General features: G+C 40.3%; 1 protein-coding gene across 1 annotated transcript; it reads right to left on the bottom strand.

The window, feature by feature from the left end:
* Window positions 1–47,002: 47,002 nt before the first annotated feature.
* Window positions 47,003–244,474, bottom strand: SH3GL2 (SH3 domain containing GRB2 like 2, endophilin A1). The gene is made up of 9 exons (XM_044757075.2): window positions 243,815–244,474; window positions 95,293–95,361; window positions 85,659–85,731; window positions 57,895–58,038; window positions 56,896–57,029; window positions 54,880–55,038; window positions 52,685–52,788; window positions 50,659–50,789; window positions 47,003–48,578 (listed from the first exon to the last, which is right to left on the bottom strand). Exons 1-9 carry the CDS (start codon window positions 243,857–243,859, stop codon window positions 48,379–48,381), a joined length of 1,059 nt encoding a protein of 352 aa, XP_044613010.1. The 5' UTR covers window positions 243,860–244,474; the 3' UTR covers window positions 47,003–48,378.
* Window positions 244,475–288,358: the final 43,884 nt, after the last annotated feature.

Below are 288,358 nucleotides of genomic sequence, written 5' to 3'. Positions count from 1 at the left end.
TCTCATGCTAAGGAAATAAGATTTTTATCCTATTGACAATGAGTAGCTTCTAAAGTCTCTCAAAAAAGGGAGAGAAGTACCTAATAGCATTGTGCAGGGCCTAAAGGAAGGGTGATCAGTTTGAAGTCTGGAAGAGGATGGTGGCCTCAATGAAGACAGTGACAGTGGAGTGGAGGTAAAGAGACAGAATTAAGAGGCACTTAGCGAACAGAATCCAAAGATGTTCAGGCAAAAACAGACAGGTCTTGCTGGTGGATCAGATATGGGAAGTGAGGACATGAATGATACCCAGATTCCTGGCTCAGGCAGCTGGGTGCCTGGGAGGACCCTTACCAAGAAGGAATTCCAGGAGATGGAGAGGGTGACATTGCATCTAGCTTTGGTCATCCCAAACCTGAGGTGTCCAGGAGATCTCCAGTGGGCAGCTGGGAATACGGTTCTGGCGCTTAACAGTGAAATCATGGCTGCAGAATGGGCTCCCCAGGTGTCTTCTCTAGTCTGAGGCTTTTGCCTTACTGGCTTTGGTGCTGCAGCTCTTCCTTAGTACCCATTGGTGTCTGAGAAAAGCCCTAGCTTTCCTCCCTGGCATCACTGCTGGTCCTTCCTCGCTCCTCACTATACTTGAGGAAAGCTGAAATGGATGGCATCTCCCTCTCCCACCTCTCATTTGTTCTGTCTCAAGGTTTGATATCACCCTCACTTCCAGGGAGGGAGCCTATTGGAGCCTTCAGGTTTGCAAGTCTGATGACTGACTCCCCATTATCTTCATAAGAGCACAGACCCGCATCCATTTCACGTTTGTTGAGCTTTATAACGTGCCAGGCTTTGTGCCAGAAACAAGATACATGGAAATGCAGGGCATGGCTCCTCCCTTCTAGGAGCTCACTGTGAAGAGACAGACATACAACGTCATGTGATACAATGATTAGGTTGATATGGGCACGGCTGAAATTCAGTGAGGTTTTGGAGGAAGAGAGGGGGGTGGGCAAGGCTGCATAAATCAGGGAAGGTGTCGAGAGGTGGTAGCCTTTGGCCTGACATTGAAGAGTGTAAAAGAATCAGCTGGATAGAGCAAGATGCGGCAGATATTCTAAACAAAAGACCTGTGTAAAGTCCTGAGGTGTGAGAGAGCCTGGTGTGTGGGAGAGCAGGTGGTTCCAGACAGCTTAGCGTGGCTGGAGCGTAATGTGCAAGGACAAGAATTTTCATGGTCTGTCTGTAGGGAGAGTAAATGTTTTGTTCCTAGAGCAAGTGCTAAGCCTTGCACGGTGTTTAAAGCTTCACAGGGCAATAGGGACAGCCTTTCTCTCATTTGGACTTTCTCCCCTAGGAGAAGCTCATAAACAGTCTGGAGTGGGAGAAACACAGCCTCCTCAGCAGCATCATGAGGTGCTCAGGAAAAGGACATTTTGCTGGTTAGTGAGGGTCTTTGCAGCTAAAGCAAAACAGGTTGTGCAGTCAAGGTGTGACATTCCTGGGATAGTCTAGCCAGGTGGCAACCAGAATTGGGCCCAGATGCCAGCACCGGCTTGGCCTGCAGACAGCAGGAGGAGACCTGCCTCAGAGCAGTACCAGGCCTCAGGCTGAGGTGAGAGTCAATCAGACCCAGATCCCCCACCTTGGCCCAAGTGCAGTTCCTGCCTGAAATAGGGTTCATTAACTCTAGTGGACATGACAAGGTGACCAGGGTCCCAGGAGAAGCAGTAGTCATGGCAAGAGCCACAGGACTACCAGAACTCAGATAAGCAGAGAGACTTTGGGCCCAGGCATAGTCACAGCAGTTACAATGGCCACAAGATAGGGAAGAACACAAGACAAAGTGAGAGGGTACAACAGCAGAGCAGTGATGGCCAAGGATGCAGCTCCTCCCACACACACGTAAATGGTGCATCCTTGGCAAAGAAGCTCCCACAGAGTATCCTGTGAGCTTCTGGATTCGTTTCTTGGCTATGAGTGTTTTTATGACCATGGACTTTCATTTTTACTCTTTCGTGTTGGTGGTGTTAGGAAGAAATCCTGTTAATAGTCTCATACTATCCATAAAAGCAAACATATTTCATAGACTTGAAGAGGCCACATATTGTAAGAAGCATGACTAGTTTACCTATCTCTAATAAGGTAAAATATTAGTGATTAATTATAAGACACAACCAATTGTAAGGTATTTAGCTATCATTAGGCTTGTTGCCAAATATTTCCTGTTCTCTTCTAATTCTGGGTACATGGTGGGGCGACACTGCCTGATAGCTTTGTGGTTCAGTGAAGTCATGTGACTAATTCTGGCTGAGTTGGGACTGGAAGTGACCAACTAATTACTTGTGAGTGTGAGAGCTTCTAGGCACTTTTTTCTAATCCGTGCAAAGGTACCACCTGGGCTCTAGGAAGTAGTGGAAATGGTACACAAGATGCATGACTTGCTAAGATTACCCTGAAATTGAGCCCTGAGCCAGGACTCAGCTCTGACAAGCCTCCTTTGTGCTTCTGCCTCCCCTGCATCAGAAAAGGCCATGGTTTCTGAGATTAATGAAAATTACTATCACTCCAGGAAGACATTTCAGGATATACAACTGGCATCAACTAACACACATTTTTAAACAAAGACATGTGTTTTCAAATGAAATGATAACAAAGCACAAATTTAAGACATAATAAAAATGCCAGACTTAGCCAGAGAAAACTTTCAGGACTGTGAAAACGAAATGTATATGTTATGTTAGTTACTTTTCCTGTCCACCATCACTCACTGTATTTGGTCTTCTTTTTGAAAGGTTGATGTTTAGAGCATTTAGGAATTTGTATGGAGAGCAAATGCTTTGACAGGAGCCCAATTCAGTTCTGAGATACCCATGATGACAGAGAGAGAAGGATTATGAGCTTCACTCCCAGGAATTAAAGAGGCGTCAGAGGCAAAGACCCTCCCTGAACCTTCTCAGAAAAATGGTCAGAAAATACAGAACAGGGAACGGGCTACAGGTACATGAGCAGTGTTTGGAAAGGCTGAGCTCTACCTACATTTGCCAATTTTGTTTCTTCACATCTGTGCTCCCCCACCATTTAAAGAAGAGGAGTGAGGACTTTGCACTTGTTGATGAATAGAATTTCCAGGACTTCCCTGATTTCAAATGCCTTGTTCCATTCTACCTATAAGTATATTTAAGCTTGGGACATCATGGGTTGCAATTACCTAGTTTTGGGTTCAGAATACATGGTTGCTGTAATAATTGGTTGGACAGAAAGGTTCTGGGGAGCTTGCATCCAAATTTTTAGCCACTGGGAAAAGAGATGTTAGTATGAAAAAGAACAAGCAGGTGGGAGCTTCTTCCCAGAGGCAGCGCCAGGACTGGCCTGGGATTGGAAAAATGGACCATGAGTTTTATCTAGCAGAAAGGACCAGGAAGTGTTGTGGAAGAGAAATGATGAAAGCAGTGCTAGTAAAAATGTTGTTTGGGACATCCCAGTACAAATAAGCAAACTTAGCACCCAGATCTTGGATTCCTTTTTTTTTTTTCTGCTTTATCTCCCCAACCCCCACTGTACACAGTTGTATATCTTAGTTGCAGGTCCTTCTAGTTGTGGCATATGGGACGCCGCCTCAAAGTGGCCTGACGAGTGGTGCCATGTTCTCGCCCAGGATCCGAACCCTGGGCCGCCGTAGCGGAGCGCATGAACTTAACCACTTGGCCACGGAGCCGGCCCCCAGATCTTGGATTCTACATACCATTCTCCACTGAAAGGAATCAAAGTTCTTTGAAGAAATGGCTGACTTCAGGGGTGGTGATGGGAAAGTACAAGATGAACCTGGAACATCTTGCTGAGCCAGAAAGTAGAGATGTGCTAAAAGAATATCGGACATATCAAAAGGATAAGGAGGCAGCTTGAAGAGACTCAGTCTGGGACCATTTGAGCCTCAAAATAAATATTGATAGTACGGATTATAACCCACAGAATACAATAAGAATTCATGGGTCCATACTTAGGTAAAAACATAAATAAATAAATGAGAAAGAAGAGAAATCTCCTCCTTGCATCAAAAGGGCAACAAATAGATATGGAAGAAATGATGAGAATAAATGTGGAAGGAATGGTGGAATTAGAAAATAATTACCTTTTGGCAACAACCATAGTAGTACTTGTTTTGGGTAGGAATCACTATGATGCTAAAACCAAAGGGTGAAAGTGATAAGAAATAAATAGAGTTTGTATATAGTCTGGAAGTATCTCCCACAAGACTCATTCATTACAAATGAAAAAAAAAAATAGCTACCTTACAGCACAGGAATCTCATAGACACCATTTTACCCAAGTGTTCAAAGTTAATATAACCTATAATGGGCAATAGATATCATTTAACTTTTGAGATGATGTACTGAGAAAAACACATCATTATTTCTGTAGTTTTCATTCCAAAAAGGTATAACCTGAATCTAATCATGGAGAAATATCAGATAAACCAAAAATGAAACACATTCTACAATTTAACTGGCCAGTAATCTTCAAAAATGTCTAGGTCATGAAAAAGACTGAGGAACTGAAGGAGGCTATAGAGACTTGACAACCTGTGATACATCTTGTGATCCTAGATTGGATCCTACATCAGAAAAATATACTGTTCTTTTCCTACAAAGCACATTAGTGTGACAATTGATGAAATGTGAGTGTCTGTAGATTAGAGAATAGCTGTATGAATGTTAATTTCCTGGTTTTGATAACTGTACTGTAGTTATATAAAAGAATGTCCTTGTTTCAAGAAATACACATTGAAGAATTTAGTCATAAAGAGGCATTATATCTTCAATGTGCTTTCAAATGATTCTACAAGAAAGAGCAAATCAAATCGGTAAAATGTTAACATATTGGGGCTCTGGGTGAAGAGAATTCTACACAGTATTTTTGCAACCGTTTTGCATATCTGAAATTATTTCAAAATAAAAGATTTTTTTTAAAGATTAGGTAAATAAATAAATAATAGAATTTTTAAAGGAGTTTCTACTGGAAAAAAAAAAAAAAGTGTTGCATGGAATCCCAAGCAGGATGTACTGGAGTAAGGCTGGAGGCAGGAAGAGATTTCTTCGACTTGTACCCAGTGCGTGTCCAGAGCCACATTTCCTATTTCCTAATGGTTATTGATCTAATTCCATAATGCATCTAGTCGGGCAATACTGGTTCTCCACTCCCACACAGGCACCCACACATTCACTGCCCAGGTAGCTCTTCAGATGGCACACCTGGAGTCATCTCTGAGCATCCCTGGGATTAGACCACCTAAAGAGCACCACCTGCCTCTAGCTAGCAGCTCTGATTATGTTGCTTATTGCGTCCCTTCTCACACTACAGTCTTCTCCAGCCTCCAAGAACCTAATCAAAGTTTACAAGGTTTCAATAAGGCCATGCACAATCTCATCTGTTTTAATCGTATTCCAAGAACCTAATCAAAGTTTACAAGGTTTCAATAAGGCCATGCACAATCTCATCTGTTTTAATCGTATTCTATTTGTTTATGTTTCATCATAATCCAGTAGGGAAAGGATCCTAAATTGGGAGAAACCACATCCTATAGTGAGAAAAGCACTGAACCTGGAGTCTTATCTCTACCACCAACTAGCTATGTGAGCCTGGGTAGATCACTTCTATAGTCCTCATCCATAAAATCAGTAATCTGAACTAAATCTTCATAGTGGTCTCTTCCACTTCTAAAACAAGATGATAGTTATTAAAGGAAAGGTCCCTCCAGCTTTAGATAGTTTGCATACCCAGGAGAATGAGCTTTCCTCCCCTGAATCAAGGAAAGAAGATCTCACCCTCGATTCTCAAGGTTGACCTTGGTTTGAGTTCATAGCATTGACATCACTTTACCCAGGGGAAGGATTACAGCTAAGAGGCAGCATTCCTACATCCAAGTTCTATTTTATAACAACCTCTGCCAGCTATGCTATGTTTAGCTTAAACTATTTCTGGATGCACAACAGTTAATCACCTCTTTCAATGAAAAATTAAAGGAGAAGAAAATGCAAAGTAAAAAAGTCCTATAATCACTCCTAAATATCCCTAACTCTTCTCCTGGATCCCCCTGCCCCCTGCCCTTCATCTCTGAGATTTCTCTGTAATCACTGCAACAGCATGCACATGAGCCGTCGCCCTGTGTCTGGTATGCTCAGGTATCCATTTCTTTCAGGCCTGGCGCAGATTCAACAGCTCTGAGTTGTCAAGGAATTGGGAGAGAGAGATGAGCTGTACCCAGTTTTGCATGAAAGCAGGACTCAGGTGTACACATTTTACAATCATTCTCCAGGCTCTGCCCTCCCCCTTGGGCGCTCATCCATGCTAAAATCTTTGCTAAAGGCATAAAGGACTTTTCCTCTAAGTCCCAAGCTTCTAGTACATTGTCTCTTTTCCCAGTGACTATAAAGCACAACTCCATTTACTTTTTCAGATTTTGCTCTGATCTGATTGTTCTCTTTCTCAAAGAAAAACATCCAAGTTAATGAGAGAAAGTTATACTAAATTTCCCTTGTAGGGCCAGACAAGGGAATACAATGGGAGACTTACATCCAGGCGGAATGCAAGGAATCCTGAAGATGGGCACAGGCCGCCTATGCTGAGTGCTTTGTATAACAGAAGATACAAGAGCAACGAGAGAGTGGACTGTGGCCACTTGGTGCAGGCAGGATAAATTGACCCTGAGACCTAGGGGGACCCCTGAAGTCATGAAGTTTCTGTGAAAAAGGGCAGGTAAGAAATAATTTAATTCCTCTTACATGTCAATTTTGAAAAATTATAAAAATAACAAATATGAATAATGTCAAACATACAAAAAGTGAAAAGATTAGCATAATGAACACCCATAACATTTTACCATATTTGCTTTCTTATATTTTCAAATGTATTTCAATATACATATATGTGTATATATGTGTGTGTGTGTATACACATACATATATAAATTGTGTGTGTATATATATATTGTGTGTGTGTGTATATATATGTATATATATATATACACACACATACATATATAAATTGCTGAAGCATTTTAAGGAATTACAGACATCAGGACACTTCACTTCTAAATACTTAAGCTTTTTGTTTCCCCCAAAATAAGGACATTTTGTGGGGCTGGCCTGGTGACACAGCAGTTAAGTTCATGTCCTCCACTTCGGCAGCCTGGGGTTTGCAGGTTCAGATCCCAGGCGCAGGCTTGTGCACCACTTATCAAGCCATGCTGTGGTAGGTATCCCACATATGAAAAATAGAGGAAGATGGGCATGGATGTTAGTTAGGGCCAATCTTCCTCAGCAGAGAGAGGAGGATTGGCAGTGGATGTTAGCTCAGGGCTAATCTTCCTCAAAAATAAAAGGACATTTTTTTATTTAATGGCAATAACATTATTATTCTTAAAATTAAAGATAACTCCATATTATCATGTAACACCCTGTCTCTAGTAAGTTGTCCCACTAGTACCAAAAATGTATTCTTCATTTGATGGTAGCTAATGCTGATTTTTTCAAAATAGGATTCAATCAGACCAAGCCAACTATCTGGACAAGCCAACTATCTGGTTGACTGTAACATTTCACATTCATTTAATTGTTTCCTCATGGTGTCATTTAACTTATTTTTCTCTCCCCTGTTTTTCTCTACACTGGAGGTTGGATCTGAAGTCTTGATTAGTTTCAGGTTCAAGATTTTTCGTAGGACGTCTTCATAAGTGATGCTGTATAGTTCACATTGCAACATATCAGGAGGCATGTAATGTCTGGTTGTATTTGGGACACTAAATTTCATCACTCAGTAAAGTACAGTCAGTTTTACTGCAGTACTACATCTATATTCTTTTCGTCGTTGTTGTCGAGGAAGATTCACCCTCATCTAACATCTGTTGCCAATCTTCCTCTTTTTGCTTGAGGAAGGTTCACCCTGAGTTGACATCTGTGCCAATCTTCCTCTACTTCGTATGTGGGTGGCCACCACAGCATGGCTGATGAGTGGTGTAGGCCTGCACTGGGAATCCAGACCCATGAACCTGGGTTGCCAAAGCAGAGTGTGCTGAACTTAACCACTATGCCACGGGGCCAGCACCTACATCTATATTATTAAAAGTTACATAGTAAAATTACACATTAAAAACCACAAGGCTTATGGGAAAAATGGGAATAGGGGTACAATATTCAAAAACTTTGTCAGTGACACAAAACAAAACAAAAAATAGGAATCTATTAAAAACAGTAGCAGTTTTACATATGTGAAAAGGTTAAGAAATACATAAATACTACAACAATTATGGCAGTTCACCTTGAAAAATGACCTGAAGCTTGCTTGTGGAAGTGGGCATCAGAAGGGTTGCAGCTTCTGAGTTATTATCAAGCAATGGAAGAAGAGTGATCTAAAATTGGACAGAAAGTTCCCACACCAGATGTGGATGCGTGTGGCTCATCACACAGGTGGTGAAATGAGGTAGCTGGTAGATGTTTGAGATGTATTCCTATGTGACTTGGTTCCGCTGGGTGCAGTTTTCTGCATTCACCTAGTGATTCTTGTAGACAGAATCACACATAAGTAAATGCAAAAGTGCCTTATGCTCCAAGTGTTCCCTATATATCAATCATGTTGGAAAGAATTTACATTTCAAAACAAGTGTTATATCAGAACTGACTGTATTGGTAATTTACATCTTGTCTCTTCTTTTCTTGATCAATCTAGCCAGAAGTTCATCAATTTTGTTATAGTGCTAAAGGTTGAGCTGTTGGTTTCATTGAATTTTTCTATTCTTCTGTTCTCTAGTTCATTTATTGTCTTCTTACCTTTATTAGTTCCTTTTTCTAGTTCCTTTGAGTTTAATTTGCTCTTTTTCTTGCTTTCCAAGGTTGAGGTTTACATCATCAATTGTAGATCATTTTTATTTTCTAATATAAATGTTTTCTTCGGAGTTACATATTTCTCACTAACTAATACTTCAACTGCATCTCACAAGTTCTGATATGTTATGTTTTCATTATCATTGCATTAAAAATATTTTCTAAGATTTTCACATCTGCAAAGATGGAGTAGATATACTTTTCCCTATTCTTTCTATTAAGTACAGCTAAAACTCTTAAACATTATATACAAAAGAAATAGAAGAAGACCGTGAAAGGTGGAGAACAAGAGGCAGACAGGCTACGGACCTTCAGATGAGAGGAATGATAGGGTACCAGGGCGATGTCAGCAAGGCTTAGTGGGCATCCTGAACTCCCACCCTCCACCCAGCAGTAATGAGGAGTCACTCCTTGCTAAGTGTCATTGGAGGCCAACTGGGGAACCTGGAGTTCCATCCCCACCTGTCAGCAACAAGCCATGCCTTCTTTCCTCCTAAAACATATGGTCTAAATAAGGTCTAAAATCTTGTAATATACAAAAAAGTGCAGATTTCAATTGAAAATGACTTATCGTGCCAAGAACCAGGAAAATCTCAACTTGAATAAGAAAAGACAATCAATAGATGCTGCTAGGGACTGAAGTTTGTCAGAATTTTGTCTCAAAAGTCACGTTGAAGCCCTAACACCCAATGGGATGGTATTTATTAGGTTTAGATGAAATCATGAGGATAGGGCCTTCATTGTGGGAGGAGTGTCTTTATAAGAAGAAAAAGAGAGAGAGAGAGATTGCTTTCTCTTTCCACAAGCACAAAACCAGGGGAAGGCCATGAGAACACTCAGTGAGAAAGCAGCCGTCTACAAGCCAGGGAGGGCGTTCTCACCAAAACCCAACCTTGCTGGCACCCTGATCTTAGACTTCTAGACTCCAGAACTGTGAGACAATAAATTTCTAAGTTACCCAGTCTACAGTATCTTGTTATGGCAGCCTGAGCAGACTAAAACAGATGCCAACACAAAAATGACACAGATGTTAGAATTATCTGCCAAGGATTATAAAGTAGCAATTATGAACACTGGAAACAAATGAAAAAAATATAAAGTCTCAGCAAAGAGAAAGCCTCAGTAAAAATACCTATCACATACAAGAAGAACCAAATCAAAATTCTAGAATTCAAAATAGAATAACTGAAATAAAGAACTCAATGAATGGACTCAACAGCAGAATGGAGGTGATAGAGAAATTAATAAGTGAACTATAAGATCAAACAAAAGAAATTACTCAACCTGAAAAACAGAGAGAAAACAGACTGGAACAAAAGAGACTTGAGGACTTTTGGGACTAAAACAAAACATCTAATATTCATATCACCGGAATCCCAGAAGGAGAGGAGAAAGATGGTGGGGCTAAAACAAGTATTCAAAGAAATAATGGCTGAAGATTCCCCAATTTTGCAAAAGGCATAAACCTACAGATTCAAGAAGCAGAATGAATTCCCAAACAGGATAAACTAAAACAATCCCAAGCTAAAGCACGTCACGGAAAACCTCTGTAAGCTGAAGACAAAGAAACATTCTTGAAAGAGTGAGAGAGAAATAACACTTTACCAGTTGGGGGAAAACCATTCAAATGACAGTGGATTCTCATCAAAACCAGGCCAGAAGAAAGTGGCACACAATTTTCAAGTGCTGAAAGAAAGGAGCTGTCAGCCAAGAATTCTATATTCATTAAAAAATATCTGCCAGGAATGAAGAGGAAATAAGGACATTCTCAGCTGAAAGAAAAGCAAGAGAATTTGTCACCAGCAGACCTATCTTAAAAGAATGGCTGGCTGACCCCATGGCCTAGTGGTTAAGTTCGCATGCTCCAGCTTCTGCGGCCTGGCGTTTTGCTGGTTTGGATCCTGGGCGTGGACATGGCACCGCTCATCAGGCCAGGCTGAGGCAGCATCGCACATAGCACAACCAGAGGCACTCACAACTAGAATATAAAACTATGCACTGGGGGGCTTTGGGGAGAAGAAGAAGAAAAAAATATACATATTAAAAAAAATAAAATAAATTTAAAAAAAGAATGGCTAAAGAAAGTTCTCTCAACAGAAAGAAATGATAAAAGAAAGAATCTCGGAACATCAGGAAGGAAGAAAGAACAATGGAAAGAGCGAAAATATGAGTAAAGAAAACTTTACCTTTCCTCTTGAGTTTTTTAAATTATGTTTGACAGTTGAAGCAAAATTTATAACACTGTCTGTCTGATTCGGTTCTCAGTATACGTAGGGAAACTTTTTTAATTTAATATTTATTTAAGACAATTATACAGGCATACCTCAGAAACACTGTGGGTTTGTTTCCAGACCATCGCAATAAAGTGAGTCACATGAATTTTTTGGTTTCCCAGGGCAAATAAAAGTTACATTTATACTATACTGTAGTATATTAAGCGTGCAATTTCATATGTTAGAAAATGTACATACCTTAATTAAAAAAATATTTTCTTGCTAAAAAATGCTAGCCATCATCTGAGCCTTCAATGAGTTATAATCCTTTTGCTGGTGGAAGGTCTTGTAAGAAACACAACATCTGTGAAGCACAATGGGCAAACTGCACTAAGGCGAGATACACCTGTATTACAAACAGAGGCCAACAAAGGGATATAAAGTGAAATAAAGTTTCCATACTTCATTCGAACTGGTAACATGTTGGCACCAGTAGACTGTGATATAGCACATATATATACATACATATAGTATATTATCTGAAGTAGTCAATAAAAAAGCTAAATAGGGGCTCACCAACTGGCAAAGTGGTTAAGTTTGTGTGCTCTGCTTCGGTGGCCCAGGGTTCATGGGTTCGGATCCTAGGCACAGACCTATGCGTCGCTCATCACCCCATGCTGTGGCAGCATCCCACATACAAAATAGAGGAAGATTGGCACAGCTGTTAGCTCAGGGACAGTCTTCCTCAAGCAAAAACAGGAATATTGGCAACAGATGTTAGCTGAGGGCCAATCTTCCTCACCAGAAGAAAAAAATCTATACCACCTTGCTTATACCTCTGTTTGAATGGAATATCTTTTTTTATACTTATAACTTTATCAACTTGTTTTTTACATTAAATTGTGTCTTTTGTAGTCAACATAAAATTGAAACAATTTTTTACTCATTCTGACAATCTCTGACATTTAATCAAATCATGTAGTAAATGTACACATAATGTAACCATCAATACAGTTGGCTTTAAGTTTATCATCTTGCTCCATCTAAAAAGATGTTTTCGTTTCACTATTTCACATTTCCTATCTTGCTTTGAGTTAAATAATTTTATTTCTTTATTTTTATTTGTATTTATTTTTTTAATTGAGATTCATAATAGTTTACATCATTGTGAAATTTCAGTTGTACATTATTTCTTGTCTGTCTCCACATAAATGCTCTCCTTCACCCCCTGTGCCCACCCTCCACTCCCCTTCCCCTGGTAACCACTGAACTATTTTCTTTGTCCATGTGTTTATTTATATTTTGCATATAAGTGAAATGATCTGGTATTTGTCTTCCTCAGTCTGGCTTATTTTACTTAGCATAATACCCTCCAGGTCCATCCATGTTGTTGCAAATGGGATGATTTTGTCTTTTTTTATGGCTGAGTAGTATTCCACTGTATATTTACACCACATCTTCTTTATCCAATCATCAGTTGATGGGCACTTGCATTCTTTTCATGTCTTGGCTATTGTGAATAGTGCTGCGATGAACATAAGGGTACATATGTTACTTTGGATTGTTGATTTCAAGTTGTTGATATCCCAGTAGTGGGATAGCTGGGTCATGCGGTATTCCTATTTTTAGTTTTTTGCGGAATCTCCATACTGTTTTCCACAGTGGCTGCACCAGTTTGCATTCCCACCAGTAGTGTATGAGGGTTCCCTTTTCTCCACATCCTCTCCAACATTTGTTGTTTTTGGTCTTGGTAATTACAGCCATTCTAACAGGTGTAAGGTGATATGTCATTGTAGTTTTGATTTGCATTTCCCTAATGATTAGTGATGTTGAGCATCTATTTATGTGTCTGTTGGCCATTTGTATATCTTCCTTGGAAAAATGTCTGTTCATTTCCTCTGCCCATTTTTTGATCAGGTTGTTTGGGTTTTTTTGTTGAGTTGTGTGAGTTCTTTATATACTTTGGAGATCAACCCCTTGTCTGATAAATGATTTGCAAATATTTTCTCCCAGTTGATGGGCTGTCTTTCCATTTTGTGGATGATTTCCTTTGCTTTGTAGAAGATTTTTAGTCTGATGTAGTCCCATTTAACTTTTTCTTTTGTTTCCCTTACCTGAGTAAACACAGTATTTGAAAAGATGTGGCTAAGACCAATGTCAAAGAGTGTACTGCTTATGTTTTCTTCTAGGATTTCTACTCTTTCAGTTTCTACATTCAAATCTTTAATGCATTTGGAGTGAAGTTTTGTATATGGTGCAAGATAATGATCTACTTTCATTCTTTTCCATGTAGCTATCCAGTTTTCCCAACATCATTTATTGAAGAGACTTTCCTTTCTCCATTGTATGTTCTTGGCTCCTCTGTCAAAGATGAACTGTCCATAGATGTGTGGTTTTATTTCTGGGCTTTCAATTCTGATCAATTGATCTGTTTGTCTGTTTTTGTGCCAATACCGTGTTGTTTTGGTTACTATAGCTTTGTAGTATGTTTTGAAGTCAGGGATTATAACACCTCCAGCTTTGTTCTTTTTTCTGAAGATTGCTCTGGTTATTTTGGGTCTTTTGTTGTTCCATATAAATTTGTGATTCTTTGTTCTATTTCTGTGAAGAATGTCATTGTGATTCTGATTGGGATTGCATTGAATCTGCAGATTGCTTTAGGTAGTATGGACATTTTGGCTATGTTTATTCTTCTGACCCATGAACAGGGAATATATTTCCACATTTTTATGTCTTCCTCAATTTATTTCAAGAGTGACTTATAGTTTTCAGTGTACAGGCCTTTCACCTCTTTAGTTAAGTTTATTCCTATGTATATTATTCTTTTTGTTGCAGTTGTAAATAGGATTGTATTCTTGATTTCTTTTTCTTCTAGTTCATTGTTAGTGTATAGGAATGCAACTTATTTTTTTCAAATGATTTCGTACCCCACAACTTTGCTGTAGTTGTTGATTATTTCTAGTTTTCTGGTGGATTCTTTAGGGTTTTCTATATATAGAATCACATCATCTGCAAATAGCGAAAGTTTCAATTCTTCCTTTTCAATTTGGATTCCTTTTATTCCTTTTTCTTGCCTAACTGCTCTGGCCAATACCTCCAGTACTATTTTGAATAGGAGTGACAAGAGTGGGCACCCTTGTCTTGTTCCTGTTCTCAGAGGGATGGCTTTCAGTTATTCGCCATTAAGTATGATGTTGGCTGTGGCTTTGTTGTATATGGCCTTTATTATGTTGAGGTATTTTCCTTATATACCCATTTTATTGAGAGTTTTTATCATAAATGGATGTTGGATCTTGTCAAATGCTTTCTCTGCATCTATTGAGATCATGTGATTTTTATTTCTCATTTTGTTAATGTGGGTATCACATTGATTGATTTGCAGATGTTGAACCATCCCTGTGTCCCTGGAATGAATCCCACTTGATTGTGGTGTATGACTCTTTTAATGTATTGCTGTACTCGGTTTGCCAATATTTTGTTGAGGATTTTTGCATCTAAGTTCATCAATGATATTGGCCTGTAGTTTTCCTTCTTCATGTTGGCCTTGTCTGGTTGTAGTATCAACATAATGTTGGCCTCATAGAATGTGTTAGGAAGTCTTCCATCTTCTTCAACTTTCTGGAATAGTTTGAGAAAGATAGGTACTAAATCATCTTTGAATGTTTGGTAGAATTCTCCAGAGAAGCCATCTGGTCCTGGACTTTTGTTTTTTGGGAGGTTTCTGATTGCTGTTTCAGTCTCTGTGTTTGTGATTTGTCTGTTCACATTCTCTGATTCTTCTTGATTCAGTTTGGGGAGGTTATATGAGTCTAGAAATTCATCCATTTCTTCTAGGTTATTGAATTTGTTGGTATATAGTTTTTCATAGTATTCTCTTATAATCCTTCATATTTCTGCAGTATCTGTTGTAATTTCTCCTCTTTCATTTCTAATTTTATTTGTCTGAGCCTTCTTTCTTTTATCCTTGGTGAGTCTGGCTAAGGGTTTGTCAATTTTGTTTAGCTTCTCCAAGAACCAGCTCTTAGTTTCATTGATCTTTTTTTACTGCTTTTTAAGTCTCTATTTCATTTATTTCTGCTCTGATTTTTATTATTGCCCTTCTTTTGCTGACTTTGGGCTTTGTCTGTTCTTTTTCTAGCTCTGTTAGGTGCATTTTAAGATTACTTGAGATTTTTCTTGGTTGTTGAGGTGGGCCTGTATTGCTATGAATTTCCCTCTTATGACTGCTTTTGCCACATCCCATAAGAGTTGGTATGTTGTATTTTCATTTTCATTTGTCTCCAGGTATTTTTTAATTTCCTCTTTGATTTCTTCAATGATCCAATGGTTGTTCAATAGAATGTTGTTTAGTCTCCACATATTTCTGACTTTCCCGGTTTTGTTCTTGTGGTTGATTTCTAGCTTCATAGCATTGTGGTCAGAAAAGATAGTTGAGATGATTTCAATCTTCTTGAATTTATTGAGGCTTGCCTTGCTACCCAGCGTATGGTCTATCTTTGAAAATGTTCCATGGGCACTTGAAAAGAATGTATATTCTGCTGTTTTGTGATGGAATTCTCTATATATGTCTATTAAGTCCATCTGTTCAAGTGTTTCATTTAAATCTACTATTTCCTTGTTGACTTTTTGTCTGGATGATCTGTCCATTAAAGTAAGTGGGGTGTTGAGGTCCCCTATTAGTATTGCATTGCTGTTAATTTCTCCCTTTTGGTCTGTTAATAATTGCTTTATGTTCTTTGGTGCCCCTGTGTTAGGTGCACACATATTAATAAGTGTTATGTCCTCTTAGTGGAGTGTCCCTTTTATCATTATATACTGCCCCTCTTTGTCTCTCATTGTCTTCTTTAACTTGAAGTCTGCTTTGTCTGATAAAAGTATGGCAACACCTGCTTTCTTTTGTTGGCCATTAGCTTGGAGTATTGTCTTCCATCCGTTTACTCTAAGCCTATGTTTGTCTTTGGAGCTGAGGTGTGTATTCTGGAGGCAGCATATTGTTGGGTCTTAGTTTTTAATCCATCCAGCTACTCTGTCTCTTTTGATTGGTGAGTTCAGTCCATTTACATTTAGAGAGATTATTGTTATATGAGGGCTTGATGCTGCCATTTTATCTCTTTTTTTCTGGGTGTTCTACGTTTCCACTGTTTTCTTTCTTTGTATTTCTGACTGCCATTTCATTTTGTTAGTTTTCTGAGAGGGATTTCTCAGTACTCTCTCTTTTTGTGAATTGTGGCTCTGGTCTGATTTTTTGCTTAGTGTTTACCATGAGGATTGTATGAAAGATATTGGATATGAGATAGTCCATTTTCTTATAGCCTCTTATCTCCATTAACCTAAGCAGGTTCCTTCCCTTTCCTCTCCTCTTCTGAGTAATCGCTCTTACACATTGTTCCATTTTTAATTTTGTTAGTTTGTGGCTAAGTTGAAGTGTTTACCGTTACTTTTGATGTGTTCTTTTCCTTTCTCTTTTAAGTTGTATTGAGCTTTTGCCTCCCTGTTCTAGCAGAGAGCTGCAGGTTTCTGAGCACGTCTGTTTATTTGTCTTCTTGCTTAGCGCTTTGTAGACTTTTGCCTTTTTGGTTGCCAATGTGAGGGCATCTTTAATTATTTCTTGTAGGGGAGGTGTAGTGGCGATGTACTCCCTCAGCTTTTGTTTATCTGGGAAAGCTTTCATTTCTCCACTGTATATGAAGGAAAATTTTGCTGGATAGAGTACTCTTGGCTGAAAGTTCCTGTTTTTCAGTATTTTGAATATATCATTCCATTCTCTCCTAGCCTGTAGGGTTTCTGCTGAAAGCCTAATAGGGTTTCCTTTGTAGGTTATTTTCTTCTGCCTTGCTGCTCCTAATATTCTTTGTTTATCCAAAACTTTTGCCATTTTTACTATTATATGCCTTGGAGAGTGTCTTTTCATGTTAATAAAGTTTGGCATTAGATTAGCTTCATTTATCTATAAATCTGAAACCATCCCCATGTTTGGGAAGTTCTCAGCAATTGTTTCTTTGAATAAACTCTTTGCTCTTTTCTCCCGCTCTTCTCTCTCTGGAATACCTATAATACTTATGTTGCTTTTTCTAATTGAGTTGGATGTTTCTCAAAGAATTCTTTCATTTTAAAAAAACTTAGTTCTGTCTCCTCCTCCACCTGTAGAATTTCTACATTTTTATCCTCAAGAAGACAATTCTTTCCTCCATAAGATCATTTCTATTTCTTAATGATTCTAGATTATTTATTTCATTAATTGAGTTTTTCATATCCATAATTTCTGCTTTTTTTTTTATAGTTTCAATCTCTTTGGTGAGGAGATTCATTTATTGCTGAGCTCCTTGAATTGTCTTTCTGTGTTTTCTTGTAAGTCATTGAGTTTCATTATGACAGCTATTTTGAATTCTCTCATTTAGGTTGTATATGTTTTATTTGTTCAGATAAAAACCTGTCAAGAGCAGTTTGAGCAGTGTTTACCTTCCCCTTGTCATCATGTCATTTATGGTACAGAGCAAGCACTGTTTATGTGTTGATGAACTGTCATACCCCTTTCTATGTCAGGATCTACTTCCAATATTTTATCCTTTGCACTTTCAATGTTATGAAATATCTTTGAGAGTTCCTTTAATGTGAAGTTCTTTGCCAGATATCCCCACTTTCTCTGGGGTATCTTCATCCTTTTTGTCACAATCACTTCTTTAATTTACATCCATAAGTTCACCTTCCCTAAGTTCCTCCAGCTGCATATCAAGAATCTCTCAAAGAGCAGCAGTGTCAGCATTCCCACATCAACAGTTCTCCTATAACCGCATTTATGTTTGATTCAACTTTCACTTCTAGGGTTATCACTTTTTGTTTCCTTGTTGCACTTACATCTTTGTTTGTCAATTCCCTCTTTTGATTATCCATTTTTGTAAAACGTCATGAGATTTATCAGTGGGAGACAAGGAGGTAACACAACTACATGCTTTGTTGACTGTGTGAACTAAAAAACAGATGTGTATTGACCACTTGCTGGCAGACTTTGAGATAAATGCCATGACTAGTTGCTGATCATGATGTGCCTGTGTTATTTACAGAGATATTTGTTGCCTGAAGAGCTAGCAGTGAATTATATATTATACAATTACAGTGTACTATGGGAATGAAATTTGAATTGTATTTTTGTGAGACTGGTGTTATTTAACTAAATATTGGTAACTGAAATTCATGCATATTAGAGCCATGTATAGGGAGGACTGCCCGTATTGTACTGGTTGTTAGTGCCATCTCCTAGTGACCCTATGTACAGCAAAGCTGAACCCTGCCTGGTCTTTTTGCACCATCCTCTCTTTTCAGCATCACAGCAACATGCAGCCACCACAGTGTGACAACCAACAGACAGGCGGTGTGGTACCCTGACAGGGAAAGGAACCTGGGCCATGGTGGTGAGAGTGCTGAATCTTAACCACTAGACTACCAGGTCTGGCTTGTACTGTAGTACTGCATGGAAAATATAGGAGCCTTCATACAGACCTTCTCATTCAGCCCCTTAATGTACATAGCTACCCCAGAGACTGTTTTGTCTTTGAGATCTGTGCAGAGACAGCCTACAATTCCTTTCACTGTTATCAAGTCTTAGGCTTGGAAAGCTTCTTTTCTAAAAGAATCCCCATCACTGCCACTTGGACCATCAATTTCACCATAATTTCATGTTCTCTTTAGCAACAGACAAATTTCTAAGTAGGCTCAAAGTTGTAGTATTTAACATTAACCAATTTAGGTTTGGAATTCTATTTTTACAAAAAAAATTAGAAAATGTACATTGAATATCTGTTTATATAGCATTTAATCTCTTGGAGATCTTATATAGTTATACACTTGAATGCCTCCTGGTGTCGGGGAACCAGATTAACAGACCTTAAAAGTTTACTACATGTATAAAGTAGAAATCGATTCTGTAAGTATTCAGATAACAGGGAGTACTTTGCTTGGCCGAGTATTCAGAGAAGGTCTCATCCATGAAATAGGGCTGAAGAATAGTTGGAATTTAGAAGGAGGACACAGAGGAAGGCACTGAAATTAGGAGCATAAACAAAACACCTATTTGGGGAGGCAGGATGGCACAGCACAGTGCGGTTCTCAAACCTGGCTGACTATCAGAAAGACTGGGTGACTCTGAAAAATGCAGATTTCTACGGGCCAACTGGAAAGGTCCCCAGGTGTTTCCAATGATTAGCCAGGGTTGGGTAGCTACAGTAAAAAACATGTTGAACACATGTTCACTGCTTCAGTAACTGCGAAACATTTGGCTGTTTGCTTATAATTATTTGATTCCTATAAAGCAGATTTAACCCAAAGACTATAAAGCCCATTGTGAGTACAACACCAGCTTTGGATAGGATTAGATGATATGAATCATTTCTCCATTTACATAAAAGTAAGCCCAGGGGCAGCATCATGTTTATGAAAAAGTCTTATATGAAGACACAATATATAGATATTTTTGGTTTGTTGTCTGGTAGCAGCTTTTGCTTCCTTTTGTGTCACCATTAGCTCCCACTGCCCTGGCAGCCCCATGGACTTCCTTGATTGTGAACTCACTCAACAGTCTTCTTCAGGTGAACGAGGATCTCTTGCTTAGAAAGCTTGTTGCAGCATTCAGCCTCTTCTCCTTCTTAGAATACTTTTCCTTAGGCCTGCGCTCCTTTCCCCTTAAGGGTAAGTTTCAGAGACCTGAGATTTTAGTGTGGAGGGGGCAAAATGGAGCCCAGGAAATTTCCCCTTCTGCTGGGGAGCCAGACCTTAGCACAGCACACTCCAGGTGAGAGAGACTCTCTGCGTCACAAGTTGGCCAAGCAGACACCAGGTTAGGCCTGTCGGTCTGTAGGCCCTTTGCCTGCACTCATCCTCTTCTCCCTCAGGTTCCAGGGGTTGGAGGCTAGGGCAAGACAGGTTCTGAACTTCCTGGGTCACCAAACCACCAATAAATTTCTTTCCACAGGATGCACGTGCCACAGAGTTTTGTAGAAGCTTAAATGTTAAAGACTTGCAAACTTTACAGAAATCTTAACACCATAATTAAATCATTCAAATCTAATTACTTTTAAAGCAATTTAACTTAGTAGGGTAATTATTAAGTGCTGAAAGACAGCTGTGGACCAAACAGTTTCACCCTAGCACATGCACAGGGTAAAACAACTGCATCATGAAAAAATGTTCTCATCATTTTGGAATCACAAAAACTTGTCAACTAATTTATAATTATTCTAGAAACCAGAGTGGATTTTTTGCTAACAGTAGTCCCATTCAGGGATTCTCCACAGCCCATCTGTAGGGGCAAGTTATCTCCAAACTCCTCATGAAATTAAAGATGTTTAACATGAAAAGATACATGTCCCAAACTCTTCCTCTGGTATCCATCCACAGAGAGGCTGGCTCCAAGAGTGTAAACTATCTTCACCAACTGTCTGCTCTTGAATACTCTTATGTGCTTGCCTGCATTTGTGGTTTGCTCATTTGAAACCTGAATTGCCCTCATCATCATTTTGATGATGATGATGAAGATGATGATAACAAGCTCATAATAAAACAAAACAAAGCAAATAAACAAACAAAAAAAATACACTGGTAACTTGCCTACTCTGTGCAGAATTTCATATAGATGCCCATGGTTCCACACAGGAAGCCATTGCATGGTCCCCATACATGTACATGCATTCCTTCTAGGCTCCCTTTGGTCCACCCATCCCCAGAGCCTGAAAACCATTGGCTGAAAGAGTTCAATTACAAGTGAGTGGTGCTTTGGTCCAATATCAGAGCCATGGGAAGCTGGGCTGAGTCTTCAGAGAGCATCTGGAGGCAAAGTCAAAAAATAGTCTTTGTCTCATGCCCACTGAAGGAGACTGTCAACCATAAATCAGTCCTTTCCAGCCCCATCTGAATAGATAAGCGATTGTTCTCAATCCTGTACTTTTAAAATGCAAAGGATTGTACTAGTGGTAAACTTTCTCAGCGATCACTGAAATACATTTTAGAAAGCGGCATGTGGAGTCAGGCTTCAGGTGCAGAGAAAGGGCCAAACGATATCCTCATCCATTCCCCATTGATTCACTTATAAATTCATTCATTCACCAGGATTTGTTGATCAACCAAGAGTCCAGATCCTGAGTTAGGTTCTAGAGGTTAAAAAAATGAATAATGCAGGGCCGGCCCTGTGGCCCAGCGGTTAAGTTCGCGTGCTCCATTTGGCGGCCCAGGGTTTCGCTGGTTTGGATCTTGGGTGTACACATGGCATCGCTCATCGAGCCATGCTGAGGTGGTGTCCTACATAGCACAACCAGAAGGACCTACAGCTAAAATATACAACTATGTACTGAGGGGCTTTGGGGAGAAGGAAAAAAAAATGAAGAAGATTGGCAACAGTTGTTAGCTCAAGTGCCAATCTTTAAAAAAGAAATGAATAATGCATGCTGTTTTCTACCAAATAGTTCATAATCTGAGAAGAGAGACAGACAGACAAACAACAAATCATAGTACAACATAGCACACGATATAAGGAAATGCTTCTGAGCTACTTTCCCCAGTGCATGCACACACCAAATTAGTCAATAGGAACCAAGTCTGGGCAAAATGGCTGGGCAGCACACCTGATGGGTAAGTTTTTCAGCATTTTGTGCTTTTCTACATTTCTTATGCTTCCTTAATCCTTAAATAAGAAATCTAACTCCAGCTTCCCTTGGACATCCAGTAAAATGAGTGGAAATCCAAGCCCCATGAAGTTCCTGTCCTCCCAGGTTAGTTACATGGCTCACTTCCCCTGCAGTGGCCATCGAGGTTCTCCAGTCACCACTGATGACAGGCTTTGCTCGCCCACTGGGGGGCTTCCTTTGGTGGCTGCTACTGATTCCCTTCCATCACTATTGTCCTTTTCTGAAGTTTCTGGGGAAAGTTTCATTTCACTCCAGTATTTGTGATTCCTTATGAGGCCCCAGGACAGAAACACGCCCTGGGTATTTTAGTCTCCTGTCTTGAAGAATTTAGGTCCAAGATTCCTGGGATTTGTTTGGAAGACATTTGAACATACTATCTAGTTTTAGCCTAAAAATTACTTTTCCTCTCTGACCCTGAACTAGGTCATCCTGCTTTGTTTTTCAGCAATCTGCATATTCAGGCCTCTCTTTCCAGAGGCAGGCATTACTTTTGTTCTCCCTATATTGTCTAAGAGTCTTAATCCAGGTATCTGATTAAGGCATCTGATTCGGGGCCCGACTACACATGTACAAATCCATCTCTTACCTAACTATCTCCATATTTTCTTTCCTTCTCTTCTTCTCATGGAAAGAATGTTTCTTCACACCCCCAAGTTCCCACGGTGGGCATTTAAATTAACCTCTTCCTCCTTCAGTTACATGAATGAGTAGGTGTTTGTAGATGTTCCATCTCTCTGAGTCCAAAGCAGCATGAGAGGAAGCTGAATCCACCCAATTCCTTATATCTGTGGCATTCTTAATTCCAACAAACTGCAGAGAAACTCCTAGTAACCCTTGAAACTATTCAGAGTGAAGGGAAAATATTTTACTTGCTATTTTTATACCAGAACTCCTAAAACATTTTAAACTGTGCAAGAGAGAAAGGCAAGGAAAGACAATAAATGAATTATTTATTTAGCACACGTGAATAGAACCTCACAACACATTGGGTAACTTAATAACATTTCCTCTTATTATCCAAAGCACATTAAAACTACAATTAAGGCCAGAAAGTTGGATATGCTCTTAACAGGAGACAGGGGTGACTTGGTTTTCCCTCTGTGGTAAATTGTGGCATGGCCCGTGGTTTACAAAGTGAGCCATTTCCCAAACCTCATGCCCATGAAAGGGGGCATATTTTAGTCTTTTCAGATTTCTTATAGAATCTTACAGGAATTCTTACAATCATCAGGAGGTTCTTGAGAACCAACAAGGTCAAAACCAAAATCTTTGGGTCTTTAATCAATGGGCAATTCATAAGCGTCTGCTGTGCCTCTGGCAGATTACTAAAATCTGAAATGTTACAGACTGTAAAAAACTCCATCCTCCAGTAGTCTTGTATGGGAGACATATATTCACATTATTACAGAGAAAGGGCCTCAAGGAGTCCCTGGCACATAGAAAGTCTCTAACAAATAGTAGTTTTGGCTACCATCTTCTGCACTATAATAGAGACATAGGAGGTTTTAAAAATTGCCATGGCAGCACCAAGAGGACCTGATGTGGGGAAGCTGTGTAAGATCTTACAGAGGAGGTGCTTTGAGCCAAGCACTGAAGGATCAGTATGGAGTTTCCAGGGGAAAAGGAAGCCATTCCAGGCAGAAGGAAGAGCACAGAGAAAAGCAAAGACTTGATTTACATCTTACGAAGGGAACCGGAACGTGGCCAGTGTCAGTGGAACATAGAGTTGAGAAGATAGGTTGGGAGAAAATGCCAAAGGCAAGTTGGGCCCAGATCATGAAGGACCTTAAAGTTCAGCTTTATTCTGTAGATAGTGGCGGGGCAAAACTTTGAGGGGGAGAGGGATGTGATCAAACTTGTGATTTAGAAAGATCACTGTGTGGTAAAAAAAAGAGATTGGGTGGGATAGGTGAGGAGCAGGGAACGCAAGGCTTGTGTTCAGAGGCTGGTGTCATGGGAATGGGGGAGATATGATGAGAAGGAGATATATAAGAGGCAATGAGCTGTAGAGAAGGTGAGAGATGGGGAAGCATTTAAAACAGGCTTTTTTCATTATGAATTACTATGCTATTATTCTTTCCAAGTTATCGAGTATAGTTTTTTGAGGTTCATTTCTATGAACTGCAAGTTCTTTGGAAAAAATGAAAAAAAGACTGGATTTTGCACTCTATTCCTACTAGCTCTGTACATGTGCCTGCAGAGGACTTGTCTGTTAGAGTTTGCAGGTGCCACTTGGTGGCATCTCTCTGAATTAAAGGCACAGGACCCAAAAGTATTATAGTCAGCCCTCATCAAGGGGTTTTGCCAACCTATCTTGAAGTACAGTCATGTGTTACTTAACGATGGGAATACTTTCTGAGAAATATGTCATCGTGTGACTATCATAGAGTGTACTGAAGGGGAACAAAATTTGACACCCCAAAATGTATCTCTTTAACATGAGAATTACTTTAGGTTGATGAGGATGATGATGATGATTATTGCTGAGGAAGATTAGCCCTGAGCTAACATGTGTGCCAGTCTTCCTCTATTTTGTATGTGGGACGCTGCCACAGCATGGCTAATGAGCAGTGTAGGTCCGTGTCCAGAATCCAAACCCTTGAACCTGGGCCACCAAAGCAGAGCACACCAAATTTAACCACAACACCATGGGACTGGCTCCTGGGTTGATTATTTTTAAGAAACAAAAGACTCAGAAAGTTTTTCTTGTGATCTCCCCCTTAACTGCCTGAAAGAATTCAGATAAAAAAACCTGTCTCTGGAAGCCAGCTATCACCTTAGGTTAACAAAAAGTAGGTGGTAGACAGGGAAGAACCTAGAAAAGCCTGTTTCTTGGGCTCCCTCTGTGTTCTTCTGTTTCTACGTGGCCAAAGAAACACTTGTTTTCCAAATGTTTGCTCCTTTTTACCTACCTGTGAATTGCCTTCTTTCCTTTTGAAGGCCCTGACTCTCCCCACTCCCAGCATCTTCTTTTGTCTGTAGCTGAGGATGGTATTTAAGGTGAGGGCTTTGGCCATTTTGGAAAGTTACTTGGTTTTCCTGGGTTTTTCCCAAGTATAAATGTTATTAAACTTTTGTTTCTTTTTCTCCTACTAATCTGTCTCACGTCAGTTTAATTCTTAGACCTGCCAGAAGAATCTAGAAGGGTAGAGGAAAATTTCTTCCTCCCCTATAGTACTTACACAAACCTAGATGGTATGCTTACTATAAACCTAGACTATATGGTACTAATCTTAGGGGACCACTGTTGTAACCTGGTTTGTGATTGACTGAAACATCATTATGCAGTGCATGACTGTAATGACAAATGCCGCACTGTGGTTTCACTGAATTTTTTCAAAGGGAATAGGACATGTTCTTTCTTGGGTTATAGGGATGAACATTTATAAGGGGGCTTGCTTCAGCCAACAGAAAATACTGCAATTCAGATGAAAGAGCAGAAAGTGGGTGAGGGGGAAAGAGAGGCCAGTAAGGGTAAGACCCCTGGTGCTTGTGTTATATCTCACAGGTCTTGCAAATCAGATGAACAGACTGCTGTCAATCATAGAACAATGAAGGAAGCCCCCATGCTGTGGTCCTGTTATTTGAAATCAGAGATACTGATTGTTAACAGCAGCATAAACAACAGTTGTTGTTGTGCTGGGCTTGGTGTTAGGGGTGCCAGAGTTTAAGATCAATGACTAGTTTGGCCTCAGTTTAAGTTGCATCCTCAGCAAAGAAAGGAAAAAATGAGGCCCTGGATTCAGCAACTCTCTCTCTCTTATACACCCTTCAGGGGATCAATCCATTACACATCCCAGGAAGTCTATCTTTAAAATCTTTCAAACACTGTCTCTAATTTGACCACTACATGCCACCTTTGCCACTGCCACCATGATCCAGCAACCAGCCCTTCTTTCCTGGTCTCTGCAATAACCTCCTGGCTGGTCCCTCTGCTTCCACAGTTGACCATTCCCTCCTACGGCTTCTCATCACCCTGAGAAGAAAATCCCCTTCCTTTTTAGGCCCTCCCAGGCCATCTCTGCCCTACCCTGGCTGCTTGTCCAACTTCATGCCCCATCACCTTCCCCTCATAACGCTGCTCCGGCTCCTTTGGCCTCTTTTCAATCCTTTAAACACACCAGGCCCTCTCCCACTTTGGGGTCTCTGTACTTGCTGAATTCCCTTGATCTAGAATGTTCTTCCCTCTATGACATGTATCTAAAAGAGCACCCTCCCCCCGTCTCTAACCCTATAGCATGCTTTATTTTTTCCCATGGAATGTTTCCTGATATTTTATTATTCATTTGTTTGTTTATCTCCCTCCCTTAAATGTAAGCTCTGTGAGGCCAAGGATTTAATCTGTTTCATTTACTGCTGTGTCTCAGTGACTAGAATGTCAGACAAGACCTATAGTAGGTTCTCAAATATTTATTAAATGCACAAAAGATGAATGGATGATACACTATCCTCATTTCCTAACACAGATTCATTCCCCCTACAGTCATAAAATAATATTCACCTTTACTCTTACAACTTATCAAAACCACCTTACACCAACCTGGCCTAAGTGACTTCCCACAAAGTGAGGGGATGGTGTGAGCTTTGGAGCTGGTGAAAGGTCAGTACATTTTCAAGATGCCAGATTATGTTCTTCAGCCCACTTCGGCTACTGTCAAGAACTCAGCAGCTGCACCCACTCTGCCTAAGGAGGGGAATTTAGAGTGTGCATCATTTTAGCAATAAACTTCAGAAGATTAAGTGAAGGTATGCCGTAACTCTGAATGACCTCAATATATTACATGGATGTATTATACAAACAAAATCTAACTTTAAGTAACTAATGCATGATTTCAGTTTTTGATTAAGAAACTCAAAATCAGTACCTCTTTTGGGGAAAATAAAAACAAAAGCAAGCTCAAGGCTACAGGAATCAAACTACTTCAAAGGCAAAGGCCACAGTGCCCTCTACTGGCTATTGGCAGCTAAAAAACCCATGGGGGAAAAATCACAAAAAGGAAGCAGCTTTACAATCAAATTCATAAATGGGATTATTAAAAAATATTTCAGTCCCTTCCAAAAAATGGACTGTGGCTATAATAGGTTTAAAAACTCAGTCCCTGTTTTCAAGGGGGTTGAAGATTACTATGAGAAACAGAAATTTGGAGTTACAAGAGAGTAGGATAAATGATGCAGTCTAGAACACAAAATGGACATTGAAACAATCACTCAGGGGACTAGGGTGAATCTTGAGCTGAGCCTTCGGAAGGGAGGAGGAGTTAGCCCGAGGGAGGGAGTGCTGTGTATATGGGGAGTTATATCCCAGGTCATGGATCCAGGGGCATGGAGGTGAGAGAGAACATGTCTAAGGACTCCAGGAGTTGAAAACTGTGACAACTACTCTTGGTTGCCTACTCACTAGCCAATCCTTGATCTGTTTTTCTTTGCTGGTCTGCTTTCATCTCGGTGGCAGAAAGTACCAGATACTGATTTTCCTAACTGTTCTTAACGGCTAGAGATGGCCATGTTGACCCAATCCTGGCCAAGAGATGTAAGGGATCATGTGCCAGAGGGATGGCTGAGACATAGTTTCTTTCATAAGAGAGGAGACACCCATGAAGAGAGCCCACTGTTCTCAATCTGCTTGTTGAAGTTGTTATGTAAAGATGTGATCCTTGGAGCTGTTGCAGCCATCTGGTAGATATGAATGGAGACATCACCAACGCAAGGAGGATGGCCACCCTTGATGACATTACAGCGCTGCTGAACCACCCCTGGGACCACCCGTCACTGGACTTCTTCTTATCAGAGAAAAAATAACCCTTACGGCTTAAGCCACTCTTGATTACATAGTCTGTTATTTATAGCCAAAGCATGCTCATTGATAACACTGTTATTCTATGACATGAGGAATAGTGGAAGTTTCTAAGAGCTGTAACACAATGAAATTTGCATTTCAGAAAGATCAGGATGATAACAAGCAAAGAATGAATGGAGGAGGCCAAGATGAGGAGCCAGAAGGCCAATTAGGATACCTGTAAAAGTTTAAGTGTGGATGGAGGAGGAAGGCAGAGATTAGCGCCTGGCCTCTGCACTGCTAAGAACGAAACAGAAGAGAGACATAAAAAAATATTCGGACAGTAAAATGGACAGGATTTGGTCATTCATGGTGGGGTGGCTAGAAGATGAGATGAAGGGAAGAGTGAAGAGTGAATCTCAGGTTTGGGGCTTAGATAATAAGGTAGATGGATAGGTCACTCCTTGATATACAGAATTTAGGAGAAAGCGCAGGTCAACAATGGGATGGCAATGATGAAATCTGTTGGGGACACACTGGGTTTGAGGAGCCAAGTAGAATCTAGGGAGCAGTTGAATCTTACATCTGGAGCTCAGAAAATCTGGATTTAAGACAAAGATCTTTGACATATCCACATAGACATGGTAATTGAAGCCACGGAAGTAGATCTTTTACTCCTTTTGGAGCATGTACAGAGTGAGGAAGACAGGAGAAGAGGGTCAGGGATGAGCCCTCATGGTGACCAACATTCAGAGACAGATAGGAAGAAAAGCCACATTGATTCTAAGAAACAGCAAAGGGAGAAAGCAAAGAGAACAAAGTGTCTCCACTGGACAAGAAAGTTTCCAGAATTTCTGCTTCAGAGGAGACAAGTGACAGGGTCAGAAAAGGACACCCTTGGCGACCTTACCCAGAGTGGATCTGTGGAGCGCTGAGGGAAGAAGCCAGTTAGTGAAGTTGAGGAGATGAAATGGACATGACCCAGGTAGACTTTTCTTTCAAGAAGACACCTGTGAAAAGAAGGAGAGGGATGGAAGGATAGAGAGGGAACGCATGGGGCCCAGGGAATCTTTTCAAAATGGCATCTTTTCAAAATGTGGGAGGTTTGAATGTGTGTACATATTGAGGGGAAAGAACCAGCAGAGGAGGTGGAACAGAGGTATGAGAGAGAAAGAGGTGATAATTGAAGGGGTGAGGTTCCTGAGGTTTCAGGAGGGAGTTGCAGGCATAAAGCTTGCAAATCAATTCAGATAACAGGTCCTTCTAAAGTAAACTAACTCTTTGGTGGAAAACTCAATTGCAGTCAATATGGGCTCCCTCTTACCTCCAAAGTATCATGCAAAGGTCCTTGCACAGCCTCAAAACATCTGGATGGTCTGGTTGCTAGCACAGAACACAGACATGCCCACTCTTCAAAGCTTGCAAGACCCAAACTGCTTTGAGGGAGACTGTGAGCCCACAGGCCTGGAGGTGAGCATCCTTAGCTTTATCATATAGACAACCCCGCATCCCCCAGGACACCATCACTGAATCCCCATTACTGGTGGGAATCCTCCTCTCCACCTGCAGGCTTCTCCTGATTTTCAGGAAATCATTCTCCTCTCTTCTTGCCTTTACAGGCCATCCCTTCTTTGCCTGCCCCCTCTTCACTATGCTTAGGTATTTACAGAGAACAGAACTTCCAGCAACCTCTGTTTTTCTCTTTGCCACAAACCATCTTTGTGACAAGGGGTGATGGGGGTGGGGATGGGTGAGGAACATAGGGCAAGCACAAATTAATATCATAGTAAATTTTTCTGTCATAGGGATAGAATCCAAAATTCAGGTGGAGAAATGGATCTTTCACAAGAAGAGAAAATCTCTTCCACTGTATATTGCTAAGGTGGCAGTTGGCAGGAGGGAGAGGGCAGGAATTTAAGAGCTTTCCAGCTTACTGGAAAGGCTGTCTACTGAAAATGAGAGAGATGGCATAGTGGAGGGACATGTACCCTGAGGACTGTGGTGCACATCTGAAACAGCTGTTGTGAGGAAGGAGAGCAGGAATGTAGTATTGCTGGGCGATGTTAAGCCCTTGGCTAGAGTCAGAAAACACACATTGTTATGGCATGTATCTGTGTCGTGTGATTTTCTTCACCAGTGCTTGGCATTTCTTGGCAGCCCTAGAGCAGGAGAGAAGGCGGCACACAGTTGGATGCATCATGGAATGGCATTGGATGCTGCCAGAGACATGGCAGAAAGACAAAGGGGCAAGGAGACAAGGGTACTGCCTAGAGACTGGTTAGAGTAGGGGAGCGTGGAATGTAGGCAGAGATCTCTGAGGCAACGCAGTTCTGGCTGGTGGTAGTGGAGTAGAAGTGAAGATCATGGAGGTGAAAATACCAAGGAACTGAGAGGCTGGGAAGTTGAACTGGCCATTCATGCAGACAGCAAAAGTAATCAGGATGACAGTGAGACAGTGGAAAGAAGTCTCTGAGCCCCCTGTCAAAGTTTCAGTGAATGTGGTGCATGGTGAGTAACGGAAAGGCACCATAAAGATGCGTAGAGCCAGACAGCAGGAGCCTCAGAGTCAGAGGGTTGGTTACAAGAGAATGGAAGAGTTTGGTTTGGAAGCAGCAATGGAACACTTGGAGGACACTGACCTTACTCCTCTCAGTAAGGGTTCTCGACATCGCCTCTCACCCATGGAGTGTCTGCAAATGATTCTAGGATCACATCTCAGAGATTCTGCCTGGGACTCTGGTCTAACCTAATCCATCATTTTAGATGAGGAAACCAAGATCCAAGAAAAAGGAAATGACTTATCCAAGGTCTCCTCTCCCCAGACACCCACCCAGCGGTCTTTCTACTACACCTTCCTGGTGCTCAGTTTGGGCTCTTTTATTTTATAGTTGCATTAACACTAAGCAAAATAAGAAGATACCATTTCTTTCAAAAAGTTACCCAGGTATAAATTGTTACTATCACTACTAATAGCCTGTCAGAAGCATGAAGCAATGGAGACTTTCTGGGTTAAGTGGGTTTTGAAAGGGCTTACCGGGTGGAAATTGTCAGGGAGGCCTGAACGCAGAGCTGGGTTCTCCACGTGGCTCACCTAAGGGTGAGCTCCCAGCCATAGTGGGACCTCAAGGACTCTGCCTAGGCTGGAGGCAGAGGCAGGACAGGTGTCAATTCTTGCTTCTATTGCCCTGAGGCCTACCCTTCTTTTATATGGCCTTTTAAAGATAATGTTCCTTACTCCCAAACATAGCTTACATGGAAGATATCACTCATTGCTGTCTGACCTTAGGAAATTATTGAATCTCTGTGCTTCAACTTCCTCATACATAAAATGGGGGTTACTAACAGGTCTTACCTCATTGGGTCATTGCAAGGGATTATGTGAAACAATCCAAGTAACATGCTTAGCACAGTTTCTGGCACACAACATGCACTCAACATAATCTCTCTGAGCCTCAGTTTCCTCATCAGTAAGATGGGGATTGTTATGGATTGAATGTTTGTGTCCCCCCAAAATTCATATGTCGAAGTTCTAACTTTCAGTGTGATGGTATTAGGAGGTGGGGCCTTTGGAAGATGATTAGGTCCCAAAGATAAAGCCCTCAAGAATGGGATTAGTGCCCTTATAAGAGAGATTCTAGAGCGCTCTGTTGCCCCTTCCACCATGTGAGGACACAGCGAGAAGATGGCCATCTATTAACGAGGAAGAGGGCCCTCACCAGACACCAAATCTGCTGGCACTTTGATCTTGGACTTCCTAGGCTCCAGAACTGTAAGAAATAAATGTTTGTTGTTTAAGCCCCCCAGACCATGGTACTTTTTTAAAGCAGCCTAAACAGACTAAGACGGGGATCAATAATAACTCTTACCTAATCGGGTTGTTATGAGGAACTGTGAGAAACCATCCATGTAGAATGTTTAGCACTGTTTCTGGCACACAATATGCACTGAATTAACATTGTTTATAATTCATTTTTCTGAGCATCAGAAATTCTATTCCTACATTTGCTTGTCTAATGGTGTCAATTTTTTGACCCAAATAAGCTCCTTCTCCTCCATAAACTGATGTGAGCTGAAGGTGAAAGAAAGCTCTGTGCTGCCCCGGAAGAAAAGCATGTAGCCAACTTCCTCAATAAAAATATCATAGGGATATGCTTTCTCATGATTGTGCTAGCTACAGAGACTTTAAAACATGGCAGAGGCCCCACTTAAGATTTCACTGCTTTAATGTTAGCTGGAAAATGACATGACGTCACACTATCTCGGAGTCTGACCATCTGTTTGATTTAGTCACTCCACATCCTTAGTCGACCCTGGTGATAGCCCCAAACATGCAACTGAGATTTGACGTTCTCACCCAGAAGCCAACCAGCGCTGTGCATCTGATATTCATTCTGAAGATTCCGCTGTCCATCTTCGGGTTGGAAGAATGAAGTGAATCATTTTTGGAAAGCAAAGCTAAAGACCCTCTTCAGATAGTGGACAAGGGCTACTCAAAGTCTTCACACACTTAAACAAATGCTGAGTGCAAAGCCTAGAATTCCCCCAGCTAAAGATTCCAGAACCCTCTAGTTCATCTGCATCAGGAAACACAAAATGCCATAATTTTAAGAGAAAAGAGGAGGTGGTGGTGGTATTAACTCATTTATAAAGGGGAGTCTTGTTGTTTACACAACTTGAACAATCTCCAGCAATGTCCAGGGAAATGGGAACTTGACCGGTGGAAAGATGCATTCCAGATCTCCTGGTAGGAATGGCCCCATGGTAGAAATTATTGCCTCAGGCTCTCAGAGCACAGTGAAGCTGGACATTACAATCAACAACTAACTGAAGTCGGATTAAGCACACTGAGATTAAATTCCAGCTTTCTGCAGAGCTCACCTATACAAAAATATATGCAGATTTGATGATACAGCCTTTCCAGCCTCCGTGATAGTTAGTTTCCCCACCAGCTGGCATCCCACATTGCTTGGGTGAATGTTTAATCATTATTAAATAAATAAATCCTAGCTGCCAGTCCTCCTGAGGCCTATTCCATAGGGCTGCCCATGTGAGAAACAGCTTGCTCAAACAAATCAATGCCTGAAATGTGAAGCATCTGGCCCAGTGACTTCAATTTTAGGCTTGCATTTGAAACCATGGTTTGATTTCTCTGTTCATTCAGCACATCTCACCTGATCAGGAGTCCCACAGGCCTCTCATCACACCTCAGCTTCAGTCCCTCTGGAGGAAAACAGCCCATATCTCTAAGAAGACCCTGAGGACCTTGCCAAGAGAGAATAAGGGGGCATTCCAAAAAACTATTTAAACATACCCATATTGTCAAACATACCCTCTGTGATGTTAATTTTGTGTATCAACTTGACTGGGCCACCGGGCCAGATTAAACGTCATTTCCGGCTGTGTCTGTGAGGGTGTTTCCTGATGAGACTAACATTTGAATCTATGGATTTATTACAGGAGACAGCCCTCCCCAGTGTGGGCGGGCATCATCCAATCCCTTGAGGGCCTCAATACAACAAAAAGCAGAGGAAGGAGGGCCCACTTCCTTCCTGCCTATCTGCTTAAACTGGACATCAGTTTCTCCGCCCTTGGACTGAGATTCACACCAACAGCTCCTGTGGTTCACAGGCCTGCGACCTTAGACTAGAACTACACCACTGGTTTTCCCAGGGTCCCAGTTTGTGGACTGCAGACTGTGGAACTTCTCAGGCTCCATAATCACACGAGCCAATTCCTCATAAAAAAAAAAATCTTTTTTATGTATATGTGGAGATAGATAGACAATTGATTCCGTTTCTCTGGAGAACTCTAACAGACACTCCAAAATTTCTGAAAATGTGTAGTCTTTTCATGGAATTAGTCACTATCAGAGCTTATATATTACTTATGTAGACTGTAATTGAATAATTTAGCATTCTTGTTAATTCGGAAGATAAAATAACTCCCTAGCACCTACACTGTGGTCTTGAGATTCTATCTCCTGCTCAAGGGAAGCAGGGCTCCTTGAAGAAATGGCCGATTCCAGTTTTGGGGCAAGAAACCTACCAGATGAGCCTGTGCATCTCACCTCACCAGAAAGCAAGGAAGCAAGGAGAGACTCCTAGGGTTGTATCAAAAGGACCCAGAAGCCAACTTGAAGGGATTCTACTGGCCAAAACAGGAGTAATTTGAGCATCAATAAGGATAACTTCAACAAATTGGAACATATTAAATATGTTTAGATCCATGAGTTCATAACAATACTTACAAAAAACTATTGGTCACTATTGGAGATACTAACAAATTAACTCACTATTTTGAAAACAGGAAAACATTTTTTAAAAATCAAGAATTTATCTGTCTTTCTATATACACTGTACCACTGGGAAACAAATAGATAAAAAGAAGTTTCTCTTTATAAAAGTATTACAGAAAATAAATGAAGGAGAACGAGAGATCTAGAATATCATTACTTTTGCAACTCCTATTAATGTTTCCGAGGAATGATTATCAACGGTTGCCAAAATCACAAAAAGATAAATGATCAAAGATTACATGCCTCCTGATGAAAGAACACACTACCAAAGATGCAGTCTTGCTAAAAGTTCATGGTTGAATTTGATCAAGCCACTCTCCAGATCCAACTATGAAATTACGGAAACATAGAGGACACTACAAAATGAATGATCTCGTCTTCAACAAATTGCAAGAAAAGAAATATATGGAGGAAACCTTCAGTTTGTGTCTTAAGAGACACAGCAATCCCTCCCACAAAGAAAAGGAAGGTATATTGGCATCCCCATGTTTCTTATTGACCCTGCAGTGATCCTAATCCCCTTCAGTCTCAAAGTCCCAGTTTTCCCAGGACCTGAGCTATAGCAATACTCTTACTCTGATGCACTGTTAATCCTCAGGTCCCTCCTCTCCCAATGTTCTTGAGATCCCACCCTGCCGGGAGCCATCAGCCTACAAGTTAAGCCTCTGCCTTGTGACACGGTCCAGGAGAGAGATGAGGGGACGCACGGCGACCCTCAAGGGATTCTACCAGGCTGCCCCTGCAACGAGTCTCCCTGGTACTTCTGACTTTTCTGCTTCTGTTCACTCTGTTCTACACCTGGGGTTATTTCAGGGGAAGTCAGCCCGGCCCTGGGAATGAGAATGAAACAATGCAATATTCTAGGGAAAGTTCTGGGGCGAAACATCTTCTAGAGAAAGAACATTCTGACCCGTCCTTTGGTTGGGTAAAGCGATGGGAGAGGAGGGGGAACAAAGAAATCTGTAGCCCCCACAGATCTCTCTGGGAGGACAGTGGTTGCCACAGCCCATTGAGTCAGGAGGCCGCTGGGGGCAGCCTCCTTGAAGTAAAGAATTACAGAAGCTTGACTCCCCCCAGGCTTACACACAATCAATTGCTCTTAGGACTATTGTCTACCTTGCAATCAATTACTCTTAGGACTATTGTCTACCTGGCAAAAACCCGCTTACGCAAGCCAAAAATATGTACTGGGACTGTTTCATGAAATCATCCTTGCATACCCTGAGCCCTATATAAATCATACATACACAAAATAAAGTTAGACTTGGACACCAAACTCCTTGTCTCACTGTCTCCTCCCTCGCCGACGCCGTCCATCCCTCAGGAGACCCTGTTCATGCTGGGGCTGGACTCCGGCGGCACCACCCCTCATTCTCTTCAGTGCGTTTATATAAACTGAAGTCTTACTACTATGAGTCACACACCCCCTAAATATACTCCTGGTGTCACACAAGACCTCTGGTTCACAGGAGCTCAATGGGATCAAAAAGACAAAACTGGTGCCCAAAGCTGAGCTCTGCAGGACTTGCCAAAGAAAGAAATCTTACTCAAGGTAGTTGTCCAAAGCAGAAAGAGTGGTAGAGCACACCTGAGCCACAACCCTCGAGGTGCAGACAAGAGTCAGAAGTCAATGGGATCAGATGGAAACATTAAATCTAAGGGCAGGTGAGATTAGAAAAGGGAAATTAAGCCCAAAGCCAGAAACCAGTTGGTAACTAGACTGGAGGGGAATGAGGAAGAGAACAATAGAGAGAGCCCGGCATTGGATATAATGGGCGGAGTGGACGATGATTGATTTTTCTTTGTCCAGCATTCTCCTCTCAAGTGGAGAGCTGTTTCTTCTTCAACCCTTCTTCTCTTACTCTACAGGGCAATGACCAAGGTTGGGACTCTCATGGGACCCTATTCAACTAACCATAGTGATTGGACCATAGTGACTGGTCCAAGGGTGGACACAGATGCAAGCAGGGCCAATCGGAGCCCTTCCATGATTTTCTTCTATTTAGAAACTGGAGAGGAGGCCCTTCTTCTGTAAAGGTGAAGATGTGGATCTGTCAGCAATCACTTTTCCCATGTTGTGCAAACAGTTGTCTGTCGCAGGAAAGAAGGAAGGCAACACATTAATAGGAGTAGAAACAAGAAGAGCTGAGGAAAAAAAAAAAAAAGATGATGAGTCCCAAATGACATGCTTGAGCCCCTAGATTGAGCCTTGCCTGACATGAGTGCCACCCTTGAACTTACCAATTACATGTACCAATGCATTCTTTTCTTGGTTTTGTTTTAGTGCATGTTAGGTTGTTGACACTTGCAACTAAGGGTTTCACTCCAATGTGTAGAACAAGGATAAGTTCTATCCACTCCAAAGCCTCCCAGAGCGTGGCAGGTCCTGCCTGCTCAGCCTCCGTTTACCTGTCTCCCCATTTTGCCAGCTCCATTCTTCAAAGATCCATTGGCTCCAACCTTACGAGCTCCTGCTCTCTCCCTGGCATGAAAAATAAATGGTCTCTTAATAAATGGATTTGAATTATTCTATACCGGATGAGGTTCCCAAATAACCAAAGGCATAAACTGTCACTGTTTAATGTTATAAAAGTTTACCGAAAAGAGATGCATAGAGCATTTGGAAAACACAACTCATTTTCCCACTGACTTTAATTACCATTTCAGAAATGTTTCATAGAGGCAGACTTTAGAGCAGGAGTCTGAACTGATTCTAGTCTCAGAATCTGTGAACCTTGATTTGGTTTGATTTTATTAAACCACATGGCTTGCCAACTCTGGGTCATGCACTATTTTAAACACTTCGCATATGTTAACTCATTTAATCTTCAACAACCTACCACAACGATGAGGTAGGTATCATTATATTCCCATTTTAGAAATAAATAAACTGAGAAACAGAGAGTTTAAGTAATCTATCCAACATAACAAAGCTAGTAAATAGGGGGGTGTCATGTGTTGTGACTTTGGGGACTTATGTTTCTCATCTTCAAAATACAAGTTATTTGAAACGCTGTATGCTATGTTGAAGGAGAGAACGGGCTTTGGAGTTAGAAAAATTTGAGTTAGAATTCTGAGCTTCCGTTCCTTCATATGTAAAATTGACTACATTGACTTTCTCTTGAGTTTGTTGTATGGATTGAATGTGTTAGTAGCTATGGGAAACTCTTGGAAAATCTCTCCTCCTGTGAAATAGAAGGGATTGACAAACTACTGCCTATGGACTTCTAAACAAAATACCTGAAGCATTTGAGTTCTTTCCTAGGAAATAGGCCACTCATATGCAGCAATGGAAGACAAAATGTTGAAAAGTCCCTCTTTGGTTAGAAATCATGCTCACTTGATTTTTGTTTCAAAAAAGCACAGGGAGATATCTTCCACAAATGAGCTGACAGAGTTGCAAGTAGATATCACCATGAGCCTACAATTTCCACCCTGAGGAAAAGGAATAAAACGTATCAGAACATGTACTCCCTCCCTAGGGAATACTCCCCTGGTGGCCACCACAGAGGCTTGGCTACGTGTGCAGACAAATCCCTCTATGTCCCCGGTCATCACCAGGGGAGCCACGTCGGCTCTGGGGTCAGGATTGTGAAGACAATTGAAACATCCTGCCTTCAGCAAGGGCTAAACTCACAAAGTTCGTATCTGAATATTGTTTGGCCCTGCGTGGACAGTAACACAGGACAGAGTGAACCCTCTGACTTGTCTCTCTCTCAGGAACCTGACATTTCCATTTCCTCTTGATTAAGGTAGGAATAGGAATTCCAGTCTAAACATGGCAGCATGAGACAGAAACTTCCCAGCTCTCCTTCAGGATGTCACGTAAAAAAGATTTATGGAAACAATAGCAGTATGAGTAATGCCATTTTGAGCAAAACTAGGAGACATATATAATCCTCATCCTCAAAAAACATCTAAGGGCTGTCCAAAATAGCCAAATCAGGTGCAGAAGCTACTTAGGAAGAAGCTATGTAGGGTGGAATGCTTAATGAGCCGAGCCACGACTCAACAGATGCCAGCAAGAATACACTTCCTCCAGATAAGGGGCTTGTCCTGATGTGATAAATATCCCTTGAATATAACAAGAGTTGCAAGATCTGGGGAAAGAAGGGCAGAAATGGACTGAGCAGAAGCTGCATGGGGAGGAGGGTGGGTATAGTGTGCACTCCTTCAAAATCCTCTTGGCCCTACTTCTTACTCGAGCCAAGGCCGCAGCATCTACTTCCATGTGTGCTTTGACTGGCTTTGCACAGATGCAGGTGGTTAGAGCCTTGCCTTGGGTTACAGGCTGCCTACCTCTCACTCCCTGGGGGACCTGTATTCAGCCATGAGAAACCCAGAAGCATGGGGGGTAGGAGGTAATAGATAAATGCTTCTCTCTTTCCTTCCCCAGGTGAATATTTCTCCTTGGTAGATTCCAGTGGGATCAAACGCTAGTTGCCAAGCAGTAGGACACCTCAATAGTGCGCCTTTGTATTGGCTTTTGTGGCTTCCCTGTCCCAATTTCCCATTTCCTAGGATCACAGTCCCCCAAAATCAACCCACATGCAAGATGCATTTCATGCTCTGCCTGGTGGGGTACCAGGTAAGAAAGTATCAGAAATGGCCCTAGAAAGCAAACTGTTATGGGATTTTGGAGCTGATTACTCACCAGTCAGAAGGCAAGGTCCCCACTTATGGTGGCCACTGAAGAACAAAGGATCACAATGAACTCTCTCCTGTGGGGGATTAGGATTAGGTGCAGGTGGAATGTGAAGAGTGGCATTTGACCAGTACAGTGCAATGGTAGTTACGAGGACTGTGGCATTCACTGGCTTTGGTAACTGTCTTGAATATCTCGTGGAAAAAATAGCTAGAGGTCTGCCAACCATAAACTGGGAAAACCACAGGGCCTCTAGGAAACCACTTAGGCGACCCTTATCTTCTGCATCCATAGGGCAGACTGTACTGGAAATCAAGCTTAAAAGCTGTCGAGGAGGCAAAGCTACGAAGAAAAATGATTATACAGTCTTGACAGTTCCTTCACGTCAAAATTAGGGAGAGTGGGACCCAGAGGACTGGAATGGAGCCATCTAGGTGGACAAGGCTCAGAATCCTGAACTCCAAGGTCCCCTAAATCACTCCATCTGGGAGTGGCCCTGCCTCCCTCCACTTTGCCAGAGGAGAGCAGCCTCCCTTTTTGGAGACCCTGCAAAGACTTCACCTGAGGCTGCTGCTTCTCACTGCCTCTCGGCTGATAAACAGGGTCATAGCTCAGTTCACCCAAAGCAGAGAAATGCAGTCTCCGCTCTGGGAGAAGCAGTCTACACACTGAAGGAAGAAGAGTCTAACATGTACCGGCAGGAACCAGGGGAAGATGCATGGGAGCGGATCTCGAGAGTACTGAACTGGGGATGGTGTGAGAAATGTAAGGCTGACTGCGGGAGCATTTACGGGCCTGGGAGGGCTCTCCTGTGACTCAGCATTCAACACCTGGAGCCCCCTCTCCCCCAATATGTCACTGGGATAGCTCCTTGAAGCTTGGATATGGTGATGGCCTACAGTAGACGAGGTGGAGACCCCAGAGCTGCTTAGCATAGTGGTATGGAAGAGATGAGGAGATTCACGGAGGTGAGCATGTTAGATATTTTTCCAGATGAACAGCCAGTTATGCCAGTACCATTTATCAATTAAGCCACTATATTTTCCACTTAACTAAAATGTCTCAATTTTTATATTTTAAAACGACACTAGTCTGAGATTAGAGGTTGCCTAGGGGTGAGGGTAGAAGCAAGGATTGACTGTGAAGGGGCACAAACTATCTTTCTGGGGTGACAGAAATGTTCTAAGACTGGATTTCAGTGATGACACACAAGTCTATAAATTTACTAAAAATCATTAAACTGTACATCTCAAACAGGTAAATTTTATGGTATGTAAATTAAACCTCAGTAAAGTTACTTTAAAAATTACTCTAAGAGGGCTGGCCCCATGGCCGAGTGGTTAAGTTTGTGTGCTCCACTTCAGCGGCCTGGGGTTCGTTGGTTTGGATCCTGGGTGTGGACCTACACACTGCTCATCAAACCACGCTGTGGCAGCATCCCACACGGAAGAACTAGAATGACCTACAACTAGGATATACAACTATGTACTAGCGCTTTGGGGAGGAAATAAGAAAAAGAGGAAGACGGGCAACAGATGTTAGCTCAGGGCCAATCTTCCTCATGAAAAAGACAACAACAACAAAAAAACCATACCTTTTAAAAAAATTACTCTATCATTTACACTTTGTAACTTTCAACATTGCCTCTGGAGATGGCATTTCTTGAAGGCTGCTGTCCAAGGTGAAATACCATGACCTACCACTTCTTTTCAGCCTGGCTTCAGAAAGCTGGAGACCACAGTGTAACCCTATTCTACAAACATCCAGCCATTGTAAATCGCCAGTCACCTGTGTCTTAAGTGGATCACTATGCTGCCTGATGCACAACGATGCTTTTTATTACAAGAGCAGCAACTCAGTTCTCTTCCTGAAGATCACACATTATGTATTTTATGGGTATCAGTTTGATACCCAGATGTGCTAAAAATCACCAGCTGATTAAAAGAGCAATAGCTTAAGCATCATGCCACTGGAAAGATGGAGAAGTTAAACTCTGTTCATACATCATGATAAAACCACCAGAGGAATTTGTCAAGATTTTTAACTGATTAAAATATTCTTTTTGGCCAGCAGAGGGCAACCTAGGTCTCATGAAACTACTTTGGGGAAAAAGAGAGAAAAGAACATAAAAGACAATACATAATCATCAGGTGGCACCAAAATTTCTGTGATTGGGTATGTTAAGTCAGTCAGTCCAGGTTTCCTCAGACTCATGACCCATTTTCCTCCTTGCTATTCTCCGCCTTCCTCCTCCCATCTCTATTTCCTACCTAATCAACTCAGGTGCTTTGATGTTGCTTAAAAGAAAACTCAAGTCAAGAGAACAGGCTGTTACTGCTAATGGCAGGGATGAAGCTGTGCATTCTGCAATACTTCTAACTGTCTCTTCTCACGGGAGGCACTCGCTCTACCGGGAGAGGAAGCTGGCTCCTCCCACCCCCTTCTTAGCTGCCAGCCCATGTCTACCAGCTGATCCTCTTCCATAGCACTCACAAATCTACGAATTCCCAAGTCTGAATCTGGTTTCTCCAGTGTGGCCTGAAGACTGCCTACATAAGAACTATGAGGCGGGGCAAGACACCTGTTAAATATGCAGATACCTGGCCTGCTCTAGACACCTGAATCCCAAACTTTAGCGTCAGGACCCAGAAACCTGCATTTCAGCATACACTACCCCCATCCTGATTCTGATAGGAGCTGAAGTGTGTGACCCACTGATCTAAACAAGAAAAGCAAGAGACCTGATATTATCCCCTTCTAACTATAGACATACTTCTCTGATTCCCTCACAGGACATGAGGTGAGCAGGAAAGCATGAAGGAAACACCAGGAAGAGGTGGGAGTTCCATGTTCGCACACACTCAGCCCTAGCATATCTTTCCAGTCATCCGCACATGTGGGAAAAACACTGGGATGCTGTGAATTTTCAAGGTCGCTCTGAGTAGGGGTGGAAACATGTGTCAAACGTTACTTAAATTTAAAACCAATAAATGTGGTGTCTTAAAAAATCAAAGCAAAAATGGAAAATAAGAAACAGTCATCAAACAGCTGACTGCTTATCTAAAACACTTTTACATAGACTAGCGCTTCCCAAATTTGACTGAATCTGAGAATCGCTTGGGGAACTTGCTAAAAATACTGACACAGAAGCCAGGCCAGTGGCATAGCAGTTAAGTTCATGTGCTCCACTTCTGCAGTCTGGGGTTTGCAGGTTCAGATCCTGGGCGGGGACCTGGCACCACTAATCAAGCCACACTGTGGAGGCATCCCACATAAAACAGAGGAAGATTGGCAACAGATGTTAGCTCAGCGACAATCTTCCCCCCATCAAAAAAAATATTGACACAGACTGTCCAGGGCATATCTAAGCAGCCACCATTGCAGAACTCAAGTGGGACTTCTCAGGTCTGCAACAAAATGCCTGAATTTCCCCAAGCCATCATCCTCCATAGAAAGTTCAATTCAGTTTGTGAACACAAAGGAGAATTTAGTTAGGCAAAATAACTGATTAATGCATCTACGTTTTTGTCATCTTTCACAACACCAAAGGTACGGCCTAAGTATCAGGAGCAGCTGGCTCTTCCTAAGGAGCTTATCTCATACATCAGTACTACTCCAAGTGTGGTCCAGGAATCAAGAAATACATTATTAGGGAGCCTATTAGAAATGCAAACTCTCAGGGCTGACCCCCAGGCCTAGTGGCCAAGTTCAGTGCAGTCCACTTTGGTGGCCCAGGTTCGGTTCCTGGGAGCAGACCTATGACACTTAGCAGCCGTGCAGTGGCAGCAACCCACATAGAAGACAGAGGAAGATTTGCATGGATGTTAGCTCAGGGTGAATCTTCCCCAAGTAGAAAGAGGAAGACTGGCAATGGATGTTAGCTCAGGGAGAATCCTCCTCAGCAATAAAAAAAAAATAAAAGAAATGCAAACGCTCAGACCCCACCCCAGACCTACTGAATCAGAATCTCTGCAGGTGGGGCCTAGATGTCTGTTTTAACAAGCTGTGATGATTCTGATGCATGTTACGGTTTCAGAAGCACTGTAGTAGATTCTGAGGGCAAATATACCTTCCTAGGCCCCTCGAAGGGCAACTGTGATTCTGAGCAGCTGCAATGAGAACCTGGGAATCCAATTTGTGCAAGTCCTCCCAGGTGACTCATCATCTACTATGTTAGGAAACTCCAGGTGCCTCCCTGATTTCTTCATCTCCATGAGTCCTGATGGAGGCACTTGTTTTGATAAGAGATGCAGGTAAGAATCACTCGTGGAGCTTCTTAAAAATACAGATTCTCTGGCCTTTACCCAAACTCCAGTCAATCACAGTTATCTGGGACAGGTGGTAGAGCAGTAAATGATGTGTTTTGTTCTCCTGCGGTAAGGGATTTAAGTGAAAAGCGGTAACTTTTCCATGGGGATGGCTCTGTGCCTAGGGATGCTGGGTGCTGGTGCTACATCTTGGGATTCTCAGCAAAGACCCAGCATCATCAAGTCCAGGCACAGAGGGCTGGAGCAGCACTTTCTAGGGGACCACAAGGGCTTAGGTGAGAAAACCTGGCAGCGCTACCACCACCAGGGCCGAGACCCAGAGGCCCTTCTCCACAGACAGGAGCGAGAGAAATGCCTGCCAATTCTGATGGGACTGGGATGGCAGCCATACTTAATTTGGTTTAGAAAAATAAAGGATTTGATGTTTCTTTTACCAGCCACACACAGAAAAATTTTAAGGAAACCAAAACACTGGCAGGGAAATAAAGTGTGACAAATACTGCTTTCAAAATTTCTCTCACTTTACCTTCTGCTTTATGTCCGACATCTGAAATTCTATAAAGTCAGCCTTTTAGAAGACCTTATAGTTTCTTTATTTCACCATCAAGAAGCTCACCGTTTCTTTGTCTTGTTAAGGTATTTCAGAACATTGGTAAATTCTTTTTCCTTTTCTAAGTTCGAAATACCAGCAAACATCAGACACTACAGTGGGTAAACAAGCCGTTTACAAAGCTCTCTTTCTTCCAGTGTATCAACCCTAAGAGCTGAGTGTTTAAGGTTTAAAGCCTTAGTCTTCAATCAAAATCACATACATGGAGCTTAACAAAGTGCTTGACACGGGTTAATAAATAACAGTGGTTCCCATTTCCTCCCCCTCCAATTACAAATACCATCTTATAAAAGTGTTGAATGTATTTGATTCTCTGGTGTGAAAAGAATGATCTAGGACATTCAAACACAGCTGAAATATAAATCTATTTTTATTGCTCAAAGGCCACTATAATCAGGATAGACTCCGCCAGGTGAAGAATCTACATTTTGTTTGCCTGGAATAAACAAAAAGGAAACAAAAAGGAAAATTCCTTATTTAGTGAATGTTGCAAACATTTTTTTCAAATGACATACAGAAGTATGCATGAAACCCTTTTATCTGAGACCACATTTGCCACGAGGAAAAAATAACCCAGATGACAGAGAGGACTACAAGTATCTTCAAATATCTCCTGATATTCACACTTTATTCATCACCTCTCTACTGTGGACACCTTTGTTATTTCTTGTACAGAGAGAGTTCCCAAAATATTAGCTTTAGGTGAATATCAGCATCTAATCACAAAGGGTGGTACAAAAAAGTCCAGGGTTTCTTTTCAAGAAAAGGATATTGTGATGCTGCTCTCCATTCTTTTGCCTCCAAACCCGACAACCTGCTCCACTCCTGTCAGGAATCACAGCTCTTCCTGCCCCAAGTAGAAGGTCACCAATACCTAGGCGTACAGGATAGCTGAGTGACATGTCATGGCCTGACCTTTAAGTGGTTAGCATTCACTGGGCCCTTTAAAAAAAAATAGGTCTGGAGGCTGGCCCAGTGGCACAACAGTTGAGTTTGCACATTCCACTTCGGCGGTCCAGGGTTCACCGGTTCAGATCCCAGATGTGGACCTGAGCACCACTTATCAAGCCATGCCGTGACAGGCATCCCACATATAAAGTAGACGAAGATGGGCATGGATGTTAGCTCAAGGCTAATCTTCCTCAAAAAAAAAAAAAAAAAAAAATAGCTGTGTTCTTTTCTTGGACATCTCCTTTAATATGGGAGTTCATAAGAGGTCCCCAGTAGCTGGGCGTAGAAATTACTGGTGTGGCCACCCCTCCATGTAACCCAGAAAGTCTTCACCAACCATCATACAGAGTTTCAAATGGAAGCTTCTAGGCTGCTACTTTCTTCAACATTAAGTCCTTCCTACGTCACCATCCCCTTCCCCATGGAATGAAAAGCAGTCTGCATGGCAGTACTTAATCCGGTTAATAAGGGGGTCTTGAAATACAAGCCTTAAAAGTGCCCACATGGTTCCATCCAGAACACTAGAGGCTGTCTTGAAAATAGAGCCTTGGGATAATCCTGATTTCCTAAGCCATTGCTAAGCCTATGCAGACTTGGCACAGCACAGGATATATGTTACCATACAGTCTCAGGGAAATGTCAATTCTTGGTCATGTCATTCTTGTTGTCTTTTTATACCAAAGAGAAACTAAGGGAAAATAATTATTTTCCCATGAAGTTTTCTCTTTAAGACCTGTTAGACCTATTAGAAGAATAAAATGAAACCACTTCCTCACTGAACTTGTTTTCCATTTTAGTTCAGCTTAGCTTAGTTCTGCTTCTGTTTCCACCGAGACAGTTCATTCTGTGATTAGTCCCAGAAGGACAAGCATCTGGGGTAGGTTCAACTTCCCCAGTGGTGGTCTACAGAGTTGCCTGCTCTTTTCTATACTTAAAGTTTTGTCAAAAGGAATTTATTATACTTCAGTAAAAATAAGGAATTCAGAGGGTTCTGAATGACTGTATTACTAATATTCTCCAAAAGAGATATCTTAAATAAATATCGAGTTCTTCCTGAAACTGTGGTCATGGCACATTCATTTCATTTTTGATGTTGACTCATAACGAGATTACTCTGTTTGGTGCAGGGTCTTGCTATTGGTTTCCCTCTGGGGTTACAGAACTACTATTGCACAGGTATGGTCATATCGGAATGTGTGGCATTAAAGACAATGGGACGACTTATCAGTTCAAATATGGCTGAATGCATTTATGTCTCTTTCTGGACTTGCTCTTCTGTACAGATCATGTCCTCTCCTACCATGGCATCAATACCACACTATCCTAATTACTACAACTTTGTTTTATACCTAGAAAGAGTAAGTCCTCCAACTTTGTTGTTGTTCTTCAAGGAGAAAATATCCTTTCCACATGAATTTTATAACATGCTTGTCAATCTTCAGATGCACAGAAAAAACGTCCTGAGATTTTCATTGAAACTGTAGTAAATCTATAGGTTAATTTGGGGAGAAATAACATCTTTACAATGCTGAGTTTTCCAATGCATAAACGTAGAGTATCTCTTCACTTACTAAGGTCTTTATTTTTTTCTCAAACATATTTCATAATTTTCTATGTAGAGATCTTGTTTAATTCGTTAGATTTTTATCTATGGGTTTGATTTTTTGATGCCTTTGTAAATGATATTTAATTCCTTTTTTCTAACTGATTGTTACTGGTATATAGAAATAAAATAATTTTTGAATATTGATTCAGTAACCCTATTAAATTATCGATTCTAATAGCTCATCTGTGATTTTTCTGGATTTTTTCCTTTCTTGATAATGTCATTGGCAATTTCTTTTTAAAACTGATTTTAAAAATTGATCTGGCTAGCTCCAGTTGCCCAGTGCTTAAGTTCAGTGTGCTCCGCTTCCGCAGCCCAGGCTGGTTCTGGGCGTCAACCCACACCAGTGTTAGCAGCCATGCTGTGCTGGAGGCCCACATACTAAAAAATAGAGGAAGATGGGCACAGATGTTAGCTCAGGGCGAATCTTCCTCAGCCAAAAACAACCAAACAAACCTGATCTTTAATACTGTAACTCACATAGCTAGCAAAAATGTATTTTCATGTTAGAGCAGTTCACACACAGAACTTAGTATATTAAACTATTCACATTAGATTAGAACATCTGGACTGTTCGCCTCAGCACTGAAGAATACAAAGGCCTCACAATATACAAAGAATATTTTCTCAGGAGCTCGGGAAATACATATTCTGTATGTACTGCTCCCCTATCCACACCCACCCAAGCCCACATGTACACACCAAGAGAAAAGGACGCTGGCTTTTGGCCTATCTGTATTTCCATGTCTACTTCTTTCTCTTCAAGCAGGAAAGGAAACAAAAGACTGGTTGAAATGACATACTTTATTTGCCCCCTGAATTAGATTCTTCTGATGATATTGCCATTGACGATACTTCATTAAACTTCTAGAAGACCTCCTTCTCCCCACTTTCTAATCTTCTCTCCCAAATCTCCTCTTTCCTGGATTACCAAGAAGTTACCAGAGCCTGGTAGCTACCTTCTTGACAATGGAACTTTTCCTGATTACAGAAAAGTAGATCTGAGCTTGTAACCAGGTCTGGTTGCATCAGAAGGCAATGGAGACTGAAACGAACCCTTGTCCACTCAACTGTCAGACCCAAAGAACTGACACAAAATAAAGGACCAGAGCCTTTGGTTCTGTCTTCAGCAATATTTATTGGAAACAGCGATGCTTCCCGTGGTAAGAGTTTTATACATTAAGCAATAAGATTTGCCTTTCACTCCACATGATCCACTACCGCAGGTGGCACATCCGAAGCAGCACATTAAACCTCTGAAAGAATCTGTACAGCTAGATAAATAGAACTCTGGATACCTAACAGGACTTTAATGACTGATAAAAAAAGAAAACAACACTCGTAAGCTTACGCACAGCACCGTACACACAAGATGAAGACGAGATAGAAGGGATAGAAATAAAAGTAATGACTGAGTTGGGAAAGTTTAGCATATGCAGCCACACGTCTTAAACAGCTATGCACAAAAATCATCTTTATTTGGTCCTCATTGAGGGCAGAATATGCACAAATGATGTTCAAAGAACACAAGGTGAAAGTGGAAAGAAAAGACAGTTACTGTTTCTTGGCTATGAAGTAGTGGGAAAATGGTGTCTAGAGTTTTTCTCCTTGAGTCTCTGTGTCAAATGGATTCATGAAACATGTAACTCATAAATAACACCGAAGTGAAGATATTTGTTCCCCCTTCTCTGTACCTTCAGAAATGGCCTAAATACATACATGGTTTCCCTACAGCAAGAAATTTAAGCTTGGAAACCAGGTCTCTTCCCAATTCCTCATAATGAAGTATCTCTTCTTCTCAGCCTCTCCCACAATATGCTGACTGCTGACATACTTAGAAAGAAAATGGGAGCCCCCCTCTGGCTTTAATAGCAGGGAGGGAAGAAAACTGGCTGTATCTCAGAAATAGGTATAAGTGGGAAGAACAAAGGTGACTGTTTTCAGAGAAGGCTTTGGATCCACACTTAACACTCTTCTACTAACAGCATCAAGGGAGTAACTCATTCAGATCAGAAGACAATTTGCTGGTGAGGGAGGCTTTTGTCAACAATTCTGTGACTTAGATATTTGGGAGGGGACACTGTGAAAGCAAGAACTTTCTCTTATTTAAATGGAGAACCTGAGACCTTGAGATGGCCCCTGGGTGACAGACAGTATCTTCAGAAGGATAGTTTTTCTGTGAGGTGGCTCATGGTCATATTCTAAGAAGCCACAGCCTCCTGAGAACTGCGTCAACAGCAGTTCCATGAATACTGGCTGGTCTCAGATGGTATTTAAAAAGCACATGCCATGCCCATCAGGCTAAGAAGATACCACCCATCACCATGACTCTTGTGGGATCGCACAAGTCAACCAAAGATACTTGGTGGGGCTTGATGACTTGGACCACTGCGGCCTGCACTTGGGATGTGTTGTAAGCAGCATTACCAAAGCAGTGGTTAAACTTAACTATCTGGGTCAAGAAGAGGTGAGCCAGCCAGCATAACATCCTAATGGGGCAGGGCAACCAGAATCTCCACATAATTGATGGGGAAGAAGCCCGACTGGCCGTGAAGCATCCCCTCATACCAGTTCTCATCAATCTGGTTAGTGAGTGTGATGATATCACCCTCTTTAAAACCCAACTCCCCTTCATTTTCAGGTTCAAAGTCGTACAGAGCTCGGCAGCAGGGCTGATCCATTGGGGCACCTGGGAGTAAGAGCAGGAGAGAAGAACACAGAAAGACAAGGGGTATTTAACTCACACATCTACCACCTGCTGCACCCACCTGACTTGCTGTCCCCTTGGTTCCTCCCTCACTCCTCTTCCTGCTGAAACTTCCTCTGGCTACTAGTCCCCAATGTCTGCTGCATGGCATCTCCCCCTAACAGTTTTGAGAAGCTTTCTCAGATTTCTGGAAGTTGCTGGGTTTCTGCTTCCATTTCCAGTATGAAAAATGGCCACATCTATTTTTATGACACATACAACACAGGCTCATCAAGGTTTGCCTTCCTGACAATGCCCAAAGATGGGGAGACCCAATGAATAAAGGAGTTTTAATGAGATTTAGGCTAATAATACAGCACGGCCAGAATTCTTTCCATGTTAACACTTTAAAATCTCCACACATGTGAAATAGTCCAGTTAACTTCATGGACAATGCTTTGCAACCTCAGAATAATAGTGTAGTTCTCAGTATTTAAAAATAAAGACTCCAGCCTCTGGAACACTGCTGTAATGCGGTGAAAACAAAACAATACGAAACCCTGGGTTCAATTTCTTCCTCTGTGAGACCTTGCACAAGGCACTTCACTTCCAGTTCCTCTAACATTAGAACTAACAGTTGAACTTACTGCACAGTACTGCTGTGGCTTTTCAATGAGATTATGTAAAAAATTATCTAATTTGCACTTTTTAAATTGTTACACATATAAATATGAGAAGTGCATTGGAGTCATGGCATAGAAAAAATAGTGTGCTCTACCTTATTCTTGATGGAATCATATCTTAAAAATGAAGAATAGAATCATATCTTAAAAGTGATCTATTTTCAATGACCATATATAGCAATACAGCATGCATACACACATGCATATAAATTCAAACACAAGCATATAGCTCCCATGTCATCTAGATAGCTTTAAAGGGAAACAATGTAATATATATTTTTACTTAAAGAAAGAAGAAAATTAACAAGTCTCCAAAGGAAGAATGAAATACATGGTTTGTAGCTGGGAGAAGCAAGCTATACATAACTTATATGACTAGTCCTACAGCCAGCTAACTTCTAAGAGCCACTGCTGTTTATACCCTACACTGGGGGCTCCAAGCAGCAGAGGTGAGCACAAAGGGCAGAGAGCTCCAACTGTCATCACAGACTTCACTTTTTTCCTTTCTAGTCTCCTGAGCGCATCTCATAAAAATGTTTCCTACTGTAGAACATGAAGAACTGGGGATACAGGGAAAACTGGAGAAAGCTGCATATCTTTAAAATCCATATCTAGTATAAGATAGTTTCCACTTCTTCAACCAAGCAAATGTGAAGGTTGAAAATGTCTGAAGCACTGGCTTTTACCTAATCTATGTGTAGTGGGGAGAAAGCAATGGTACCAATCAAAAGAATACATTATTGCATATTTATCAATATTCCTGATAGAAAGTAAGTTTTAGCTTTTATTGTACCAACTTCAGTTACCACAGCATGATGAACTGGTTGAAGGGTGGTGGGAGGAGGGAAATCTAGCAGATGTTGAGATTCAAAATGGATTCATCTGCAAATATATTCACTCATATGCTCCTGTGACTCAAAAAATCCAATTCAACACATTCCTGGAGCTGCTGTCTGTGGGTTATATGTGAGTGTATGTGGGCACACACTGCTCAGAGGCATTTGCTCTCATGTGTGATGGAATCACAGAAAGGGAAAAGCGCACACACACACAAAAGGATGACACTCCCAGCACCAAACTGACATGTTAAGGTGATTTATGTCCACAAACAAGTGTCAAAATCAAATGTGTTAGTTAGGAGGTTAGTGTGTGCTATGATGGAGAATGAGGAAAAAAAAGACTCACAAAGAAAGAGAAGAGGGAAAAGGAGAGAGAGAAACGATCAATGAGAAAGGAAGAAAGGAGTCCTTTAAAAGAGTTTCTATCTGACAAAACCATCCTGTAGGAAATATATTACTGTGTGTTTCTAACACAGCCAGATTGGACTGCTCCTAGAATTTCTGGAAAAGTGTCAACGGGCTGTGGCCCAGGCCCGTGTAATGGGGTCTGCAGCTCCTTACCTGCAGGTTTGGGAGTGCCTGTGTGAGAGAGGCCCCCATTGGGCTGAGTACTGTCTCCAGTTGGAAACTCCAGGCTCATTCGTGGTTTAGGCTGGTACTCCCTTCTAGGCTGAGATGAAGCTTGTCTTATTCTGCATTGAAAAGAAAAGAGGGGGAGGGGGGAAAGTGAGTATGTAGCCAATTAAAAAGTAAAAGGAAAAGCAATAAAATCCAGGAAATCCTTAGGTCACCCACCAAGCTACCATTGTGGAGCACAGGGAATTTGAAAACGACCCTTAATTCTTATCTGTGATGTCTCTGCTTTTGGTGGTGTCCCTCTGAGGTCATACTTTCACTATCTTCATCTTTTTTCTCAATCTCTCCCTTCCTCCCTCATTTATTCAGAGGTCCCTTTGCAAATATGCACTGTGTTAGGTGCCAGGAACACAAAGATGTAAAGGGCACAGTTCTTGCCCTCAAGAAGCTTATGGTCTATAGGGGAGACAGAATATAAATGACTTGATTACTGTAAATTGTAGTAAGTGGTGTGATGGATATATGTGCAAAATGCTACAAGAAGAAAGGGGTGTGGTTGGGGAGGAGACTACTGTCCCCGGGGAAGTTTACAACCCCGGGAGAGGGTTTACAAGGAAGGAGGTAAAAGATAAAGAGGAGTCACTTCTAGATGAACAGGTGTATCCAGAAGAAAGTTATTCCATGGAGAGCTTGAGAAGGTTTGGAGCAAGGACAGGAGGAAACCGTGGGCCCTGCTCCCACTGAGCAGTGTGAGATATAGGAAGGGGGAAAAAAACAAGAGAAGACAGGAGGAAGGTAGAAAGGTACGGCCACTAAAGGTATTCCACACACCCCTACGTATTTTCCCACAGTTTCAGGTGTTCACTAAGCAAAGGGTACAACAGATTTGCAAAGGTGGGAGAGTTTAGGGTATGGTGACTATAGAATCAGACTGACTTTAAACATATTTCAGAGGAAAAAAGGAAAGTGGCCCTTCATGCTCAACAGATGTCATAAAGACATATATTTCTCTAGCATGTTGAAGCATACAGTTTTAAACTTTTCTAGAGGCTTCAGTGTGTTACACACACTTCCACAAGGGTGCACTGAGGGCAGATGCACAACCAAAGCACTCCTCAAGGAAGACACTGAGGAGAGGAAGAGGTTGGCCAGGTGGAAACAATGGGAACAGGTGAGGAGGTTCCCATAGCGCAGCAGAATGATAGGAGGCTTCACTGCACATTTAGGCTTCTCATCAGCTTTAAGAGTCTAACCTGGCCATGAGCTGAGAATAATGGCTATTGAGGTGATCCTCTGATGTGTGTACATTTAGCAAAATCACCCAGCTTAATATCTGGCTAATAAAGTATTGCATATGATAGTGCAGAGCTACTGCATACAGCTGTGCAGGCCGTGCCCCACAACTCAGGGAACACCGTTCACAAAGAAAACTACGAGAGCCCCGCTGTGGGGCACATCTGAGGAGGTGCATAAGAAAGCAGTGCCATCCGATGGTGGAAGACTTTGTCTCCATTCAGGAAAACACGAGGCGTGAAAAGATATAGGCTGTTCAATAGGTTATGCTTGATCATGAACCCCAGTTGCACCACTGCGTGACCCTGCACTAGATACTTCTTCTCCCCAAGCCTCATTTTGCTCACCTGTTAGGTGAAGCTAAGAAGACTTAGTTTACATGGCTGTTGTATGATTGATAATGATATACCCACACAGAATATAAGCAAATCACATCCATTATCATTGGTAGCATCCTGGTGTCCCATGTGTGGCAGCCAAAATATAATCCAAGTATCATGGTCTCATAAAAACAAGATTAGACTCAACAGAACAAAGTAAAACAAAGCACAAGACAAAATAAAATCAAAACAAACGCCCCACAAGGTGCCTGTCTAGGATCAGCAGGAATTTTTGCAGAAGTTTTTCTTCAAATGTATTCTCTCTACTATTTCCATTTCTTTACACATCATTTCAGAGCAAGAAAATGGAAATGTAAAATGCAGGGGACTGTAAATACCTTTCTTCCAGTCTGACGGTGACCTGCTGCAGGATCTGGACTGCCTGCTTATGGTACTCCAGCTGGGCTTGGACGAGTGCAGAGAGCTGGCTCACCTGTTCGATCTGCAGATCGATGGGGGGAATCACACCTTAGTTACCAGGTTACTGTCCTTAAGCAACTACTACTGCCCAGCACATATGAGAGAACAGCCCCTGACACACAGCCCAGTGCTTCGTGATGCCCATGACTGTGTGGTGAGCCAGGCTAAGACAGTTAGTTTTGCAGGTTCCAAATCAATCAAGGATAAGAAAGCATCCTCATGCTTGGAAATGCCAGTACCACAAGGAGAAGCAACATTAGTAGAATCCTCCTGGAGATCACACAACTCGCATTAAACAGTCTCATGCTTAGCTACAATCTTCTGATGAGGATTTGGCTTTTTTTGTTGATTTTTCATAGGAAAAAGAAGTATTGACCAAAGGATTCTTTGCTCCCTGAACTTTTCATGCCAAGTCAATGTATTAGTGCTGTTAATAAGAATGTGAATATGGATTTCTCACATGAGGAACCATGGGAGGCAGTGTGGTATGATGGAAAATCTTTTGTCCTCTTTGAGCCTCATCTGTAACGTAAAAGGGTTGGGTCAATTGATATCTTGGGTTTATTCCAGCTCTAATATCCTAAGCATCCTTGGTTACTTTTCATTTTGTGTCTTCTGTTGTCATCCAGCTGAATAGTGGCCTCCTTGTCAACAGAGGCAATACCGCCCCATGAGTTTTGGGGTAGGGTGGGGCAGGGCACTGAGTACAGAAAAGGAGCACTGTGACTGAGGTCACCCCTCACTCCCACAGTAGTCCTCTTCAGTAGTTAGGTGGACACAATTTGTTTTATATACACATAAACCTACACTGTCCCTGGGTGATGCAAAAGTCTGGATATGTTCAACATGCGTCCTCTGTCACCAATCAAGGCACAGCAGTTAAGCGGTAAGTTCATAAAGGTTCTGTAAACATCTTGGCAGAAGTTGGTCAGCAACTGATGGGGTTGGAGGTAGGGATGTCTGTCCCCCTGAGGGACTGTCCTCTTGGCTTCAAAGCTAAATGAACTCAACAGAATGTAACTTCTAAAGCCATGAAAAATGATTTCGTACTTTGCAAATGTGAAAGCAGCTTTTAAACTATCTCATCTAGGCCCCATATGTAGTATCTATGCTATAATCATCAAACTTAACTGAAATTAATTTTTGAAAGAAAACGTCAACTTTACTTCAAAATATGAACCATCTTAACCTGTGTTGGACACCCAATTCTGAAAGCATTAGTTGATGTTCTTTTATAATCTGAAGTCAATCTGCCCTTTATTTTAACACAGTATTTTTTTTAAGCTATTGGACTTAAACATGGATCACCAGAAACATTATCTTCCCACTATTGGTAATGCTTCAAGATCATTAGTAGAAAAAAATATAGCTAAATAAAACCATAGGAATACAGAAAAATTTTTACCATTTCTCAATCTACTTTATTATTATTAATTTTTTTTTTTAAGATTGGCACCTGGGCTAACAACTGTTGCCAATGTTTTTTTATTTTTTTTCTGCTTTATCTCTCCAACCCTCCCCTGTACACAGTTGTATATCTTAGTTGCAGGTCCTTCTAGTTGTGGGATGTGGGACGCTGCCTCAACGTGGCCTGACAAGCGGTGCCATGTCCATGCCCAGGATCCGAACCCTGGACTGCCGCAGCGGAGTGCGCGAACTTAACCACTCGGCCACAGAGCAGGCCCCCATTTATTATTATTAATTTTTGTGGTGGGGAAGATTCACCCTGAGCTAACATCTGTTGCTAATCCTCCTCTTTTATCCCTTGAGGAAGATTCACCCTGAGCTAACATCTGTGCCAGTCTTCCTCTATTTTGTATGTGGGTTGCCACCTCTGCATGGCTCAGGAGTGGTGCAGGTCCACACCCAGGATCCAAACCCATGAACCCGGGCCACCGAAGCAGAGCACATCAAACTTAACCAATATGCCATGAGGCCAAGCCCCTCAATCTACTTTATAATTTCAAATTATCTGAAAGAAATAACAATCTACTGAAGTTCTCATCACATACTGTAATCAGATATTAATGATTTTAATTGCATAACCCTTTAACAAATTAATCTTGTGCCTCTATGGCAAGATTAAAGTAAAAACCACAGGAGAGTCACTCACATCCATCTCCAAGAGATTGAACATGCTTGACTCAGCAATTTCTTTAGACTCATCGAATTTCTCCAGAGCTTGACGGAGTTCTTCATCTGGAATCTTGCCTTGTCGTTTCTTCTTATAATCAAAGTCCAGGCGTCGACCCTCCAACTTCTTTAGATGATGCTGAAAAAGTCAAGGGCAGGAGTATGCTTTGAAAGGATTCATGGGAAAGGCGTATTTAGAGCTCAGTTCCCCATAATGCCTATGAGCTCACAAAATGAGACAGGCTAAGTTCTAAAACACCATGTCACTAGAAAAACAAAGAAACATGCATCAGTGGGGCAACTGCATCAAAGGCTGGATGTGGGGAAACGTCTTTAAAAATAATTAAGAGCAAGAAGGAAACTGGGGGAAATACCAGTGTCCTTTATTTTCTGCCCTTTCTGGGCCAAAGCCAAGCTGGAACATGCCTTTCCGTCCCATGATAGAAGCTGGGAATGTGTATCCATGCCCAACACATGTGCAAAGCACAGGTGCAGAGGGCCCACAGTCCCCATCTTCAAGAGAAACATTATCTCATGAGAAGGCAGAGGAAAAACACTTTCCTTGAAATAAAGTGAGAAACAATGGCATCTTTTTTGAATCATAGAACATTAGTGCTGGAAAGGACTTATCTTTGAGGTAATCTGGCCTGTCAGAATCACCTAGGTTGCTTATTAAAAATAAGGATTCCTGATTACCTGAATTAGAATATTCAAGGCTGGGGTCTAGGAATTGATGTCTTAACACTGATCCTTGTTGACTGATGTAGCTTTTGGGGAACCACTGATCAGTTTAAGTCTCCCATTTGACAGATGATGAAATTCAGTCAAGAAGCCTAACTTGGAAGGGCCCCCGGATGGGATCTGATGCCCCACACTGTGCTTTGACTCCTCCTTGCAACATCCCCACTATGTGGCTGCCCAGCCTCACTCAACACCTCTAGTAACCAAGTGGGAAAGTAGTTTCCCAAAGCTACAAAGGATTTTTTTCCTAAATGCCGCTGTGTTCCAATACTAATGTGTGGGAGAAAATGTTGGATTTCCCTTGCCCCTAGGTGTGTATAGAGTGAAAAGGAAGGAGATGAAAACAGAGTTAGGAGTGGTGAAGAAATAAGAAGGAAAGGAGGAAGAAAAATATCCTAGATTCCCCCTCCCACTGCACACCCAACCTCCAATTCATGCCCTGATCCAAGCTAAATGTTTGTTTTTTGGAAGGAATATTCTTGTAAAACATGTGAACTTGCAGTCAGCTGGAGGGTAGAGTACTGGTAGAGTACATTTCAGATTTAGAGTGAGTCTGCCACTTACTAACCGTACAACTTTGAGCAAGTGGTAGGGCTGAAGGAGATTTAAGCTAGAATAAGGAGATCAGGAGACTTCAAGTTATGGCAGTCCATTTTACAGTAAAGAAAATTAAATTTCAGACAGGTTCAACAAATATTTGTTGAAGGAATGAATGAACAAACACTACACACCTAGTAGAGGTGAAGCCAGTTGAACTCCATTGATTTGGAATTGCTCAACTGTTCTACATGCTTTAGAAAGAAGATAGTTGGGTATTCTTCCTCAGTCCTAACAACCGTTACAAAAATATGAAAACATGTTTACAGGGTGACAGGGTAACTACGTATTTAAGCTAACAACTGGCACAGCTGGCATTTTGGAGGGTGAAATCAGCCAAAAACCATAGAATAATTAATAAAATTGTGTATGATCAGGGAAAGAATATTATCCTCCTAGAGAAAAAAAAGCTTAGAAAAACTTGAAAATTGAACACAGAGAAGTCAAATCTAACACTCATGAGTAACAGTCATAAGAATGGGGCAAAAAGCATGGCATTTCCAGTTTCTTTCAATTTATCCTGCTGGATTGTTTTGCAATTCACATGCCCAGTGCTGATCACGTGCTCAGTAAGCTTAAAAAATGTTTTCTAAAGGAAAAGGGCATCTGCCTCTGTACGATTTCAAACCCCACTTTCCAAAGGACTAGTCGCAGATACCTGAATTTCCCTCAGATCTTTGTCATGAAGATTCTGAAGGGGGTCAATGAAGTTCTGCTTCACTTCCATGTCCAGAGAGTCTTTCACTTCTGAGAGCTCCCGCATGGCCTCCCCCACCTCACCAAGCGCTGGGCCTGGAAGCGAGAAGGAAGCTCTTGCACGTTAAAGAACAAAGGTGAATGTATTTGCAATAATAGGGCCCATTACAGACGAAAACCCAGGGATTATGGCCTGTCTTCTGAAGACACCTGAGATGAGAGACAGTATAAAACGTCCTCCAGAGAACACTTTATCTTCCACCTACGAAAGTTCATACAGTGCAACTGACTCAATGTCCCCAAGGGGGTGGTATCCCTTATTATAAAGAACATGCAAGCACCCTGCCCTCCCTTGTAATTGCCAGCTTTCCCTAACAGGGGGTTTCCTTAAGGCCAGTGCATTCAGCAGGAGCAAATACCAGGAACAGAGAGCAGGGTTCAACCAGGAAAGACAGTCATTTGCTGAGACCTCACATCACAAGGGAGTGAAAAGAGAAGGTGTTTAGCATCATAGCTAAGAGTTGGAGGAGAGAGGGGTGAAGGAGTTCCCCTGGGGTTCCAGAATTCACCTAGGTACCATATAGAGAAGAGCAGACTGCTAAGAGAAAGCTCCCAGGGCAGGGTGTTGAAGCACGCTCACTGTGACTGTTCTCTCTGCCCCAACTCTCAGTTACTGCCAGACACACTCAACAGCAAGTGTTCAGGCATTTGGATATGTCAACCAGCTACTGTAAAGACTGGGATCTCATCAGGGAAAAAGAAAATAAATAAAACTCCTACGACAAATCACACTAAAAATGATGAAATGACTCTGAAAACAAATTTTTGGCCCATGTATACGAGACCTAGAACTGAGAATCAAAATGGAAAATGGTTGAATAATTTCCTACACACTTTCTTACTGGCACTAAAATCCCCACAGACAAATGAAGGAATTAAAATGTGAGAAAGCACTCATTACCAAAGTTGCAATCATCTCCAAGCTCTCTTCCGAACTTGAGCATAGCCTCTGCCAGCAGCGCCTCTGCCTGCGGATAGCCTGGCCCTTTCTCCTGGCCGCGGATTTTTGACATGGTGTTGATCATGCTGAGTTTAGCTCTGGAAGCTGGAGGCAAAGTGATAAGAGACTTTCAAAGTAGGCAATGTGATATAGTAGAAACAAGGCTGGATGGAGAATAAGGCCTTAACCAGTCTATCACCAGCTTGGCTACTGAAAACTGCACCTTTCACCTGCCTAGCTTCAGTGTCTTCATCTATAGCATGTGGAGGTTGTTCCACAGATACATAGATATAGATACAGACATACTTTTTTAATAACTAAACTCTCCCTTTCTCTCAAAATCTTATGAGGAACCGAACAGAAAAGGCAAAGCTCTCCTGGGTGAAGATCCCATCCTTGGGTGCTCTTCTCCACCTTCCTGTGCTCTTTTGGGTCCTCTCTCCATTGTGGTGGCCCCTGCAGTGCCTCGGTTTAGCTGGGTGACCTCATGGAAAGCATTTTGAGAACTATGGGATTATGTGATCTCCAAGTTTTAAGATTCGAGTTTTATACTTCAACCTTAGGAGTCTATGGACTAAAGCAGGGAATTAATTAATTCTTGCAGTGTGGACCTTATGCCATGTTTCACTTACATCATGTATAAAATAGAACTATTTTCAAAATCACTTCTCAGCTAAGATTCTAACAGTAAACAGACCCATGAAGAACAGAAATACTGTGTTCATTAAAAAGACTCAATCACTTCTCTAGCACATAACTGCTTCTCAAAATTAGTTCTGTGTCACAAAGACGGCATTTCAATTTCTTTTTTGCTTTTATTTTTATAAAAGAAGATGCCTAGAAAGCAATTCCAGTTTTTGTGGAAGAAACTGTTTTATTTACACACCATTAAAGCCAATGATGTACTTGACGCTAGGATACTCAGTTTCATCGTTAGAGTTCATCATCAGGTTTATTACTAGAGCTGGGAATGTACGTTAACCTAGGACTGGGCCCAGGATCCCATCTACATGGAAACCCCTGATACAATCACAGCTTAAAGCATTTCCAGCATTCAGTGGCTGACATTTAATCTTGAATATTTGTTTCAAATAGGCTTTTATTTAAACTCTGGCCTTCAAAGGTTGAAACTGGAGACAGAGAGAGTCACCATGAGAGGACCCCCTTCCAACCGTGCCCTGGGGATATTATAATGAACGAGACAGCTATGGTCCCTGCCTTTACAAAGTTTACGTGGACCAAGGGTAGCCGCTATTTTAAAAGCAATTAGAGTGAAGTGTATATGCTAAGTGTCATGGGGGGATTACAGTAAGTCGCAGAAGCATAGCATCACCCTAGTCTGTTGGTGTGGGGCACTGGAAAGAAGGATTCCAGAGAGAAGTATCTTCAAGCTTAGAATCATATAGAGAGTAGCAGTTAGTCAGGCTGAGAGCAACATGCAAAGCCTGGTAACAACTGGAAAAGTATAAAATTCACATTTTCTTTACTCTGCTTTTCATAGGAAAGTGTATCACATACACGTCAAACTTTAAAAATTGAAAATGCCACATGATCACACACTTTTGAGGGGATGATACTGTTAGAGTCTATTTTAAGGCCTTTCCTACAATAAGCCATACCTGAGACACAGTCCCTGCCCTCAAGGTGCTCACAGTACGGTGAGGCATCAGATAAAGAAGCAGACAGTGGCAAAAAACATGACAAAAGCAAGAATGGCTAATACGCACAGGGTACTGGGGGAACGCAGAGGGGGATAACAGCACAAATATAAGTGAAGTGAGCAAACACCAGACAAGAAGTATCGAATGAAGAGAAGAAAAGAAGACAAACGGAGATCAAAGCGACAGAGTAACAAAACCACACTCCGTGGTTAATCCCTTCAAATCCTGTTTTGATCAGTTTACACTCTAAAGATTTATTCCTTTTACAAAAGCTGGTTATTGATTTGCGCTTATATCTTGTTTCTCTTAAGAGCTGTCTTCTGGTAAGTAATTACCACAAGTAATTGTAACAGTTTAATGTACTGTGGCTGATTTTCAAAGTCATCATTTTGAACATTGTTCAGTTATGAAGAGCCTTCTAGTCCTCTAATTACTTAAGAACATCCTGAATATGTTCATTTTCATCAGAAGGGGGAAGAAAACCATACTCTATTAGTTTATTTCTTCAAACAATCTAAAATACCTATTAATCCACATATTTGAAAAGACTGGCTTTTAAATGCTTTCACAAACTAAGAAATATTTATTAAGAGTCTTAGATTAGTAAAAATTCTGTGTTCTTGAAAAAATCAGTACTCTGAATTAACCATTTTAAAATGTTAACATAATTGTTTTTAATGATTTTTGAAAGTGGTACTTTAAGAAACAGAGAGTAAGCCAGGAAAATACAAATTTAAGACACTAGAATTCCTATAATATGGTCTCAGCCTGGATTGCTTCACCAAGTTGGATGTACCCCTTGTGTCCTTCTCTTCTCTTCTAAAGGGATCTAACTCCTCTCCTTCCCATTATCTCTTTTCCCCCTTGGCTTAACCCTTTCTTACAAGTTGTTACGATCTCTCTATGTATGCCCTCGTCTTTACTTTCCCACCTTCACTATCCTAGTTTAAGTTGCCCCTACTGGCTGGGGTTTACTGCAGAAACAGCTTCCTAATAGCAATCTCTCCATGAGAGCATTAATCAACACTAGCATGTTGCTCTGTGTTCTCCCAGAGAGCAACAGCAGAAAGCTATGCACACAGTAGATGTTTGACACATCTGCTGAAGGAAAGAAGAAACGAATGAACAGGTTATCTTCGACACTAGTAGACTACCCTGGCAGTGGTTTTCATAAGCAGACTCTGCTCACATGCTTTGGCTCGTGTGACTGAGAGCCTTCTGGAGCATAACAGGGAATGAGAACTGGAAAATTTGTTTCTTTTGTTAAACAAAATGCTTAGCAATCTAACAGATTTTTTTGAGAGAGAAGAGAAGATACTTGACCCTGCTGAGGATAGGATTCCATATGGAAAACAGATTAGGACCAGTCCACAGAGTGAACTGTGAGACTCGCCAGCTCACTTCCCCTACTGGTCCCCCAGAGAACTGGCAGCCAAGTTTGTACCCTCTGGGCAGGGGACTAGAAGATTCTTTTCTGAGGAATACAACCAACCCAAGAGAAAGACCTAAAGAGACTCACAGCTGGAAGCACCAAATGCAGAAACCCAGGCTGACTACCCTAGAATGAAGCTGTTACAGTCAATAAGCCCTACGCACCCCCACACAGCTTTACTGTCCTACGCCTAAGTGGAAAAGGTCAGCCACTAACACCAGATTTTGAAGAAAGCGTCCAATATGACAGAGCAAAAACCAACAAGGAAATTATGGGAAACAATGCAGGGAGAGAAGAATAACTATCATTAATATTTTCAGGTGTCTAAGATACCTTATGCATGAAACAAAAAAGAAACAGAGAAGCACTCTTAGAAATTAAAATAAAATTTAACTTTAAATATGAATTTAAGTAAAACATAACATTAAAAAAATCAGTAGAAGCATAGACGATAACGTTGAGGTAAATCCCCCCAAAAGCAGAACAAAAAGACAGAGATAAAAGATCAGAAAGAAAGCACAAAATCAAGATCAGCCCAGGAGGCCTTGCAGCTGAATGACAGAAGCTCCAAAAAGAATGAATGTGGAAACAGAAAGGGAAAAAATTCTTTTTAAAAGTTCAAGAAAATTTCCCAGAACTAACAAACGTGTTTCCAGATTGAAAGGGTCAGCTGAATGCCCAGCACAATGGATAAAAGAGCCCACACTGGGGACCATTAATATGAAATTTTTTAACACTGGGGACAAAGAGACCTTCCTAAAACCTTTTCAGGGAAGAAAAAAGAGGTTACATACAAAGCATCAAGAATTAGAAGGTCAATGAACATGAGAAAACTATGAATATGAGAAACTTCCTCAGAAAACAGTGGAGCAATTGACTCCAAATTTTCAGGGAAAATAACATACAATTCTATATTCAAATTATCAGTGAAGTCTAAGGGTAGTATATGACTTTTCAAATACACAAAGACGATCTCAATTTACTTTCCTTCCCAAGCTAATGGAAGAGGCATTCTACCAAAATGAAGGTGTCACTCAAGAAAAGAGACAGGTATGGAATCTAGAAAAAGGCGTCTAGTGCAAGGAAAGAGGTGGAAAACAATGACAAAGGGAGATCTCGTGACGGTTGTTGTGCATCAGGCATTGAGGGCAACTGTAGCTGACGCTACACATAACCAGGTGCATGCAGCTCAGGGATCCAGGAGCTCCAAGGGAGCTACAGGCTCCCGATGATCCCCAGTGGGATCAGGTCACAGCTGTCCACCACTATACAGTGTTTTATAATACACCCTTCATTGGTCTCCTTCCCTCTCCTACTACCCCACAGGGTTTCCTGGAATCACCTCCTAAATCAACCAATTGTGCATAAATCCCTGCCTCCTGGTTTGCCTCTGGGGGAACCCAAACTAAGACAGCATCCAATTCAGAGTGCAGCAGATACCTCAAGGATGATTAACACCTGACATATTTCAATGCATTGAGAGGAAATTCACATGGGTGGCAGAGGGTTTCGGAAAGAATTAGTGAAAGGTACACAAAGAGTGAAGAAAATTTTTAAAAACCCAATTATTAACTCCAGGAAAAACAAAAAGGTTGTATAAGAAAGGAAATCTAGTCATCTTATTCCATACATCTCCGCTTTATGCAAGTTTACAAGGACACGAAATGTAAATACTGAATACTACCTAACAAAAATCATGCTATAAACATCCTGGTGAGAAGAGAGAGGGAAAGGATGTGGAATAATGGGAAGACAAGAAAAGAGCAAACAATTCTCGTCTTCCAAATAGGGAATCAAAGAGAAAAGATCTAAAACCAGAAAACCAAGCAGGAGCAACAGCAGCATGCTGTTTCACAATTAGAAGTAAAAACCAAAGAAACAGCTGAAACGATCTTGACAGTGTTGCTTCTGGGAAATGAAGATGGGGGAAGAGCTGCAACTCCAGGGGGACTGCTGTTTTTTGTAAAAAGCTTTGTAAAACTATATGATTTTTTATAATATGTACATGTATTACTTCCATTGTAAAAAACTAAATTTAGGGGCTGGCCAAGTGGTTAAGTTCCCATGCTCTGCTTTGGTGGCTCAGGGTTTTGCTGATTCGGAGCCGGGACATGGACATGGCCCACATGCCACAACTAGAAGGACCCACAACTAAAACATACAACTATGTACTGGGGGGATTTGGGGAGAAAAACCAGAAAGAAAAAAAAAAAAAAGGTTGGCAACAGTTGTTAGCTCAGGTACCAATCTTTAAAAAAAAAACAACTAAATTTAAAATATTTCCTACTTCTTCTTCCCTGAGGACACCTAACTTGGCAGCTAAACTAGACAACCACCACTCACAATATCTTGATAATCTTGGCACTGCTCTAACCTCAAGGTCTTTCAATGAAAAGCTCTATTAAAAAATACGTTCACTGATGTAAAGAGAATTGGCTGGGAGGAGAAAAGTTAATAAGGATTAACAGGTGAAAGGTCATCAGAAAATGCCATTAAAGGAAAGGTCTTGATGAGTCCACATCTAGGTGATTTCTGGAAGGAAATGTAGCAGGTGAACTTAAACAGCAGGAAATGAAATTAGGATGACCAGAAAAGAGCTGATCTATTCCAAAAAAGGGCTCCTACTGTTTTGTCCTCTGCTAAAAATGGCAGTTTGGTTTTTGGCCTCAAAATCCAGGCTATCTTTTAAGGAAGACGAACAGGGGCAGGCAAGGCTCAATCTGAACCAGCTCCCAACTCTAAGGCATAATCTGTAGCATCCCTGACGAGCTTTCTAAGCCTGGGCACAGGTGAAGGGAGGTCAGAGCTCTGCTGGGAGTAACACAGAAGCTCTGCCCGCCCGCCCGCCCACAGAGCTTCCTCTGACCCAAGAGCAGTGTCCGGGTGAGCCAGGCTCAGGCTCTCCCAAGACTGCTTATCTAGAGTGGTAACTTGCTGGGAATTTCACTAGTGTAGTAACTACTGGGACATCTCAGTATCCCAGCTAAGTCTTAGTTCTTTTAATTTTTATTTCTTCATCCAAATGAACAAACAGGAAAACGAACCACTACATCTTGTCCTTCACAGAAAGCAGCACAGTGCATTAAAATAAACATTAGCTTTGGGCTCATACAAACATAGGTAAAAATCCAGGCTGCAGGTCTTGCTAGCTGTGTATGCCTGATAAATCTCTTATTCATAAGGTTATCAGTACTCAGTGATAAACAGCAACAAGAGTAACGAGCGCAGACACGCACAACAGGCCCTGGAGACGGGAGTGCACTCCTTTCTTCTCCTTCCATGTTCTCTTTTCTCTGCGAAAGTGTGCTGGCTGCTCTGTCAGCTCGGTTATTTGGGGAACTACGTTTCCCAGAATACCTTCCTCACAGGCTTCTGAGTTAGAACCGGTCCAAAGTGAGGTGGTACACGATTTGGGAGCTGAAGGCCAAGCAGCAGGCACAGCCCTCTGAAGGCTGTCACTGGTTAGAGGAGGTGGACAGATGCAGACATGCAGATGGGTTTCGGCTTGTCCTCGCTCTTCCCTACTCTGTGTCCAGCTCTTCTTCTCGAATGCTGCCTCTGCTGACCAACGGTGACCCCAGGCCCACCACAGACCTTTGCTGCAAACTTTCAGAGGTAGGAGGCTTGAAGAGCCAACAACCTTCCAGACCCTTCCACATCAGCGTTCTCTGCAGTCCTGCTCCAGCAGCGGGACCTGCCCACCTTCTAGATTCCTAAGTTCATTCACCTGGCTCAGGGCAGTTTGGTAACCTTTCTCTGATTCTTCAACTCCATGTTTTGGGCCTTTATTTACCCAGACAGACATAAAGGAGAATAACTGTAGGTAGGAGTTAGCTGCTAATTGTAGAAAGAAGACAAGAAAGGAGAGCCAGTTTAACAAAGTGGGATTAAGACACAGACTCTGGAGTCAGGGTGTCTGAGTCCAAATCCTGGCTCTATTTCTTCCTGGGTGATTTTGGGCCTCAGTTACCTCATCTGCAAAATGGTAACTTCCCTTCACTGGGTTAGGCTGATGTAAGGATTAAATGATATGATGTACGTCACAATGTTGGCACATGATAAATGTTGGCTATTTCTATGAGTGCCAGACATGCCAGCAAGTTTGCTGTGTGATTGTGTATGACTTACTTAACCTCTCTGAGTCTTAGGTTCTTCATCCATAAAAAGTTGAGAAAAAAGGAGACAGGTGAATAATTCCTAAAAGTCTTCCAAGTTCCCTTTCTTAAGGTAATTCTTAGATACAAGACTTCTCAAAGAAAGCACACCCTGACCTTCAGCCACAGGAAACTTCTGGCAGTTTCCTGAAGTTGCTAGAACTGTTCTCATCTTGGAATGGCCTTCCCTCTGTCTATATACCCAACACAATTCCAGGCACACCTTTTCTACAAAGCCTTTCCTGTCACCCTTTACTTCTACTGCCTCCAGGTGACCCCTTCCTTATTTTATGTCTCCCCCGTGCCCTGTACAAATATTGATCTTATCTCACACGATACTTTCTCTCTCTTTTCTGCATGTCTGTTTCCTGCTGCAAGTCAAGAAACTGTGTCCTACTGAATTCTAGCACGGGGCTGAGGATACAGCAGGTGCTTACTTATTAATTGTGGGCTGAATGATTTCATTTAAAAGTTTTAACTTTTTATAAAATTCTTCTGTGTACCTCGTTTTTTCTAATCCTTGGAAAAAAAGACTTTCCTGCTCAAAAGCACAACAACCTCCTACTGTGCTCTGAAATGGAGCTAGAGGCTGCTGCTAAGATCTAATTACACATTAACTCTGCGATCTGACAGGATGATTTGCGAGAATAAGTCACGCTGATGGCAATCTGGCCTGCGCTTCCCTTACACAGACTAGATGTTAAGAATTCCCCTGTTGCGGGGCTGTTCCATTTCTCCCGAGTCCATTTCTTGAAGTGCAGAAGGGTGGAATCCCACTTCCCATTCACTGTTATTAATAATTCGTCTCTACATGATGCCATGAAAAACTGCTTTATGTGAAAATGGTAAGAAACTGATCATACAATCTCCCAGAACCAAGAAATAGGCTCTCATTTCTCCCAACAAAGGAGGGTTCCTAATCTAAATTATGAGCCCTAGCTAAGGGCATAAAAAAGATTAAATTAATAAGAATCAATATAAGTAAGTTACACTGGAAACAATTATGTATCCCCCTCATGAAGAAAAATTCTGAATTTGCACTGCCTGATTGAATTGGTATTTACCAAAAATCTGCTCCTTAAACTTTTTTCCTACGATGAAATGAACAAATATTTATTAAGCACCTACTATGTCAAAGGGACTATGCTGGGGAGACTCTGAGAGAAGCGAGGCCCAGCCTCTGCTTTCAATGGTCTTACTGCCCAGCCAGAGAGAGAGCAGTCCACTCACTGTGATAGGAGGCAGACATGGGCCATACTGTGGGTAAGGTTATAATGTATCCACGTCACAGAAGAATAATGAATTCTGTCTGGAAGAGTGCGGCTGGGAAGGCTCATGAAACAGGTGACACTTGAGCTGGGCTTGAAAGTGAGTTGTAAAGACAGAGCAACGGGAAAGGACATTCTAGGTATCTGGAGATTATGAGCAAAGTCATGTGGAAGTGCCTGGTGTATTTGGAAACATCATTTTTTGGTATGTTATAGATCAATAAAGAGTTCAGAAAAAAAAAAAAAAAAAGAACACTGATGCCAGTGTTCCACTCCCAGATTCCTGATGTAATTGGTCTGACATGTGGTCTGGCCATCAATTGTTTCTAAAGTCCCCTAAGTGATTCTAAAGTGCAGCCAAGGTTGAGGACCCCTGGGTAGATGACGATACAAATTTGAGGGGAAGAATACAAGAGAAAGAGAAGATTTTGGAGAGGAAGTGTAGAAGTGTTCCAATTTCAGTAAATACAAAGTCTAAGAGAATATCCATGGAGTTGTACCAAACAGATACCAGATGGATCTTGAGCCGAAAAGATGGTGGTTTAAATAAAGAAAGGCAGCTTATTTGATAACACCTGGAATCACTTTTTCCCCAGTTTTATTGAGACATAATTGACATACAACATTGTGTTTACTTAGATGTAGAACATGATTTGATATATGTATATATTGTGAAATGACTACAAATTAAGATCTATCACTCACAAAGTTATAAAACTTTTTTTTCTTGTTATGAGAACTTTTAAGATCTACTCCCTTAGCAAATTTCGAATACACAATATGGTATTGTTAACTACAGTCACTGTGATGTACATTACACCCCCAGCACTTATTTATCTAAAAATGCAAGTGTGTTCCTTTTGACCACCTTCACCCATTTCACCCACCCCCTTCCCCCAGCCTCTGGCAACCACCAATCTGCTGTTTCTATGAGTTTGGTTTCTTTAGATTCCACATATAAGTGAGATCATACAACATTTGTCTCTCTCTCTGACTTATTTGACTTAGCATAATGCCCTCGAGGTCCTTATATATTGCCACAAATGTGATACATACATATCACATTTATATGTATATATATATATATATACACACACACAGTATTATTCACCATAATAACATGATAACATTATGGAACATTATTCACCATAATAAGGAAGGAAACACCTGGAATCTTGAAGGTTAGGTCAACAGATAACAGGAAGAAGGGGAAGAAAATTCCCCCCAAAATCAACGAAACAAAATTCTACAGAAGTTTTCTTTTTCTTCTGATGGTTTTATATTTGACAGGTGGTAATTAGCCTTTAATTAATGTTACTATAATCCAGGAGCTTTAACTTAATTTTCACAACCACCAGTACCTTGTGGGGGTGGCTGTATCACTCCCATTAGCAGAGAGAAGGATGGGCTGCATCCATAAAGTGAGGACGTGGAGGCTCGGGGAGAGTGGAAAATCTGTCCGAGTTCTCGTTAAGTTACTACGAGGCAAAGAAGGAATTCAGACTCTGGTCTGTGATTCCAAAGCTGTTCTCTTTCCCACTCCATCAAATCCTCCGGGACTAAAAGTTGCACACGGAAACCCTCCATGTCTCCACAAGGCTCAAGGGAAAAATAAAAAAATCCTTGTCTACAGGCTTTTACCAATGGCTGACAACCTGATGTCTATCAGAATTACTTAGAAAACTTTTTTAAAACCCAGATTTGAGGCCTCCACCTCTGACTTGCTGATTTAGAATATCCAGGGGGTTAGAGCACGGAACATGTCTCTGAGCGTGCTCTGGATACATGGACAAGCAAACGTGGGCACTGGGGTCCCACCTCTTACAGGTTCTGAACACTCACTTAACCTCCTCAAGTCAGTCAGTTGATGATTTTCCAATTTCTCTCTCCAGCCCAGACCTTTCCACTGTGTCACAGACTCATGTATTCTAATACCTACTGAACTCCACCAGGATGTTTAGGCATCTCAAACTTAACACGTTCAAGCTAAACTCCAGATTTCCCACAATCATCCCATAACTCTTCCTCCTGAAGTATTTCCCATATTAGTGAAAGCAATTCACTATTCTATTTGCTCAGGCCTGAAACCTGATAGTCATCTTTGATGCCTCTCTTTGTCCCATACTCTACACCCAATCTGTAAGTTCTGTCAGCTCTGTACTCAAAACAGATCCCAAATCAGACTACTTCTCACTTGGAGCCACCGCCATCTCTAGCTTGGATTGGCCTCCCTGCTTTCACTCTTGCCCCGTATAATATATTCTGTATAGGAGTCCTTTTCAGTGCTCTTTTCATGTCTGTATTCTCAAAACTCGTTAACGTGTTCTCACATCATTCAGACTAGGAGACAAGGTCCTATGGTGCTTGTCATTCAGAATCGTGACAAGGTCTTACACGCTCTGGCCCTTGTGACCTCCCCCTCCCATCGTGCTTTTTGCTGTTCCCTGAGCACACCAAATGCACCACTATCCTGCACCCAGTCACTCTCTGTCTCCCTTACCCTTGACTTTTCTTCAACGCACTGATTACCATCAATCTCTTCCCACTAGACAGTGGGCTCCACGAGGGCAGTCTGGATCTGCTTCATTTACTTATGTGTGCCTAGGACTTAGAACACCACATTAGAATAAATGTGGCAGATAACTGGGGGAAAAAACAAATGGGTTTCCCCTTCTACAGAACAGAGAAAAACCAAAGGTGCCTCGCTGGGTTATTGTGAGGATCAGAAATGATGTCTGGAAAGTACTTGGCACTGTGCTTCACATTCAAAGAAATACTCAGTAAAATGGAGGCTATAACCAACATGATAAATTCTTTGTTGTATGGAAAGTAGGGTCACCAAGAATTATATTGAACTGAACAAATATGGCAGTCCCAGATTATCAAGGACAAGAGAAAAGCTCTTAGAGTTGGTGGGTCTAGATACAAATATCAAATGTTGCCTCTTGTATAACACGAAGGGTGAGGATAAGAAAGTCCCATCTAGGGGCCGGCCCCGTGGCCGAGTGGTTAAGTTCGCGCGCTCCACTGCAGGCGGTCCAGTGTTTCGTTAGTTCGAATCCTGGGCGCGGACATGGCACCACTCATCAAACCACGCTGAGGCAGCGTCCCACATGCCACAACTAGAAGGACCCACAACAAAGAATACACAACTATGTACCGGGGGGCTTTGGGGAGAAAAAGGAAAAAATAAAATCTTTAAAAAAAAAAAAAGAAAGTCCCATCTAGGTTAAAGGAATAGAGTAGGTAAGAGGGGTACACGGCATGAGAGAACATTCAGAAAATTCTGCCTTCCCACCTCCTTCCTCACTCTCCCACCACCCCTGTGTCTGCGGATTAAATATAAAGAAGCTATAGCGTTGACTTAACAGAAATGAGCTGCTAGTCTAGGTTTACTTTGCTGGCCCAAAGACTATAAGTAAGATGTTAAAATCCTTTCTCCCTCTTTATAAATAAGTATGACTTTGGGTTAGCTTTCTAGCTCTGTCTCCCTGGAAACCTGATAAAGGTAGAATACCATTGCTTATGGTAGAAATGACTCCCGATTCACACACAACATGTGGACTGGGAGGAATGCGAATGAATTATCAACACCTGGTGGGAAGCCTCCATTCTGGGCTTCCTGAAGTGCAGCGAATCTTGTAACTGGGTGTATCCCTTGCTGGGATCTGAGTGGTGAGTTAGAAACACCGATTCCTATTTAGGACATGAGACTTCTAACCCCCTTCCCCTCCTGCAACCCGTTCTGTTCTCATTCTCTAGAAGCTAAGCTGTCCCTTGGGGGGGCGGGGGGACAGGAAATAACCTCTCACTGCTGTATGGACTGCTGAAAGAACCCCCACTGAAGAAAATCCATGGCATTGCCCTGCTGTGCTTCCTGTTTTAATATTCTTCCAAGATGATGCAATGCCAGAGGCAGCCTAATCGACCATGTGGGACGAACTGTCTGGTGGAGCCTATGAAGACCCCCAAAGTGAGTGATGTAGGGGCTTCAGAGCAACTTGAAATCAGTGTTTTAATATTGTATTAGTTTTCTAGGACTGCTGTAACAGAGTACCATAAACCGGGTAGCTTAAAACAATAGAAATTTACTCTTTCACAGTTCTGGAGGCCAGAGTCTGAAATTAAGGTGTCAGCAGGGCCACGCTCCCTCTGAGAGCTCTAGGGCAGAATCCTTCCTTGTGTCTTCCTAGCTTTGCTGGCTCCCAGCCATCTTTAGAATTCCTTGGCTCTTAGCTACATCACTCCAATCTCTGCCTCCGTTTTCCCATGGCGTTCTTTTCTCTATATCTCTCTCTGTCTTTTTCACTTCTTATGAGGATACCAGTCACTGGATTTAGGATCTACCCTAATTCAGTACCACCTCACCTTGAGTCCATCTGCAAAGACCCTATTTCCAAATTAGGTCACAATTGGAGGTTCTGGGTGGACATGAATTTGGGGGATACTATTCAACTCACTATACCATGCTTTTACATTTGATTATTTCAACCAACTTTACATTAAACTAACTTTTAAGAACTAGCTGGATTCCTACACTTATGAGCAAATCATTTATTAAATAATTTTCATTTTGCATGGTTTTCTGAAGCTTTCTATCTTTATAAAGATTCCATCTGGGCTTATTCTTCTTGGATAAGGTCACCTGAAAAAAACTAACTTTGAAAAAAGCTTCAATAGAAATATAAAGTCTCCTGACTGCATGATTTATTGAATCCTTGGGTGATGATGTTTTATTGATGAAGCACTTTATTTCCATAAGCACATAAATATGAGATCAACTGATGAATGTGTAATCTAAGATTTTCAGAAATAAAGAAAGGACAGGTCCCTAACATCTTCCATTCTTTGGGGCTCTCCCCACCCCTGTCTACAGGTACTAATTTACTGAGCATTTACTGCTACTCTTCCTTTGACAGTGTTACCCAGTGGTGTGCTGAAGTCAGCCAGCACTGGTTCATAGGAGCCAATCAGGAGCTTCTCTTTCCAAGTTTACATTCAGTGATGTCATGTTGGTACCTTAAAAAAGTCATGGGAGACACTGCAACTCAGAAACTGGAAAACACTACAAATCAAGGCTTTTCTTCCAGGGAGATCGTTGTTAAACCTTGGTCAGAACACCACTACTTAACCCCCCAGCTTGCGGGAAATTTTATTGCACTTTAATTCTCATCTATGGTGGCTAAGAAAAATACACTTCTTCACATAAAAAAAAATTTAATATTTCAAATAAAGAAGTATAGAGAATAACATAACACACTTATATATATATATACCACTCAGATTTATCATTGTTAAATATGATGACCAAGCCATTGGTTCTTGACAATATCTGAAAAGGTATTTCTGTACTAGCATTTCCATCCATTGCATCTTGTGACATAATAAAAAATATATATTTGGTCTCTGCCCATTTCCTGGCACATCGTTCCTAAAACCTTTGAATCTCCAAAGTGGTTAAGTGTTGATAAGTGTCTTTTTTCCCCAAATTATTTCACTGAGATCACAATGGTTTATAACTGTGTAATTTCAGGTGGACATTATCATTTATCAGTTTCTGTATAGACTGCACCCTGCTGCAGCCCCTTTCTCCTCCCCCGAGGTCAGAGGAAGTTAGGAAGTAGGACTGAAATTTCCCACCCTCTAACCACAGAGTTGGTTCCCCTGGTAACCAGCCCTCATCCTGAGGCTATCTCATTAGCATTTGACCTTCTCTGAACTCAGGGGAGGGAAGAAGGGAGCTGGAGATTGATTACATCACCAAACGCCAACCATTTAATGATCCTACCTAATGAAGCCTCCATAAAAATCCTAACCGAAGGGGTTCAGAGAGCCTCCAGGTTGGTGAACACATGGAGGTACTAGAAGGTTGACACACCTGGAGAGGTCATGGAAGCTCTGTGTCCCTCCCCATACCTTGCCCTACACATCTTTCATTTGACTGTTCCTAAGTTGTATCCTTTATAATAAATCAGTAAGTTAAAAAAAAGTGTTTTTCTGAGTTCTGGGAGACTTCCTAGCAAATTATCACACCAAAGAGAGGGTCAGAAGTGCCAGAGGCTCAGATGTGGGATTGGCATCTAAAGTGGGGGCAGTCTTGTAGGTTAACTGTGGGATCTGATTCTAACTCCAGGTAGACAGTACTGGAACTGAACTGAATTATAGGACATCCTACCCTGGAGTTGCAGAATTGGTCGGTGTAGGGTAAAACCCAGACATCTGGTGTCAGAAGTGTTCTATGGGTGGAGTGTATAGAGAAATAGTTTTCCTTGTACAACTCTAAAACAGGATGTAACACACTCATAGGAGGGGACGTTGAGGTTCTGATAGACATTTGTAGGAAAATCCTTGAGATTCCTTTTGTAAGGTTCTGTGAAATGTCAGGACACGTGGATCCAAAGCCTCTGAGGACAAGGCAAAAGTGATGTTTTCTAAGGGGGTTTGGTCCCAAGAACAATGATGGAAGAGAATGAATGTTCTTTTTCCTAAGGAAAAAAAATAGGGAGTCCTGATGTCATCTTTTTTTTTTTAGTTTCATTTACTATAATTCAAAATCAAGATTTATAGCAAACGAGATTTCTTTAGTGCCGGAAATCAATAGTCTTTGTGGAACGGGAAGTTGGAATGAAGAGGCTCAGTACAAATCTAAGCACAGAGCAGGAGGTGAAGGGGCACAGGGGTGGTGAAAATGGGTGTTCCCTGCTGGAGGGGGCAGGTACGAGCAGTGAGTCGTCCCTTCTGCACCCCATCTTCCTCCCCAACTTAAACGATTATGACAGAAGCGTTTGGGGAAAGACCTTTTCTAAATAAAAAAATTACAACCTGCTTTAAATTCCTGTATTATGCTCTTAAGAGTGGCTTCCTTCCCTGTTCAACTGTGAAATTTCAAATAAGAAAACATATTGACAGGGCATCTGTCCGTCTCAAAGGGGAAGAAGGGAAGCCAACCCCACCCTTGCTCTGTGTTGGTAAACACAGCTGACACATTTAGACAGAAGAGGTGGCCACAGCATTCCAAGCCACGTCTCCATTTTCTGTCAGGGGAAACAATGGATTTAGCATCCATTCAAAGAGATGGAATAAATCTTCCAGAAGCCTTTCACTGCTTTTACGGACTTAATTCCTTTGTCATCTCTACTTATCTTACAGAAACCAAACCTAGTTGCCCTAAAGAGCAGAGATCTTTAGCAGACAAATGCTTAATGATTTGTATTAGTATTCATAAATATTACCATCTGGTCTAAAACTTGGAATGAGCCCTAAAATATCTTTGAAAAGTTGACGATTAGGACCACGTTTCATCCCATAGCTATCATTTCAGAAGTATCTACTATGCGTAATTCACATACATCATCTTTTTAATCCTCCCAATGACACAAGAGACAGGTTTTGTTTCTCCATTTTACAGATAAAGAAAATGAAGCACAAAGATATTATGTAACTTGCCCAAGGACACAGAGCAACACGAAGCTCAGCAGATTTTGAATCCTAACTGTGTCTCAAAAGCCTGTTCTCATTCCAGAACGCCACTCTGGCTCTCATTGCTTTATTACATCTTCATTAAAATAGGGCAAATTAAGACTTGTCAGCAGCAAAGTGTAAAGCCTTAGCTATATTTACACTTGTTAGGTGTTTAAAAATGCAGAGGTGAGGAAAGGTGATAGATGCTGCAACTTAGGAAGCAGGAGAAGGGGCGCACGAGTTAGGAGCCTGGAGGTCTTTCCATCTGCGTGACCTTGGGCAAGCTGCCTAACCTCTCAGGACCTGAGCTACCTCACTTCAAACATAAGAGGGCCAGCTTATCTGATTTCTGTAATGCCTTTCAAATCTAAAAATCTCTCATACATGCATTAGAATCCACTAGGATAAGTGGACCAGGTCATTTGCAAATGAGTAGATGGTATCTACGTCAGTGTACACAGAACCTTACTGTAATTTTTCAAAACCAATGAAACTCATTTTTGTAAAATCATTGCTGAGATCAAAACCAATAGGCCTTAAGACTCTAATGTAAAGATTTTAACTTTATTTTCTTAATCTCTCCTTTTTTTGTTTTTATTTCTATAAGAATGAATGACACAGCCAAACCATTTCCTAATGATCTGGTTTCTGTTTATGGTCTTTACAAAAAGAAGATCTTTTTACAAGATCAAATAAATACGTCAAAGAAAACAAAAAGGTAATTTATTCACCTTTCTTGTGGAAAATTATCAAATTTCATAGGGATACTTAGTTACTAAATACAACAAACACTGTGAACAAGCATTGTTAAAATTTAGAGGACCAAAGTGGCATTTAAATGTGAAAATAGAGCCTCTTTTTGAAGATAAAAAAAAATTAGAACTGCATTCTCCTATGACAGAATCTATTACAACTTCCTACTAACTAACACAAGGGCACGCGCTATCACAGAAACAAGACAGGACGGGGTGCAAATTGCAGCTCTGCAGGGACGAGAAGGTACATACCCTCCTAGCCTCCCTGTGCCTGATTGTAAGTAAGAGATAATAACAGTTAGTGACAGAATTGCTGTGACAGTGAAACAGTGATATACGTAATCAAAGCAGGCCCTAAACAAATGCTACTTCTTTTCTCCTCTTTCCCCCTTTTGGCTGGAGAAAATTGTAATTGATAGCCATTTCATCAAAATGGCAACTAACAGTTAAAATTCTACTTACCTCTTTATTATCTATGGAGACTCAATGAGTCTTTAGTTGAAGGAAAAAATTAATTCTGAATTATCTTAACTAAATTTGTGAAGTCTAGTATAACTGTAATTGGAATATGAGTATAAATCCCCAAGTCATACTAATTTAGATTTAGAGCTTAATACTTGCAACAAAATGTACATAATAAATAACATTTTAGCATATATTTCATGTTGGCAACCTGTGATGACTGCATATAATGGCCTAATTTTCCTGGGTAAAATCTCAGAACATCTCTAAGTCTGAAATGAGCCCTCTGATGCTCCCTGCACTGTGAAAAACGTGTTCCCCAGCCTTGCACACTAACAATTATAAAGGATGCAAAAGATTTACATGGCAATGAGGACTTGGGTAAATTTCCTCAAACCTATGCAGTTTCCCTTGAAGTTAAATATTAGAAAGGATTGAGGAAAGAGAAGAGGAAGATTTGCCAGCTGACATATAAATATGTAACTTTACCACTGGATCATGCTACCTTCCACCCAAACAATGATATTTCTATAACACCTCTCTCCCAGGCGACAGAGCTCTCTTGTGCTCCTGCTGAGTGGGAAGCGGCAGGGAGGTATTTTAAGACACTGTGCTGTGGTACAGAGTCAGCAGCCCTAAGAACCCATGAGATGGGAGAGCGAACCTTGCCCACCCCCACATGGGGTGTTGCAAGGCGCCAACACAGGTCTCACAGCACACCCTGAGAAAGCAGGTGGTTACACCACAGGAGCGTAAAATGGTTCCTACGATTTGAAAAATACACAGCCCGCTGTGTACCAACAGCATGAGCCTTTGCTTCTTTGGTTTTTGGAGACGATAGAGGGTGGCCTCCTGGCACTGTGACATTGTTGTGGGTAAGGTCCTACAGAGGGACTTTTTCCTGGAGGCCTTGCCTGTGGAGAAACTGCTGAGTAAGCACCTGAGATGCCCTCAGGTAGGGCTGGAGGCCCCTGGGAAGAGAAGGTGAGTGACATTTCTTGAGCCCCTACAGAAGTGACAGGCACTGTGCCAACTGCTTTGCACTGTCTCATGTTTCAAAGATATCTTCAGTCTTAGCATAGAGTGGACCCATATTTCCACTCCCTAGGGGGTCAGGAGACTTCATCCTGAGCTGACAAGATGTGACAGGTTTTCCCAATCCATGCCCCGCTTCAATGTAAGGTATCCAGGAAGCCCAAAGTGATAAAGGCAAATGGCCTGATGGCCCAGCAAACAGTGATATGCTTGAACTAGGAGCTCTGGTTTGGGAACAAACAGCCATATTGTATTAGTTTTATACACTGAGTAACAAAGTTCCACAAACTTAGTGGCTTCAAACTACACATATTTACTATGTCACAGTTTCTGTAGGTTAGAAGTCCAAGCGCAACTCAACAGCACCCTCTGTTCAGGGTCTCACAAGGCTACAATCAAGGTGTCAGCCAGGCTGCCATGTTATCAGGAAGTTCAAGTGGGAAAAAATCTGCTTCTAAGCCCACTCAAGTTGTTGGCAAAACTTCACTTCCTTGTGGTGGTATGACTGAAGGCCCTGGCTTCTTGCTGGCTGTTGGCTAATGGCTGCCCTTCGGTCCTCAAGGCCACCCTCAGCTCCCTGACACAGCAGTCACAACATGGCAGTTTGCTGCTTCTAGGCCAGGAGGAGAACCTCTCTCACTCCAGTCCCCTGAGACAGTTTTATATAATGTAGCATGATCACAGGAATGACATCCTATCAACTTTGCCATATAATATAACCTAATCAAGAGAGTGGCGAGTGGTTGATCCCATCACCTTTGCCATTTTCTATTGGTTAGAAGCAAGTCATAGATCCCACCACTGCTCAAAAGGAAGGGATTATACAAGGTGAGAATCACTGGGGGTCACTCTAGAGTGTATTCACCACACATACCAAGACAGAAGATGTCTTCATATTTTGTAGCATAAAACAGTGAAAACAAAATGGACTCTGGACACAGTCATATCTGAACATGAATTCTGGTTCTTTTGTTGCATAGTTTTGGGAAAATTATTTAATTTCTCTTGAAACTGCTGTTTTCTAATCTGAAAATAGGAACAACTATTATCTATATCTGTAAATATGAAATGAACATTCTGTCAATAACTTCAGCTTAATGATTTAAACATGAGAGTATGTATTTCCACACTTTTTCCAAAGCATTTGTGAAATGTATTCACTGTGCACCACACCAAGTAGAAATCATATAGACAGAGGAACAGTTCTGATCCTGGCCTGTTCAAGTCTGCAGACCATAACCCTACCTTAAAGGTTAGCTACTCCTATAGATGGAGCTTAAATATGCTTAACATGATTTGATTCATTCAGTCAGCAAATTAAGCACCGACTAAGCACCAATCACTGTGCTAGGTGATGAGGATCAAGGCTGCCCTAGGAGGAGAAGGGCAAGGCATCCTGGCATACATACTGATCTATATCATCCTGTGGAAGTAGAGGACATCCTGACCTGATACAACCTGATTCGTATCCAAAGTTATACAACCACCACCCGATAACCAGACCCCATCTGCACTGATACCATTTTAACAACTTTTTTACATGATCTTTCCTTTGTCTTGTAAAGAAATAACTCACATACCTATGTCTTATAAATTTGGCCCTACCCTCAACCCACTGCAGCTCTTCCCTGCCCATGGGTCCTGTCCCCATGCTATTCTTTGAATAAAGGAGCACTACTGCCAGACTCTGAGAGTCTAAGAAATCTTTCTTTCAACTCCTCGGGTCACTGAGCCCACGTCACTAAGTACTAGATATATAAAAATGAGCAAAACAGACACAGTCCTTGTCTTTGATGAGTTTATAAGACAGTGGGAGAGATGTATGCATTCAATAAATATTTATTAATGGCACCGTCTGTATCTTAGGGATAGTAAACAGGACAATGTCCCTATCCTTGTGCAGATTACATTCTGGATGGGAAATGGGGGTGACAGGCAGATGACTTAAAAAAAAGATAAAATAGAGGATAATTTCAAATGGTGATAGAAGTTCAAAAGGGGATATGAGAAGGGAGAAGGATGGGCAGAGGCTATTTTAGACAGAGTGGGCAGGGAAGGACCACAGAGGGAGGTGGAGATGGACTAACCAGAAGGAGCAGCCACAACAGGAGCCTGGAGAAGAGTGCCCCAGGCAGAGGAACTTCCTATGCAAAGACCCTGAGGTAGGAACAAGCTGAGCATGGCTGAGGACCAAAAAGAAGCCAGTGAGAGTGGACAGAGGACAACATGGTGTTGGGGGCAGAGCAAGAGCCAAATCACACAGGGACTTGTAGCCAGGAAGTGTCAGTTCAGTGGGAAGCTCCTAAGACTAATAAGCAGAGGAGTGACAAGATGATTTACATCTTTAATGGAATGAGCAGGCTGCTATGTGCAGAATGTAAACCAGGGGAGTAAGAATGAAGGAGGGCAGGATATTGAACAAACAAAAACAACCTAGAAAAATAAAAATCACGATAAGTGCAACAGAAGATAAGAACAGGGCTCTCTGATTGCAGTGTACAAACAACAGTCTCACATTCAGGTCACTTGCATGATAGTGGCAGAGACAAGCCACACCTTAACAAGTAAACATTTAATAAAGGTTTAAGTAGTGACACCACAGAGATAAACAAAACAGGGAAACGGAAACAAAACAGAGTGACAAGGGGTGATGTTTTAAACAAGATGATTAGGAAAGCTGCACAAGTAAGGGTGCTGTTTGAGCAGAGACCTGAAGTGAAGACCTGGAGACAAAGGAATTCAGGTAGAAGGACTGGCACAGTCCAGATGAATGAGGGTGCCTGCGTGTTTGAGGAACAGTGGGAAGGCCGGCGATGCTGGTGGAGAGGGAGCAGGATGGAGATTGGTAGGACTGTAGAAAAGGAAGTCAGATCATCGGACCTTGTAACCCATGATGAAGACTTTCAATTTTATTCTAAATGGGGAACCACTGGAGAGATCTGTGGAAGGGACTCATGTGAAGGCAGCATGACAATTCAACACTGGAGTGGACCTGATTTAGACTAGGGGCTCAGGGAATGCCTCTCAGAGGTGATATTTAAGCTGAGGCAGGAAGGGTGAGTAAGACAGGTGTCACATAAGGGGCAGGTGGGGGCCATTCCAGGAGGAGGGCACAGCCAGTGCCAAGTCCTGATGGAGGAAGAGCTTGAGGCTCTTGGAAAAGCTAAAAGGCCAGTGAGGCTGCAGTAGGGTGAACAAGAGGGAGACCAGACTTGGAGAAACAGAGCGAGTGCAGGGACCACTACAGGGAGGCAGCGCATTAGTAGCTCAAGGCTATTAAACGGAGACTCTATTAGCTTAATTTCCCATATATGTGCATACTTTTAAATGTATAATATCTGTTATGTTTAATTATATTTTAAATAAGGTCTGGCTTTAGCAGTCCTTAGAGACACAGTAGATGGATATCATTAGTCCACCAGTTCCAGCTGACTTAAAACTCTGGCTTACCTGAGGCGTCTCGACTATATTAGGAACCTACTAGTTTTCAATATTTTTTCCCAAAGATGTAGTAAAAATAGGAAAACCCTCCAGCCTTTTCAGTACATACAGTATACCAATTACACCACGTATCATCTGACTTCTATGTTCCTCTTTAATATGTTCATCCTTGAAAGACCCTATTCCTCTGAAGTTTAGCAACCTTTTCCTCACAATTACTTTGTAATCTGTCTTTTATGCATTTTCAATATTTTTCAGTGTCAGGATTTTGAAAAGTAAAAGCTCTGTACTAGACTCAGTACACACCCCTTATTCTTTAAGTGAGGGGTGCATACATTCATTGGTCACCTATTCAGTAGACATAGTGAGGGCAAATCACGTACCAGGCACAATGCTAAGTGCCCTGGGAGACAAGAAGATGATGATTACGACTCAGGTCCTGCCCTCCAGGAAACAGCAAAGTCAGTCTCTTTTGGAGCCAAGGATCTGAATATGTGAATGTCAAAATAATATATGTATTGATCTTCAGTTCTAATACCACCAAATATCTTATAGTGACTGTATTTATTCATCTTTGGAAGGAAATAATTAAGAGGACAGCCTGTGGGAAAGAAGTATAATAATGTTGATATAATATCTCTCCAGAGATTAATGAGATATTTTAAAATTAACAAAGCTTACTTTTAGTTCCATAGGCAACATTCCACAAATGAGATCTGAAATTATCATTAAAAAATTCTAGGGCTATCCTGGTTGCATAGTGGTTAAGTTCGCATGTTCCGCTTCAGCAGCCCAGGGTTCGCAGGTGCGGATGCCAGGTGTGGACCTATGCACTGCTTATTAAGCCATGCTGTGGCGGCACCCCACATACAAAATCGAGGAAGACTGGCACAGATGTTAACTCAGCAACAATCTTCCTCAAGCAAAAAGACAAGAGAGGTTAGCTCAGGGCCAATCTTCCTCACACACACACACACAAAATTCTGAATAGATATCTAATGACCTCAATCTTGTACCCACATCTTAGCATGTTGGAGAAGGCTGGACCACATAGACATTCAAGGGAAAAGCCTTTCTGTAGAGAACCAAACCTTGAGTGTTTTCATGATAAAACTGCTTTTTATCTACACAGCTTGGGACTCTGTACAGGATTATGACATTAGGGTCAAAATGACTTTTCACTGCAAACTGAAAAGCCTCTGTCATAACCAGTATGCTAAGGCTGGGAATGAAACACAGTCCCATATGGCCATATCTGTTTTTCTCTTTAAAAGGAAGATTTTCACCCAGGGAGCCCTGATGCAGATAGGCAGAAGGTTCAACAAACAAACTTAAAGATATTCTGTTCCAAAATCAAGAGTCCAGTTCTCTATTGAAAAATAAACACCAATATACATAAACCAAGAAGCTAAACATCAAACATAGGTCAAAATATAATAAACAGCTTGAATGGCAAACCCTCTAGACCTGTGCTGTCCATTATGGGAACCACTGGCGACACAGGGCAACTGAACATCAGAAATGTGACTAGTCCAAACCAAGACATGCTAGAAGTATAAAACACACATCAAATTTCAAAACTTAGTACAAAAAAAAAAGAAAAGAATGTAGAATTTATCAGTGATTTTTAACATTGGTTAAAATTTTGGATATATTGGGCTAAATAAAATATGATTAAAATCAATTTTACCTTTTTACTTTTTTAATGTGGCTACTAGAAAATTCTAAATTACACACATGACTTGCATTTTATTTCTATGAGACAATGCTGATTTAGTGCTCTTTTTTTTTTTATCTCCACAAGGCATCAGAATACTCATATAAGAAAACTGATTTCTATCTTCTCTGATGATCTTTGCTCTTAGATACCATGAGAATAGGGCCTCACAATCGGTAGAATGGAATTAGTGCACAGCACTTTTCATGTTCAAATTATTTCTTATCTAAACAGTTTGGAAACTGATAATGGTTTATGGATGTTCCTGTCAGAATAATTTCACATCCAAGCTGAAAGACTTTACAGCTCTCTGTTCTGTTCTCGAAAGCCCTGCTTCACAGGACACACCTGTAGACCTGTGACTCCTTTCTCCCTTCCTCACCTCATCAGTTAGCTGGACCTTCCAGAAGGAATTAGCTGTGATGCCCCCTGGGCCACTCTCTTCAGAATGTACGTACCTTATACTGTTAGACTGTGAAGTCCCAGAAAGCAGGGACCCAACCGTGGTCCTGTGTCTACTCCTACCGCATCCAGGATTAGTCTTTGTTAAAAGTAAACGCATTTGATAAATGTTGGTTACACGGGTAGAGAAGGAAGAGTTTTCCTTCTCTCCTTTACATCACCACAATTTTAACACATTAGACACTGACTGTCAACTGTGCTTCATAATTCACTTATTCAAATATCCAAGTGCCACTGGCTGCCTGGAACTGAGCTGGGGGCTGGGGCTTTGGGTGTAAATAAGACAGCAACAGTCCTGTCCTTACAGGGGAGGACAGACAAAAGCACACACATCACACAATTACAGTAAGTGTAGCATGTGCCGCTGGGAGTGTGAGAGGAACATTAACGGGGAACCTGACATAGTTGGGGGTCAAGGAAGGCTCCTAAGTGACCTCTGTGCTCACCTGAAGGAACTGTTTGCTTGACAAGGTGGAGGGGAAGGGGCAGACTGATTATGCAGGGAGCGCCCTTTAAGCCATGTTAAAAATTTAAAACTTAATCCTAAAAGCAATAAAAAGCCACTGAAGGGTTTTATGCAAGATAATGATATGATCAGATTTGTCTTTTAAAAATAACACTCCGGGGGTGGACAAGAGTGGATGTGGGACCTACACAGAGCATATCTGCAGATTCATGAAAATTAAACTGCCTTTGGTCATCATTTCAATCGGAACTGAGTTTCAAGAAAATAAAAGAAGTGTATGCTCCACAATCACAAGATCGGAAAGCCAGAAAGCATCTTAGAGTATTAGTCTAATACAAGATACTCTCAAAGTACCCTCAAAGCATTAATGTCTACTGATTCTACTGGCTTGTCCATGTAAATTTGTTAGTTGGCATCAGCCTCCATCCTGACCTAAGCCAGACAGATCTTGCTTATTCAGGACCAGCATACAGTGATCCATACTGGCTGACCCAGTTCCTGGGCTCACTGTGAGGCTGAGTGGTCAAAGCATTTACCAGCCTGCATGAGTTTGTGAATATTCTTTTTGTTCTTCTGTGCCCAAGGACTGGGCACCTCTGGGTGTCTGCTAGACTCCTGCATCCCTTCTCAAGGACACTTCAGTTCTGAACAAGTGTAGTTGACCAGCTACCTTTGATGAGGGCTAGAGCCAGTGTCTGCTCTCTGGGCGAGAAATTCATGGAGGAACTAAAGCAGATCTATCATAAATGAATTAAACACCAATTGTCTAAACTCTGTAGAATGATTATATGAAGTTTTGTTGTGTTCTAGACTCTTCTAGGTGACACTTATTTGTATACGTATGTGGCCTGCCCATAAATAAATGCTTTTCTGAAACCAACCTGGGATTGCCTGGTGATGGCCTTAACTGTTTTTGGTGGCAGATGTCCACTTGATTTTTGAATAGCCATAAAACCAATATGTTGGCAGCTAAGTAGCATATTTAGCATTTTATTAAAAATGTGACATTTCTAAAAATTCCTATCTCCCTCAATTAACTCCTCCTGTAATCTCCTTTATTAAAATAAAAATAAGTCTCAAACCCACAATTTGTTTCCTTTCCAAATTTCTGTTGGACCTGCTCTGAAGGTGAAGGGCCCTCTGCACCTCAGTGAAGCTGAACCCATTCTTCTCAGAAGCAGGATCGTGCAACAGAAAGTGCAGAGGCTTAGGAGGCAGTCAGACCTGGGTTCCAATCCTGGCTTCAGCCCCACCTAGGTGTGTAATTTTAGGAAAGCTTCTTAAATTCTCTGGCCCTTGTTTTTTCCTGCACAGAATGAGGCTGGCCTACTGTCTTAGTTTTCTAGGGCTGCCAGAACAAATTACCACAAACTGGGTGGCTTAAAATGAGAGAAATTTACTCTCTCACAGCTCGAGAGGCCAAAAGCCTGAAATCAAGGTGTCAGCAGGGTTGGTTCTTTCCAGAGGTTCTCTGGGAGAATCCTTCCTTGCCTTTTCCAGCTGCCCCTCGGCATAGAGCAGCATCACTACAACCTTTGCCTCCATCTTCACATGGTCTTCTTCCCTGTGTCTCTCTGTATCTTCTCCTCTCCTTATAAAGACACCAGACCTTGGATTTAGGGCTCACTCTAACTCCAGGATGAGTTAATCTCAAGATCGCTAACTAATTACCTCTGAAAATACTCTATTTCCAAATAACGCCACAGTCTGAGGTTCTGGGCGACCCTAAATATTTTGGGGAGGCATGCTATTTAAGGCACTACAACAGAGCATCATTACTTTATGCTCAGGAACACATGGGTCCCCACTGACAGTCTGTGCTACATTGGATTTTCAGTCCCTTTTTTATACTATGAATTGCTCAACTGTGTTTTATTTTTACAGTCAGAAAAAAATGGTAACTTTTAAAGATGAAACAGTGCATATAACTAGCACCATACTGAAAATGCATTAGTGTTCATGAAATACTCTATTTTCCCTCCCCTTCCCTATATTTATCTTAGCCCCACAGCAATGCGTTACTAACACAATTCATGTGGAAATCCCAGGAAATCAGAGAGCACTTCAGAGTTCTATGCAAAGATGAAGACAGAAATTCTTGTCCCTAAACAATGATTTCTTGTGGTGAGGCAGGGTGAGCAGCTCTCTTTCCAGAACTTGACCTATTACAGTTCAAACACTAACGAACAGACATACATCTAAGAGACCCTTTCATCTCTGTAATATTAAGGTCATGAAGAAGGCTCTAGGTAAAAAATTAGAAACTTGATTTTGCTATTTTCTGCCTAATTTGCTAACCATCTGGTCCATGTCAGTTAAATTCCTGGTTATGATAGCTTACCATATTTACTTCTATATGTTCCTTCCTCACATAATCCCATCTCTGCTGTATTTTAAGACACAAAGAAAAGAAAAATCAAGAAGGTTATTCCCAGAAAGTTTATCTTCAAAACAGCAGCTGTACAGGTTAAATGCAAGCTGCAGCCAGGAGGAGGCAGTAGAGAGTCAGTCAGCACTTTCTATCACACGCACCCACTTCCTCTTATTCCACACCTCCTTTTCTTATCTCTTGCCCACTAATGCTCAGTATCCAAATACACTGGGGCTGACAGAGTGCCTGGACCGTCTTCCCTACGACTGCCAAAGACACTGGAATCTCAACCTGCAACTCCCAAAGAGTAAGTCTTAGGAGTGGGCAGTTTTCTAAATAACCATATGTCTCACATAAATACATTCAGCCTTGCTTCAAGTTTCTTCTGTACAGGAAGAGTAGTGAGGAGGTCCACAATGCAGGCTGCTTTGCTCTGTTATACCTCATGCCTAAGAGACTGCCCCAGTTCTGCCTGGTTCTCTTTTCAAGGAATAGCTCCATTATCTCTATCGTAACTTTCTTCTTAGAGTGTAACAGGTTAGCAGGAACAAATGCTGATCTGCGATGTGCTTGGAGAAGAATCAGAATTACGAACAACCCTCCAAAGATTCAAGTGATGCTGTTTAAACAGAAATCCTCCATATTTCACAAAAGCTAATCAACTTCCTACTTTTTCACGCCTCTGGAAATTACTGTCTTATCTTAAAATTATCCCAATTTTCTTTCTTATCATCCCTTGAAAACTGAAGTTCCATTAGTAACAGCTCGCAGCTACCCTGATATTATGTGCCACCCCAGCTGTCCACACAATGCTGTTTGTTAAATACACCACAGTCAGATATAATACCATAGAATCCTCCAGTTACTTCAATGTGAGCCTTAAAAAGCCCCCGTTCCCAGGCAAAGTGCTACACCAGAAGTCGCTGAACCTCCAGAACACTGGGCTGAGGAATCAGAAGCACACCAAACCTTAACTATCTATCAAGGAGAAACTACAAGTCACCTGGAGGATACCCTGAATGCAGAAAGTGATCCCTTACCTGGATTGGGTTGAAGGTATTCAATTGTCTTAGTCATTATTTCCATCACAGCCCTACTGGTGACATCCACTTTCTGAAATGAGAAAATAAATATTCTAAATGACAAAAATTATCAGCTTTAGAACTCCACTTTTTGCTTGAGTAGATCGACAAGCGCTGGTGGCGCAGCAGAGCAGCAGTCCTGCGGGGGAAGGCGAGGGGCTGGAGGAGCTCCAGAAGTAGTGATGGCTTTGCATGCAGCTGTGCTCCATTAAGATCTGGAAAACCTGTTTATCCAAAGAGGAACCTGGTAATTTCCTAAAATTTATTTCAAAATATACTTTATTATCTTCTGGCAAAATAAATTGGAGATAGCTTCCTCTTCCCATAAGTGGCCAGAGGTGGTCTCTGAAAATGGTTCGCTATTCATTTGACTCAGAAAATGCCACGAAATCATGCAAATCAAGAGGTTCAAATCTTCATACTTACTTTAAGAACACTCGTGAAACTGCCCAGGCCATGGAGAGCATTCATATCCCAAAAGCCACCAAGTGTCTGAAAGAGTCACTTTACAGAAGCAATGTGTACCATTCCATTATTACAGGGCTGGAGTTGGTAGGTGTGCCCAGGCCAAACAGTAGGGCCAGACACAAGTTCCATGACCCAGTAAGAATCCTGAATTTTTGCTCTACAGGCTTAAAAATGCAGAAAGCAATGCTGAATGTAAGGATTTTGATGTAGAGATTCTGGTCATTGAGCATACCCAGGAGAACAAAACCTCCAAAGAGGGCCCCGGACTTACAGAGCTCATAGTTGGATTATCCCTGCCATGAGCTTGCCCTGCCACACTGACATGTCTCACACAGTGAGATGATCCTCACTGGAAAAGAGCAAACTGTTCCTAAACCAGAAGAGGAAATTGCATAGAAGAAAAAGATACCCCAGAAGAATAGTAATAGTAAGGTAGAGATAATAAATCATATTTTGCCCAGAGGCACTGACTGGATGTCCGTAGTGGGCCACAGTGGCAGATTTCACTGCCCTAAAGAAAGAAAAATGCAGGGGCCAACCCAGTGGTACAGCGGCTAAGTGCGCACATTCCACTTCTGTGGCCCAGGGTTCATCAGTTCGGATCCTGGGTGCGGACCTACACACCGCTTGCCAAGCCATGGTGTGGCAGGCGTCCCACAAATAAAGTAGAGAAGGATGGGCATGGATGTTAGCTCAGGGCGAGTCTTCCTCCGCAAAAAAGAGGAGGATTGGCTGCAGATGTTAGCTCAGGGCGATTCTTCCTCCGCAAAAAAGAGGAGGATTGGCTGCAGATGTTAGCTCAGGGCTAATCTTCCTCAAAAAAAGAAAAATGCAACATCAATTCTGTTTATTCAAGTAAGAGAAGGACAGTTTTTATTTAACTTCTGAGAACTCCTAAGTATATAAAAATCTTGACCCAACAGTTCTAATCAGTCCTTGATCTTTTGGTTAATTCTAAATAGAGTCTATCCCTGCACAATTTTGAATGGCCGGTATTTGCGTCCAGCAGCTCAGCATGTCCTCTCTCTGTGGGCCCTTCTCCCCACATGGAGAGGCTGTGTAAGCTGCTCAGCACAGTTAGCTCCTCTCTACATTCACCATGGAATCCTTTTCTTATCAGCATGTCTGGTCCATTCATTCACTCTAGAGGGTAAATGACTAACAAATAAATAAATATCCAAAGTATGCACATCGAATATATAAGTATGAGTGAAAAGAATTAACTTTTGATGGTGGAATTTCAGATAGCAATTAAGTCCATGGGAACTTTCATTTTAATTGGCGTTCAATGGCCCCTCCTTCAATTCCAAGAAATTTTTCAATAACCTACTCCATCTACATATAAATCAGCATATCATGGATGGGTAAGCCTTCTTTTTCACAATGAGAAACCAAAATCATGACCCATCAGAAGATTTTATCTTTCAGTTTGAGTTTTCAGTACTTAATAATTTCCCATTCTATGGTAGTCATAGTATTGTGTGTGTAAGGAGTTTGCCTTTACTGCAATTAACAAAGGAAAACACTTGTTCTTATGAGGTCATCATGGAATAAAATTACCTTAAAAAGCAGTCCTATTTAAGAGGTGCCCTCCTACATATGAACCCTGTACCATGTCCTTTTGATTGAACTGAGTTTTTAAGACGTCTTAAATTTGGGTATGTACTAAGAGTTTAGTAGTGAGGTGAATAGTGATCTTCTGGAGTTGTGCAGTGCAGGACTTGTGCAACCACACATGGAGGTCCTGGAAGTATTAGCAGAATGCCAACTAACCACTATGCACTCAATGTCATGGAAATGACTTCAAAGGCTGTATGCAGAACAAACATGCTGGAAGTCCAGGTTACATGTGTGATAGGAGGAAAACACAGGTGTCCTGCTGACCATGTGACAAAGATTAAGGAATCTGGCACCAAATGTATCCAAAGGTCCTTTGTGGCCATGATGGGAAGAAAAAGTAATTCCAAAGGTCAAAATATCTGAGAGTGCCAAAGGAACTGAATTGTCCAATGACCATTTGAGATTCTGAAGTTATCTGATGTTAGGAGACTAACCAATTTCTAACTTTCCGTCATCTCTTTCCTCAGTAATAATTATAACCACCATCATCATAAGTGCTTTCTATTTGTCAGAAATTGTTCTAAGGGCTTTAAACATCTTTACACATTTAATTCTCAGAAACCCTATGAACGTGCCCAATTCTGCCTCCAGAATCTGTGTTCTTAACCACTAACCTATACTTCTTGAAAGCATAAGCTCCCTGTAGAGAGACAAGCAACAGGGACAACTCCCAAACTGAAGAGACACGAAGTCAGATGGGGCTGGGGACTAAACAACCACACAGGACCAGGAGGAAAGCACCTGCCATCCATTTTCTGTTTTTGTTTTGAAAGTCCTCAAAGTCTGTGGGAACTTCATCCACAAGAACTATCCTGCCATGGGCCTCTGAGACAGGAGGCCTCCCCCGTGCTGAGCTGTCTGACCAGCACCCTCAGTTACACAGCTTCTCTACAGAGGCTGGGCACCAGCAGTGCAGATCTTGAGTGTCCAAAGGGAGGTCAGCAAGGAAGGCGTGGAAAGCTATGGAACCCCCCCTCCCCTCGGGGCTCTGTAAATAGATAGCCCAACTACTTAGGCTCTACAAACAGAAGCCACTAGCTTAACTAAAGCTAGTGATCTCAGGGGAGCTACAGAGACCCTGGAGATACCAATATTAGAGCAATAAGTTTGGTCCCCAGAGTGGGATTCAATCTTAGAAGGGAAGCAGGAATACAAAGTACCCCAACGTCCCCTGTGGTTGACCCAAGTCTCCCAGGAAAGAGCCCATACAACCCCAACTCTAGCTAAACTCTTTTGATGAGAGCATAAAACAACATTCACTTGAGGTCCACCTCTGAAAACAAATCAGGACATACCCCAAACAGGGAACAGCTATTAGCAAATTCAGTCACTAGGATCTTGCTCTTGATTTTACTGACAGATAATCCACTTGACAGAGCTAATGAACATAAGAGAAAGAGACCAGAAGAGCATCTAGTCCAAAGCCTGGATTTTGTAAATGTGGAAATCTGAACCTAAAGAAGGAAAATGAACTCGCTGAGGTCACATAGCTAGTGTGGCTATGATGGGAAGGAAAGCAGTTCCAAAGGTCATGGATCAGATGGTTCCTAAAAAAGAGCTGGAGGAACTGACCTCTCCAATGACCATCTGCAGGCAGGAAGCTGACCAATTTCTAACTTCTCTCCATCTCTGTCCTCACTAATCATGTCTAGGACTCTTTCTGCTAAACTAAACTATACTGCATCAGCCATGGACCAGCTGAGGCACACTACCCTGTGAGAACCTCGAACACGCCTTGATAGGCATTTGCTAGGAAAGCTATTCACATACTGAAACCAGCAATGTCTAAACACATATTCTCTGATTGACAGGCCTGATATAATTAGCATGAACTAAGATTTCCACATAAGTCATTTCTTATAACCGGCAAGAGCTTATTCCCATTTGAGAACAGCACAGTTTAACTTTGAACTTATGACATATAGCTAATGACATCCTCAGTGCCCAAATTTGACTATTACTTGAAAATAAGTTTGATGCACCCTCAATTACAACTTCAAGTCTTGTGAGCTCCTAAGCCTTCATTTCTTTAATTAATCTCGTTTGGATGGGGGTTGGGAGCCACTAGGGAAGGATGTTTAGAGAAGGTGAAACTGTAAACATATACATATATAGGCATGCTTTCAGGATATAAAAATTCTACGTGAAATAAGTTTTTTTCTAAAGGTAAATGCATAGGTATACATTCTTCTGGTCTTTTTTCTTCCATTTTCTCAATACCAAGATTTCAGCAATCCTCAATACTTGAGGGTCAGGAGGTTCCTCCTCCACCATCCAGTCTTGTAATTTACAACTCTGGGAAGGGAGAAAAACAGCTCTCTCAACTTTCTTTACTCACTCTAACATTTTTCTTCTTCATGCTAAGGCAAGGGTTGGCAAACTATGGCCAATGAGCCAAATCCAGGCCACTACCTGTTTTTACATTTTTAAATGGTTTGAAAAATTCAAAAGATGACTACTATTTTAGTGCACATAATAATTACGTGAAATTCAATTCCAGTGTCCTGAAACAAATTTGACTGGAACACCACCACACTCATTCATTTAAGCACTGTCAATGGCAGTGTTTTTGCTCTTCAACAGTAGAGGCGAGGATGGATCAGGGACCAGAGACGCACTCTGGCCCAAAAACCTAATATACTTACAGGAAAAGTCTGCCAACCCCTGGGCTGAGGTTCTATTTTCACTATGCCATGCTGGATTGACAGATGATAAGGATCATTTCACCAGCTGTCCCAGTCTTTAGAGACAAGAAACAAGAGAACTGCAAGGTACTGGATTGACTAGAATGGGTTATTGTTTTGACACATCTGAATATTCCTTTTTCCAGTGGAGAAAAGAGTAGTCAGTGTTTCCTGAACTTAGGTGGCAGCAAACATGAACAACCCAGCACCCATCGTGGAGCAAGAAAGGACTGGAAGATACGACTTCATACTGTCAGATACTGCATTATACCACAGGCTGTCACAGGGATGCAGTAGCAGAGTTTAAGAAAAACTAGACAGCTTAAAGTGAAGCACAGATAAGTTTGTGGGTTTAGTGATCAAAAATAAATAGATGAATCAAGCACCCACTTGGATATGGGGTAACTCACAGTGGTTATGCAAAAGAAATGTTAAAAATGTCAAATGAGGGCCAGCCCTGATGGCCTACTGACTAAATTGGGCACACTTCACTTTGGCGGCCAGGGTTCAGTTCCCAGGCACAGACCTACACCACTCACGTGTCAATGGCCATGCTGTGGCGGCAGCTCACAAACAAAAAAGAGGAAGACTGGCAACAGATGTTAGGTCAGGGTGAATCTTCCTCAGCAAAAAAAAAAAAGACAAATGTAATACTAAAATCTTTTCAAATTCTTAATAAATGTACCTATTAAGAATGCCCACACATCCACTTAAAGTGATGAGAACCCTGAAGGAGAACACCTAATTAAACAAGTCATAGAGACATGATGAAAACAGCATCCTGGAGAAGTTTGTCTGGCAGTAAGATACGAGCTGGTCCAATAATGATGCTTTTAAATAGCTCCCTACTGACTTGGAAGAGTTAATGTCCTGTCTCCAAATTGCTCTGCTTTATAGCAGCTTTCTTACGCACCCAGAAAGCCTGATTAATAAACAGAGTGTTGAAAACAAAAATAAACAAGGCATTAGGCTGAGATTGCCCCAAGGTATTTTCTTGCTAATCTTCCTGGGCATTACCTTTAATGAATATTAGTTTGGAAATATACTGTAAACACATAGCTGAGAAGAAATTTGTCTTCACTAAATTTCAGGATAAACAGAGAGGTGTCTTCAAAGCCCATCTTGTCTGGGGCTCTCACCCATCTTACACGTCTGCACCTATGCCTGAGTGTCTCAGTACAGTTACCCACATCTTCTCTTTTTCCACCACACCCAGGAATAAGGCATTCAGGGGCACGACAGACACCCATGGGTGCACTCAAGGATGTGTGTTACTCTCAGCACGCTGGCTGGGACTTGACTCCTTTCTCTTCCATTCAAGATAAATCACTAGAATTCAAGTAAGAATGACATTTTTAGAAAGTGACAGTAGTAACAAATTTCTTGCCACAAAATTCAAAAGAGATGATGACTAGAGTGCTTTACACTGCAGTGGGAACTCTGGTTGGAGCCTCTGTTTAAACATGGGCAGGGATGGGAAATGCAGAACACCTAAGGCTCTTTTTTAAAAAAAAGAAAAACAACAACAGCTCTGGCAGCCAAAAGTTCTTTCCTATATTGAGCCTGAAGCTACCTTCCCATAGGTTCTAGTCATTAATTCAAGTTCTACCACTTTGGGTTGAATGGAAGGATCTAACCCCTCTCCACTCATGACAAACTAAGCGTATGAAGATAATGACCATGGGCTTCTCCTATCAGCCTCTCTCCTGCCTCACCCTGCAAACAACCCACTGTTTCTCACTCTCATATGGAATGGCATTCTTTCTCAACATCTTGGTTTTCTTAAAACTTGAGGCTGGCCCTTCAGAAGAATTTCATTCTCATTAAATTGGTCTATAGCCATGTTTCCAACCTTAGAACACCTCCGGTTTCAATAGAAGGGAGTTCCCAGGATACTCTTTAGGCTGCAATAAGAGACACTGCACCTCTTGGTTTGGACTTCTGCATTAGCCACGTATGCAGGAACAGGAGGAAATTTCAGGGTTTAGCTCAGGCACACTCTCCTCTAGGAAGCTTCCACTGATCAACTCAACCTGTGTTAGTTCTTCCATGAGAATCATCCCCAGGACAGCAAGTGCCATGTGAGTCTGCAGTCCTGTAAGCACTACTTTATGTGCTGCTTTCTTCCATCAACACTGGAAGCTCCTTGAAGGCAGGAACTATGCCTTAATCATCTTTGCATTCCTGGTGCCCAGCACAATGCCTGGCACGTGGAGGCATCTATAGATATTCCATGTGAGCAAATGAATGTAACTACACACAAAAAATACAGAATCACTGCGGCAACTGATGGAAACTTGAGAAGTAACCAGAGGTCCCTTAACTTCCGCTTGACAAAAAAATCTGCATCTTTTCAAAGAACAAATTCATACAATGTCTGAACCATGGTGAGAAATTTAGTCTGTGTTTAACAAAGCTTGTAAGCAATAGATACCTTTTAAAACTAACACAGAAACAATTGCGAGCACAGCACTTAGGAGCGGAGACAGCTAATGTGCAGGGTTCCTGCAGAAATAACACAGCCACAGGATCCCACCCAATCAGCTCTGGGAGGGGAAGGCTGCCAGGGCTAAGAGACCTCACTGCATCTCAGCAGGAGAGCGGCAGGGTGGCTGATTAGAGAAACCACCTCTAAGAATACCCACTTCTCTCTCCCAGGAGGGCTGCTTGATGCAAACCTCTAATTTACTTCATTTTGTTGTCTAATTGCACCTCTGAGAACACAGCTAACAAAGGTCTCTCTACCCCAAATGCTTGATGATCAGAAAACCAACTGTGGAAAGGAGATTCTTCTGTAGGCTTGGCAACATTGAGCTAAAATATTTTTGTGAGTAATAAATGAACAGGAAAGAAAAGATTTTGAGACTCTAAATCCAAAGCACATGCTTTCCAATTACCCCAGAAATCTTTAAATTTAATGCAAATTTAGCATGGGTAGGGAGTGAAAAATTTGCAATAGAGCCACAGATAGGACAAAAGCTGTTTGGAATAAAATGAAATAAAATAATTTCCACACTGTCCTGAAATCTAAATCTTTCAATTTACTTAAACATAAACCCAAATACACAGCCATAGGTGTGTTCTTCAAATAATCAGCAAAAGTTTTCTTTATTGAAGGAATATCTAGATTTTGAAAAAGAAACTTCAGAACTCATTATTTTCTAGAAAATAGAAGAAATAAACCTTGCCTTTAGACTCAGAGGGATGCCTGTGGGTTTTTGCCTGAAGTAAAACACTTGCAAGATCCTCTTTTATTCCAATTAGTCTGCAAGATTGTCATGGATTCAAAGGCTTAATTAGTTGTTCAGTGATAAACTCTACTCTGTTCTCCAAATTTCCTATTCTTTTTTAGTCTCATTTAAGAAACAGAAAGTCTGTCTTAGCTTAGGCAGTAACCTACCTAGTTTATTACCGTTAGTCTTGACAGATGCTAAAAGCAGGACTCAAACTCTGACTCCTTAGCTCTAAATCCCTAAATATGTGCCTAATCTGTCATTAATGACATGGCACACGCCATGTGCCATACAAAAAATTCCCTCCAGGTTGGGGGTAAACATCAAAGGATAAGGGGGAGCTAGGGAAGACTGCGTATAGACAGAGGCTGGTACAAATTAACAGACCACAGGGCTGCTCATAAAGAGGAGTGTGGAACTCCAAAATCACAGAGAGTGGAGGAATCAAAGTCAAGTCATTCTGGGCAGATGTGTCAATGTCTGGAGACTCTGATGCTGTAGAAGGATAGGCACTAGAAACTATGAACAACAGTGGCTACCAGCTTTGACCGAAAATCAGGTGGTATTTAGAACTGTCCAGAGATGCGAAATAGGAACCAATGCAGACTTCAGTCCAGTGGGGGCAAGTGGCTGCCAGGCATTCCGTACCAGACTTCTGGTTGGGACTCAGGACCCTTGTATTAAATCTCCTCTCCAGTGGGTACCTATCCTATCAGTGAATTTAGTTAGAATGATCATGTAGGTAGACACCACACAGTCTCATTTTACAAAACTGCTGTCTCCTGGCAAATCACCTTCTTTTCAGGAACTCAAATGTGTCCCATTCTCTCTTGCTTGCTGTTTCCTTTCTAGAAACACACTAGGCTCTGCTAACTCTTACTCATCCTCCGCATCTTCGCTTTCATCATGAGAATCTTCCCTGACCACCCTGTGTGGGTGAGTTTCCTCTCTTCCAAGCTTCTCTAGCGTATGTTTCGTTACCCTTGCCACACTGGTCAGTATTTGTCTAAAGTGTGCCTTCCCCACCAGGCTGTGAACTTCATGCAGTCAGGAACCTTGTCCTGTTCACTGCCATATACTTCTTGCCTGGCTCAGAGGAGGCACAAAATGAGAACTTACTGAATTCATCAATGAATTCATCAGAAGAAAAACTGAAAGAGACAAGGCAGAAAGTATCCAGGAATTTTCTTTGACTCTTCATGCAAAGAGCAAAAGTAGCTTTAGCTACTTTGCTACAAAAGACAAGTAGGGGACATCATTCCCCACCTTGTCCTCTTTCCACCTCATCCCAATTCAAACACCAGCTCCACATGTTCCCTATTTTAAAAAGTGGTGATAAAATCCACCAGGAAAAGTACATTATAACATTTCGCCTTTGTTGAGGCTTAGTTCTCAGGATAGTACAAAGGCAAGACAGGATACTTTCCATTTTCTGTTTTAAAATGTGCACTCAAAGGAGAGTATTTTTAAGAATAATAAAATGTATTCTCAGGTACCAGTGGAGAACAGTTTCCCTCCCCTGTCTCCCTCCTCCTAGTTAGTTGGGCAGTTTTATGTCAAAGGGAACCCTAAGTAGTGAAGACTTACCCGCTCCATCTCCTTGAAGTCATCATCGAGCTTGGTTCCTTCGGCTCCTCCAACCTTCTCACTCACTTTCTGTAGAAAATAGCCAAAAAAGAGAATTATTAGAAATAAAATTTCTTTTAAAAATATGTTACAAGTTTTAAGCACTTTCACAAACATCATCTAATATAATCTCACCACCATTCCCCGATATGGATGGGCAGTCTCATTTTCATAAGAGGAAACTGTGGCTAAGAAGGTTTCAACACTTACCAAAGGCCATGTACCTGGTAGGTATTGAAGGAAGAATTCAAACTTGTATCTTCTGATTTCAACCCCAGTGCTCTCTCTATTATATGAATCATTATATAACTATCTAATCACTAACATTTTTCCTTTTGGAAGTTCTGAGGGACAACAGCATCATACAATAATCATTTCCCTCTGATAATGGATCTAAAATGCTACCTAGGCAGAAAATTGCTACTTCTTCAATCTATTCCTTAACAGGCTACTGAACAAATAATCACAAGCATCTATGAAACTGGTAAGAAAAAAATCAGCCCAGCTGATCTTCAGATAAAAGAACCTGAATAACAGTCTTATAAAGCTGCCTGTAGCTGTCTACATCTTTATATACATAAGACAAACTACACGGAAAGATGCTGAAGGTATTTCTTTGCTACCCAATCAATTTTCATTATTGTATATTTTATATTAGTCAATTTACATATGCAAATTGTCATTTTACACATGTAGAATTCATGTTCATAGAAAAATCAGATACCTTATTCTGTTCTGAAATAAAGATTCAAATTAAGTCTAATAAAAATTTATGAAGGGATCACAAGAAAAATATTTTGGTTTCATCAAAGACAGGAATATTAAATACTAATGACACAAGAATTTCATCCCTCTTAAAATACTCTAATTGTAAAGGTAGATGCTTTTCACTGAGACGTCACTGCACTGCATAAAGTTACCACACACAGATATCAAATTATGGTTTTTCATTTCCTTTAATAGCCGCTGGGTTAAGGGTCTCTGCAGAGGATCACCACCATGCTCAGATCTGCAGCAAACTTAGTAACAACCTGGGTCATCCCACTGAGCTTGGTTTGCCTCCTCCGAAAAGGGTCCCTGAATACATGACTCTGTCTCCTGGCCATGGAAGCTCTCATATCCCCTTGTTGGGGGCTGAGGTGTATTCCTTACCCTCTCTTTTTCTCTGTCTTTAACTCCTGCTTTCTGCCATCAGGAAAACCTTTAGAAAAAAACAAGAGTCTGAATTCTATTACCTCTATGGCTCTGTATACCAGATACCATGCGTTTCACCGCAGCAGCAGAAAGAGAAGGAATATGCCGTGATGGAAGGGAATGGCATGAACTGACTCCTCTACTCCTTCCTAGATACACAGAACTGTTAGGAAAATTAAATGGCATAATAAATATCAGAATCTTTGTCTGAACCTACCAGATATGCAGTATATCCTAGTTCCCATCTCTGACCAGTAAACTGTATAGCTGCTTATAGTATTTTGGTCTCACCCATCAGTTTTATTTAACTGTTGTTTCACACCTTGAGAAGAATCTAGCAACTTTCATTAACATAATACAACCTTAGGCAGATAGAGGTCAATGATTAAAAGTGAAAATTTAATAAAAACAACATTAACATCTTTAATTTGTATAACTGACACATTCACTTGCAATTTATTATCTAATATGTGTAAACACAAGAACTATGTAGATAAGATATTATTCTTATGTTGCAAATCAGAAAACCAAGGGTGCATAAATTAAAATTGGCTGTCCATAGTAGAGACCTTTAGCTAGGAAGAAGTGGAACCAGAACCTCAACACAATTTTCCCAAGCTAAACCCTAGGCTTTGCATGCCAAACACAGCTTTGAAGAGCTGTCCGTGGTGCTGGCCTCCTCTGCCTGAAGTTCCGCTAGGATTCAGATGGCCAGAGGTAGATTCAGGGCCTTAATCCTTGGTCCCTGACATCAGCTCTCTCATTTAACCTGTGTCCTGGGTGATGCTGGCTATCAACTACGTCAACAGTCTGCACAGACCCAGGCTATCTCAGGCATCACTATGACCTAATCAAATGCCTGCACCAACTGTGACCTTGGCCCAGCAGTCAGCTTCTCAGCCTCTTTTCCTGAAGACGTTTATCAAATCAGAAGTGGGGACAGCGAAGCTCCATAATTCAGTTTAGAATGTCCTAGTGGGATGCCAAGTGCCACTGAGCTGACCTGCATATTCAGAAATGTTTATGTTATAGAAAATCAGGAACTTAAAGGTTATCAAATTTTCCCTACAACCAAATTTTTACTAAGATTTTCACACTGATTCCCTCCCCTTCACTTCTCTCAGAGATGGCAGTTTTAGCTCTTATTTCCACCCTTCATGTCTTATTATTGAAGTATGTGGTTTTTAGTTAAATTTGGGCTGGGAAACTCTAATCTAGTCAAATTCCTACACAATAAAGAAATATACTACACATCCCCAAATCAACTGTCTCTCTGTTCTAGTTGAGTACCTCCGATGTCAGGGAACTCACTATATCTCAAGGTCCCATTTTAGTCACAGAGGATCATTATAGATAGACCATTTCCATGACCTCTGAACAAGATATTTAATTTTTATTTGCAAAATTGTCACATAAAACAGGTAGCTGAGAAATGTCTCCATTTATAGAAACATTAGAGAATCCTGGTAAACTTGGGTTAATCACACTTTGACCATCTCTAGGGAATAAAACATAGCCCTCATCAAAAGCACAAGGGCTTATATCACACTTTCAATTCCATATTGCTCAACTGAGAGTGATCTTAGTTTTCCTCCTTTTTGCATCCATTAACAGGTTAGCATCAGAGTCACTGGCTCACTATCTCAAAAGAGATACCAAATGGGATCACTTCATCCATTAATAATTTAGAACTAGTCCTGGTAACTCACACTGAGGTCAACTCATCAGTCCATTGGCTTTAACTATTTGGTTTAAATACTGTGTGTGTGTGTGTGTGTGTGTGTGTGTTTGTGAGAGAGAGAGAGAATATGAATCTCTCTTCCTCTTCCCAACGAAAGCTGACATTTCAGCTGCTCTGAGAGAAACAGTTCACCAAACACAGTGAATGAGGCTAAGAGTTAGATACTGGTACTGGCCTGATTGGTTGGTTGACAAAAAATTTCTTATCTAACTTGATTCTTGGAAAAAAAGAGTATGCGAAATGAGATCTACATTGTTCTCTGGGCTATTTTTTTTTCAAGTCAAAAAGGATCTAAATATGAAGGCAGTGAACTAAACAGTGGGCTAAATAACAAGTGACTCATTCCTTGGGAGTATGCCCAGTATCTTCTCCTCCTGGTCTTTAAAAAATATTACTAAAACTTCTATTGTTTTATGCCTAAGAGTCAAGGAGAGGAATACAGGCTCCCTGAGCCCATCTGGCCAATAACGAGTTTTGTTTTCCTCACCTAACACCATTTGTTTAAGAATAGTTTTGCCCTACTATTTTCCAGTGAAGTGATTCCTGAAACCAAGAATTCACAGTATTGAATATTTTCTGATGCTGTTTGGTATACTTCGGCTAAGATGCTTGCCGTTTGAGAAACTGATCCCCTATTTAAATGACCATCAGCAAAAGTTATTTGAATCACACAAAACAGTAAAAATGAGCCAATATGCTCCCTGTACCATCTAAAAAGATCTCCTCTGTTCAAAATCCTCAGCTGTATCCACTGAGCACAACACTGAGAGGTTATGCTTCTAATCTCAGCTTCTGTTACCTTCTCCATATACTCTGAATTCCAATCAAGCCAAAAATGTCCCCTTCCTCTTTCTTACTCTTCATTGTATTCCTCACAACAGGTACTCAGTAAAGATTTGTGAAACTGAACTACAAAGTACTTTCGTAAATATTAATGTTAAGATGACTGAGAGGAGGCATAAAGTGAGGCAAATAAGACTGATCACTTCACTGTGGGATGGTCTTTCAAAAGGCATAACTTTTCAAAAAACAAAAATAAATAATACCGTCAACTCATATTTTAAATTAAAAGTCTTAATTCTGAGTCTGCACTAGTATTGTCTTATGCTATTTTTCTCCATATACCAAACGAGAAAAATGTCAAGGGAACCAGCAGCAAGAGACAGCTTAAATAAATGACCACTGTTCACAGCCCAAAGGATGCTGCACTGCTTTCCAACAGTGACTCATCCTCCCCCGCATTAATTGTCACCTCTAGGCAAAAGACACTCCATCCTCTAGTTGTAGCTCTGATTTTTCCCCACATTGTATTTCATTTACTAAAGATCCAACTACTGTATCTCCAAGAGTCTTTCATAAAGGTCTCCTTGAAAAATCACATCAGTGAAATTCAACAGACTTAAGACCAAATTCATTCAAACCCCGCACACCTGCAAAATTATTTACCTCCAAACTTCTCTTTGTTCAGCTTTATCTCCCATTAGTCATCATACAAAGCCAAGTTTCTTACCATCCACCAAACGTACTGTGTTTATTTCCTCTGCCTTATACTTGGACCTATTTCCCTTTTATATTTTTTCAATCCTACCAATTATCTAAAATGCCCACCCTGATTAAACCTCCATCATCCTGACTGGCAACCCTAGCTGGAAGATATTACACTTCCTTTGCACTCTTAATGAAACACAACATCTGTTCAACTACCTGGAACTAATCACTTGATGAGTAAAACTGCTGAGGATCTTTGCTCACCTGAATTGTAAGATACTAACGGCAGGAATCACATCACATCTTCTTTGTTTGAAAACATCTGAGACTGCAGTACCCAATATATATAGTGCTTGCAGAGCAAACACTTAGCAGTTCCAAAAAACGTATTTCAATGCTAAGACCAAAAATTGCACATAAATAATGAGTTAACACTAGTTCTGTATCTTTTTTCTGAGAGTTTAATCTCCCCTCTAAAGTGTAATATCTTTTTCTGCATCAGCAACAGGCAAAAAATTAGAAAACTCAACAAACTATGATAGCCAAGGTTAAAGAAAATTCTCTCTTAATTGTACCCATTCTACGTTCATCCACCCAATTACTTTTAGTACAATTACAATTAGTATTAATGATATACATTCTTGGCATTAATATTGATTCTAAATATATACGTATTTTAGTTTATATGTAGATGCACATATGCATGTATATAAACATACATGTGGGCAAACACGTTTGTGTGTGTTATCTATACCCACACACATATGATAGAAAGTCAACATAATACTTTTGCAAAGTGCTCTTTAAAATATCATTGAAAGGGACTAGCCCAGTGGCATAGTGGTTAAGTTCATGTACTCCACTTTGGTGGCCCAGGGTTCATGGGTTCAGATTCCAGGCACTGACCAGCACTGCTTGTCAAGCCACACTGTGGCAGCATCCCACATAAAACAAAGGAAGACTGGCACAGATGTCAGCTCAGCAACAATCTTCCTCCGCAAAGAGAGGAAGATTGGCAACAGATGTTAGCTCAGGGCCAATGCTCCTCACACACACACACAAAATCATCGAAAATAATTTTAAGTACTGCACTATGTGTTTACTCATAATTAAAACAGAATTACTTTATGGGGCCACCCCATGGCTGAGTAAAGTTCCATGTGTTCCACTTGGGCAGCCTGGGTTCATGGGTTTGGATCCTGGGTGCAGACCTACTCTACTCATCAGCCATGCTGTGGAGGCATCCCACATACAAAGTGTAGGAAGACTGACACAGATGTTGGCTTGGGGCTAATCTTCCTCAAGCAAAAAAAAAAAAAAAAAAAGAGGAGGACTGGCAGCAGATGTCAGCTTAGGGAGAATCTTCCTCACAAAAAAAGAAAACAAAAGCAGAATTACTTTAATTAACATTCCATAAGTTAAGCACAGCTAGTTTGCTAAGAGCAGAAAGTAGAACTCATACATTATCCTGCCCATCTGCACCATGGAACAATCCACCAAATTATTTACATGTATAATGAAATCTCACTGACAATTAATTAAGTCAATGAGAGCCACTTGAGGTAAAGCTTAAAAACAACTGTATTTAGAATCAAAAGACATGAATTCCAGCTCTGACAATGACATTAAATAGCTGTGCGAAAGAGAAAATGCATAACCTCTTAGTGCCTTAGTTTCTTCACCTAAGAAATGAAAGCCAATATCATCTACTACTGGATTTTTTGAGAATTAAATTAGCATACACATGTAAGAGCACTTTGTAAACACTCAAAAATCATTATTAACATAAGGGTTTATTATGCCTTAATAAGTGCCCTTACTCACATGAAAGGTGGAATTTTAAGTCGCTGTCTTACATTTGACAAAACCATTCTAAGTGTAGAGGTTTTTTAAATGCATGAAAGAACAACATTACTCGATGTACAAGTTCTTTAGAAAGAAGTTATAATAACTACCCCCATAGGACACTGTACTGTTTTCCCAAGATTTGTAGAAAGGTGTCACCTACGATGATAAATAAAAGAAGCCCACAGTCTGACTCTTCATGAAAGTTCTTTAATCATTATTCATTAGTATAGTACTTAAAAATAAAAATTATAATGATAATACTTAATGATATATCAAGTATTCAGAAGGAAACAGGAGAGTCACAATCACAGCAGTATTTTCCTGGTATTTGGCTAAATATAAGTAAGTCTTGTTTTTCCAGATGGCGGCATTCCCATGTATGAAAGGCAGGGCGGATTCACTTCATGGGATGCAAGTTTCACACTAGTTTTTCTCAACTGTCATTAACTTGGAATGCTTAAATGCCATGATGTTTTTAAAGTGGATTTCAAGAAATATATATTTTTCCCCATCCAGAAACTTCAGGTTTTCTTAGAAAATGAGTAAATGCGTTTTCATCTATCTAAACTGAGTTCATTGACTCTATCTTACTATCAAGTAGAATATGTATATTGAAGAAAAGTGGGAAGTTCCCTCTTATATAATATAGAAACTAGTAATTTTCCCCTCAAGAATTCAAGAGAATACAGACTGATTTTCTTTGAATATCTGGAGCTAAAAACTTTAAAATGAGTTTGGGTGAACTAAGCACTTGGCCCTTTTCCCAGCTTCCAGTCTATCTTGCTTCTTGTCAAATACTGTATAGAAAACGCAGAAATTGACTTGCATGATGTTTTCATTGTTTCTGGTGTGGTTCACTGGGTTAAAAGTACTAACTTCCTAAGCCCGATTTCCCCACGTGAGAATTTCCTATAGACTATGTGGCAAATTACTTCCATACACTCTCAAAGGGAGTAGGTAGGATTTATTGTCAAGGTATTATGTAGAGTTTCAGTCCCTCCCTGGAAAGATCGTTTATACGATCACCTGCAGTTTCATTTGCAAGTGATCCTATTTTTTCTACCAGAAAACAGAAGGACATATGTAAAATGTGCAGAATAAAAATCAATTAACGATTTCTTTATTTTTCAACTCCCTCAAATAATCTAGTTTCTCACCAGATAAGGGGTAATTTAGGCAGGGGTGTTCAACAGAGGGGGGATAATATTTACATAAAGTTTCCTGCCCCAGGTAATAGGAAAAAATGTACACATTTTCATAGTCCACTGCAACAAGCCATTGACATTAAACAAAACATAAAAAGACAGTGTCTGCTAAAAATAGACTCAAAAACTTGGGGCTAGAATTATGTCATGTAGTATTTTTTTTTTAATTCTATTTAAAGCTCCATCATAAATTCCCTTGAGAAAAAAACAGAACTCAAGAGAACAAAAGGTACCAGTGACTCATTTGAGATTTCAGTCCTGGTTAATGAATGACCTAGAATCTAATGCCAGATGACTCAGTTGAGAAGGCCAGAGTAAGTAGCCTTGCTTTCATTTGTTAAAAGAAACTGCTAGGAAGCCCTTTTCTGTTTTGTGAATTGAAACCACAAACTTCCCTGGGCCTCTGTTTCATCATCCAAAATGAGGCAGGGGTAGGGTGTGGTTAGATAACCAGCAGAGTTCTAAAACGCCTTACAATTAAAACTTTGAGGCCTATTTCTGTTACGGTTAATTTGATGTGTCAATTTGGCTAGGCTATAGTACCCAGTTATTTAAACACCTGAAGTCTAGGTGTTGCTGTGAAGATATTCTGCAGATGTGGTTGACATCCACAATCAGCTGACTTTATGGAGATTATCCTTGATAATGTGAGTGTGCCTCACCCAGTCAACAGAAAAGACTTACGAACAAAACAGGTTACCTTGATGAAGCAGAAATTCTGCCTGCATATTCTACTGGTTCTGTTTCTCTGGAGAACCCTAACTGATACAATTTCTACCTGTTGGAATGCTATTTATAGTATACCAAAGGCAGATGATAAATTAGGAAAAGGAGGAAAAGAAAAAATACCATGCAATGTGTTTGAAGAGAAAATGCTAGGGAACCCTATCCCCCTCCACCTCCCACCCCTGCCCCAGATTATTTTGATAAAATCGCATTCTAAAATTAAAAAAAAAACCCACAACAAATAATTTTTAGATTAAATTCACCTAATGGGATGAATACAACAGAACTCAATTTAAATGCCTACTACGTACCAGGAACTCTGCTAGCACTGGAGGTTTCATAGGCAAATAAGACATGGCACATGCTCTCTGGGAACTTAGTTTGGTGGGATATATGGATAGGCAAACAAATCATTTCAATATAATGGGGTGAGTATGTAAAATTAAAGTACAGACTACCATCAGAGCCTAAGATGGACAATTTGGCCCTAGCTGGGTAAGAAGACAAGGCTTCCTGCAGCCCAGCTGATTCTCAAATGAATATAAGTGGGCCAGAAGGATAGACTAAGATATAGGAAGAAGCTTTCTCAGGTATTAGATGCTACATGACAAAAAGAAAACAAAACAAACACAGTATGTGCAGGAAAGTACGTATATTTCAGCACTTCCAGAGCTCAGAACATAAGGCAGGGAATGATGAGAACTGAGCATGCGGAAGGAACGAAGCATCAAATGGCAGTGGGCCTTCCATGTTGTGCTCAAGACCTTAGGTTTTACTTTTTATTTTTTCAGTCTTAGTGAATTTACATAGCTGTATAGTTGTGCAATCATCACTACAATCCAGTTTTAAACACTTCCATCACCCCAAGACATGTTCCTGCGTCCATTTTTAATCAAAGCTCACTCCAATCCTTAGGCAACCACTAATCTGCTTTCCATCTCCATAGTTTTATTTTACCTTTTCTAGAAATGTCTTATAAGTGGAATCACACAATAGGTAGTTTTAAATATCTGGCTTCTTTACTTAGCATACAACATTTGAGATTCATCCATGTTGTTACATCTATCTGTAGTTCAGTTTTTATAGCTGAACAGTATTCCATTGCATGGTTATGCCACATTTCTCTTCTTCATTCAAATGTCCAGTTGACAGACATTTGGATTACTTCCAGTTGGGCTATCATGAATAATGCTGCCATGAATATTCACATAGAAGTCTGTGCAGGCATATGTTTTAATTTCTTTTGGGTAGAAACCTAGAAGTGGAATCACTGGATCTTGTGGAAAGTGTATATTTAACTTTTTAAGAAATTGCCAAAATGTTTTCCAAAGTGGCTTACCATAAGACTTTAGATTTCATCTTAGCATTGATGGGCAGCCAATAACAGGTTTTAAGCTGGGGAATGATCCAGCTAATTTTTAATCATCTGATTCCACAGTGAAGATTGACTTGAAAAAAAATGCTACTGCAGTGATCCAAGTGGAAGATGAAGGCTCGAACCAAGATCTCTGGGAGGAAGGATGGACTCAGCAAATATTCAGGACATGAAATAAACAGGATTTTGTGACCGATTTGATACAGAAGTGAAGCACAGAATTCTAGGATAACTCCTAGGTTTCAGGCTTCAGCAAATGAATACAAATGAACAGAATTCAGGTACAGATCCACTGGGTTTGAAGTCCAAGTAACTATGTCCAGCAGGCAATATATATGTATATATATCCAATCAGTCTGAGCCTCAAGGGAGAGGTCAGGGCAAGGGAGACATGTATGGAGTCAGCGCTAGATGTTTGATTTGTAAAATCGGAAAAGCATTGCCCAGGGAGATTGCTCAGGGAGACCACATATTCAGAGAGCAGTTATGGGTCAAGGAAGGAACACTGAGCATCACCAACAATGAAGGGCCATAGAGGAGGGAAAAAACTAACAAAAAAGACCAAGAAAAAAACAAAGTAGAGGGAGAATCAAGAAAGAGAAGGATCAAAGAAACCAAGGAAGCAATTTCTCAAATGAGTGTAAGCAAGCCCAGAGGATGGACATGGAGGTGGTGGTGGGGTGGTAGTTAAAACAATCATTCCAAGAGCCATTAGAATTCAAGAGTCTGATAGCTCTGTGATCCTGCAATCCATGACGTATATATTGTAGGCTAATACAATGGGGCCAAGGCAAAGTACACATAATCTAAAGGACACCAGGTATCAGACACCAGGAATCATCCTCATATTTTTGTATATAGAATTTCTTCCATCTCAATTTGTGCCTATAGAAATATCATTCAGAACTGTAGGAAATGCTCATGAAAAGTAGAGTGACAGTTGTTGGGTCCCAGCTGCAGGGCAGGCAGCTCAGAATACGCTCCATTTCCATCACTAAAGCTTGTGCTTGGACAGCCCTCCTCTGTCCCTTCAATGTAGGTACTTCTGCTTTGAAGAAAGCAAGCATCAGGGACCGACTGCACACCAATGGGTATTTGAAAACATATGAGAGACTTCCTACAAGTATTTCACACATCAATATATTCAGTTCTCCATATAGCATTTTATGTCACCAAATGTGGCAGCCAAGCTCTATCCTGAGGTACATGCTCTTCCTTTCCTAAGCCAAAGGAAGCTAGCACCATGCTCACAGATGCAGTAATAAATCATAAGCTTTACCTTATATAACAATAAGGAAGAAATATGAAGAGACTTCAGAGATAGTTATGAAAGTGGATGGACAACCACTTGGCATTCAATGAGGAGATACCAGATCCACCATCTTACAGAGAAAATCACTGACTTGCTGACAAAGGAATTAAACTTAGGAACAAAGAAGAACCAAACAAAACTCAGAAAGATGGATCCCTGCCTGAGATACCAAGTTTGATAACTCCTATCTGCAGAAATTCCATCATTCAAACCAAACATTTTTAAAGCACCTTAGTGACAGGGCAGATATATAGAGAGATTCATTTATAATCCTGGGCAGAACTTCCTGAGTGCTAAGCAGGCCGTCACTGCCTGACAAGGCTGTGCAGTGACAGACGATCCTCTGCTTCCACTCCAAGCTTCGAGGTCTGCTGCCTGCACTGCAGCTGACTCTCTGGACACGCACACCTTGCAGGCTCATGCTGAAGCCAGAGAAGGAGACGTGGTGGAGGCTCTGCCTCATCATATAAATTCCTGGTTTGCTTTTTTTTCTTTTCCAGGGAAATATTTGCTCTAAGCTAACATCTGTTGCCAATCTTCTTCCTTTTTTTTTGTTTCCTCCCCAAAGCCCCAGTGCATGGTTGTATATTCTAGTTTTAAGTCATTCTAGTTCTTCTATGTGAGCCCCACCACAGCATGGCAACTGACAGATCGGTGGTGTGGTTCTGCGACCAGGAAATGAACCTGGGCTGCTGAAGTGGTGAGCGCTGAACTTGAACCACTAGGTCATGAGGGCTGGCTTATGGTTTGCTTTTTTATCCACAATTTCTAGTATTAGAACTTCAGGCGTCCTTTGCCCCTGCAGGGTATCTGTAACAGGAAAGGCTGCTACAATAGCTGGAGAACATACTCAGAGTAACGTCACTACATCCCACACCCTCTAAGAGCTAACTTGACTCCTTCTTTCCCAATATGCTTTCAAGGTGTGGAAAGAAGCTACTCACTTTATCATCCCATTTCCTACTACCTCAATAAACCATGTACCAATAGTCATATTTCACATTCTTATACAAATACATATACGGTCATGCACCGCATAATGACGTTTCAATCAATCATGGACCACATTTATGATGGTGGTCCCATAAGATTAGCACCATGTACCGTAGGTGTGTAGTAGGCTATAACATCTAGGTTTGTGAAACTCACTCTAAGATGACAAAGTTACCAACGATGCATTTCTCAGAACATGTCCCCATTGTTAAGCAAAGCATGACTGTATAGCTTTTGATAAACAACAGGGAAACATTTGGCTTTTCAACAAGCTTAGAGTTGCTCAGATTTGTGCATTAAATTGAGGACAGGCTCTAAATACTATTCCAGCATTCCAAACTGGCACTAATGGCTTCCTTTCAAGTTTCTGCCCAATGCTTTTCAATCACGTGGGAGACTTGCTCTCAAATGAGTTGACTGCTTGCAAAGCTCTAATGAAAATATGCCAAAAAATAAAATACGGAGAAGACACAGGAAAGAATATCCTCTTTCTAATCCTGCTTGGGCCCACTAATGTGCTAATGTCAGCATCTGCTAGTGAGTAGTAGGTGGTGAATACAGGGACTCTGAGATGCTGTCTTATTTGTTCAATTTGCACACGAGAGGTAGAGAAGGAGGAACATTTAGAAGGGACAGACTTTTAAGAAGAGGCTGGGTACCTCTTCTTATGACAGGGGAAAAGTGAAGCCAAATATGTACCAAGACAGGGGTCCAGTGGCAGCTGTTTTTAAGTCACTTGTCCTTAAGCTCTGGGATGTAGGGAAACGAAGAAAGAATTAAAATCGTAACTTTATTGAGATATAATTTACATGCCACAAAGTTTGCTCATTTAAAGTATACAGTTCAATGTTCTTTAGTATATTTACAGATTTGTGTGATTATCACCATAATCTATTTTTTGAGCAGTTTCAACATACCAAAAAGAAACCCTGTACCCATTAGCAGTCATTTCCCAGTCCCCTCCCCCAACTCCATTCAATGTCCCACCCTCTAGCAACCACTAGTCTACTTTCTGTCTCTATGGATTTACCTACTTTGGACATTTCATATAAATAGAATCATATATTATGCAGTCTTTTGTTTCTGGCTTCTTTCAGTTAACATGATGTTTTCAAGGCTCATCCATGTCGTAGCATGCACCAGTACTTCATTCCTTTTTATGGTTGAATAATACTCCACTGTACAGATATACTATATTTTGGGGTTTTTTTTAATATATATTTTGTTTAACCACTCATAATTTGATGGAAATTTTGTGCTACTTTCTAGTTTGATAACCTCAGGCAAATCATTTTACCTCTCAAGTTTTCTGACATGTGGATAATTAAAAGCTACGTCACATGGGAATTATGAAGATTATATAAGATAACTGAGTAAGCGCTCCGTCAACTGTAAAGTACTTCATCAATGCAAAGGATTAGCGTCATTACTCCAGAGTGTTACCTAAGCATAACAAGGCGACATCATGGACACGGTGAATTTAAGGCGGAGGCTTATAAATGCTTCTATCCAGGACTAACTTGTGGTAGAAGGAAGACAGACACTTTCCAAAATCCAGGCCAATTAAAGGTTTGAGGGCCATTAATATACATGGCATCATTCCAGATGAAGGTATTTAAGAGCAAAATGGTGTGCCTGTAGGCACTTGTTACTAGTTAAAGATGAATTTGAGATTTACATTTCAGCACACAATGCTAGACTGAGAATACATTTTTCAGAAGTGATCTTTTAAGTTGTCTTATCAAATCAACTGTTACCAGAGTCCTGTGGTATACTGGTTCAATGAGTTAACGAGTAGAGGTTAAGTAGGAGAGAGTGAGAGGAAAGGAATACATTCATAAGCCTATGCAGTATAGGAGTTCTGGTGGGGGGGTTTTTTTGCAAAATAAGGGATTCCAGTTCTGATTTGGGGTGAGGGCTGTAGGAAAGAGAAGTCTGGTCACCCATCAGAAGAAAAGCACTGCAGGAGCAAATGTGCGTTTGATGGTAACAGACCATCCCATGGGTATCTATGTGTGCTGAAGGCTAGGGAAAGAGGAGAGATGGAAACCACTGGGAAAGTGGGGGCGAGATGAACAGATGTGTTATGGCCAGACAGCCAGGTTGCACCAGAGACAGGACTGAAACCCAGGTCGCCTGATTCCCATACGCATTAAAACTTCTATTTCCCAGGAAAGGTTTGACTAGGGTAGCTGTAATCAATAGACATCAATCCGTAGCATCAGACGATATTTTAACGTGCAAAAATTCTTTAAAATTTTTAAACTTGCTTTCCATAACTCTTTATATTGTTAAAATTGTTTTTAAACATTTTCTTAGTAATTAACAAGAACTGATTGCAATCAATTAGGTTTTACTGTCCTTCAATAGTAAATCTGTAACTTCCTTCCTTTGCTTATATGCCTACTGAATCATATTGTCACCAGGTGCATTGTACCCTCCCCTTGTAAAGATGTCCCGACCCCTCTATACTCCCACTTGTTAGATTGTATTTTGTACTATATCATCTATCTGAATGTCTCTGCAATGTCTCAGAGGTCCTGGAAGGCAGTGATTTTGGTCTTGTTCATCTCTGTTTCCCAGTGGCTAGCACAGCCCTGGCACACGGTCGGCCTGCAATGTATGAGCAGATGAGAAGTCAGTGGAACAGCACACCGACTTCTGCACTGATGTAGTCTGCTTATTTTTTCCTTTAACTTCCTTTTTCTATTCAATTCTATATGATACCATCCCCCTGAACAATCACTACATTTGCCTTTTCTTTTTTCCCACAAAATATCCCTCTGCCAGCGGCAAAGATCGAAGGCAAAAGGTAGATAGAGAAAACAGGGTAATCAGCAACAGCTCTGGACACATTCTCCAACAGTAGTAGCTTAAACAGGTTTTTTATTGAGGTATTATGCTGGCAAGACTGTTGATAAGAATATGATGAAAAGAAGTTAGAGAAAGGGTGAAAGCAAGAGCTGGCCTATTCAACACCATTTAACACTCTAGCGATTAGACAAGGCAGTCAAAGGTGGTACCTTCTTTATATGCTTGTTTCCCATCACAATATCTCCACCACCATCACCATGTTAGAACCTGGCTACCTTCTAATCTCTGTCATTCATTCATTTAGAAAATATTTACTGAATGCCTTTTACGCATCAGGCACTGAAGATATTGTGAGGAGGATGTTCAAAGGCCCTGGGATATATGGGGTAAGCACAGCTTCTCCAAGAGGCCAGCATGAATAAAGATTGGGGCGGGGGGCCTGGGCCCAGGCCAGTGGTGCAGGGGTTAAGTTTGCACATTCTGTTTCAGCAGCCCAAGGTTTGCTGGTTTGGATCCCACGTGTGGACCTATGCACTGCTTGTCAAGCCATGCTGTGGCAGGTGTCCCACATATAAAGTAGAGGAAAATGGGCATAAATGTTAGCTCAGGGTCAGTCTTTCTCAGCAAAAAAAAACAGAGAGAGAGCGCGCGAAAGATTAGAGAAGGAAGGAGAAAACACCCAAGATAAAGCTGGAGATGATAGCAGGAGCCAGACCCTGCAGGCCCTTTTGAAGTAAAAGAAGGCCTTCATCCTAAGAGCAATGAGGGTGAAACATGAGAGGTTTTATGATTTTAAAACAGCATGCTAGATATGCTTAGTGCAAAGCCACTCAGCCAAATAAGACCTTGGCATCACAAAAAGATGCTGCTTTAGGAAGAGGTTTCATTCCTGCCGTAAGGGCTACACAACATTTTGCTTTCATTAGCAGGACCACAGAATCGTGATTGTCACAAGTCTGGCATGCACAAGAGAACATATGGCTTCTCTCTGGAAGAAGTTCTGCACGCATCAAATCCCAAATTTGCTAATGAAAATATCCTGCTCTTTAAGTAGGCTTAGAGAACACAATATATATAGTTTTTTATTGCTGTTGTCCTTTTGTTTTGGTTTTAGTTTCCCTCCCTCAACAGCACATGAAAACCCACAGTGAGACTGAACTTTACAGAACCTAAAAGAAATTTTCCCAATGAATTATTTTATGGTTTCCTTGCAAACTGTGTTTCTCTTGAGTGAATTATCATTTACTCTTACATAATATTTCCTAACTTAGAGTATGCTTCAACCTGTCATTTAAAGCTCAGGAGAATATCTTTAGTAGAGCAGGTTTTAGATACCATACTACTGCTGGAGGAGAAAGTTATACTGTGAAGTACCCCCCCCCCCCAAAAAAAGGAGGGGCCGGCCCTGTGGCCAAGTAGTTAAGGTTCTGCATGCTCTGGTTAGGCGGCCCAGGTTCACGGGTTTGCATCCCGCGTGTGGACCTACTCTACTCGTCAGCCATGCTGTAGAGGCATCCCACATACAAAGTAGAGAAAGACTGGCACAGATGTTAGCTCGGGGCTAATCTTCCTCAAGCAAAAGAAAAAGAGGAGGATTAGCAACAGATGTTAGCTCAGGGCGAAAAAATGGAGGGAAAGTTTCTTTCAGTCTAATGACTGTGGTGCACCTCCTCCTTAACTAGTTAAATACAGGCACCCTTCTTTATTCTCATAAAGAATTAATTTCACCCAAATAGGGATGATGAACATGCCAAGGCAGAAACTGGATTTAAGCAGCACAAGAAACAGGCTCCTGAAGAAAAATGAAAAGTCAAAGAGGAAGACTAGTTTCACATAGAAATCTGACACATTTCAAACTCCAAAATGTAAACACCCATCTATGTACCACTCTGTTTTCAAAAAGCTAACATTTTGCCCTATTTGTTATGGATACTTTTTTGTTATTGTTGTTGAGGAAGAATAGCCCTGAGCTAACATCTGCCACCAATCATCATCATCTTCTTTTTTTTTTTTTTTTTTTTTGCTTAGGAAGACTGGCCTTGAGCTAACATCCATGCCCACCTTCCTCTACTTTATATGTGGGACGCCTGCCACAGTATGGCTTGACAAGTGGTTGCATGGGTCTGCACCTGGGATTGGAACTGGCAAACCTTGGGCCACCGAAGTGGAACGTGCAAACTTAACCTCTGTGCCATCAGGCCAGCCCCTGTTATGGGTACTTTTATAAATAAATAAAATGTAAAAATATAATCAACACTCCTTTTATGCTCCCTGCTCCCCTGAGACAGCACTCTCCTTCCCAATGGCAGTTCTGTTCTTCTGCCCATGTGTCTTAGTTGGGAGCTCCCTAAGGCAGAGCCTGGGACACAGACGAAGGGGCAGCAGTTTATTGGGGTTGTGGCCTCTGCAAGCAGAGGGAGCAGGAAGAGCAGGAAGAGGGTCAGAGAAAGGCAAAGCCAAAAGGAGCATGTTCTGGAGTCGTTTACTGCATGAGGCAGTGGGCCTGATCCTGCAGGAGACCCCCTGAGGAACCATGTAGAACGCACCTCAGTATCGTTCCTTGGACGAACAGGAAGCCAGGGCAATCATGATTCATATTCCCCTTGGTTGAAGGTTGCCTCTAGGTGCTTTAACTCCTGATATGTCAGGCAACACCCAGGAAAAGCTAAAATTCCAAGAGTAGGAGAAACTCATGGGGCAGAAAGGCTAGCGGTGGGAGCTGGAGCTGTCCTTGCCAGCTAGGCTGAGGGAAGCAACTCTGGGCACTCAGAGCGTATGTACAGCAGGGGCTAGTTAATTTTTTTAGTAAAGGAGCAAGTAGAAATAGTTCAGGACCTGAGGGTCAGTGCTATAGACTGAATGTGTGTGCCCCTCAAAACCTCTATGTTGAAATCCTAACCGCCAATGTGATGGTATTAGGAGGTAGGGTCTTTGGGAGGTGATTAGATCATGAGAGTGGAGCTCTCATGAATGGGATTAGCAACCTTGGAAAAGAGACCCTAAAGAGCTCCTTGGCCCCTTCTGCCATGTAGGGACACAGCAAGGAGACGGTTGTCTATGAACCAGGAAGAGGACCCTCATCAGACACCAAATCTTGGGCTTCCAGCCTCCAGAACTATGAGAAATAAGTTTCTGTTGTTTATAAACCACCCAGTCTATGGTATTTTGTTACAACAGCCTGCATGGACTCAGAAAATCTGATACACTCTATGTCACATATTCTTTTCTTTTTTTCTTTTTTTAAATTAAAGAACTCTCCTTCTACATAGTAAATTTTCTTTCAGAGTTCAAAGCTTCCCTTGGAGTGTCTATCTGACCTGCTATGGAGAAAAGCCATAGCTTGTTTGCTTTCTTTTTTGTTTATTTGTTTTTACAACACTTTGAAAATGTAAACATCATTCTTAGCTTGTAACTTGTTCAAACACAGGCCATGGGTCAGATATGGGCCACAGGCCACAGTTTGCTGACACCTGTACTATAGTATACATAAACAATATAAAGACTTATTTTCTGTTTTTTAACATATATAAATATCATACTCTACATATCCTTCTATAACTTGTTACACATCAAACTTATACATGTTGCTATACGTACAGGCAAACCATTCATTTTAACCTCCATACAGTGTTCCACTGTAAGACTATATCAACATTTGTGTATCCATTTCCTTAGAGGGGTGTGTCTGGGGTGTTTTATATTTTTCACTATTACAAACAGTCCAGCAGTAAGCATCCTTCTGTGAGGGTCTCCTGCTGCATGAGTGAGAGTTTTCTCTAGGATATATGCCTTGAAGTGAAATTACTGTGTCATAATGTACATTAATTATGTACATAAATCTTCAACTTTCAAATTTGGTTATCACATTACTCTCCAAAGTAGTTATACCAATTTATAGCCTCCACCTGTAGTATACCAAATTCCCATTTCTCCACATCTTCCTAAATATTTAGTTTTGTCAGACTTCCTAATTTTTGCAACCCTGATGGTTATGCATTTATATTACAACACTGTTTTAATTTCCATATTTCTGACTGCTATAGAAGGTGAATGTCCTTTCACACTAGTTGATCTTCCGTGATTCCTATTCTATAGGCTGCCCATGCATACCACGCACCTATTTTTCATTGGTGCTGATGTTCGCTCTGCTATTGGGCTGTCTTTTCTTATTCATGTGTTGTGTAGTAGTTCTTCATTCCCCTTTTATTTTTAAAAGTTCTGGCTGGCTATGATGGGGCTGGGTCAGCTGAGTCGAGACCTACCTTCCACACTCAGCAGAGCTCCAAAGGACCCAAAATCCTCACTGTAGGTATCACTCTCCGGGTAAAAATAAACACATCACTTAACAAATATGACATCCATCCATTCATTCATTCACAGACCTTTGAGTAGTTACTACGAAGTGGTATTCATGGTACTAATACCAGGGAACATAAAGGTATAAGAAATCACAACCTGACGAGCACATTCAACTACAATGGAGGATTAGTCATCAGATGAGGTAAATGTCACTTAGCTTGGAGCAAAACCTTGAAAAATCAGGAAGACAGGGTATGATGGATGCTTCACTCTGGGTAGATACAGCCAAGGACATGGGGGCTCCCTCTCTTCACAGCTTGTAGTCAAGGGCAACAGTTTCACTGCGAGGCGCAGGCTGCCAGTGCCTCTCATTCCGCTACCTCTAACCCCACATCACGGAAGCGCAGACTTGGGCACGTGCTGCCAAGAGGACTACATCTCTCTTCCCCGACTCACTTCGCACTTGCAGCGCAGGGCTCTGCCCCAGAAGCAACAGGCTGAAAATACTGGGGCTCCAATCACCCCAACCCTAGCTCACTCATAAGGTCAAGATTCCACTGAGAAGAGCAAGCTAAGAAGACCAGAAGCCACACAGTGCCTGCTTGTAGAGAAGAGCTGTCACTCTGGGAGAAGTGGCTACTGTCCCTGCCCAAAGCCTGGTGCAACAGCACAGAAGTTCTGCCCAGGAGAGGCAGGCCCTAGTGACAGAGAGCTCCACCATGCTGCTTGAGGAGACGGACTTTATTTGGGACAAAGAAGGGAGAAGTACATGCCTAGGAACACTGTCAAAAACAATGAAGATTTTGGCGGCAAGCAATTAATTACATGGGGGCTAGCAGCTTCGTCATATCAGTATGAAAAAGTAAAATGACGGACCAGCCATAAATTTAGCAGAGACAGCCTGAGAGATATCCAAGGAGAGTGCTCCTGGGATCACACTCATCTCTGAGGGTCAGGAAGGTTAAGAACGCACACCCTAGGCTGCACCCACTCAAGAGTAACGAGAGTGGGACATAGGGCAGACATAAAAAATTTCCCTAAGTCACACACAGATCCATCAGCAAAATGCTGAAGCCTTACTGACTCAAGGGGTTTAAGCACAACTTTTGACCAAACACTGGCCAAACAATAAGCCATTCTAACCTAGGAAGAAATCAGGAAGTCAGGCTTAAAAATAAAATCACCTTCAGGGGCCAGCCCCGTGGCCGAGTGGTTAAGTTTGCACTCCGCTTTGATGGCCCAGGGTTTTGCGGGTTTGGATCCTGCGTGCGGACCTGGCACCGCTCCTCAAGCCATGCTGAGGCAGCGTCCCACAAAGAAGAACCAGAAGGACCCACAAGTAAAAAAATATACAACTATGTTCTGGAGGACTTTGGGGAGAAGAAGGAAAAATTTTAAAATCTTAAAAAAAGATAAAAATAAAATCACATTCAGCCCTCATGGTCTGGAAGACTGTGTGCACAGCCAGTGCTGCACCCTCTCTGGAGAGACCGGAGAGAGGATCTCTGAATTGCTAGACCCTGGCTAAAAATGGGGGCAAATCATAAATTCCCTGAACTGTGAAAGCAGTCTACAAGCCACACCCACAACCGACTGTCTAAGGCAGCTTAAGCACAAACTTTGATCAATAACTCGTTTATGTAGATCCAGGGAAAACCCCTAGGAAGCCAGGCTAAAAGATAAAAACAAGAAAAATAAAATCTGAGCAGGAAAGTCATAGAGTACATAATGTGAGGAAAACAGACTTCACAGAATTAGTTCAGCCAAGTCACTAAAAAGAAAAACAAGTGACCAAACAAACAGCAGCTTCAACAAACTGCCTCCAAAGTTGGGGGTGGGGGAGTCAGTATTCAGAAGGACTACAATATTTCACCTAAAATGTGGAGTTTTCAACAAAAAATTATAAAACATGTAGGGGCCAGCTCCGTGGCTGAGTGTTTAAGTTCGCGCGCTCTGCTGCAGCGGCCCAGGGTTCGGATCCTGGGCGCGGACATGGCACCGCTGGTCAGGCCACGTTGAGGCGGCATCCCACATCTCACAACTAGAAGGACCTGCAACTAAGATATACAACTATGTACCGGGGGGCAGTTTGGGAAATATAGCAGGAAAAAAAAAAGGAAGATTGGCAACAGTTGTTAGCCTAGGTGCCAATCTTTAAAAAAATAAAAAATAAAAAATAAAAAAAATTATAAAACATGTAAAAAACAAAAGACAAACCAAAACCCAGAAAAGTATAATCCATACACAGGAAAGAAACAGGCAATAGAAACTAACAGCTGACCAGAAGTGAGATTAATAGACAAAGACCTGAAAGCAGCCATTATAAATATTTTCAAAGAACTAAAGGAAACTATGCTTACAGAATTAAAAGAAGGTATGATGACAGTGTCTTATCAAATAGAGGATATCAATAAAAAGACAGAAATTGTAAAACAAAAAACAAAAAATACTACATGGAAATTCTGAAGTTAAAAAGTCCAGTGAGTGAAATGAAGAACTCACTAGGGTGGCTCTGCACTAGATGGGAGCTAGCACAAGGAAGAATAAGCCAATTTGACAAGAGATGAACAAAGAATGTGCAATCCAAAGAACAGAAAGAAAACAGAATGAAGAAAAAATCAACAGCCTCAGAAAGGTGGGACCTATTAAGTGTACAACATATGCATAATGAAAGTACCAGAAGGAGAGGAGAGAGAAACAGAAATATATACAACGAAATAATGGCTGAAAACTGCCCAAATTTGATGAAAAACACTAATCCACGCTTCTAAGAAGCTCAATGAAGTCCAAGTAGGATAAATACAAAGGGAACCATGTCCAGACTCATCAAAATGTTGAACGCCAAAAATAAACTGCTGAAATCAGTAACAGAAAAACAACTTGTTTCATTGTAGTAAACGGAACTACAACAAAATTAACAGCTGACTTCTCATCAAAAACAATGGAGGCCAAAGCGCAGAAAGACTCAGGAAAAGACATGCAAGTTTTGATCGTGGGAGAGAGAAAGACCCAGAAAAAATATTGTAGAAGAGTCTTCACAGGCAGTAGGAATCCTCAGGCAAACAGAGGAAGAATGCAGAAGAATATGAAGAAAAATAAAAATCTTAGTTGTTAAAAGATTTTACCTAAAACCTGCCTTTTCATGAAAGGTACTAGAGAAAATATCTCATGTAGGTGGTTTGAAAGTGTATAAATTAACAGCTCTTTCATCTCAAAAGATGGTTCAGATACATTTGTCAACCTGACCTGTCAGTGAGCCATTCTGTGTTTAAGCTGATGTATGAAAGATGCATAGAATCATCTGTTAATTCTCAGAAAGAAGCGACTAAATTATTATTAACAGCTTATAAACATGTATAATGTGGGTGATATTGAAGGCAAAAGTAATGTGAGATTAATCACCTAAGACATCCAGAGAATTTATTCATTCATATTTTTTTATTGAAAATATAAGATTTCAAAGTTTGTAAAACTAGTGGGCACAGTCAAGAGAAATGCTAGAAGGCTCCCTGAACACTGATTATTAGTGCTGCAAAGCAGCAATATAAGAAATATATAAGGTGAGAATTTGAAGGTACATTATGAAAACTTTGATACAGAAATAACAAAAACGAAATCCACAGAGACCATTTATTTACACCACTGCAATAAGCTTGCTTTGGCTCTCGGAAAACATTGGGTTGTGGCTTTTTTGCTGTGTATTTTAAATGTGTTTTACTGTGCTGTTTATCTTTTACCATTGAAGCAAATTTACTAATCAGGCCCTGGTGATTTAGATAAAAGACATCTGTGAGAGGAAGGGGCATGGGGCAGCAGGGAAGCCCAGCTAATGAGCTAACTCAGAACCTGCTAATTACATTTAGAGCGCCCTGCGTACCCTCTCTCACCTACACCCACCACTTCCCACTGGAAGCTAGTTGTTATCATCAGATTTGGACACATATTACTGACCAAAGAAAAACGGCTAATTTACAAAGAAAATAAGTGGCGATGGTAGCGGCCCTATGAGACAGTGAAAGGAAGTGACCCAGAGGTGTGTAAATTCTGATGAGTCATTTGGTAATAGAAGGAATTTTCGTAAACCAACATTTCATTGCACATTCAAAAGCCAACCAGTTAAATTACAAATACAAAACAAAACAAAACAAAAGAATATTTTCAAAAGGAAAGAAAGCTCATGATGGCATGGAAAAATGTTTTTTCTTGAATAATGGATATTAACTATACTCAGTAAGCTCTTGTCCAACACAGAGAGGATAACAGCCATATATCTATGAGAACCCATAAGTTGGTATTGCATGTAGGAAAAACTGTCATTTGTTTAAAAGTGGAGACTAAGAAACCTCACTAAATAGAAGATTTTCACGATCACACTTGCCTTCTCTTGGCAGGTACGGGTCAGATCTGAGGGTAAACGAAATAAAGAGAGGAAGCCTGAAAAGCCACACTTCCTAGATACGGGTCCTGCCACTTCCCAGTTATGTTGTCTTGGGCAAATGTTTCACTTTCTCTCTTCTCTGAGATTCCTCATCTAAAAAAACAGAATCTACAGATTGCGCTTCCAAGTGCATATGGAAACTGGGGAAGAGTGAATCCTTAGCTACTATTATGAACATTCTATACGCATCTTGGGCTACTGTTCATTTGACCAGCGGTAAAAACCCCACTGACTAAGAACCTCATGAAGACCATCACTTCATGAGAATTTCTTTTTTCCTTTTAAAGGGTCAGGAAATCTGGCCCTTCCTAAGCAGAGCATTAAAAAATAACCATTAACCAAGTATTTCTATTTCCCAGTGCTTTTTCTGGTTGCCTCCTCTACTGCTCCCCTCCCTTGATGGGTTCATTGCAGCGACAATTAGTGCATCAGAGATGCATCAATGCAAAAAGGTCTGCTAACTTTTGGAGGGCTGTTCACCATTCCTATTCAAAAGACCTTCCATTTTCATACTGTAGACTTTTAAAGTAGATAAAAATTTGCTTTGTCTTTTTTCCAGTTAAGTTTGAATTATGGTGTAGTAACTAGAAATATCCTTTATATTGCTGTGTTTGATGGGCCATGCCCTCCATAGGATGGTTGTAAAGATTAAATAAGCATCTAGGGCCAAAATCAAAACTAAAAGCCATGTGGTCAGTCTAACCAAAGTGCCAATCTCAGGTGGCTGAACAGACTGAGGTGCAGAACCCAGGCAAGTGAAAAAGAAAGAGGAGAGCCAGAGGACTTAGAGAGGAGTACCAATGTGGCCTGAGATACAGACATCGTTTTGTTACCAGTCTTCCAGAAAAAATTCCCACCTCTTATTTAACACAGTTCTACCCTGCTCAACCACACACTGCCACTCAATCTCATCAAAATGTCTCTTCTAGAAGACAGTGTAGCGATTACTGGAGCAAACATTAACCGTATACAGTGATCACATTTTGGTGGCTCACCTACGAAGGGGTCATAGTACAAACGGACACCACAGCTCATAAACTAAGAACTACCAGTTCAGATAGCTACACATCTTTAATCCCCAAGATCATCAGGCTTTTTTTTTTAAGTTAAATTTTAAAAACTGAGTATTAAGTCCTTTATTTTTATTTTTCACATTTCCTCACCCCGTTTCACCTAAAGTATCAAAAGATTGCTGGAAAGTCAATTTCTTGTTTCTTTTGTCCTCGTCCCGCTCAAAAGAGGCAGAACACCACACAGTTAATTCATATTCAGGTTAATCTCTTTTCTGCATCATGTCTTGATACCCAGCTAATTTTTTTGTGAGAAGAGACGTTGCTAAAATTATAATTTGAGAGACAAGCAGAATAAATTAAAATATCCTTCCTTCTGTTGATAAACTACAAATTCATATCTACTTTGTCAATGATTTGGTTTGTTTTGGACAACTTTACAAATAAGATACTCAACAAACTAAAAATATATGGAAGCTCTTGTAAATAAGTAATAGAAATAAAAAGAAATTCTACTTATCAAAAATATATATGATTTACAGTTTATTACACACAGGTGAAACAAGAAAAGAAGTGTAGAAAGGATTCTTCACACCGTACTTCAAATATCTATAAGGACAAGGGCATTAAAACTTTCAAATATACTGGGAAAGACAGGTGTCTGGCTCCAAAAGCTTAACTTATATTCCAGGTAAGATCTTGTTCTTTCCTCATATTTTTAATTTGCCCTAAATTTGGCAGATAATGAAAACATTGATTGGAAATAGGCCTGGAAACAGCTCCTACAGTCTAAAAATAGTTAACTCATGGGGCTGGCTGGGCGGCGTAGTAGTTAGGTTTGCACGCTCCACTTTGGTGGCTTGGGGGCTTGCTGGTTCAGATCCCAGGCACAGACCTACACACTGTTTATCAAGCCATGCTGTGGCAGGCATCCCATATACACAACAGAGGAAGATGGGCACGGATGTTAGCTCAGGGTTGATCTTCCTCAGCAAAAAGAGGAGGATTGGCAGCAGATATTAGCTCAGGGCTAATCTTCCTCAGGAAAAAAAAAATAGTTAACATATATACAATGCTTAAAGTTTAGAATCTTAGTTATGTTAGCCACTTTGGAAAGTAAATAACATTCCACATATTTAATGCTAAGACAGGAGAAAATAACATTTGCTATGACTGTGGAAGGCAAAATTGATTTTCAATTAGTTTTACAAACAACCTTGAATAAGGAGATTGTATTACCCAAATTGTACTTAGTATGTTTAAAAGTAACCCACTGAAAGCCATGGAGCCACCCTGGCTAAACCAGGGTAGATAGGTATCTTAAGGCTATACTGAAGATTCTTTGAGAACAGAAATATCTAATTCATCTTTTTGACTCCTCATGTTATAAATTCCTAGTAAAAGCAGACCCTTGGGGGCTGGCCCCATGGCCTAGTAGTTAAGTTTGGCGCACTCCACTTCAGAGGCCAGGGTTCAGTTCCCAGGACTGGACCTACACCACTCATCAGCAGCCATACTGTGGCAGTGACCCACATACAAAATAGAGGAAGACTGGCACAGATGTTAGCTCAGGAGGAATCTTCTTCAAGCAAAAAGAGGAGGAAGACTGGCAACGCATGTTTGCTCTGGGTGCATCTTCCTCAGGGGGAAAAAAAGAAAAAGCAGACCCTCAGAAGTTGGTGGAGCCAAGGATGGAAGAACAAATACAGGTTCAGAAGCAGGACAAGAAAATCTACTACCCTCATATCGCAGGCCCACTCTCCCACCAATGTTTCTCAAAGCAGGACCCACCTGTACTAGAATTATCCAGAAGCTAATTTCAAGTACACTACAGCTCCCCCATCCTCACCAAATGGCTGAATCAGAATATTTGCAGATGGGGTCTGGGAAGCCACATTTTTAAAACACTCCCCAAATATAAGAAACGCTGCCACATTGCATGCCCTCCCAAACCCTGACCTCAGCAGCATGTCACATCGATTTTAGTTCTTCCTCTTAACTTCTTTTATTATATTGTTGGCAACGTAATGAAGCGCCTGAAAATCACGATGAGAAATTCCAACACCCTGTGAGGGAGGCACTAACCCAGAGCTACAAAATCATCATTTCTGAATTTTGCCACTGCTTTGTTCTAAAAGCTGTTTTCTGTTTCTGCATATGGTACATGCTGAAGTATTATCATCGCCATCTGCAGTTTTAAAGTGTTAAACAATAAAGCATCAGTATTTACAGTGCCCCTAGCTTACAAAAAGATCTGAATTCATATAAAAATTCACTGAGTACAAGATGTCTTTTATAAGAGCTGAGCCCAAATAACCGGCAATAGCAGGAGGAAAAATGAACTTACTGGCATGTTTCTACCCCCTTGTGGACAGCATCACATATCAAAACTCATTAATTATGTGGAACCCAGAGGTTTCAAACAGAACCTTAAAACTGAAAAGGTCAGAGGCACAACAGGCTTCAGAAAAAATAATGGGGACAGATCAGCTGTTAATACATCTTTGACTATAGCTAATAATACCAAACACATTTATGGTCCTTTATGGTAGTATAGGCTACACTTTAGATATCTTAATTAATTTGATCTTCTCTCAAATCCTGTGAAGGGCCCAGCACACTTTGATTTCTATTAATAGGCATTTTTCTCTCTCTGCTGCATCATTTGACTTCTCTTCCCCAATGAGTTTCTGAGAGGCAGAGACAGCATATTCTCTTCAGCATCTTAGCATCTGGCCTGGGGTCTCACTCATTAAAGAAGGCACTCATAGGGGCTGTCCCGGTGGCGCAGCAGTTAAGTGCCCACATTCTGCTTCGGCAGCCCAGGGTTCGCTGGTTCGGATCCCAGGTGCAGACATGGCACCACTTGGCAAGCCATGCTGTGGTAGGCATCCTGAATATAAAGGAGAGGAAGATGGGCATGAATGTTAGCTCAGGGCCAGTCTTCCTCAGCAAAAAGAGAAGGATTGGCAGCAGTTAGCTCAGGGCCAATCTTCCTCAAAAAAAAAAAAAAAAAAGAAGGCACTCACAGATACAGAAATGCTTTTTCTTAAACAAATACCACATTCCAGAGATGGGACAACTGACTCTCAGAGAGATCAAGAGATATTCACCCTGGAGAGATGACTTGGGAAGGAAGCAGGCAATAAGCCCTCAAATACGAGTGGGGCTATTTTGTGGAAAAGAGATTAGACTAATTTCAAATGACTTCACTGGACAAATTGAGATGGAAGTTAGCAAGAGAGAAATTTCAGCTCATATAAGAAAGAAGTTTCTAACCATGAGAAATATCTAAAATAGAAAATATGCTCTTTAAAAAGGAGAGTTGTCCAGGGTCGGCTCAGTGGTGCAGCGGTTAAGTTCACACGTTCTGCTTCAGCGGCCCAGGGTTTGCCAGTTCAGATCCTGGGTGTGGACATGGCACTGCTTGGCAAGCCATGCTGTGGCAGGCGTCCCACATATAAAGTAGAGGAAGATGAGCACGAATGTTAGCTCAGGGCCAATCTCCCTCAGCAAAAAAAGGAGGATTGGTAGCAGATGTTAGCTCAGGGCTAATGTTCCTCAAAAAACAAAAAACAAAAAAAAAGGGAGAGCTGTCCAACATGTGAAAGTATAGGAGAGATGGTGCAGAAAGGGTTTTTTGCAACAGTTGCAGGATCAACCAGATAACCTGTAAAGTTCTGTCCAACTAGGAGGGTCCATGAATCTGTCCCTTGAGACAGCTTACACAGCTGGTAATCGGTAGAAAGAAGATGAGACTCTCAGCCTTGTATCTGTTTCCACTGGACCACAATGGATGCCTTTGAAAAACACTTAGCTAACAGGTTCTGACAATTCAAAAAGCATCCCATTGGACTTCACCTCCAGGGCAAGATGGAGTAAGAAGGACTGATTCATGTGTGTGCATGCATAAGTACGCATGTGTGTAAGAAACAAGTTTGAGACTGGGCATCAGAAAACAAAAGACAGTGATCCCTGACTGGCAGGAAACAAATGAGATGAACCCTAAAACCGTCCCAACTTACTGCTTTGAGAGATTTTCCAGGCCATAACACAAGGAGGGAAAACACAGCTGAAGTATCGGAGATCAGAGTTTGAAGACAGCAAGGTGGCTAGAATTCAGAAGACAGAGTACCAGAGTGGAAAGAGCCGTACAGATGCAGAGAGAGAGAACCTCACAGGTCTGGAGAGCCCGCTTGACTATTCAACAGAGTACTGATCAGTGCGAGCATGTGAGGAAACTAACCAGGACAGCAGAAAGAATCATCCAAGAAGATTAGAGGGAACAGCGCCCAACATGCACGTGGACCAGGAATAGTGCCTATTCTCACCAGATATATTGGAAAACCACAGCTGACCCAGCACTGAGTGGAGAACTCAGAGAGGTCTCTCCTCAGCAACAGGACGTGAGCTGATTTAGCTACAGACCAAATGCTGCGCTGGTGCTCCCCAGCAAATCTTAAACACAAGACCCAAAAGGATAAAACCATTTCCAAGTAATTCAGCTGTGCCCCAGAACTAAGGTCAAGAATTTTTATAGGAATATATAGGAATATAAAAACACCCAATAAGGTAAAATTTACAATAACACAACCAAATATTATCAAACATGTAAAGAAGGGGGAAACAAACCATTATGAGAAAAATCAACCAATTCAATCCAACCCAGAACTCACACAGATGATAGAATTAGTTGACAAGGACATTGCAACAATTCTAATTGTATTCCATATGTTCAAAATGTTAAATAAAGACATAGAAGATACATATATGATGCGAATCAAATTTCTAGAGATGAAAACTACAATGTCTGAGATGAAAAAATACACTGGATGCATTAATAACAGAAAATATTGCAGGAAAAAAGATTATTGAAATTTAAAATATAGCAATAGAAACTATCCAAAAACGAAACAGAGAAAAATGAATCTAAAGAAAAAAATAAAAGAAATGAGCATCAATGGAGCAGAGCGACAACTTCAAGTGAACTAATATAAGGATAACTGGAGTTTGAAAGAGGGAGGAGAGTTGGGGGGTGCAGAAAAAAGATTTGAATAATGGCTGAAAATTTTCCAAACTTGAGGAAAACCATAAAGCCATAAATCCAAGAAGCTCAATGAACTATAAACATGAAAAATGTGAAGAAAATTGCACCAAAGCAAATCACAGTCAAATTGCTCAAAACCAGTGATAAAGGAAAACATCTTACAAGCAGGCCAAAGGAAAAACGGCATGCTACATACAGAGGACTAAAGGAATAAAAATTCTCATTGACAGCATAAATAATACAAAACAAAAAGATTATGCAACAACATCTTTAAAGGACTAAAAGGAAAAAAAGCCAACCAAAAATTCTATAACCAGTGAAAACACCTTTCAAAAGGAAAGGCAAGATAAAGACATTTTCAGACATATGGAAACTGAAATAATCCATCACCACAAGAACCTCACTAGAAGAAATGTTAAAGGAAATTTTTCAGGGAAAAGAAAAAATGATACCAGATGGAAATCTGGATATACACAAAAAATGAAGAGCAAAGAAAATGTTACATGGTTAAATACACAATATTTTTAAATTAGTAACATTTATTTAAAAGATAATTGTTTAAACAAAAATAATTACGTGCTGTGGGATTTATAACAGCTAAAAGTAAAATATTTGGCAATAATAACATAAAGGCTAAGAGGGGGAGAAATGGAAGTATACTGCTACAAGTTTCTTATACTACATGTAGAAGAGTAAATATCACTTGAAGGTATACTGTGATAAGTTAAAATGAATACTGTATACTACCTAAAACTACTGAAATTACAAAACAAATAACTACGGCAAATAAAACAAGGGAGATAAACTGGAATGATAAAAATGGCACAAAAAAGGCAGGAAAAAAGAGGAAAAGAGAAGAAAGAACAGATGGAACAAACAGAAAGCAAAGAGCAAGATGATAGATTTAAACCCCAATTAAAAGGTAGAGATGGTCAGATTGGATAAAAGACTAAAACATAATATTCGCTTACAAGAAACACACTTTAAACATAAGGACGCTAACAGGTTAAAAATTAAAGGATGGAAAAGATACACCACACAAATGGAAAGCTCTACTAACAGCAAAGAACACAGATTTCAGAGCAAAGAATACTACCAGAGATAAAAAGGTTATTTCAGAATATTAAAGGGTCAATTAATCATGAGGCTGTAACAATCCTAAATATTTATGCCCCGATAATGGATCTTCAGATGTATGAAGCAAAAATAGAAAAACAAGTAGAAACAGACAAATCCAAAATTAAAATTAGGGAATTCAGTATCCTTTTCTCAAAAACTAACAGAACAAGAGGACAGAACATCACCGGGTATATAGTAAACTTTAACTACCCTATCAACCAACTTGGCCTGACTAACATTTACAGAACACTCCACCCAACAAAAACAAAACACACATTCTTCTCAAGTGTATATGAAACATTTACCAGGACAGACAATACTCTTGGCCATAAAAGTAGTCTCAGTTTACATTTAAAGTGATTCAAGTCAAACAAAGTATATTCTCTGACCACAATGGAATCAAATTAGAAATCACTAAGCAAAAGATCTCTGGAAAATCTCTCAATATCTGTAAAGTAAATAGTTGCCAAACCATAAAAAAAAAAAAAAGAAATCCAAGGGAAATTAGAAAGTATTTTGAACCGAATAAAAATATAACATATTAGGGGGGCGGCCCCATGGCCAAGTGGTTAAATCCACGCACTCAGCTTCAGCAGTTCAGGGTTTCACCGGTTCGGATCCTGGGCATGGACATGACACCGCTCATCAAGCTATGCTGAGGCGGCGTCCCACATGCCACAATTAGAAGGACCCACAACTAAAAAGATACACAACTATGTACCAAGAGACTTCAGGGAGAAAAAGGAAAAATAAAATCTTTAAAAAAAAATACAACATATCAAAATGTATAGGGCAGCACTTAAGCAGTATTCAAGGAGAAATTCATAGCACCAAACAGCTACGTTAAAAAAGAAAAAACGTCTCAAATTTAAGAAACCAGAAGAAAAGCAAATTAAAGCCAAAGTAAGTAGAAAAAAAAAAATAAAGTTCAAAGCAAAAATCAATGAAATAAAAAGAAGAAAAACAATAGAGGGGCCAGCCGGGTGGCACAGCGGTTAAGTTCAAAAGTTCCGCTTCGGTGGCCTGGGGTTGGCCTGTCTGGATCCCAGACGCGGACATGACACGGTTTGTCAAGCCATGCTGTGGCAGGCGTCCCACATATAAAGTAGAGGAAGATGGGCACGGATGTTAGCTCAGGGCCAGTCTTCCTCAACAAAAAGAAGAGGACTGGAGGAAGATGTTAGCTCAGGGCTAACCTTCCTAATAAAAAAACAAATTTAGATCTATCCTTAATTTTCTGAGGATACTCCATACTGCTTTCCATAGTGGCTGCACCCGTTTGCACTGCTGGGTATTTATCCAAAGAACTTGAAAACACAATGGCATAAAGATACTTGCACCCCTATGTTCATTGCGGCATTATGCACAATAGCCAAGACATGGAAGCAACCTAGGTGCCCATCAAGGGACGAATGGATAAAGAAGATGTGGTATTTATACACGATGGACTACTACTCAGCTATAAGAAATGACGAAATCCGGCCATTTGTGACAACATGGATGGTCCTTGAGGGTATTATGCTGAGTAAAATAAGTCAGAGGGAGAAAGTCAAATACCATATGATCTCACTCATAAGTAGAAGATAAAAACGACAAAAAACCCCAACACACATAGCATTGGAGATTGGACTGGTGGTTACCTTTGGGGCGGGGGGGGGGGCAAAAGGGGTGATTAGGCTCACATGTGAAGGGATGGACTATAATTAGTGTTCGGGTGGTGAACATGATGTAATGTATACAGAATTTGAAATATGATGTACATCTGAAAAAATAAAAATTAAAAAAACAAATTTAAAAAACACAATAGAGAAAAATCAATGAAACCAAAAGCACATTCTTGGAGAAGATCAATAAAATTGATAAACTTCTAAGCAGGCCTATCAGGAAAAAAAGAAAGATGACACAAATTACCAATATTAGGAATGAGAGAGATGACATCACTACAGATTCTACAAATTTTAAAGGAATAATAAGTGAAGGTTATCCCAAGAAAATAGAATTAGGTTAACATTCAAAAAATCAATTACCATATTAAGAAACTAAAACAATACATATAATTTATTATTATATATCAAAATATATATATATATAAACATGTGAATAGATGCAGAAAAATCATTTGACAAAATCCAACATCTACGTCTAATAAAAACTCTCAGCAAACTAAGAGTGGAAATAAATGCCCTCAAAATTAAAAAGGGCATCTACAGGTAATACGATACTTGGTAAAAAAACTGAACACTTTTCCCCTGTGATCAGGAACAAAGAAAGAATGTTCACAAGGATGTTCATGCTTAACATTTCTATTCAACACTGTAAAGGAAGTTCTAGCCAGTGAGACATTTATTATTATATTAAAAGCAAGAAAGAGAAATAAAAAGAATTCAGATTAAGAAGAAAGAAAATAGATGACATAACTCTCTGTGTAGAAAATTCAATGTAATCTACAAAAAAAGGTACTAGAACTAATAAGCAAGTTTAGCAAGGTTGTACAATATAAGAAGAATATACAAAAATCAATTTTATTTTTATATACTATCAATGAACAATCATAAATTGAAATAAAAATACCATTTAAAATAGCAACAAAAATATAAAATATTTTGAGATGAATCTGACAAAAAGATACAAGATTTGTACACTGAAAACTATAACAGTGTTGAGAGAAATTTTAAAAGATCTAAATACATGGAGAGATATACCTTGTTCATGAGTCAGAGGACTCAATATTGTTAAGATCTCTATCTCGCCAAATTGATCTATAGATTCAACGCAATGCCAATTAAAATTCTAACAGTCTGTCGAACATGTGCAGAAAATGACAAGCAGATTCTAAAATCCATATGGAAATATGAAAGACATAGATAGCCAAAACAACTGAGAAAAAGGAGAACAAAGTTGGAGGGCTAACACTATCTGATTTCAACTTATAAAGCTACAGTATCAAGGCAGTGTGCCCTGGGAATCAAGATAGACAAAGAGATCAATGTAACAAAACAGAGGTCCAGAAATTAATCCAGATTTATACGGCAAATAATTTCTTTTTACAGAGGTGGAGAGACAATTCAGTGAATAAAGAATAGTTTTCAACCAATGATGCTAGAATAACTGGATATCCACATAGAAAAACAAACAAAAAAGGGGCCAGCCCAGTGGCACAGCGGTTAAGTTCGCACATTCTGCTTCGCTGGTTCTGATCCTGGGTGCAGACCTATGCACCACTTGTCAAGCCATGCTGTGGCAGGCATCCCACATATAAAGTAGAGGAAGACGGGCATGGATATTAGCTCAGGGCCAGTCTTCTTCAGCAAAACGAGGAGGATTGGTGATAGATGTTAGCGCAAGGATAATCTGCCTCAAAAAAAAAAAAAACTTCAATTCATACCTTCTACCATATACAAAAATTAACTCAAACTGATTATAGATCTAACTCTAACACCTAAAACTACAAAACTTCTCAAAGAAAACACAGGACAAAATCTTTGTAACTTTGGATTTGGCAAAGATTTTTTAGATATGACACCAAAAGCATAAACCTTAAAAGAAAAATCGATGAATGAGATCATCATCAAAATTAAAGTCTTTTGCTGCTCCTAAGTCACTGTTAGGAGAATGAAAAGTCAAGCTGCAGAATGGGAGAAAATATTTACAGAGCATATATCTGATCAAGGACTTGTATCCATAATACATAAACAATTCCCAAAACTCTTAATAATAAGAAAACAAACCACCCAATAAAGAAATGGGCAAAACGATTGAACATACACATCAAAGAAAATATAAAAATGGCACATAAGTGCATAGGAAGATGTTCAGTATCATCAGTCATTAGGGAAATACAAATTAAAACCACAACTAAATACCACTGCATACCTAAAGGTGGCTAAAATTAAAAAGCCTGCCATATCAAGTGTTGGTGAGGATGTGGAGTGACAGAATCTCGCATACACTGCTGCTGGGATGTAAAATGACACCACCACTTTGTAAAACTGTTTGGGAATTTCCTAAAAACTTGAGCATATATCTACTATATGATCCAGCTATTCCACTCTCTGATTTATCCAGGAGAAAAGAAAGCATATATCCATAGAAACACTTGTAGATGAATATTCATAGAAGCTTTATTTGTAATACCCCCAAACTGAAAGCAACCCAAATATCCATCAACAGGTGTATATGGATAAATAAATTGTTGTATATCCATACAATGGAATGCTACTTGGCAATATAAAGGTATTCATATATAAACACAGATGAATCTCAAAATAATTATGCTGATGGAAAGAAGTCAGACAAAAAAGAATACATACTGTATAATTCCATCCAAATAAAACTCTAGAAAACGCAAACTAATCTACAGTAAGAGACAGAATATCAGTGGTTGCCTGGGGAGATAGAGCCAGGGGTGAGGGAGTGATTACTAGGTGGCCTGAGAAAAATTTGGGGGGTGATGGATATGTTCCCTTTCTGGATTCAGGGATGGTTTCATGGATGTAGACATATGTCAAAACTTATCAAACTGTGCACTTTAAATATGTACAGTTATTGTATGTCAACTATACCTCTGTGAAGCTGTGAAAAATAAGACATCCCATCAAAGTCAAAGAAGTAAGATTAATATGCCATATCCTTAAATTATTCCTTCAAATAAAGTAGTGGTGGTAATAGTAATAATAATAGTAGTAATAATAGTAGCAGCAGCAGCAGCTAACATTTACTGAGGAGTTACTACGTATCAGGCATCTCTGAAGCACTTCAGATGAGTTAACTCATTTCTTACTCAGGACCACCCTGTTGCTCTATGAAGCAGGTACTATTATCCCACTTCAGAGATGACAACTGGCTTATTTCACTCAGTATAATATCCTGAAGGTTTATCCATGCTGTAACACGTGTCAGAATTTCCTTCTGTTTTAAGGCTGAATAATATTCTATTATATCTATATACCACATCTTATTATCCACTCATCTGTCAATGGACATTTGGGCTCATCCCACCTTTTGGCTATTGTGAATTATACTGCTGTGAACACGGTGTAACCTACTTTCAGTTCTTTTGGGTATATACCCAGAAGAGGACTTGCTGGATCATACGACAATTTTATGTTTAATGTTTTGAGGAATAACCTTACCCTCTCATTCCTAAACTGTAGGCCACAGAGTGAACTTCCTCGAAGGCAAGTCTATGCATGTCACTCTGAGGTTTAAAATTAGTGGTTCCCTAATTATTTTAGGGTGAAATTCAGATTCCTCAACAGAGCAGGTCCTTCTCCAGACAAGTCCATCCTACTCCAGGTCCCCCGTCTCAAGGACCTCACTCCTTCCTCTAAGGTTCCAAAGCATCTTGTACGTATAGTACTTCTATCAGCACTTCCCTCACTCTATTACTAATGGTTTATTTTTGTATCTCCTTCATGAGGCTGTAAGCTACCTGATAACAAGATTCATATTTTTATTCCTCTTTATATCTCCAATACCTTCCACAGTGTCTAGAACATAGCAGAAACCTGATACATATCTGTTAAATGAATGCCAGCTTTGCCACCCAAAGAATAAAAATATTGCCACATTGTGAAGTAAGCAAAGTAACAGAAGAGGCAGAATATGGGTTAAACGTGTGTGTGCGTGTGCATGTGTGTAATGCATAAACAGGTTAAACATATACAAACACACATACATATATGTAATGAGAAAACCTCTTCTCTTTACCTCTAACATGTAGCCATTCACATGTTAGTTTCCGTTTTCAGTCTTAAGCTCTTACGATGTAGTCTGGGGGCCCCAGTAAGCACAGTGGAGGAAAAGAGGCCAATGATACACAGCTCACTTGCATGTCAGATACAGTACCAGAAACAGGCTAATATCTGGGGCATCTCTCTCTGCTGAAGAGTATTGTGCATCTGTGGATGGGCTGGGCCTTCGGTTTTATGAACATGTCACACAAGAAATACATTCTGACATCTGGACTAGGAATCTGATATGACTTCTTGATTAAAGGTTTAATAAGCTTCTCTTTTACACTCATACAGAGACCAAAAATGGTTTCACTGTCTAATAATAAGATATTAGAAGAAGACTTCAGCATGGAGCTAAACCTGATGAAAGATTATGGGTAACGGTTTTCCTAAAGCAATAATTCAAACTAAAATAAATGACAGTTTCCAACTGTGCACACTAAGTGATTGTTGGATTTTTTTTTTTAACTATCAATCTTTCTGGTAAATGAAGACGTCAGATTTTCCAAAAAGGTTTTGGCTTTCCAGACTGCACTGCTGCAAGAAAAATATTGTCACAGACCACATTATTGGGCTTTCTATTCATGAGCTGGTATTAATTACCAGACGAGGAGTGGTGCCCTCAGTCCATGCCAGGTAACCGAAGAAGTGACCTCTTTCGCAACTAAGATACAAATAAACAAAACAAGCTTCTTCTAGGCCAAAAGTATTCTTCATGGTCCCTAAATGAGCAAGCCCTAGGAAACATTTCAACCTGAACATTCAGGAACATTACAGATCAATAGAACCTCTAGGCTCAACACTTGACCTACATTAAAGCAAATGAAATGTTTTGATAGGAGTAAGAATCATGATAGCAGGAAATAAACTGACAGATAAACAAAAGTGTACCAAGCCTACAGAATCAATTTCTGAACATGGAGAAAAATTATAGCCTGGTCACCTAGAATTAAAGAAAGCACACTGGTGCTGGAAATTCTTCCTACATAAAACTTAGCCTAAAATTCCGTTTTTCAGTCGCAGTAAAATCTAAGATCTATGGTAACCCAGAACCTTGACTACACTTCAAATTTCCTTAAGCCTGAATCTTGTAATCAGGGTGGATTTGGATAGCCTAATTTCTTAAATGGGGCCATGCAGAGAGCCTTTAAATAGCACTTTTAGAACTGATCTCAGAAGGGGCCCTCCTTCACCTGGCATATTTGAAGCACAACAAAGGGCATTCATTATCTGAGCTCCATGAGAGTAAGTAAAGTGGTCTGGAAAGCTACTAGGGAGTCCTGACCATGTGCTCATGGGTAAAGAACATTTAATTATGAGCAGAATGTGATGCAATCATAAATATTTGTTAACTATATACTTGTTGACAAATTTCTAAGAAAGTCAAGATTTCGTGGTTCGATCCTCAAATTTTACATGTTTAAAAGCCTAAGTTAGAATACTTTCAAACTGGAATTGTTTTACTCCAGGGTTCCTAAATCACTCAAGGTAGAGTTTCTCTAGAAACAAACATCTCACGTGAAACAGGGCCAAGAAGAATCAAACTCAAAAAATAAAATGTATGAAACATGACAATCAGTTAAGCTGAAGCAAAATTTAGCACCACTGACTGTGAAAACCAAACTCAAGTACAAGTGAAATTGTAGAAAAAACAGAAAAAAGAAGAAAGGAGTAGAGGTAATGACAGGAATGTCAAGAAGCAGGCACAGCAACTGGGGAGAGCAAAGATGACCATTAAGGGAGGAAAGAAGACAAGAATAATCTAGACTCTGGGGACACACTGTTCCCTACCCATCTCCAAGGCCCGGAGGGCAGCAGTGAATCACAGAACATTCATAATGGAGATGCTCAGAGATAAAGACTTGCTGAATTCTCTTTTTACACTCTGTTTAATATAACGGGGACATCATGCATAAAATCCACGTTTCCAAGAGGACAAGGTGAAAATATGTCTCTCCAGGTCTCACCTTGTCTTTAGGACAGAAAGTGAAGAGTAAATACAGGAGATGAAGTGTGTATGAGACAGGATATGCCTGTGGGGTTACTGTTTGGGTTAGGACAGGATTTTGATTATCAGTAGCAAGCGGAACAGACTTACATACAGGCTGTGCTTTCTATCTTAGAGGTGAGGATTTAGAGGTAAGCTCTAACAGCTGTAAAGTAAATGTTTGGTGTCAGTGCTAACCCTCACTCGTCCTCTGCTGAAACGTACATATATATTCATCCAGAAAGTGAAGGCTTTTCCACATCAGTTGATGATGAAATAAAACATTTAAATTTAAATTTGAGCATCTGTTCATAAACACACCAAGCTCACAAATGAGACTGTTTACGTAGCATAAACTCAGTATAATGCAGTAAAATACAGAGGGGTCATGGAGAATGCTGTAAGGTGCCTGCAGCTTACCGTTTTGTCTGCATTTGTCCTTCAATTAAACTACTTTCAAATACACAAAGGACAACAAATAACCCTAGAGAAAGAGTTGAGACTTGAAATTAAATGCCCCTAGAGGATAACTACTGAGATTACAAACACGCTCTGCATAGCCCCAAGAGGTGAGAACTAGAAGATATATTCAGCTCAGCTTCAGAGTACTGAATAAGGTGATGGACTGGCTAATAATAGCGACTGCCGTCTCATTTAATTCTCATAATGAGATTACAATAAGGAAATCGAGGATCAGAGAATTAAGGGTCTTGCCCAAGGTAACAGAACACGTGTTGCAGTGAGGATACAGAGATCTACCAGATTCAAAAGCCAGGGTTCTAGCAGCTCTTGTAAGCTTCTGGTCTTCTGGGTGGGTCCAGCAGGGCTTAACTCACCACTGGTTAGCAGGGTAGGGACTTTACATGTCAAGCAGTTTATACGCAGATGTTACCTAAAGATCCCTTTTTACCCTGAGATGCTACAATTCTCTTACCAAAGCACACTGCTTCTCCTTTCAACACTTAGTACTTTGTTGAGGCAAAGCCCTAGAGCAGCTTTCTCTACCCTTCTCTGGCTCTTAATTAAGATTCTCCTATATGGGAAGCAGGATTCTGTTTTTTAAATGTCATTATGTGTTCACTTTAATGGTATGGGATTAGCCTTACACATCAGGAAGAGAGAAACAAACAAGGAAGTTCCAAGGAAGCTGAGCTGCACACCTGTGAGACGTGTGAAGCTGGAAGGAAAGAAAACAAGATGCAAATCTTCCTTCAGAAACAAAACTTTCCTTTCACACAAAAGAAACAAGAATGAAGATATAAACGCTGCAGACCTATCATTTAACGCAGCAAAGATTAAATGCACTGCATTCATTCATTTTTATGACAGCGATAAATGACCATGAAAGTGAACCAGAGTTAAGAAAAGATAAGAGGAAAATAAAGTGAATTGCAGATTTTTTTAGGAATAGCAATTGCTCCTGTTGCATCTGGTAGAAGAGAAAGGCTGGTGCAATTTACAGGATAGGAAAGTTCACAAAAGGTGCTAGAATCACAGGCAATGTGGAGAAAGAGTCTAAATTAAGAGAGCATAAAAATACATTCATGTCTATGAAGCCCTACTGAAAACTTCAACACACATTCTAGGGGAATGAAGATAACCAATTTAAAGTTATGAAAAGAAGTGTGATCCCGTGGAAAGGCCATGGGTGTGGGGTAGTGGGGCCTGGGAACCAGGTCCTACTGAGTGGCCTTGAGTGAGACCCTTAGCTACTCTGGAATAAAAGGGGGTAAACTCTCAAATAACACAATTCTAAGTTTTACTTAAAATCTGAAATCTATTGCTTTGATTAGTCTTTAGCTCTCAGAAAAACTTTTATTAAATTAGTCTTAATAAAAAAAACTGGATGAAACTGACACGTTATTCTAAGCAGTCACACTCACTTGAAAAGTCAAATTTAGGATTATAATATCAAAAGTCAACCTTGATCAGTTTCACAATTAGTCTCACAAGCATCTTAAATATCTTCATTAAAAGAGGTCCACTTAGCCCACTGACTTATGATTGGATAAAGAAGGTGTGGTGTGTGTGTGTACACACACACACATACACACACACACACACACCCCCCACAAAGGAATACTACTCAGCCATAAAAACGACAAAATCGGTCCATTCATAACAACATGGATGGACCTTGAGGGCATTATGTTAAGTGAAATAAGCCAGACAGAGAAAGACAAACACAGTATGATTTCACTGATATGTGGAAGATAAACTAATACATGGACGAAGAGAACAAATTAGTGGTTACTAGGGGGAAGGGGGTTGGGGGGTGGGCACAAGGGGTAAAGGGCCACACTTACATGGTAACTGATAAATAATAACATACAACTGAAATTTCACAATGTTATAAACTACTCTAACCTCAACAAAAACAAAAAAATTCCCTTCTCCTCATGAGTAAACCTGTATTACAAAAAAAAAAAGAGGTCCACTTAGTCTCGTTGTCAAAAAATATACATTTTTACTGCTTTTTTCCTGAGCCACAAAATCCTTAAAATATTTGCCTACCCCTAGAGCGTGGCTGATTTTCATTTGGTGAAGGGCTGGAAATTCTGGAGGCACCAAGGCTACCTCCACATTTCATCTGAGGTGAGTCTTCTTTCAAGACCTTGAGGTTCCCGCCAATGTCTTGATGCATACACACCTTGAAAGATTTATTAGAGACTGCTGGGTTGTCATCTGCCACAGTCCTAAGCGATTTCTAAGGGCAGGATAAAGCAATGGGCTTCATTCAGGTCAGAGCAAGATCCAGGATTAACAAAAGGATAATCAAGTGACATAACCAGCCAACTGCAGAGTATTAACAGACTCAGAGCATTTGGAACACTGCAAGGGGGAAGTGTCTAAATTTAGTTTAATAGGAATTTCTGCAGCATATTCCCTCTCTTTTTAATTTATTTTTTCTGATAGTTCTAAAGTCACAGGATGGGTCTTTTATATATATTTATGTGGATATTATCACCAAAAGATTCATTTTCCTATGCCTTAAAAATGATCATGGATATTAAGGAATTTTTCAGTTGTGCTAATGGTATTTTAATGTGTTTTTTAAAAGGCCTTTTATGCATACATACACATATATACACAAACAGATATTTTTTGGATGAGATGATATGATAGCAAAAATCAGCCTCAAAATAAATAAGATTAGCCATGAGCTGATAATGGTTGAAATTAGGGGATGGGCACATGAGGGTTCACTTACGCTTTTTTCCTTATTTTTCCATTTGCCTAAATTTTTCCATGACTCTGCTGCTTATGATGTTTTTTGCCATGCACCACGATTTCTTTTTATGTAGATATATATGTTGGTTCTTTCTTTTATAGCTTCTGCATTTATAGTCATAATTAGAAAGGCTTTCACCAAACCAAGATTATTTTTTAAATTCTTCCATGGCTGCTTCTAGTGCTTTTATGGTTTCATTTACAAGCACTTGAATCTTCATTCCATTGGGAATTTGTCCTGGTATAAGATATGAGCTATGGGTTCAAACTTTTTCCAAGAGGATTACCAATTTGTCTCAATATAAATGATATTAAATTATCTATCCTGTCTTCACTGATTTGAAATGCTACCTGTATCTTCCATTAAATCCTATACGCATTGGGTCTATGGACTCATCATTCTAGTCTACTGATCTTTTCTTCAGGAACCAGTAACACGTTGTTTTAAATACTGAAGATTTTTACATGTGTTTTAGTATCTGTCAGGGCTAGTTCTTCCTTATGATCCATCTTTATATTTTCCCTGGCTATTCTTGATTATTTCTCCACATAATTTATGTTAATTTTATTTTGTTTAAAATAGTATTTTTTAAAAGTATCACATTACATTTATAGTTTAATTTAGGTAAAACTGATACCTTTATGATGCTGAGTTTTCTCATCCAAAAAAGAACACAGCATGCCTTTCTATTTCTTATGTCTTCTTCTAAGAAGAATTTTACTTTGTTTTTCAATTTTCAAAGTAAGAAATTTTACTCTCAGTCATTTTATCTTTTTTTGATGCTATTAAAAATAAGGTCTTTTCTTCCACTACATCTTCTAACTGGTGATTGTCTCTATCTATGTAAGCTATTTCTGTATGTTAGTATTTGTGTAGGTTAAAATGAATATGCTTATTGTTTGTCATGTTTTTCCACTTGATCCCATAAAGTTTTCTAGGTAAACAATCATATCACCTGATAACAGTAATGATTTTACTCTCTTTTCCCATTTCTACACCCCTGCTCTTTTTTCTTTGTTGAATTGTGTTGATGACTAAGTACCTCCAGAACAAAGTTAAGTAAAAATACACGTAGTTTTGTTCCTGACTCTAATGGGAATATTTTAATGTTTTGGCATGATGCTGGTTTGTGAGACTGAGGCAGACTATAGAAACGTTTGCTTATTTCTATTAAGAATTATTGAAATGAATGAATATTGAATTGTGTCAAATCCTTCTTCACTTATGGAGATAACTGTACATGTCTCCTCAGACCTAATATGGCAAAATGGATTAGCACCTTCCCTAATATGGTAAAATGGGTTAGCACCTTCCCTAATATGGTAAAATGGGTTAGCACCTTCCCTAATATTAAACCATTGTTGCAAATCTGGAATAAGTCCAACCTCAATTCTCCCCCAACATTTTATTTAAAAAATCTGATAGTAATACTACAAGGATTATCCATATACTTATCATCTTAATTAAAAAATAATTTTCCATACTTGCTTTATATGTATGTGTGCATATTACAAACAAACACACATACATTTTTGGTTAATCGCATGAAAGCAAATTACGACTTCATGACACTTCATCCCCAAATATTTCACTAAGCATTTCTGAGGAATAAATACATTGTCTCAAATAATTACATACCAATACCACACTTTAAAAAAATAATAATTTCCTACTATCATCCAATGTCTTGTCCATATGTGATCTGCTTAGTTATCCTCAAAACATCTTTTAACTCATTTTTCCAGAATCCAATCATGGTTCCTGCATGACATTTGGTTGTTACATCTCTCCAGTCTTTTAATTCTGAAATGTTTCCCCCGCCCCTTCCTTTTTTTCCTCCAAGACACTGACTTTTTAACAGACTAGGCCAATTGTTTTGGAGAATGTTCCACACTTCAGATTCATCTAATAGTTTCCTGATGGTGTCACTTAACTTTTTCCTCTATCTCTGTATTTCCTGAAATCTCAAAATTAGAGGCAAAGGCTTAATTAGATTTAGGTTAACTACTTTTCTGAAGACTGCTTCCTCACTGAGGATACATGCTTCACATTATGTCACATCTAGAGGCATACAACTCAAGTTGTCCCACTATTACTGATGCTCAGTCTGATCACTTGGTTAAAGTGGTAAGCTCTAGACTTCTCCATGATAAACTTCCACCTTTCAGGAAGAAGTTCGTGGTGTGAAAAGCTAGCAGCACAGAAATATATTAACGGCTCTAGCATCATTTAACAGCCTTTATCGGAATCAATTTCTTTTCACTGGGGTTACAGAACTGTGATTTTCTAACTCGATCATTCCTTATACATTTACTAAGTATCATTCTTCTGTAAAAGAACAAGCCATTCTTTGCTTCATTTAGTGCTTTCTATCCTCAATTTGATCTTGCCTGATAGCCCTGCCTTTTTTTTTTCTTTTGGTCTGCCTTTACTTGGTATACCATTGCAGATGTCACCAAGTTAAGAGAGGTCATACTGGATTAGGGTGGGCCTTTAATCCAATATGACTGTGTTCTTATAAGAAGAGAAGAGACAAAGAAACAGACACATGGGGAAAACACCATGTGATGACAGAGGTAGAGACTGGAGTGTCTACAACACGAGAAACACCAAGGACTGCCAGCAACACCAGAAGCTGGGAGAAACACGGAACGGATTCTCCCCCTAGAGTCTTCAGAGAGTACGACGCTGCTGCACCTGGACTTTGGACGTCCAGCCTCCAGAACTGTGAGAATAATTCGTCTTAAGCCACCTAGTTTATGGGCGTTACAGCAGTCCTAGGTTATGCACGGGTTTGATCTTAATTCTGTCATATTTTAGGTCATTTTATTTTTAAGCTTTTAAAATTTTTTTCACATTGGCTATTCTACTTTGCATTGTCAGGACACGTACATGTACAATTTAAAAAGTTATTATTTGAGTGCCCTGAGTTTAAGAGAGGGTGACTCACTTCCTGCTCCTCTCTCCTCAAAGCGGAAATAAAACTCAAGCTCTACTCTCACACCCTACCTCTTATCATCCGCCACCCTCTTCCACTTCTTCTGGGACAGTGCAGGTCTTCAGTTCCCTCTTCATTTTTGATCCCTGATATTTCCTTTCCTTTCTGGTTAGCTTTGCTATTCATTAAAACATAGAATTGTTATATTTTGTCCGGCATTTCCAGGTGCTTCATAGCAAGAATTCTTTTCAAGTTTTCCAGTCTGTCTTACTCTCTGGGAAGATTCTGTATACAGATTTCTCCTGTGCTCATTCAGACACCAGAAGGAGTGCTCCTTGCTGCATTGGTGACTGTTTTCACTGCCTCCATCTCTGCTTCTGTGGACCCACTTCAAGGGGAGAGGTTACAGAATGATGGAAGGTTACAGCTCATTTCACCCAAGAGGGACTAAGGCCCAATATGAAATGACTTGCCCAAGGGCAGGCACACTCCATATTAGCATGATGAGACACAGCTGAAAGCTTCATCTCTTTAAGGCAGGCCTTTGAGATGAGTTCATCTGTCACTCTGCTTGATATGGTTCTAATATTAAAAACTATTTGCCTAGCATCTTTATACCATATGTTTAAGTCCTCAGAGCTTGATTCAAAATATCAGAATAAGTGTTCTCTTTAGTCTGCAGAACATGTACGAAACCATATGGCCTTACTGCTGACATGATTTTAACATGGGTCTTTGTAATATTTAGGAGACCCTTCAGATTAATCAAAAGCATAGACTATAGGAAATTTTCCAAAGAAGAAGGGTAAAACAAAGGGAAAACATGAAAAATTTGGAATGGCAAGTGAATCTGGCTAAAGAACAAGTAGTAGACAATAATTGGTTATCTTCAGAAAACAACAAAGACAGACTCAGGAATTAGTACTGGCTAACCTACCATACCCTACCCATCAGGAAACCACAGAAAAAGAGGGTCAAGGGAGAGAGCCCTTTTAACTCACAACTGGGTTTTAGGATATTGCTTTAGGAAATTTTAACTTGGAGTTCCTGAATTATAAATTTATTCTTCTGGGCAAATCATATGTATATAGAAAAACACAATAAAAAGGTCATAAATGTTCAGCAGGCTGAGAGAAACCTGGCCATCTCTTCAAACACAGTGATGGAACATGAGATAAATAGCCCATCCTCTGAATCCAAATGGGTTGACACAACCAATTCAAAACAAACTTATAAAAAAAAAAGAAAAGAAAGAAAGAAAAACAATAAATCCCCTAGCAGATGGATCCCGAACACACAGAGGAACTGGAGTTCTCCAAAGATAATTTTGCTTATCTGTGTGGCCATATGTTCCCCTTCAGAGACTGTGGTAGCCAGAACTATTTTCTTCTTTCACAGAGATCTCCAGCATGTGTGACAATGCAGAGCACTCTCACTGGGAATGTACACTGGTGCATCTATTCTGGAATGCAAAGCTGTCAAAATTTAACAGGTATATCTTTTGATCTAGATTACCCAACATGACTCTGGGGTATTAAGTCTAAAGAAATAATTCAATAGGATATTCATCATGGCATAATTACAACAATACCGAAAGTTCACCATGAGATGACTGGCTAAATAAATGACAGCACGTCATCAAGGAAAATCTATATAACACGCAAAATGGATTAGGCACTGCATCAGCAGAACTGCCCTTGTTCAAAAAGCCACATGGTCTTTGCTGGGGGCTTAAGCTCATGAGGCTTCATAGTAACACAGGCAAGCACTGCTGGACAGCCAGTGGGGCCAGTGTTCAGTGTGGCAGGAGGGCTAAGGGGCAGAGACTGCAGCCAGAGACAGGTGGATACTAAGGCTCTTTCTGCTTGAAAGCCAATTTCAGTGAATCTTCTCTTTGGACTGTGTAAACCTGGGGTGGGGGAGATGGGAGATGATATCCCCCGTGATACTGAAATTCCTGTCAATCTAGCAAGTATGTATTTCAGCTGGTTTTAATTTAGTTTGGAGAAACATAAGATGTGACCACTTGTTTCCTTCACCTTGAATGTTATGAAACAATTTATGCCGGTTGCACAGAAGTCTAATAATATCTTCACCAAATGATTGACAGTGAATCAATCATGGTCATATACACGAAAATATTTCAGGGAATTTTGGCTTTTTTTCCCCATACCATTCTGTATTGATTTATTTTTCTTTTTACGTATTTGCTTATACTATACCTTTAGGAAAAGAACAAAAACTAAAAGGAAAAAAAATGATGAAATACCTAACTTCCCTTTAAGGTCAGAAACATCTTCCACTGTACTTGTGACCTACACAGAACAGGAATTTAAAGTACAATTTAGTCCAACTCCTCTACATATGTTGAAACAAAGCCAGAGAGTTTGTTCAATGACCTGCCCAGCATCATTTGATCTCTCTAATTTAATCTTTTACTTCCTTTTCTTCTCTCTCTGTTATTGATTACTTATCAACTTTGGTTGATGAAATTTTACCTCTTGATACTGTGTCACATTTCCTAAGTTTATCTAAAGCCTGGGATTCAGAAGCATTCCAATAGAAACACATTTTCACAGATTTTTTAAAAAGAAATTCCCAACGACTTTCTTCTGGTTCTCTCCCATTCACTAAGACTTTCCAGATATCTATCCAATCTATCTGTCCTTTGTGTGTTCTCTCTCTCTCTCTCTCTCTCTCTCTCACACACACACACACTCATAACTGTGAGTATTCTTATTTATCAGAACAAAGAATCTCAGCCAATAGCCTTGAAAGCATGAGAGCCTTCTCTTTTATTATCCTCCTAGAACTATAAACCATAAGGTTCTTCAACAACTACACTGCTTTCCCCACAAAAATTTCTCCATATTACCCCTTAAATATTGTCAAATGTTCTAATTTAAAGGTCAATGAGCACAAGACCTGTCTTTTTCTGTCCAACATAAAAAGTAAAGGGGTATAGAGCTTTTAGTTAGTTGAGATCCACAAAATCAAAAGGATAAAATGAAGTTGGATTGAAAGGCCCATGGAACCACCATGTCAGAATTATGAATCTTGGTTTCATTTAACTCCTGCGGCCTCATCTCTGTGCTCAAGACCATAAACCCTGCAAATAATGAGGTCCAAACTTCCATTATTCCTCGTTTACACAGAAGGGCCCATCTGTAAGATTTTTAAGCAAAACCAGGAGATACGAACTCATTGATAGGCCTGAAAAATAATCAGAGTTGTATGGACCAAAAACAGAGCCCAGTTTTAAAAAAGTTCAAAATGCCGCCAGCTATACTTTACTTTCCTGAGGCCAGTGAATACAGAGAAGCTCATATATTTATATAACCCAGAATTTAGAGAAGGTCTGGAAAGCTATCTACCTTCAAAGCTGATGCTGAGGGCAGTAATTATTCACAATATGGCTTGGATTATTTCATGAGTCAGAAATTCAGGGTTAGAAGGCACCATGTCTGGACAAGACCACAGAAACCTGGAGAGGTTAAGGTGTTGACCAAAGCTATAAGTGAGAAGCTGTATCTGGAGTTGAGTCCAGGCCTGCAAGTCTTCCTATCCAAGAGTCTATTAAAATACACAATATTCACCTTTAAGTTCTTCTAGGATCCTCTAGGGGAAGATCTCATCAAATATATTTAAGGCTGACAATAGGATCCTAGAAGAACAGCTATGGGACAAGATTAGGGGTGAATACGAGTAAGCACATGGACAGAGAGAATGCATAGAAGGGATATGCCTTTCAAAGCCTAATAGCCTATTTCCAGATCCTGGAGATTAATACAACAAATGAGAAGACAAGAAGAATGCAGGAGAAGCAACCCAAGCCACGTAGTCAGGAGACTTGGGTTATACTTCTGGCAGTTTCTGTATCTACAAAACTGTAGGATATATAAAACCTCCTTGGTACATTGTAAGCTCAGTAGTGTAAATGGCTGTTTGGGAGCAGTGATGGGGATTCCTTGATGAAGTCAGTTACAGAAATTATGCACCAGAGAATTTCTAATAAAGTTGCTAATAAGAGAATTGTTTATGCCAGATGACTTTAAATGTTGCTTTGAATTCCTCAGGTCATATTATGAACACAACAGCTGGAACTGGCTACTACTCCTATTGGCGCTTACATGGAAATTCATTTGAAGATGAGCCCAAGCTGAAAGTGTAAAGCCAGCTACAAACGTGGAAGAGAGCAGACTGTCTATACAGCTGTTGGCAGTGTATCTGCCCACTCCTGAGCGTCCACATCCCACATGGCCTCTCTACTATCTGTGTGGGGTAGGTGACCACTGCAGAGGAAATGTCAGCCTGTGATGGCATCAAGGTTCCAACACTGCACTTAGTCCATCCCTCTAATAACGCATCTCTGCTTCTATAAATTTTTTAAAAATCAACTGTTCTATCTGTAAGAGACACAGAGGGTTCTTTGTGTTCAGTCTCTGAACACAAAGTGTGTGGTGAGAAGAACCAAATAAAGCAGAAGGGGAGGCACATCCCTGAGAATCAAGTGGTCGCTTTTCTGCAGTAATCCAGGCAAGCGTACTTTCTCTGCTTTTGTTTACAGAAGCTTCCTTCACAGTTACCTTCAGGGCACAAATATAAATTTGAAATCACCCTTACAAAATACAAATATAACAACAATTTGTAGTTAAAATGTCCTTCTTTGAGTTATAAAGCCAACTTTAAAAGATGTCATCTGTTTTTAAAAAGAAGGTGTCAGAATTTCAGTAATGTGGGCCTCGCCAGGTCCTCAAGCTGCCCCTAACGAGAACACGCTTCAGAATTGAAGGAAATTAGGGATTACAGAGGGCCTTCGCCAAAGGGGAAGAAGTCAGATAATTCATATCAAATTGCTGAACAACTGAGACAACACCACAGCGCAGGCTAGAACTAGCAGGCTCGCCTACTCCTCATCTAATGTTTTCCCCTCAATATGTCAAGATGCCTTTTAAAATTGCAGCGTCAACTCAAAAGACCTCTATTAATTACAAAAGTCAGATCTAAGAAGTGACCCTGATATTCCCTACCAATTCCTTCTGATAAAATACCCTTCTCCAATGCCACAGCCATCGAGATTTTTTTTTTCATCATGTTTCCATTAAAAAAATCTGAATAGCTTTTTCTTTGCTTATTCCTGCCAAGAAGAAATCTACTCCTGGCTCTTGGCAAAAAGGCCAACCTAACTGAAAAAGGGACTGTGATTATATAACTGTCATTCGACCCACCACCACCACCACAGGGAGCATCAACACAGAAACAGCTTTTTACAGAGAAGGTCAGAAGGCTCCAGGCGAGCACACAGGGAGTTCAGATACCTCCTGGTTCCAGAAAGTTTCCATCCGCAGGAGTGTATTGAGACCCAACCAATCGCATTGGTTTCACTGAGGTTATGTGACACCAGAAATCTTACTGACTCTGAAAATAATCCAATTACTCCTTAAGTGTGCAGAGGAGAGGAGCTAGGTAAAGTTTCTAACCTTTTGGAAATAAAAGTCTCCAATATTTACTGAAAGCTCAGGCATCTAGTCCACTGTGTATCAAACAGAAACAAGCTCATGGGGTCCCTGAAGTCCTCTCCTGTCCTTCATCACGTGCCTGTCATCCTAGGAAGGCAGACAGATTGCATTTCATTTTGAGAAAATGAAAAGATCTTGGTAAGATGTTGAGCTAAGAGATACTATTGAACATTTCAGAATTTGCACATACTGAATAAAGCCATAAAAAATAGGGGAGAGAATAGCATGACATTTCTTATTATCTGTTTTCTAATTATTTTCTTCCTCTGTAGTCCCTCTAGTAGTATCTGCTTCTGTCCCCTGTAGCAATCTCTGGTTATTTTTCTACTTCTTCATAATTATTTATTCATTTTACCACATTTTCTAATTTTTATTGGATTTCCTCAAAATTCAACATCGTGATTGCTGGGAAAGATATCACTAACGCGTTACCTCCCCTACTCTATTCCCTACTTAAAAAAAAAAAAAAGAGTCCAGTCTGTAAACTCCTATTTGTAAAAATCTTAGTAGGCTCTATAAATATTAAGTTTGCTGTTTAACCCAATTATTTTAATTCCTCAAAGCAACATGTTAGGGAAATCATCATTTTCATTTCACTGGCATACAGAAATCTAGAAATAATACTCTCACTTTATCTACAGGTGGATATTTTCATTTCCAGCTGTCACACACTTATAATATTCACACCTGCAAATATTTGCTGTTTCCTCTTCTGGCTTCAGCTCTAGTATCTAAGCTGACAGGAGAGAAAAACAAAAGGTAACATTATATAAAATGAATTCTGAAGGCTAAATAATAGTGAATACTGTTACACTGGAGGAGATACATCACGCCTACTATAAAGCAAATCCAGGATTATATAAGAAGCAAGAGTTGCTTTTAGAAGAAAACAGTTGAGAAAGCCCCCAGAGAAAAAGAACCAATGTTTTCTTATTAGCATAAAAAATGGGCAGTCAATACCAGATTCTTGGTATGTTCCAAGATCTGCTTCTGTCTCCAATTTCCTTACCAGGATTTTTCCTTTCTGAATAATATGGAAGTTTCCAACTAGCAGAAAGAGAAAACTACTGCGAATGAAAATCTGGAGAAAATCGTAGGTATAGAAGAAAGTAATAAAATAAAGTCTAGCATATACTTCATATAAATTCACTAAGCTTCCTATTAATAAGCTTTCTAAATTTCCATTATACATTCAATAATAAACTCTTCTTTCAACAGAAATTAAATTATTACCATGAAATTCCAACCAAGATACACGTGATTAATATTATCCCAAATATACTGATGCTCAGTACCTATCCTGAGAGCAAAATGAGACCCCTGTCCCATCAATGACTTTTCCATGCATTCCACTTGCCTGCTTGTTTCACCCAGCAGGGAATGTATCAAGTTCTTAGCAACTTCAATTTAATTCTTGCAAAACAATATTACCTAGAGAGAAAACTATAAATTTTCAGGTAGCAACTCTGCTGTCCCTTTACATGTGTGTGGAAAGACTTGTATAAAACGGTAAAATGAAAAGAAACCTTTCTTTTATTTGCGTCTCTTTGAAGAGCCTTTATACCATTCCCATGGTGCCAAACAAAATAACGACAAAAACATTACCTCTATCCCCATTTCACACAGAAGCAATGGCAACTCCTAGGAAACAGAAATTATGTATCGACTCTTTGTTTTCTCCTGTTTCTAATGCAACCAAAAGAGCATCCATTAGGTTTCCACCTGCTGGGATGTCTGTTCTAGGAGAAATGCTCAGGTGCTTGCCAAAGGCAAAATGATCACCAATCAAAACTCTTAAAAACAGGACCTCACTCCAACGTCCAAACATCTCCTTTTTTTCGCTCACAAAGACATTCAGTAAATTTCCAAAACCCATTATCAATACTGGTTGATATACATGTAAGGTCCCAAGAGGCCAAGACTTTTTTTAAAAAAACTTTTTATTTTTAACGGGCAATACAGTAACATGGTTCAAAAAGAAACCCAAAACAGTATTAAACAGGGTTACACAGCCCTCATGAACACCACTGCAAAACTTCTCAATATATCAGCAAATTGAACCCACCAATGTGTAAAAAAAATTAATCTTAGGTAGGCAAGGCTAATTCAACATTTGAAAATCAATTAATGTAATACACCATATCAACAGGCTAAAGAAGAAAAATCATGTGATCATGTCAATAGATGCAAAAAAAAAACCATCTGACAAACCATTCATAATGAAAACTTTCAGCAGACTAGGAACAGAGGGGAACTTCCTCAACTGCATAAAGCACACCTACAAAAAACCTACAGCTAACATCATACTCAATGGTGAGAAACTAGAAGCTTTCCCCTAAAGATCAAGTACAAAGCAAGGATATCCCCACTTAGCACTCCTTTTCAGTATTATACAGGAAGTCATAGCTAATACAATAAGAAAAGGAAATAAAAGGTAGGTAGATTGGGAAGGAAAAAACAAAACTCTTTGTTTGAAGATGACATATTGTCTCTGTAGAAAATTCAAAAGAATCAACAAAGAAAATCCTGGAACTAATAAGCAGTTACACCAAGACTGTAAGATACAAGGCTAATACACAAAAATCAACTGCTTTCCTATATACCAGCAATGAACAAGTGGAGTGTGAAATTAAAAAAACATTAGCCCACTGAAAAAAGGAAATAGGTATAATTATAGTAAAATATATAGAAGATCTATATGAGGAAAACTACAAAGCTCTGATGAAAGAAACCAAGAAGAATTAAATAAATGAAGAGATACTCCATGTTCGTGGACTAGAAGACCCAACATTGTTACAAGGTCAGTTCTCCCCAACTTGATCTACAGATTCAGTGCAATCCCAATCAAAATTTTGTGGATATTGACAAACTGATTCTAAAGTTTATATGAAGAGGCAAAAGATCTAGAACAGCTAATACAATATAGAAGGAGAAGAACAAAGTCAGAGGACTGGCACTACTCAATTTCAAGATTTACTATAAACTACAGTAATCAGCACAGTATATTGGTGAAAGAACAAACAGATCAGTGGAAGAGAATAGAGGGCCCAGAAATAGACCCACATAAATATAGTCAACTAATCTTTGACAAAGGAGCAAAGACAGACTTTTCAACAAATGGTGATGGAACAACTGGACATCCACATGCAAAAAAGATGAGTCTCGACACACACCTTACACCCTTCACAAAAATTAACTCAAAATGAATCACAGACCGGAATGTAAAATGCAAAACTATAAAACTTCTAGATGATAACATAAGAGAAAATCTAGATGACCTTGAGTATGGTGATGACTTTTTAGATACAAGACCAAAGGCAAGCTCAACGAAAGAAATAACTGATAAGCTGGTCTTGATTAAAATTTAAAACTTGTGCTCTGCAAAAGACACTGTCAAGAAAATGAAAAGATGAGCCACAGACTGGGAGAAAATATCTGCAAAAGACACATCTGATAAATGTTATCCAAAATATACAAAGAACTCTTAAAACTCAACAAGAATAAAACAAACAACCCAATTAAAAACTGGGCCAAGGACCTTAACAAACATCTCACTAAAGAAGATATACAGATGGCAAATAAGCATATGAAAAGATGCTCCACATTATATGTCATCAGAGAAATACAATACAAATTAAAACAACGAGATATCACTACATGCCTATTAGAATGGCCAAAATCCAAAACACTGACAACACAAATGCTGGAAAGGATGTAGAGCAACAGGAATCTCATTAATTGCTGGTGAGAATGCAAAATGGTACAGCCACTTTGGAAGACAGTTTGGCAGTTTCTTACAATACTAACCATACCCTTACCATTCAATCCAGCAATCACATTCCTTATTATTTACCCAAAAGAGTCAATAGCTTATGTCCACAAAAAGACCTGTACACAAATGTTTACAGCAGCTTTATTCATAATTGCTCAAACTTGGAAGCAACCAAGATATCCTTCAGTAGGTAAATGGATAAGCTGTGGTACATCCACACTATGGAATACTATTCAAGGCTAAAAAGAATTGAGTTATCAAGCCATGAAGAGACCTGGATGAATCTTAAAAGCATATTACTATGTGAAAGAAGCCAACTGGAAAAGGTTACACACTGTATAATTCCAACTATATGACATTCTGGGAAAGGGAAAACTACATAGACAATAAAAAGATCAGTGGTTGTTAGGGCTTAGGGTGGGGAAGGAAGCATGAATAGGCAGGCAGAGCACAGAGGATTTTTAGGGCAGTAGAAATACTCTGTATAATACCATAATTATGGATACATGTTTATCTACCTTTGTCTAACCCCATAGAATGTGCAACCCCAAGGGGGAACTGTAATATAGACTGTGCACTTTGGGTGATTATGATGTGTCAATGTAGGTTCATCAATTGTAACAAATGTTCCACTCTGGAGGGGGATGCTGATAGTGAGAGAGGCTGTGACTGTGTACATGAAGAGGGTATGGGAACTCTGTACTTTCTGCTCAATTTTTTGTGAACCTGCTCTAAAAAATAAAGTCTACTTAGGAAAAAATGTGAAAAATTTTTCCTATCCATTTCTGCCTCCAACTGTCCTATTTTCCTCACCTAATATTTATAAGCAATCACATTTATTAGTTTCTTGGATATCCTCCCAGGTTTTCTTTAGGCAAAATAAGCAAGAAAGAATATCAGAATATGCTACCCCCCTTCTTACATAAAAGCTATCATGAGTGTTATGCTCCCTGCTTTCCTCCATATCAACACATAGCAAGCCCCCTCTGTTGTTTTAACACCTGCACAGTATTCCATTGTGGATGTGCCATCAGTATTCTATCCTCTATTAATCTATGCTTATGTGGTCTCTTTCCAATACTTTGCCATTTCAAAAATGTAATTTTGCAAATGTTATTTCACATCTAATTATACCTCAGAAATAAATTCTCAGAAATTGATTGCATTTGTAATTTTGATAGATATTTTAAAGGGCCATTTTTTCTGGTGGCTGAAATAGACAACTCTTCAGGAAATCCTCAAAGAATAGCAAGCAGTTTATATGGAGTGTGTAGTACTATATAATAACTGTCAAAGGCATTTAAAATCATTAATTTTGCAGTCAAAATCAAATACTGACAAGATAAAGAACAATACTCCAGAAAACAAAGTCTAAACAGCCAAGAATGAGGAAATCTACAATCCATATTGTTACTGAAATAGTACGTTTGTTTTTTAATAAAATACCAACTTTGTTAGTGTAAAATCTTCCATAACTGCAAACCCCATCAATTTTTGCCTGAAAGCAATAAAAGCAAATTAAGGAGAAAGCGACTCAGCTTATTTGTAGATTTAAAAAATCCAGTCATGTCTCATATGTTTAATAAACAAAGGGATTTGGTTTTACATGTAGGAATCATATGCAAACAAATTTAAGAACAGGCTTAAAATAGTATAAACTCTGAAAACAATAAATTATATAGGGACTTACTTGTAGCCTACCCCAAAAAATAAAAGTTAGCAAGAAATGTACTAAGTACTCACATTTTTCTAAGCAATGTTTCAATATCCAATTTTATATTATCTGTCCAACAAATAAAAAGAGAGGTAAACAAAACACACCTTTCTACTGTTTATACTGATAATGGTGGTAACGTTTTCTGATTGGTAGGGTAAAATATAAGTGGGCTTAGCCTCAGGAAGGAATGAAAAGGGCAATTTAGCCTTTCTCAAAGGAAAGGGTCAAAACTGTGCAAAAAGCTATAAAGCAACAACTACAACAGGACATTAAGAACAACTGAAGAAATATCCAGACGTGATTCCATGGACAAAGAGCTTAACAGTCCATAGCTCTATTCAACGGAGTGAGTGCAGCAAAACAATCAAGGTGCAAAACTACTTGGGTAGAAAGGGGAACAGCATGAATCTTAGGCCACATTATAAAGTTTAAGGCATCCTCCTGGAACTAGCCTCTTCTCAAACTCACCTCCTCTGGGCCTAAGTTCCATGAGATCTAGGGGTTTGGTTTCTTCATTGCATATGATCAGCACCCAGAATAGTACCTGGCACACAGTAGGGGCTCACGACATAACTGCTGAATGAATAACTGAACCTTCTTAGCACACAAAGGCTGCCCGCTACAGCACCTAGCAGATCTTGCTCTATAAGCATCACTCCACAGCCCCAATTATACTTTCATATTCTTCCTCATCACAACTTTACCACATCAGTGCCCAGTCGCTGCAGACAATAAATCTGATCACGTCATGCTAAAATGCAAGTGACTACTACTAACAGCTTAAAGTCTTGTCCTTATGTATTCAAATAAGGATATCTATAAATCCTGAAAAATAAAGTTCGAAAGCTGGTATTTCAGGTACCTGGGAAGAAACTACAGGGGTATAGGGACTAAAAATGCCTATTTTGACTTGCTTACCCAAACAGCCTTCCATTTTGTCTTAAAGAAGATGGATTATAAATAGACTCTTTAAGCTCTAGATCTATTTCACCATAAGTTGTCAGAAGAAAATAGTTTTATCACAAATGAGAATAGAAGAATTGAGAGATGAGACAAAAGGAAATAGGATTTTGTTTCTTTACTAAAGATATGAGGAGAGGAGAAACCGCTTTCTTTTAAAGGTCGAATTTGCTACCTCCATATGTTGTATAAAGAATGTGATCCATAAGAAATTAGGAACTGAGACCATAAATTGGGAATAAGTAATTATTCCAACAAAGAAATCATCTAGTAACGAGCTGAACAGAATCCAGGGCCTTTCCACAAGCATAATTCCCTGCTTTAAAATGCAGTTATGTTCAAGCGAACCAGCTGTTCAGAACTGCAAAATTATTTTGAACCACACTTGACACCTAACAGTCATAAAAGTAGTCTTTTAAAATACAGCATTGGCTTTAACTACAGTGACTCTCTTAGTCCGGAAGATCACTTAAGGAACTGTTCTCTAGAACTCCTGTGTCCTAAGATTATGAAAACACAGTGTTTAAGGTTATTGAAACTGGAATGAGGCTCCTGGGGAAATTCTTCCCAAAGTAGAGAAGACAAATGCATAGAAATCCTAGTCATTTAGTCACTATTTCCTTGGAAACCAGAAAAAGAACTAGTCACTTCTTGGCAGAGTAAAAAATACAAACGTTACAAGTGTCAATGGCGGAACATCTGGCAGGTGGCACCTGCAGGGACAGGCACATCATTCCTGTAACTAGTGTGCTAAGAGACTGTCATTATGAACTACTGCAGAAGTCTCCACTCTGCAAAACATGCCCCTTTCTTCACAGTGGGGGCTACTTAAAAGTACAATATTTGCCCCCACTTTAGGAGCAAGTGTTGGGAGGTCATGATGCAGAAGTTTGCTCACTCCTAGATAATCGCTATGCTTATAATTCATTCAGGCAAGCTCTAGGCGGAGAGGGGACCCCCAGCCAAGCTTCTAGAACAAATGCCCTGGCCTTTCATAGGTGTAAAAATCCACATTATCTGAGGATCATTCGTGTGCACGGTTAAGTTCTTCACAGTCTTTGTATTTTATTCATCTAGAAGTCCCCGGTAGCCAGCACTTTGCTTGCCATTCTTAATAAATGTGAGGGGCTGGGAAAGGGGGAAAAGGAGGGCAGGCTGCCTCATGCAAGCCACAGCATACATTCACAATGTTGGGCTTCCTTCCCAGACAGGTGCCCCAACACCTCTCTTGGGCTTTAGCTGGCCACAGGAGCTGGATGCCTCCTAACTAGTTATTGGGCAAGATGAGACGGCATCCTACAGGATTTCTACACCAGGTCTTCGATAAAAAAAATAAAGAGTAGGGGCTAGCGCTGTGGTGTAGTGGTTAAGTTCAGCACGCTCCACTTCAGCAGCCGGAGTTCACAGCTTCAGATCCTGGGCACAGACCTACACCACTCATCAGCCATCCTGTGGCAGCAACCCACATACAAAATAGAGGAAGACTGGCACAGATGTTAGCTCAGGGCTAATCTTTCTCAATGGAAAAAACAAAACAAAAAATGAGGAAGATTGGCAATGGGTGTTAGCTCAAGGCAAATCTTCCTCAAAAAAAATTAAGAGTAATGTCTTCAATTCTAAAGAAGACATATGATGCAGAGGCAACCAAAACCAAAGTCAAACAGGTCAAAATCAAGGCAGCAGAAGCATGGAGAAGTTCAGACTGGCAGTAGGGAGGTAAGGTGCAGAGGAGTCCCTAAGCCAACAGATGTATCCAACTTTTTATGCAATGCCTGAGGCGTCCCACTGGGCTATGTTGAAAGCAGTTACATGACAGATGCAAAGCAGACACAAATATTTATCCCATAAATTGCTATTGAGCAGTAATTTCCTGTCAGGCCCCAAGCCAGATACTGAAGGGGTACAGGGATAAATCAGAGTTCACACTGCTGCAGTGTAGCCATCTAGAAGGGAAACAGTGTCACATACACACAAAATGATAATGCACAGCAGAGAACAATTTTTACCAGAGGCACGGACAATGCGCTGTAAGCATTCAGAGAAATTCTGCAAGGAGGCAGAATTTGAGAATTCTTCATTTGATATTTACTCGGTGGCTGCCTACTACATTCCAAGGGCTGGTCTAGTTGCACAGATGCAGGAATAAACACGACCAACAACAATCCTGACCCCATGTGACCTAAGTTCTAGTGGGGTGGATAGAAACGTTTAAAGATAAATAGTTTCAGGAAAGACTGAGTACCATGAGGAAAAAGAATGCAGGTTTTGTGGTTATAGACTGCAGGAGATACAATTTAAGTAGGATGGTCAGAAAAGGCCTTTCTAATGAGGCATTTGCCAAAAGGCCAGAATGAAATAAACAGTACATGTGAAGATGGGGTGTGGGGGGGCAGATTCCAGGCTCAAGGAAGAGCAACAAGGCCAGTGTAGCTTGAGCAGTGCAAGGAGGGTACGAAGACTTGCACCTCCAGATCATGAGGGCCTCGTCAGCTGCGCTTTAAAGGAGGGCCATGTGCACTGGGCTTCAACATGTTGGTGTCTCCTCGTATTAACACCTTACATTAGCACATTTATTACAGTTGATGAACCAATACTGATAGGTCATATTAACTCAAGTACGTAGTTTTATTCAGATTTCCTTCTTTTTGTGACCCAGTGGCCCTTCTGTTCCAGGATCCCATTCAGGATACCACATTACCACATTAATTTTCATGTCCCCTTAGGCTCCTCTTGGCTGTGGCAGTTTCTCAAACTTTTCTTTGGGTTTGATGACCTTGACAGTTTTGAGGATTACTGGTCAGGAATATTGTAGAACACCCCTCTACTGGAATTTGTCTGACGTTTTTTCTCATGATTAACCTTGCTTTGTCAGTTTACCACAGAGATAAAGCGCCATTTTGATCACATCCTATGAAGGGTACATCCTATCAATGTGACTTATTACTGTTGACGTGAACCTTGATCACCTGCCTCGAGTGATATTTGTCAGGTTTCCTCACTGTAAAGTTACCCTTTTCCCCATGCCCCCCTTTCCATACTGTAGTCTATGGAAGGAAGTTTCTATAAGCAGCCTGCAATTGAGGAGTGAGAGAGGTGGCTCCCTCTCCTCTAGGGCAGAGTATGTAAATTATTCAAAATTCTTCTGCATGGGATATTTGCTTCTTCTCTCACATTTATTAATTTATTCAAACATTTACTTATATCAGTATGGACTCATGAGTATTTGTTTAATTCAGGTTATGATCCAATACTACTTAATTTATTTTTTTGCTCAAATTATTCCATCTTTGGGGATTAGGAGCTCGTTGAGCTGGCTCTGGTGCCCCTCTGACATATTCCATCAACATGTGTGTGTTTGGGGAGGGCCATCTCCTTACTTTCTGGCACTACAAAACACTCCCAGCTCATCTTATATGTTTCCTGCCCCAGTCCTAGAATCAGCCATTTCTCCAAGGCGCCCTGGTTCCTCTTACTGGCGAATGGTGTTAGAAATCAGATCTGGGCACCAGAGGTGCTCATGATCCCTGCTATATTTTAGCACTAATTTTCCTTTTTCTTCTCTGATAAATAATTTATATAGCGTTTCACCTGTTGAGGAATATGCTACTTCTCTGCTGATATCCATTATTCTCCTTTCACCCAATTTCCATCCCAAACTGCATTTTTCAACTGCTAACCAAAGGAAGCTATATCAAATACAACATACAATAGAAAATCACTTCTGCAAAGACAATTATACCAGTTGTAAAATTAGGTCAAAAATGCTGCCATATTATGCTTCTAAGTCTCCTCATAACACTGGGCTCAGTGGACAGAACAGGATAATCTTGGCACCACTTTACATTAGACAGATGGATATCTCATTGCATAACAAGTTCAAAACAAGTTCAGAAGCATCTGAATTTTCCACGTAGACTGAGATTGGAACATAGGAATTTAGGTGAGTACAGGTAGCAGAAAACTAAATCTCCTACACTACAAAAAACTGCTGCTAACATACTAAACTGTGCAATGCAATCTCTGTCCCTATTTTTTAAATACCATACAATTATAGAAACATACTATCATCAACTTAAATGAATTTCGTTACATAACAGAACTGGCTTTAGGCAGGAACCTTCCTTTATTCCCATCTAATTGCCATTGTTTCAAATATGAAAGTTACATTCTAAATTATAGGTCCCAGATAATAAGTAATCTTTAAGACCCTTTCCTCATGTATCCTTAAGATTCATATCATTCTCTCTCTCTAGTTTAATAAATGTAATTATAAGAGATATTCAGCATAACAATGGTTTCTAGGGCACAGGTAAATCCTCATTTTAGACTTTCCATATCACCAGAACAGAGAAATACCAATATTTCCTATAGGGAACACAATATGCAATATAAGTATAAGCATGTTATAGTTAGCTTGTTACAATCTGATTTATATCATTAAGGCTTCAAGTCTATGCTATGAAGAACATACTTTTAATTCAACTACCCTCCTTGGGGTAGCAGAGTAAAAAAAACTAAACTGTAGCAAAATTGTAGCCAGAGAGGGTGACTTTCAATGAAGGAACCAGTTTAAGGTGTGAAATTGGACTGAAAAAACTCAAAATATATTTAAGTGGTTCTAGACATTATAATGATTCTCAAAAAAATCAAAGCAGTGTTAACTAAATTTATTGTAGTAATCATTTCACAACATATACATATATCAAATCATTATGTTGTATACCTTAAACTTATGCCATGTTATAGGTCAATTATACCTCAATAAAGCTAGAAAAAAAGAAAAGAAAATCAAAGCTTAGGTTACTATATAAGAGAGCATAATTAAAGGCTTTGGAAGTTTTAATGCTAGTTTCTATCATCAATTCTTATTATTACCAGTTTAGTTAATGTGCATCTTCAGTCTGGGATCATTCATATCACCACCCTAAAAATACTAACGATTGTGAGGTAGTCTACTGCGGCAATTCCATCATTTTGCAAAGATTCCATTATCAATCTTTTTGCAATTCTAATAATGGATCCTGTGGTGATTAGTTTTATGTGTCAACTTGGCTAGGTTTTAATACTCAATTATTTAATTCAAAACTAATCTAGGTATTGCTGTGAAGGTATTGTGTAGATGTGGTCAACATCCATGTTCAGTTAACTTTAAGCAAAGATTATTCTCTATAATGTAGGTGAGTCTCATCCAATGAATTCAAAGTCCTTAAAAGCAAACACTAACGGTTCCCTAAGAAGAAATTCTGCCTCAAGATTGTAGCATTAACTCCTGCCTGAGAGTTTTCACTCTTTCCCATCCTGAGGATTTTGGACTTGTCAGTCCACACAATCACAGTAGCCAATTCCTTGAAATAAATCTCTTGATATCTACCTAACACACACACACATACACTATATACACACTCTGTTGTTCTGTAGAGAACCCTAACTGATACAGACATCAAGCACATTACCCTTTTAAGCCATCAAAGCTTCAACCATGTACTAGGATCAAGCAAAACACAAAAGTCATAGGCAAACTCAGGAATGGAGAGTGTATCACAGTTGTCAGTTCACTTCAGTGTGGCTGATACAGATCCTTACCTTCCTCTCCAGAGACATTTAAATGTTGGCAGCGAAACGAGGAGCAATAAGGTCATCAATACATTTTCTTTCTTTCTCTTTCATTTCAAAAGATACTTTCAATGGATATAAGATTCTGGGTTGACAGTTCATTCTTTTAGCATTTCTGTCCTGCCTAATTTTGATCAAAAGTTTACTTTCATTCTTATCTCTGTTCTACCGCATATAATATGCCCCTTTTTTCTGGCTGCCTTTGAGGTTTTGTTTTTGTTTCTTGACAATTTTAATGTGATGTGTCTGGGGTATGTGTGCATGTTGTAGTCATCCTGCTTGCTATTTATTGAGCTTCTTGCATTTGTTGTTTGGTATCTATCATTAATAATTTTAGGAAATCCCTTGCCATTATCTTTTCAAATATTTTTCTTTCTGTCCTGTTCACTCTCTTCTTACTCTGGGATTCTAACTACACAAATGTCAGAAACTTTGACATTGTCCCAAAGTTCTTGGAGGCTCTAAGTTTTTTGTTTTTGTTTTAGCCTTCCTTCCTCTTTGCGTTTCAGTTTGGGAAATTTCTCTTGACCTATCTTTTACTGCACTATTTCCTCAGCTGTATCAATTTACCAATGAGCCGTCCAAAGCATTTTTCCTATTACTATGTTTTTCACTTGTAGTATTTTCATTTTATTCTTTCTTATAATTCCCACCTCTCTACTGAAATTCCTCATCTGTTTATGAACATTGCCCACTTTCTCCACTAGAACCTTTAACATATTGATCATAGTTTAAATTCTCTGTCTGATACTTCTAACATGCGGGTCTTATCAGAGTCTGGTTCTATTGACTGCTTTGTTTCTTGTATGTGTTGTTTTTCCTGGTTTCTTTGTGTGTCTCAGTAATTTTGGGATGAAAGTCAGACACCTTGTGTAGGACCGTAGAGACTAAGGTAAACATAGCATTTATGCCTGGAAATGAACATGTCTCTTCTTTTGCTGGCCTAAGTGTGGGGAGCTGATTCAGTCTAGTCAGGAGTCGAGACTGGGTTTGAGTTTTATTGTTGTTATGGTCATCCTATGCACATTACAGGCTTCATATGGCTTTAGCATGACCTATGCTTAAGGTGGGCTGGTTTGCCAGAGAGATTTTCTTAACATCTGTTCCATCCCCAGCTTTAAGTCCTCCCTTTGCACCTGCACCTCAGAGAGGGCCTGATTCCACGTTCTTCCCCCTCCCCAGCAGTACACTGCTGTTAGTTGTTACTCCATCCTTGTGAACCTGGCGTGTGAGTAAAGGGAGAGGCATTCTCTTGTCCTGGTTCAGCCTATCTTTGGCAGAATCTGTGTGTCTGGTATGGGAGTCGGGCTTTCTCAGTGTTAGGGAATCTCTACTAATCCAACTGGAGAATATTTTCCTGCCCCACCCCCCACCCTCAGGGTTAGACAGGTTTTTTCCGTTCCCTTCTCCCAGATGCCCTGATGCTACAGGGTCTGCTGCCCCTACCCCTAGAAGCTTAAGGCTTTTGTTCCATCATGGAGATAGGGATGGGAGAAAGAGCTTTATGCCCTCCTTGCAGGGGTTGCTATTCACCCCTCCCAGGCCCAACCCACACAAGAGGCTTGCTTTGCTCACTTGTCCTGCCCGCAATCTCTCATGAGCACCTGGTGAAGCCTCTGCAGAAGAGCCTGCATGTGAGTGTGAATTCGGCTGGCAGCAGCAGCTCCCATGCCAACTTATACAGCACCCAGCACCTTCCCTAGGTGAGCAAGCATCTCATCCTGTCTCTATTTAGAGAAGCAAGACTTTCCTTTGATTTCATGCTAGTTTGTTGCCCTGCAATTTTAATTCACTGATGGATTCAAAAAAAGTTGTGATTTTGTAGATTATCTGGCTTTTTACTGTTGTAAGCATAGGAGCAATACTCTTTCCAACTTTCCATCTCCTGGCAGAAGCCTGTTGTCATGAGTTTTTCTTTGCTTTTATTAACATGAAAGGTTCTGGAGCTTGAAATACACAAATGCACATATATGATGTCAACTTGCTGACTAGAAATCTCAGTAAGTGCTTGGGAGTCAAGTTCAAATGCTACCTCCTAGAATTTACCCAAACCAAATGGATTTTGCAAAGGAGAAACATATCTTATTTCCCACTTGACAGCACATTTCCTTAATTCAGAGTCAGCAGACTTCCTGGTGACACACACAGGTTTAGAAATGTGCATCTATCTTTTCAGGTAAGTCAGGAGAAGACAATACAATGGGAATAAAGAAAAAGAGAAAAAAAAGACAGCATTAGTTGGTGATATCACAAGGGTGCCACTCTTTGTTCCGATACTACAGGCTTCTGATCCTATACTGATTAGACTAACACATTTTTGTCACTTATCTCTTCCTCCTTAGTTGTATGCTTAAGGGTAATACCACATTTTCTGAAACTTATTTGTGGTACTTTCCATCATAAGCTTCTTCCTATTTTCCCCTCATTTTAATACAGTCACTTTTAGATTTCTCAGCTTATAGAAGCATGGGAGGCTAAAAGATTTGGGGTGAGTGGTGTGAAATAATAATGTGTTCATTTAACATATTAAGGGAACCATAGTAGACTCCAAAATAAGTGCTTGATGAAGGCTATAAAATGCTAAAAGCTTATTATTGATAATATTTCAAAGCATTCACTAGAAAAGTCAATATTGAAATACCACCTTCTCAATGTCAAGGCACTGCATCACTGGAGAATTATCCAATCCATGTAGTAGGGATAAAGGTCAAACATAAGCCAAAAACAAGATTATTCAGTGACTAATCCCAATGGGGATGGGCAAAAAGGGGAAAACAATGAACAGATTCCAGTGCTTGCACAAACGGGCACAGCTCTATCTTTTCAGGAAAAAAAAAATTGTTTTTAAAATCTTCACAGACCACAAGTCAGAATATAAAGGTGGGTTCTTTAAGGACAAAAGACAGATCGTGCTCACCCTGCAGAAATCCCTAAATCCCCAGGAATGACTGAAAGTGGAGGAGGAAGGGGATGACCTCTCTGAAAGCTCCCATTTGGGGACTGGCCTTGGATTGTTCTGAGCAGCCTGGTGCTGCAGTGGCTTCCTTAGTCTCCTCAGCAGGAACCAAGATGGAGCAGTCAAGATATTTGGCAGGCAGGGCAGAAATGTCAATAGAGAACCCAGGGAAGAAATGGGGAGGCATAAGTACGGAAAAGAGAACAGAAAATAAAAAGACAAAGGAAACTCAAGAAAGAGGGAAAAGCAAGTTGGGGAAACACCTGTTATGTCTCAGACCTTTCTGGCCACAACCTTCTTTACTCAGTGAAGATGGTATCATGATTCTCACTTTTTTTTCTTTTTCATTTTTACACAGGGATTTTTTTTTTTCTTTTTTGGGTGAGGAAGATTTACCAGGAGCTAACATCCACTGCCAATCTTCCTTTTTTTTTGCTTAAGGAAGATTAGTCCTGAGCCAACATCTGTGCCAATCTTCCACTATTTTGTATGTAGGATGCTGCCACAGCATGGCTGATGAGTGGAGTAGGTCCGTGCCCAGGATCCAAACCAGCGAACCCAGGCAGCCAAAGCAGAGCATGCAGAACTTTAACTACTCACCCATGGGGCTGGCCTCCCATTCTCATTGCAATAGGACAAAACTAAGCAGTGAAAGAAAACTATATTGAGACTGTGTAGGAAAATGTCACTTTTAGAGATGCATAATTATGTATGAATGAAGAAAATTAATGAGGTCTGTGATACACTTTCCAAATTTTTGGCAAAACAATTCTCCCCATTCTAGATGCTTAAGTATTGAAAAGAAAAAAAGGGGGAGATACCAGACACTAAGATCAGAAATTAAGATTCACATAAGATAAGAAATTAAGAAATGGGATTTGCATTTTTCAGATATAACACAAGACAAAATAAACAGAACAGTGTGCATTGCCCCTAAACAGAAGTATTTCTCTCCCTTCTTCCAACCAAATCTATTATCTTCTCTCACTCTCCAGCTCCCTTTGTTATACACACAGCTTCTAAGCACTCTGGAAAAAGCCATCCATGAAACAAATCCAATACGCAAGTGAAAGTTCTAGGATTTTTAGCAGGGTATTACTAACAACAAATAACAGTACTAGACACAGCATGTCTACATCCTTAAAGTACCTTTATCTACTCCTCCTTCTCTTGCAGCAAAGAATTTTGAAGTTCTAGAGAAAAAAATAACTTCTATACAACTTACAGAGCTCTGCAATTACCTCATTCTTTTCAGATAGATACTGACATTACCCAGATGCTTGTAATATTCACATGCAGGGGTAGTTCCTTGGCTTTAAAAGCAGTCCTCAAACTGTGACTCAACTAAATTTGCATGGCAGAGTGCCTGAAATTTAGAAATCATTCTCCCCTTGAAACAAGGTCATAAATGGTTATTAAAAGCTCAAGTCAGCCAACAACAGCTTACTATAAATCACAATGTAACTGAACAGGTTTTAGAGTTCACAGCACTATTTCTATCTCAGGAATGATGTTCAGAGTGGCAGGTAGCTATTTATTATATTATTCTCTTATTTTTCTGTACACTTAAAATATTTCTTAACCGAAAAAAGATAATTCACTGCATAAGTATTTACTGGAAACTTGTGAAACTTAAAAATCTGCTGTGCACTATAGGGCATACATATGTTTATTATACTTCTAAATGCAAGTAAAAGATGACCTACTAAAGAAGGAATATGACCTACTAAAGAAGGAAGACATACAAAATTTAAAGCATGTAAGATGACGACCATAGAAGTAATACAAAAAAATGTGCAAAAAGAACTCAAAAAGTAGAGAAGTCAATCCAGTTCTAACAAGGAATACTGTGCTGACCGTTAAAAGTCACAAATCCTCCCATCCCTGTCTGCACGTTCCTTTGCAATGTGACAATGGCTGTTCCTCCCATCAAAAGCAGAAACTATTTCCCCACGCCTTGCATCTGGGCTGGCCTGCTGACTGTCTTTAACCTAGGAAATGCGACAGAACTGCCACCATGTGACTTCTAGACATGCAGCTTCTGTCCTCACTTTCTTGAAGCCCTGAGACCACTTTGTAAAGAAGCCTGGGTTACTTTCCTTGAGGATGAGAGAGAGGCAGAGCTGACAGCCAGCAACAAACTGCCAGACATGTGAGTGAGGTCATTCTGGACCATCGAAACGGAGTTAAGCCACCAGAGGAATGAAGACACATGGATGACCCCAGAAAAGTCCAAAAGAAGAAACAACAAGCTGAGCCTAGCCCAATTATGAGTTCCATGATTTCCTAACAAAATCATGAATAAAGAAAATATTTGTTTTTTTAAGCCACTAAATTTTGGGGAGTTTTGGTATGGAGCAATAGATACCCAAGATAAATACAAAGAAGATGTCACTGCTTCTCATTGGCACCAAAAACAAAAGGTAAAGACACTCCTTGCTACCATTATGCAGTTAATTCTGAGTATCTTCAGCATAAATCAATTCATAACAATTTCAGGAGCCATAGTAGGCAACAAGGATACAAAGAGAAATAAAATAGAGACTTTCCACTCAAGGAACTTAAAGATGAATTCAATAGTGTGGACAAGAGTCTACCATAGAGATATACACAGTGTGCTCTATGGAGACCTTAGAGAAAGCACAACAGACATCATCTGGGATGGTAGTGGGTGGGTGAGCAAGAGAAATCAAGAAGGGTATACTAGAGGAGCCAGACTGAAGTCTTGAAAGCAAAAGAATTGAAAAGGGCATAAAGGTCAGTAAGAAAGACTAGCACAATCACAGCTGAGGATGTGTGAGACACAGTGTTTTCAGGAAACTAAAAGCAGTTCTGAACGGCTGCATTCTAAAGTACGTGTGGAGAATGGCAAGATATCAAGCTAGAGAAGCAGACAAGAGATTATGGTGGCTATTGGCCAAACCACAGAGTTTGGACTTTAACCTGTTGGTGATCAAGCATCATCCAAGTGCTTAAAGGGGAGAAACATGGTCAGAATTTTGTTTCTAAAAGATTATGGTTGCAGTATAGAAGAGGGACTTCAGAGGGCCACCTCCAGAGACAGATGGACCAGTTAAGGTCAAAGTGAGAGACAATAAGAAGACAGCGTAGATTTATGGAGGATGACTATTGAGGCAGAATTGGTAGGCCATGGCAAATGGCTGGATGTAAGAGTAATAGGGGAGAAATCAAAGAGCCCAATAATTCTTCCAGGTATCACCCCCAGACAGGACAGAGCAGAACAGGCAGAGTAGTCTTGTCTGGAGGAGAAGGTAGGTAAGAGATAAATTCCTTGTAGGACATTGTGAGTTTGACCAATGAGTGGAACAGTTAAAATGCCCAGCATGTACTAGAATATACAAGCCTGAATTCTCAAGAAAGAGAATAAAGCTGGAGGTATACATTTGGAAGTCATCTGTATAAGCACAAGAATTAAAACTAGAGCACAGATGAAATCAACCAGGGAAGGCTTCTAGAGTGAAAAGAGAGATCTCAGAGAGAATTAGAAGTGAAAGTTATTATAGGGTTTGATTATTACCCTTTGCATCTTTTTTGAAAATAATCCCTCCTTAGGTCCTCTGTATTGGGGGAGGTGAAGAGAGACAGTTCAAGGCTCTGTTGCAGCTCATTCACCTCCCAAGAGGCTGTACCTCAGGAGTCCCACATGCACTAAGTCAAAGTTTGAACTAAATGCTTATTTAAGTCCAACTAATTTTCAAGATCCATGTACAAGCCAGAGACTGTATCTGGGCTCCTTTTCTTAGAGAATTAGCCATCCTATTCACTAACCCAACCATAAATGAGCTCAGGTCAAGGGGCTTAGAATTCAGCTGACTATAATGGCTGTTTTCTCTGTTTAATTGTTTACACTTCGGACATCTTAACAATAAGCAAGTGACACACAGATCCAACATTATGCATTCAGTTGCTTGGAAACCAAGATTTTTCAGATTTTCTTTCTCTGCTCTCAATTTTAACTATTTTCAAACCAGAAAATTATACGTATCACCTTAAGAACAAAATAAGCAAATTCAATATCTGAATGTTTAAGGGTCTTTAAATAACTGTATTTATTTCACACAGTAGATTTTGGTCAAAAGAAAACATCAGGTTGCAGAGATCAGTTTCCTATTAGGTCTCTTGGGACATACTAGGCTTTGGCTTTGACCTTAGTCCATGGGCATCCCCAGTCAGTTCTACACTGACTTAAATGGAATTAAGTGACTGGTGTAGTTTGACTTCAGTCAAGGTATGGGTACAGTCTTTGATGAGGTAGCACAGTTGTTATGAGGCAAGATAAATACTTAAAGAAATAGTGCTTCAACCAAAGGCCTTGTTATCTGAAGGCAACCAAAATGTCATTATCAGTTACAAATGCCATTATTAAGTCTGTGAAATTAAATTTCAGCTTTAACTCTCAGTTCCACTACAGTAAAAGTCAATTATGTGCAGAAAGAGGCAGAGAACTGCCAAGGTTATTCAAAGGGTCCTTAGCCAAGGGCTTTTGTGTTTTTTAAATGCAAGATCTAGGAGAACATTTTTAACTTTTCTTAAATAAAATTCCTCAGTATGTAAAACAGAAGCCTATGCACCGCCTAGCAAATATAGTTGGAAGCCAAAGAAATCTGACGAACATATGAATGATTGAATAAATGGATGACAAAGTTGGACTAGTCTACCTCCTTTCAGTACTAAGATTTGAAGGTCTATTAGACATTTTGTGTCTTTAGCAGTACAGACACGATGACATCTGTTCTACACAATCACTCAAACAGAGTGTCAATCATGAGATCTAACAACTCTCCTGAGATACTAAGACAGACTGGTGGTTCTCAAAGTGCGGTCCCCAGACCATCAGCATGAGCATCACTTGGGATTGTAGAAATGCAATAATCCAGCCCCACCCCAGACCTGCTGAATCAGAACCTCTGGGTTGGGACCCACCTATCTGTGTTTTAATGAGCCCCCAGGTGATTCTGATGCCCACTAAAGTCAGAGAACCATTGATGTATATAAAAGTCTCACTGTTTTCAATATACTGGAGAGGAATAAAACCTGATTCCATAACTTTACTTTCCAAGCTAAACTGGACCAAAGAGAGAGCTGAAGTTGGGAAAAACAGAGGAAATGCTACTTAATGGCCCATATGCAATTCAATAAGCTGGGTAAATTAGACAAAATCATGTCACTGACATAATACAATTGTTTCTTCCCATCCAAGCTAGAAAAACACTGAAAGAGAAATATTACCAAGGGTATTAGCTGACTATGTAAAAGGCTCTATTACTTGCCGGTGGGAATGAAAAGTGGTACAGCCCTTATGGAGGGGAATTTGACAACTTCTAACAAAATTACTTGTGTATTTACCTTTTGATCTAGGAGTCTCCTTCTAAGACTCTACCCTAAATATATAACCCTAACATTATGAAAATACATATGTAAAAGATTATCCACTGCAGCATTGTTTCTGATTGCAAAATACTGGAAACCTAAATGCTGACACTTAGAAAATTGGCTGAATAGACTAAGTGATATTCACACAAAGAATACTATGCAGCTGTAAAGAAGAACAGTAATGATCACTATGAACTGATGTGTAACAAAACCCAGAAATTACTGTTAAATGAAAAAAGCAAGGTTCAAAAATACATATTGTATGTTACCTTTTGTGTATGAAAGAATGGGAAAAGAAAATATGCACGTGTTTGCACATTTTTGCAAAAGAAAGATAAACTACAAACTAATAACACTAGTTACCTAGAGGAACATCATAATGTATCTGAAGGTAAAGAAATACTCAAATTATGATGGGACATGTCAAAAGACTAAGGAGCCAGATTGAAGGAGCTTCCATTGGCCAAATTTGCGACAATCTGAGTTACCTATATAGCTACTAGGAACTAGGATGGAAACAGTTGAAAGAATTGGAGTTGTGACTTCCTGGGTATAGCTTCCATTTTTGAAACCATATTAACTTTTTGCACATTCAGATGAATAAAATGAAAAAGCGTGGGTAAAGAGATCCTAAAATGGAATACAGGAGAAACATATAAACCAACCGTATTTCAAATAAAGAACATAATAATCACATTCAAGAAAGGAAAAAAGGAACTTTTGAATGCAGTACTTTGACTACAAACCTTCAGTATAAAGACAAAAAGAACCATAAACAAATATTGTAATTCTAGTAATTAGTTTACTGTAGTAATTAGGTTTTTTTTTCACAGTAGTATAGGTTAGAACTTCTAAAAATTCTTTCTTTAGGATTGGGCAAATAAGGAGGTGTATTGAGAATAACAGAAGCCAGATTTTTCACAGATGGTGAAGTGAGTTACAAATATGGAAAAGAGGAATCCTAGAATGAACTGTATGGAACTGGACTGAAATTGAAGGTTATCTGTATGAATTCATGGTTTTTAATGGACGGATGAATGGACAGACAGATGTATACACATATATTACGTATATACGTATACACACATATTACATGTGTTTGTGTGTGTGATATATATCTTTTTTTTTTCTGACTTTGGGCCCCAAGAGGGCCTAAAAGTTTTGACACCCTGGTATTAATGAGCACACAGCACCAAGATCTAAATACTGTTCTCCCCTAAAAGGAACCAGGGTTCATTGGTGAATTGGCTGATTCTACGACTGAAGCAGAGAAAGTACAAAATGAGCTTAGAACATCATGCTGTGCCTGGAAAGTAAGGAAATACTCAAATTCTGATGGGGACATGTCAAGGGCTTGGGAGCCAGACTAAAGGAGCTCCCATTGGCCTCATTTGCAACAATGTGAGCATCAAAACAAATACTAGCGGTAACAGTTTATAATCTACTGAATAGGAGTCCATAACATGAGTCCATAAACGTAAATCAGTAAGTAAACAAATAAACAAACAAGCAAATGAATACCCACATAGAATATGAAGAAACATCAGACAAATCTAAGTTAAGGTACATTCTACAAAATAATTTGTCTGGACTCTTCAAAAACATCAAGGTCATGAAAGAATAAGGATGGCTCCAAATGAAAAGAAACTAAAGAGAAATGGCAAATATAATCCATACAAATGGATCCTGGACCCAGCGTAGAGGGGAAAATGCTATAAAAGTCATTATTGAGACAACTGACTAAATTTACAATCAGACTATGGACTGGATACAAAATTATTGATTTTTATCACTGTAGTAAGGTTATGTAAGAAAATGTCCTTGTTCTAAGGAGACATGTATTGGAATATTTAAAGGTTAGACTACAACTAACTCTCAAACAGTTTAGGAAAAAACAGTATGTACACAAGAGGGAATGAGCTAATGATAAAGCCAATGGTGCAGGCAGCTGAACCTTGGTGAATCTGGGTAAAGCATATTTGTGGAAGTTTTTTACACTAACCATGGAACTTTACTTCAAAATAAAAAGTTACTCAAAAAGGACCGGTTTCTTTAAGCAAAGAAATACGAACATATTTTTTTTTCAAGCAAAAAGAATCTTCTTAAGTCCTCCCTGGTGTTTTGAATGAATCTCCCCCTGAAATGTCACTGTTCTCTAAAACAGTTCAGGGAATTAAAGGGAAAAGAAGAAGGAGGGCTAGGAAAGAAAGAGTATGCATGGAAATAGCTGGAAAATACTTCCTGACTCTCCAAAAAGTACTTCTGGATGTTCTATACAATCATAGAGTCAACGTCTTTCCCTTTCTTTGTGAAAAGTGTTTCTCATAAATTTGATATTAATATATTTTCATATGTAATGCACTTAAATGCAAAACTTTTCCTTTTTCAAAGCTCTTGACTTCCTCACAACCACATGAGTTCAAGATGACTATAATTTTTATTTTTAAAGAGCAATAAACTAAAGCAAAGACATACAGAGTTGTGCATGCGTCTCAGAGTAACTAACACAAAGCAAGCCAAGAACTGAAAATTCCAGAAGCTTGATCCAATTTCCACATCACAATTGCCTCGATTTAATTTTGTTTTGCATCAACACATGTCTGGATACTACATATGGTAAGAGAAATAGTTATAGGAAGCCCACGTTGCTAACATATTCATAGGAATTCATTTTTACCAAAGGAGATTAGAAAAACAATTTCAATGTTTTAATCAGAGATTTAAATCTAATAACACACCCAACAGCTGTTCCTTTAGCTGCCAGCAACTTCATTTAGTCATACTCAGTGAAAACTTTCGGGTATGAATATAGTAAAGCTGAAACTAAACACCAAAGGACAAATATTTTTTAAAAAATGACATCAACATTTCTCTGTTTCAGTCTTTTTCCTCCTTAGCATTCTGTCCTTTAAAACTACGACTGGTGGTGACGGTAACCAAGAGGTGGCGACTGGAGGACTGTTGCTCTCCATACCTGAAAAAAAAAAAAGTTCATTTCCCTAATGAAATGGTGTCTTTAATTCACATTATTCCAATAGATATTCTTTAGCTTCATAAGAGAGGTTTCTTTTTGTTTTTGATTTTTTGCTCTTGCTTATTTTATTTTCTAACTCAAGCTCAGCCACGAGCAGCAACTTCACTTTAATTACAGATCTATTAACAATAAGTCTGCAGTGCTGAGGCATGGATTAAATCATCCCACTGCAGATTTGTATCAGCCTTCACGTCTCTATGATGGATCAAGCCCCAGAACCATTAATAACAATATAACTAACACGTAACTACAAAATGTCAGACTATAGTCACAGAACAACAAATCCATATTTCATAACCCTGAGTGATTACGTTTTTTAATTTAATAAACTCTACTTCTTTGATTCAAAAACTTTGCTAAAAGCCAGATTCCTCTGTTGTAAAATTAACCAGAGCATATATGTTAAAATTTAAGTCTAAAAGAAATAAAATTAATAACATCCAACCCAGTGGAAAGGAAATAATGAAAATTTTAATCTGTATAATAAATAGGGGGAAAGCAGGAAAAAAAAAAAGACAAAGCATTAGTACATAGTAAAAAATGCAAAAGTAAATCAAAACTGGAAAAAAACTGTAGAGGAAATAAATCTCAATGTTATAACAGTCATCACAGTCAACGGAACTGTTCTATACAAAAATCACCAGCTAAAAGATCAACTCTGTTTTGTTTTTTTAAATTCCAGCAATATGCTATTTAAAAGAGATACAGCTAAAATACAGCAGCACTGCCCCACTATGGTTATTAATAAATACTGATGTTTCAGAAAAGACCACATTTATCTATCTTTTTTGACACCAATAGATGCTTGGGTGCTTTGGTTTCCCTTAGTCCCACTGGAAGAAAAAAAGAGCCCAAAGAAGTTGACAACTTTGTCCAGAAAATGAGGAGTGGATAAATAAAATAACTTTCAAGAATGACTGCTTTATTAAAGGCACAAAGCCTGAGGCTAGTTTTTGTCACTTAACATGTAACTCTTTTATTTTCTATTAGAATATATCCTCCACAAGAGATTTATTAAGAAAGGATTTAGCCAAAGAACAGAAAGCATATAATTTTACATGTGCTGCTGTGAAATGTGAAAACAGGTAATTCTTTGCGCTAACATGCTGGAAAAGAGGGCCAAATATATGAGTCTGCATCTGACTGAGAGTCACTAAAAACTAGAAGTCTAACCTACTCATTTTATAAAGAAAGAATTGGAGATTCTTGTATTCAAGATGCTCAATAACCATGAGGGGGACAAGGGCATGACAGTATTTCCATAAACCCCAGAGAGTTAATGGTGACAGACTCAGATACTGAATTCATGGGAAGCCAGAGGATAAGAATACTTCCCTTGTGTGGAGCCAAATATTCTCCCCATCCAGCTTCTTTGCATTTGTTCAATCTTCTGATATGATAAACAGGGGGAACCCTTAAGCAGCTCTGCAAATACCTGAAGACCTAATATTATGCACACATTAACTCTTCTCAAAACAAAATTCAACAAATTTAAAATAACTGAAATTATACAGAGTATTCTCCAACCAGAATGGTATCAAACTAGAAATCAACAGCCAAAGACAAAAGGAAAATCATCTCATTGCCACCATGCCAACATACTTTTAAGAAAAGTATTCTAACACACATTTTACACAACGAAAAAGTCACACTTGGGCCAGCCCCAGTGGCCTAGTGGTTAAGTTTGGTGTGCTCTGCTTTGGCAGCCTGGATTCAGTTCCTGGGCATGGACCTACACCGCTTTGTTAGCAGCCACGCTGTGCTGGCAGCCCACATACTAAAAACAGAGGAAGATTGGCATGGATGTTAGCTCAGGGCAAATCTTCCTCAGCAAAAACAAAAAAAAAGTCAGACTCAAAGAAGCTATGTTACCTATGCAAGGTCATAATCAGTAAGTGTTAAAGTCAAAATTTTTATTCAGGAATTTCTGACTCCAAAGCCTAGTTTCCACGATACTATGTTATATTCTCTTTCAAACCAGCAGCCTCCAAATTTTTGTCACACCCTCCTCTATTTGTTTAAAAAAATAATTTAAAAATGCCTGTCCTCCAAATGCACATGTTTTGTTTTTATTCACGTATTATTATCCTACTACATTAAGTCAACATATAAAAAATAGATATTTTTCAAAATATCTTTTCAAAGATGCTTGTCTAAATAAACATGAATAGAAGTCCTAATGTTTTCTTTATGCAACACAGTGATGGTCATGGATAACCCTTGAGGTTGAGCATTCCATCTAAAACCCTAGCTTGTTTTCTTCTGCTCCAAAGATATTTTCTTTCCCATCTTTACTTGTGCCGTTCATTTTTTAAACCCAAATTACAGCACTGCACATTTATCCTTGTTCAATTATGGTCCACTGCTCCGTTCTATAAAGACATCTTTCCACCCTGAGCCTGTCATCCATCATATGACTGTCACTCCCAGCTTCACATGAGCTGCTACATTGATGGACCTGCCCCTGATAGCTTTATCCACGTAAACAACGGAAATCTCAACAGCACAGACTAAAAGACTTAATTACTCAGTTTACCAGATTGCTATTACCAACAACTTTGAACATTATTTTTCAGCCACTTTGTAAGTCACCTAATTGTTCTTATAATCTATACTTCATTTTATTTACAGGATATCATACAAGATGTTTTCAAACACCGTGTGTAAATTTAAGTGTAGTATATACTACTTTCCAGACTAGTTCACTACTGGAAGAAATCGTGAGAATCAGCTAGTCCAAACCCTCCAGTTTCCCTGGGAAAACACTGAGATTCAGAGATATTAAGTGGTTCTCTCAGGTCACCCACCCAAATGAAACAGAATCCAGTTCAGGGCTGCAATCATCTGGCTGAAACCTGGGCTCTCTTCACTACATCATCAGTGGCCTAATAGAGAAAAAGGAAAACATTTACTGAGCATGTGTTGTATGCCAAGTATCACACCCAGTGCTACATACTTTCTAACCAAAACCTCAATTTATTGGCAAAATAATAAACGCCTACAGGATGAGCTAGACAGCATAAGGGAACAAGCAGGCCAGGTATAAGCCAGCAGGGAGCAGCAGTCCCACCCTAAGAGACCCAGAGGCACACAGCCTGAGTGAAGCCAGCCAGAGATGCAGATGCAAGGCTGCCAGATCTTCTGATTTCTGAAATCCAGATTTCTTCTGTTGCTTAAATGTTGCCAACTATTTCAAATTTAAGACAATCCTGGTCAAAGAAACCACATCCAAATGGCAAACCACTTAATACACCAGGCATTTTTGCATACATCCTCTCATTAAGTTCTTATCACAACCAGGGTGTTAACAGATGAAGCACCTATCACTCAAAGAGATTAAAGTTGCTCACATAGCTAACAAGTGGGAGGGTCACAATTCAAGCCGGTTTACTTAACACCTCCACTATATCGCCCATTTAATGCTTGTAACCACCCTCAGAGGCGGTTATCATTATCCATGTTTACAGATCGGGAAAAGTCAGTCAGAGAGACCAGTAGATTCTCACCTGAAGTCATATCAAAAGCCCAGTTTTATGAAAATCAGAATATTTTTGTCTTCCACTCTTAATGGGGAAGAAGCACTGTCAAGGGGTAACTCTTAAAGTAGAAGATATTTCTTGACTTTCAACTGCTTTTTATGTGGCTTAGAGATCATCGTTGAGATTCCTGTGCCTCTAAAGTGAGTCAATTCCAACTTTAATCAAACAAATAAACAAGACTAATTTTTAATTATATCTGACGAAATAATCAGTAAGCCCTGAGAATAAACTCAATTCTGTGTTTTACCACCAGTTTCTAACGTGGATTCCAGAGGACATGTAAATACAATACTTTCTGTCACAAGGACTGCATTCTCTCCCTTAATCTAAAAGATAGAGACCAAAGGTTAACTATTGTACTTTCGTAACCTCTGCTCACTCATTAACATCTCTCCAGCCCAGGAATATAAGGGAACACGCTGGTGTGAAAATATACACATAAACCTCACTTCAAGGGCTGACATTCCAGGGACAGCTTCTGTCCCCGTCCCCTACACCTACAAGGCATCTCAGGAATGGCTTTGCTGGCTCCTCTCCTTAGAGCTGCAGCATCTACTGCTGAGCCTGCACAGGGGGACTGAGGAGTTCTCCCAGGACACACAGTGGAGGATCAAAGAGAACCAAAGCATTGTCTGAGGGATCAGAGCCAAACAGGATCTTTCTTTATTATGTGAGATCCCGATGTAAACACAGGGAGGAGCCCTAGGGATCACTTAGCTCACCCTCATGCCCCTTTTCCATTCTTCCTTCCCACCCTGTACTCCCTCCCTGGGTCCCCAGTTCTACCTCCAGTTAATTCCCTAGGAAGTACCACTAGCAGGAAAATTTCCATTACCTTTCTTCCTTCTCCCATTTTAAAAGTCACTTGAGCCTTCACTCAGCTCCATTCTTGCTAGGAGGAGGAGATCATAACTGAGTTCCTATTCAATCAGTTACACTCCAGGAACATTTGCATTTTAAATAGGAGCTCCCAAAAATGGGAAGACTTAATCCAAAGGATTCATTTGTCATGGTCAATTTTCTGGTACCTTAGTAGGGCAAGGGGTGGGGATCTCTACGGATGGCTTAGAGGACTTCAGGGGCACCCCTTCCCCATAATTTCCAACAGGTCCCAATGAACACACTACAGAGTTCTTACAATGCAAATGCAGCTTCAAGCCACCGTTTAAGTAAAAAATTGCTACGAGGATATTTCACAATGTTCTTAAGTGATTAACGTGAGATTATGTATCAAAATGTGCAGCACTGTGGCTGGTATATACAGTGAACATTTAATAAGTAATATTATTTGTTACTGTTTTTTATTGTTATTATAAACCCATTGTCTTTCACACATCCAATGTGATGATCCAGTGAAATTCAGATGAAATGAAGCTTTTTGTTAGACATCTGAGGGGGAGGGGAATTAAAACGTCACTAGAAGAAATCAAAGAGGAAGCATTATAATTCGATACTAAAAAAAGACAAGATATCAGAAACAGCTACTGAGCTTGCTGTAGCTGTCTAAACAAAAGAGATTTGGATTTTACTTTTTCCTGGGAAAGGCAGAAGTACCTGGAGGAAAGTGACACCAATACTTTGTAGACCTCACAAGAAAAGGAGTGTTTTATAAACGGTCACCCATCTGAAGGTACAGCAGTAGACACTCCAGGCTGAGGTTTTTAATTAATGATTTATTAATGACTGTCAAAAGGGCAGCATCTTAATCACTGTTCATTAAACCAACTTTCTTTCTGCAGCCAGAGCAGAAATATATGATCTGAATACCAGAAAGAGGCATTTAAAACAATTCAGCCCTAAGTGTGAGCTACTACAGAGCAGCTGCTCACCTCTGATGCTCCTACCTGGAGTTAATCAGTTAATCCTATTCTACATGCTCATCCATAACAGGGGTCCAACAACATACAAAGTTCATTCTCATTAAAACTACATGGAATCGTAATGTTCAGAGCACTTTAAAATGAACATGTTAAAAATCTTCCACCAAAATCACAGAGAGGTAGGGTCAACCTCTTCTGCTGCAAGAATAAGAACTAAAATAATAGCCAACATTTACTATGTGCTGGACACTGCTTTGAAGGCTTTACATATTTTAACTCATTTAATTCTTACAATTACCCTACATCAGAGAAACCATTTTTGTCCCCCTTTTCCACACAATAAACCCAGAGCATAGAGGGGTTAAGTAACCAGCTCAGAGTCACAACGTGAGTGCCAGGAATGTTAACAATTAGCACGGATATGCTGCTTCCCCTCTACAAAGCTCATTCAGGCATATCATCCCTCCTGGTCCTAACAGCCTGATGAGGCAAGTATTTTTACTTCTGTCCCTAATTCATAGACAAGAAACAGAGACAGATAAGTAACTTGCCTAAAGACACAACGAATTAGAGGAGCTGCCATCAAAACCCAGTCAACCACAACAGCCTCCCACGTTGGCTGTACGAGCACCTACTGCCCAGACTGGAGATCTCACCTCTACATGGTGTAGAGTAGGGAGACCTAGAGGATCACCTGCCCCTAAACTGCTCTGCTCTCCCGCCCTAAATCTTACAGCTGCTCATGTGTACATGTTTTTACCACAGTGTTTTCTATGGCATATTAAAATGGTCTGTTCGTACATCTCTTTCTCCTACTAGACAAGAAGCACCCAGAAGGCAAGATTATGTGTTATTCATCACTCAATACACTGATTCTCAACATAAAGTGCCTGGCAACTAGTAGGCCCTTCAAAAAGGTGAAACTAAAATACTAATTCAGTGTGCATAAATTTATTAGATCATACTCCTCTTTGAGGTGGATGATAATCAGTATTTCATAACCATTCCCTAGAAACAGTCACATTTTGTTTATAATTTAAGAATTTTTATAAGTCTATAGCAACAGAGAGTACTTCTGTTAATCTATGCTTCAAACAATTGAACCATCCAATGATTTTCTTCTGAAAGTCATCAAATGAAATCAGTATTCAATCCTCACTATAGTTTTTTAAAAAAGATAAGCTATTCCACCTTTTTTACTTTATTTTCCTAACCTAAATTGTGTATTATTTGTCAGGTAATCATATATATTTTTTCAGCAAACAAGAGAATATCCATTGAAAAGCCTTTTTTATAAGCATAAAAGATGTTCAAACATGTTCCTCAAGAGACTTGAATGTAATTTAAACAGCTATCACTAGCAGTTATTTCATCATCGCATGCCTAAGAGAATGAACAGAATTAAGTTAAAAGATACCAATCATAGGTATTGTCGACGAAAGTAATCCATATCCAATCTATAAATGAAAATTTGAGTGAGTTTATTCTGAGCTTAAATCTGAGGATTATAACCCGGGAGAGTCTTTCCACAAAGGAACAGAGCACTCCAAAGAAGTGGGGGTATAAGGGTGGTTATATACCCTCAAAGAGGATGTTTCACATAGGATTGAAATGTCCCTTTTACAATAGTCGCGAGACTGCTCTGTCAGCACAGCGATTGATGGAAATAGCAGGTAGGTCTTCTGTCTCTGTGAACACAGCAGGGTGGCAGTCTGTTGTCTCCAGCTGGGTGGTCACAGGTGAGCTGGGAGGTGAGTGCAGCAATCAGTTCCTAGCCTACGGAAAAATGCTAATGTGGGGGGAAGTTGCATCTTTATCACAAGGGCCTTTGTTCTGGCCATAGGAAATGTCTAAGCAGATATGCAATGCGTGCTCAATAGTTAGTCAGGCCCTTTAGGAGGAAAAAAAAAGAAGTCAGGCCGAATTAGGTTTATACCAAATGGCTTCCTCATCTACTCCAATATCCTATTGCTTGCCATTTTTATTTGTCAGTATCTACTTTAACAATCTATTATTTATTATTGAGTACTTGTGATATTGCAAATACAACAGACAATTTTTCACCTACGTACCCTGGGCAAGGCTAGCCACATTACTTGCAATCTACAAAGCAATGGCATGGGATAATTTTTCCTAAATTACAGAATTCTTAATTTCTGAATTCAGTCAAAAAACTCAACTCTCAAAAAACTGGCTATTTTATAAGGCCAGTAGTCTACTGATTTATATATATATTAGTCAGTTAGTTATCTTCTGAAAAATATTACATAGTAAAGAATATTAAAATTTCCTCCAATATATCCATCCATGGGTAACTTTCTTAGTGCAAACCTGTCCACCAAAATAATTAAAATTAAAAAGATTCCAACAGAAATAATTAATGAGATAACATCGTGTACAGATCCATCAACACCACTTACGCAGGAAATAAAGAAATTTAGTCTAAGTAGCAAATAAATAAATCATTTTCAGAAAACCAATCTACAGACTGACTTCTAAACTAGTCTAGCTCTTTCACTCCAAAAAATGAAACCTCGCTTCTCAGTGAAGTCACCACCTAACCACTTAGCTTAAAAAGCTGTCAGAGGAAAAGAAAGAATGGCCTTGCATTCTTCCCTCCATTCCTCCCCCAACCCCTCAGGCCACTTTTTCATTTGAAGTCCTCAAATTTTCTCTTTTAAATATCATCAGGTTGAGTTTTTATCACGTAGTCTATTTCCAAACAAAGAAAAACTCCAGCAACTTTGAGATTGGTTGGCAATGTATGACCAGCAGGTATCAACATTTCTTAAAAGCAAACTGGGTTAATGACCATAAAAGTCATGTGACTAAAGCTTCCGGGTGGAACACAAGAACTATTTATCCAAAGAACAGGAGTTTTAAAGCTATCTTTGAGGCATTTTCAACTTTTTTATCTGAAGCTAGAATCTGGTCACAAATTTTCTCTAATTCATTTTCTCCCCTGAAATTACGGTATAAACTTACTTCAAGTAAGGAACAAATCGGCATAAAATTAGCATCATTAGATTTCATTTCCTTGTACTGAGTCCATTTGCCCATAAAATTAAGGCTAAAGTCACTCAAAGCCACTGCTGAAAGTTTAAAGTATTGCTGTAGTATTTTACTGCTTCCGAAATTAGGCTGAAACTATAACCAACCAGTTATCTGAAGATACTCCAAACCAATTCCAAGTTTTACATGTTGAATAGGGATACTTTTAGCCCTGGTCAGAGCATGCATTGTTTTTTTATGTGGCACCTAAACCAAAACTGTTTCTGAATAAAAGCATATTACTAGAAACCAGCACATATAGATGACAGAGGAAAGAGCTTATTAATACACACCCACACTTCATTCCAAAAAGGATTTCAGGGCACTAAAACAGAACTTAAGAGACGAGCCAACCTCAAATCTACTCCTGACTTACAATGTGCCGGGCTGGGGACTTTTACCAGTACTTTTCTTCAGGTCAAGAAACGCAGATCTTTGTGCAAAGCAGCCTGGACCCTGCTCCCCACCTGCTTCCTGGAACACCGTAGCCTGGGACTGACATAGGGAGGATGTTCTGGCTGAAGGCAAGGCTCAGGGATGGTACAGCGACCCTCAGACATCATCAGGTTCAGACCCCACAGACTGGATCCGTTCAACATGCTCAAAAACTGTGCATGAGGCTGAAAGGTCAGAGGAGGTAGGTCCAGAGTATGAGACAGCAACTACGTCGGCCAATGTGAAAAATAAAGTGCTTCAATCACCACTTCAAAACATTTAATTTTTAAGTGATATGTTTACATAAGTACTACTTTGGGGTTTTTTGTTTCATGGTTTTAGGTAATTAAGGTACAATATAAAACAAACTTCTTAAATCACTTTTGAAAAGTGACTATTCAGACTCAACTTACAAGGTATGTAAATCAAGCTATCATATAAAGCACTGTGAAATACGAAATCACGCTGTCAAGTGTTTTATTAGAATGGACTCAGTTCATATCACCACCTCCCAAGCTGCACGATCAGGGAGGCAGAGCGAGACAACGCAGTAAAACACACAATTTCCCTCTTGCAGATGGAGCTGGAGGCGGACCAAGAAAGCCTGTGTGTGTGCTCCTTGCTGTCATCTTTCTGCAGCTATCTGAGAAAGGGAGAACTACGCAAATTCAGAAAGACGGGACAACGAACACCATCCAGGTACTTGTTTTATAATACATTACAGTCGTCTGACCTGTTGAACAGTGACTTTTCTTTTTCCTTTGCAGCTTTCCACTCATGGACCCTGGCTTAAAGCCTCCTCGGTGTCTGAGGCATTTCCAGAGAGAAAGGAAAATGCCTGCCGCTTCAGTTCCTCTCTTCACCACCTCCCTCTGCTGAGGGGTTCTTCACAGAATGGCAAAAACCTGTTTGATCTCTGAACATCTGCAGCACACTGAACCATGGCTTCTTCCCGACCCATTTAATCTCACCGTAGGGCTCCTCTCACATCCTCCCAGAGCGGCCTGTCTTTGTCATTAAAGGTAACAATTTAGACAGAAAATGTCCACGTTGCCACAGCTGCTTATTTTTCTTTTTGTACTATTACCTCATCTTCTCTACTTATTATACTCTTAAAACACCCTTACAATAGGGTATTATACTTTTGTCACAACACAATGTGTTCTCACACCCTTAGCATACTATTTCTTGTTCACACCAGCTACTGGTTAATACAGTCAGTGCTGATTAAACTCATTTTTACCTACAACTTTATTTTCATAAATTTTTCTTTTAAATCTCTTATTTTCTCTTATGAGATTCCTAGACATAATGCACATTACTTTCATCATTAAATTCTATCCTTTCGGGGGTATAGTGGTTAAGTTCGCACACTACACTTTCAGGGGCCCAGGGTTCACAGGTTCGGATCCCGGGTACAGACCTACACAACCGCTCATCAAGCCACACTGCGGTGGCATCCCACATACAAAATAGGGGAGGACTGGCACAAACGTTAGCTCAGGGACAATCTTCATTAAGCAAAAAGAAGAAGATTGGCAACAGATGTTAGCTCAGGGCCAATCTTCCTCACAAAAAAAAAAAAATTCTATTCATTCTGAGCCTTCATCTACACTTTTGGACTAGCGTTACAGCAAGGTATTCTAGCTCAGGGACAGAGCTCTCCTATAAATAAATCAAAAGCCTCCACTGCCTAGCAAAAAAGCAAGGTTTGTATCTACTGCTACTTTTTCAATTACTGCTTATCCATTCATATGGATAACAAGGAACACACAGGAAAAAACACAACAGTCCCCCTTCTCTCTCAGAGTGCGGTTATTTAGGGAAAACAGAACAGAACCACATAAGAGAACTAAGTTCTAATCACCATGCTAAAGAGAGATTATGAATGATATACGATAAAGTCACAGAGAAAGGATGATTAATTCTTTAGCAGGGCAGTAGGGGTCAGAGGGCGGCAGAGGGAGCAGCCGTGGAAGTATTAATTTTCCAGCCTGGTTTTCTCCCTCTCCCTGGGAGGATTCTCATTTGACTCTCCATTTCTTGCCCTGCCGCAGCCAGCCGGCTCTCTCCTTGCTGGACGCCTTCTAGCACCTCCTTGCTAATTAGAGTCAAGGAAAAGTCAAAGCTTAGAATGCAGAATGAATAATGACAGCAGCCTGGCTACGTAAATACATTACACAACTACTTTTCTCAGCGTTAAAAAAATCTTTCTCGTCCTTTTCTTTGTTATAAATTTGATGTTTTTGACCTACTTGAAGCTAGGTTATCATCCTCCAGGTCAGCCTCTTGTGAAGGTGCCCATGAACATTCTCCAAGGAAATATCTGTCCTCTTCTTTTATAGACCAGCCCAGTTCAACTGCCCACCAACTGAACTGCTTTCTCCCTTCAGGCTTCCCTCAAAAAGTTAAGTTCCTCTGAGGAACAAATCATTTCAACACATTGGTCTTTCTTTACCCCATCCCACACATCACTACACATATGAACAGAAGGCATACTCTCAAGCACTATGACTTTTTTCATGCTCCTCCTTTTCACGATTGTGTCATCCCAGGGTATCTAAAGCTAGTGACTCTCCTTCAGACAATATACTCACCTTTCCTGTTCACCACCTTCAGTCCATTTTTCTCTCTAGGCTTATTTGTAAAAGGGGAATGGTAGCTACTTATTCCTCAGAGGATTTCTGCTGGAATTAAATGAGAACACTGTGGGACACTGCCTAACATAGAGGTTAATACACAGGAAGAACTAACTCATGAGAATGCTCTTTCTTCCTTTTTTTTTCCCTATTGGACCGACCTAACTCTGAACAAGTTTTCCCATAGAGGCACACAACTCTTACTTCAGAGAAGGTCTCAATTTCCCAGTTAAAGGCTAAGTAGTTCTAAATCTAAGTCATCAGTGAAAAATTTAATAAGAAAACACTACATAGCAACACACCCTGAGACTCTATACGGTCAGAATATATTCTTATTTTTACCATTTTTAACACCATTGGATTCTGTAGGCTAACATCTTGTGCAGATTTTCTACATCTCTGTGCACTGGACTGTAATTATGATTTCTTCTATTTTGCTCCCTTTTTTTCCATCGAAGTTTTCTAGTCTCAGGTAGACATCATTACCAAGGCGGTGATAATTCCAGGGGAACTGAAAACGAGTCCAGAGGACATTTTAAGGCAGCTGAGGAACACAAGCCCTATGAATGGAAGTCAACAGCCCAAACAATCTAAACAGTATCCAAGAAAATCAGGTCGAGGAACTCTCTAGACGGCATCTAGAAAGGAGAAAGAACGAGATACAAGGTAAGAGATTTGGAGGATAGAAATAGAAGTATAAGGAGTCTCAGAAGAATACAGAAAAGTAAACAGAGGAGAGAAAAGAGCTGAAAAAATAACAGTCAAGAATTTCCAAGAATTTCCAAGAACTTGGATAAGACATCCAGTTGAAAGTTTCTATTGGAAGATAGAAAAGAAAAGCAATGCAAGAAAGCAAACAGGCATGGGAAAGAGAAAACAAAATAAGATGACAAAAACAGCCTGATAGAATAGTAATTACAATAAAGTAAATGGATGAGATTCAATACCAAAAGACAGACTCAGGTCAGATTTTTTTAAAAATCATGACTCAGTCAACATTAAAGGTATGGAAAATATGTGTCAGAGAAGCATAAAATGGAAGAAAGCCAGTGTAGCAATTTTACTATCAGACAGCATAGAATTTAAAGCTAAAACATCATAATGGGCAAAGAAAGTATTTGCTTACATATAAAAGGAATGATGCAGAACAAAAATACAACAATCACAGAAGTGTTATGTACCTAAAAATGTGACCACAAAATACACAAGTACACAAGCGACAGACATACTGGGATAAACAGATAAATGAACTATTTTTGTCGGCTAATGTAAGATACTGGCCATTGAAACTGGTAGAAGATTTAAATAAATGATTAATACTATATTTCACATAATTTAAGACACCTCTCTCAAAAATGATAGAGAAAATATAAATATATTAATTAATAGTAACACACAGAACTTCAGAGACACAGATTGTCTGTTCTTCTCAAGCAATCATGCAATATTCACAGAACTTGATCATTTCATAGGCCACAATGGATTCCTCAAAAAATTACCAAAAAGTTCATCAAATTATACTCTTACCTCAGTATAACAAAGAAGAAACAAATAATAAAAGCATAACTAGAAGATAGCCCACATGCCTGGAATATAATATATGTAAAAATAACAATGAAAAATAATGTATCATATCCAGAAGAAATAATAAGGGGAACTAAAAATCCTTAAAGCATTATGACAACAGAAGAACTCATGCCAAATTTATGGGATGCACCTAAAACCGCAATAGTGGGAAATTCTGAACTTTAAATACCTTTACTAGAAAATAATAAAGATTTTAAAAGAAACCAATAACTGAATTCGTCAAGGACAAAAAACAAGAAAATAAAGACAGAAATGAGAAGGCAGGGAATACACATATGGGCAGAAATCAATGAATTGGAAGAAGACCAAAAAACAACAAAAAAAAGTAGAGCTGATTAATAAACCACAAAGTGCTGTTTTTTAAGGACTAATAATTTAGAACAGCCTCAGGCAAGACTGAAGAGAGAGAGGACAAAGAAACGGCAAAGACCCTTCCCTCACACAACAGAAAAAGCAAAATCCAGGGAGTTTAAAGACGGAATAGAAATAGAGGGAAAATAACTACTGAAATAACAAGTGAGGGAACAGAGAGATTAAGAATTTAAAACAAGTAATATCAATATTAAATATGCAAAAATACTGCAAATTATGAAAATGACCTCATGAAAATGCCAAAAAGAAAAATCGTTAACCATCTTTACCCAACAAAAATACCTTGTGAAATAAGGATTTTTAAGAGAGACAAAAGCCAAAAGAATTCACCTACAGACCACTAACAATAAAACAAAAAGGCATAACAAGATAATGGAGAACTAAGGGAGAGTTCTCCAAACTTGTCAGGTAAAAAGCCAATATACACAAAATCAAGAACATTCCTCTGTATTGTAATAATCAACTTCAAAATAGGAAAGCAAGTTACTAATTATGACAGCAACAAAAACAACATATCTAGGAATTAACCTAACAGATATTGCACAAGATTCTTAAAATTAATTTATAACATCAGTGCATTTCTTATAAAATCCCATTAGGAATTGTAGGGAGCTTGACAAACTAATTCTAAAAACATATATAGAGGAAAAAAAGAAAATAGCGGGGGCTGGCCCCGTGGTCGAGTGGTTAAGTTCACATGCTCTGCTGAGGTGGCCCAGTGTTTCGTTGGTTTGAATCCTGGGCGCGGACATGGCACTGCTCATCAAACCACGCTGAGGCAGCGTCCCACATGCCACAACTAGAAGGACCCACAACGAAGAATATACAACTATGTACTGGGGGGCTTTGGGGAGAAAAAAGGAAAAAAATTAAAAAATCTTTAAAAAAAAAGAAAAGAAAATAGCTAAGACATTTTTTGGAAGAAAATAAAGCAAAAGCTGAAGGGGCTTATCCTGCCACATATTAAAAATAATTATATCATAGTAATTGAGAACAGTAAAAAACGAAAAAAAAAATCAGGAAGCAAAATCAAGAAACGGAATATATGATCATTCTATCTATCTGTCTACCTACCTATCTATATCACAGACACAAATAGAGGAAAAGAGGAGAATCAGAGAAAAGGTCCGGGGTCAGTGATAGAGCATCAGAATTCAGGTTTGGGAAAATTCTTACGGTTCTATAATTAGGACATCAGGGTGACCAGGGAAGGGGAGGAAACCCTGCATTCATAGAACAAGAAACACACTGCAGAGAGGAAAGGCTCAAGATGCTCTAAAACAAAGAACTACCATGAGCAATCTCATATTCCAAATAGGGTCAGATTCTATAATGCAATAAGGTCTGTTCTATCCTTTACATTACCATTCACCTAAGATTTTACAAAAATATGCTTCAGTTAGTTAACCATGAAATCATCAAGTGGATCTCACCTCAAATACTTTTCAACCAATCTCTAAGACTAACATGATTATTAAGGTTTGAGGAACACACAGACCAGATTTCACGTTCTTTTGTGTACTTCAAATTGTTACAAGGATGTCATTTATTTCTAGTTTAAGTCAAGTCCTGGCAGTAACCACATTTTACTTATTTTATATCAATGCACACATGCAATATTTTATTCCATAACCAAGTTGAGAACCTGAATGAAAATTACATCATCTCAACTGTTGTTTTTAGTTAGAATTCTAATCAGAACTGGTATGAAGTCAACTTTACTCTCTCCAGGGAAGATGTCATTGTCAGTATATTAGAAATGAGTGGGACATTAAATAAAAACTGGTGGATATGAAAGCCTTTATTTTAGATTAAATAAAGTATGAGTCATTCTACATTTTTCCTGGGTAGAACATCTGGATATATTAAATGTCATTTTGGTACAAACGTGTCAAAACTGTTAACTGTGATTTTTCTTCCTCATTTCTCTGTTACAACTGATGTATAATAAATTGGTTTGAAATGTTTATCTGTTCAAAATTTAGGCACAGCAGAGAAAGTACCTAAATTTCTCTGAGTAAAAGAATACTATAAATTTTTTATTCAAAATAACTAAAAACATTCATTATTTTCCTCATGCTTCAAATGATGCCTTATATATGTTTTTAGTGAAAAAAACTGTATTGCCTCATTTAAGCTAAGTCCAATGAAGTAAACTCAGTTGTGTAAGTTAGGCATATAGCAAACTAATTTATTTTTCACTTGAAGCAAAAAAAAAGTAAGTTTTATAGCATTCCCAACTGCCCTTTTAAATATTATACATTTGGTAATTTTTAGAGTTACCTTTATCATACCATTATTCATTATTTTTTCATTTAAATCTTACTGCAGAGACCTTCTGACCAAATCAGAACGCAGTATTTGTGAGTTATTAAATTCAAAAATGGTTGTAATTCTGCCTTTAAAAATGTGTACTGTAGAACTTTATGATGAATGCTTGAGTGAAGAGAAAAACGCATGAAAGCCCACACTGACAGATTTATTTTTATACACACACACTCACACACACATCATCACACAGGAAACACAACTATACTTAGAGTAAGATAAAATCCTTGATGAAATAGTGCTTTTTGTACCTAGACTTCATCCTAATAATTTGAAGAAAAGCTGACTGATGACGGGATGGACAGTCCGTAGTACTTTGCTTCTGGGTTCTCTTTTGTAACCTTATGTTGTCAGCTCTTTCTAGGAGTTGTTTTCATCATTTCAACCTGAATGAACCAAACTACCATAGGAAACTCTTGAACATTTCAGGTATACCAACAGACAGACTTGAGACGATATGTGAGATCTTTCAACACAATAACTTAGAATCCTAAGAAGCTACTTAAAAGCAGCCAACGGCTGATTTTCCGAGCAGCTTTGATTCAATCCAGGTACTCTCTCAGTACATTTGGGAAAATGAATGTGTTAAATAATAATGGCAACAAGAAAATCTTACAAGGGAACTCTCCTTCTCAAGTGTCTAAATAATTACTTTACCAATGCTAAGAAATAAATACTGCATATTTTTTTAGCAAGAAAATCAGCATACTCACTTTCCAAAAAAAGTATAAAGCCAAACTTCTTTGCCTGGCATTCATCTTTAATGATTTGGCCCCAAATTACCTTTGCCATCCAGCTTCCTACTCTTCCTGGTTACCTTAAGGTAGCCCAAGCTGACTATTTAACAGCCCTCAATCCCATCCCAATACCTTTGTACATGCATTCCCCTGATCTTGACCACTCTCTTTCCCCTAAGCACTGATCTCCATATATAAAAACCCTGTCAAGGGGCCAGCCCCGTGGCCGAGTGGTTAAAGTTTAGCGTGCTCCACTTCGGCGGCCCAGGTTCACGGGTTCAGATCCCGGGCGTGGACATAGTCCACACCTCAGCTATGCTGTGAAGGCATCCCACATACAAAGTGGAGAAAGACTGGCACAGATGTTAGCTCAAAGCTGATCTTCCCTCAAGCAAAAAAGAAAAAGAAAAAAGAGGAAGATTAGCAACCAATGTTAGCTCAGAGCAAATCTTCCTCACCAAAAAAAAACCAAAACACACACACACAAAAACAAAAACCCTGTTAATTTTCAAGGTCCAGTTTAAAGGATGCCTCTTTGAGTCCTTACGTGTCATACTGTGTGCTAAGTGCTTTATATACATTACTTATTTTAATCTTTACAATGCCTTCCCAATGGTAGCCATAATAGCTACTAACCATTAAGCACATACTATATGGTACTAAGTGTTTTCAGCATAACTGAATTTAACCTTACAACATGCTAGTTTGTTATCCCTCATTCTACAGATGAGGAAGGTGAGACTTTGGACGTTAACTACGGGAGTTAAGAATACCAGCTCTGTGGTCTGAATCTGAATCCCAGCTCCACCACTTGCATCTTCCTAAAGCAGCAATTTCCTCAAACGTTAAAGTGTCTGTGTCTGTGTGTGTGTGTGTGTGTGTGTGTAACTAACAAGAGTTCTTTCACAGAGCTGTTGTACGTACTAAACAAAATCACCCACATAAAGCATTGAGCATAGTATCTGGCGCACAGTGAGAACTTGCTGAACGTTAGCTATAACTCATTTTAGTCTTTCCCCACATCTAACATAGCGTTTTGCACATTGGAGAAACAAAAAACACATTAGTGATTAGTGCATATTCCATCCTTTCTTAAAATAAATTTCTTTCACAACTCAATTTAGAGAAGCAGTGTGTGCCCTGTTAATTTCAGATCACTAGAAAATAAGAATCTGAATTCAAACTGTCTATGGATTGATCTCATTGACACATCTTTCCTCTCATCTGCTCCCATGGGCAGCATTCACCCCAGCAGCAGTAGGGAGATGGTGACTGAGCTTAACTTCAGAGGGCCTGGAAAAGCTATTTGCTTAGAAACACTACTGCGTGCTGGAAAGCTAAAATGTAATATTCAACTCAAGCACAGTCTGTAATATGAGAAAACTGATAAAATAACCAGCATCTATCTCTAAAAGGCTCTATTATAAAAGCTTAATAATAATTACTAAAAATGAACTCATCCAGGTAAAAGACAAACAGAAGTTTTGTTTTGTTATAATCAAAAGGATTATATAATTCTATATCCCAAATTAATTCTGATATTTTACTTAGAATTTATGCATAAATTAGGCAATCTCTAAAGGCAAGTTGTTCTATATTTACATTCTTCCCTGGAATTCAATTTAAAAAGTTAAAATCCTATGCTGTTAACTATTACGCTACATCAGGCAACATGCTGAAAGAAAAAGATATTCTATTAGACATAAATGATATGTTAAAAGTGATCTGAATATTTGTATAATAAAGTCTTCATTTCAAGGACACAGTAAGTAAATGAATAAATAAAAGAGTCACAGTAAATAAACATTTCAAGTAAACCTTTCGAACGTCCCAAGGCTTTGCCTCTGAGAAAATTGTAAGAAGTCTTATGGGGAAACACAGCAAAGGCGTCAGCCCCTCCGAGGGCCGGGTCCTGAGTATGGTGCTGCTACATCTGACAGATGGTCTCGGTTCGTGGTCACAGTAGCCCTACAAGGTGGGCAATAGTTGGCCTAGTTCACAGAGGAGAAAACCAGGTGAGAGAGGTCCTTTTAAATAAATACAAATGTTGTTGGTTTTAATATTATGAAGTGCAAGCTTTCTAGTTCAAAACAGAAAATGGGTCCCATAAACCTGTCCAGTCTTTTAATAGTAACTGGAAATAATGCTCTTGGAAAAAAAAATAAAGAGTCAGCAAATTGGATTAATATGGTTTTAAAAAAAGAAAGGGAAAAAAGTAACCTCTCTCCAAATTCTCTTCACATAATAACTAGTAAAAGAATGAGTATAAAATGCTTAGAATAATCCTTTATTATCACATTTAATTAAGAAACAACACAGAATGCTTCAATGGTAGCAGGAAATAAGATAAACTGGCAGAGGCTATATATTTTTTAAATGTTTTTGCTTTAATGAGGTACATTTTATAATTTCACTAATTAATTACAATTAAAATAAATAACAACTCCAACGATTCTCCACTCCTCATTTGGTTTTCTGCACGGCAATTTTCACAAACGACTACGTTTTCATTTACTTGTTGACTTTTTTTGTCTGTCTCTACTATTACTGAGACTCCATTAGGACAGGGAAGTAATCTGTTTTTGTTCATTTTCATATCTCTAGCTCTCAGCCTTGGGCCTAAAAGGTAGCAAGCGCTCAATACAATATTTGTAGAATGGATGAATAAACAGATGAACATCCAACAGCACAATGACTTCTTTTACACTGAGTTGAAAAATGCGCTAGGAAAAGCAAATAGTAAGGGCTTCTCTGGGATATCTTGAAAAACATCAGTCCTATGAAATCAGTGTTTTAAGGTCAAAAGGCAAACTTCATGGAGGAATGGAAATTGAGTATCTGACCTAGTTTACTGGTGTTAATGACATGAGATAAACTACCATCTGGGCACCCACAGGTACTGTGCTAGGTGCTTCATCACATTCTCTGACTCCCTCAAAACACCCACTGAGGTTGTTTGGAAGACAGTAACAGTAACTTCTGAGCCTAAACTGATAAGAAAGCTGAGGCTCAGAAAAGACACTTGCAGAAAGGTGCATAGCTAGTAAAGGAAGGGGAGAGAACTCAAACCATGCGTCTGTGTCCAAAGATCACAGCATTTCCACTAATCCTTCGTCCTTATGAAGGCCTGTGTGGAATGCTGTCTTTTATATGAACTCATTCTTTCAGAGACGTTACGACACAGTTCCTGGTTTTAGGAGTTCACAACTGAGTGAAGAGCACAGATAATAAACAGTGCAACAAGCACTACACAGAAGCTACATACAGAGGCTTGTGGGACTTCAGAAGAGGCTCCCAGCAGTTCAGGAGAGTTCCAGAGCAACTCTTATGTAAGACTGGGAACTGGACAATGATCTGTTAGGGCCTGAATCTGAAGGCCATATCCCGACCATTCTCCATTTACCAGCAATGCTTTCTCAAGTAGTAATCTTCATTAATAAAATATGTGGTTAATGGTATGCTACGGTCTTAACTGTTGGGCTAAAATATAACATAAGCTAAATTAACCACCAAGTGTTTCTTTTCATACCCTAAAGCTATCAAATCGAAACACCACAATTTACTGCAAGCTCCACACAACAACTTCAGCTCTTTTCAGAAGACACACCTACTACAGAAGAGACCATTTCAGCAAGAAATACAAAATGTACCAAGTTCATCTTTTGAATTCCTTTTCCCCTCCAGGCAATCAGCAGGTTAGAGCAGGTATTCTACTGCAAACAAAATGGAAGAAATCTAACAGTAACAACACATTCACATGAAGTGACTGAAGACTTCCGTTTTGCTCTAGTGTCCAATACACCAGAGTAGTTATTATGAATTTAAATCCACAGAGAAAATCACCCAGGAAAAGCAGTACAGGTAACTGTTTCAACAAAAAACAGAGCCAGCTGGCCTTAATTTTGGTTTTGGCTTTAAAGACTTTGCCAAGCATGAGGTAACTAGCGCCAGTTCAGTGGATGCAAGAGAAATGATATTTGAAGTAAATGTGTCCACTTTAAACTTTTTCAGTATAGGTTAAACATTTGACTTGATGCAAGGGTTGTTAACTCTATGGCTAGTAAACTAGTACAATGGGAAAATAATCTTCCTGGACCAAAAGAAAACATCTAATTTCCTTTAACATTATAAAAAGAGCTAACAGGAAGCTGTACTGATTCCCGTAGTGAAGAAGGTCATTTTTCAGAGTTATGATCAACATGTAGAATGGAATGATGGATACTGTTATACATTGTAACATTTTCCTACACAAGTAGTTTAGCTCCAAGGAAAATACAATATTGTTTGGAAAGATGGAAGGAGTTTTGGTGTGGGATAAAATGTTGGGAATTCTAGACAGGTTAGGCAGGTTGTCCATGACACAGATCATCCATCTATTTTTTAACATTTCCATGCTGACCACAGTGGCAAGCTCTGTGCTAGAATCTAGAAATACAATGATAAAATGTAGTTTAAGCTTCTCAATCCAAGGTTGTCTTGTGCTAGATACCTCTTTTTAAAGAGCTAATATCGTTTAAAAGCCCCTTCATTAACACGCCACAGGCAAGCACCTGAATATGTGGGCACACCCCCCAATCCCCCACCCCAAGGTTCTGACTCCACTTAAATATTCTATGAAAAGAACAGCAAAGAGACAACAGATAAAATAACCAAACTTTGCACTAAGGAAGCAAAGCCTCAGTGCTGCTGTGCTTGAATGCCTCGGCAAGCCATGTGCCCACATACTGTTTAGCCATTTTATTTACCTGGTTACTGGTGCCATTACCTGGTTGATAAATGGCAGAGAAAACAGCAACTTTCATCCTTCCAAAGCTTTCAGTAATACTCCACTAGGGGCCAGAACAACCAAGAAATCCTCAGAAAGCCTTAACTGGACCACTCATTTTTCTCTCTTGTTCTCGAACTCCCGTGGGCATCACAGCTGACACCAAGAGACATTCCAAGGAGCTAATGCAAACCAGCCAGTTCCCCTGTTGTGTACACTCAGAGTTCCCTGTACCCTTTCACAGCAGGCACCTGCCTTCTCAGCTCGACTAGGTGCTCTGTGAAGGCAGGAACTGTCCAGCCCTAGCCCCTAAAAGGCAGGTGCTGGATATGTTTTAGGAACCCACATGATTCTAAATAAAACTGAGCTCTTAAAGATGAAGGAGTTCAAACCCATGCCTCCTGACTCAGAGTCAGATGCTCATCTCACCAGCCCTTTCTTTTTCTACTTCTTCCTAATTAGAGATGCTCAAATAAACACTCACATTAGACCCTGTGCTGCCCCACAGAAGCTTTCATCCCACCATGATGTGAAAGGATGCCAACCCTTCTCTATCCAGGACCCTGCTGCAAGCTCCAGGAGGCAGAAAGCACATCTGTATTGTTTGGTTTTGTAACAGCCAGTGCTAGAAGAGTGCTTAGCATTTACATGGGGCTCATGATGTGTTAGCCAACTGAGGCGTCCAAAGATGACTCTGCAGTCATCTTCTCTGCTCCTTTCAGTGATGACATAAAAGAACAACCAAGTTATCTTGGTTAAGAGGTTAGAGATTAAGAGGTTAAACCTTGACTAAAAGGTTAAGAAAAGAGAGAATGACAAAGCCAGCATAACTTTAGTTTTCAGCCTTAAAGAAAAAACACATAGAAACATTTAAATGATTTTCCCAAGTCATCAAAGTTGGTAGCAGAACCAAGACACGAAGCTAAGTCTCTACTGAGGGGGAATGAGCCCAGTACTGTGTTAGGCATAGGTAGCATAGGGGGTCTACTTCAGGAGTGCTGGAAACACCTTACTTACAAACATCTGTACTTTCTCATGTCAACATCTTTCATTTCATCATCAGAGAAGCCAAAGAGCAAAATACAGACATCTTTACTTCCTCGTGGTCAACATTTTTTATTTCTTTTTTCTTTCTTTTTTTTTTTTTTAAGATTGGCCCTGAGCTAACATCTGTTGCCAATCTTTTTTGTTTTTTCTTCTTTTTCTTCTCCCCAAAGCCCCCCACTACACAGCTGTATACTCTAGTTGTAGGTCCTTCTAGTTCTGCTCTGTGGGATGCTACCTCAGCATGGCTTGGTGAGTGGTTCTAGGTCCACACCCAGGATCTGAACCAGTGAAGTTCACGCGCTCCATTTTGGTGGCCCGGGGTTTAACTACTCAGCCATGGGGTGGGCCCCAGCATCTTTTATTTCATCATCAGAGAAGACAAAGAGCGAAACTATGGTGGCATTACGGATTATTTTAATTTTCTTCTTTGTGCTTTTCTGGGGTTTTCTGCTTTTCCACAAAGAAAAGGAATACATCAGTAATGACATAAATAAAAATTCAACTACCCTAGAAGATTTATCATAATCTTCATAGCAGCATCGTCATCCCCACTGCAGCAGAGCACTGTGGAGCAGCCACTGCACTCAGGGCTTCTCTAGTATGAACCAATGTAATCTTCACAACAACCCTGAGGGGTGGGTACTATTGTGGTCTCCACTACACAGACAAGGAAACTGTCTTAAAAAGCCCAATGTATATGTGGTTAAGAAAGTCCTTAAGCTCTACTAAAATCTTTCCAAAAACAATGCTGAAAAGATGCTCAACTCTAAGAGGAAATGTTTTTGTTAAGAAAATTAAGATTTAATATGCCCAGAAAGGAATTATCAGATAAATTTCAAAACTAAAACAGAATATTGATCTTTCTTAGATTGATTTCAAAAGTGTAAACACAAGCATGTAAGCAAAGAGCAGCCCTAAAGCCATCAATGAGCCAATCTCTGCTTTCCAAAGTAAGTCTCCTCTAGGTCTGCACTGGGAAATAAAAAAGCTCATTTTCAAAAAAAGTATAGAAAAGTGTAGTATGTTTGCAGAGGTCAGTGAAAAGAGGGATAGAATAAAGGATGTTTTATGGTCTCAGAGAACCCAAGACCCTATGCTTAGGGTGGTAGTGAAAACATTTAATTAACTCTAGTGCCTTCAAAGCACTGACTTACCAGCACTGCAGTGCAGCCTAAATGATGTGAACATCCAGCAAGGTGGGGCTTCATTTTCACTAGGACACTAAATTAAGTCTTTGTATTTTCCATTTACAGAGCTGCCAGAAGTCTTGTTTGCTTGTTTTACATTACAATAAACCCCAGGAAAGAATAGGGAGAAAGACAGCAGCATGAACAGTTACAATGGCCAAGGTTCACCAAATATATCCCATGCCAAGGGGAACATGAAGATGTGAACAGGGAAGGGTGTCAGAACACCTAAGCTGTTATTTCTATTTTAACTATATGCTATGAAGGCAAGAACTGCATCCTTAAAATCTATTCCATCTCAACAAACCCCAAGAAACAGAGTAGTCACAAAGGTTTGCTGAATTAGACATACCCAATTATTCTTCACCATAATCTTTCCCAAGGAAAGGTAGAAAATCCTGTTGCTTAACAATCAGACACTGGAACGTCCTAATGAAATACATTCTTTTGGGCAAAAAAGACACATAATCTATTCCAGTGGTCTCCTAACTCTGAGTACAAACCTCAATCAGTAAAAGATTTCAGCATGAAGGCCTTCAATATCTTTACTTATAAACTATATGCATCCTGCTGTATTAATTCAAAATATAAAAACAAATTAAGTTTTAAAAATATAGAAATATTAAGTTCTAATATTTTTTTCTATATCTCCACATACCATCTTACATACACAATGTGGAACCACCTATCTATTTTACTCCATATTTGGATTACCAATATTCGGTAAATTAGAATATAAGTTTGTGTTATACTCAAACTATAGGTAGTACAATTTCTTTAATAACTTAGAAGATACTTTAGTAACCCGAAACACTCAAGGTCACTTTTAGGTCACGTATTTTAACGCTTATTTACTATAACCCTCTCATTTTACTGATGGGTAAACGAAGGCCAAGACACATATAATGGCCTCCCCAATGTCACACAAGCCATTGTGGGAAAACGAGGAATAAGCTATGGCCAAAGTTCTGAGAGGTCTCTATGCACAGACTCCTGGTTCTCTTCAACCTTCTACACACGCAGGGTCCCTTACATAGTCATCATCACTGCACTGAAACCTGAGAGGGACCTGGTCAACAGCGTGCAGGGGATGGCACAGCACAGAAATCCACCATCGGCAGCTTTCACGGAGTTGATGAAACTGCAGCCCAACCCTGGAATACAAATAGTTTATCTAAAATCTAAGTTCTGTCTGACATTCAGAGCCTTTCTATAGCAATTCAATCTAACTACAGAATACATTTTCAATAAATCCAGGAAAAGGGGTAGGGGGATGGAAACAGGAAAAAACTGGGAATTGATTACAGATGTAAAGAGATATAAACTATTGAAAGTAAGGTGTGATCTTAATTAAATTGATTATCCATTTGGAAACACAGTCTCTTACCCAGAATCTAACTATTAGAGCTCAAAAAGGCCTGCAAGATCAATTTGTAGTACAAAACTCTCATTTTAGACATGAGAAAACTGAGCTGAAGACTAGAAAAATAACTCATGTTAGGAATATCATAAATATTGTGTGAAGAGGGTTATTGAGAATTCTAGGGGGACTAGAAATGAACAGTATCCATCTTGCTCTCTGAAAAACAAATTACTAACTTTTCTGTTTTATTTTTTAAAAACAAAATGTACTGCCAAAACAGAACTACTTAGAAGAAATGTGACAACAGTGAAGAGTCTGCTATGTGTATATTATTAGGTATTAAGTTTGTACATTTCACCTTTTCAGGCTTGTTTTATTAAAAGAACAGTTTCCAAGAATAAGATCAGCTCAATAATAAGAGATCAGCTCAATTGTTCCTCTTATCCACCCCTTTTTAGAATCACCATCTCTATGCCATACCTCAAATTAAGACTAGACCATCAAGCAATTGCAGCATGCACAGGCTCTGGACTCTTTTTAAGCTATCAAAGATCACACATTAAATCAACTGCTACTTGCCTTTCCTTCCCATTATTCTGATTGGATCTACATGCTGAATTCCCAAGTTCCTAAACAATTAGATGGTCCTAATCCTTTTATGGGGAAAAGGGGCCATGACTGAAGAAATTCTCATCCATCCAGCCCTGCCTTGTCCTGAAACAGAGGGCAGAGACTGGACCTCAGAACCAACCTCCATCTCCTATCCCCCATCTGCCAAATGGGATTTGGAAGCCCCTCAGGGTATATCATCATCATCCAATAAACTAAGGAAATATCTGGTTTCCAGATTACGTAGTGCCCTCTTATCCTCGAGGGATACTTCCACGACCCCCAGTGGGTGCCTGAAACTGCAAATAGTACTGAACCCCATACATACTATGTTTTTTCCTATACACACATAGCTGTGATAGTTTAATTTATAAATTAGGCACAGTAAGAGACTAATAATAATTCATAGTAAAATAGAACCATTATAACAATATAGTGTAATAAAAGTTACTATAGATCTTAGCAACCTCAGCATACGATTTTTATTCTTTCCCTATTAAGTCGAGAACTTTCACCTTTTCACATAAAGGAAGCACTTTACAGCTTCTCTTTGGCACAGCCGAATTGCCAACATCATGACTCTTGTACTGTGGGGTCATTAAGAAAAATAAGGGTTACTTGCACACAAGTACTGCAACACCACGACAGTTGATCTGTTAACCATGAGGGCTACTGAGTGACTAATGGGTGGGCAGTGTATGGAGCGTGCATCTGCTGGACAAAGGGATGATTCACACCCCAGGCAGGATGAAGCAGGATTTCATCACACTACTCAGAATGGCACACAATTTAAAATTTATGCATTATTTCTGGAATTTTCCATTCAATATTTTCAGACTGCAGTTGACTGCGGGTAACTGAAACCAGGGATAAGGGGGAACTACTGTAACTGCTTTCTTGAATCAGTGCATCTTTGGCCTTGCCTAGTCTCTAGCTCAAGTGGTGTTATGTAACCACCACAAAGTTCTTAAAACAACAAGAAAAAGCAATAAACCAGAGCATGTGTCTTTCATTTTTTACCCATCCACCACATTCTGCCGTTCCCAGTCAGTCCACTTGACAGCCCGCCTAACACTGAAACCGTGTGCGTGTGATCTCCCCAAAGGAATGGCGGGTTTCTGAATACAAGGTCAAAGACACCTGTGCACAACCAGAGCAGCATCCAGAAATAGTCAATATCCACTCAATAATATCCTAACACAGATATATTGTTCTCGGAAGATTATTATGAAATGACAGCCATCCAAACACCATGCGATCCTCATATTCTAAAGGTCACCTTCCCAATTTGCCTCTAAGTCTTCTGCAAAGGCCACATCCTGAACTTTGATGCAGTTTCACACAGTTTGGACAGAAGGCATCAGGGGGAAGAAAGGCAATGTAATTTTCTAGAAATTAATTAAAACAGATTTTTATAAACAGCTGGTATTACATATCACCGTATGCTGTGCTAGGGTGAGTGTTACTTCTAAAAATAATAAAGTTTCTCTCATGGAATTGGATCCAAGATCGATTCTTAGCTGGCAACCTACAGGAAGCCTTGTTTCACACTGAAGATCTATAAGAGAGTAGCTGGATTTCATCCATTAATAGTTAGTGCTCAATATGCAAGTCTCTCTTTAGCTGGACAAAACCCACCCAGAACTTTTGGCTGGAAATTAAGGCTACCCACCAAAAAAAAAAAGAAGCCTCCAAACAAGCTGCTGAGGCTTCTAGCTTCAAATATATGTTGTTATTCTATCTTCTCTCACCTTAAGATCTTCAAATCAGAGTCAAAAGGTCTAAAGTCACCAAGGCAAGCTGCATGTCATTAATCTGAGACCCATACTTATGCACAGGCACACTTACACTCGTAGATTAATACACACACATAAATCAAAATAAAGTTACCTGGCCATCTTCAGAACTGGAGATGTATTTTTAAGCTTGGCACGGTGAGAGAGAAATACACTAACGTTCCTACTGTACTTCCAGCCAGTCAAAAGGTTCTATTTGGGTTGTGGGCATTTAGGGAGGTGAGGGCAGAGAGAGAAGAGTCACCAACTCCTTGAACACCCCTGTGCCAGTGACACTAACCACTCGATCTACTGGGGCTCACTTAGACTACCACCCATAATTCTAAACAACGTAATCATCCTCACAACCAGTGCAATGGCTGGAAAAAGAACTGAAGTATGAAGCCATTAAAATACAGCAGAGGAGAGGCTAAACCAAACCTCTCCAGGCCACAGGCAGAGAACTGAGTCACCAGAGCAGTGAAAGGAAACCACCCCCGCAGTTCAGGTATAAAGAGCCACACGCCACTCTGGATGCCGGTTGTCTTTTCAGCTAATGCCATCTGGAACCTCCATCTCAGGGGGTTTACCTGGGTTTTATCCTTTATTTACACAGTTATCACAGAAGGGTGAAGGGCCATGGTAGGATGATAAACATCTTCACCTTCTCAAATGCCATCAGAGCACAGCCACAGCTATTTATTTTATTAACTGATAATATTCATAGCATTCCATACAAATTACATTCCTAGAATTAAAATCCCTGAGCTTCAGGTTAATATTTTTTATGCCAATGTGACTACATTAAAAACACCTTGTAATTATGATTACTTTAATTATTATTTCTAATTTAAAAACGGAGACAAGAGATGGGGTCTGCTTGCTAACACTTCACTTCTGTGATTTTTCTTTCTCCAGCTGAGTCGCTACAGGTGAGAAGGCCACAGTTTCTCACCTTCACGTCTAGAAAAGCTCTCAGCTGGGCCAGGAATGAGGCATCCAGCAAAGCGGTTGGGGATTGAGCCCCTTCTGAGAGCGCTGCCCTTATTCCCCAAAGAGCAGGCTAGTTCTCTGCCTCTCATGAGAAGATGAGCTGAAGGCAGCCCCCAGGCACGATCTAAGCTTCTGGGTGACTTACAGCACCACAAGAATGACAAGAGGGAGCAGGACTGCAGGATGTCTGGTTGTTGGGTGCTAAGAAAAAAGACAGTTGGTGTTTTTGTTCCCGAGCGTATTGAAAGAACACTGGCTTTTGAATCTGGAAGATTTTACTGGTAGTCCCAGCTCCTCTAGTTAATAGCTTGAACATGGTATTTAATCTTCACTACCTACCCTACAGTGTAGTCAGGAGAATTAAATGAGGGGAGGCGCACACAGCATGCAGTCCAGGGCCTGACAGAGTTAAGGAGACAGGAAGTCATCCTTGCTCAGACACCTGCTCATGTGAGCAGGTGGGGAGATGGGGAGGAGGAAGGGCAAGTCTCAAAATTCTGCAGTAACCAGGGGCCATTTTCAAGGCCTCTTCTCTGACGCGTCCACAAATTAAAGGGCTCAGAAACCTATGAAGGACACAGCAGGCAAAGCCGGTCCTCCAAAGAAGGTGGGGAAGATATATTGGAGGCCGTGCTGTGGAGAAGGACTGTCAAAAACTTATGAGAATCTGCAGAAAGCTATGGAAGCTTCTCCTCAGAAAAAGATGTTCATGTAGACATGTAATATTTTGCATTTTAATTTCAGGGTGTCCACAGCCTCCCTAAGAACTCCTGATTTAAAGGCCTTCGATTTACTGGTGAAGGTTAGCTGGTGTGTGTCTTAAAGTCACTGCACTAGATTGCCATTGTTTTACTCTCTTAAAAAAAAATACATATCTATCATCACTGCCATTTGAAAAATGCAAGCACATGAAGCCTTTAACAAAATAACAAAAACAAAACTGATGCAAGAAAATGAGAGATGAGAACACAGCCCAAGTACGGCCTTTCTGAAGCCACGGCTTAGGCCCAGTGAAGCTTCTAGAAGGGGCAGCTGTGTGGTTCTCTAACCTCAGGCCATCTCCTCAACTGCCCCCACAAAGTTCCCCGTCAACATCACTGCTGGCATCCCCAAACTTGGCCTCAGACCAGAAGAAATCTGTTACTACTCATAAGGTGAAATCTGTTAATACTCATATGGGGAGAAATTCTCCTGACATGTGGAGGCAATAAAAGGAACAGGTGCCAGGTAGAGGTCAAATCCCATCCCAGACCTGAACCTGCCAAGACATCCAAACACCAGCTCCCACAGGCTCCATCTGCCATGTCCTAGGGCCAGAGCTTCCCTCTGAACCATAGCCAGAGAAACAACAGGACACCTCTCCCACTCCCGCAAGAGAGCCCATCAGCTCAGACAAGGAGGATCAGGCGAGGAAGTCCAAAGTAAAGACAAGGAGAACAGAACAGCTTCTCTGCTCTGCTTCATCAACCCCAAAGCAATGAGACTGGCGCCTTTATACAGTTTTCCCTAATTGCCTTGGGGTAGCCCTAGCGTTTGGACATACTTCCTACGTCTGGTTCTCCATGAAGAAAGAGAGTGACCTTGGCTTCTCTGTACCTTTGATATGTGAAGCCCCATATAGGAAGCTAATTAAGAAAGAGGAAATCTACCCCATCTCCCACCCCCACCAATTTCCGTTATCTAGGCCACTTCTAGAGGGCTCACTTACCTTCTTCACTCTTTGAATTTCTAAGACCAAGGCAAAGGAGCACAGAATTGAGAGACAAAAAAAGCTGGCTGAAGTCCTGGTTCTGCCACTTACTAGTTGTCTCCCCTTTGGAAAGTTCCTCTCTTTCCCTAGCTTCTTCACCTGTAAAATGGAATTCATCTCTCCCCAGTTATCACCAAGGCTACAGTCAAGAGGATCCCATGATGGGATGTACTTTTTAAACAGCTCCAAACAGGTAGGAAAATGTCAGAAATCATCACATGAATTGTAAATGAGGGACAATGAGAGGAGGTGGGTTGTAAAAAAGGCACCACGTATTCCCATAGCCCTGCAATTACAATTCTGTTGATTCCACATAGAATTATAAGGTGGGGCTCCCAGAACAGGATCCAGTGAATAATAGATGTGGCTTAAATGGCACCCTCAGGCTGCCTCCATGAGGGAGCCAGAACACGCCCCCCCGCCTCACCTCCTCTGCCCGCTCATTGCCACACAATGATCCAGTGTTAAAGGAGAGCCTACGGAGCTTGGAGAGACAACAAGATAAGTAAAAATGCAGGCATGGGAGAGGACCAGAATATGCATGTTCATTAAAATGCAGGCCAGACCCTCCTGAAAAGGGATGACCAGAGGGAAAGGGACACCATCTGTCAGGCTAACTCTAGCCAAGGCTCACAAATAAATTAAATACAAGAACGATCTTCATCTCAGACATACTCTGAATACATACCTTCGATTAACAAATGTGAATCAAAACTGCCCTTCCTCACACCTCCAAGATTTCTACTTGATCCAAAATTCATCAACCAATAAACTGAGTTTCCGCAGCCTGGGCCCAACACTTCACACAGCAGAGAGGATGGCTGGAAGCATGCTCCTTAAAGTGCTGGATGGTTTCTCCACTAAAAGGAACCTGAGCTCCTGAGAGAAATGGCTGACTCCAGGGCTGCGGCAAAGTAGGTACAAGATGAGCCTGGAACATCTCAGTATGCCATAAAGAAAAACACTTCTCCGGGAAAAAAAAAATGAGAACACATACCACCTGGACACAAGAGCCAAGTGGAAGGGACTCCCAAAGGCAAACTCTGGGACAATCTGAACCCTAAAATAACTGAGTTCAGTAGTGACTTATAAACGACTGGAAAACAGGAATTCATGAGTCCACATCAATAAAAGATAGATAGATAGACAGATAGATAGGAAAGAAGGAAGGAAGGGAGGGCTCTTGCTTACAGTAGAATGCTGAAGGCTGACCGGTAAACATGGGAGGAGTACCGAGCTGGGAAATTGTGATTTTGCACCTATCATAGTAAAGACTGGATCTGGTAAGAATCAATCAATCAATCAATCAATGCTAAATATTGCACTGATTTTGGTGAGAAGCAAGATAGGTGCAAGATCTTAAAATGTCTCCTCATAGACTGCTTCTTAGTTGCAAGGTAGGAAACAGAAAAGAGTAATACGGTCAAGAAACTGGACAACTTGATGTACTGAACAAAATTGTCAGCACCATGGGCACTATTTGCCTCCAGATGTTACCCTGATGAGGACACAGCATCACCTAGGCAATATTCAAACGGAGACTGTACAACCAGAATCTAATCATGAGGAAGCAGGAAACAACTGTAAACTTAGGAGCATTCTATTACTAGGGGGTATATAGGTGAAAACTACCAAAGTCATAAAAGATAAACAAGGCTGTGGAAGTGTTTCAGATTAAAGGAAGCTAAAGAATGAAATGAAATATCTGATCCTAGACTAGCTCCTGTATTGCAGGGGAAATGTTATGAAAGACATCATTTGGTTAACTGGTCAAGTTAGAATGTTACATTTGATTAAAACAACACTGCATCAATGTTACATTCACTGAAGTTGATAACTGTACTGTGGTTATATAAGAGAATATCCCAATTATTAGGAAATATATATTTAGATATTTAGAGGTAAAAGGCTATGTAACATATCCTCAAAATGGTTCAGAAAATACCTTGTGTATTTAGGAAAAGAGAAAATAAATAGGGTTAAGTTTTAACAACAGGTGAATCTGGGTAGAGAGTACATAGATATTCTTGGTACCTTTTTTCTGTAAGTTTGAAATTATTTCCAAATAAAAAGTAAAAACAAAAACACATGTGTTCTCATTCTCTGATTACATTCTTCTTGAAACACTGTCACGTCTTAGCTGCCAGAACATCATTCTCTTCTGGATTTCCTACTTCTTCTCTGACTTCTCCTTCATAGGCAACTCTTCTTCAATTTCTTCCCTAAAATCAGTGGGTCTCTTGTTCTCAGTCTACACACCAGCTCATTCACATCCAAAATTTGAACATACAGACACAGCACCACCAAGGTCCCTATTTGCAAACCACTCTACTTACTGAACCTCTTCACCTAGATCCCCACAGCCTCCTCAAACACGACCCAACACTGACTGATGAGACACAGCTGCCACATCTGGGGAACATTCAGACACAGCTTGGGGCCTGATAAAGTAACACCAGCAAACACCAACCTCTTATTCCTCACTCTTACTACTAAAGGGGCCACTCAGATGGAAGGGAAGGGAGAAAGAAGAGAACCAATACTTTATCTCATACTTGCAAATAACAGCAAGTTAAAGGAGAATGATTACCAAAAACCTCAAGAGAAAGAGAAGAACTGAGAAAAGAGTAGGTATGAAATCACTCTGCAACACTACAGCCAGTATAGTCCTCACTCCCAAAAACTACAGCAAGGGATGTCACAACGTTAAGTCTTTGCTCCCTTGTCCCAAGCACATACCCTGTGAGATGAGGGACCAGCAGGCCAGGCTTGAGATCCATTATTCTTTACTCACCATCCCCGCCTCTCAACTTCCTCATTTTGAAATTCAGGACATTGAGGGAACGCACTTTCTCAGGGAACCAAACAGGCCCAGGACTGCATTAGAAAACCACAGGTATTATTCTTTCACATTTTTTGGTTGGTATCACTTTTTTTTTGGTCTTTGTAAAGGGATTAATAAAAAGTAAATTTAAGGACACCTATGATGAAACAGAGGCATTGCAAAAGCTGCAATGATTTTTTCATCAGAGGCTGGTCACCCAATTCCAAATGTCCCTATTATTATGGGAACATTTTTAATCAAGCTACTTCTTAAGAGATCCCCTCCCTCTTAAGAAAGCTACCAAAATTACTACCCAGCCCCTGGCAGATCTCTGACTAAGAACTGGAAGCTATCCTCCCATTTGGACACTGCAGATGGCTTATTTGCATATTATAATTCTCCTAGTTGATGACTGTTTGGGGGGATATGGGAAGAAGCAGATGGGTGGACAAACTTTTTTTTTTTAATGTGTCACTCTGGCAAGTAACCAGGCTAATAAGTAATCCATAAACCATAAACTTTCGTAACAACTCATAAGGCAAATTCATTAAAAGGTCACAAGGAAAAGGTCAGTTTATCAATGCAGAAAACTACAAAATGATAGTGTGATTCTAGTTTTCCCAAAATTTCATTTGGAAGTAATCAAAAGAAGCCAGATCCCATGGTTCTGGAGGCAGAAATTAGTAACTTTAAGAAAATTACACAAAATAGAGATATTGGCTGTTGAAAACTAAGGTGGAAAAATTACAGAAAGTAAAGGTTGGAGAGTAAAATTTCTACTGGGCAAAGTGGAAAACAAAGTAGAAAAGTGAGGCCATTACCTGCCTAATTCCAGGCAAAAAGTCATCCTAATCTTGCCCAAAACAACTAGATAACTTACAGTAAAAATCTTTTTTGTCCTGAATTACCCACATAATGGCTTTAATTCTCCACCACATATCACATAGAAGCAGACAAAATGCATACTGAAGAAAAGGCATCTTTTACTGAATTCCAGGTGTTTCCACCATCGTGAGCCAGACTTTGGCAGACAATCTCAACTGACTTTAAGTATCATCCCGGCATCAATACTTTAGACAGAGTAAAAGAACAATGATCATGATCTCCACATTCTTATCTAATTAGATCTGTAAAATTCTTCGCAATATTCTGTGGAATCAGGTATTGATCAAAGTGAAATAAAGACAGTATACAAAGTCAGCACAGGATTGTGATTATAGGATGTGTTATAAAAAGTAGGGAGTGAATGATGGTGTCCAAAAAATCAGCAGGAAAACATTCAACCCACTGGCAGATTAAGAGGTAAGTCTTGCACATATTTGGTGGACATAAATTAGCAAAAGAAAGTAATTTTGCAATATGTCCTAAAATCCAGCAATTCTAGTTCTGATCTACCTCCAAAGAAATAATTCTGAATGTTGAAAGTGTCTTATGCACAGACATTCACTGCAAAATTATCTACAATAAAGAAAAAATGGCAATAACCTATGCATTCACAGACTGTTAATTATGGAAATAATGATATAACCACATTATAAAGTTGTCTATAGGCATTAAAATGAGTTCTTCAAGGGGTACTAAAATTACACAACTAAATTTTTACATGTTTGATACATGACAACCATAGCCATCAATTTGTTGACATCTTTAAAAGCTGTAAAACGTTCCCATAAACTATATATTGTAAGTATCTGAAGAAAATAATTTTCAGATAAATACCTAAAAGGGCAGATCTGGTGATCTTCACAGCTCATAACTCTCAAATATTTTGGAGATAATGGCCTTCTAGGCATCTCCACCTTTCAGACCCCTCGAATTCAACCAATCCAAAACTAAAATCATCTCCACCTCCCCAAAAACATGCGTCTCCTTCTCCCCTGGTCTTCTCCAACCCACTGATGGTACCACCACCTAGTAAGTCGCTCAAGCCAGAAAACGTAGGCTCGTCCTCTTCCTTCACATCCACTTCTGGTGAATTCACCAAATCTGATTAATTCCATCTTGAAAAACCTTTCTGATCTTTCCATTTCTCCCAAATTCCATTGCTGGATTGTTGGCTAAAGCCTCCATTTTCTCATGCCCAGATTACTGTACCAACCCCCTAATAACCACGCTTCAAACTAGTCCAGTCAGGCTTTGCCTAGGTTCAGATCCTAACTCTGCCACTTAGTAGCTATATGTCTATGATCACATTATTTACCTTCTCTGTGCTTCAGTCTCATCAGTTAAGTGGAGATAACAGTACCTACCTCAAAAGATTGCTGAGAGGGTTAAATGAGTTAATATATGTAAGCGGTTAGAACAGGGCCTGACACCTAAGAAGCACTACAAGCATTTATTACTGTTAATATAAACTTATTCCTCACTGCATCCCCAAAGTGCAGTACAGTGTGTGGTTCACAGTAGACGCTCCATAAATTACCGAATGGCTATTTCAGTCATACACTGATCACATACCAATAAGAGTCTGACCGGACCATCCCCTCACACTGAACATCCTTATTTCTGCCAACTCTTCATAATAATTTGAAATGGAGCCTCAATTTAACTTCATGGATCAACCTGAAAAGAAAGTTGTTCCAAATACTTAATTTGGGAGCTTTTTTCCTGGGCAATTTTTTTACTTTTAACTCTAGTATCTTGATAAATTAACAAATCTTACTAAAAGTCCAGCCATCTGTCCCATCTTCTCAGAAAACAGCAAGATACTACATCTCAGAATCAGAAATCGGGGGAAAAGTTTTAACACTCAATGCTGATGAGGGTGAAATGCTAGTGGGAGTAAAAATGGTATGTTTTGCAGCATCTATGAAGCGTCTGTGAGAGTTATATACTCTGAGTAAGTGATTCCCTTTAAAAATATTCCCTCAAGAAATAATCAAAGATGTGGACAAATATTTACACACAAACGTGTTCACGCCAATGTTCTATTGTGAAAAACTGAAAACAGTCTAAATGCACAACAGAAGACTGTTTAAATAAATTATGGTGCACTCATCTATTCTTTTAACTGTTTAAGCAGTTAACCTCTGTAACTGTTGAGATTATGGACGATTTCCTTCTTTGTCCCACAGTTCAAAAGTCCAGCTCTGCCATTTACTAGGTATGAGATCTTGGGCAAGTTAGTTTCTTCTCTTGTAAACAACAACAACAGAATTCTGAAGATCGGATCAGTTAATACAGGTAAAGTACTGAGAAAGCCCATGGCACACAGTAAGCACTGCACACAGATGGTTGATAATATTATACCTTTTTGCACTTATCAAATTCTTCACAATGATCCTATATCATTTTTGGAATTAAAAAAATAAATAGGGGCCAGCCTCGGTGGCCTAGTGGTTAAGTTCGGAGCACTCCACTTCAGCAGCCTGGACCTGGTTCAGGTCCAGTGGCCTGTTCCCGGGTGTGGACCTACACCGCTCTGTTAGTGGCCACGCTGTGCTGGTGGCCCACATATTAAAAAATAGAGGAAGACTGCCACAGATGTTAGCTCAGGGCAAATCTTCCTCAGCAAAAAAAACAAAACGCACAATAAATATCACTAACGTTCCTTCTTGAAAGAAATCAAATTAGGCAAAAATTTAGTTCAATATATAAATCCAAAATCACTTATCAGAAACCTTTGGGGCTCAAAGTGTTTTCAAATACAGAGTTTTTCAGATTTTAAAAAGATTATATAGCGCATTGACCATTCTATATAAAACTCCAAGCCAGGTCTGGGTCAGCATCCTACAATCAAATACATTAACATCCACACAAAATCAAGTGAATCAAGAGTCTAAGTCAGTGCAGGTAAGGTTTTACTGCTAAATAAATTATTAAGAAACTTTACATTTTAAGAGATTTTTAAATTGAACTGTGAATAAGGAACTCTGAATCTAAATTATCAAATGCTAGCATCACAGCAGCAGCAGCAGTCCAAAATGCCACATGGCCGATGTATGCCACTTCAGATGCTTGGACAAAGAAATAATGACAATTTACTAAATCCCCAACGCTGGAAGGATCCCACTAGAGCAGGTTTATCAACAGGGTACTACTGACATTTTGGACTGGACAATTATTGTAGTGTTTTGTCCTGTATAATTGCAGGATGCTTAGCAGTATTCCTGGTCTCTACTAGATGCCAACAGCATCGTCCCAGTCATGATAACCAAAAATGTCTCCAGACATTGCCAAATGTCCCCTGGGAGGTAAAATCACCCCTGGTTGAGAACCAGTGCAGTAGAGTAAAATAGATCTACTGCTTTCCTCTCTTTATTCCACAACAGAACGCCAAACTGCAACTTCTGCTGGAGTGCTGCTTATTTCAGAAAGTCTCACCACTCTCCTTCACCCACTACTAGACCCCAAACCCCAGCCAGAATGAACTTCTTGCTTTAGAAGATTTCACCAGCACAACATGATTTCACAGTTCCAGGCCTTAGTTCACACTGGGCTCCACCCAGAATATCTGACCCACCGGCCTTCAAGCCCACCAACAGAAGATGGTCCAGACATGCAGCTTGCCAAATAAGGTGTTTCTCACATTACGCATTAGGACCAGACAGGTGAGCAAGCTACAGGTGTCAAGAAACGTGACTCCAACAGCAAGCCAGTTGTTAGCTGAAAAAAATCAAGTGTTTAGCTAGTTTTTGCTATCTACAGAACTGGGGGGGACCTACAACTACGTACTGGGGGAGCTTTGGGGACAAGAAGAAGAAGAAAAAAAAGAACTGGGGAGACAGGGAGGAATCACACAGGTCAACATTTCCCAAATTAGTTTTTCCCAGAAACTGTCTTGACAGACGTTAATAAGCATCTTGAAATACGTGATGCTCAAATAAGTCTGAAAAATTATCTTTGACAGGTTTTCTTTTTGTTGTTAAAACTACATGAGTATTTTAAGTCTTTAATATGTAAATTCTTTTATGAAGCTCCAAGAGAAAATCGAGAACCCTGCATTTCCCAAGCTTATTTGGCCATTAAATCTCATTTTCCTTCTGCTCCAATAACATCTACTTCCCTGATGAGGGTTCCAAGGAGCACCAGTCTGGGAAACAATGACAGAGATCTACCCTCCAGGGAGAATTTCTAAAACCATTGTTCACCTATTCATTTCCACTTCTTTCTAAACAAATCTACCTAGGTGTACAATTTTATAAATTGCAGTATTATTCAAAAGAGCAAACTGCAAACATCCACCAACAGCACACAGGTCAAGTAAGTCATGGCAACAACACAATACTGCCCCACCATGAAACAAGGAGGAAGTTCTTAGTGTACTGATAGAATAATCTGCAAGGTACACACAGAGAAAAAAAAACCTGACAGACACAGAACATTGTATTTTGTGTGCCACCATTTGTATAAGGAAGGAAGGGAGGGAGGGGAAGAGAAATATACAAATTTGTCAAATATGCATGGACTACCTCTGTAGAGAAACACATGGTAACAGTAACACTGGCTGCCTCTGGGGAAGGAGACCAGCCAGAGGGAGGAGCAGAACAGAGCCATCACTGTCTCACCTTTTATACTGTGCTGACTGCATTATATATTCAGAAAGGAAACTAAAGTTGAAAATAAGCATAGGAACCAATTTTACCAGTCTCTTTAGAACAGAAATTAAAGAAGTGAAAATGCAATAATCTACTAAAATTGCAGACTCGATTAGTAAAGAAGCAGCACAAGAAACTTCTATCAGTGATATGATGCCAAAGGCTGACACCTTCTTGTGTTTTAAAGAACAAATAAGGAGAAAATACTTTTGGATAAGGCAGTAACAATATTTTATTCCCCTTCATGATTTCACAAAGATTCATAATCAGCTCCTCACTTTGCTCTAACATTTGCAGCATCCTCCCTCTCTCCTGCACCACTTCACAAAAACAAAAATGAAAACACTACCTGCACAAAAAAAGACAACAGCTGCTTTTATTAGTTTAGTGCATATGGAATTAGTTTTGGCAGATTTCTCCTTGTTGGTTCCAATTTTTAAAAAGTATCACTACAACCAATTAGCTACAGTTGAAGCTGTACCCATGTATTACGTTTCCCTGCTAACAGTACAAAATGCAGCTGCCTTCTTCCTGAAAAATGGGTCACTGACTCGCTGTGTATATTACAGAAAGTCATGGTGCATCTTTTAGCATTATTTTTCTTTTTTAAAAACCTTAAGCCTTCCTAGTTTATCTTTTCTCCGGGAACCTAAGTGCTTCATCCACTGTGTGATACAGGTTTATACCAAATACTTGAGTAAATAAATTTTCCTCAAAACATTAAGTCTGATGAAGGATAAATAAAACGATAAGTAACTCCCCACTACTGAACAAAAGTGTCATTAATTAGGGAGACCTGGAGGAAGCAAAATGTCGACTGCCTCAAAATCTCGATTCCCATACCTGCCTCTTTGGGGTCCTGCCACTGAGCACAAGTTTTAACTTTCTTATTCACAGGACTACAACCTGCCATGCAGTAGAGAAAGCAAAATGGTGGAAAACTTTTTTAAACTACTAGAGCAAATTATCAAGCGATTAAAATGATTACATTGCCATTTGACTGAGTTCGACAAGGTTAGCATTAACATTTTTCTATAGAAAAGAAATATAAAAATATTTAATGAGGCTCTCTTCATAATGGGGTAGTGGCTTTTTTTTCATTTAACTTTTGTTCTAAGTTTTTCACAATAAGCTTGTGTTCATGGAGGGAGAATAAAAAATAAGGTGTTATAAGGAGAAAATTCACAGATGGAAAGATTATACAGGTTTTTTAAAAGGCCCAATTTATTCATGGAAAATATAACTGGTCAATTATATGGTTTTATTTGACAATCGCTAAAAGGTCCCGGAAAACGCCTCCTGCAAAACAAACTTTGGGCAGATCTAAGCCTCAGCCTGTTAGAGGGTGCTCACCAGGATGCCAACCTTTGATTCACCAACTGTGCAAGAAACACTCAGCAGTGGGTTGCTACCAGTCACTTAGCACCTGTGAGCAGGCACCACACAGCCAAAGTGTCCAGAGTAGCTGGGAGGAGCCACAAGGACAGGGGATCCTAGGGCAGGGAAGGTGGGGCATTCTCTACCCTGATGGACCTGACGGGGCACTCACACTAATGGGGGCCTTGGGGGGTGGTCCCTGAGATCAAGGAGGATTTCCCCTGTACCTGGAAATGCTACAGTATAGCCACCTGGGCGCAGGGAAATTTGAATCTGTTAAGGGATCATGTATTTTGGTCCTACAGCTGTTAGTTTTTCCATCAGCCGCATCACCTTTGTAACAACTACACCCTTTAAAGGGTATGGGCAGAAACAAAGCAAAGACAAACTTCTCTTAGTAGGAAAAGACATGGGCTTTGGGAACAGCAACTCTGCTGCCCACTTCCAAGGTGTAGAACTTTTAGGAAACTTACTTAACCTTTGTGGCCTTGGTGTCTCCATTTATGAAGCACTGATGGTAATAATACAATAATAATAGTAATACATTGCTCACAAGGCTGTTATATTACACAGGAAAGTACATAGCGTTTATAGAATACTCCCTGACACATAAGAGGTTCTCGCTGATGTTGGTTGCCTGCCCTTTCTCCCCGGAATTTGACTTACTACAAAAAATAGCTAATCTGTCCCAATTCCAAGGCCACTAAATATACTGACACAGATCTTTAGTGGGCCAGCCCAACCTGCTCCCTGAAATACAGCCAAGTCAATTTTCTTGACATAAGGGTTCAATCCAATCTTTCCTATTTCCTCCAACAGAGGGACCTGGAAAACCCAGTCATGTTAATTTCCCAGTCTAAAAGAAGCAAGGATTTTTATATTTTGTTCCTCTTCTCGGAAACCATGCATTTCTCAGCATTACACACACAAATGCACAGACACACAACAGCAACTTTGTCAGAAAATTGAGGAAGAACAGGATGTTTGTGACTTGCTGACAATGATCAGCACTTTATAGCACCAAGGAAAAGAGTAGTCACGTTAAAGAAAGAGCCTTATATCCCAAAGAAGTCTGTTAAGAAAGCATGTCCCCAAAAGTTGAAAAGATAAATGGCATTTTGCCCAGAGCCTTCTCAAACAGAGTCAAATAATTGAGTCTACCCACCAAAGAGAGAGAGGGAGACAAGCACATAAAGGAAGTACAAAACCCCTTAGAAAGTGACCATACAAGATCTCCAGTATTGTCGTCAGTCATTTGATTTACCAGGCAGCCAGCCAAATAAGGCGCTAGTAATTTAGTGGCATTAAGATGAGCTTAGTCAGGGAGAAGAGGGAAAGGAAAAGCTTTTCACGTTGTTAAAACCAAAATAAACATTTCCAAATGAGTGTGTAACAGCATCAGAACAGTAAAATGCTAAAACGACGTCTGTGCAGGTATAAAAACATCTTCCAGCTGCTCTTTTCCCGGTCTCCACACATCACATGCATGATGAAATGATCACTGGAAAACCCAAGACCCAGCAAAGGTTTTCCCAGTCAGGAAGGTATTCTGCAGGACAGATTTCTTAAAAGGTCTTTAGATATCTAGAGGAAAACAAATTTGTCCTTTATTTGACAAATAAAAATTTTGGAGCCCGAAATAGACAACAAAGGAGAAAATGCTGTCTTCCTCTGGGAAGCTAAAAATTGCAGAATATTCAGGACTGCAGGGAACAGACGGCTTGGGGGATGGACAATTGTGTGGTTTCTTGCCAAAAATACAGCCATTGTTGTTATTTATCTGATCACAATATTTTGTCATTTTAATTTTCACCAACATCAGCTGTATATTTTGTAAAGACAGGCACAGTTTCCAGCAGAGTATAAATGGGAAACCACTGCTTTCATGGAAAAAGTGGCTGAAAATTAAGGAATCAAAACTCTACTTGGAGAGAACATGGAAAATACCAATATTATATTTCTTCAACTGAAAGCATATAACAATGCTCCCAGTATTTCACTGTCACAGAATTCTCAGATCCTAGAGCTTATGGCATTAGAAAGCAACGGTTACACTAAGAAATTACTCTTGTTGACTCTTACTGGACAATGAAAAGACTGTCTCAATTTCATCAAGGCTAAGAAAAAAGGCAGCATCTCCTCACTCCTGCTAAAAATAAATTTAAGTAAAATGATAGCAATAGAAAGAAGTATTGACATACGCTACAACATGGATGGAGCTTGAAAACATCATTATGAAAATATATGTTCAGAGTACTGATATGCAAACGACCACATATTGTATGATTTCTTTCATATATGAAATGTACAGAATAGATAAATCCAATCTATAAAGGCAGAAGTACGTTAGTGATTGTCACGGGCTTCCAGGAAGGGGAGTAGACTTTGTGGGGAAATGGCCAGTGGGTACAAATGGGTATGGAGTTTATTTTGGGGATGATGAACATGTTCTAAAATTGACTGTGTTGATGGTTGCACGAGTCTGTGAATATACCAAAAACCATTCAATTGCACACTTTAAATGAGTGAATTATGTTGCCTGTGAATTATATCTCATTAAATCTGTTACGTTACAAAAGGTAAATGAGATGAACACACACTCATATTTACAAACATACAAAAAATGAAATGCATCCTCTCAGCCACACACATACAGCGCCCCCAACCCACCACACCTTATTTTCAACTATAGGATCTCTTGTGTTCTGTATTCTAGAGCTGGTTTTACACAAATGCAGTGTACATAAGAATCACCTGCAGATCTTGTTAAAGTGCAGATTACAATTCCTTGGGGGGGAGGGGCTGAGATTCTGCATTTACAGCAAGCTCCCAGCTGTGGCACAGTTAGGAGAGTTGTGCCTTCTCCACATCACAGATGTTGTACCACTTATACAGACTCAACATATCCTAAAGCACTAAGCGCTGGCAAGAGCTACTGCCACAAGGCCAGCCACAAGCCACACCCAAGAGTATCCCAGAAAGGACTTTTCCTCTCTGTCCCTCCCATGCACAGTACTACAGAGAGAATGAGAAGCAATGTCACCACTGAACACTTGGGCTTTCGTACACATGGACAGGTCACAGGCTTGCCTTCTATGCCAGCTCTGCTGCTGCAAGACCTTCCACAAGGCACCTCCTCCTCTGAGATAATTTCCTCATATGTACAAATGGAGTCTATAATACTAGCTACTAATTTCACAGAGTTGTGTCCAGGGTGAAGTAAGATAATGCATGTGAAAAGAGTTTAAAGAACCATGAACTATTATATTACCTTACGGCGGCGGAAAAGTGTTGAGACAGGCAAGTTCTCATTCTGATTCCCCTGATGGACACGAAAGACAAGAGAAGTCAGGCAGAGTCTGGGGGCCAGCAACTCCTGCTGCCTCCTTCTGTGGGCACTGATGACAGAGGCCAAGGCAATGCCCCACTCTTGTCCCCTTCTAATAAGGTTTAGTGAGGGCGAGGCCAGTACCCAGAGAAGGAAGACTTCAGCAACCAAAGTTAACCAGACATGCTCTGAGAGTCCATGTCTTAGGGATCCACCAGCTTCCTGTGAGAATGTCAGTGTGAGGTCATAAACTTAACAACAGGGAGCTCTGGTTACCACTGAGTCTCAGATATGACATCCCATACTCAATTCACGCACATTGCAAGCACATCACTGCAATGACACGAAAATTCAAGGTCTCTGATTATGCTGTAGCCAGAAGGAACTGAGGCCAATAAAGTTCTAAATGAGCTTTCCTTTCTATGAAATTGTAGTGCCCTGAGAGGGTAAGAAAAAATGTATTTTGCTGTAGAATATATTTCAGTTTTCATGAGAAATTTCAACCAAAAGCAAAAATTAAAAAAAAAAACAAAACCTACTATATGTCTATCACGTACCCATATTTATCCCATAAAAATTAATCTCAGAAGTTACTTTCATAATCATGAAAATATTCATAAAATATAGAACTTACGGTGTATTTCTCTAAAAACAGCTTCAAACACAAGTTTAGAAGGCCTGTAAAAACTATTCATCCACTTATTACAAGACAGTCTTAAAATGAGATGGAGTTACTCTACCCATGTATTTCCTTATAGCAAAATAATTGTCAAGCTTTATGAAGTAAAAGAGTGATAAAGCCTATCTTCCTATTTGGTTATATTTATTATACATCTACACTACGAACACCAAAAACTAATTAAAGAAGTTATTTCCATCTGTCATGGAATGAAATTTGTCATAATGAATAAGCGCAGGGAAGAAATAATCAATTGCCAATTTAAAGAAAGAACTTTCACTGAAAAGAAAGGAGAGCCTTATTTAATACCCTGATATTATTAACATCTCTTTATTAAGACAGTAATTTTTTCACCGCATTAACTTTAGGGTAAGGAGTCTACAACCTAAAGAAAGAGATAATTAATTATAATGTATTCATCTTAAAAAGTGTTCCTAGAACATAAGAGAAGGCCTCATTTTGAAGAGGCACTACCAGATTTTTATTACAATTCTACCTGTGAGTGAGCAAACTAGTTTACAGAAGACAATTAAAAAAATAAAGCTTTAAAAAATCTACTAGAGGGGCCGGCCCCGTGGCCGAGTGGTTAAGTTCTCACGCTCCGCTTCAGCGGCCCAGGGTTTCGCCGGTTCAGATCCTGGGCGTGGACAAAGCACCACTCATCAGGCCACAGTGAGGCGGCGTCCCACATGCCACAACTAGAAGGACCCACAACTAAAATATACAACTATGTACTGGGAGGAGCTGGGGAGTAAAAAAAGCAGGAAAAAAAAAAGATTGGCAATAGTTGTTGGCTCAGGTGCCAATCTTTAAAGAAAAAAAAAATCTAGAGTTCTTAGATTGGCTTTGCTTAGTGTGACACTTAGGTTCCTTTCTCCACCCAAAAAAAAGAAAATAAATCTAGACATTATTCAACCAGCACAAGGCATACACCCTGGTTTTTTGGGGGGTGGAGTGAGGAAGATTGTCCCTGAGCCAACATCTGCACCAATCTTCCTCTATTCTGTACATGGGACACTGCCACAGCATGGCTCGACAAGTGGTGTGCAGGTCCACACCTGGGATCCAAACACGCAAACCCTGGGCCGCTGAAGCAGACTGTGCGAACTTAACCACTACACCACCAGGCCCACCCTGGTTTTTTTTTTAAGTATATGTTTTAACATTTTGAGGGTTCTCCAAAGTTCTCAGTTCCCATTACAGCATGCACTCATCTCCATTAAACAATCATCATGGTACCTCCAAGTGCACTACCCACTTAAACCAATCCAACAAACGTCAGCTTTCATGTGTCTTTCATCCTAAGTCATAAACTCCTTGAGAACAGAAACAGGACTTTAACTCCCATGTTTAATTCCCCTAATGCCCTAACAGGTGCCTGTCAGCCAGAACACACCATAAATAGAATCAGAGCCCTCTGCTCACACACAGCACTGAGCTTCAGAAAGCTCATTTGTTAGCACTTCCATAAATCAAGTGACCAAGGATTAAAAGCAAGAAAACTAGCTTTTGCTGTATGGCAGACCCTTATGTGCATTTTAGTATTTAATCCTTTCAATACCCTGAGGAGGCTGAATTTTGAGAAGGTGGAACTTGCCCACAGTTGCACAGCTACAATAAGGTGAGGCTTCAAATCAAATCCAGACTCATAAGGTTACAACTGCATACACACTGACCAACTTAGGAAAAATCTGATTTAGTGGTACCAAGGCTTCCATCCTAACTTAGCAAAGAAATACCTGAGCAGTACACTTGCATCAGAAAGTACCCTTGTTAGTGGCCTGGCGCTCTCAGGAGCAGCAAAATGACTCCATGAGAAGCACAGGGGTGGTGCATCTTGCTGTGACTTGCAAGAGTCTCCCACCCCACGAATGGGAGCCCAGGCAGGGATGAGCTGGGAAGACCACGACATTCTCAAGGGGTGGCCTTACAGAGCTCAGCCGTAGCTCTGTAATGTGATCTGTAACTTTCTTTTAGAGAACTAAGTGTTTTTCCCAGATTCCCAATAATTCTCCCCAAACTACTTTTAAGTACATGTCCAGGGTTGCATATTAGAGACTCGCAAACTTGATACGGCCCAAAGATCTATTTTTATGACCCACAGATGTTTTTCAAACCTTTAATCAGTTGCCCCTCTAAAGATCAGCCATACCAGGCTCACTTTCCCATGGCTACAGTGCACAGAGGCTGCCCCATCAAGAGTCTTCCAGCCACCACTGCCCCATCTGCAGGCTTCACTCCTCTACCTGCCTGACTTCTGTAGCCATTTGATTTGCAACCCCTTACTAGACAGAGCTTTATAGGTAGAGATTTTGACCCAAAAAGTGCTCAAGATCTGCTTAAACACAAAGTTGAACATCTTTACTCTTTCTCTTCAGTCCCAACCCTCCCTCGAAAAATTTCTTACTTACTAAACTACTTACTTGATGCTTGGGCTGTACAACCCTTACTACCTGGATTAAAACTCTAACTCTCCTTCTTATAAATTGTGATCTTGAGCAAGTTATTACATTCTGCACTTCCACTGCCACATCTATAAATGGGGATGCCACCAGTAACTACTTCCCTGGGCTGTGAGAATTGTTGTTCATTAAGCGCTCTGTAATGTTGCTTACTAACACTGTCACCTGCTGGACTGAAGCCCACTGAGGGCAAGGACCAAGTCTTCATCAGCTCTGCATCCCCACAGCCCCAGTGTGATGCACAACTAGTAGATGCTGGGATCACTTTACCATCATGGACAAGAACAGTGAAAGGACAGACCACCTTTACGTGTCACTGGGTCTCTGAGATCTCAAGCAACCAAAACAAAGCTGCTTTACTAAAAATTTGCTATTTTTTAAATTATTATGAATTAAGAGCAATACAGCCACCTCCATGGATTTTAAGTGTCTTACATTCACTAGGACTAAGGATTGGTTAAATTGTTTCCACTTCTATGTTACTGAAAATAATTCATGTTTCTCTCTATCTAATTTTCAACCTCAAATCCAGCTGACAATTCCTTTGCTTTGAGCCTTGAATAATTTTATTCGCTTTCTTGAAATGTCTATGTAAGGAGAGAGTGAAGAGTCATGAAAGCATGTACAACTCTCAAACTTCAGGGCTCTGTTCCTGACAATCCTCTGCCTAGGGAATGTCAAAGCAGCTTAAAATATCACTGTGCTTCATGCTTCAACAAATTGTCACTGCACTTGAGAAAGCATGAGTCAAAATGAACATACTTGTTGCTTCCCACGTATCTGGGTGAGGGAGAACCAAACCTATTTATCAAAGTTTCCTTGACCAGGCTTCTACAATAAGGTTTGACCCAAAGAGTTCAAATTCCAAATTCAAAAAAGATTTCTTAACATCTTATTTCCTCAGCTATGTATATAAGTGCAAGTCAGGTCCCCAAACACAAGGATTCCATTTTAATTCAACAGATGAGCTAAAGGGAAAGAAAAATCTTGAATTTCTTCAGGGTAATAAACATTTCCTATCATGGTACGTCTAGCACTTGCACGTGAGCACAAGTATTTGGGACAGAAAAGCATTCAGGAAATCATGAAATGAACTGTATTTAACCCATAAGTTTAGATGATCAGTCTGTGATGGTACCAAGTGTCACACTATTATTTTCAAGTAAATTCAACAGAGGCAATTCTGCTATGGACTGAAACAAACACAATCACAGAAGATAAGCCCTTGGAGCCTGTTCGAAGTTGCAGTCATTAAAATTTTGAAGAAATAAGTCAAAAATGCAATTGCACATCCTATAACATGATGCAAGTATATAAAGACTATGAACTGTGAGCCTGTGAAAGATTAACCTGGAAAAGGCCTTAACATGATTTACTCTACTTAATTGTTTAACTAAATGTGTCACCGTTTTAAGGAACTATAACATTATTCTTTCCCTGGACACACAAACCCTCTTTCCCTATATCAGCCCTTATAAAGAAGAGAAAGAAAGGCATCAGCTGGTGTACATGCTCCTCTGAAGCACTGTGTGTCTGCAGGAGTGCTTCCGTCTTACACAGAATTCATGGGACATCACAGTGAGGCCTCGTTCTCAACTGCTGATGCTCCACTTCTAAATTGCCAATTCACTGCCAGACAAGAAGCTGCCTAGACAAGAAGCGAAGGCAGTCAAGACCCATCTCGGATTTTATAATTGTTCTTATCTGCTGTGGTAGTTTTACTTATCTGCTGTGGTAACACTGCAGGACAGAGAACACCTCACACTAAATTCCTCCTTTATTCTCCTAATGAAGAAAAAGGAAAACATCAAACAGAAAATGTTAGGCAGCTCAGACTTTGGGAGAATACCAAGCTTTCACTTCACCAGACAGCATCAGTTAAATCTGATCTAAACATTTTAAAGTGATTTTAGCTCTTTGTTTCCTAGATCAAACCTCTAGGATGGCTAACAAGAAGAAATCCAACGGGTATGGCCATGGATGATTAAAGCAAGACGACAGGCATAGCTCACATCAATCAAACAGGAAAGCAGACACTACGCAAGCAAAGGATAGGCTGATAGTCCTCAACTCAGGCTGCATGCTGGTATCAAGCTGGTAACCCATGCTTGGGAAGCTTCTGGTTTAACTGGTCTGGGGAGGGGTGGCTGAATATTTTTTTTAAAGCTCACCCAAGTGATGCTAACTCACACTGCGTGAAACTACTTGAAAAAAAAATAAGCCACTAGTGAAGGCGATCATGTGGTCAAGCGTAGAAATTTTAGAGCAGACAAAATAATTCGTTGACTTTGATAAAACTATAAATCCATTAACTGCCTGGGCCTGATACGAGCGAGTGTGCAAACACCCAGACAGGAAGCCATGTCCTCTGCCTGTTCTGGCACCAGAGTTTTAAAGTCATTCTGGATTCACCCAGTTTGGATGTCCATAAAATTGAGAAATTCTTTAAGTAGGGATGTCATAGACTATGACAAATCTCACACCTTGAATTTTATGATATGCAGTTTATCATATATATTTCACTTAGATGGGAAGATTTATATACACAGTGAACACAAATATACACACACTTAAATAATACATGGTATGATTGCAATGTTGGGCCCAGTCCCCCTCACCAAGGAGCTGCCTGGGCCAAGATAAACACCTCTGCCTGCTATTTTCTAGCTCTCTGGAGCTAGGACTGTATACTGACTGCAGAGTGCTGAGCGCCTCGGGGGCAGATCATTTCATTCCCTTTTATGTCTCCAGCCGCTTACCGCTGCTAGGCACACAGGTGCTCAATGCTTGTTTGTCAGATGAATATTCCTTGAGCACAAATGAGCTCCCTGGCAATATCTAATTTGAATGAAGTCTTCCACTGTAAGCTGGTAAGGCTGAGCAAATAAAAAGAGCTAAGAAGACAATGAGTCAGCAGTGAGGGGATGTTTATCCTCCAGGGTCAGAAACAAAAGTACTTGTGAGATGATACCTCTGTCCCTGCCTTGAACTAAGCCAAACTCCACCGCAGGCTGACCAACTTCTGGGGACAACTGACCTAGAGGAGTCGGGTGACCTCTTCCTCAGGAGGCGTTGGAAAGGGGGCGCGAGAGAACATCTCTCCATTCTCAGCCCGAATGAGAGTTAGCCTGTCTGCTCTCAGTACTGCTCCTGGAGACCAGGACTCCATAGACGCGAGGCCTCCTGCCCACAGCGACCTTCCTTTACCCACTAAAGAGAGAGGATTTGAATGCACTTTGCAGGAGATTTAAGGTGGAGTGTTCTTGACAGCACATCAACTTCCAGAATAAGCATAGGATTTCTTTTAACCACCCTGCAGTTAGCTCAAACATAAAAAACAAAAGGAGTGATTCAGTCCTAGAAATCCTTTGTTAATCCAACAAGAAGTGTTTTCATTCTGGTGCAGGTGTTTCCTACCTTCCTCACTACATTTTCCCAAAAAAAGGAAGAATAAAGAAGAAAATAGGACAATCAACTGTCTTTTTACTGTTGTTTGTAATCCTTCCTTTGCAAATCAGTAATATTTAAGTTATTTTTACACAACTAGGTCTGTATGGGACCAGCCCCCATGTATGACTCGTCAAGTCTCACCTAGAAGGTAAGATCCACCATTTTGTGAGTCATCAGACCTGCCACCCTCCTGCAGGTGGGGGTGAAAGAGATAAGGCTGCTGGTGGCCTCTACAGCAGAACATACTACAGAACACTTGGAAATAGAGAAGCAAAAACTGCACAAAAAAGTTCTGGCTAAACTGTACCAAACCAGAGACAGTTTCGTATGCTTCATCATAACCTAGCCACTGGGTATTGACTTCAACTGTGACCCACCACTGATTCCCAAAAAAACAATAGAGTTCAGGCAACAGCAATCAAACTGACACTCCACTGACAGGGTTTTCAAGGTAAATAAGCTAAAGAAATGTCCCTGCATGTGATGCAGCATCTTCGGGAGCAAAGGACCAATCAGGTACACAACCGCTTCTGAAGGACGGAGTGGGCTGAAGCAGCCTGTAAGCAGCCAAGCTTCAGGGCAGGAGAGAGGCAGGACTGACCAGGCTTGTTTAGATAGTGCACGGAGAACAAATTCAGAGGTTACTGCAAGCAACTAAAAAAAACTTGGGAGCCCTGCAGCCCCATTTCAAGTCATGGTCCCATGAATTAAGACCATTTCTGTCTCCGGCTGTCCTGATCTCAGGGACAGGTGCTGGGTGCCAAGAGCATCCTGCCTTGAGTCCAGAGGACAACATCAACAATGTCCAACTGTCATTCTTCAGTCTTTTCCTCTTTTAAGTCATATCATCCAATAAACAGAGATCTTCATTTTTTAGCACTTTATATAACAAATGCCAAATTGGTTTGCAAAAGCAGGGAAAAACGGTCTGCGAAGTAAGAGTTGGGTTTCATCAAGTTAAACCAAAGGCTTTCCGCAATGCCCTTAAAATGATGAGGTCTCAGCTCGCCATGTGTGAAATGATCTGTAAGATCCTCAGCTCAAAAATCCAACTCATGACTCCCAGGCTTGACCGTTTCTCTTTCATAACTGCTAGAACTATGACAGAATCAAATCCTCTACAGGAAGATGAAGTCTTCCCACAATGAGGCTCTCTCCCCCAAAGACCATATACCGACTTCTGAAGGGCGGATTCAACAAGTCACCAAAGGAACTGCACCACTCACAACGACCTGAGTAAACTACCTCTACTTCTACTCAAGCATCCTAGAGGACCTGAAAACTAACAACGCCATTTAACTACTCACTGGCTTCCTCTACTATCCCCAAATATTAAAAAAAAAAACAATTAATTACTGTCATGATTTATTTTAATCCATAACTTCTTTTCCGAAGCCTACGTGGGAAAAAGATTTGATTTCTGTAACAACTACAAAAGATACTTTGCAAGGGGTAAAAGTAAGTATTATCCACATAGCCATTAGACAAAATAACCACACTCATGAACCTAGAGAACATACACACACACACACACGGAGTTAAAACCAGCATTTAATCCTTTAAAGAAAAACTGCCAAAGAGGGAAACCTGAACCATTAATTACACTTGACTATTTCATGGAAAGCAGTGAGCTGCTTCTAAGTCTAAAAATATCCTCTGAACATTAAGCCCTGTGTTTATTTCTTCCACCTTTCGCCCATTTTGCTACACGTGCATATTTCCTTTGGTAAGAGATCAGTTCAGATTAGGAATAATAGACCACCTAAGACAACATGAGCCTCAACGACCAAAAAGAAACGAACTTGTGCATGAGACACACACCATCCCCAACAGGGCCTGGGCTATCGGCTGAAGATGCGAAGCAGTGCGAGAAAGCTGCAGACACGAGCACACACACAAGGCATCCACAGAAAAGCTTGGTGTACATGTATACGACGGCTACAAAATGCTGAGGGACGTGTTGATGAGGGGAAAACAATCACAATGGTTATTGCAGAGCTAATGAAAAAGAAAAAATTGCAGAAAAAAATTTATAGAGATCTGTTAGCTGCTGCGGCTCCAACAATACATGACAATCTCCATGTCCTACACTCTGAACCTTAAATCCACATGGCATTTTCACCTGCACAGACAATTTATCCCTTTCTTCCCTCTGCTCTGCCTTCCAATGACCCCCAGCCTAAGACAATGGGTAAGGAGTTTTTTAAAAGTCCCAAATGTGGGGCTGGCCCTGTGATGTAGTGGTTAAGTTCAGCATGCTCTGCTTCAGCAGCCCAGGGTTTGTGGGTTCAGATCCCAGGAATGGACCTAGACCACTCATCAGCCAAGTTGAGGCAGTGACTCACATACAAAATGGAGGAAGGTGTCACAGATGTTAGCTCAGGATGAATCTTCCTCACAAAAAAAAAAAAAAAAATCCAAATGTGTCTCCACACTGTGGATTATCAAGAAACCAATCTTTAAAGTCATTCCCCACGAAATCCAAAATAGTGGGACATACTCATTGAACCAGACAGAGTGTTAAGTATCAAATACTGCTTGCAATTCTGAAATCAGCAAACCCCTACTAACTAAAAAACAGATACCCTACACTAGGATAGAAGTAGTGTTCTATAGCTATATTATTAGCAAAATTATGCAGCTAGATTATCCCTGTCTACAGTGTGGGAAGGGCTGCTACATAACTAATTCTTTATTACACTCTTCTCTGAAGATCTGACCAAGAAAAGATCAGAATCAAGACCAGCTGTGCTGTTCAATATCATGTCTGAGGGAGGTGCATGCGTGTGTGTAGGCATTTATTTGAAATTCTCCCTTCAAGATTATACTCCTGTCTTTAACACTGGTGGTTTTTTCCCCTCTCCTTTGTCTTAGTTACTCTGTCTTTTAAGGCTAAAGAACATAGGACATTTAATTAAAAACAGAAGACTTTAAGAACAGCGAGGCTTACAAGGCTGTGTTTCTACTAAACATTGATCCAGTTCACCCAGGAAGGCTCTGTGCTGTAGGATACACTCCAGTACTCATGCAATTTTAATGAAAATGCTTCTGAACCCATTTCCTTTTTTGTGGTTGACCTTCTGTTTGGTACCCTGAATATTCAAACAGCCTCTACAATGGCTAGGAAGGTCAAAGTGGAAATAGCATTTATAGGAGCCAAAATAAATGATATAAAAGTTGAAATACAAAAGGATAAAAAAAAAGTCTCAATTTTCTACTTTATAAGCTAGAAAACTGTTCAGGTTACAAAAAAATAATATTTATTCTCATATCCTGGATAGTTTTCTTATTATCAAAAGGTATATGCTCAATGTTTGTATTTTTTTAGAAAAAGAAATATCCAAAAAAATTTAAGAAAAAGAAAACTTTCAAAAACTCACATCTAGAGATAATTATTAACATTGTGAGCCTTGTTCCAAATCTCCATCCAGCCACATATTTGGACATGGCCCATGGCCACAATTTTACATCTAGATTCATGCTACACACGCCTTGCTAAAATCTGCCCCCACCCTCAGCATATCAAGGAAAGGTGTCCATGTGAACAGATACAGATTACATCATTCTTAAGGGCTACATAGAACTCCATTGTGCGACTGTACTAACATTTCACTACCATTAACAGAGTGATGAATTAACATATGTATCTGCACATCTCCAATTTTCCAACTTGTGATAAATCCCAAGAAGTGCCTTAATCAAAGTGAATCTACGTATCGTCACACATTGCCTAACTGGCTCCCACAGAGGAGTAACCCTTGGCCCCACACCCTTGCCCCCACACCCTTGCCAAAGCTGGCTTGTCCATTTTATTTTTTAGTTGTAGGATGCATATCTTAATTTCATTCATCATTTCAATCATGTTTAGGATGCTTTTGCTGCTCAAAAGTTCTTCATTCTTATGTAGCAAAAATTACTGAAAAAATTCTACAGTCTCTGCATCTTATCAATCACGTTCAGAAAGTATTTCTCCAGCTCAAGAGAATTCATATCTTCCTTTTATACTTTACATTCTTTTACCTTCATACTCTCCAACCGCCTAGAATTTATTTTAATATAAGAAGTGATAAAGGATCCAGTTTTATTTTATTTTCCAAATGGATAGATAACTATCTAAATATCATTTACTGAATAGTCCATTCTTTTCTCCACTGATCTGAAATGCTGCCTTTATCACATACCAAATCACCACAATATACCTGTACTACTTACTACTGGACCTTCTATTCTGTTTTATTGAAATGAATTATTAAATGATCGATTTAAAGTCTATTCAAGCATCCAAAGGATAGACTGCCGGTGTAAAATTCTGCCTCCACATTAACTAATGGCTGTGCTCCTTTAGATAAGGCACTGAACCTCTCTGTGCCTTAGTTTCCTCATCAGTAAAATGGATATTACAGCACCTATCCCATAGGGTTTTTATAGGGTTGACCTAAATGGTAAGCACTATATAAATGTTACTTATCTTTACCATCATCCTCAAAAGTAAGCCAAGAGAGATGTGACCCCTGCCTTCAGGAATTTAGAGACCAATGAAGGAGACGATTAACCAAACGGCCACAAAATTAATGCACAATGATGAACCACAGTGATAAGGTTCTGGGGAACCTCATTCAATCCAGCAGGCCAGAGAAGGGGCTTCCCAGAAGTAACATCCGAATTAAGGGCTAAAGGATGAGCAGGAGTGAAGGAGCCCCAGGGTGATGGGAGGGTGGGCACTTGATCCAGCCACATGGGCCTGATGGCACAGCACCACATCTGCCTGTTCTGGGGACGCTCCTGCGTGCCGTCCCCTCAGGTGGCAACCTCACAAAGGGGTGGTTTCTTCTCACCTTCAACTCAGTTTAAATTTACATGCTCAGAGAGAGACTCCATGATCACCCACTTCTGAAAAGCCAGAGATATGGTCTTTGGTAAGAAAGATAATGATGTAAATCATATCACACAATCTTATTTGTTCAACAGAAGATATTCCAGCCGGAGATATTCCAAGACCCTAGTAGCTTTAGGAGGACACAAAGAGGCGTTCTTTAGCCTCAAGGCTGTCCTTTCTGAATAAAATATGCAAGTGTCTGTCAAATCATCATCTGCTCTTTTTTAGGTGCAAATAATAGTACCTTTCTCACATCTGGACTTCTCTCTGCTGGTTAGGCTTCCCCACTGTACCTGATAAACAACTATTAGTCCTTCCACAGAGAGAATGTGGTCTCTCTCCACAACACGACATCAGACATGGCCTCCTGTCATGGCACCCTAGCGTTTCTTTGATGCACTGTGACAATGTCTAATTATATATTTGCATGATTACTACTGATCTGTCTCCCAGTTCCAGGAGGGCAGGAACGAGTGTTTTATTCACCTTTCTACACTCAGAACATTACAGGCAGGTAATCGATTTAAAACATACTGTTTGTAAGACAGATGATGACCAGAGCACACTGGGGGAGAAAAACACACTAAATCAGGGTGGACAGGCAAGGGTCAGATCAGGCAGCCCTTGCAGTTCACTATTGAGGATTTTTGCCATTGCACCCAGAAACCACTGAAAGGTTTTAAGCACACAAGCAGCAAGAACATATTCAGGTTTTGAAATTATTACTCTGGCTAAAACGTGACCTGACTAGTGGCAGGAGGGAATGCTGGGAGACAGAGAGATGGTCAGAGGCTGGACTAGGATGGGGAGGTGGAGAGAGGTGAGCAGTGGACTATCTGAGGAACTTCCTCAGCATTTCAAAACTGACATCATGACAAGTGCCAATATTTCATAGGCATAGATTTGGAATCAGAAAAATAAATTCTACATGAGTAGTAACCTCAGTAGAAAATGTGAGATTGTACAATGCAGAGACAAGTCATTGTAATCAGGGAAGCTGTAAAGTCAAAATGGGAGTGTAAACTGAAATAAAGTTTATTCCCCACAGAGGAGTCCAGTTCTGAGCCATTTCACTCACATGAGGGACATTAATCATCAACCATGGGAAGACAGCTCCTGTGTATTAAATATACTGAACGTACAAACAATGTGAAATCAAGTCACAAAGCATAGTGCCTCCCTGCCTTTGCACTGCCATATGTGTAACTCAACAGCACATGGTTCATTACTCTTAAGAAAACCAGTAGATAATATATTGTAAATCTTCTTTCCCATAATGTTACCAAAAACAAATCTTTGAATGCTTACTCCTCAATCCTCATAACATTTCTGAAACATATTTTTAAGTTCTTTCAAAAGTGAGAAGGGAATGAGTTTCTGTATCTGTGAATGGGCTTTTTAGGCAGGGGCAGGCCGTCTACAGCCATGCCTCTTGCAGCATTTTGGGAATGTCATAAGGCATCCCTACCACGCTTGTACATTGCTTCTCTCTCCTCCCATCCCTCACAGCTGCCATAAGCACATCCAGCACTGCTGGTGGTAGTTTAGACACAACAAGCCTGCTGACCAGCAAGAAGAATGGACAAGAAGTTTGGGCCAGACTCTCATACTTCCATCCCTTCTGCAGAAACTCCAAGCAAGGTACTTGGCCTCCATTTTCCATGCCAAATGGTTCGGTACCAATCAAGATGGCTTCTCTCTAGAGAGGTGCTGGAGGAGTAAAATAAGCACACACACAGTATAAAATGTTAAGGTGTCACTCCACACTCATCAACAGAGAGAAAAGAGCTTCCTACTTGAGACAAATGTTAGAGAAGCAAGTGTCTGAGTAGTTACTACTTAAAGAGTCAAATCATGATGATCTCATTATTTGACTTAAGTAAAGAATTTGTTCATTCTATGAAGCCAACATTACCCTGATACCAAAACCAGACAAGGACAAGACAAAGAAGGAAAATTACAGGCCAATATCACTGATGAACACAGATGCAGAAATCCTCAACAAAATATTGGCAAACTGAATACAGCGATACATTAAAAGGGTCATACACCATGATCAAGTGGGATTTATTCCAGGGACAGAGGGATGGTTCAAGATCCGCAGATCAATCGATGTGATACATCACATTAACAAAACGAGGAATGAGAATCACATGATCATCTCAATAGATGCAAAGAAAGCATTTGACAAGATCCAACATCCATTTATGATAAAAACTCTCAAGAAAATGGGTATAGAAGGAAAGTACCTCAACATAATAAAAGCCATATATGACAAACCCAACAGCCAACATCATACTTAATGGTGAAAAACTGAAAGCCATCCCTCTGAAAACAGGAAGAAGACAAGGGTGCCCACTCTCACCACTCCTATTCAACATAGTACTGGAGGTATTGGCTGGAACAATTAGGCAAGAAAAAGAAATAAAAGGAATCCAAATTGGAAATGAAGAAGTGAAACTTCTGCTATTTGCAGATGACATGGTTCTATATGTAGAAAACCCTAAAGAATCCACTAGAAAACTATCAGAAATAATCAACAAATACAGCAAGGTTGCAGGGTACAAAATCAATTTTTAAAAATCAGTTGCATTTCTATACACTAACAATTAACTAGCAGAAAGAAATCCAGAATATAATCCCATTTATAACCATAAGAAAAAGAAACATCTAGGAATAAACTTAACCAAAGAGGTGAAAGACCTGTACACTGAAAACTACAAGACATTACTGAAAGAAATTGAAGACAACATAAAGAAATGGAAAGATATTCCATGCTCATGGGTCAGAAGAATAAACATAGCTAAAATGTTCATACTACCTAAAGCAATCTACAGATTAATGCAATCCCAATCAAAATCCCAATGACATTCTTCACAGAAATAGAACAAAGAATCCTAAAATGTATATGGAACAAAAAAAGACCCTGAATAGCCAAAGCAATCCTGGGAAAAAAGAACAAAGCTGGAGGCATCACAACCCTGACTTCAAAATATACTACAAAGCTACAGTAATCAAAACAGCATGGTATTGGCACAAAAAGAGACATATAGATCAATGGAACAGAATTGAAACCCCAGAAATAAAACCACACATCTATGGACAGTTAATCTTCAACAAAGGAGCCAAGACCATACAATGGAGAAAGGAAAGTCTCTTCAATAAATGATACTGGGAAAACTGGACGGCCACATGCAAAAGAAGGAAAGTAGACCATTATCTTGCACCATATACAAAAATTAACTCAAAATAGATTAAAGACTTGAATGTAACACCTGAAACCATAAAACTCCTAGAAGAAAATATAGGCAGTACACTATCTGACATTGGTCTTAGCATCAGCAGCATCTTTTCCAAAACCATGTCTATTCAGGCAAGGTAAACAAAAGAAAAAGTTAACAAACGGGACTACAGTAGACTAAAAAGCTTCTGCAAGGCAAAGGAAACCAGAAACAAAACGAAAAGACAACCCACTAACTGGGAGAAAATATTCTCAAATCATATATCCAACAAGAGGTTGATCTCCAAAATATATAAAGAATTCATACAATTCAACAACAAAAAAACATGATTACAAAATAGGCAGAGAATATGAACACTTTTCCAAAGAAGATATACAGATGGCCAACAGACACATGAAACGATGTTCAACAACACTAATTGTTAGGGAAATGCAAATCAAAACTACAATCAGATTTCATCTTACACCAGTCAGAACAGCTATAATTACCAAGACAAAAAACAACAAATGTTGGAGAGGATATAGAGAAAAGGGAATGCTCATACACTGCTGGTGGGAATGCAAACTAGTGCAACCACTATGGAAAACAGTATGGAGATTTCTCAAAAAATTAAAAATAGAAATACCATACGATCCAGCTATCCCACTAAATACTTTGGTATTTATCCAAAGAACTTGAAATCAATGATCCAAAGAGATTTATGCACCCCTATGTTCATTGTAGCATTATTCACAATAGCCAAGATGTGGAAGCAACTCAAGTGCCCACAACAGATGAATGGATAAAGATGTGATATATATATATACACACACATATGTATAAACACACACACACACACACACACACACACACACAATGGAATACTACTCAGCCATAAAAAAGACAAAATCGTCCCATTTGCAACAACATGAATGGACCTTGAGGATATGATGTTAAGCGAAATAAGCCAGACGAAGACAAATACTGCATGATTTCACTCATATGTGGAAGACAACAAATACATGGATAAAGAGAACAGACTAGTGGTCACCCAAGGGGAAGGGGGTTGGGCATAGGTGAAAGGGGTGAAGAGGCACATATACATGGTGACAGACAAAAAGTAGACTACTGGGGGTAAGCACAATGAAATATATTCACAAACTGACAAATAATAACATACACCTGAAATTACATGTTATAAACCAGCATGATCTCAATAAAATTAATGAGGGAAAAAAGAAAAAGAACTTGTATTTGGCAGGGGGATTATTCAAAAGACCCTAACACTTGTTTCAAAACATAAGTAACGGCTCCACTTAAAGAAACACATTTCAGAACCAAACTTTAAGAACTTTTGAAGGAGAAATATTATTTATTTGATGTATGGGTAATCTACAACAAATCTTTTTTCTGAGCTTTTTTTTTAAACGAAGGAGAGAAAAAAAGGAAAGAGGAAGAGAGGGAGAGGAGGAGGGAGACAGGCAGGAGGATGTACTAATCAATTAAGTTTGTGAAACTGTACGTAACCATACCCTGCTTCAAGAATCCTGAGTATTTCATGAGGATTAGGCTCTGGAAAGTCCTGCAGTGTGGAAACATGCTTAAGTTTGTTTAATCTAATGATTTCTCAAACTTACTTGGTCCCGGCATGTATCTTCCCCCACGTTCTATCTACTAATAGAAGACACTGTGGACAGCAGTCCCAAAAGCTGAGGAGTGGTTCTGAGTCAAGTTTTTAATAGGAATGTCTGTGCCCCTCCTCGGACCCAATTCAGACTCCAAGTGGTGGGAACCAAGTGTGCCCCACAGCCCAGTTCTGGAACCACTGCATCAGCTTAAGCGGTTTTAAACAATTTGCAGAGATGCTAGGCCAGGGTCAGAATCACTACTAAACGAAGCATGAGGCAAAAGGAAAGCATCCTCCAAATTTTAATGTAAGAAAAGTAGAGTGATTTAATTTACAGAAACAGAACTGCACGCCCTTTTTCCAGTCCATGGGTACTGTACTAATCAAGACTTTAGGACAACATTCCACTCAGGAACAAGAGGAGATTAACGTACTGATACGAACAAGAATCTATTTGCATAAGGAGAGTTTTTAAATCAAAAAATTATTGAGTAGCTTATTAAAGCATATTTTAATAACCTGAATAAAATAACTTACAAACCAAACAGACTCACACCTCACTTTCCACTGGTAATGCCCAATTATTGAGAGAAGTGCCCCACAAACCCCTTCTGCTCTTGAGAGCCACCCTAAGGACAGTGCAGAATGTACACATAACAAAGTTCCATTATGATACATCTACCTTAATTCAAAAATCACTCTTTTATAGTGATATTTTTAAATGTTGAAATCTAAAAACACTTAGGGCCAAAATCTGAAGTTTTGCAGCAAATAAAAGCATCGGTTTAGCAAATGCTTCCACCAGATTACAATGCAGGAAGACAAATTTCCAACGCTGTTTCTCAATTTACAAGTTAATCGGCTCCAGAAACTTAAAGAGATTCCACAGAGGCTGGAAAAACAAGCTTTCCTCCAGAAATGACTTCACAGCCTATTTGTCTCAGAGCTCGAAGCACTTTTCACTGATGCCATTAAAGAGTGCCAGGCCCCAGAGAAAGCCAAACCATCCATAGAGGCACACTTGTGCCCAACCAGCAGCCACCCTCAGTGCTCTGGTTGATCCTGCCAGACACGTCCTCTCTGGGAGGAAGCTGAGAGTGGCCTGCCCATCTCATTACCAAGGCTGTGTTTTATGGTAGTGGTTCTTCCATTTTGTTCTATTTTGTTTGGGGTGGAGAGAACAGGGTATTATTTTTCCATTCACAGCTTCCTAAACTTTGCATTTTCTGTCCCCCAAATAGAAGCCCACAAGAGGCTACTGATAGTATTCTGCATTCATGCTCAAAGAGAATCACTGGGAATATCTCCTATCTTCTTAGGGTATCTCCACCTCACTTCATTCTTCGTTGCTGGCATGGCATTGCCTACAAGCCTTTTACCGAGAAGCTCAAAAGTGATAGATGCCCAGAATTTCCTGCTACAAGGGCTGGAGAACGAAGCTGAACATTTTGCACCAAGTTACTGAGAACATCTTGCAGAAGCTCTCTTCTATACCATCAGTACATTTCCTAGCTGCCCTCTTTCCCTTTATGCAAAACACAGAATCACAGCCATGACCCTGTCTTTGCTAAGAATAAGACTAGGGAGCTGGGATTTAAAAAAATATTTAAAACAAACGCCAGCAAAAGCCACTAGCAACCTTCTGATTTGTGATGCCTTTACATTTCTTAGAGAAACAAGAAAAGCAGCTGTGTACTCAGAAGAAACCCAAGCAGCACAATTTAATTCAGGGCTCTATGGAGGGCGAGGCAGGTGTTCTAACAGTCTTAATGCTAAATGCCTAATGGAGCAAACCCGCATTGATTGATAGTTCCAGAACTTGGCTGAAAATTGGGTTTGCACCCAATCCCAGTGATGACTTGTAAGATTCTTCTATCCCTTGTTTTCAATTTAACCTCAGGAAGTAGGGATTGGAATAAAAGGTAACGATGATGGAGTGGAAAGAAAATTTAGTGCTAGATACACCTAATTACAAAAGATGAGGCAGAAAATGTGGAAACACAAACTGCTCATCCATAAGCCCACTGACCAGGAAAACTCATTGTTTAAACGTCAATTTTAAAAATAATCTTTTAGGGGGCTGGCCCCGTGGCCGAGTGGTTAAGTTCGCGCGCTCCACTGCAGGCAGCCCAGTGTTTCGTTGGTTCGAATCCTGGGCGCAGACATGGCACTGCTCATCAGACCACGCTGAGGCAGCGTCCCACATGCCACAACTGGAAGAACCCACAACGAAGAATACACAACTATGTACCGGGGGGCTTTGGGGAGAAAAAGGAAAAAATAAAATCTTTAAAAAAAAAATAATAATCTTTTAGCAATATAGTACAGTGCTTGGCATATAAATTCTCAGTGTACTTTAGCTACTATTATAGCTCTTTTTTTCCAACATCAGGCCTAATGCATATCTGCTTTATGGCCTGCTTTCTTCACTTAGCAATAATCATGACTATTCCCCTACACCAATAAACACTGCCCTATGGATAAAATGGCTACAGACACTCCATAATGTGGACACACCATGATTTACTTCCCTATGCCCTATCATTTGACATTTAGGTTCTTTCCAATTTTTCACTACAATAACTATTAAAGTGAACTGTGTACACAAGTTGTACATGCTTATACATTTATCTTCTGTGGACAGATTCCTAAAAACAGAATTACAAGGAAGAGCACTGCTGATCTGCAGGAGTGTTACAACAGTTTACACTCCCACCATCAAATGAGAGCCATGGTCTTGCACCACTGCTAACTCAGAATGCTACCATCCTTCCAATCTATGCTGATCTAAACAATGAAAAATGGCTCAGATTGCTGTCTGATGTCCATGATTCTTATATTTGTATCTTGGCCACTTGTAGTTCTTTCATATATTGCCTTTCCATATTCTTTTTTAATTTTTCTATTAAGGTGTTCATTTTTATCTTACTGATTATTAAATGCTTTTAGATATTTCTTCGTTTGACATTTAAGGCAGGAATAGGACTCATACTTGAGAATTATTGGCAGTTATCAGCTCTGTAACTAGCTGGTCTGGATTAAAATCCTGGCTCTGCCACTGAAGCTGCATAATCTTGGGCAACTTACTTAACCTCTCTGTGCTTCAGTTTCCTCGTGTGTACAATGGGGATAATAATGTCCTTAATAGAGTCATTACGGGTAGTTAAAATAGTGTCTAGCCATGCTAGCCATTTTTACAATTAAGGAAGTTTATTTTAAATTTACAAACTTACAATTTTATGAGGGCTTGTTTTAATTTAACTTCTCAATTAACTCTTAAGAATATGTGATGTATTCTTAAGCAGAAATAAACAAACTTTAAAATGTATGCACAAGATAACCCCAAAATATAAATATGAATAAACAGAAAAGAAACAGGAAGGAGAGATTCAGTCAACAAACATCTATTGGACGCCCACTGAGTCAGGCCTTGGAGACATAATGAAGGACAGAACAGAGTCCTTTTCTTTTTTTTGTTTGTTTGTTTTGTTTTTTGTGGGTTTTTTAAGGAAGATTAACCCTGAGCTAACATCTGCTGCCAAACCTCCTCTTTTTGCTGAGGAAGACTGGCCCTGAGGTAACATCTGCTGCCAAACCTCCTCTTTTTGCTGAGGAAGACTGGCCCTGAGCTAACATCCATGCCCATCTCCCTCTACTTTATATGTGGGACGCCTACCACAGTATGGTTTGCCAAGTGGTGCCAGGTCCACACCCGGGATCCGAACTGGCGAACCCCAGGCCGCCAAAGCAGAACGTGCGTGCTTAACCGCTGTGACACCAGGCCGGCCCCTAGAGTCCCTTTCTTTATACTCACCCTGGAGAATACCAACGAGGAAATAGGTGCTTACAGTACAGTGGCCAAGCCCTATACTTAAGGGAAATAATAGGAAAGTTGCCTATATGGGCAACTTTGATTGCACATGGAAAAGCATTTAACCCACACCAAATGAGGGAAGGGTAAATCTCCTAAGAAATTATTAAGCTGAGACCTTGAAGAGTAGTAGTGATTAGTCAAGTACACAGTGGAAGAGAGGGAAGGGGAATTTCCATAAAGAGGAAAGCATGGTGCAAGGGCTCAAAGGCCGGTAAGTGTGTGTGGTACAAAGGAAAGATGTAAAAGATAATCACACATATAAGAATTGTGAGAGTTGAGATTAGGTCTGTACACGAGGGTCAGAACACTCTCCAAACTCCTTAACAGGACTCATAAGGGCTTTATACTGGGAGCCATAGGAGCCACTGAAGAGTTTTGAGCAGAGGAGCAACACTGGATTTGCTCTTTACGGAGACGACTATCGCTACACTTAGACATGAATCAGAGGGGAACAAGACCAGAAACATAAAACGTCAGAACCGAAACTCACACCCAAGACCCTAATACCTCAGCAGAGAAACTTAGGAATTCGGAGAGGGGTTTGAAAATCAAGCGACCAGTGACTTGTGTGGGGTCTCACAGGGCCTCAGCACGGGAAAACTTGGAAGAGATCTGAAGTCCTGGGCTCCTACTGATCATGTTCTATACAGCCTAATGACCTGTGGTCTTTCAACATTTTCTGAAGGATTTCAAGAGCTTCTCTTGAATTGCATCTCTGCCTCCCTTCCGAACATTAGGCACAGAACAGATGACTCAATGCTGCTTTAAACAAATGATCTTCTCTTTTATGATACATAATCAAATCCCCTTTGGGGGGCAGAAAATTCCTTGATGGTCAGGAAATGGCTGACCATCTATACAGTCAAATTGTTGGAGGGGGCAAGTTTTGAAAAATACAGTTGGTGCTGACTTGTGTCCTCAATAACACTGATTCCCTCAATGAGGGTCATTCGCTTTATTCTTCTTTCAATCATTCTGATTTAGTGAAGGAAAAAGTCTCAGTGTATTGTTAGACCCTCTACTGCTTGTCTAACACTTGTTAATCTCCTGTTTTAACAAAAGCAGAATAAATCTCAAGCTCACAGATTTACTTAAGCAAGAGTATAGGACTTAATGTTTTTGTGTATGATAATTTCCGACACCTCTATTTATGATAAATGATAGTGGTTTTTCCATTTATGAAAGTGATACAATGATTCATTTTTAAAGTCAGTAATTTAAAGATGAATTCAGATGCCCAAAAGTCATGAAGATAAAATCAAATGACAAATTTGGGAAACAGTCAAATTATTCCACCATAACTACATGCAAAGAGTCTACAGAAGTTGACTGCCTAAATTCACCTGAATCATTCATGGCAGCAATCAGCAGTGACATCAGATATCAAGAATTGAGATGTTATAAAGAGCAAGCCAATACATATCACATGATATCAGCATAACCCATTGCCTCATAGAAGTACAGTAACAGTCATAACATTTAGACAAATGCACTGAGATTTTATGATAAGCTTTCCATTTAGGACACATCCTTTCATAGAAGGTGGTTTACGTGAAAATGGATCAAAATGCTTTAAATGTATACATCTTGAGACACAGAAAGTAGCTGAAAGAATTTGTAAGAAATGAATTATATGGATCTAAATGATCACAAAATACTTGTTAAACAATTTAAACTTCATCAGCAATGATAAGCTTTCCCTGTTGGAGCTAGGAAAAAGGAGTTTTCCATGTCTACATCAAGAAATGGGTGATGAGCACTATAAGCATCTCTCTGGAAAATTTGGTTTCAGGTGAAGGTAACAACCAAAAAAGCAGGGAAAATCTCAAGATTTTAGATCTGTGAGTTTGAAAGGGACCAAAGATGCCCAGAGGGTAATAGATGAGATGAATAGAAGAGAGCTGAACGGAAAACAATTTTATGTTTGCTAAACTTAATTAAAAAGTGTAACAGGAGACAGGACTTAAGTACAAGGCTGAGCATAAGCAGCAGAATGCGGGGGGCTGGCCCAGTGGCATAGTGGTTAAGTTCACACACTCTGCTTTGTGGCCTGGGGTTCACAGGTTCAGATCCCAGGCGCAGACCTGGCACCGCTTGTCAAGCCACACTGTGGCAGCATCCCACATACAAAACAGAGGAAGAGTGGCACAGACGTTACCTCAGTGATAATCTCCCTCAAGCAAAAAGAGGAAGATTGGCAACAGATGTTACCTTAGGGTCAATTTTCCTCAAAAAAATAATAATAAAATTTTTTTAAAAAGGAAGCAGAATAGAATCTCTGGATGATAGGATATTAACTTTGATGAGTAAAACCTTGATGATGGTATTGATGAGGAATATCTCCAGAAAGCACTTCCTTCAGTCAGTCTACAAACATGACGGAGGATAGCCACAGCAGAAGGTCTGGAGGTCCCTCTTGCCCAGAAGTAGCCACTTAAGCAGTTTAATGAATAATATAAATATGGCCAGCAAATCACTGTACACGTTTTCACTCAACAATAAAGAAGCACACCAGGGTAAGCTTCAGGTCAGTGCATCACTCAGACACAGAACCATGCCTGACTATTCTCTCCCCAACCAAGCTGCTCAACTGACTCCAAGTCCTTACAGGACATCTCAAGGCGCCAGACCTCATCTTTTCCAAAACATGTCCGGCACTGTCCACCAGCTGCAACCCGAAACCCACTCAGAGCTAAGGATCCACAAACCACATCAAAGAGCATGGAGTTAACACATCCCAGACAAACACCACCAAGTGTGCTACACACATCTGCAACCCTCAACAACTTAATGAACAACTTCAAATTACCATGTAACTGTCGGATGTGCCCATATTAGATAAGATCATTTCACTGTGTCTGTGTTGGCACTTGCCTTCCACAAGCACAGAAACAGATGTACGGAGAACAGTCAAGCACTCTACTCTCACTGGTAAAAATCCCTGGTGCCTTGCTGGAGACTAATAATTCAAGAATCTCTTCATAGTTCCAGTCTCTCCACTTGAAGATTAATGAAGCTGTCAATGTACTACCAGCGCACCAAGCTAAGAGGCTGCTCAGGAAGTAGTTAATGGCCTCACTGTTTAAAATTGATAAGGAACCCCAAAAAGAAACTTGTGTTTCACTAGGGGAAAAAATACATAATATCAAAAAACCCAAACATTGTAGGAAAAAAACTGTAAAATAGAAAATATATTCAAAAAGACATATGGAACACTGAACCTAATAAGAAAAGATTAATTGAGCAAACTAGACTTAAAATTTATACAGGTGTATGTATATATGTGTATATACACATACACACAGTCATAAACACACATACAAATGAATGTGTTATAGACACAGGGTGGAACAGACTTCCAGCTTCTTACCAACACCCACTTCTACAGCCTGGGTACTTGCTCGACTACAGTTCCCAGCCTCCTTCATTCTTCCCTCACACTTAGGCGTACCATGGTTTGGCCACGTTACAAGTTCCAGCCAAATGAACATAAACAGAAGCCAATGCTCCTTCTATTAGTTTTCTGTTGTTGCATAACAAATTACCACAAATTCAGCAGCTTAAAACAATAGCCACATATTAGCTTACAGTTCTACAGGTCAAAAGTCTGGGCCAGCTTGACTGGGTTCTCTGCTCAGAGTCTCCCAAGGCCAAAATCAAGATGTCAGCTACCCTGGGCTTCTATCTGCAGGCTCTGGGGAAGACTTCCCTTACATTCAGGTTGTTGACAGAATCCAGTTCTTTAAGGCTGTGAGTCTAAGGTCCTCACTTCTGTGCCAGTTGTCATCCCAGAGCTGCTCTCTGCTCCCAGAGGCTGAGTGCATTCCATCTCACCCAGCCCTTCTATCTTTAAACAGCAACAGCATGTCTAGTCCACCTCACACTTTCAATCCTTCTGACTTCCCCTTCCACGACCAGCCAGAGAAAATTCTCTGCTTGTAAAGGGCTCGTGTGACTAGATTAATCCCAACAATATAAGCTCCCTTTTGCCATATGAAGTAATAATCCCGGGAGTGACATCTTGATAGTGACAGGTTGACCCACACTCAAAGGGGAGGGGACTACACAAGAGGGAAGGTCATTGAGGGTCTTAGCATTCTGCCTGCCACATTCCTCTTCCAAGCCTGGCCCATGAAATATCTCCCATGTTTGTTCCAACATACTGTTTCCCTTTGGCAATCTTGAAAACCATGTGTTAAAGATGGCAGAACCCCAGTCATCCTGGATCTCTGAAGCAAATAACAGGAAATAAGAATGAAACAAGCTTTGAGCAACAAAGACCCATTAAGACTTCTTGGTTAAACACAAGCATTAGGCCCTCTTGCAAAATTCAGATTAATACACCCGAACCTACTGGTTGAAAACTAGATCTAAAAAAGAACTTCCGTTGTGGTAACTGGCAAATGGAACTAGCAGGAAGAAAACAGATGAGAACTTTTATAAGTTTCAGAAGGAATTTTATTGCCCAAATCAGCCATGAGCCATGAGTAGTTAAAAGCCTGTGACTGTAAAATGACCCCCAAATTTAAATAAACAGGAAGCTACCTAAAGAAGCTGTGTAGCTCCCCACGAGGCCACAATCCCTGCCACCCTCTTTAGATTTGACCAAAGGGAAGAAAGAACAAAAGAATTCTTCCCAGGTTGCAGAACCAGGATAAAACCAAGGAACTGCCTCTACTGTAGGGGTTGGGGACTTCACAATGCTTACCCAGAAGGTGGCATCACTATTATGGACAATGACTGCCATGACTCCCACTCTTCCCTTTCCCAAATGGGAGTGTTCACTGTGGAGGATATGTTTTTGTACATTAAAAAGCATAAGCAGACTATTCGTATGTGCCTAACAGACACTGTACTTCGATACTGAGACACCCTTTAGCATTACCAAACTGCTCCAATTAGGATCCACGGGGGAAGCTCAGCTTGAATTATAGGGAAGATATTTATATTTCTTTCAGATATCATAATTCAGAATAGGCCACAAAATATTGCCTAGTGCTTTCAGAGACCTAAGCATCTAAGCAAACCTGCTAGAAGCCAGGTGGTTTCAAGAACTATACACAGCTTCTCCATAGTCATCCATACCGGACACAATTTGACCTGGGATGGGAGACAGGGACTAAAGAGGGGGAGGTTAGAGCAAAGCAACCAGAACATCACATTCTGAATTCAGAAGTCATACTAGATGTAAAAGCTTCATAAACAGTAAAATGATTTCCTGAAGCATCAGACGCAGTTGATGATTTAGTACCACCTGAAAATATTTTGTTGATAGTCTTCAGGAACACTTGAGAGGGTCTCACAATCATGACATTTTAATAATGACATCTTAATAGGTATAGCTATAGCTCTCTTCTTAGTCTTTATTATTCATTATAGACCACATAAATCACTCTCAGACATTTGGACTCCAAAGTGATTGGGCAAACAGACAAAATCTAAACCAAAAAAATTCAGAAAGGTTGTACTGTGAAATTTTAAACTTCATATTTTGTCTCCTGCTGCCTCAACATCCCCAGACACACAAACGGTGAGCACCCCACCTGGTGACCAAGGGCACCAGTGTGAAAAGGTGTGCCTCCACACAAGTTGCTTTCTCTGCCCGCCCCGGACCATGACCTGGTAACATTCAAACACATCAAGGAAATTCCCTTGCGCCTTTTTTTGCATACTCCACCTTGACCCCAGGATCCGCGTGTTCTCCTGGCTCCCCGCCTGCTTGGTTAAGCCTGTTCCCTTGGTGCTCCTCCCATGTGGCCCCCTCTTGGTGAGCAGTGACTCCGTTTCTCTAAGACCTATGAGTACAATAAACTTTGTTTTCCTGCACCTCTATTTGTTCTCTCTTGTGGCCACACCCCACTGGTCATCACATAAAATACAGAACAAGGATACAGAGAATTCAAAGAACAGAAAGGGAGAAAAAGAGAAGTCAAGGAAAGCCCTAGTATCTTGCCCATCTGGCCTCGACTTCTGAAGGACTGCTCATCCCCAGGAAGCTCCCACCACTTTCAACCCTGGAGCTGGTCTTGCACTCCACCTCGCCAATTCTCATTATTCTCTTAACAACGGGTCTTGCGCTTCTCTCTCACTTCCTGAAGCTACCCACGCTAGAGAAAGCCCTAGTGTTGCCTGATGCCCTGGGAATCTGTACGCAGCAGAAGAGGCTTGAAAGAACGGAATCTGCTCTGCAAGCTTCCTCCCCCAACATTAAGCTCCTCCCCTGCCAATGACATTTCTCCTCAAAATAGTCACCATTTTCCCCAACTAAGTCATCCCTTTTTCATAAGTATTGCTAATTAATTTGGGAGGTACTTTAAAATTTTCTAAGTCAATTGAAACCAAAATTCATATAAACTCAATTTAAAACATTAAAGAATCACTATGGGGAAAAAACCTTGCAAAAATATAACCACATCAACAATAAAAACTTTAATCCAGAAGAATCTCAGTCTTAGGGGAATTATTTTCAGTTGCCACTTCCGTTTCAAACACCCCATCGGTCCATTTGCCAAGGTCATTGGTAAGTTAGAGCTCATTAACAACTTTGTTCTTTTTTATGTGGTTCAAGTTATCCTTATTATGCAAACATCATCTTATTCAATTCTGACACTTCCGGAAAGGTTGTTTTTCTTTTTTTGTGTGTGAAGAAGAACTGCCCTGAGCTAACATCTGTGCCAGTGTTCCTCTATTCTGTTATGTGGGTTGCCACCACAGCATGGCCACTGACAAGTGGTGTAGACCAGCACCCAGGAACTGATCCCGGGCCACAGAAGCTAAGCTAACTAAACTTAACCACCAGGCCACAGGGCCAGCCCCCGGAGAGGCTTTTTATATTTGACCACCCCTAAAGTTGGTTCAGAGAAGGCTGCATTTTGATCATACATTCTAAAGCCCAGTAATAGAATGGATTGAGAGACTGTTATTGTAAGAACCACTTCATTCTCTCCTAATGACATGATCAGTTTCTTACAAGGCATTTTTACTATAGGGGGCAGGTGGGATAGAGATTAAGAATCTCTTTAAGAAGCTGGTGATAGGCCAAGGACCTTCTCCCTCCGAAAAACGCACACATAAAATGTGGCACACAATTTTAGAAAATATAAAGGCCCTCTGCAGCCTATTATGGACGCCAGGCTAAGACTCTGACAAAGAGTGCAGGTATGGGAAGCCCGCATCAACCAGTACACTACACTGGAGGTCTACAAGGCAGCAGAGACTTTACTGCTTAGAGCAGGCAGTTAAGGAACTGAGAGCCTCACTCGGATAAAGTCACAACTAATAAAATATTTAATTAAATACCTTAACAAGTTTTAAGTCTCACGACATCAACAAATGCATAAACAGATTTATGTAACATTCTCCAGAGCAAAGCATCTATATAAAACACAACATTTTAAATGCGATGAGAGCATGAAGAAATTACCTAAAACAGAAAGGCATAAAATACCAATGTAATTAAATTTTTCCAGTTGAAGAATCTGTGTGACAATAATTACATACTATACATAATTACAGACTATATCATAACACACAACCTAATCAAATATGAGTTTTATCATTTAAAAAAAATCAGAAGATATAGTCCATAATTGGTATATATCCTAACCAAACTCATTGAAAAAAGAAAACATATCTCATTTAATGCAACAGAAAATTATTATTTACAGACTGAATTGTCCTTTTAAATGTTGAATCAAATACAATACTTTAATGAATCCTTTTACACAATAAGGACTGTTATGGGTTGACTTCTGCCCTCCTAAAATTCATATGTTGAAGTTCTATCCCCCAGTACCTCAGAATGTGACTTTATTTGGAAATAGGGTCATTGCCGATATAATTAGTTAAGATGAGGTCATACTGGAATAGGGTGGGACGCCACCAATCCAGTACGACTGGTGTCCATAGATAAAAGGAAATGTGGACACAGACAGACAGGGAGAATACTGTGTGAACATGAAGACAGAGATCAGAGTGACGTGTCTACAAACCAAGAAAGGCCTCAGACTGAAAACAAACCACCAGAATCTAGGAGAGAGGCCTGGAACAGATCCTTGCCTCATGCCTTCAGAGGGAGCATGGCCCCACTGACACCTTGACCGCAGACTTCAAGTCTCCAGAAGTACGTGACAATAAATTTCTGTTGTTTAAGGCACTCATTTTGTGATACTTTTTTACAGCAACTCTACCAAACTAATAGTGACCTAAGAAATTTTACTCTGTAACAAACGTTCATGCTACTATAAAGCAAGGGATGTCCACATCAAATGCTTGATAGAGTGAAAAAAAAAAAAGGGTAGATTTTGTAAGAACAGCATGTTAACTGGAACCAGGAGCTATTTTTACCTAATCTTCTGCCAGTTTAAACCAAGTGAAAAGAAGTGACATTACTCTTGCCAAAATGAAATCCCAATATGAATAAAATTTACTAAAAGTAGAGTAATACATGCTGATTTGCCCTATTTTACAGTAAAAAAAGAAGGATATTTATTCTAAATGCATGGTACATTATATCTTTATGAGCAATTAATAAGAGTACATTAAAGTAAAAAGATGATCAATTTTTACTATTTTGATATATTCGCAAGCTGAAAGGATTTTCCCCTCTAATAAGATTTGGCAAAGCATTTTTTTAAGCCTCCAGATAGCAAAGATGTTGAAAATAACTGTCAGCAACAAGGTAGACATAATCAGTTCTAAACCAAAAGAACAGTTGTGACATATCTAATCAGAGATTTCAAATCGGTAGTAAACACTAAAGGTATACTGCTTTATTAACACAAATATCATCCCTCACAAATACAAGCAAAAAACTCAATTTCATAGAAAGAGAAATGTTTGCCTGAAGAGGGGCCTTCCACTTATAAACTCAGTCTATTTAATCTAGCATATCCATTCTCAAAAGGAAATAATTCTAAGTCCAAAGCTTCCTCTACAGATAAGACCAGGTTCATAGAGGTGCACGGGGAAAAATGGCTTAAAAAGTAGGACACGGCGGGGCTGGCCCTGTGGCCGAGTGGTTAAGTTCGCACGCTCTGCTGCAGGCGGCCCAGTGTTTCGCTGGTTCAAATCCTGGGCTTGGACATGGCACTGCTCATCAAACCACGCTGAGGCAGTGTCCCACATGCCACAACTAGAAGGATCCACAGCAAAGAATATACAACTACGTACTGTACTAGGGGGCTTTGGGGGAAAAGCAAAAAAATAAAATCTTTAAAAAACAATTAAAAAAAAAAAGTAGGACAGGGGGGCCGGCCACCCAGCGGTTAAGGTCATATGTTCCGCTTTAGTGGCCCAGGGTTCACCAGTTCAGATCCCGGGTGTGGACCTACACACAGCTTATTAAGCCATGCTGTGGTAGGTGTCCCACACATAAAATAGAGGAAGACGGGCATGAATGTTAGCTCAGGGCCAATCTTCCTCAGCAAAAAAGAGAAGGACTGGCAGCAGATGTTAGCTCAAGGCTAATCTTCCTTAAAAAAAAAAAAAAAAGTAGGACATGGCTTTTTCCCCTACATACAAACATTAGCACTGGCTTTACACACCCTTCAAAATACACGTACAGGCACAGGAAGAATAACCTTTGCCTTGGGCTTTCTAAGACTGAGCTACCGTAACTTATAGATAAGAAGAGATTGTGTGTTGCTTCACCTTTAAAATAAAAAGCTTTTCAGTAAAAAGAAGAAAATGACGCAGTGATTCCGCATCTGGCTTTGGTGTGATAAATACTAATCTCATCTTAACAGAGGTAGACCTCCTCTAAGGATCTAAGTTCTTTCACATCACAATTCAAACGTTTTATTGTGAACTTCAGAGCTGGGTAAAACTTCTGGATTTAGCTGCAGTGGAGCCCCCTGATTATTTTCTGTTAAGATAGCACAGCTAAAAATTCTTGCTTCTGCAATTTCCTCCTGTCTCATTATTACTAACATAACAGACAGTATTTTATATTTATAAAATTATCCTGCACGTTAATACCATTTATTGAACACTTTTTACATTTGCTCTACAAATTTATTTATCCTCATAGCGATTCCAAGAAACGGATATCATCTTCATTTTAGCAAGGCCAGATTCAAAAGTTAAATAACTTGCTCAAAGTCACAGACAGCAAAGGCGGGTCAAGCCTTAGCTTTTCCCACTCCATAGCCAAGGTTCCTAACTGCCTTTTAGGGCACCAAGACTTGCAAAGGAAGTCCTCAGAATCAAAGTGAAAAAAAGGATGTATTGTTGGTAAATTCAGTGCTGAGGTCTGCTTTACAGAAGTGACAAGTACCTGAAATAAAAAAAGGCTGGTGACATCAATGAAGTCCTGCCTGAGAATTTATGGGGAGCACACATGCCGCTTCTGTAAACCTGAAGGAATTTGAAGTATAAAGTCACTAGAGGTCTTCCAAATTACACTAACAAGGCACTTAGAGTTACAAACACTTCCGGCAGAGAGGTCTTAGATCCAATTTGAAAAGCAAAAATTAATGGGCATTTTTTTTACTGAAATCGTCTTAGGATTCTTGATTTCCCAAACTCACAGATATAACTGATTCTACAAAGGCAAGTCTGTGGTGATGAAGATGGCAGGTGGGTACAGACAAGATGAACTTCATGCTGCATCTGCCACTCTAATTTAACCAAGATATAACACAACCCTCACCTTTTCTGTATGGGGTTTATAATAGGACTGTTATTGTGGTAGCCTGGGAAAAACCTCACTTCTGAGAAACTACGAGAAAGCTCAGTATTAATTAAGGCTAATCTATGAAAAAATATTTAAGGCTAAATTATGAGAAATATTTAAAGAAACCAACAAAGTGCTTACTTAAAGATCCCTTAAACTAGAACTGTTTCAGAAAGATAAAAAAATAGTAACCATACTTATTATATAAGAAATAGGTCACATTATAAGTATTCACTTATTTGTCCCTATATAAAATTCTTCAACGAGCCCAGTGAAATTTCAAGTATTAGAATCTGAATTAAAGTTTCATTATAATCACAGCTTGTTAACCCCACAGAGAAAGATGAACACATCAAGACGTAAAAGGCTCACTAAAAATAACACATTAAAATAAATGATGATTTTAAGTCTTCAACAATTTGGTTACGTTAAGGCTGCAAAACCCACGGGAAATTTTTAAAGACACGCAGAGTGCTGGTCAAGCCCTGGCCTCAGAGGAGTTTCACCACCGAGCTCTCCAAGGAAAAGTTAATGCATGTGCTTCCCAGGAGAACGCCCCATTCCCACTCCTCTGGAGCCTGCGGATGCGGCGGAAGGAGGGATGCAGGGGCCACAGGGAAGGCGCGCAGACGGCGGGCATTCCCGCAGCCACCCCCAGTGCGGGCCACCCTCGTGCCAGCACATCCCGGGACAGCCGGCGCACCGACACCGCAAGGTCACTGGGGAAGCGGCGACTTTACATAATCTCCCGCCGCGCCGCCCGGGCACCTGAGAGCCGCGGTCCCCTCTCTGCGGCGCCCACGCGGGGCGGCGCGGGGGCGGCGCGCGGGGCTCGGAGGCGGGACACGGGGACCTGCGGGCGCCCGCAGCGCCGCTGTGAGCCGGGGGCGGGGGACGGAGGACGGAGGGCGGGCTCCCCGCCGCGGGATGCCCCGGGCCGCCGCGGAGGGCAGGAGGCGATGCGGGGCGCGGCCGGGGCGGGCTGGGCGCGGGCCGGGGTCCCCAAGACTCCCGCCGGCTGCAAGCGCCCAGCGCGCCCCTCGCCGCTCCGCCCGGGACCGGCCCGCGGCGCACCTGTCACGCGCCTTACCTGAGTGGCTTTGTGGAATTGCTTCTTGAGCCCGGCCACCGACATGGTGAGGGAGGACGCGCGGACGGCTGCGGCTGCGGGCAGGAGGCGGCGGACAGGGCAGGAGGGCCGAGCGGGGCGGCGCGCTCGCCGGGCCGCCGCTCGTCGTGCCGCCGCCGGGGCTGTGGGCGCGGGGACGCGGAGCGGCGCGGGACGCGGGCTCGTGCGGAGAGACACCCTGACGTCAGGGGCGGGTGATGCGGCCTCTTAAAGGGGACGCGGGAAGCCCCGCCCCGGGCTCGGGGGTGGCGGGCAGGTGCTGCGGTACGAGCTACCTGGGCACCGGCCGCCGCCGCGGCGACTGGCTCCGCGGTCCCGGTGGGCCGGCCCCCTAGTCAGAGGGCCGAGGGCGGGCTCCCGCCGCGGGGGTGTCGGTCGTGCACCCGCGGACTGCGGACCGGTCGCTGCAGCTTGGCAGGCCAGGCACCGGCGCGACTCAGGTGACTTGCTCGGCTTCCAGGTAGCCGCAGCGGCGCTGCCTGCGCCCGGCCGCCCGCCCTTTGAGCCAGGCTCTCCGCAGCCTGCACTGGAGGAGCGGCGCTCTCTGGGGTAATGACTAAGTCAGCGCTCCTTCTCTGCCCTGGCCCCGCTTCACTGGTCACAGAAAACATTTCTCTGCCCTCGTTTGGATATCCCTTAAGCCTACTTAACGTTAGGGAAAGCCACTGACGCCTTCTTTTTCTTTTTGTTTTTTTCTGGTCTGATACAATTTACCAACTTCAGACGAAAAATTTTTTTAAACCCTTAAAGCCAGTCAGGTAAACAGAATCGAAGAGGGATATTAAGACAGAAATAGCATTTAATCCTTTGTTTATAGAAATGGCAAAGTACGAATATGAACTTGCTGTTCACTTACGATAGCAGACTTAGGAATTTCAATCTGAAATAAGCATTATATAATGTAAAAAAAGCATGTCACTAAGTTGTACAAATACTACATATGTAACAAAGTGTATATGACTGGACTAAAGGAAACTAATGGAATTAAGTGAATTGAGAGCAGAGCATGGCTTCTGTGTTCTGGAAATGAGCCGCTTCCTATGGTCTTTCTTGGACTGAGGAGCACATAGGAAAAAACTTGAACGCTGTCCCCTCTTAGGGACCAAAGATACAAGGAGGAGAAACCAGTGGCAGAAGCCAAGATAAGAGAGACTTCAAAGGATGAATAAGGAAACCACGTGTCAGAATGGGAGCTTCCTCCACAACCCCTGCTGCCTGGGAGGAACCACAGACCCCACTCCCACCGGGTAGCCAGACTGCTTGGGCACAAGGTGAACATCTGATAGGAGGTATCCTGTCCATAGGCTGTTCTACCAATCCTAGTCCTTGTTGATGATGTGAACTGAAACACATAAAGGCAGACTCAAGCCGACAGTGGTGGGTAATGGAGCAGTGGGAGGACATGGACCGTCTGCAGAGAAAAGCAGACAAAAGGAGAAAATCTCCAGGTAGTGGTCATTATTTATATTCATGTACCTTCCAGATCACGGAAGAATTGCACTTTCCAAACCCTTTGTGGTTAAGTGAGACGTTGCAACAAGTTTTAACTAGTGGGTTAGGAAGAAAAGTGACTGTCACTTCTTGGCAGAGAATTTAACTGTTGATATGAGATGCTGCAAAGCTCTCTTTTGCCTGTGCAACAGTGTTCTAGATATTTGTGGTCTGTCAACCAGAATCAAGAGTGATGACGAAGAGGGGCAAAGTCCACAGCTGATGTTCAGCAGATGTTTAGCATGAGTGAGAAATAAACCGAGTAATTTTAATTCCCTGAGTCTGGAATTGTGACTGTGGCAAAACTAGTCTATCCTGACTGAAGCACATTGAGAAAATGCCTTCCCATTTCTCAGAAGATGAAAAGAGGTTTTCCAGTTCTTGCCTTGGCCCACTTGTATTTTATTCTTTGTCATTAGATGTCCATGAAGTAGCCTTCCTTTTTCTGACAAAAAGCCTCAGTGACGTTTAGGGAGGTGTGTTCTCTTTTGTGCAACCTCACCCAAGCAGTCGGCAGAATTAGTCCCCAGGCCTGAAGGTCAGAGGGAATGGTGGCTTCATGTACTGACCATACCCAGACTTCTTATCAGCTAGAGAGGGTGAACAGTAAGCTCTGACGACCCACAGGGAATTCTAAAGAAATGTCAGAGCAAGGCACAATCTGTGTCTCAGAGAAGCATCAGACAGGGAAAGACAAAAGCTGCTGATAGATAGATGGGGCTACTGATCCATGAGTCCAGGACAAACTGTTAAAGGCCCCATGAAGTGGTATGTCTAGGGCACAGTTACTCGCATCTATGAGGCCCACCATGGTGATTTCTAGATTCTTGACACTAAGAAAGCGCTAAGATGCTTGACACTAAGCAGGAGTTTGGACTCACTACAGGAGTAGGTGGGGCTCTAGGCTAGAGAGATTTGGGGGTTAGTGTTACAATGACTGCTTTTGTACTCTGACAGTTTGGTGAAGGCTGCATGCACACACACACAAACACACAAACACACTCATGAAAAGATTACCATAAAATGCTAACAATGGTTGTGCTGCTAGAGCAGTTCTCAAACTTTAGCATGCATCAGAATCACCTGGAGGACTTGTGAAAGCGCCCCTTGCTGGACCACCTCCCAGTTTCCAATTCACTAGGTCTGGGTGGGGCCTGAAAGTGTACGTTTCTAACAAGTTTCCAGGGGATGTTAATGCCCTGGTCTGGGGACCACACTTTGAAAACCCCTGGGCTAGAGTAGAGCTATTAGGAGTGAACTTTTTTCTCTCTTCTCCCAATTTTTAAAATGTTTTCCCATTACTTGTACAATAGAAAAAGTATTTTATAGGTAATTTTTCCTACCTGGTCCCTGATCTCAACAATGGAACATTTTCACAGAAGGATGGGCCTTGGTTGAAGCTGCTAACAGATAGCAAGTAATCTACAAAGCGGAAGGGCCTGGGATTCATGAGCTCTGGTCTCTATGAAACTATGAAAGGTATGAAGCGGGGACCTGAAGAGTCTCCTTAGAACTTTGCATACTTAACTGAGCCCTACATTTTACACAAACAAGTCTCTCTCTTTCCCTGGTTCTTCATCCACCTACTTAGAGTATTCATCCTGCTATACTTCAAAGGAACTACCTTGGGAGAAAGAACTTTAAATCTTTTTGAAACCATAGTTAACTCTCCCAGATATCCCCTGGATTTCATGTAAATCCAGTATTTCTATTACGGCCACACTTTATACCCGTAAATACCTTTGAGATGTTTTGAAAGAGATTTTCTGAGCTCCTCCTACTAGCAGGCCTCATGGTGGAACATGTGGGGAGATGGAAAGGTGAGATACCAAGTGGACTGGACCTTGAACCCCGAGGAGTTTCCAGTCTAGCAACTCAGAAAACCCGTCTTAGAGACATCTATTGTGACTTGAATAGAGAGGGACGAATGCACCAGACACTGAAAAAATTTCAAACAGGAGTGCCCCTTTGGTCGCACTGAAGCCTCGACAGAGGCTCTGTGGAAAAATGCAGAAGCACAATGCAAGGGAAAGGGGAACCAAAGGTCAGTGAGGAAGAACTTTAATAAAAGGCTGTTGTAATTCAACATGCTGCCCTCTCATCTCCTGAGATCAAATCAATGCAAAATAGTAAATAAACCTAGATCTGCTCAGGAAAGTTCCAATTAAATGAAACCCCCACACAGCCTCACCTCACTAATTGGACAGGAAATTCATGGTCAGCAATAATTCCATCACATCATTCATGCACTATTTCTCCTTGCATTATGGCAAAGCTCCTGGCAAATACCAGACCTCTAGCTCGCACAGAGCCACTGCATCCCTGGTGCTTTCAGAGGGCCCCTCATTCCAAGGAGGCAGAAGACAAGCAGCAGCTCTCATCTTTTTGCCCTTCAGCCCAATGCTGCTCCTCTGGGCCACACGAGGGCAAACTGACTTTCTGTGTAAGCTCATTAAGCCCAGGAAACATAGCAAATCAAAGGCATTAAATCCCAACTTCTTATTTTACAGATGAGAAAACAAAAGCAATGAAAGGAAGTGATTTACTTATCATAACTTTTTCTCCTCCAGCCTCTAAGTTTCAGTTTAGGGCAGTGTTAATAAACACAGATTGGAATGAATGAATGAAAGCTCGAACAATTTATCACTGCCACTGATGCTATGCTCATCACATTGGGTCTGATGTTCAACAGCCTTCCCCAGACAGCCTTGTGTTAAAATATGGATTGTGCAGGACCCAGACAGTCATTCTGGTGTGAATAGCGCTCAGCATAAGATTTTGTGCCTTTGGATGCTGCCAGTAGCATTGGGCCCCCACCTAGCATGGACAGGGCTCACAAGCTCTTTCCTAGAGATGGGAAATCAAGGGAAAGACTATCTTTATTTCCTTGCTTCCAGGTCTTTCACCTACCACTCACCCTCCAACAGATACACAGAGAAGCACACTTTTTTGTCTCTTGGAGGGGGAATGTATGGATCTTTCTCTCCCCACCTCAGCTTTCCACTTGTCCCAAAGAGCCCTCCTCCCTCCAAAGCACAGGGGCCTCTCCCTGAAAAAACTTCCTCTTTGCTTAGCTAAACCCTATTACTCCAATCACAGGAGGAGGAGGCAGCGGAGGAGGGAACTTAACCAAGTGGGTGACTTACATTAGGCTCTTAACATCTGGGCCCCTTTCGTTATTTACATCCCAGTTTGAAGTGCTTCCAACTTCCCTAGCAAAATCCTGTCATTTCCAATCCCATCTCTAGTGCAATTCCTTTGAAGTCTTCCCCATCCTTTCCGTGTCCTCTCTTCATTTGTGGACTCTCAAAGCCCTGATGACACACCTCTGCTGTGAACACGGTCTAACATGTATTATAGATATCGATATATAGTATTGGATTCTTAACTCTTTGAGTGCAGGGTCTTTACTTTTACAACGCTTAGCAGATAATATAAACACCCGTTAGATATAGGCTAATTGAAATTTTACAAGGCTGATGAAATTTTAAAAGCTAGAGCCAGCAGAAGGCCAGAAAGCCTGGAACTCTCTGAACTTCTCTCCATCTGAGCAGACTGCTTAAATGGTCCTCATTGCTGCTCCCTCGCCGTGTCCACACCTGGACCTCCAGCTTTCTGTCAATTTGGGGAGTCCTAATGACCTTCCCATAAATTCCCCTTTGTTCAGTCAGCCAATGTCACTGTTACTTGCAATCAACAAACTCTAAGTGATTTATCCTCCCCCACTCTCAACCCCTGCAATAATATTCAAAGCTCAGTTCCATTTCTTGTTCAGACCTAGCCACTCAAATACAGCAATTTAGGCAACTACAGTTCCTGCTAAGCACTGCATTAGGCTTCCTTCTCAGACGAGGGTGGACAGATTGAGTGACAAGGAGTATAGTCCTTTAGCAAGTGTCAATTCTCCCTGTGAGACACTGACTTTCTGTTTTACAAATCAAACCTTTTGTTTATTTGATTAGTATGAGTCAGGCTGCCAGGGCCTGAACCTCCCCAGCCCCTGGGAATTGGCAGCTGAATGCTGGTAAATAAATGCCAAGCTGAGACAGCAGTGCCCGCTCCTGGAATGAGAACAACCTTCATTAAGTGTAAATTGTTAGAGCGTCTTTACCACCGGCTGATTTATTCTATTCCTGGGAGGATGTTATCATTAGAGATTCTGAAGGCATGTTGTTAACCCTGAACATAGGATCTGGCTAGTTAGCCTGGTAAAGCATTGTGTTAAAGAGGCCAAGTTCTGTTAGTAGCTAGTTAGCCAGGCAGAGAAGCGCTATTCCTTAGTCACAGTCCACATTCTACCCTGTCATCTCCGGCTTGTGTTCTCTTGATTACAGAAAAGTCTAGGTGAGAAAGGAGAGAGAACTTAGTTCAACAAAAACCCGTCAAAAATACTAAGAATTCAGAGTACAACTTTCCAATATTCTGTCAGCATCAGCTTCATATATGAAAAAAAATTGATCATTTATCTTTGTTTGGGACCCTTTTTCTTCTGCCTTTTAAAAAATTTTTGGTGGTTTTAGTAAATGTGTACAGCTTATATGTTCTCTGGCTCACACATATAAAGCTAACTTCGAGACAAAAAATCAAATATAAAGCACTGTTTTAAAACATTTAAGTTAACATTAAAACACCACCCTCTTGGAGAATGCCAGTTGTCTTTCAAGGTCCAGTCCCAAGAAGTTTGCCAAGTAGGAAATTCCTTAGAACAAAGGTCTTGAAAACATTTTGTTTCCTGTGAATATTGTTGAGTTGAATTGGGAGAATTTTGACACCAATTCTTAAGATGCCCTTAACTTTGAAGGTGTATTACAGGGGGAGGGTACGCTCATCCCAGCCTGAAAGCATAAGACCCATGAGCACATGTAACAGTGAGGAAAGTCTTTTCTTGGTCAAGAGATAATTGACTGAGGAGTCAGCGGAGGAGAGGAAGTGGGAGGAGCAAAGACAGATGTCCCCGTTGCCCCCCCACCCACCCCAATAGAAGTCAAGGGATGAAGAGAGAATAGGTCATTAAGTCAGGGCATACCAAGAGATCTGATTAACTTTCTCTTTTAAGCTGGGAGATCTGGGCATGTTCACTCACAGAGGGAAGGAGTCAGTTGAACGGCAGACATGAGTCACACGGAAATTTAAAGGGCTCACAGAGCTCAGTCACTGGAGGATACAGGACGGAAGGGAAGAAAGTCCAAATGGAGAAGTCACCTGGTAAAGCAGGAGGAAGGACTTCCCTGACACGGAACAGTGGGGAGAAGCTGTGGAGGGGTGAAGCCCGAACACTGAGGGGGGGAAGTTGTGGTGACAGGTGGGAGAGCAGTCAGTAGAAGCAAGGGAGATGCCCGAGGGCCCGTACCTGCCCAGACTAAGAACACATGGCATTGAGGGCCTTACACCATCTGGCTTCTTCCCCTCTTCTCCAGCCTTGTGCACCCAGCACCCCTAACATACCTGATGCCCCTACTCTCTGCACTCAAAGATCAGTCCCCGGTACGCTCCTCGCTCTGACCAGGTCTTTGTATGCACTGTTCTCTGCCTGGAATAGTTGTTTTCTGCTTTACACCTGGATAACTCCCTGCACATACTTCAGATATCAATCGAAAGCCTTCCCTGACCCCTCAATAGGGCCAAACCTCACCCTTATAGTCCTTTATAGCTGAGTACTGTTCTCCTTTGCTGCACTTGTCACCGCTGTGATTTTGCATGTATTAATGTGACTTTTTTATGTCTCTCTCCCCGCTGCCCTCACTACTCTGCAGACTCCAGGAGCACGTGTGCTGTGGGGGTTTGTTCACCACTGCATGCCCAGCATAGTGCTGACAGCCTGGTGCACAGCAGGTGTTCACAAGGCATTTCATGAGTGAACAAATGAACGAATGAATGAGTGGGTGGAAAAAATTGGGGAAATTTATTAAGACTTAAAAGATATTTAAAATGTTTCTGAAGAACGATGATGGCTTAGTTTCCGCAGCCTAGCTTGACATAATGTGTGGCCCCACAAATCAACAAGAAGGTCACTTAGTGACCATCACGTGAAACTGGTTCCACTGATGAAGGTACGATGCAGCACCTAGCAATATGTAAAATGTGTTATGAACCCAAGGAAGGGCGGAGTCATGGTGAACAGGCTTCAAGGGGGAGGTGGGACAAGGATCCTGAAATTAACTTTCAATCAGATCTCAAATCTCATCACTCAGGGAAGTTCAAGATGGAACAACAGGGAGACATTCAAGCCCAAGCCCAGAGGTACAAGAAAACAACTTCCAAATTCAGAATGAAGTTGGGAAAGGAACCTGTAACCAGTAAGATAGTTCAAGACTTTCGGGTGCTACGGCATGGAGCAAGGGCAAAGTGATTGAGACCCATTTGTGATAATACGATTTAAGGCTTATCTGCACATGATGCAAAGCCCCCACCCTTTCAGGACTCCCTCTGAGGCTGACTGTTATTTTTCCACCATAAATCTTCCCTAAGTGTCTAATCCTGTAGTGCTTGAAATGTGGTCTCCAGACCAGCAGCATCAGCATCACCTGGGACTTTGTTAGATTAACAAATTATTGAGGCCCTACCCCTGACCTACTGGATGAACAGCTCTGGGGTGGGGCCATGCAATCTGATTTAACAAGCCCTCCAGGTGATTCCGATGCATGCTCCAGTTTAAGAGCCACTGGTCTCCAAACTGCAGTGTTAGTGCCGAGAGAGAGAGGTGGAAGTCTTGGGAATTTCTCTAAGGCCAGAAGGCTCAGTCAGCCAAACATAAAAGCTTTCCCTTATAGAGGCCCATTGGGTCCTTGAATAGGCGGGCGTTATTATTTTCTGCAAGAAATGAAATTGAAACAAAAGTATTAAGCAGTTTGGCTGGAGATTTGGGGCCTGTGTCCATTTGCTAGGGCTGCTGTAACAAATTACCACAAACTGGGTGGCCTGAAACAACAGAAGTTCATTCTCGCACAGTTCTGCAGGCCAGAAGTATGAACTCAAGGTGTCCACAGGGTTGGTTCCTTCTGAGCGCTGTGAGGGAGAATCTGTTCTGTGCCTCTCACCCAGCTTCGGGTGATGGCTGGCAATCTTTGGTGTTCCTTGGCTTCTAAATGCTTCACTCCAGTCTCCTCCGCTGTCTCCATGGTGTTCTACAGACTACATGTATCTGTGTCTCAGTTTTGCTCTTATCAAGACATCAGTCGTATTGGATTAAAGGCCCACTCTATTCCAGTATGACCTCATCTTAATTTAGCTAATTACGTCTGCAAAAGACCTATTTCCAAATAAAGTCACATTCTCTAGTACGGTGAGGGTTAGGACTGCCACAGATCATTTTGGGGTAAACAACTCAACCCATAACAGGGCCCCAACTCAGGAATCCTGTTGAGAACACTTGTCATTCCTCAACATTCTTGAATAACCTCCCCAACCAGGAACACAGAGACACTTGGCAAATTGCCTTATGTAATGCCGCTGGCAGAGAAAAAGTCACAAAGAGTTAAATTACTCCCTTCACACAGTGTGTCCCCAAACCAATGATGTTCTCATACATTAACTCAGGATGTTTTCTGAGACCTTTCTTCCCCATTCCATATATGGTATCTTTAAACATAATAAAAAGTTTCCTCCTATTTCTTGGATCAATATCTAGCTATTTAAAGATACAGTTTAAAGAAAAGAACATAATGTCCATCCTCCATCCCACATAACTCTGTGCTCCTTCTGGCTTTAGCCATATGAAACAACCAGCTCTGGGTAGGAAGGGAGACTCATTAGGCCTGGAAAAAGAGAACGTAAATTCAGAAGACTATAAACTCAGAACTACTCTGTAGTTTTGGATGAGCCCTTTGGGCTCACAGATCTTCCTAAAGAAAAACTGGAGATATTTGTAATTCAGTTATTTTATGAGCAGTTCTGACCTTTAAGCACTAAACAATCAGAGGGAGAGAGGGAGCTGGTGATTCAGTGTCCACCAGCTCGCTTCTCACACTCAGTCTTCTGGAAGCACTGTTAGCCTGAGGGTGCACGTTACACGGCAGCGATTTCTGTTTAAGAATGCTGTTAGCCAAAAAGGAATGGAGGGCTCAGACCCAGATTTTATCATGAAATTCTTTTAAACACAAGGAAATGTTGAGAGATCTACACCAGGCAATATTTTAAAAGCTCTAGTTATTTCCATAAATGCAATTGAAGTGCTTAAGAAGCTAAATGAAAGGATCAACCCCAAAATAATTACCACTTCTAATTTCCTCCATTTCATTGAACATAAACTATCATCAAATTTTCAATTGCATTCAGGGAGAAGCACTGATATGTCTCATGTAATCAAAGTGTTCTCTCTCATTTAATTTTCGTTTGTCTAATATTTTGCATTATGTAAACAACCAGATATCAACTTTAAAAATTTTCTAAATCTCTTTTAATAGTTTGAAAAGGGTTACTCTGGTTTTTTCTTGCAAGGACTCTGAAATACTACTTTTTCTAAAAATATTTTATAGCAATAATTTACTCAAAAGTTTATCTAACAAACTATTCAAGATGAATGTCAGCTATTTTAAGAACAATTTCAAAAACAAAAACTAAGACTCAATAGGAAAATGTACAAAGAATATAAGCTCCCTGAAGTTATATAAATAATTATTATGTGTTTGGAAAAACGCAGTATCATAAGAAATGAGGTTAAAATAAATAATTCCAATTTCACTAAATCGGCAAAGATTTTAAATATAATATTTATTTTGATAAAGATATTATGAAACGAGTGTTCTATATACTTGTAGGCAGAGTAAAATGGGTACAATTAATGAAAAGCATTACATATAATATGGCACTACATATCAACTTAAAAGTTGTACCCTTAATTCAGTAATTTTGTATCCAAAAAGTATCTTAAATAGAAATTCAGTCAATTAGCCATGTGGGAAATGCAAATCAAAACCACAATGAGATAACACTTCATACCCACTAGTGTGGCTATAATAAAAAATAGTAGACAATAGTAAGTGTTGGTGAAGATGTAGAGAAATTGAAACCCTCAATACATTGCACAAATTGTGGGAATATAAAATGGTGCAGCTACTTTGGAAAACAGTCTGGCAGTTCCTAAAATGGTTAAACACAGAGTTAGCTTATGACCCAGCATTTCCACTCCAAGGTATATACCCAAAAGAAATGAAAACATATGTGCACACTAACTTGTATGTGAATTTCATACCAGTATTTTTCAAAATAGCCAAAAATGGAAACAATCCAAATGTCTGTCAACTGATGAGTGGATACATAAAATGTGGTGTAGACCTACAGTGTAATATTATTGGGCAACAAAAGAAATGAAGTACTGATACATGCTACAATGTGGATGAGCCCTGAAAATATTATGCTAAATGAAATAAGCCTGTCACAAAGGGCTACATATTGCATAATTCCATTTATTTAAATTTTTGAAATAGGCAAATCTATGAAGGCAGAAAGTAGATCAGTGGTTACTTTGGGCTGGGGGGATAGAGGGATTGGGGTTGATGGCTAAAGAGAGTGGGCCTTCGTTTTGGGGTAGTGAAAAAGCTCTAAAAAGGACTGTGGTGAAGGATGCACAAGTGGTTCCAAGTCCTGGACTGGCCATTCTATCATTGTATGATTACCTCTGCCACTTACAGCATTCTCTGAAGTTGTCATCTATTGCTTCCCCCAAACTCCCTCCCTTCTCCGATTCTCAACTCCAAATAAAACGCTCTTCGACACCCAGCCTGCTGTCTCCTTTCACTGTTCTTTTCCGTCTGCCCTATTCTTTTATCTTTCCCAGAATCCAGTTTGTGTTTCTGTGCACATTGCCTGATACTACAACATAGAAACCTAGGAACTAAGCTAGCAAAGACAGAAGCTCCTTAAAAAGGATGGAAAAAAGCAGGCAAAGAAAATCCCCTCTGGCTAGCAAGGTACAGGAAGGCTATAAAACATTTACAGGATAGTGGTTCTGTCCCCACCATCAGAGTCTGGTTTTCAAAAGAAACTCCAGAGGTTCATCTTGTTCTTTCTGCCTGGATGGCCTCCCGGCTCTCTTCTTTCCTCCCTTCCCCGTCCAGCTGTTGTCCGTGGAGATCTGCCTGCATTCAAGTGTCACACAAATGCCTTCCTTGGTCAGCTCATCTAGGCTTGAGCCCAACTTCTCTGGTCCAGTATGGCTTGGTTTGAACCACTTAACTCATTCTTGGAGTTCTTAGTGTAGTTAGTGGGGAGAGAGGGCATGGTCTGCGTCAAGGTCAAACCACACATTCTAAAATGGAAGCTGGTAAGAATCAGTCAACATAAAATACCAATAGCTACCATTTGAGCATCTTTCTGTGCATGACATTTTATAGATGTTACTCATGTAATCTTCATGTAACTCTATGCTGTGTGGATTCTAACCCCCATTTTATGCATGAGGACATTGAAATTTGGACAGATCAAGTAATTTTGCCCATGGTTACAATTTGGTAAGAAGTGGAGCAGGAATTCAAACCCAGCTCTGTCAGTCTCTATAGACTCTTCTACCAGCTCTGCTTCTCCTGCCCCAGAACCACGTGCCAGGACGTAGGCTTGTCTTCCTGCAGAGAGAAGAGCACTAAACGCAACTTGGAAAAGGAAATTCTTTCAGGGTAAACTGATGAAGTATGAAAATGAAGCTTTCTCATGGGCCTGCATGGTGAAGAGTGGAATCTGAGGAAGGTCAGGCTGGCGAGGATCACATGTCCCTTAAGGGATTTTCACTAAATGGCACTTCTTAGAGATAAGATAGGCTTTTGTGAAGAGCAGACACGTGCTGATGTGGACTAATCCATCCTCTCCATCTTGAATCAAGATCCCTCACCCAAGCTTGTCTACACTAGAGGATGAATCACTCTCAGACTTGTTCTTTTACCAGCTCAAGTTCCCTGGCTCCTGTTGTGGAATATTCTCCTGTAGGAATTTTTTTTTCTTTCTTTTTTGTGAGGAAGATTGGTCCTGAGCTAACATCTGTGCCAATCTTTCTCTATTTTATGTGGGATGCGACCACAGCATGGCTTGACAAGCAGTGCTAGGTCTCCGCCCGGGATCTGAACCTGTGAACCCCTGGCCACTGAAGCAGAGCATGCAAACTTAACCACTACACCACCGGGCTGGCCCCCTTTTTTTTTTTTCTTAATTGGTGAACATTTGGGCTGTTTTCAGTTTGTTCTATTACAAATAATGCAGTTGAGAACATTCCTGTGTGCAACACTCTTGGTACACATATGCCAGCATACCTGTTGGATATATTTACCCAGGAATAGACTTGCTCAGTTGCAGGATAGTGTATGTTCACTTTTATTATATAACGCCAAATAGTTTTACAAAAGAGTTGCACTGATTTACACTTTCACCAGCAATGTTTGACTAGTTCCTTTTGTTCCACATCCTCACTGGAACTTGGTATTATCCGTCTGTTTAGCCATTCTGGTAGATATATTGCAGTATCTCATGATTTTAATTTGCATTTTCCTGATTATTAATGAAGTTGTGAGCATCATTTTACATTTTTATTGGCCATTGGAATATTCTTTTTGTGAAATACCCATTTAAATCTATTGCCCCTAATGGATTGTCTTTTTCTTATTGATTTGTAGACAATCTCGATATATTCTAGAATCAATCCCTTTGTCAGTTATATATGTCACAGGTAATTTTTCTCTATTCCATTAGTCTATTTGTCTTTGTTCAAGAATGAGATTGGCCTTTAATTTTCCTTTTTCCTAGAGTCCTTGTCAGGTTTGGGTATCAAGGTGATGCTGGTCTCATGAATCATGTTGAGTGTGTTCTCTTTTTCCTAGTCTCTGAGAGAGTTTCCATAATATCGATGGTATTTCTTTCTTAAATGATTGGTGGAATTCATTACTAAGACCATCAAGGCCCAGAGTTTTCTTTGTGGGAGGTTTTAAGCAATAGATTTTATGTTTTGAATATTTGCAGAACTATTCTATTTCTTTTGCATGAAATGTATTCTGCTTTCCAAGGAATTAGTAAATTTCATCTAAATTTTTAAATATATCAGCATAAAGTTGCTCATTATATTCTGTTATATATTTAATGTCTCTAAGTTCACAATGATGTTGCTTTCTTCATTCCTGACCTTGATTATTTTTGCCTTCTCTTTCTTTTTCTTGATTAGTCTCAGCAGGGGTTTACCAGTTTTATTAAATTCTCCAAAGAAGCAATTTTCGGTTCGTTGATTTTCTCTATTTTACATTTGTTTTCTATTTCATTAATTTCTGTCCTTATCTTTCTTTCCTTTTAATTTACGTTTAATTTGATATTCTTTTCTTGCTTCTTGAGATGAATGGTTAGCTCATTGATTTTCAGACATCCCTCATTGCATATAAAGTTATAAATTTCCCTTTAAGCATAGTTTTAGCTGTATCCCACAGATTTTAATATGTAATTACTTAATTATTCTGTTCAAAATATTTTCTCACTTCTGTTATGATTTCTGCCTTGACCCATTTATTTAGAAGTATATTTCTTTATTTAGAAGTGTATTTCTTAATTTTCGTATATTTCTATGTATATCTATTGGTTATTTGTTAACCATGTTGTTAAATCTTCTATGTGCTTATCGGTTTTTGTCTATATATTTTATCAATAACTGAATTAAAATTTCCTACTATGAATGCTAATGTATCTATTTCTTCTTGTACTTTCTGTCAAATTTTGCTTCATTTACTTTAAGGCTTTTTTATTAGCTGCATATAATTATAGCTTTATTATATATCTCTGGTGAGTAAAACCCTTTATTCTTTATTAATCATGTCCTTTATTTAAAATACTTTTTTAATGAAAAATACTTTATCTGATATTAATATTGATAAAAGATGACTATTATCCATTAGCTTTCTTTTGGTTAGTCTTTGTGTATCAGACTTTCTGTATCCTTATATTTTAGGAGTATCTTTTATAAACCTTATATAGTACTTTTAATCTAGTCTGAAATTTTTCTTTTAATTGTTTAGTCTATTTACATTTAATATAATTACAGATGTATTTGGTTTAAAGCTATAATCTTACTCTGTGATCTCCATTTATTTTACCTGTTTTGTCTTCCTCATTCCTAATTTTCTTAACTTGTTTGGATTGACTCAGAGTTTGTTTTCCATTTTTTTCCTACTATTAGCTTCAAAGTCATAAGCCCTTTTACTATTCTTTTTAATGGATACCTGTGAGACTATAACATGCATTTTTTTTTTATTGAGGTCACATTGGTTTATAACATTGTGTAAATTTCAGGTGTACAACATATTTCGGCTTCTATATAGACTGCATCATGTTCACTACTAAAAGTCTAGTTTCCATCCATCACCATATATATGTGCCGCTTTACCCTTTTTGCCCTCCCCACAACATGCATTCTTGACTTATCAGAATATGTTTATCGATACTCTTGCCTGCCTCTCGGACAAGGCAAGGATACTAAAATACTTTAATTCCTTTTACCTGCCTCCTAATTTAAGTCTATAAGACATTTTTATTATTGTTTTATACAGCCAATATTCATTCAAATCTATTCATAAATGTCCCTTTCTATTGCTCTTCCTTTCTTCCTGCTTCTCCCACCTTCCATCTGGGAATATTTTTATTCTGCCTGAAAAATATCTCTTCGTGTTTTCTTAAGAATAGGTATGCCAGTGCTGAATCCTTTAAGTTTTTGTTCATCTGAAAATGTCTTCATTTCACTTACATTGTTTAAGGATGAAAATAGAGTTTTAAGTTGGCATGGTTTTGTTTCAGTACTTTATGTATATTTTCCCATTTTCTTATGGAGCCCACTGTTTCTCATGTAAAGTCAGCTCACGGTCTAATTTTTGTAATTTGAGGGTAATATATCTTTGCTCTTCTCCACCCCTGGCTGCATTTAAGATTTTCTATTTGCTGTTTGTTTTTAGCGGTTTGATTGTGATGTGCATAGGTGTGGATTTCCTTTTATTTATCTTATTGGTAGTTTATATGACTTCGTGATCTATGCGTTGGTGTCTTTCACCAGTGTTGTAAATTTCTTAGCCATTGCATCTTCAATGATCACTTCTGCCACATTCTTTCTGGGACTACAATTACTCATGTCTTAGACCTTTTCACTGTATTTTCTATGTACTTTAACTTCTCATTTGTATTTTTCACCTTTTTCTCTCTCCATGCCTCATTCTTATTTGTCTTGTTAGCTATATTCCTAAGTATGTTCAAACTTTCATTCTTTAGTTGTTTGAGCTTGTATATAAGTATATACTTGGTTTTTTGTGTACTGAGCTTTTCTTCAATGACTTTGATAAATTCATTTATTAATTGTAATAGTTTATCTAAAGATTCCTTTGGATTTGTCTATGAAGGCAAGCATGCGATGTGTGAATGGCAGTTACTTCTCCCTTTCCGATATTTTATTTCATTTCCTTGAGTTAACTGCACTGAGTCAGATCTTCAGAGAAGTGTTGAAAAGCAGTGGTAATAGCAAGCGTTCTTTCTTTTTCCTGATCTCAGGGGAAAGTTTTTAATATTTCCTCATTAAGTACTATATCTGCTTATTCTTTTTTTGTAGTTAGCTTTTATTATATTTAAGAAATTTTATCTATTATTAGTTTGCTAAGAGTTTTTTATGAACATAGTTGAATTCTATCAAATATTTTGGCTGCTTCTATTCAAAAGTCTTTTTTTTCCCCTTTATTCTTGGTGAATTACATTGGTTGATTTTCAAATATTGAAATAACCTTGCATTTCTGGGAAACAAACAACCATATTGTATTTGTACTTTTTGTATATTGATGGATTCGATTTGCTAATATTTTATTTAGGATTTTTGCATCTATGTTCATAAGAGTAATTGGCCTATCATTTTCCTTTCTTGTAATATCATTTGCAGGATTTTTGTTTGATTCTTTCAGACGTCTGAAGGCACAAGCATTCTAGAATCATAGAAATTAGTACAATTTCAAGACTAGAGATGATTCCAAACTAGCTGCAGCACCTGGGGCCACCAGCCTACTGCCTATTTGCTCTCATCCCCAGGTGCAGATCTTCTGGATATGAAGCCACAACTGGATTTACCCACCACCATCGCCTTGGCAGGACTTAGACTTCAAATTTTGTCTTTGTCAACTCTAGAAACTTTAAGAAGTGTTGCTTAGCTCTCAGTCTGTCAGCTGCCTTTTCTAGAATTTGCAAAGCTCCCCGAGGAAAAGCAGCTCCAAAAACCGTGTTTACCTCTCTAGATTCCCATCTTTTTCTGGGATTATGGTCTGGTAATTTTTCATTGCCCTCAGTCTCCAATGCCTTGAAGCAGGTTTATAAAACTATTTTTCTCAGCACTAGTAGTTGGCCTTAGTAAAATGTTGACCCAATTTCTTTGTGCACCATCGCTGGAATCCGACGGTCCAGGATGCTTTTAAGTAATTCAGTGATTGCATAAAATAAGGTTCTGAGATTCACTGGTGGTCACCAAAATGTTCACGTTGCAAAGAGCTGCCTCTCTCCAGCATGAGGCAAGGGTTGGTAGATTCAAAGCAAAGTTTGGAAAACTGCAACATACCATTGATGATATGGCTGAATAAGAATTTAAGTTATCTATTGAATGATTTTATTCAGGATGAAACAGTTCTCTTAATAGAGAAATCAGTCTCTTCATCACTGGAAAGTAATCAGGAAGTGGGTTTATAGTGCCTAGCGACAGTATTGAAGATGTAGAAATTTTTAAAAAATGGAAAAAAATGTTAGATTGACATTTATGCAAGCAAATATAACTAAGATGAGAAACTATTGAACAATTAAGCTAGTACCATTAATAACATCATTAAAATAATCAACTCCTTGATGAGTTCCATAGCCATGATCCACAAATGTCCATATTGACCCCATGGGCACTGACTCTCAACCCCCCTCCTCTTTTTTTTTGGTGAAGAAGATTGGCCCTGAGCTAACATCCATTGCCAATCTTCCTCTTTTTGCTTGAGGAATATTGTTGCTGAGCTGACATCTGCCAGTCTTCCTCTATTTTGTATGGTATGCTGCCACATCATGGCTTGACAAGCTGTGCTAGGTCCGCACACAGAACCTGAACCTACCAACCCCGGGCCACTAAAGTGGAGCACGCGAACTTAACCACTACACCACCAGGCCAGCCCCTCAACCCATTATTTTCTAAAAAAAATAGTTAATGGCTCAGGCTCAGAATAATAAGTCACATCCCCCACTACACCTCCAGCCAGGAAAAATTAAAAAATAGTTATGGCAAATTACCACATTTCACAAAATGCCCTTTTGTTCATGTTTAGTCTTATTTTTACATCTTCAAAAGGGGGTTTCCTTTTAATAAGATGTTATCTAAAAAGAAGAGATGACAAGCAGTCTGTGCAAATAGAGAGTGTTAAAATAAGCTTCAAATAACTTGCTCAGGAAGACTCCCTGCCTGCTGATCTATAGTGCACGCCCCTTCTCCTCCATTTCCGCAGAGGTAGGTTCTTGCTGAGTGATAAATATGTTCACAGATAACATCACCAAATCCTTAACAATCTAGAGTGAAAAATGAGGCTTTAAAACAACATTATGAACAACACAAGAAACACTGAAGTAAAGCAAATAGTATCTTGGAAGGGGAAATGCAGTGACTAAATTCCCAATATTACAGCATGTTGTTACAACAAAAATATTTGAATTTCCACAGAGCTCTAATGCCATGGGATAACAGGATCTGCTCCCAGCCGTGACCAATACAGAAAAATCAAACCTGAGAAGGTAACTGCAGAACATGCGCTGTCATCTCTTCTATACATGTTCTCATCAGCATCAGTGAATGCTGATTGAGTTCTCAGAGAACATTTAGCCATGCCCACAAACATTTGCAGTAACAGACACAGAGAAGATCCCGTCCTTTCCCGCTGGGACATTTAATTCAAAAGGAGCAAGATATACAGCTCATTCTCTTGCTATAGGCTGATATCACTTTTATTTTCCTTTCTTCAACGTGGAAATTCTTAGCAGCCACCCTCCAAATAAGAATTAAATTGATGAGATTTAAATGTGTCTTTTCAGAAGTGGAAAAGAAAGCAAGCCTGATGATTCAGTACAAAAATGTTGGCCCAGCTACAGAGAATTTACCAAATCATGAATTGTAGGAGGCGAACTGGGTCATGAAATCAAACGCCAGGGATACAGGCCAGATCACATCTGCGAAAAGACAGGCTCTTTCCCTTTCTGCCTGAAGTATGAGGCCCTCTGTTGATCTTTTTGTCTTTATAGACCCATGAGTTCAGAGAACTACTTCTCTATGTTAAGAAAAGCTACTGGCAAGTCTGATGATAAATGATACCCAATCCTTGGCCTCAGTGTGGGGAGTACATACAGCAGAGCGGCAGGAGTGGATCCAGGTTTCTTGAAGTCTAAAACTTGTACAATTGTGGAGGCCTCTTTAAGAAAGAAATACAAAATTACAAACACAATATTAGGTCAAGGGCCTTGAAGTAGCTGGGCCCTGACGCTTGAGTTTCCTTATCTTTACAATATATGCACCTCTGCTCCGTGTCTCAAGGGGACAGCCTCTCCTCAACTCCCGCTGACTGTTACCCTTAGGGAAACCAGCCAGAGTGGCCAGATCTTCTGATATTTTAAAAATAGCCAGAAATCTGGATGCTTATGGGAAGTTTCTCTCATTTTAAAATATTAACAAGAAATTCAAATTAAAAAAAAAAACGCAACCCTTTATAAGACTCAGCCTATGGTCATCACTTTGGCACCTCTGGCAAATTGAGTTATGCAGTAATGGGGTCAAAAGAAGGTTGTGGCCCAAATTACTCAGTGCACTTCTCGGCTGCACGCCCTGGTGGGGGCTGACTTAAGTGGAACAGTAGCCCACGTGTGAAATGCCTCGAGCTTAGATAATGGTTTGGGGTGAGGAGCTTGAGAAGAGGGTACAAACATAAAGAAAATGTTAGAACAGAGTGGCAGAAGGAGATGACAGATGGAATGTGGGAGGAGAATGAAAAACTACTTCCAGACCCCTTTCTTTGGAAATAGATTGAATTACGGCCCCTCGCACAGTGATCTGACAGCTGGGGAGCGTGGAAGACTTGAAGGCAGCATTTCTCAAAATGTGGTCCACAGACCACCTGATCCTGAAATACCTGGTGTGCTTGCAGGAATGTAGATATCTCATCCTAACCGCTGAAAGTCCTGTAGAAAGTCTGTGTGTGGGGCCCAGAACATTCACTTTAACAGGAACCAGGTGATTCTTAGGCAAAATGACACTTGAGAAACACTGGAAAGATGGTTTGTTTTTTTTTTAATCTAGCCAAGAGCAACCTATGGGAATGGATGCATGTGGAAGCTTCCGGACTTCCAATTACCAGCATTGGTACTTTTGGAAGGTATTAGTAAGCTATCTCCAATCATTTGCTGCCTTCTTTGTGGCCTGTACATTTTTAATTCTGATCCTGACTAATTCTCCAAGCTGCCAGCCAGAATGAGCCACTGACACTTTAAGAACACCACGTGAGCCAAGAAAGCCAAGTCCCTGAAGATCTGACCCTCTGAATTCTCCCTTGACATCCTTGCTGACACATTGCAACCTCAGCTGTATTCTGTTGACACTTAGCAGATGAAGTGTCTGGAAAACCCAAGGTCTGCTTTATATAAATTACAAAATGCTTACCAAGGACAGTGTCAATATGGGGGCCTTCACATTAACACATTCTTGATTAGACCACCTTTGTAAGTCTTGTGTGAAACAAACGTCCCCATGTGTTTCTGTGCTACAGTGAGTGTGTGTACCTGTGGCACACAATCAAGGACACCCCCTTCTCACAGTATCTCCGCTGTCCTGCCGTACGAAGTTAGAGCCCTTGGGTCTTCTCTAATTAGCATGAAGAGTTTGACATCATTTGTGTCTATACTTGTTTCTCCATCAGAATTTTAACTCCTTAAGAGTAGAGACCGGGGCCAGCCCTGTGGCATAGTGGTTAAGTTTGACTCCGCTTCAGTGGCCCAGAGTTTGCAGGTTCAGATGCCGGGCATGGACCTACCCACTGCTCATCAAGCCATATTGAGCCAGTGTCTCACATACAAAATAGAGGAAAAATTGGTACAGATGTTAGCTCAAGGACAATCTTCTTCAAGCAAAAACAGGAATATTGGCAACAGATGTTAGCTTAGGGTCAATCTTCCCCCCACCTGACCCCCAAAAAAGAGTAGAGATCACATTTTGTTTAATAAGAAGTCAACATCAGCTAATTGAGAAAAAAGCTTAAATGGATTAAGGGCTTAGAAGAAGGAAAGATAAAGTGAGATAGAGGGGAACTGAAAAGCCAGAGTAAAACCCGACAAAGGCAGACACTGGGGAGGGGACTGTCGGGCTCATTAGGGCTCTTTATTTAAAGAATCTGAGCCTGAGACATGACAGAGCCCACACACACAGGTACTCTGCATAGCAGTCCAGCACTGGCAGATTTAAATCTTAAGTCTTTTCCTCACCCCTCACTGCCCACTGTGTCCTCCTTAACACCCTGTGTTATTTTCTCTAGACTCACTTATTAGCCCTTTCTGGTTAATGGTTATCTCTGTTCCTAGCTTGACTTAGTCAAGAAGTCTCCTGTTCTCCTCTTTCTCCTTCTCCCCTGGATAATTATAGGAGGAACATCCAGGTAATACCTCCTAGCTCAACTTGCTTCCAATGGCCATCACTCCTGTGTCCTGTCAAGTCATGAGCAGGGCCCAGATGGGGATGGGTGGGAAGTGTCAAAAAGAAACTGGAGAAGGGAACGGGGAGATGGGAAGGGTATATCACGGGTGTAAGGTCCACCCTGACCATGCCTACACCTCAGTCAAGGAATAATAATAATAATACTGTATTATATTTGGGAATCACTTTCCATACGGTGAAAAATGACTAGTTTTGATGTCCTGTGTTTTGATTAGCAACTTGAATAAATGATGCTCCAAGGTCATAGTTTTCAGGCTGGCCAAGAACCTTGTGAAATGGTGCCAGCTCTCTGATTCTCGTTATGGAAGTAAAAAAAATACACAGTTAATTCAGACTTTTAAGATTGACTATCCTTGTCTTATTACCCTCTTTTCTAAATAATTTCTTTTGGAAAAAAATTTAAATGTTTATTTTCACCTGTTCCCCTCTTCTCCACGTCTTTGCCACTGGCTAGCACTGATGTCAACGAGCAAATGTTGTCACAGTTTCCTGACTGGTGTCTCTGTCCAGTGTTGGCTGCCTTCAATCCAACCTCTGAAGTAAGGCCAGAGTGAATTTCTAAAAGTCTGACCCTCAGGTTGTTATATTCCACATTTTCCCTTGCCTAGTGGTATGAAGAGTATTACACCTTTTAAAGAAATTGAATCTTTGATTAAAACCTTCTGTCTGAGAAATCTTCAGGTCCTTATGTCATTGCTGGTAAATTATTCTAAACTTACACAAATTCGTCCAGAAAATTTTTTAAAGGGCAGGGGGGACATTTCCCAACAAATATTACAAGGCTAGAATGACCTGGATATTGAAACTTGATAAGACCGTTTCAGGAAAGGGAAATTACAGGTTCACCTACCTCTCTCATGAACATAAATGCAAAAAATCCTAGACAAAATATTAGCAAATCAAATCTAACTACAAATAAAAAGGATAATTAATTAAGTTGGGTTTATTCCAGGAATGTAAGGTTGGTTTAACATTAAAAAATCAACCAGTTAACCATATTAACAGATAAAATGGAGAAAAATCATATGATTATTTTAATGAATACAGAAAAAAGGTTAACATTCTTTTTGGTTTTTTAATTTTTTTTTTTTAGGAAGATTAACCCTGAACTAACATCTGCTGCCAATCCTCCTCTTTTTGCTGAGGAAGACTGGCCCTGAGCTAACATCCGTGCCCATCTTCTTCTACTTTATATGTGGGACGCCTGCCACAGCATGGCTTGCCAAGCAGTGCCATGTCTGCACCCGGGATCTGAACCGGCAAACCCCAGGCCGACGAAGTGGAACTTGCGCACTTAACTGCTGCGCCACTGGGCTGACCCTAACATTCTTTTAAGATAAGAAATTATTGGCAAATTATGAATAGAAGGCAACTTTTTAATCTAATAAAGTATATCTACAAAACTGTGGAGCAAATATTATACTTAATAAAGATATATGGAAATTGTTTCCCTTGAGATGAAGAATGTGACAAGAATTTCTGCTATCACTACACTTATTCAACATTTTATTGAAGGTCCTACTGGCCAGTACAAAAGGCAAGATGAAAAAATAGAAGGTAATAAAGATTGAAAAGTAAGAAATAAAAGGTTATTTACATATGACATTATTGTATATCTAGAAAACAAAAAATAGTCTTCAGATAAATTAAAATATATTGGAATTAATAAGTGAATTTAGAAATTGGATGGTGCCAGGTTAATATACAAAAATAATTTCAGTTTTATATACCAGCAAAAAACAATGAAATTCTGAAAGAAAAAAGATACCACATTCACTAACACCAAAAATCATCAAATGCATGGGAATAAATCTAATGAAAGATATGGGAAAACCTCCAAATAAAGCTATAAACACTGTTGAGAGAAATTAAAGAAGACTTTTATTTAACAAAATAAACCATTAACAGAAAGAAAAGGCAAGCCACAAGTAGAAGATTCTGGAGTTCATATATCCAAAAAAGGACATATTTAGAGAACATAAAGATATCCTATGAATAAATATGAAAAGGAAGTAAAACCCAATTTCAAAAAATGAGCAAAAGACTTGAATGGGCTCGTCACCTATGAAGATAATCAAATGGTACATAAGCTTTGGAAAAGGTGCTCAATCTTGGTATTTATTAGAGGAATGAAAATACAGTTAAATACCACTAAAATCCACAGAATGGGAAAAATATAAAAGGGTGAAAATAAATGCCTTAGTGAATATTTGTAGCACTTGGAACTCTCATGAACTGCTGGTGAGAGTGTGAAGTGGTACTACCACTTTTGAAAATTGTCAGTCTCCTTATGCATACCCTATGATCTGTTGATTCTACTCCTTAGTATACAACTAACAGAAATGCACACATACGCACATGGCTGTTCATAGCAATACTATTTATAATAGACAATGATGGAAAACAACCCAATTTATCAGGAATACAATAAATTAATAAATTGAGGTATGAATATACTTCAATTTCACAATAGCTGAATCTCACAAATATGCCAAACACAAAAAAAGCACATTCTATTTATTCTTATTTACCTAAAGTTCCAGAAGAGGCAATACTAATCTGTCAATAGATCAGAATAGCTGTGAGCTTGGGGAGGGGTGCAAGGAGAATTCTGAGGTATTGAAAATGTCCTGTTTCTTGGGCTTAGTGATGATTAAATGGATTTTATCATTTCCAAAAACTTCATCAAGCTGCATGCTTACGCTTTTTGCACTTCTCTGTGTTCATTTGTCTCGGTCAGTTCAGGATGCTATAACAAAAATGCCATAGATTAAGGGGCTTAAATACAAACATTTATTTCTCATAGTCTTGGAGGTTGGGAAGTCTAAGATCAAGGTGCCAGCAGATACCGTATCTGGTAAGAACTCTCTTCCCGGTTCATATATGGCCACCTTCTCACTGTGTCTTCACATGGCAGAGAGTAGAGAGCTCTCTGGGGTCGCTTTTATAAAGGCACTAATCCCATTTATGAGGGCTCCACCCTCATGACCTAGTCAACTCTGAAGACCCCACCTCATAATACCACCACACTGGGGATTAGGTTTCAATTTATGAATTCCAGGGAGGCACAAACATTCACAGACATCATTAGACTTAATTAAAAAGAAAAATAACACTTTTTACAAAGTCACCTCATTTGACCACTGGAGGTAATCGATAGCTTTGGTAATTGCAGTGGGTGGAGATAAGGGGGTAGAAGCCAGATTGGAGTAGGTTGCAGGGTGAATGAGTAGTACAAAACTGGAGAGAGGGTACGTAGACAACTCCTGAGAATTTTGATTAGGGATGAGAACAGAAAAATAAGACAGATATGCAGAGAGTCATGGAGGGCTCGTTGCTATGAGTATTGGGTTTTATTTTTCAAGGTGGGAGATTAGATTAGAATATGCTTGTTTGCTGACTCTTCCTCCCACTGCATCACACATTTGATGCTGGAGGAGGGCAGCCTTGGGTGGATGGGGACAGGTGAGCCAGAGGAGGCAGCTTGGAGAATTGTGAGAATGAAGGGGTAGCAGAGAACAGAGAGCTGTTGGGATATATTTCCAGCAGCCTCAAAGCTTTTTAGGGGAGGGAAGTCTGGCTGGAACTTCTTTTGAGAGTTTTAGTTTCAATATCCTATTAAGTTTCCTTATCTTTCTTTCTTTCTTTTTTTGAGGAAGATTAGCCCTGAGCTAACTGCTGCCAATCTTCCTCTTTTTTTGCTGAGGAAGACTGGCCCTGAGCTAACATCCGTGCCCATCTTCCTCTACTTTATATGTGGGATGCCTACCACAGCATGACTTGCCAAGCGGTGCCATGTGCGCACCCAGGATCCGAACCGGCGAACCCCTGGCCACCGAAGCGGAATATGTGCACTTAACTGCTGCACCACCCAGCTGGCCCCTAAGTTTCCTTATCTTTTATTCCATGATGGAAGTTTTGCTCCAAGGTTATTTAAAGACAAACAAAGCCGGAGACCTGGGACATATTTAAAAAAAAAAAAAAAAAAAAGGGCCAGCCAGTGGCACAGCGGTTCAGTGTGCATGTTCCACTTCAGCAGCTCAGGGTTCACCAGGTTGGATCCCGGGTGCGGACGTGGCACCACTTGACAAGCCATGCTGTGGCAGGCGTCCCACATATAAAGTAGAGGAAGATGGGCATGGATGTTAGCTCAGGACAAGTCTTCCTCAGCAAAAAGAGGAGGATTGGCAGCAGATGTTAGCTCAGGGCTAATCTTCCTCAAAAAAAAAAAAAATTTTTTTTTTAATTTTAAAAAACAAAGGACATTTCCCTGGGGGTAAAAAGTGATTGGAAAGGGAAAGAGGTGGGGAACTCTCATGCCTCTTGCCTCACTTGAGGTTTTTCCAAGGATGGACCCCTAGGCCGTGCATTCCATGAGGGCAGGGGCTATACCTCCTTTGGGCTCTCTATCATATCCCCACGGTGTAGCACAGGGCTTAGAAAATAAATATTTGTTGAAGGAATGATTGAAAGCCCTACAGATACTCAGTTGACAGGCAAGTCATCTGGCTATGGTCACGGTGAGTAAACTATCAGGACTCCTCAGTCCAGGTGTTGGACCCTCCACCCTGAGTGGAGAACCATCTTCCCCATCTGACTAGGGGGTCTCTCTGCCTAAGCCCCCTGCCTTGAAGGATGGTTCTTAGCCATTATTGCAGATAATTGTGGAGATGGATTCACCATCTCAACCCCTAACTCATGCTTAAATCTTTTGGATAACGCTCTTCTCTGAGCAGCTTAGGTCAATTAGAGAGGTGAACTTCCACTCTGTTTTATAGGTACCATGCTCAATAACATCAATCCAAACTCGCAAAGGATTTTTGCAGCACTGCTGAATTAGAAGGCAGTTATTACAAAACATTTTGGATATTAATGATAAAAATATTAATAAATATTCATTGAGCATTGCCTATGTGCCAAGCACCGTGCTCAGCATTTTACTTATATTAATTTTATGGGGGACTATTAGTATCTTCAGAACAATGCCATAAGGCAGGAGTATTATCCATACTTTACAGACGAGGAGACTGAGGCACAGAGAGGGAAAGCCACTTGCCTGAGGCCATACACAGAGTGTGGTTTGATTCTGGGCTCTGAAGGGGTGGGGCCTCCCTCAAGTTGAGACCTGACCCCCAACCCTTCTCTACCATAACTGCCCCTATACTTCCAATGCTGTCACAGTTGTTGGGAGCCCAAACTGTCTACTGGTCCCAGGCAGTGGGCAGGGAGCTCTCTGGAGAACCCGCCTTAGGGCGACCAGGGGAGTCCTACTAATAGTATTTTTTTAATATTAGTTCACAGAATTCATCTAAGGAGAGGGCAATAGGCATAATGCCTCTAACGCTAAAGTCTGCCATGATCAAAAGTGTGCAAACAGATTAGGTCCTGATCTTAGTGTTTGAACCTATTTCCTCTCATACTGACAGTAAGAATTGACTTTTCCTCTTTATCTTTTGCCAAAACAAAGATTAAAAATCCCAGCCACCACAACTTTCAAAAGAAGACATGTAATACTTTTAAATGAAAGGACACTAATTCCAAAAGAAATATTAGCCCCCTCAAAGAAGATGACAGCTTCTTAGACTTTTAGGGTGTCCCCAAGCACACCCGCTTTTTTGTTCCCAGTCCTGCATGCTACCAGAGGCTGGCACTCTGTAGGGGACCAACGGGGTCTCCTGTCACTGGGATACCATTCGGTTTCTTAATTGGGTCACTGTTATGGGCTGAATTGTGTGCCCCCCAAATTCATCTGTTGCAGCCCTAACCCCCAGTCCCTCAGAATGTGGCTGTATAGGAGATAGGGCCTGTAACGGGATAACAGAGTGAAGATGAGGCCATTAGGGTGGGTCCTAATCCAATCTGAGGCGTGTCCTTTTAAGAAGAGGAAATTCAGACACAGAGAAAGAGACACCAGGGGCACACATGCACAGAGAGACCACCATGTGAAGAGTCAGCAAGGGGACAGCCATCTGCCAGTCAGGGGCCTCAGAGGAAACGACCCTGCTGACACCTTGACCTTGGACTTCCAGCTTCCAGAACTGTGAGAAAATAAATTTCTGTTGTTTAAGTCACTCACTCGGGCATTTGGTTGTGGCAGCCCCAGCAAACTAGTAGGGTCACTTCACTGATCTCTTCAAATATGGAGGACTACAATCCAAAATGGCTCCCGGCCCCTTATTTAGTCATGGGTCTAAGTTTGTGATATTATCCCACCTCAATCACAAGGTGACAGAGCAGGCGATGGGACTTCCAGCAGCGTCAAGGGAAGCCTGAGATTGGCTGTCGATGGCAACATTGCCTGGCCTCCCAGGGCCTGGGAGGGAAACAGGAGTTAAGATGACTAGTGAACAGCAGGTATAGACTAGTTTTTCTCAATCCTGGCTGTGCATTGGAATCACCTCGGGAGCTTTACAAACTACCTGTGATTGCCTCTACCCACCCCCTACATCTACCAAAATAAACTGTATCAGAATCTCCGGGGGTAAGGGCTGGGTATCTGTATGTATGTATGTGTGTATGTATGTATGTATGTATGTATTTATTGGTGAGGAAGGTGTCCCTGAGCTCACATCGGTGTCAATCTTCCTCTATTTTGTATGTGGGACGCCACCACAACATGGCTTGATGAACGGTGTGTAGGTCCACGCCCAGCATCCGAACCCCTGAACCCCAGGCCGTCGAAGTGGAGTGCGTGAACTTAACCACTACACCACCAGGCCAGCCACTGTATTTTTTTAATTCTCCAAATTATTCTAATATGCAGCCAGATCTGAGAAACATGGGGTTAGGGGATAAATTTCATTTTGTTCTTCATCTTTTGCTGAGATATCTACTCAGAATCTCTCTGAAACTGAGAACCAGGGGCATTTCACTGGTTACAAAGGCGCATTTACTAGGCTATAGGACTTGAAGCACATGCTATTCTAGACATTTAAAAATGGCAAAAGCCACGTGTGTGTGTATGTGTGTGTGACCACACATGCACACACATGCACAAGTATTCATAATTATCCTGTGGTGATCCTTTCTGATTTATGAAGCACATTCACGAACAGAGTCTCGCCCAGTCATCACAGATCCTTACTAGAGAAGTCTTACTATTGATGTTGTCCTCATTTTACAGATGATGAAAGTAAGCTTCTTTGAAGATTAATAGGATCACCCTGTGTGGTTGTGTTGGTTGGGGACTGCACAAGAACTCCTAGGCAGAGGCACAGTGGGGCTGAGATAGAGCCTGTGTACCTCTCTCAATCGCTGGCACAGGGCTTCACCCACTCTGAGGAACGATGAATTTTTCTAATTCACACAAAGGCATTGTCTGTGCCAGTAGCAGCCCCCAAAGTTGAAGGGTCAGTACGAGAGCCTGACATTCCTAGAACTGTAACATCAGCGCTGGGGGAAGGGAGCTTGTGCCCACCTTGGATAGAAGGCTCTTCCTTGCTGACCCCCATCCACGGTCAGGGTCACGGCATCAGAGCAGTGGAAGGCACTGTGGTACATGAGGGGAGCACTGGAATGACAGTCAAAGGCTTTCGGCGTGCATCCAGGGCCACTGCTGACCAGGAGACTTTGGGCAACATGTTTAATTTCTGTGGGCTTCCATTTCCCTAGCTGCCTCGTCTCTACTTCTAGCATTCTGTAGGTTCAAAAACTTATTGTTATTATCAATTTCCTAAAACTATGTCCATTGAATCCCAACTCTTGATAAGAAGAAACAGGGAGTGACGGCAATACTGTTTTAAGGAGACATGCAGATCTGTTAGCGAAACGCTTCATCTCCTCTTTGCTAAAATAAGAAATTCATCTAATTTCAGCATCCCCAGAGGCGAGATATATGGAGTCTAAATAAAGGTTAAGCTCAAATGGACCATGAGGTCTTTTTCTTTCTTTTCTTTCCATTTTGGTTTTTTCAGTTGTGAAAGTAAGCCAACATAATTAAACCCAGAGTATGGCATTTATAGATTATGCATTCAGAGTTATGGAACATACACTTTAGACTCTTAAAGTCACGAAAATAGATTTTTCTTCTCTTCCCACTTTAACTGCCTTGGGAGTAATGCCCTGTTCCTGGCATACTACAGCCTGCTCTCTCCCTCTCTCTGTCTCTCATTCTGTGGAGAGGTCAAGATGTTGTCTCCATGACATAATTTTCTTCCACAGCCCACTATGGAAAAAATCCGTGCACACAAGATTGTGCTGAGCATTGGCTCCAGGGCTGGAATAATACAGAAGGACCGAGGCTAGCTGTCCCTGGATCTCCTAACAAGGAGCACGGTGGAGTGTGTGTGTGAGTGTGTGTGTGTGTGTGTGTGTGTCTGTGTGTGTGCGTGCAGAGAAAGATGCTGGCTCAAGACCACATTCTGGTGAAGGTGACTTTAAATGCAAGGATGTTTAACCCAGCATCTCACCTCTGGCCATGGACAAACACAATGCGATCCTGTCTCCTGCAAGATTTTCTGATGGACACAAGTTCTAAATGCACAGATGCACAGTACTTAAAAATAAAATAAAATTGTGTTTCTTTTGACACGTCTAAATCTCAAGCCTCTTAGCACTCCCACTTTAAACGCCCATCTCTGTTATGATGCTAATAATGCCACCAAGCTAAAGTGACTTTACAATGGGACATCCACTTTGGAAAACAGTCTGGCAGTTCATCAAAAGTTCAAGTGTAGAATTATCATATGACACAGCAATTCTACTCTTAGGTGTCTACCCAAGAGAAATGAAAACATACATCCACATAAAACTTGTATACAAATGTTCACAGCAGCATTATTCATAATGGCCCCAAAATAGAAACAACCCAAATATCCACCAACTGATGAGTGGATAAATAAAATACCATACGTCTATCCGATGGAATATTATTCAGCAATGAAAATGAACGAATTACTAATACATGCTGCAACATGGAAGAAGCTTGAAAACATTATGCCTAGTAGAAGAGGCCAGTCACAAAGGACCACATAATATACGATTCCATTTGTATTAAATGTCCAGAGTAGACAAATCTATAGAGATGGAAAGTAGCTTAGTGGTTTCGTAGGGTGGTGGGGGGAGAGGACAGGGAGAGAAGGAGGAAGGAAGGTGAGTGACTGCTAATGGGTAAGGGCTGTTTTTGGAGGGGGGTGATTTCAATGTTCTAAAACTGATTGCGCTGATGGCTGCGTAACTGACTACACTAACAGCCACTGAACTGTACATTTTAAATGGGTGAATTGAATGGTATGTGAACTGTATCTTAAAATCTTGTCTTAAAAGTGACTATACAGAAACAAACATTGCGAAAGCGAAAAGGAATCTCCCATCCAACCCGAGGGCATAATTTTTGGTGCTTTATTTGAACACGCACTATCATCGTCTAACCCACCAGCTGTTTCGTTCAGAAAATATAAACTCTCAAGTCTGCTGCCGGCAATGCTTGCTTGTAAAACACCAAAGCCACGTAGGCAGGAGCATCTAAGATAAGAGGGAACTGTGGGAGAACATGCAGCCCAAGCCCTGCCTCAGAGCAAGATCCTGACTCCACCCTCCCAGGAGCAGCGATAAGGCCGCCGGCCCTGCCCGTTGTCAGTACTTCCTGAACGCAGATCAAGTCTCATAATCAAGAGCAGCTCTTTGCAAAACTGCGGTGGTTGAGGTTTGCCTCATGCCTGAATATCACAGAAATAGGTTCAAAGACATTTCAAATGATAGGCTGTTGAGAACGAGGGGAAATAAAGAGAAAAATATAAATCTGGATTTGCACGCCCAGGGGCTGAAGGAGAGGGATGTTGTTAGCAGGAATAGGAAGTGCTCACAGTTCTGTGCAGAGATGACAGCTACCACACCTTGGGGGTAGGATCGAGTTTTGGGGTGCTTCCGGACATCCAGGCAATGACCTCCAGCAGGCAGGGTGACGTGGAAGAGCAAAGGCAGAGCGAAAGGCCAGAATTGGGTTGTTGTAGGATGATGCGTCTTTCACTCTTCCACACATCCCATCGTTCACCTGCTCAGCCACTCATGGAATAAACATTTACTGAGTTCCTTCTAAGCGCAATATAGTGCTAGTTCTGGGGAGACTGAGCCAACAACACAGCTCTGCCCTGTGGGATCTTACAGCCTCATGTCCCAGAGGGTCACAGCAGTCCTTGGATCCAGAGGGTTTCTTGGCACCTAGTAATAGTAACAGCTTCTTATTCTATATAAGATCGTAGGGATTTCAGAGTGTTTACCGGGATGTTCTGCAAGCTTGATGAATACACAAGAAAATTACCACCACCCTGTACAGATGAAAAAATAAAGTCTCATCGGGCGTAAGGGAATTAGTCCAAGTCTCTCGGGGCGGGGTAGGGGTGGGGGGCACAAAGCTGGACTGAATGCAAGTCTTCTGACTCCTTGTCTGATGTTCGTTCAACGGCCACCTGAAAACCAACAATCAGAAAAAGGAAGAGCTCAGTGCCCACAGCCTTATGGCGTTGCGCTGCAGACAGGGGACTTGTTAGGAAGCACGTGAAAGGTGGCGGCAGCATTTACCTGCATGTCCTCTCAGAGACACCAGGACAAGGTGGTGTTGGCGGGAACAAGGGCAACCACGTAGCCCAATGCACTTGATAACTCAGTTGTTCTGACCCGGCACTTACCCCTGGAGATGAGCTCTGAGCGGCTGCTAACCCCCACGACTCTACTGAGGGGGCTGGACAGGAATCTACTATCAAATAACACAACATGATTGTGTAGACACTGTCCTCTGGCTTCTCCAACTCTTACCATCCTCCTCCCTTGTGCTGGCCGATGGCATGTGAATAGAAGTTGGCCACAGGATTCCTAGAAAAGCTTTTGGATTTGGGGTGCAAGTGCTGCCTACTTCCCACTCCCCCTTCCTCGTTTGAGTCTTGCAGCCACGAGGAATCAGCCAGGACAATCACAGCACTGCTGCCCCCAACAGCACTGATCCACTGGACCAATGCCAGCGGCCAGGTGCCTCCAGACTGCCTTTTATGTGAGAAAATAAACCACCACACACAAGTTCTGTTACTGTAGAATGCATTTTGGATTGAGATAATGTGTGGTGTTTGGAACGAGACATATTCAAATCCTGACTAGTTGGAAAATTTACCCAACTTCCCTAACCCTCAGTTTTCTCATCTGTGAAATGGGAATAACAAAATAGCCTCTTAGAATTTCTGGAAGGCTAAAATAAGGTAATTATGAAGGTGCCTAACATATTGCCTAGCTCCCTTCCCTTAAGAATCCTGAATTTATCATTTTGACAATTTCACTACTTCTTCATTTTTTCTTAGTTATACTAACTTAAGGAATTGTCATGATTTTTAAAAATACGTTAATGATTAAGATACATTTTAGCTTATAAATTTTTCCATATTTTAGAAAATTCATAGACTTTATTTTCCTATTATGATATATACATAGTACAGTAAGTATCTCTGATAGATGTACCTTTCACTCATAATGAATATTTATCGAAGCAAGATAACATTGAATAATATTGCAGCAGTTAATAAACATTTCTTGAATAACTTCTCCTGGTTTAGACCCTATGCTAAATATTCCAAATGCTAAAAAGGTAATCACGAAAATTTGATTCTTTTCTAAAAATGTTCGATTTCTAATAGAGGCATGTAAAACGTTTTTTAAAAAAAGTTTCTGTAACCAGGGAGTGGAATTAAAACAAGTAAAGACAAAAATCCTATAATAAATTTCAAATAAGAGTTGAGTAATTCGCTGTAAAACAGCATTTTTGTTCTGATAATGTATGCATTCGAATGACTAAACTGCAAATCCAGTTGACTGAAATTCAAAATAAGAGTTCTCTTTCATTTACAGAAGGAAACTGCATTTGTCATTTTGAGAGTATTATAGCATAAAGGTTAAAGAGGATAGCCTCTGGTCCCAGACTGTGTGGGTTCGAATCCCAACTCTGATACTTAACGTATAATGTGTCTTGGCTGAGTCATGTAACATTTCTGTACCCCGAGTCTCCATCTAAAATGGGAATAATTGTGGTCCCTTACCCAATGAAGTCATTACAAAGATTACATGAGTTGTGAACAGTGCTTGACCTCCAGTAAGCGCCATATGCAATCAACAAAACAATAGATATTTTCCAGGATAAAATTACAGTTTATAGTTATTTCCAAACATTATCTTAGATCCTGGAGGATTTCTTTCTCTTCTGTGTTCTGTAAAAGTATGGCTAGGAGCTTTCCAAAGGTTTGAGGCTTTGGTATTCCCCCGTTTCTGGTTGATTTTTAGTCATCTTCCCTGCCCCAAGTCCTAGCTCTTAGCAAAAGAACTAAGCCAGGAGCTTGGGTGAAGGTGGCCATGGCACTTGAGAAAATCTGAAAAAACTCCAGGGCTTTGCAGTGATGGGAAAGCCAGAAGATGGATGCCATTGTCTGTCTTGCCAGAGCCAGCTCTGCACAGGGGCTCAGCTGGACCTTCCACCCTGTCCAAGCCTGGAGGAAGGCGAGCTCTGGGCGTGTTCAGCTCTCCATCTGTGCCCAAACCACAGGTGGTTCCAGGTCTCTTCGCCGCTCCTCTCCATGCTGCCTTTCCTGCCCGTCTCAAGGTGACCACAGCTCTAAGACAGTCTTCAAACAGAAGCCCCATCCTCCTGCCCCCTGCGCTCCACTCCCTCAAGTACCCTGTAGTCATAGCCATGACGACAGCCAAGGAAGCTCAGGTCCAGTCTGACTCCTCTTAAACTACGATCGATGGTCTGACTTGTAAACATGGATCTAAGCAACTAAAGACACTTTTTTAGTGATTCTACCGTGAAAATGAGACAAAATGGTACAAGCCAATTAAAAAAATAGTTTGTACTAATTTTGAGTCTAAGAAGTAAAAAGGCGAACAATTTGATTTGCAAAATCCCATCAATTATCAAGATGATGACTGAATTCACAAGCTGAACCAGATCTTCTGATTAAGGTCCAAATGAACAACGTTTTGGACCACATATCTCTGTTTAATATCTCTTAAACAACACAAACTATTGGGGAAATTCTTTTTCAGAGTGGAGACTTAGAAAACCATTATTTGATGAATTTAATTTGATTAATAACAGTTTGAAGAAAAACATGGTTGCATATGCTGTGTCTTACTGCCCCCCAGTGTCCACTGCCATTATTGACACTTGTGTTTTATTTGGATAGAACACTGGTGGTGGCTTCCTGACTTTTAATTTTGATGAAGACGGTTTGCTTTGTTCAATGTTCGCTGAATTCTCACTGTCTTCCTGGGTTGAAAATTTAGTATTCAGACTACTTAGCCTACAAATCAAGAGAACAAAAAATAGAACAAAAGAAGGCTGGCAGTGAGGAGGGGATGACTTGGTGACTCACCAAGCCTGGGTGAGTCAAGGGGTTGCTTTGAACATTAAACTCTGTTACAGTACTCCAAAATTGGTAATATTTGAAAGAGAGAAAATATGCCTAATTCCCCTAACCACTCAGGCAACTTTCTATGACAAATTGTCCTGCTCCGCCGGCTCCATGGCTCTTGGCTGTTTCTTAGCATTTTCTGCCCTGGGAGTTGACAGAGACGGTTAACTGCCAGCCCATCAATCGGTGACCAGTTAGCATCTCTGGTAGATCTGAGGGCGTGCACTGCATTCACCAAGAGCATCTACTTCAGATAAAGATAACAGACGGATCTAAACGAGACCTGGGAACTTCCTTAGATTCCTGTGACCCTTATGTTAACTTTTTGTCACCAGGTGCTCCCCAAAGGTCCAGGTGAGGTTGAGAAGGAGCTCGCTTTTCTGCACACGTCCCATCATCCCTGCCGAGTCACCACACACACTGAGCAAATCGATGTCCTTTACTCCTTGAAAGCCCGCAAGGCTGCAGAATGGATATGAAAGAAATCTGCATGCGTGTGTAGGGATGAGTGGGAATTTGCAGTCCTTAGATGTATAACCATTACATTTGTTCCAAGTTATGTTTAATCTTTTCTGAGCCCCTATGCTGTTATGTTGGTGGGGATTTTAATCAGGCTTATTATTGGGGTTTCCTGTAACCTCACCCTCATCCTGGCCTCAGAATTGTCTAAGGGTCTGAGGAGTCTTATGTAGAACACAACATTCGGGAAAAGCCTACGGATCTTTGATCCACATTCATGGTCACAGATATGTTGTGAGAATGAATCAGGAAACTGAGTCATAATTAGCTTCAAATTTCACAGCAAATCCTTAGGAGAATCATTGCTAAAAGTTGGGTCTTCTGACCACTCGTGGAAGTTCATAGACTTTTCAAAAATCAGTATATTTGGGGGGGCTGGCCCCGTGGCCGAGTGGTTAAGTTCGCGCGCTCTGCTGCAGGCGGCCCAGTGTTTCGTTGGTTCGAATCCTGGGCGCGGACATGGCACTGCTCATCAAGCCACGCTGAGGCGGCGTCCCATATGCCACAACTAGAAGGACCCACAACGAAGAATATGCAACTATGTACTGGGGGGCTTTGGGGAGAAAAAGGAAAAAATAAAATCTTTTAAAAAAAAAATCAGTATATTTGTCTTCATCTTTTTTGGAGTTGTAACTCACAATCCATAGCATGTTATGTGACACTTCACACCTCATCCTTCCCTCAAAATAATAATAATGCCTGTCATTTATTGAGTTTTGCTAAGTGCTTTCCATTCATGATCTGATTTGACCCGTACATCAATCCTGTCAGTGATATCATTATCCCCATTTTACAGATGAGGTTCAGAGTGGTTAAGTAACGTGCCCATGGTTACACAGCCAGTAAGAGGCGTAATTAGATCTGAACTTGAGTTTGTCTGGCTCTAAAACCTATGTGCTTAACTACCATGCTATGCTGTCTTTTCTAGTAAAATTAGGAGAATGGAAGTATATTTTTTAAAGACCACCTTGAATCAAAACATTATTTTACTTATTTTGGTAGAATTTTTGACATTATAATGTTACAAAATCACTGGCTGGAGCTTTTTCAGTGGCATACTGGTATGCCAAAACTCAAGTATAAAATTATCATAGATGCACAATAATAACTTAGAGCTAATATTCTGAGGCTTCTTGTAATTAAAGTATTACCGATAATAATTTAACATTCTTATAGGGCGGTGTGGGAATGCATACTCCTGATCACATCCCAGTACAATGTTTGCCAAATCTACCTCTTTTTCCATTTATCTCCGTTTTAGAGGCTTCCAGCTTCTCATGACTGGCTTTGGTATCCTAAGAGAAAGCTGGAATAAAATCTCATAGGCTTTGAAGAAACAATAAAGAAAATGAAGATATTTTTAGGTAGAGACCTAGGTGGAATTTTTAAAACGCTTATACAGAGTGAGAAAAAGACCATTTGTAATTTCACCTTCAAAGAGAACTTTTGAAGAGCCCAGAATTTTAAAGTGGGAATATCTTTTATTCAAGCCTGCCATCTTGAGGTCAATTAGAGAAGTGCTCAGTCTTTTTGGGGGCATCTATCCCATATAAAAAGAGATTGATTGTTTGGATGAGAATTTTTTTTGAAAACTGCAATAAATAAATAATGTGAATTACCATCAGAAAACGTGAATCTGAAGCTTGCCACTGCCAGCGTGTTAACAGCATCATTGTCTGACTGAATCGTGGTTTGCCGATGCCTTCCACCCAGAGACCGCCAGGAGCACAGGTGGAGGGGAACAAGTTGGGTTATTACGTGTTGCCGTGATGCAGAGCATGCGCAATGGGGCGCTCAGCATGTCAGAAAGGACTTATTACGGGATTTAGGGTGTAAGGAAGTGGGGCTTTGCTCTGGATTGGGTGCTCACATTTGTGTGGTGCATTTGTTATGAACCAGTATTGACGCATTTGTATTAACTGAAGTCCATAGTTTATTCATAGTTCCTTGGTTTTTACCTAATGTCTTTTTGTTCCCGGGACCTCATACAGACCCCGCATTACACTTAGCTCTCGTGTCTCCTCAGGCTGCTCTGGGGTGTGACGGTTTCTCAGACTTGCCTAGTTTTTGATGACCTTGACAGTTTTGAGAAGTACTGGTCAAGTATTTTATAGGATGCCCCTGGAATATTTAATGTTTAATTCATGATTAAATGGGGATGATAAGGTTTAGGAGAAGAAAAGCGCAGAGGTAAAGTGCCATTTCATCCCATCATATCAAGGGTACTATCCACAGGATCTATCACTGTTGATATTGACCTTGCTCACTGAGGTAGTATTTGGCAAGCTTCTCTGCTGTAAAGCTACTATTCCCACCCCACCCACCCCCACTTCCATACTGTCCTCTTTGGAAAGAAGTCCATGTACAACCCACACACAAAGAGTAGGGATTCATGCCCCCACCCTCGAGGGCGGAGTAGCTGCATAAAGTATTTGGAATTCTTCTGCACAGGAGATTTGTCTTTTTTCTCCATTTATTTATTTATTCAATCACTTATTTGTGTCAGTATGGACTTACGGATATTTACTTTATACTTTGGGTTATAATCCAATACTACTCTATTTATTTTGTTGATCAAATTGTTCTAGATTTGGCCATTGGGAACTCTTCCAGTTGGCCCCTAGTCTCTTTGACAAACCCCATCCATGTCGGGTTTTTTTTTTTTTTGAGCACTTCCTTACCTCCTGGCACAACAAGATGCTTCAGGCTCATCTTGTATATTTCCTGCCCCACTTCTAGAATCAGCCATTTCTCCAAGGAGCCCAAGTTCCTTTTATTAGAAACCAAAGTTTGGGTGCTAGGTATGCTCATTGCTGCTGGGGTCCCATTGTTTCTGGGTTCTCTGAGCTAACAGAGCAAGGAAGCATATGTGTGTCTACCATCCACGTATTTCTGTATTTCTGATGTAACCATCTGTTTCTATATGAAGTTAAACATAGTTCATACTGATGTCTCCAACTCCAATGATTCATTGCCACATGGATCGTTCTAACCTCCTCCCCTGGCTTATCTGTGAATTCCCACTCCAGCAGGAAGAAACCTGGCTCCCACCTTCGGCCATCCATTTACTTAATATTTCAGTTCTGGTATACGTATATGGTAATATAAAAAATGTTAATGTGTACTTCTGTGTGAAGCAACTTTATCAACTGGAGTACAATGACAGCTTATATTTTGGGAATAAATTTAAGTCTTTGATAGGATAGTCTGCTTGGAAATGTTTAGCTTTTCTTTTTGAGTATGAACCATTAACAAACATAATTAAATCCAGGTTATGTAAGGGGAGTCTCCAGAAGGGCTGTGTAGGGTACGGGCGGTTTGCTGGCACAGGTAACAACCATGGGGTTTTTCCTCCTTCAGGTAAATTAAGCAGGGTGGCTGGACAATGGGCAGTGATGTGTGGAGGGGAAAGCAATATCATTTCATGAGAGGTTCGGTGACTAGCTGAAAAAGGGCGCGCGTTCTTGTCAGTGGAACAGTTTGTAAAGCATGAGACGCGTTAAGGTTAGCGGAGACTCTAGAAATAAACTGAAGTTTTTGCATGTCTTACCATTACTATTATAACTCTTGGAGAAGGTGCATATGACTCGGCCACGGGAGCTAATGAAAGACTGAAAGAAGCAATAGGTCTCCAATGATTCCCACAAGTCAGGATTCCTAGAGAATATCCAAACCTTCTAGGAACGAAAGGGAGAAAATGTTTGTGAATCTAGAATTCTGGAAAAATCTTCTGGTGCATAATTATTGTGTCAGTCTTTGTGCCTAAGCATGAGTATATTTCTTTTAACCCGAAAGTAGTCAATAATTGAGAGATATTTATGTTAGCATATTTAACTTACATGAGTTTCTCCAGAAAAGGTAAACTCTCTTTATATTTTGTCAGTTTTTGCATACTAGGTCTGATAAAGTCCCTAATAACAATTACTTAATTAAAATATGGAGAATTTTGGACAAATATAATTATTCTTATCGTCCTTTATTGATCTATAAATAATATCATTTGGACTATTTTGAGGAGGCAAAAAAATACATATAAAGATGAATGATATATATATAAAATTATCCAAAGATATTTGTATATTTTGTTAATCTATTGCCATTTTAAGAAATATGGATTAAATTATGTGTAGTAACTAGCGTTTTGTATCTTTTAAAAAATTTATATAGGAACTATTCAGATATTCAATAAACTTAATAATTTCTCTATGATCTGGAAATTACAATTTAGCTAATATTACAGTTTTTTATTTGGAGCATTGTAAACTTTCATAAAATTAAACCTTAAAAAAGATATTTATTATTATAATTCCACTTAATTGAATAAAATTATTATATATGTACATACTTAATTTTTAATTTTACACAAGCTATGGAAACACTGGTAGTTTATTTAACCCTAAAACAAATGTCAGAAAATTTGAATTATGAGAAATTTAATCCTGGACTTGAACACATCAAAATATTTTGCTAACATTTATTTCTGTATGGTACATTAATTTTTAAAGAGTCTGATCGTGTTCTAAAATTCCTCTTTTATTTTGAAATTAAAACCTTTTCTTACTATCTCACAGCTATAAAAACAAAGGTTATTATGTAAAGATACTTCCTAGTACCATAAAAATACAATTCAATAACTTTTCCTTTCTTTCGGAAAATACTTCCTGTTTACCTGTGCTAGATATTCCCATAGTGCGTGAAAAATTACTTCTTTTGGTCAGTTTTTTGAAAATTTTAGAAAAATAATTTTTTGACCAATTTTTAAACTTTACAGGCAAGGGGAAAAGAAAGAAAATAGAACAAACAGAAAGTGACATGAGGCTGTTTATTCCAAAACTTGGGCCCTTGACAATTATATCAAGTCATACAATTAAAATATCATCATTGATTAATCCTTGAAGTACAGAAACAAAGAGGATAACTCTTATGTTAAATAAAATGATCTCTTTTAGACACGCAAGACAATTTCCTCATGAAGTCTTCTTTTCTTTTTGTCCAAAGGTAGGTCTCAAATGAACAATCATATTCATGTCAGAAGCTCCCCAAAATGACCACTGCAATTCCAAATTGTCCCTGCTGAAATTTTGCCAGTGAGGAGACCAGGGTACAAGTTAACATTATGGTGAGAAAACATGATGAAGGCAGCAGATTTTGGCTGGAAGAAGTGCTGTTTTAAATTTCTTTTATTTTTTAATTTATGTTATTTTATTATTTTTTTTGTGAGGAAGATTAGCCCTGAGCTAACATTTGCTGCCAATCCTCCTCTTTTTGCTGAGGAAGACTGGCCCTGAGCTAACATCTGTGCCCATCTTCCTCTACTTTATATATGGGATGCCTACCACAGCATGGCTTGACAAACAGTGCCATGTCCACACCTGGGATTTGAACCGGCGAATCCCAGGCCACCGAATCGGAACGTGCACACATAACCTCTGTGCCACCGAGCAGGCCCCATGAAATACTGTTTTAGATTGAGATGATTCCATGAGAACTGAATGGTCTGGTCTATAAGGATGATGCACATGTAACTTTGTCTCTGGAACCTGGCCAAAGGCCAATAGTCACTATAGTCACTACTCAGAGACTAGACAAAGTGTCCTGAAAATGGGCAGATGAAACTAAAAGAAGCCATTCTCAAGAACACAAAGACCAAGGAAGAAGTCCTTATCAGGTGTTGATCTGGTGACCCCAGGCAAAGTTTGTCCAATAAACGCAGGTCCTAGGAGACCTTCTGAACTCCTCAGTCCCCAGAGTTGGTTCAAGGAGTTCGAGTTGCCAGACCTAAGTCCATCCTGTGCTTATAGACTTCCTTTTGTAGACAAACAACACTCCAGATACCCAAGACAAGTGGACAGACACTCAAGACTAGCACACAGGACATAGGGTCATGTGTTACAAAGTTAGAAAATAATCCCACCAAGGAAAAATAAAAATTCAGTCACACAACCACAAAAAATCTCAAGGAATTTTAATCCTAGGAACACAAAATAAGCCCAAGACTGAAAGTCTTTAATGAAATATCAGAGCTCCGTTCAGTGTGACTTTCTCAGGCAAGGGCAGGGAGAGAACAGGTAGAGAAGAGGGGTCTCAAAGGTGCACACTATTACTGGTTTGACGGTCCGGGTGCAAGGCGGGGTGGGCTTCAGCTGAATCTCAGCAAAGCTGCATTTCTGTTAATGCCCTTCAATCAAGAACCACCAGGAGCACATCTGTAGTTGAATAAGTGGATTATTAGTCGCTGCAGCGAAGGAGAAAGCACACCACGAGGAAGCATGGGCAACTTAGTAGCCAGTGTCAGGAAGAGCTTAGAGAGTTAGGGGAAAGTTTAAGGAAGTGAGGCTTTACTCTGGATTGGATGCTGTCAGGAAATGAGGGTAATTCTGTGGCTGAGCATCTCAGTAAGTCTTATCCGGAAAGAGGGAGGACCAGAGTGAGGTTTAATCCCTGATTTGTACAGAAAGCAGCCATCACTCACGTTAGCCAGGACAGGGGATGTTTTGGAGCTTTGTATGGTTTAGACAATGTTCACGTTTTTGTCTATGTTTGGTCCTGTTTTTGTTTTGATCCATGACGGCTATAGAGTGGTCTTGTCTGATTTTGATATTCTGTGAAATTGTTTATGTTTAATAGGAAAATACCAAGGCTGGCTCCTAGCAACAACAAAGCCTAGCAGACACATCAAACCAGCTCCCAGATGCCGAGGGCTGCTTTTCTCTTTTAAAACTTAAAATCTTTTAAATGTCTGGGGCCCAAAACTTGAAGAAAAAAATATATATATACACACTATATATATATATATATATATATACACACACATACGCCAGCCAAGGTTTTATTCTTAAAAGCATGCCTAAAGCGCCCAGTCAAGTTTGTTTTGAGATAGATACTGAATTATAATCAACAAAGAGCAGGGTTTTAAAATTGATACCAAATAGCTATATTTTTAAGAGCATTAATGAAGCTGAGAATGAGAGTTTAATCTGATTAAATGTTATCAGTAATGGAATATTGTGATGGTTAATTTTATTTCCCAACTTGACTGGGCCACAGGGTGCCCACCATTTGCTCAAACATTCTTCTGAATGTGTCTTCGAGGGTGTTTCTGGGTGAGACTAACATTTGAATGGTAGACTGAGTAAAGCAGGCTGTCCTCCCTGATGTGCGTGGGCCTCATCCAATCAGTGGAAGACTGAGTAGAAGAAAAAGGCTAAATAAGAGAGAAGCCGCCTGCCTGACTGCCTTGAGCCAGAACATCAGTCTTCTCCTGCCCTCTGACTCGGACTCAGGCTGAAATGTGAGCTCTTCTTGGGTCTTCTGCCTGCCAGCTTTCAGACTGAAACCACATCATTGGCTCTCCTGGGAATTCTCAACCTCCATAATCATGCAAGCCAGTTCCTTATAATAAATAAATAAATCTCTTGGTCTCATAATAAATCATATAAATATTTATATATGATTATACATAAATCATATGTATGTGTGTGTATATATAGATATATATATACACACATATATATGCACACACATATGTATGTACAAAACACATATCCTATTGGTTCTGTTTCTCTGGAGAATGCTGACTAATACAAATGTCAAGGCGCTATTCACCGGTATGAGTCATATGCAGAAAGTTCATTTACAAATAACCACTTCTTGAACTTTTCTCATTTTAGGAAAGAATTCACAACTTGAAATAAGAGTAGAGGGATCTTTTCAAGAGGAAAAGCGAAGGACTTATTAGCGGAAACTATTTGTAATGTTCTTTGACCAAAGAAGTTTCTCCAGACCCATGGGGGTCAACCCTGTAGTGGAGGAACGTGTTCAATTGACGGGTGCTCCTGAATGCAAGCTTTAATAGCTTCCTCTCACTGTCATGGGCCCGAGCTTCTTCATGGGATCCCTCTTAAGAGATAAACATGATGCCAGATTTTCCAGTTCCTGAGATATAAGTGTAAAATGTCTGGAAATCTCAGAGATACTAAGCAAATGCCAAAAAAAAAAAAAAGAAAGAAAGATTGTATGAGACCAAAAATTCAGACAGCACACGCTACTGCTAAACAAAGAAAATGAACAATCCATAAGGTAATCTTCAAATTCATTTCTCCATTGTGAAAAATCAAGGTAGAATTATATTCAAATTGATTTTCACTTACTAAGGCTCTCTAAAGAAATACATGTGTATAATTCCATCAGGAGTCACCGAAAACTCCTCTTCAAGTTTTAGGACCAATCCTATGGTTACAAAGTTTTTTAGATGAAGGGGTCTCTAGATATTAGAGTTTCTAGATTAGTCATAAAGGTGTTCTTGGGACCGTAAAGTTGGGGCCCACTTAAGAGATTCTACGTATCTGCATTTTAGGTTTCCAACTCATCCAGACATCCAGGGGTGCATTAGTACCTTTACTCAATGATTCTGGAAACTGAGCTACCAAAAAATGCACAGCAATTTAGAAGAAAGTGCCTACTGAAAAGAGATAAGACCTTGGAAGATGGGACCAGAATTTAATGGGACTTGGAGAAATGGACAGGAATCAAGAGGATTTTGTCAGTGGTGGCCATGCAGAGAAAGGAAAGTCAAGTTGGACAAGAGCAAGCTGGATATGAGTTTGTGCATCAAGTATTAGAATAAGAGCAATTTAAAAAATATTTTTTTTATTTGTTTGTTCTCATGTGTGTCATACAAAAGACTAGATGGCCTCAGCATCCCCGAGCCTTAGGAGAAAGGCGGGCCCGCTTTCAGTTGTGTGCCTGCCAAGGTTGCCTTTCTGAGTCAGCCTTAAGCTTTAGGGCTTGGCAGTGTTGTACTGTAGTTTCAACTACTAAATGTGCTAAAACCACAGGAATTCTTCTCCCGTAGGAGAAGTCCAGCCCTCCAAGTGATTTAAAGGCTGCACGAGATATAATGGGATTTCATATCTGGTTTGAAGAATCAAGGTCAAGATGGCATACTGTAAAAGGTCTGAACGTCAGGAGATTGAATATCCAGCTCAACCAGATATTGGCCGTGGGATATTGGGCAAGTTAGTGTCTGAGCCTCATTTTCCTTATAGGGCTGTTTTAGGAACGGAACCAGTTAGTACCCACACCCAGTCCATAGCTCAACAAACGGCAGTCACCCCTGTTACTATCACCTAAATTGCACGTATGGAGGGAAGCCAACATTTAAATGGCATTTACTGTGTGGAAGGCACTATAATAGTCATTTTCTTGTATTACCTCCTTTAATCCTTACAAAGTCCCTAGGAGATATTCTTCTTCTATGCCATAGGAGACTGGAACAGAGACCATAGCACGGGAAAATATAGTAGAAAATGCACTGAAGAGGGGGAGGTGTCTCACGGTGAACACATTGTTGCTAATTCCTCCTTCAGCTCACAGGTCGTGATCCTATGACCCCATCTGATAAAGATA

The sequence above is a fragment of the Equus asinus genome, chromosome 23 (assembly GCF_041296235.1).
Source record: "Equus asinus isolate D_3611 breed Donkey chromosome 23, EquAss-T2T_v2, whole genome shotgun sequence".
Lineage (NCBI taxonomy): Eukaryota > Metazoa > Chordata > Mammalia > Perissodactyla > Equidae > Equus > Equus asinus.
This window is presented reverse-complemented; position numbering and strand designations above follow the sequence as displayed.

Coding starts and splice junctions, on each gene's coding strand:
- SH3GL2 (XM_044757075.2), bottom strand. CDS start 243,859: ATGTCGGTGGCCGGGCTCAAGAAGCAATTCCACAAAGCCACTCAG. Junction 52,789..54,879: donor TCAATCTCTTGGAGATGGAT/GTGAGTGACTCT, acceptor ATCGATCTGCAG/ATCGAACAGGTGAGCCAGCT. Junction 48,579..50,658: donor AGGCACTCCCAAACCTGCAG/GTAAGGAGCTGC, acceptor TCTTACTCCCAG/GTGCCCCAATGGATCAGCCC.